The sequence below is a fragment of the Pteronotus mesoamericanus genome, unplaced genomic scaffold (assembly GCF_021234165.1).
Source record: "Pteronotus mesoamericanus isolate MK-2021 breed Mesoamerican mustached bat unplaced genomic scaffold, CSHL_Meso_final scaffold_507, whole genome shotgun sequence".
Classification (NCBI taxonomy): domain Eukaryota; kingdom Metazoa; phylum Chordata; class Mammalia; order Chiroptera; family Mormoopidae; genus Pteronotus; species Pteronotus mesoamericanus.
The window spans coordinates 17,471,442-17,721,191 of NW_026555319.1; the positions used below are offsets into that span (position 1 = coordinate 17,471,442).

Below are 249,750 nucleotides of genomic sequence, written 5' to 3' on the forward strand. Positions count from 1 at the left end.
AGCCTTGCCTAAGCCATAGAAGCAAACTTTGAATGCATCTGTGTTCTGACTAGAAAATATTTGTTCCTAACCACTAAGACCTTATCTGTCTATATTTCCATGGTAGGGGCAGAGAGAAGAAACATGGATTTAATTTTGATTTTTAATTTTAAAAATATTTTGTGTTGCAAAAAGCTCCTTTTGGTCCAATGCATGGGACAGGGTTCCAGGGTGGGGTTTTAGGGAGAGGCTCAGGCAAAAGCCAGACACCACGGAAATGTAGAGGGGCCCCTCACAGGCCTCTGGGCTCCAAAGGCTTCCTGGTCGTGCTTGAGGTTGAGCCTATGGAAGAGATACTTGCCCATCCCAGCCTGGGGGCCCAGCCTGGGGATGTTAGTCAGGTGGTCGCCCATCTTCTTGATGAGTTTCACCTCCTTATCCAGGAAGTCGTTCCCCAGGAAGTCACAGAGGTGAGGGTCTGTGGGGACAGAACCCCAGGCCTGCAGATCCAAAGGGCCTGGTTCAGTTCTTCTCCAAGGCCAAGGCTGCTTCCATGGTGTCCTGAGTTCTACCCACTCCTCTTTGGAAGGCTTCGCCACGTCCTGGAGGAGAATGTGGCCACCACGCTGGTTTTGCAGCTTTCAGAGAAGCTCAGAGCCCTCACGCTTCTCGGCGTCTCTTGGAAGAAGCAGCCCACACCCTGCAGAGCCACATGGTCACGGTCGAAAGAGAAACTCTGAGAGAGGCAGGGGTAGGAGCCCGCAGATGCAGGTTGGCCAGGTGGTGACGGCGCTCTTGGTTGTTCGGCAATGAAGAATTAAGGTAAAAAAAAAATCCACCAAGAAATGGTGTCGGTTGGTCTCAGAGAATGAGAATGGCTGAGGTGGTTTTGAAGGTGGTGACTAGAAGAGAGGATGGAAGGTAGTTGGAAAGAAAGGGCGTCCATAGGTCTGTTCCGTCCAAACCCTGCTGACGCAAGAGACAGATCCCAGGACCGCCAAAGGCGCTGTCTGGGTTTAATTATCATTGAACAGCAGCATGAGACATCTTCCACAGCCATTCTTCTTGGCTTAGGAGGAACAGATTTTTTTTTTTTAAATTGTGGTTAAATATACACAACATTCAATTTACTTATTAAATGACTTTTAAGTGTACAATTCAAAGGCATTAAATACATTCATGATGTTGTGCAACCATCCCCACTATTTCCAGAACTTATGCATCATCCCAAACAGAAATTCTCTACCCATTAAAGAATTAAACACCCCTTTACGCTCCCTCTCCAACCCCTGGGTAACCACTGTCATAATTTTTGTCTCTATAAATTTGCCTATTCTAGGTACCTCATATAATATTGAATGTTGTCAAGATTCATCCACGCTGTAATATGTATCAGAATTAGAAGGAGCAGCTTTAAGATAAACAAAAAGCCGGAAAGATACCTTCTTTTACCAGGCAGAGTTCACATGGAGAACATTATTTCAAGTGGTGCTATAGTCAGGAAACCAAAGAGATTCAGAAGGGCTTTAGACACAGTCTAGATGAGCATTTTTCCTTTTTTTAAAGGTAAAATTGGTACATAAAATTATATAGGTTTTAAGGGTACAACATTATAGTTCAATATATAGATGAGCACTCTTGAACCAGTTGGCCAAGTTTTCTCCTCCTCTTCCTTCTCCTCCTTCTTTTCCCAATGCCTTTCCTTACCCCTGTGATACCCTTTTTCTTCCCCTCCTCTGTTCCTCCAGGAAATCATTCCTAGGGCTGGACCCAAATGGGAAACAATGTGGAGCAGTGGTAAGTGCCCTGGGCCAGGAACTGGGAGACCAGGTTTTCACTCTGGCTTCCACCCTGAATGACCGTGGCCCAGTCTCTTTTCTCTGGGCTCATGTTCCTCATTAGTATCGTTAGAGGGTTGGCTTGGCCCATCTTTAGATTCTGTCCTGGCTTTGGCTTTCTGGATTTGATACTACAGTCACACGAAGGTGGCAGTGTCCCTTCTTCCAAGGGTATTTGCATTTAAATATGGGATGGGGACTTAGGCGAGAGGAAGGAGCGCTGACGGTGGAATGCCAGGCTTCCTTAAGTGCCTGGGGGAGGTGTTGCCATGTCTCACACCACCTAGGAAAGTACAGATAAGGCAGGTCCTGAACCCAGCCCCAGAAGCTTGCCAGCTCCTAACTCAGCCCTGACTCCCACTGGAGAGCGAGGTGGGGAGGCTGTGCTGTGGAGCCATCCTGGGGAGCAGGGCCGGGGCCTCGTGCCTGATTGGTCTGAATCCCTGTGGGCAGTTCGTGTGAAAGAGCCTGGATTCCCGGATGTTCCCTGGGATTTCATTAGGGATTAATGGGCCTAATAAGCCTAATGGGTCAGAGGAAAGACTTGCATGGGAAGAATTTGTTATTGAAGAGCAGGAGAGTGGGGGTTTAGTCCTGCGTCCGTTGCTTGCTTTGCTAGTTGTGTGACTTGAGCACATGCCTTCTCTCTGAGCATCAGTTTCTTCATATATAACGTAAGGGAGTTGAACTCTGTGGTCTCTTCCACACTGTGGCTACCTGGACCTCCCAGTCCCTCAGATGCACCTCCACCTCTGTCCGTTCTGGGCATTTGCCCACCCGGGATGCTTTCTCACCCTATTTCCTCCCTCACTCACCTGGCGCTCTTCTTCATGGCCTGTTGTTCAGAGTCTAGGCTACCTCCGTGGGAGAAGGTACCGAGCAGAATACAGTATGTGGAGTGGTGGGGACTGTGGAAAACTGGAGAGTTCATGTCCCAGCGAAGCCATTCAGGTGCTTTTAAAACATGGTGCTAACCAAAAAAGTTGTCGGTGGTTGAATTTGCCCCTGGCACTGGGATGTGCAGCCTCTGACCTATAGACATGTAAAGCCCCTTTTTTCGAAGGAGGCTCTCCTAGCACCTTACATTCCTCTTTTCATAACACATCACTTTATGGTAATGATTTGCTTATTACAGACTTTCCCACTAGGCTGTAAGTCCATTTGGGCAGGTACCTAACTGTTTTATCCTCAACTCTATTCCTAAACTTATCATAGAACTGGTACATGGTAGGTGCTCAGTATATATTTGTAAAATCAGCGAAGGGATGATTAATAAGTCATTGTTGAGTAAATTAATATAAGGGTCCTTCAATGCTGCTGTTGGTTTCATTTTATTCCATTCTCTGGCCTTGAAAAAAATTATAGTCCCAGCCTCAAAGTTGATGATTTAAATTCTTTAGACCCCAGTTTGCCCACTTTGTTTGACTCAGTGTTATGATCTGGTGGAGCCCCTATAACTTTTCAAACAATGCCCTTCAGCTCTTTCAGTGGCGTTTAGGTTGGGAAAAACAATGAGTCGCTCGAGTCCAGGGATGTTGACATCCAGGGAAGTCAACAGAAACCCTTGTACTATCTCACACATTTATTCTTAGATCTTTTAAGAGCCTTCAGTGGGAATGCAGACGTGCAGCCCCTGTGCAAAACAGTGGGAATTTCCTCCAAAAACTAAACATAGAACTGCCTTTTGACCCAGAGATTCTGCTGCTGGGAATATACCCTAAGAATCCTGGATCACCAGTTCAAAAGAACCTATGCACCTCTATGTTCATAGCAGCACTATTTCTGCAATCAGGCGATTAAAATTTTTTAAAAAAATTTATGTACTTTCAGAAAGAGGGGAAGGGAGAAAGAAAGAGAGGGAGGGAAACAGTAACGTGTGAGAGATATATATCAATCTGTTGCCTGTCACATGCCCCCTGGGGGACCATGCCCGCAACCCAGGCATGTGCCCTGACCAGAATCGAACCAGCGACCTTCTGGTTTGCAGGCCAGCACTCCATCCACTGAGCCACACCAGCCAAGGCTCAGGCAGTTTTTATAGAGAAAAAAAGGACAATTTATTTTTCAAGAAGGCCCGAGGCTCATAGATAATGCCAGCTTGTTCCACCACCTGGGAACCTCAGTGGTGTTGGTGTTGCACTCCCCCTCCTGCCTCTCTCTCCCCATCGCCCATCATTTTATTCATCATCCTTGCTTTCTGATCTTGGCTGTGCTGATCTTGCCAATGTGTTGGGAAGAAGGGAGGCCTCCAGTACCTCAAGGGAGTCACAGAATGAGATCTCCTGACTCTGGGTCATGTCTGTTGTTGACTCTAATTCTTAGCTTCTGCTAACTCGCACCGCATGTAGTGAGTTCAGGTCCAGAAAAAGGCACAGGCGACTGGGTGGTCTCGAGGGCCCAGTGGGGTGGGAAATAGTCTCAGTGTAGCGCTGGGTCTCACCACAAGGTGGCGCTGTAGCTTCCTTTGCTTCTGGTTTCTTGATGGAAAGTGAATTTGCACACTGTTAACTCAGCAAATAAAAATGTGTGGATTCACAATTTAAATAGATGATTAAATTGACTGTCCTGTTTCAAATTCTATCAGGTTTCAGATAGTTATAAATAATTTTATCTCCCTGCTGTGCTGTTGAAATAATGGCAGTGTGCTACACTAGGACAGGGGCTGTAAGCTCTAACCCTACTTTCCAGAACTTTCTGCAATAACCTAGGTTCTTTCCTATAAGTTATCTGGAAAAGAAGCAATGGAAGCAATAATCTGTTTTTTCCTTCCTCTCTCAAAAGTCTTGGAGTCCTAGGTCCCTCTTACCTCTTAGTTGGTGTTGCTTTTATTCTGTTTATTGTCTGAGTAAGTGATTGGTATGTGCAGGATGCTACCACATATGCAGTGAGGCCATGAAAGGGCAGGGCTTAGCCTTCAGGTTGCTCATAAAACCCTCTGCAGAGCTTTCCAGCAAAAAGGAGTATAATCACGCTATTCAGCTACTGGAGGAATGCTATCACCCCTCCACTCCTTTACCTCTGCTGCTTGTGGTTGACCTGGGTTCCCCCAGTCTCCTTCCCTGTTCACATCACTATGCCTTTGCTCATTCTCTCTCACCCTATCTCGGGCTGTGAAATCCTACCCATTCTTCAAGGGCCAGCTCTGAGCTGCTCCTTCTGTGAAGTCTCCCCAAAGCTTCCCAGAAGGGTCAAGAATCTCTCCCTTTTCTCATAGCTCTTTGCTTATGATGTTATTGCACTCTCTTTGCACTTCATTTATTTGTGTATGTGTTTGGTTCAGATTTCTTAGTCCCTTTAAAAAAGAATTAAATTATATAGGTTCAGTTAAAGCTCTGCTCTTCAACCTTTCTTCCTGCTTCTCTAGTAGCTGATAAATGGCAACTTCAACTACTATCCTGAAGTTTCCATTTATCATTCCAATGTTTATTTTTATACTTTATTTCTACACATGTGTGAATTCTCTCTCTTGGTGTCTCTCTCTTTCTACACACACACACACACAGAGGATTTTGGTTGCTTTAAAAATGTATGTAAATAGAAGCATACTGTAAAATTCTTTGCAACTTGTTTTTCTCACTCAACATTGCGTTTTTGAGTTTTATCCATGTTGACACGTATTATGGCTATACAATATTCCCTCCTAAAAAATAAGTTCTTACCTGATATACAGTTATATGATTCCTTTCCTTTTTAAAAAAAATTGCAAGCAGTGCTGTAATGAACATTCTTATAGCCATCCCTGTGTGCATGATACGTGTAAGTGTTTCTTTAGGGTAGGTATCTAGAAGTGGAAACACTTAAAGCTGTTTCCATATCTCTGCCTTTATAAGGTAAACCATATTTTATTCAAAGTATTTGTACTAATTTATACTCCCACCAGTAATGTAAAAAAAAAAAATCACACTTCTTCACATCCTTTCTAATACCTGCTGTTTTTAGCCTCTTTTCATATTGACCAACCTGATAGGTATATAATAAAATTTTTAATGGTATATTTCCTTTATTACTGTGGAAGCAGAGCACTCTTTTTACATGATTATTGGCCCTGTGGATTTCCTCATTTCCTACCACCTTTTCCACGCTATCAGATCATTTTTTTTCTTATTGAATTATAAGAACTCTTCACAACTTACGGGCGTTCGCTTTTGTGCGTGCTTGTTACCTGTCCTCACAGACTTCATAGTCGAATGAAGCGAACAGGCCCGGGAATGTGATGGGTGTATGAGGAGTGCTCCGGGCCATGAGAAGTAAAGGGGCACGGACAGGCTCTTCAGCCAGGTTTTAGAGGGAGGGGGTGGCTTCCTGACGAGGACGTTGACTCTGAGATCAGGGTGAGGTACCCAGTTGGGGAACTGAGCCTTCTTTTGATCTCCCCACAGGCACACTTTTTCTGCACACTACCCTCCACTTAGTGAGCATATTTAGTGTTTGTAGAAGTGAAGTGGAATGTCAGATAGAGGAGACACATGGAGCAGGTGGGACCTTGTATTATCTCTCAAATTCTACTCAGTTGAAGAGTCTAGGGGAACTCAGCTTCCTCTGTGTATGTTTGAGACTGAATGAATTTTAGAATTGAACTAGTCCTAACAGGACATTGAATCTAATCTTTCACCCAGTGCTGGAATCCTCTGTATAACATCTTAGTTAGGTGGTGAACCTGCTGTTGCTGTTGAGTCCCCAAGGCTGAGCAGCTCAGTCCTTCATGAGTCATCCCATCTATTTGCAGATTAACTTGTTATAAATCTCTCCTTCTGTCGGGCTCCATGCCCTTTCCACCTGTTGTTTCCTGTATTCCCACTAGAAACAAGCAAACAAACAAAAAATACCTGTTCCTTCTACCTGCTTGCCCTTCAGATACCTAAAGATAGTAACCTTTTATGTTTTGAGTCTCCTTGTCTCCAAATGAATTATTGCTAGTCCAGTCCACCTCCATTTTATTCTGAGACATTCATGGATCACCTTTTCCAGCTCCACGAGATTTTACTTTTTGTTACTGAGCATTGGAGTGGGAGGAGAGACTTGACTTCTCTCGAGGACCCTGGGACGAAAAGATAGCCCGAGGGGATCTATGTACATGAGGGAACATAGCTACCTTGGGCTCTGGTTCTTAACCTTGATTTCATGTTAGAGCCACCTGGGGAGCTCTCTTATTAAGGCATAAAGAAATGGTAGTTTATTAATTCACATTTCACTGTAAATTGTAGATCTTTATTAAAGTTAAAAAATTTAATTTACATAAAATTCACTTTTTTGGTGTTTAGTCCTATGAATTTTGACAAACGCAGTCATATAACTACTATCACAATCAAGAAAACTTCCATCATCCTGCAAAATCCCCTCTCTATCCCTTTATAGTGAATCTTCCCCCCAGTCCTTAACCCCTGGCAGCCACTGGTTTGTTCTCCATTACTATCGTTTTGTGTATTTCATATAAATGAAATAATACAGTATGTAGCTTGACTCTGACTTCTCCAGGCTTGTTACCCTATGTCAAAAATTTGGCTATGTGTTCCTTTTCCTTTATAAATGTAAAATGATCTTATCAATATCTACAAAACATCTTGCTGAGATTTTGATTGGGATTGTGTTGGATCTACAGATTAATTTGGGGGAAAATTGACTTTTTAACAATATTAAGCCTTCCAATCCATGGACTCAATATATTTCTCCAGTTATTTAGGCCTTTCATTGCTTTCATCAGTGTACTATAGTTTTCAGCACACACATCCTGCACACATTCAGTTAGCTTTGTGCCTTAGCATTTCGTTTTTTTGATGCTATTATAAATAACACTGTAAAAATTCAATTTGTTCATTGCAAGTATATAGAAATACAATTGATTTTTGTATATACTGATCTTGTATCCTGTGACTTTGCTGAATGAATGTATTAGTTCTAGGAGATTTTTGTGGATTCCATGAAGTTTTGTATGTTGAACATCAAGTTGCCTGAGAGTAGAGGCAATTTTTTCTTCCTTTCTAACCAATGTGTATAGTTTCCCTCCCTTCTTTCCTCCTTTTCCTTCTTTGTTCTCTTCTACCACCTCCTTTTTCTCCTTCCTCCATCACCCTTATTTTGCTTGCTAGGACAATATTGAAAAGTAGTAGTCAGTGAACATTCTTGCCTTTTTTTCTGCTCTTAGGGAAAAGCTTTTAGTCGCCTACCATTAAGTAAGTTGTTAGCTGTATTTTTGGTAGATGTCTTTTGTTGGATTAAGGAAGGTCCTTTCTATTCTTAGTTTGCTTAGAATTTTTTTTTTTTATTGTGAACAGATGTTAAATTTTGTCAAATGCTTTTCCTGCATCTACTGAAGTCATCATTGGGGTGTATCTAGTTTCTGGCTAAAAAAGCTGCTGTAAACATTTATGTATTATTATAAATAATAATACAAGAATAAATTCTGTTTTGTGTACTCATAAGTGTAAACCTACTTTTGCCTATGCCTGTATGTTGCCTTAGTCTGATTTAGCTGCTGTAACAAAGTATTACAGACTTGGTAGCTTATAAAAAACAGAACTGTATTTCTCAATTTCAGATGCTGATACATCCAAGATCAAAAAGTCAGCATGATTAAGTCTGGTGAGGGCTCTCTTCCTCATTCACACTTGGCACCTTCTCACTGTGTCTTTTTTTTTTTATTAAAGATTTTATTTACTTTTAGAGAGAGGGGAAGGGAGGGAAAAGGAGAGGAATAGAAACATCATTGTGCAAGAGATACATTGATTGGTTGCCTCTCTCATGCCCCCAACTGGGGACTTTGCCTGAAATCCAGGCATATGCCCTGACTGGGAATCGAACTGGCGAATTTTTGGTTCCCAGGCTGGCACTCAATCCACTGAGCCACACGAGCCGGGGCCTCACTGTGTTCTTACTTAGTGGAAAGGACTAGCAATGGAACCTTTGAAATGATTATCTTTTATTTTGAGAGTATGTTTATTAAAGCTGGAGACAGTGAAACAAGGAAGGGTTTAGGATAGAAGAAGCAACAGGGCAGAGCCTGGGAGGGGCTGCTTTGGCTCTTTAGAAACATTGAAGGAAAGAAGGGAGCCAAGGTGGGGCTTCTGTCAGCATCCTGGAGAGTCAGAGAAAACGGGGCCTTGGAGACAGGTTCAGGCGGTTAGCCTGGGATGAGCTGCTGCTGCCCATTGCTCCCCTGGTTGTAAGTCTCCAGGGGTCTGTTAGAATTTAGGAGATGAATGCCTGAGAGGGAAGAGGAGGGAGAAGGGAAAGCCATGGGTATGTTCCTGGAAGGGGGACTTTGCTGGAGCCTCTTCTATAAGGCACTAATGCCATTCATGGAGGTTCCATCCTCATGACATAATTATTTCCCCAAAACCCCACCTGGTAATACAATCACTTTTGGGGGTTAGGCTTCAACATACGAATTGTAGGGGGACGCATTCAGACCATAGAATGCATTTTTATTTCCCTCAAGTAAGTACTTAAGGGTGGAATTGCAGGGCCATAGGGTAGATATAGGTTTAACTTTATAAGAAATTGTGTGCATTTATTTTGAACAATAATTTTAGAGAAGGCAGAGCATTGGATTAGGAGCTCAGAGACCAGGCCATGGCCTTGGACAAGTCACACTTCCTCTTTGGGTCTCAATTTCCACTATAAAATGAGGGGGTGAGTTGAGTGTGTTTAACTCTTTTCATCCCAAGAGCCTATTATTTTTAGAGGTTGTAGAAATAAACAACCTGACACATGCCTGATTCAGGTGTTAAAAAACTCTTTCAAGGCCTCGTACCAATAGCTCCCTGACTCAAGAAGTTTACAAGCAGCCCTTCCATATCACAGCTCTGTGAACACAGTAACAATGTTAATGACAATTGTAGTTTAAAGAGGCCTTTACCCCAAAGTGCCCACAGCACTTTCGCATGAACACTGACTTTGGAGGTAGTGGAGGAAGCTCTCCCAGTTCCGGTGCTTTCTCAAGGAGTGGAAGTGGGATACAAGTGGAGAGCAACTCAGAGTCTGTCCAAACAAGAGATGAAGCTGGGACCTGGGAGGAGAGCAGAGCAAAGGGGCATTGCAGTGGCCCTCCGTTAAAAATGAGGCCCCGCGGTGAGATCCGCGGTCTAAGCCTTCAGCCGAGATCTCACTTCGGCTTCTCCACTCTTTTCAAACACAACCTTGAACTGTCTCCCACCCATCAGCAATTGCAAGGACCAATTCCTTGTTTTGCCTACCTGTCAGAGCCAAAGAGATGTTGGAAGGTCAACCAGCAGGTCTTCCTCAAATTGCAGAACCACCCCAAAGACAGAGAGATTTTAGGATTTTGCATTTTGGAACATCACAGTGGTTCCTTCGCTAAGTGTAGCCAATTTGGAATGGATGGTTCTTCATCTTAGATTTTAATTCTAGGCTTTGGGATTGACATTTGTGTGTATGTCTATGTTCATATATATTCGTGGGGATATTTATATGTGTTTGGGTACATGCGGTTTCATTTTTGTACATATTATATAATACTTGAATCAAAGTCAAGCTAAAACATTGGGCTAAACCCCAGACTGAGGCTTATTGTTGCATCTTTGTCATTCCAGGTGGTGAGAACAACACTCCTCTTACCTTGCTTCCTGGTAGCATTGCCCAAACTTGGAAAAAACTTGTTGAGGACTTCGCCTAAGGCTCTTCAAAAATCCAAGGGATCAGGGACACTTGACTGTGAATTAGAACTTTTTCCTCTTGCTCAGACAGAAGATCATTCTTTAGCTGAGTCTCTACACTACTGCTCTGTCTTAGCATTTTTGGTGTCTCAGCAGGGACAATGACTATTAGAAATCATATGTAGGACAGGAAAACTGTTTGTTAGAAGCCAGTTTTGTGGTTCATTTATCTTTATGCTCGCAAACATTGCCTGTGTAATCAAGTTCATTTCCTTCACTGTACTTTAAGCCCAGGTTATATAATCAAGTCAAACAGGAGCCTGAAGACCTGGATTTCAGCCCTAGCTCTCTACCAGCAATCTCTGTTTATCTTTCTCCTTTCCTCCCTCCTACTATCTGTTGATGTAGTCCATAATACATACTTATGGTTCATAAAGTACATATGCATATATAGAGAAAGCTTTCCAGTCTTCCAAAGTTTCTCTCTGAAGGCAAACAATTTTGCCAGTTTCTTGTGTACCCAAGAGATCTTTTCAATGCACACATAAGCAAATATGTACCTATATTCTTCTCCCACCTCCTGATATTTTACTCTAGTTTTAGCATATTGCTCTCGTATGTTGTTTTGCACTTTGCTTTTTTTTTTTAACTTAACAAAATACCTTTGAGACCAATCAATATCAATATGCTAGAGTTTTTATTTTTTTTTTTATGGCTGCACAGGACAGTATCATTCCATTAAGGATAAACTATAATATACTTAACTAGTCCTTTATGGATGGGCATTTTGACTTCTCCTAATCTTTTCCAATTACAAATAGTGCGGCAATAAATAACTTTGAACAAAGGTCACTTTTTGCCCTCCTGTAAGCCTATCTGGAGCATAAATATTAAAATTGTTGGGTCAAAGGGTATATATAAGTTTAATTTCTTAGTAGACTTTATCCTTTAGTGCAGTTTTAGGTTTACGGCAAAACTGAGCTGAAAGTGCAGAGAGTTCCCAAATATCTCCCTCCATCCTCAGAGCTCGCTCTTGGCACTGTACATTCTATGGATTTTGAGAAATGTATAATGACACGTACCTACTCTTATAGTATCATATAGAATAATTTCACTGCTCTAAAATTCCACATTCTCTGTGCTCACCATCTATTCACCCCCCTTTTCTCTCTGACCTCTGACAACCACTGATCTTTTTACCCTCTCCGCAGTTTTGCCTTTTCCCAATGTTGTATGGTTGGAATTATAAGAGTATATAGCCTCTTCACATTGGCTTCTTTCACTTATTAATATACATTTAACATTCTTTCATGTCTTTTTGTGGCCTGATGGTTGATTTCTTTTTATCATTGAATAGTATTCCATTGTCTGGATGTACCACAGTTTATTTACCCATTCATCTACTGAAAGGACATCTTGGTTGCTTCCAAGTTTCGGCAATTACGGATAAAGCTGCTATGAACACCTGTGTGTAGGTTTTTGTGTAAACGTGTTTTTAACTCCTTTGGGGGCACAATTGCTGGATCACATAGTAGGAGTACGTTTAGTTTTGTAAGAAACTGCCAAGCTGCCCTCCAAAGTGCCTGTGCCATTTTGAATTTCTTTTGGCAATGAATGAGAGTTCCTGTTGTTCCACATGCTTGCCAGCATTTGGGGGTGTCAGTGTTTTGCATTTTGGCCATTCAATAGGTGTGTAGTGGTGTCTCATTTTAATTTGCAATTCCCTAATGATACAAGATGCTGAGCATTTTTTCATATGCTTATTTGCATATCAGAAGATATCTGTGTATCTTCTTTTATGAGGTATCTGTTCGGATCTTTTTCCCATTTTTAAATTAGGTGCTCATTTTTTTTTATTGTTAGATTTTTTTCTTATCTTAAATTGTTATTTATTTTATGCTCTGATGTTGATAATGTTCTTTCCTTAACTCAACATGTGTTTTTTGTTTTTTATTTTTAAAATATATTTTATCGATTATGCTATTGCAGTTGTCCCATTTTTTTCCTCCCCTTTATTCCCCTCTGCCCTGCATCCCTCATCCCACCAGAATTCCCCCCCCCCCTTAGTTAATGTCCATGGGTTGTACATATAAGTTCTTTGGCTTCTCCATGTCCTATACTATTCTTAAACTCCCCCTGTTTATTTTGTACCTACTATTTATGCTTCTTAATCCCTGTACCTTTTCCCCTATTTTCCCCCCTTTCCCTCCCCTCTGATCTCCATTTCTGTGATTCTGTTCCTGTTCTAGTTGTTTGCTTAGTTTATTTCTGTTTTTGTTTTTAGGTACAGTTGTTGGTAGTTGTAAGTTTGTTGTCATTTTACTGTTCAGAGTTTCTGTTCTTCATCTTTTTCTTATATAAGTCCCTTTAACATTTCATATAATGTGGGCTTGGTGATGATGAACTCTTTTTAACTTGACCTTGACTGGGAAACACTTTATCTTCCCTTCCATTCTAAATAATAGCTTTGCTGGATAGAGTAATCTTGGATGTAGGTCCTTGTCTTTCATGACTGAATACTTCTTTCCAGCCCCTTCTTGCCTGCAAGGTTTCTTTTTAGAAATATCCTCAAAATCTTCTCTCTGTGCTTTTTGTTTATGCATGCATCTTCTTCTTTTTAAATGATCATCCAAGGATATGTTTATTGATGAGAGAGAGAGAGAGAGATAGAGATAGGTAGATAGATAGGGGGAGAGGGAGAGGACATTGATGTGGGAGAGAAGCATCAATTGATTGCCTCCCTTTGGGGCGACTGGGGATTGAATATGCAATTCAATTGCATGCCCTGGCTGAGGATCGAGCCCACAGACTTTTTTGGTGTATGGCACATGGTCTAACCAACTGAACCACCTGGCTCAGTTGACATTTGGAACCATTTACTGCCAGCAACCTCTATGACTCAAGGTCCTGAAAGTTCAGTGGCTCTGTTTCTGCTGCTTTGACAAAGGTATTGCTTGTTTCATATTTGACACTGACTGTGGTTTCCCAGCCTGAATCACTCCCCGCCTTTCCAGGGTTACCACTCCAGGAAAGGCCCATTCTTCTTAGTCAGCAATACCCTGAAATCTCATACATAATCCTTTCACTGATACATGCCAACTGTGATCATGAAATAGCACAGAGTTACTCATCCTTTAAAGTATTTGGAAATTTCCTTTAACTCAATACTACTATCACTGTAACAGTGGCGTCACTTGTTACATCACAGTATCTGTGATGTCTGGTGTGTCATGCAGATGGAAAGCGTTACAGCTAGGACAGGAAACAGAGAAAACTCTCAGTTAAGAGCTCTTTCATTTTTCTATCTATCTGTCTATCATCCATCCATCCTTCTATCATTCATTTGTCCAGCCGTCCATCCATTCACCAACCTGTCCATCCTTTGACTACTTGAATTTCAAAAAGGGCCACAAAATACACACCCATGTTCATAGCAGCATAATTCATAATGGCTAAAAGGTGGAAGCAATCCAAGTGTCCATCAATGAATAAATATGTAAAAGAAATGTGGCATATGAATACAATAGAATTACTCAGCTTTGAAAAGAAGGAAATTCTGACACATGCTACAACATGTATGAACCTTGAGGACATTATGCTAAGTGAACTAAGCCAGTCACAAAAGGACAAACACTGTATGTAGAATTCCACTTACATGAGGTACCCAGAATAGTCGAATTTATAAAGACAGAAAGTGGAGTGATGGTTGTCATGGGCTGGGAGCAGGTGGAAAGATGGGGAGTTATTGTTCAATGAGTACACAGGATTAGTTTTGCAACATGAAGGAAGTTCTGTGGATGGATGGTAATGATGGTTGTATAACAATATACATGTACTTACTGCCACTGAACTGTAACACTTCAAAAATGGTTTTGGTGGTAGATTTTATGTTATGTGTAATTTGCCATGATTAGAAAGAACACTGACAGTAAGATTTATTTAGTCAACAGGTGTATATTGAGCTCTATATATTCCAAGTCATGTGTGCTAAGCATTGGAGATAGGCCTTCCAAGAAGAAAGACAAAAATCCCTGCCCTCACGGAGAGGAAGACAGACAATAAGCAAGTAAGCAAATAAATCAACAATATATTTAAATTTTATCATAAGTACTATAAAAGTCATGAATTGGGAGTGGGGCTCTTTTCATTGGGGGGGTCAGGGAAGGTGGTGGATATTAACCTTTCTTTGAGTCATCAAGCTTTCTGAGAATCTGATGAAAGCCACGGTTCCTCTCTTGAAGAAAATACAAATCTGACCATGATTGCGTATGCAATTTTATGGAGTCCATGGATGTTCAAAACCCCTCTCTGAGGGTTCTATCAGCCCAAGCTTAGAAACCCACATTTTGTTGGCTCCCCAGTATTCTGTGGGGTGAATTCAGGATTCTTGATATGACACACAAGGTTCCCTGAGGTCCAATATCTGCCCACATCTCTGACTTTATTTCCTGTGTTCTGCCCAGCCACGCAGACCACAAGCACTTAGCATTCCCTGAATGAGCATATTGTGTGCCCTCACATCTCAAAATCTCTCTCAACTCTGTTGCCTCAGGAACTCCTACTTCCCCATAAGACTCAGCGCAAATATCCCCTCTTTTTTAAATTGAGAGATACATGGCCAAGTAGCCCCTCTTAACGATTATTTCTTCTGCCCCTTTCCCTTAGTGAGACAAACTTAGGCATGTTCTTCCTCACCTTGCCTCAACATCAGAGCATCTATCAAGTTATAATTGTTTATTTTAATGATTTTAATGCATTTATTTACCCAGCTAGTATTTATTAAGCATCTACTGTGTGCCTGCCTCAGTCCTAGGCACAGTGATGGCCAAGAGACACTGACGCCGCTGTCATGCTTATAGTCTAGTGGGGGCTATGGACGGTGAACGTATAGTTATATGACTAAATGTGGATTAAAAATTGAGACAAGTGCAGGTAGGATGAGACTAGGGCTGGAGAACAGGGTTCATGGAGAGCTTTCAGGCTAGGGGTGAAGTGCAGGCCAGGAGACCTCTTGGAAGAAATTTAAGCTGAGATGAAAGGCTTATGAGAGTTAGCCAGGTGAAGAATTGGGGAGAAAATGTTCTTGCACAGGAAACAGCATGTGCATATCAGTCATAACCTTTCCTTGATGGACTGGGAAGGCCTGGGGTAGAGATTTTGTCTTTTTTTTTTTTTTTTTGCTAGTATGCATTTTTAAATTTTCTGCTTACAATATTGAGGTGTAATTGACACGATTGTACACATTTAAGGTATACAGTGTGATGATTTGATATAAACATATATATAGTAAAATGGCTACCACAATCAAGTTAATCGATCAACTCAAATTGTTACCATTTTTAAAATTTTATTTTATTTTTGATTTTAGAGAGAAGGAAAGAGAGGGAGGGAAACATCGGTGGTTGCCTTCCACATGCACCCTGGATGGGGACTGAATCTGCAACCCAAGCATGTGCCCTGACCGGGAACCGAACTGGTGAACTTTTAGTTTTTGTGGGATGACACCCAACCCACTGAGCCACCCCGGCCAGGGCACATCGTTACCATTTTTTAATATCCAAAAAATATAAAAACTCATACAATATATGAGGAACTAATGGAACTAATATAGAACATGATAAGATTCTCAGGATTACTATTCTTTAAGTAAATACAAATCAAAAGCATAATGAAATATTACCTTACACCTGTTAGAATGGCTATTATTATTTTCTTTTCAAAATGATGACCACTTTATTGGGGAATGTGCAAGAATGAGCCGCTTTTATGTCCCAGCCTTGACCCCCTAAGGTAGCCACACTCCAATCTTTCAAAGGGAAAGTTCTCAACATTTTACCATCGCATATAATATTTGGTGGGAGCTTTTGAACATACCTTTAACCAGAAACAGGAAGTTCCTTTTCAATCCTAGTTTGCTGTATGTTTGTATCTTGAATGCATGTCAAATAACATTAAGTGCTTTTTCTACATTCGTGGAGACAATTATATCAGTTTTCTCCTTTCATCTGTTGATGTGCTGGATTACAATAACTGATTTTCACATGTTAAGCCAAACCTTGCATTCTTAGGATAAAACAACGAATTCATCTTAACGCACCAGTGCACCCTCATGGTCGAGCCCTGGGCTCACCCCAGAGCAGTCTCTGCATTTCCCATGCACCCATCACTCGGAATCAGCGGGTCGCTTAGCGCTTCAAAGCCATAGCCCGCTGAAGGACTATTTTGAGCCTCAGCGGGGAGACAACCCCTACAAGGTTGGGGTTCTCCTTCCCTACAAGGATGCAGGGTATGCCAGCATGGGCCAGTCTGAGGACCAAGGGGTGGAAGTGGGAGTAACCCTTCTCCTGATTACATCTAATAACCCATTTAAGGAACTTCAGCTACCAGGCCCTGTCACCTTGGGCCAAATATGCATTTCTTATAAATCACAATGTCACACTGATGATGACGCGGAAATTGGTTGGCTGCTACATTGAAGATAAGAAACAACCATGTGAGAAGCTTAGGGGGTTCCCTGGGGGCACATCGTAATAATCCCATGTCCAGGTGAATTGGCTGAGGGAAAAATGCCTCATTTCTCTCAAAACGGGGCCACCAGGAAGCCCTGGGAAAGGGCACCTCCTGAATATGAACCACAGCACTCCTGGTCACACACCTTCAGCCAGAATTTGGCCCTATGGCCATAGTTGGTTTCAAGAGGCTGGAAAAGAGCATTTTAAAATTTCAGGTTATCCTGTGCTTCCCTAAAAATGTCCGTTCCTATACAAAAAGGAAAGAATAAACATTGAGAGACCATTAGCAGCCTATGCCACGGGTAGCTTAGAAGAAAGCAACAAATCAAAACAAAAAGTATTTTGCTTTGCCTAGGACTGAACACAGTTTTGAGACAGAAGACAGGAGAGAGTTTTATGGGGGAAAATAAAACAGGTAATCAATTTCTTTATATACCACTCTTAGTTCCATCTTCTTTAGACAGTTCCCTACTATGAGCCTTAATAAAGTTATCTTACAAATGTTGCCTCCCCTATCATTTCCCTCTCCTGTACTATTCAGTTTAATAGTAGCATGTTTTTAGGGTTTATCTTTGTACTTTGAAATATACTTAATTTTCTACAAATAGAGTTACCAGTTTAAAATGGTCATTTTTTGTCTATATAAGAAAATAGTAATGGGAAGTCAAGAAATATCATGGAATAAAGGGTAAAACACCTAAGAATAAAGGTATAAGGAAATGTATAAAATGTATACAAAGGAAATTTTACAAGTCACACAGGGGGAAAGGAGGAGACTTGAGTAGGAGGAGTGACTAAACGAACTATGTGGCAATATGTATGCTTTCCACCTTCTCTCCTCCTTCTGTGTTCTCCCGCCTTAAGTATGCAGTTTCTATGTTGTCACCGTATCTATCATTTACACATTATCTTGTCACTCTTACCTCCAACTTTGTTTTTGACTTAGGTCTACAGTTCATAGAATGGCTATTATTAAAAAGACAAAAGATAACCTGTGCTGGCCATGATGGGGAGAAAAGGGAACCTCGTGCACTGTTGCTGGGAATGTAAAGTGATACAGCCACTATGGACGCAGTATGGAGGGCGCTCAAAAATTAAAACCAGAGCTACTATATAATCCAGCAATCTGACTTCTGAGTATATGCCCAAAGGAAATGAAGTCAGTATCTTGAAGCGATAGCTGCCCTCCCGTGTTCATTACAGATATTGTGTCTCATACATGTTTGTAACCACAGTGCCTGGTGTAGAGTGCATACTGCGAAAGGACATATGAATGAATGAATCAATGAGGTTCTCGATGTAGAATTATCAGGACCAGCCATAAGACGGGAGAGATTATTCTTTTGATGGTGAAATAAACTCACCCTTTCATTCTCCTCAACTGACTTGTTGACTAAATGAATGAAACTCATAAAAACTTTAGGATCAGCCTGTAGGTTAGGGAGAGTGTATCTGGTGGGGAATTAAAGTTTTATTATTTCTGGCTTGTTGCTTTGTGCATTTTTTAGAAAAATTGTGGTGAAGTTCACATAACATAAAGTTAACCATTTTTAAGTGAAGAATCCAGTGGCATCTAATGTATGGAACTGCCACTTTTATCCAGTTCCAAAATATTTTCATCACCTCAAAAGGAAACCGCATATCCAATAAGCATGTGCATGGATTTTAAGCTTCTGAAAGGCAGGGACTATACTTGTCCTGTTCACTTTGTACCCCTGATACCTCGATAAATGTCCCACAGGGGTTTGTTGAATACATGAATGGCTTTCCATGCCCACTGCTACCTTTGTGGGTCTTTTGGTGACCCAAGGATTTTCAAGCCTGTTTTTTGTGTTCCTGGAATCCCAGCCTCAGTAGGAGTTGATGGATGGGTGGTAATTGGCTATGTGAGGGGTAAGGTTCACAGGTGAGAACTGGGGAGTTCCTCAGCCAATGCCTTCAGGCCTCTGACTAATTTCTGCCAGAAGCTGCTGCTTTTGTTTCTATTTGACTTTTATATCTATTTTAATACATTAAATATATTAATACATTTTAGTATTTCATACATATATTTTACTATGATCTCACTTATATGTGGAATCTAATGAACAAAATAAACTGACAAACAGAATAGAAACAGAGGCGTGGCTACATGGAAGAGACTGACAGCTGTCAGAGGGGAGGGGTTTTGGGAGGCTGGATGAAAGAAGGTGAAGGGACTAAGCAAAAAACATGTATAACACACAGACACAGACAACAGTGTGGTGTTAGCCAGAGGGAAAGGGGGGAGGGGAGCAGGTGGAGGTGGGCAAAGGACCTGCTTTTTTGGCTCATCCCAAAGAGGGAGTTGGAGCAGATGAAGGCCACACTGAGCCCTGGCTCTCAGAGGGCCAACTTCTTCAGGACCTGAGCAACAGCTAACCCTTCTTACTCCATCCACCTGCTCCCATGCTGGACTCTGGGTCTTCAGAAAACCTGGGCACTGGCAGAACACAGCACCTGTAAAGCTTCTGACTTTTGCCTGCTTCTGTTATGATTAATGACTCACTGAAATGCCTCACACCTCCAGGCAGCCCAGTGTCAAGCTGGGGTGAGGGGCAGGGAGGAATAGAGGGAGGCTGGCTGGAGAGTAGGCTTGGAATCAAGGCGAAGCCTTCACTTACCTTTGCTTTGTCCCATTCTCTCCCTGCTCTCTGCACCAGGGTTAAACTATAGGCTTTGGTATTAGACCTACGTGGGGTTGAGCGCCAGCTTGGCCTTTTACCACCTTGGCAAGTTACATAACTCCTGTGAGTCTCAAGGCTCTCATCTGTAAAATGGGGATAAGGGTAGGGTCATCGTGAAGACTAAGGTCGTACCACTTGTCCAACACACAGTCTATGTTTTCTTTTTTGTATCTGCCTTCTGCTCTGGGAGGGCAGGGCCCCAGCTTGGGGCTCCATATCTTGTGGTCTAGGTAAGGTGATGATGGTGAAGATAAAAGTTAACATTTCATGGAGCACCAAATGCGTGCTTGGCAGTGCACTGAAATGTGTCCCCTGTGTTCTCTCGTTTATGTTCAATATTGCTATCCTCAATTTGTAAGTGGGGACACCGAGGCCCCCAAAGTTAGGCAAATTGTTTCGAGGTCACCTAGCTAATAAGAGCACAGTTTGTAAAGGGCACAGTTTGGCCAGTGAGAGGTGGGCGCTGTACATTTGGGGCCTGCTGGTTGGGGGAGCTCCCAGTCTGGCAGGAGCAGGTGGGACTCTTGTAGGGCCTAGACAGATGAGTAGTGTAGTGGGGCGGGCAGAGACGATTAGACAGGAAGATTTCCACTGAGTGATAAGTCATTCCCCTCCAAATCCTAGGCACCTCCCTGCCACTGGTAGATATTAGCTTAAGGACCTCAAAGTCATTTGAATATTTCTTTTTCTCCCCACAGTCAGGTTTAATGGCTGGGAGTCTGTGGGCACCTGGCTTTTCAAACTTGAGCCTCTGTCCTGACCATAGGCTGTGAACCTGTGTGGGCTCATCTGGGGTCTGTTTCTTGCTCTCACATCTGTCTCTTTTGTCATCATCTCATCTTCTCTCATGGCCTGGTTGTTGGCAAACTTTCTTCTTATTCTGGGGTTCTCATGGTAAGGTCCCCTTTAGTGAACAGACCCTGGTTTTGTTTGGCACCAGTCAGGGCAGGAGATGGGTCAACAGGACCCTTATCCATGAGCAGTGAGCGACGTGGCAGCTCTGGCCAGTTGTTGGGGGCAGGTGGTGCATCATACCATGTGCCCCTGGAAGCATCTGTTCAGGGGAGGTAGTTGTTTGAAAAAAAAAATTAGGTTGTACACATGATTTTTAAAAAGATGTACAATGTGATGATTTAATATATGCATAGAGTGTGACGTGGTTACCATAATCAAGTTAACACACATCCATCACCTCACATAGTTACCACTTTGTGTGTTTTTCTTTTTGGTGAAAGCATTTAAGAGCTACCGTCTTAGCAATATTCAAGTATACACACTGGTATTGTTAATTATAATCACCATACTGTACCTTAGATTCCCAGAACTTATTCATAACTGGCAGTTTGTGCCCTTGATCAACAACTCACTTTGTTCACCCTCAGCCTCTGGTAACCACCATTCTAATCTGTGGTTTTTGAGTGACTTTTTAAGATTGAACATCATACAGCATTTCTTGTTCTGTGCCTGGCTAATTTCTTTCTCTTTTCTTTTACTTTTACTAGTATTTATTTTATTTATTTTATGCTGAATTTCCTCCTGAGCCATAAGCTTTTGTTTCTTCGGTTTCTTCCGGGATACCTTTTTCTTCTGTGCAACTTCCTCTTCTCGTTTAGGAACAATCTGTTCTTTTTCAGTGAGGATCATCTCGATGTGGCAGGGAGAGCTCATGGGTGGGTTGATCCGCCCATGAGCTCTGTAAGTTCTCCGTCGCATCTTGGGAGCTTTGTTCACCTGGATGTGCTCAATGACCAGAGAATCTACATCTAAATCCTTAAGTTCAGCATTACTTTCTGCATTTTTAAGCATGTGCAGCAAAAACTCAGCACTCCTTTTGGGCCACCGACCCTGTGTCCAGCCCCACTGTTTGGCCTGGGCGCACTTACCAGCTCTACCATTATATCGACGGAATGGGACACATTGCTTCTTTAAAGTGACATCTTTCAGATACTTGGTGGCTCTTTGAATATGCATACCCTTGATGGACTGGGCAGTCTCACGGGCGTTCTTGAAGTGAACCCGAAGATTTGAACCTCGTGATTTGCATGATTTTGTGGGGTTTTCTGGGTCACATCAATAGCGAACCATCTTCAGAAGTGATCTCTGGTCGCTTTTGGGAAGAGAAAGAGCAGAGGCTACTCTGTGCCTGGCTAATTTCATTTAGCATAATGCCCTACAGGTTCATCCGTGGTGTCAAAAATGGCAGGATTTCCTTCTCTTTTATGAATGAATGATATCCTATTATATATATATAACATTTTCTTCATTCATCTGTTGATGGACACTTAAATTCTTTCTATATCTTGACTATTGTGAATAACACTGTAATGAACATGGGAGCGCTGCTATCTCTTGGAGATGCCCACTTCATTTCCTTTGGATATGTCTCCAGTAGTGGGATTGCTGGATGCGATGGTAGTTCTAGAGTTAACTTTTTGAGGGACCGCCTCACTGTTTTCTCGAGTTTAAATTGTCCTTTTAGAAGAGACCTCATCACTGAAGAGCTCTTCAGTGACGAGGTCTCTTCTAAAAGGACAATTTAAACTCGAGAAAACTTTACTGAGGAAGAGAAATTGCAAAAGGGCCTCACACAACCTGGGGAGGACCGTAGAGGGAAGTTACTCGCTGATGATATGCTTTCATTTTTTATTTTCCACCGCACTGGCCCCTCCCTGTGTGGACAACACCCCCCCTCCCCCAGCTTGCCCTTTCCCGGTACACCCCTCGCTCCCGCCTCACCTGGCTTGCTCCTTCTCTTTCAGGGCCCTGCTCAAACCAGAGCTTTCCCAGGTCTTCCCGCAACCTCACTCATGCCCAGGTTAAAATCCTTGCTAGACATTTGGGGCACATATCATAACGCTATGTTCTAGGTATGTGTCTCATCTTTGGTGATGGTCTGTCTCCTCCTCTGGGCTGGAAGCCCTGTGAGGGAAAGAACGCTGGGGTCTCGTTCACCGCTGCAGCCCCAGGGTTGGCACACGTGTCCAAGCTGCTCTTTTGTTGCAAGAGTGAATGAATGAATGGCTGCACTTTCTGGTTTCCCCTGGCTGCCCTCCCTCTCCCCCTCTGGCCATCCATGCTCTGCTGTCCTAGAAAGAGCAAAGGATGTCCCTCCTTTGAGATCATCAGCACTTCCAGTCCTCACTCCTCCTTACTTGGTGGATTTGCTCATTTCCATAGACTTCACTCCTGAACTTGGCAGGGCTGGCTGCCTGCAGCTGGAGGGAGAGGGCTCGATTTTTCCTGTGGATCCGACTCCCAGAGATTCCAGGACTTCCCTGAAAGCAGGGGCTCCGCTCTGCTTGGCACAGAGCCAGGGGACAGAGCCCAGCTGCAGGCTGGCACGCATGGGCATGACGGAAGGCGGTTGCCCCTCGCTGCGGAGGCACCCATGGTGGAGGAGCCTGGGAGGCATCCACGGAGAGGAGCCCCTGCTGCCCGCTTCCACGGAAGGAAAACCCTTGCTCCCTGTGGCCAGGAATTAGGATGGCCCCTGGACATTGCCTGATATATTTACAGTGTTGGAGGCGGCTGGGGGAAAACAGGGCAGACTGCAGCCTCAGTGGGAAGATCAAGCTCTGATGAGGGAGCAGGGGAGGGGACCTCAGAGGCAGCAGGATGCAAAGGAACAGGCTGCCGGCACTGGTGGTGTGCAGGGAGAACCCGAGGCAGAACAGCACCCTGGCAGGGTTTGTGTGGTCTTTCCCCTTCCTGGACCTCAACCCAACTAAGGCTCCCTCCCTCTCTCCTAAAGTGGCTGCTCTGTGGCCTCCAGCATGAGCGCCCAAGAGCATCTCCCAACTGTCCTCTGAACTAGGCCTGCCCTGGCCTGGACTGCAGAGCCCCATTTATCACTGGCTCACTGTGTGACCTTGGGTGAGTCACGCCACCTCTCTCAGCTGTCTCTGTTCTGAACTCTGACTATGTGTTTCCAGAGGGGCTGAGCTCCCAGGAAGGATCAGGGTTTGATGAACTCCCTGGCAAGGATTCTCATATCTTTCCTCCTGCTTGCCTGCCAGGGCCCCGGGTCACATTGTTGGGTGAAGTGCAGGGCAAGAAAAGAGCTCTCAGTAGGATTATCTTTCCTAGTCTCAGTTTCTTCCTCCATTTGGTGGGTAACAGTGCCCCTAAAGGCTGCAGGCTGTGGAGGGCAGGAGCCAGAAATGCAGGTGATCGGGTGGCCAGCCAGCCGCCAAGAGATTGCAATTGTGCTGAACTTTTACCAGCAACATCCAACAACTTTCTGTCCTCTCCAGAATGTTCTCCATGGAGACCAAGAACTTGGCTGAATCCTGGCAACAGTCAGTCCTGCACCCACTTCATATGTAGGGAAGCAAGGTCCACAGATGGTTTGGGACTGGTCCAAGGGAAGGTGACAGGTGACTTAAAGCCTGAAGGCGCTCGGCCCTAGGTAGCTTGGTTCCTCAATGGAGCCGCTCCCGCTCTCTGCTCGGGAGTGGCCCAGCGGCAGTTTGGGAGATCCATCCGGTGCCCGTTGCAGGAGCACAGCGGGCCTTTGTGCCACGCGGGCACCACCCCCTGGCTGGCCCCTCCCCGCTGGCAGGTGAGTCTTATCTGCTGGCGGGCAGCCGCCCGGCTGGCAGTTCAGCGCGCTGCTCATTCCGTGCTTTGCGTCCAAAGCTGCTCCCCGACGGCGCAGCGCAGGGGTCCCGCGCCACCGCCCGGCTACCGCCACTCCGCGGGTGCCCTCCTCCGAGGCTGATCATTAACCCAAAGCCCTTGTAAGGAGCGAGTGGCCTCGGCGGGAGGGACACCTCATCGCTGCCGCCATGGACAGTAGCACCTGGAGCCCCACGACTGCCACGACTGCTGCGCCCCTGGCTCCCCACGAGCGCATCCGAAATGCGGCCGACATCTCTGTCATCGTCGTGTATTTCGTGGTGGTGATGGCTGTCGGGCTGTGGGTATGTGGGGGCCCTGGAGCACTCGCGGAGGGAGCGAGGGTCACCGGGAGGGACAAGGAGGGGGCACACGGAGGAGAAAGGGCCTGGATGAACTGCGAGGAGGGACGGGAGAATGGCCTTAAAGGAGTGTGGAGTGAAATGGGAAAGACTTGGAAGCGCTTAAGAGGAAGTCAGGGACCGCGGTGCGAGGAGGCAAGAGAGGATGAGCAGAAGCGAGACGGGCGCTGGCCACCGCGGACGATGGACACCTGGGACCTGTGAGCAGAGGGGGAGGGTGGGGCGTGGAGGGCAGCGTGTGAGCGGCAGGAGAGGGCCAGCCTGTAGCTGCAGGGGGAGCTCCCAGGCTTGGGAGGAGGTCACCACCGTCCTGCCTCGTGGTCGTCCCGTTCTGGATGGAAAAGAAGCAGCGTGGCTGGGGAGGGTCGCAAGCCTCTGGCAGCTGCAGGTGCTGTCGGGCAGCCCAAGGGAGGGGCTCTCCGCGCCCCGCTCCGGGGAGAGGCTGGCTGGACGGGCTGTGCCGTGGGATCCCGGGGCTGGAGTGAGTGAGAGTTGGGAAAGCTGCGTTGAAGACGACTCGGAGGACGACCGGAGGGTGGTGCGTCACTGGGAAGAGGGAAATGTGTGTGGCTTCCCTTTGGGACTCTGGGGACACACCAAAACCAGAGAAACTTGTTCTCAGCAGCCTGAAACATGGAAATTTCACCTGTGACAGCTTGGCACACCCAGCAGCCAGAAGAGGACGTGTTTTAAATTTGCAACAGTTCTGGCCACTCTGGATGGCTTTCAAGGAAGGTGGCAGGATGAGGGAGGAGAGGAGGGTGGACATTAACCCTTCCATGGCCACAGAGTTTTTTTAGGGATAGGATGAAGTGTGTGTGTGTGTGTGTGTGTGTGTGTGTGTTGAAAGTAATTGTAGAAACCAGATGTAACTAAAAGCCTCTCCAAGTGTCAGAGGGGGTTGGCGTGGCTGACTCTTCTGAACCCTCAGCTTCCCAGGAGCATCCAACTAGGAGCTAGGGTTCTCAAGTTTAGTAACGGCTTTGCCATGGTTTCAGACACATGACCTAGGATAACCTGCCTCAGCCTCAGTTTACTCAAGTGTAGAATGGACACAGTGTTGCTTACCCTGCGACTCGCCCAGGTTGTTGTGAGGGCCTGCGGAGCCGAGCCGGAAAGCTCATTATGAACGCTAGGAATCTTTAACACTGCTATGATTATTCGCCCTTGAGGGTGTGGTCCAGGCCCTGAATTATTTTTTGTTCTTTTAAGTAAAATGGACAAAAGTGATCAGCTGGGTAGGACATCCTGACCCAAAAATCATGACAGAGAGAATATTAGTCCCCATTTTACAAAAGAGGAAATTGAAGCCCCATGTGGATGTGATTTGTCTGAGGTTGCAATGCATGGAATTATTCCTGGAATTCAAGTCTCTCTTCCAGGGCACCAGGTACTTTGCTCTCTTGCCTGCCTCCCTCCTTCCGCCCCTCCACAGCTTGTAAGTCCTGGAGCCAAGACACGAATCCATCATTTGCTCGTTGTGTTGTCTTGCCTGTTTCGCAGGCAATCGTCGATAATCTCCATTCCCTTAAGCAATCTCATTTTATTTTATTTAGCCCCGTGAGTCCTGATGATTATGGTGTTTACTCTTTTCAAATATCTGCGAATCAGAATCACTTGTCCTGTTAAGTGCTATTTAATGAGCCTGCTAGAATTTGTCCACCTTTAATCTTCCCCCATTGGACCCTGAGCATTTAATGTGCTGATTTTCTTCCAGTTTACATTCTTCTTTTTTCGCTTGGAGTGTCAAGAGTGGCTTGGTTCAGGGACAAGCATCCTGACTCCTGGATGATCTCTGGGCTGCAAAGAAAGAGTGAGCCAGCACCACCGTGAAAAGACACAGCTAATGTCTCTTTGTCACCATCCCCATCTCTTCTAACATTATGTTGTTCTGTTTTATCCTCTTCCAACATTACTTCATCCAATCATACTGGGACTTGAGCATATTCTTCAGTGTACAGTTGACCCTTGAACAACATGGGTTTGAACTCTGTGGGCCCACTTATATGCAGATTTTTTTCAATAAATACTTGGTTGACCTTCTGTATCCTGGGGTTTCATGTCTGTGGATTCAGCTGACCATGGATAGAGAACTATTTTCAACCCATGGTTGGGAATTCGCAGACACAGGGGCATTGTTCTGTGCCATTGTGTATAAGGGACTCAAGCATCTGTGGATTTGGTATCCACAGGTCTCCGGGGGCTAATCTCTCATATATATTGACGGGCGACTGTAGTTAAGTGTTTGAGGAGTTAAGAGTTATACATGGATTTTTAATTTCATGGGGGTTGGTACCCCTAACCACCATGCTGCTCAAGGGTTAATTGTGTGTTTCCATTTTTCTTTCATTACCCCTCAGTTTGTTTTTTGGGTGATTTTGTATCCTTTTAGGCTGATTCCCCTACTTTATTCTTTTTGTAACATTTCATTAAACTATCCTTGAACCCTTTATGCCAAGGGTTGTTAACTATGACTCACTGGCCAAATCTGGCTCACGGTCTTTTTTGTGTGGCCCACAGTTAAGAATGGTTTTGACACTTTCAAGAGGCTGTAAAAAACAGGACAAAAGAAGAAGAAGATGTGGTGGAGGTCATATGTATCCCACAAAACATATTTACTATCTGGATCTTTTTATTAACAGAAAACATTTACTGGCCCGTGCCATATGTGATCATTTTTTTTTTTAGGGCCTAGCTATTTTATTTATTTATTAAAAAATATATTTTATTGATTATGCTATCACAGTTTTCCCAACTTTCTCCCTTTGCTCCCTCTGCCTGGTACCCCTCTTCCCTCTAGCAATGACCCCCTTAATTCACATCCACAGGTTGTACACATAAATTCTTCGGCTTCTCCATTTCTTATACTATTCTTAACATTCCCCCTGTCTGTTTTGCTTCTTAATCCCTATAGTTCCCCCCAACCATTCTCCTCCTTCTCCCTCCCTGTTGGTAACTTTCTATGTGATCTCCATTTCTATGACACTGTTCCTGTTCTAGTTGTTTGCTTAGATTTTTAAGATTCAGTTGTTGATAGTTGTGAGTTTGTTGTCATTTTATTGTTCATAGTTTTGATCTTCTTTTCTTAAATAAGTCTCTTTAACATTTCATATAATAAGGGCTTGGTGATGATGAACTCCCTTAGCTTTACATTGCCTGGGAAGCATTTTATCTGTTTTTCAATTCTAAATGTTAGCTTTGCTGGATAGGGTAAGTTTGGTTGTAGGTCCTTGTTTTTCATCACTTTGAATAACTTTTTGCCAGTTCCTTCTTGCCTGCAAAGGTTCTTTTGAGAAATCAGCTCATAGTCTTATGGGTTTATGGGCATTCCTTTGTAGGTCATTGTCTCCTTGTCTCTTGCTGCTTTTAAGATCCTCTATCTTTAACCTTTGCTACTTTAATTATCGTGTGTCTGGGTGTGGTCCTCTTTGGGTCCAACTTGTCTGGGGCTCTCTGTGCTTCCTGGACTTGTATGTCTATTTCCTTCACCAAATTAAGGACATTTTCTTTCATTATTGTTTCAAATAAGTGTTAAATTTCTTTCTCGTTCTCTTCTCCTTCTGGTATCCCTCTGATTTGGATGTTGGCACATTTGGATATGCCCCAGAGTCTACCTAGTCTCTCCTTGTTTTTTTAAATTCTTGTTTCTGTGCTGGTTGACTGTTTATTTCTTCCTTAAGTTCCATCTCTTTGAACTGTATGCTGGCTTCCTTCCCTTCACTGTTGGTTCCCTGTGGCGGATTTTTCTTTATTTCACTTAGTGTTGCCTTTATTTCTTCCCTTATGCTTTTGCTGTATTCATAGAGTTCCCTGAGTATCCTTATCACCAGTGTTTTGAACTCTGCATTTGATATGTTGGCTATCTCCATTTCACTTAGTTCTTTTTCTGGAGTTCTGTGTGTGTGTGTTTAAAGATTATTTATTTATTTATTTTTAGACAGAGGAGAAGAGAGAGAGAGTAAGAGAGGGAGAGAAATATCAATGTGTGGCTGCCTTTCACATGCCCTTTACTGGGAACCAGGCCCACACCTGGGACTGGGAATCCAACCAGAGGCCCTTTGGTTCACAGGCTGGTACTCAATCCACTGAGCCATCCCAGCCAGGGCTTTTTATGGAGTTTTGATCTGTTCTTTCATTTGGGTCATATTTCTTTGTCTCCTTAATTTGACAACTTCCTTGCATTTGTTTCTGTGTATTAGGTAGGGCTGCTTTGACTCCCTGTCTTGTTGCACCTGTTATGTTGTAAGAGGCGGAGCCTTAGGTATTCGCCAGGGTGGGGCAGCCTGCTTCACTGCTTTGTGACACTGTATGGTCACTTTGTGGTTAGAGAGGGAACAATGTCACCTTCTTGGCTTTTGCCCCATTTCCCCCTCTTCCCATGTGCAACTGGCACCCTTCTAGCTCCTGCCCTGGTGCTGAATCCCAGAGCGGGTGGGTTTGCAGACATTCTAGGACCATGCAGGTCCTTTAAGTAGACTTTCTTGAGAAGTGGGCAGTTTCTTCTGTCCCCCACCCCCACTGGTTTTTACAGCCAGAAGTTATGAGGCTTTATTTCCTGGTTCTGGAACCCTGGGCTGCACAGTCTGGCCCGGGGCTGGAATTGCTTGCTCTCCAGGTGTCCCTCCATTTTTTATCTGCCACATGTGAATGTGGGACTGCCTGTTTTGCTGGCTGCCTTGCCGCTACCACGCTGCATCCTCTCTGCCCCCACTCCCTGTCTCCACCCCTCCTACCCACCCGGATAAATATTTCTTCTTTAAATCCTTGATTGTTAGACATCCATGCAGTTCAATTTCCTGGCAGTTCTTGTTGCTTTTTGTTTTGAGGTTAGTTGTGATCCTTCTGATGGTTGTGTGAGAAGGTGAAGTCCTTATGTGATCATTTGCACTAAGAGGATCTTTGGATGCCTGAGTAGCAGTGGCCACTGGGGAGCCTAACATTTCCATTTTCAGATGAGGTCAGAGAGAGTGACCAGAAGTCACTCAGATGAATCAGCATCAGGGCTGGGACTAGAAGTCAGGTCTTAATATTCCAAAGGCATGCTCTTTGCATAATCTCATGTTTCCCCCTTCCTAAGACACTATTTTTTTTTCCTGGGAATATCCTCTCCAGGGTCCTTACCACCACTTACATTGCTGTGGCAGTGTCCTGGGGGTGCTGAATTCCTTCTTTCCTCACATATTTTCATAAAGTGAGGGCCTACAGTTTTCTCTTCAGCCTATGCTTGAGTCTCTTCTTTAAGCCACTTGACAAGATCATCTTGACAAGTTGTCAACACTTCATTAGAGTACTTGCAGCAAGAATTCCTCCCAGTGGCCCCATTCCCATCTCTGGACATCTCGGACAGTGGGGAAATTCTTTTGTGTTCTGAGCTCAGATCTGATGTCTTAGAGTTTTTCCCATTGTGTCCGGCTGTGCCTTATGTTGGCCGCACTGAGTGAGTCTGTCACACTTTATGTATCAGAAGACTATATGCCACATCTTAGTCTTCTCTTCTCCAGGCCCAGCATCCCCAGTTTCTTAGCTTCAAAGGTCTGAAGAGCCTTCCTTTTGCTCAATGATATTTTTATTCCATTGAGAAAAAACAAACAAACAAACATGTGGGTTCATAATTGTGCTTCTTTGGCTCCTGCTCCTTGCTGTAGTGAAATCACTCTCTTCTAGTTGCAGGGTATACAGGCAGATTTAATGCCATCAGTTACAAAGTGAGGTCTGGAATCTTAGAGTTTTCCTTTGAGCATCCTGTGCTCGTGGAGATAGTGTGTTTTTGTTTGTAGGGAATGAACGGTGGGGAGAAAGGAGTCAGGGTTTGTGAGCTGCCCTGCATGCCCCAGGAAGCACCTACGGAATGCTGCTGACGGACTGTTTGCAGAATGCCTGCCTGGGCTGGGGCTGGGGCTGGGGAGGGGATGCTGCTCATTTCCACAAAGAGTGTTAAGGGTGGGAGAAGGGGGAAGAATGGAGCCTGAGGAAACTGAGAATCATAATTTTTTACTGATGTGCACCATGCACTTGGCATTATATTAAGCATTATGGGGGACTGAATATTTGTAAAATGGTTTCCGTAATCAAGCTAATTAACACATCTGTCACCTCACATGGTTACAATAATTTTTTTGGTGTGGAGAGAACACTTGAGATTTACTCCCTTGGCCAATTTAACTATCCCATGCAGCATTATACACTCGAGTCACCATGCTGTACATCAGATCTCCGGAATGGAATCATCTTATAACTGAAACTTCGTGCCTTTGGCCAAGATCTCTACATTTCCCCCACTTCCCAGCTTCTGGCAATGAACATGTATAGCAAAACATCACATTGTACACCTCAACTATATACAATTTTTATTTGTTAAGATGCCTCGATAAAGCTGGGAAGAAAATTTGTAATATAATATAAAGTAAAAAAGATTATAAGAGGCGTGCATGAAGTATAGATGGAGTTGTGTAGGTGTTCCCAGGAGAGAGAGAGAGATTCTTTTTGTTCAGGGAAGGGAGGAGAAGGCTTCTGTGTGGGAGCCTTCGTGTGTCAGGTGAGGCTTCATGGAGAAGGTGGCATTTGGAGGGTCCTTGAAGGATGGGTATGCAGGGCCTGGGCTTTTGGAAATGAGGGGATGAATATTCCAGAGGAGAAAAAGCTGGGTAAAGGTACACCTCTCCTCACCTTTTATCCATCCCCAACACAGTTCCTGAATTATTCCAGCTCTCCACTCTAGCCTCTGGCCTCATATTCTTCCTCTAAGGTCTTCATGTCTAAGACCAGCTTGGAAATGTTGCGTGTGGGTTCCAATGCCACTCTTCTTGTCCCTCCAGCCCTGCCTGGGGGGTATCAACTTTCTTTGACTGCAGGATGATATTCAGAATGGTCTTTCCCTGGCTAGCTGCTGGCACTCGAGTTCTTGGGGCTTATTTCTGTTACAGCCCTAGCCACCTTCTCTGCTCCTTGGGTCTGTTGGTTCCTTCGCTCTTTTCAGAAAAACCATAATAGAGGCCCCAAGAGTATGTCCTGTGGGAGGGAGGACCCTGCCAGGAATCCAGAAAGATCTAGCCATGCTGTCTTTGGCACTGCCTACCACAGAGAGGTCTGCACCAAATCTACATTGATTGCACAGATGCATGAATGCTCCTGCTCCCTAAAGGACTCAGTCCAGTACATGTCTGCAGACTGAGCACACAGCAATGTGCTGTCTGTAGCGGACGTGTTTGCTGAATGAATGGTGGGTTTCTAAGTGCATGAAATGTCACCATCAGAGATGGAATCCTTTGGACCAATGTTACTCTTCAGCCTCTGAAGTCACCTATGAAAACATAAACACCTCTGACAGTGCTAAGTCATTATTGTCCATTGGCATTTTCAGGGAGATTTGCATGGTTCATTGAAGGGAAGGCCATTGACACAGAGAGAGCAAGTGGAAAGGAGGTCGGGACAGAAACAGTTGTCCCCCTTTTGTGCTGGAGAACTGGACTGGGCCTGAGCTGGATTAGGAATAAACTGAAGGTTCAGAGGCAACATTCCAAGGATCTGTGAGAGGGGCTTGGTGATCATGTATTGAAAGTGCATGTCATTCTTCTCTCATCAACCTTCAGTGGCTTCCTACTGCCTATGGAATAAATCCTATACTTCCTAGCCTGGCATTTGAGGGCCTGAGGGCCTCAGGTCTGTCCTTACTTCTCCCCACTCTCTGCATCCATACACCTTAACCAGGTCTATCAGACCACATTATCCACCTTTCCCTCCTTTCTACAGTGGTGCGGCTCTTCCTCTGGGTTGTCATCATGCTGTTGCTGAAGTCTGAAATGTCTTTTCCTTCTTTTCTCTGACTAATAAATACCTCTCTTTCTTCAAGACTTGCTGAAATCCTTTCCTCTCTGTGAGTCCTTTCCTGACACCCCAGTGAGAAGGAATCTCCTCCTCCCTCTGTATTCATAATAATTCTTCCGCAGTATTCACAATATACTGAAAAGTAATGTTTCTAGCAAGCTCCTACCTACATCCCCAAAGAAGATAGTTTTGAATTGAGTTTGAATGTTCAGTCTTTTATGTAATATTTAGTATGAATGCTGGGCATTCCTATAGCCCCTCCTTCCCTCCCTCCCTCCCTCTCCCTCCCTCTCCCTTCCTTCCTTTTCTTCAGCATTTTTGAGATATACTACACATACTGAGCAGAAAAACTGTGATGTTTCATCAGGCACTTTGGATATGCTGATAAAAAAGCTGTAAACGTTTACATTTCCCCTTACAGACAGATCCAGGTGGAGTGACGTGCTTGAAGCCACACCGTAAGTTCACTGCAGAGTTAGCATTTAAACCTTGTGAGCCTCAGTCTCCTTGTCTGTCGTATGTCGGTCCCTGCCCGCTCCATCTGAGCACACTGGAGCTCCAGGGCAGTGAGGAATGTGGAAGTGCTTCGGCACGTGCAGTGGGAAGAAGAAAGTGCGAGTATGTGGGGAAGTGTGTCCTTCTGGCTGGCAAGGTCATTCTGCCCTAGTTTTCTATTAAACTTTTGCCCCTTTCCTCCTCAGGCTATGTTTTCCACTAATCGTGGGACCGTTGGAGGCTTCTTCCTGGCAGGACGAAGTATGGTGTGGTGGCCGGTAAGTTTTCTCTGAAATGCTGTTTGCTTAACTATGATATTCCCTGTAGGAGGCCACACTCTTCTTGGGTTGGGGCAGCGGTGATTCCTCCTTCCTGCCTTAGATCCCTAGGAATGGGGCTCTGACTCACCAGGTCTCCTGGGCACCCTTACCTTCTTGTGATAAGGGAATAGCCTTAAAAAAAATAATGTTTGAAGTCCTTCAAGAGATAGAGGAAGAGAATGCACAAGAGGGCAGGGAAGAAAAGCAAAACAAACACACAGACCGAGGAGAGTTGGGACAAATTGGAACTTCCACTCCTATAAAAGGAGGATGGTAAGATTTACCTTCCAGTAGTGCTATGAAGATGTGGATACCTCTTATGAGGTGGGAACTCAATAAACAGATGTTTGCTACCTTTTTGCTACTTGAAGTCCTGTGGAAGAAAGATATTGCATTGCCTATGCTACTGTGGTTACCTAACGCAGTGCTTAACGCATGGGCGGCCCTCGGGACATACTTGTTGAATGGATTGAAAAGGGACCCCTAGTGTTCTCAATTACAGTTTTCTTCATTTCTTAGTGGATTTTGTATTTTGCCTATTTAAGAGGCGCTTTCTCTGACACTTATATGAGGGCAACACTATCCTAATCAAAGGATATGTACATGTACCAAAGAGAAACTGAGAGGTCCCTTCCATCCCATCGGCACAGAGCTCTGGCTGGTTTATCAGTTCAGCCCAATGACCGCTTCCATCCAGAGTTCTCACTCAAACGACCGGTTGACGAAATTGGCTAAGTTGTGTAATTCCTTGGGCTTTGAATACAAGTAAGCCTGGCTAGTCAACGAGGGGTTAATGAGGCATGCGTACAATAAGAAGAGACTGATTGGAGGAAGAGGAACAAGAAGGCAAAGAAAGTTAAGTTACTGTCATGCATGGCACAGAGAAAAGTTAAGAGGGAATCATGCTGTATTTGGGCTTTGATTTGTTGTTTGGAGATGAATTTTAATCATTGGGTTCTTCAAAATTGCTTGGATTACCTCCAAAGTCATTTTTGCTTTACCCTTAAGGTGGCCAAAAATACTGGGCAGAGGCTGATTTCCTTAGTGGGTCCCTCATGGTCTTCTCTCCTGACACTGCATGTGGGGAGAGGCACACGTATTCCGATGCCTCCTTTCTGTTCTTTGCCGGGGCTTTTGTGTTCTCATGTTTTGGATTTGGCGTTTTCCTAAAAGCTGGTGTTGAACAGGCAGCTCAGACCACAAAGTGCAAGACAAGGCTGGGAGAGTCATTCTAGGACTGCGGTCCAACACGGTAGCCATTAATCGCATTGGCTACTTAAACTGAAATTAAAATTAGATAAAATTAAATATTTTCTCCTAAATTGCACTGGCCATATTTCAAGTGCTTAATAGCTGCATGTGGATAGTGGCTACCATATTGGACAGTATAGATCTAGAACATTTCCATCATCATAGAAAGTTCTATTGGATGGTGCCACTCTCCAGGTTTCAGAGCCAAGCCTGCCTTGAAAACTTAGCGGACTTGAGATTTGCTGAATTAGATAGCTAAATCGGACCTTGAAGTTTACTTTAGCTATTTTGAAAACAGTGCACCCCGACCCCATCTAATGCTTCAGTGTCCCCTACAGTAAGCCTCCAAGAGCTCATCCAGCCTCACTATGCCCCTTTTTCTCCTCTCAACCCCCTCCCCTACAATGACAGGAAACATAGCTCTTCATGTAAAATTTCTAGTGCTGATTTAATGAGGATAAGATTTTAGCTTCCGATTTCTGGGTCTTGGGGAAGACAATGAGCGGGGAAGCATGGGGTAGAACCACCCTTAAGAGATCTGCATTCTGGGTAGGCCTGGGAACACCTCACACCTTAACCAGCAATGACGTTTCTCTTCCTGGCAGTGCCCAGGTGTGGGTCTGGGCTGAGAATTGTTTGGTAAGAGGAATTAGCCCCACCCAAAGGAGGCAGGGTTCAGTGGTGCATGTGGGGTTTTCTGTGACTGGTGTTTTCCTGACTCATGTTTTATTACTGAATTATTCTAACCCCTAAAGAAACATTGCATGATTCTTTTGTGCAGAAGCCACTGCTTCCTTGATGAGGCTGTAATTCAAATTTTCATAATTTGCATCTAAGGTGTCATGGGATTACAGCAATGATTTCTAAACCTGTCCAGGTATCGGGATCACCTGGGTGTGCTTTCTAAAGATACAGATTCCTGGGCTGTGTTCCAGACCTGTTTTGGATAAAATCCCCCACCTTACAAGACAACCCCAGCAGTCTGCATTTTAAAAAGCTTCCTAGTTATTTTTGATGTTTGGGCAGGCTTGATAATCACCGGTTTGGGTAGATTCTTCTCCACCTGTCTAGCCTTACTGAAACATCACCATCTGTCAGGGATGCTGGGAAGGGAGATTCTTAAATGGGGAACAGTGACCTATAAGTCTCTCTCAACTCTAGAATTTTCTCAAATATGATAGAAAGTTGAATGAGCGTGGGCTTTGATGTCAGAATATCTGACCTGTCACATTTACTCACTGTGTGACTCTGGGCAAGTCGCTGAACTTCCCTGAGCTTCAATTTCTACCTCTATAAAATAGCAGAATAATACCTGATTTGGAGGATTCTTATCAGGATTAAATGAGATAATGCATGTATAGCGCTCAGCACTGGGCTTGGCAAGAGCTCAATAAATGGAAACACTATGATGTAGAAGACAAGCCAGAAGTGCCCAGGAGACCCCTCCAGTTGGCATTTGTCTGGTGCACAGCACTTAGTAGTGCACAGTAAATGGAAGTTAGCATTTACGTGAAGCTATTGTTGCCACTTCACTTAAATTTAATTTCAGATTGACTGGGTGACTAAATGAATATGACTTATGTGTACATTTATTTACACTACTGTAAATAATCAATTCCAGCTACACACTGACCATGTTTTAACATCTTTAAAATTGGCTGTGTGTTATGATCAATCAGTGGCATGCGTATTTAAGTAGCAAGGTATTTTTCTTTCTTTGTACTACATGGCATGTCTTACAATAGCTGTCGTTTTAGATTCTATGAAAGATGGTTATATTCTCAAGTAGTGGTTTAAAAAATATGTTCACTACAACCTTTAGGTGCTGCAGAAAAGCCTCAGGGGCTGCCCTCTCTCTCTTTCCCAGCAACTCAACATTTATTTATTTTATAAAAAGGAAATCTGCTAAGATTTTGTTTGAGAACAAGGTTCTGCTGACTTACAAAGTTTAAAAACTGCTATTTTAGAAGAAAAATAAACATCGTGATTTCTAGTCTAAAATTTAAAACGGTTGAAAAATGTTATTGTGCTACATACTTGAAAGGAAAACATGGTATGCAAGAAAGTGCAAATCTAAGTACTTCCTCTCCAAAATTGAAAAATAGTTTAAACTGTGTTAAACCTATGCTTCTAAATTTCCCTTGGCATCAAAATCTATTCAAGCCTGTATGTTGGCCTGGAAGTCTGTAACTGTTATCAGTTCTCAAATGTGTTGGCCCAAGGAGAACTCCACAGGGCCATGGGGCCTCCGGAGCTGACATCTCTCTCAGACTCTTCACTGAGGCAGAAACCCTCCAGGGGACCCTTTGCCCCCTTCATCTGCCTTTGCCTCCTACTTTGTCCTCTGGGAGGAGTGGGCAACCAGAGGAGCTTTGGAAAGAGAGCCTCAGGGGTATTTTAGGAAGGAAGGACTTGAGTTGACCTTGAGTTGATACATCTCAGGCCTGGAGGGCTTGGGTAGTCACCCATGAAAAAAGCAGGAAGAAATCAGAGCTTGTAAATCCTGAAAAGAGATTGGGCAGAGGAGAGGCCAGTTGGGAGCATTCCTGGGGGCTTTGGGGACTTTGACAAGTGTGGTTGTAATCCGTTCCTAAAAAAGTTAATAAGGCCCAGTGAGAGAAATGGCTTGTGCCTAGGCCAGGGCATAGAAGTGAGGGACAATTGGAGAGGAGAAACAAGGACTCCAGGGGTGGATTGTAAGACTAGTCAGTCAGCTTACACAGGGAGCCAGCCAGGTAGGTCCACAGTGGCTCAGCCTGAGTCACACTGAGGCCAGCCAAGCCAACTGAGTAACACGAAACCAAGAAGCTATCTATAACTTCCCTAACAGTGGGCTAGTTTGTGGCCCAGGATTCCCTTTTTCAGTGGCACCATGATTTGGCATGTTTAACAGCTGCCGGTGTGCTGTGATGTAACAATTATTTGGGGATGCGAGAGATGTAAAAGCAGAATGCAAGCTTAGAAGGGGAAATTTCCCACTCCTTGGCGAGTGGTACCAGAAATTGCTCAGAGAGGCAGGACCTCAGGTACACAACCCAGTGGAGCACTCTTGCTTTGGAGGAGAGTTGGGTCATACCTACCAGAGGCAGCTCCATGGGAGCAGTAGGTATAATGGGGCTCAGACAACTCTTCCACAACCCCCTTCAACACGTAAGTAAACACTCCGAAGGCAGTGGGGACCTCGCAGGAACCGAAGGACGTGGCGTGTCCCAGCTTTTTGACATTGGGCCACTCTGAGTATCAGAGAGTCTCCTCTGTAATGGGAGACAGTTAGAATAAGGATCTCAAAGAATCTCCCAGGAATAAAGTTCTAAGATTCCACACCACAGAGGAAGGAACAAACACGAAGGAAATGGGTGTGGGCATGCTGGTCAATCCACCACCAGTGACAGTCTTGAAAATGGAAGGCCTGTGTGTCTACCAATAGCCACAGTTTTGTTCCTTCCTTTTTTATTAGAGAATCATCATAGAGGAGAGTATCACAGTGGTTGAGAACTTCTCTGTAAAGGGCCAGATTGTAAATATTTTTGGAGGCTTTGTGACTACACAAGTCTGTGGCTAGCATGAAAACAGCCATGATGGTACATAAGTGGATAGGCATGGCTATGTTCCAATAAAACTTTATTTACAAAAACAAGTGGAGGGCCAGATTTGGCCTGTACACTATCATTTGTTGACCCCTTGTTCAGTCCTGGACTCTGGAGTCAATCTTCTTGGGTTCAAATCTAGCCTCTCTTCCCCTTCCTAGCTGTGTTACCCTGAAGGAGTTACTAAACAGCTCTGTGCTTTACATTTGTTGTCTCTGTGACAGGGATAATAGTACCTACTTGAAGTTGTGAGGACATGTGTGTCTCAAAACAGTGCCTGATGTACAGTAAACTCTCCAGTTTAGCTCTTATTCGTCTTTTTTTAAACTGGAATCTTTTAAAGGACTGTCACATTGCCTATCTGATTGACTCTTCAGTGATTCAGCAAGAATGATGATTCATCCCATGGGTTGCCCAAGTTCACACAAGATAATGTGAGAGCTAGGACTCTCTTTATTCTTCTGGTTATTGAGGTCTCTTTCTCCTTATCTTTTGAGATGGAAATCTATGAGATCAATAGGTATGCCTAAAGGATTATCTAAAAACGAAGAAATTCTTTCATTTAGGGCTGACCAGAGACCCTAATGGAATTTTCTCTGAGGAAAGAGGATAGCTTCTCATACTTCTTTAACTCTCTTGAGTAAAATGTATCTGATCTTACCTTTAAGTCTCTAAAATCAAATGATTTGATTAAAGTTCAGCTACGTAGGATGTTACCAGAGTGGCCACTGGGCATCCTGGAAGAGCCTAGCAGGCCTGAGACCTAGGTGGGGACTCATGAAGGAGAGAGGAAGAACAGGAATAAGGTGACTGGACTCAAAAGAAGCAGTGAGCTCACCAAGGGAACAAGGCTCTGGAAGACATGAGGCAGAAAACCAACAAGTACTTGGCATTCATGAGCCTGGGTAGAGGTGACTGCCAAGTCCGGGTGACCCTCTCTTCTTGCCAATTGCTTTCCACTTGCATGCAGCGATGGGTGCTTTCCTTTACCCCAGGGCTGAGCCTGGGTTTTTCTTAATCTCTCTCTTTTTTCAAAATCTCTTCCAATACCTAGTCCAGAGCCTTACATTAAGTAGGCACTAGACAAATATGTTCTGAATTAAATAAATGGGAAGGAAGCGAGGATCTTGTCCCTCACCTCTCATGCTGGACCCGTTGTTGATATACACCTGAGACAGCCTGCATTCTGTTTTCGGGTGCAGTGGCCACACAGCATAGGCAGTGATAAGAATTCAGGAGATTAGGAGGATACTGGGCCCAAGTCAAAGTCTCCCTCCAAGTCAAAGTCCGCCTCCAGTAGTGCTCCACATCTCTGCTCCTACGTACAGAGAAAGTTTTTCTCTTTAGTTTTTTCTTGGTTTTGTTTGTTTGTTTATTTTAACCCATGGTAGTAAAACTGGAAATGCAAGCCTGGTCTGAATCAGAGTTCCCAACTTCAGCCAACATTTAACCCCTTCGTAGAGCCTGGCCTGGCCATACTTCTTCACTATCTAAAACATTTGACTTTTTTTCAGTTCGAGTCAAGCTTTTGCAAAGCCTGTCAGTTCCCATAGATATGTGTCTCTTGGTTAATATGCCAGTTGCTGCCTTGCCCTTAAGTGACCTGTCCCCTCTAGTGTCCTCCATTTCCTCTTCTTCTTTTGTACCACCTTCTCATATTTCTTTGCTTCCCCTTCCTACTCCTCTTTCTCCCCTCTGCTCTTTCCCCCTCTTTCTCTCCCTCTCATCCTTTCTCTCTGTCTCTCTGTCTCTCTCTCTCTCTCCCTCCCTCCCCCCTTGCTCCTCCCTTTAGTCTTGCCTTCCGTTTTTCGATTATGGAGACATTTCCCTTCCATTCTTATGGCTTAGTCTCCTCCTCAGAGCTTCTCTAATTAATACCCAGCCACTCACCACCCCATGTTCCCTTTGTGTTCCTAGGCAACAGCTGACTGGTGTGTAGCCAGGTTCCTGTTATCTAGTTAGTGCCTAAGCTCCTGCCTCCTCCTTTCCCTCTGGCTGCCCTCCCATCATCTTCTAACACATCAGCACTTCCACCGAAAGAGAAAGGAAAGAGTAAAGTACAGTCACACACTACTTGGTGAGGTGGATGTGTTCTGAGAAATGCGTCATTAGGCGATTGTCATGTGAACGTCATAGGGTGAACTTACACAAACCTAGATGGTATAGCCTCTTACACACCTAAATTATGTGCTATAGCCTATTGCTCCTGGGCTACAAGCCAGTACAGCATGCCACTGTATGAATACTGTAGACAACTGTAACACAACAGTATGTACTTGTTATCTAAACATAGAAAAGGCACAGTAAAAATATAATGTAAAAGATAAAAAATGGTACACCTGTATAGGGCACTTACTGTGAATGGAGCTTGTAGGACTGGAAGTTGCAACACTTATAATAGGGCACTTACCATGAATGGAACTTGTAGGACTGGAAGTTGCTACACCTGTATAGGACACTTACCGTGAATGGAGCTTGTAGGACTGGAAGTTGCTCTGGGTGAGTCAGTGAGTGAGTGGTGAGTGCATGTGAAGGCCTAGGGCATTGCTGTATACTGCTGTAACTTTAGAAACACCGTACACTTATGCTACACTAAGTTAATAAAACAACACAAGGTTAAATCAAGCACAAGAGAAAATGATGCAATGAAGAGAAAAGGTAAACAGAAGAGGGATGAGGCTGCTGCTGGCGTGCCGTGGCATGCTATTTTACAGCAAACTTTTTCTCATAAGTAGAAAGAGTGCACTCTAAAATAATGATAAAAAGTATACTATAATAAATACATAAACCAGTAATAGTTGTTTATTATTTTGTCATGTATTATGTACTGTACATACTTGTATGTATTATACTTTTATACAGCGGGCAGTGCAGTAGGTTTGTTTACACCAGCATCACCGCAAACACTTGAGTAATGCAGCAAGCTATGACATTAAGGCAGCTACGATGTCACTAGGCAAGAGGAATTTTTCAGCTCCATTACCGGTATAATCTTGTGGGACCACCGATGTCTATGCTGTCTGTCACTGACTGAACACCATTATGCAGTGCATGATTATGTAATAAATATTTCTTGTTGGTTGAAGTCAGAGGAGTGCTGAAACTACCGGCTAAGATGAAGACTCTGAATCATTCATGTTGGAAATGGATCTGGGCTTTCACGGTCTATCATTGGCAAAGGCTGATGCCCTTTGTATCTTCTGGGGTAAACTCTGTATTAGGGAGGTGATTTAGAGTTGGAGTTAAGAGCAAGGGTCTGGAGCCAGGCTGCCTTGGTCTGAACTCCAGAGTCACCCATTCCTAGCTGTGTGGCTTAACCTCTCTGTGGCTTAGTTTTCTCAGTTAAAAAATAGAGATCATAGCACCCACCTCATAGAGTTGATTTGAAGAATAAATTAGTTAATACATGTAAATCTCTTAGAGCAGTATATAGTTAGTACTTCATTCTACAGGTACATGTTGATTACCTACTATGTGCCACGTTCTGTTGTTCTTTGCTGATGTTTGTGTGTGTATGTGACATACATTCTTATAAAATATATCCAAAATTACAAATAATGGTAAGTGTTAAGCAGGAAATGTATTTGAGTCATGGATGAGAGGGAAGGGGTCTTTTTTGACCTATGTAAGAGGGTCACGGAAGGCCTTGCTGAGGACTGAGCATCTAGGCTGAGACTGAAGGACCAGAAGGAGGCAGTCATGTGACGATCAGGCAAAGAGCAATCTAGCCAGAAGGAGCAGAGGGTCAAGGGCCTGAGGCGGAGAGTTTGGGGTACTCGAGGCACTGAAAGGGGGCCAGTGTGGGGGCAAGAAGGTGCATATTGATCAGGTGTCCCAAGTTGTTGATGATCACAAAGACGAGCTCATCTGAGTTGGTAAGAAGGATGGTCTCCAGGCTCCTTGACCTATAAATGCCCACAGAAATCCTTATCTCCCTTTTATACAAATAACCTGTGGGGAAATGCCAGCTTTGACGGTGGTTTCCTGATTTCCCGCCTTTTTGGTTGTTGGAGCAAGGAGAGGTGTTGGTGAAGATAATGAGTGAAAGGCATCTATTGTCCATGAGGGGACATGAGCTGATGGAGAATAAACAGAGATTATGCTGAGTCTGGAGTGAGGCCTGTGTCTAAATATTTACCAGAGTCCAGGAAATAAAATTGTCTGAATATACAAGCTCCATCTACTCCTCTGTCCCAATCCAGGAAGTGTGATTCCCTGAGAGGTGGAAACGGTCAAACTTCCCCCGTAAAAATATACCTTAGGAAGAGACTCAAAAATGTTAACTCAGATTAAAGACCAGTTCCCCAGAGGAGAAGGGAAGAATCTGAAATATGAGCGTGATGCAGACACGCACATGTTATTCCTGAGTTTACAGTGAGAGGGTTAGGGGCTCTGACTTGACCGTGCCCCTTCGTGGAAGTTCAGAGGAGAACATCTGGGGAAGGATGAAAGTCAGTATGGTGCTTGTGGCCTCCCCTTTGGACCCTTGGATGTTGGTCACGTTGGGCTGTTAGACCTTGTTGAAATCATGACACTTCTCTGGTCCTCAGTTTTCTCACCTGAAAAATTAAGATGAGAATAATACCTACCTCACAGGCTGTCGTGAGATTGAAATAAGATAAAGTGAAGGAAGTGCCTGGCTCCACACCTGGCTTAAAGGAGGCTCTGTAGTAGTTAGTCGTCCTCTTCCCCTTTCTTAAACGGGAAGACAGAGCTGGAAGCAGAAGTCACCTCTAGAGCTTTGGACATTCTGGGTTTTATATGGCCCAGGAATTAAGAAAGCAGTTTTCTGAAATTAGCTGAGTGCATTTGCCATTAGAATTGTGAGGACTTGTTCCCTCCAAGAGAAAATGACCATTCTCTTTTCCTGTGGGGAAATTCAGGGCACTTCATACAAATGCAGACTGAGTAAAAGCATCATCATCAATGTTTCTTCAGCATCACATGCCAATGTGAGGCACAACTTCCTTAAAAGTTTCTCATATTGTCACCTCACTAAAGTCTTTACAGGTTTTGTAGTGGGTCTGTAGTGGAGGAAACTGAGGGCCAAAGCAGCAAAGTGATTGGCACACAGTCACATAATTTGCTCTGGCAGAACCAAGAATAGAGCCAGTTCACCAGCCTCCTCACATAGAAGGAGGGGAAGCTGAGGGGGTCCACACCATAATTATGCTTTCAAGTGTGATTCAGGGTGCCTTTTTCAAATCCATTGGCAGCCTCTGACTGTGAGGAAGACACACACAGCCATTGTCCATTGACTTAGGCAGCTCTTGACTCATGGGTTAGTGGTCCCTAGTGTACAGGCACTACCTTTCCTGAGTGTATGGAAGTAAAAATAAAATTAATGTGTACATTTGAATCACTTTTTTCCTCTGGGCTATTATTTTGTTTCTACTGGAAAATGAAAGGTTGACCTTAATCATTTCCAAGATAATTCTAACATCAGAAGTCTGGGATGAGATGTCTGATTTCTATTTCCTGTCACACAAAACAGGAAAATATAAGTTTAGTTAGGTAGCATTCAATGACATTTTCTTTTTTTTAATTTAAAAAATTTTAAATATATTTTAAGAGATTTTATTTGTTTATCTTTAGAGCAAAAGGAAGAGAGGAAGGGAAACATCCATGTATGAGAGACACGTTAATCGGTTGCCTCTCGCAAACCCCCAGCTGGGGACCTGGCCCACAACCCAGGCATGTGCCCTGACTGGGAAACGAACTAGTGACCCTTCAGTTTTCAGGCTTGCACTCCATCCACTGAGCCACACCAGCCAGCACTCAATGACATTTTCGTGTCTTTTTCTACATCTCCCCCAAATAAACAGATAACTTCCTTGCATGCTTTATTCTTAGGCCTCAAGCTGTGTGAGTGAATCTGACACAGCTCTGGAATTGTTGCCCCCCTTCAGTGTTAAAGGTTTTAAAAAATTGTGTTCTGATTTTGTAATTATACAAACTCATTGTGGGAAAACGGGTAGCAGGAGTGCCATGGTAACAGACCTTAAAAACTCTGGAGATTAAGTAGGGGATTTTGGAGAGAGAGCCTCTTTCACCCAAACGTGAGGTCCCCCCACATCCTAGCTTCCCAGTTTTGAGGTTAGTCATTGTGCTCCTGCCCTGGAAGAGAGATCAAAACAAGATTAAGGTGGGAACAGTAACTTTCAATACAGTCTAGGCAGGCTTCTCAAATTTTATTGTGCAGAAGAAATCACCTGGAGACCTGAAGACTCTGAATTAGAAGGTCTGGGATGGGGACTGAAGATTTTCATTTCTCATAAGCTCCCAGGAGAAGCTGATGCTTCTAGCTCGCAGAACACTCTGAATAGTTTAGGTTCAGAGAGCCCATTTCTAGAGTTGAGTTAAGCCCTGAAGGAGTGTTCATTACATAGACTCATGTCTGCCTTTGGTTCAAGAGATAGATGCAGCAGCTGCTAGCTCCCGACTTCTGACAATAATAGTTGGTAGAGAGAGATGAATTTGGTCAGATGTTTTCCTTGGTGATTTAGGTAGTTTTCCCTTCAGAAAAGGTTCATAGGAAAACATCAGATCTGTGCCAAATCCTGGAAGGTTTGAAGTGAAAAAGTTTTCAGTGATAGAGTCATTATATTGTTAAGGCAAACCAAATTAGCATGATCAGGAATCTAAATTGCAGTGAGAAGAAATGTGCTCTTGTTAAATGGTTGCAATAATTTAGAGGCAGATCCTCTGACAGTGCTGGGAGTGAGAGGCACTGCCAAAGCCCCATGGCTGAGTGGCAGGTTTGAAAGAGGATTTGAAACCCCTTCATGTTAAAACCAGACAGGAAGTCAAGAAACGTAGCCTGTTATGTTGTAAACAGCCCATGTCTGGGGGGGTCCCTTTGGGTCTGAGGGCCACTTGGGGCCACTTGGGACTGAGGGCAGCAGAGAGCAACAAGGATGGTGAGATTTAAGTACATAGACAGTGAGAAGCAGACATATTGGAAGAGGAAGCTTAGCATAGAGAAGATTTGAAAGTGTGTACCACCCCTTCCCTCAGATATTGGGAGGGCTAGCTTGCAGGAGAGAGACTTAACTTGGTCTGTATCACTCCAGAGGGCATAAGTAGGACTCACTGGCAGATTTCAGATCAATGTAAAGGAGGGCATTTTAGCCATTAGAGTTGTTCCATATGGATTCAGCTGCCTTGTAAGGTCAGGAGCTCTCCGTAAGCATCCAGAAGCTGAAGTTCAAGCTGTGACATCTGTGGGTTCATCCAACTCTGGAAGGTTCTATGATTCTATAGTTCTTCATACATTTCCTTTCCTGCCTTCTTTCTAAGATAGGAAATGAAGGCAGTAATATGTAATTGTGAATTCACTAACGTCAAAGGAAAACACAGTCTTTTTTGCCTGTTGTGATGTGACATGATGTTATTCTCCAATTACAATGCTCCCACACCTCTTGGGCTTGGTTAGATCCAGCTCACCTTGCACAGTGACAGCAAAACCATTTTAAAACTTGTAATGGTTTCTTGAGCCCTTTAAGGAATGAGGAAGGCTTGAAAAGGAGTGAGTCAGAAGCAAGGTCAAGCTGGGGAAATTTTAGATAAAGTCTACAATTCTGTGCTCAGAAGGAACATGGGAGAAAATCACAGGGAACATGTCACTGGGTAACTCCCTGGATGGGTCATCATTCCCAAAAAGGCATAAACGTGGGTGAGGAGTGGACGGGAGAGCATTTGGGAAATCAAAGTGATGAAAGCATTGCTAGTGAGCTCCAGTGAGAGGAAGGGCAGTGTGAAAACCTGGCGTGGGAGAGGAGGTGAAAAAGCAAAGGTGTCTATCTTAGCTTGCATGGGCTACTATAACAAAATATCACAGACTGGGTGTCTTAAACAATGGAAGGTATTTTTTCACAGTTCCGGAGGCTATAAATCCAAAATTAAGGTGCTGTTAGGGCAGGTTTCTAGTGAGACCTGTCTTCCTGGCTTATAGAAGGCTGCCTTCCCTCTGGACAAGCACATGGCCTCTTCTCTGTGTACACATGGACCAGACCTACCAGATTAGGGATCCAGCCTTATGATCTAATTTAACCTTAATTCCTCCTCTGAAGACCCAGTCTCCAAATACAGTCACATTGGGGATTAGGGCATCAACATACAAATTTTGGGGGAACACAATTCAGACCAAAATAATGTTCACTGTAGTTTTTGTAAATTGGCTTTGATGGTGAACTGAATGTCCTCTTGGGGGAGAGAAAGGACACTGAGGGCCAGCTGAATGTCAGTCATTACTGATGCATGATCTCATTTGACTCCTGCACAAGGCTGTCATGAGAGCAGACTAAAGCTTGCAGATGTTATGATCACCCGGATAGGGAGACCAAGTAAGCCTTCAACCCTGGCTGGTGTGGCTCAGTGGATTGAGTGCCAGCCTGAGAACCAAAGGGTAACTGGTTTGATTCCCAGTCAAGGCACATGCATGGGTTGTAGGCCAGGTCCCTAGTAGGGGATGCGTGAGAGACAATTGCACATTGATATTTCTCTCCTTCTCTTTCTCCCTCCCTTCCCCTATCTCTAAAAATAAATAAATAAAATATTTAAAAAAGTTAAAAAAAGGGAAAGCATTCAAACTCTAATTTATAAGCCCATGCTACCATATCACTGGAGGGGACTTTAACTGAAGCCTTGCTGAATTCCTAGGGACTCTGTCTTTAAACTTGGAGTTGCCAAGGAAGTTGCTTGGCAAGTCCATTTGGGGGTCTGGGGGGGGTGTCTCTAAATAGGAAGTGACATGATCAGAGATGTGTTTTGGGGAGGTAAGCGGCCCTATGGGTTGGGGGTGGTTGGAGATCATCTAGAAGCCTATTGCCATGGTCCTGTTGAGAAATAGCGACAGCCAGCAAGGGCGATACAGAAAGCACTGGATTCCCATGACATTGTGAGGGCAGGCAGGGTTTGGTAAATGATTGAGTGCCGGTCATGGAGCCAAGGGAGGGAGTCCAGGATGAGGCCAAGGTGAGCAGCTGGGGGGCCAGCAGTGTCCATGATGGAAATGAACTGAACCTGGGCCCAGTTCATCTGGTACCCCCAAAGCTCTCCTGGCCTCTGTTCCATCAGGTGGTGCGGAGGTACCTCAAAAAAACCTACAACAGTTTAGAGTCCAATACTCCCTTTGGGGGGATGTTGGAGAGGACCTCTTGAACTTAAGGTTAATCTAATGCAGTTAATCATTGCTGGTAATTATACCCTTAATAGGATATTAGGCTTAATAATTTATTAAGTGAGAGATGGCAAGTGAAAAGATAATGGGTGAGGACAGGCAGGCTGCATGCGTAAGGGAATTTTGACGAAAAGCGGACTGTTATCCCCATCAACCTTTGAGGAGAAAAAAGTGGATCTCTAAACAGCCTGCTTTCCTCCAAGTGTCCCCTTCTCCTCTTCCTTCTTCTTTTTCTTCCTTCTTCCCTCCTCCTCCTCTTTCTTCTGCTTCAACCACACAAGGCGTTTTAATGTTTACGTTGTAAGGAGGACAAGTTGCAGTCTGGGTCAATAGAACTTTTCATACCGTGAGAGTTCCACTTACCGTCAGTGGCAACAGTAATTTACTTCTTATGCAAACTTTACTGGGTCTAATTCCCCAGTTAAACTTTTAACAAAGGCAGGCATGTCTACATTATACAACACACTCTAAAGTACAGATGACCAACGATTAAAACTCTTAAGTGGCAATAATCAAAGCACACAGTTTCCCCTTCTTAATGAATAGCGTTCACCCAGTTATGCAAGCACTGGATCAAGGAGTTACCCTTGATTCCTCTCTCTCTCATTTCCCACATTTGATCCATCAGTGAGGCCCCTCAACTTTGTTTCTACAACAGACCCTCATCTCTACCATTGCCTTTGTCTCTTCTGCTACCACCCAAGACCAAGTCACTGTTCCCTCTCACCCAGATGCAGCAACAGTCTCCTATGGTTTCTCTTTTCTCCCTTGTCCCCAACACTGCACTTTCCACACACTTGAGTGCAGTCTTTAAAAGCAAATTAGGTTCTGTCCCTGCTCTGCTTGAAACCCTCGAGTGGCTTCCCATCACACTTGCGATAAAATCTACGCTTCCTACCGTGGCTCCCTGAGGCCTCTGCGATGCGCCCCCACCGGGCTTCCAGCCTCATCTCACGCCACCCTCCTTGCCCACCACACTCCAGCCACCCTGACCTTTGACTTTCGCTTTCTTCCTGCTTCTAACTCACGAGAACGTTCCCCTTTGGGGCCTTTGCTTTGCTGAAATGCTTTCCCTCTGCTCTCAGTATAGGCAACTTCTTTTTATCATTGATCCCAGCTGAGAGGTCAAGCCCCACAAAGGGAACTTTCTCTGACTCTCCTCCATCACACCTCTCTATCTTCTTCACAGCACTTACCACTCTCTGGTTTTTTTTGGTTTATTTATTCATGTTTTCTCTGTTAGAATAGAAACTTTTAGAATGTATGAATTTTTTCTGCCTGTGCTATTCACAGCAGAATCCCAAGTGTCTTCACGCATTGCGTAAGTGTGTAGAATGAGTGAAGGAAGGAAGACATGTGTACCACTACCTCCTCCTCATTCTAAAGACCTCCTTTCAGGCTGGCCTTCAGGGATTTCCTCCTCTGACTTGGCACTAAGTACCTAACAGCCTTATATTGGGCGTTGGGCCTTGTATAGTTAGGATAATTTTTTTGAGTGATCTGTGTTGGGGGAAATATGTGTTTTGTTCCAGATTTGGAACCTCTCAGGGATAGGTACAAATAGGTACAAATAGGTACAAGCCTCTCCCCATTCACTTAGCAAGAATGGGGCTAATTATACTAGTTTGGTTATTTATTAAATGCTGCCATGCCTTCTGGTCTTGGATATGAAAGGATCCTAGAACTTTCTGGAGTTCTCCTGAGCCTCGGATGCAGTTGAGTTGATGGCATAGTATCATGACTGGTCAGTGCATGCACCCTATCTTGTTTCACCTGGTATTTTCCCCTTCCAGGTTTTCACTCTTAGGTATTTACTATGTGTTCTTCCAATCTGTCTTCTGACCTGAGTATTGAGACATATGAGATTATTGAAAAATGCAATTTTTTATGCATATGTCTCTGGGTCCCTGGGATCTTTGTAAAAATAAAAATACTTTATCAATTTAGAGAATTGTCATTGTTATTAATATCATCTCTTGTTACTTGGGAGCACATGGATTCACAGAATTTAACAGCTAGGAGTCACTTGGAAATCACTAGCTCCACTGCCTCCCTTCTCCAGCAAGTGATGGGACCGAGGCAAAGAGGTTTCCTTTCAAATGATTCCTTTATCAAACTGTCCCCATTTACTGAGAACCTATATTCCTCAAGATCCCAAGCCAGGAGTGCTGGAGGATGCAGAGATGATTGGCACAGGCCCTGCTTCTGAGCCTGCGGCCTCTTGGGAGTCTTCTTGGGGAGGCCTGCTGGGCTGCGGGGCTTCCCATGCCTTCTTCACGATGGCGCATTGGGCTCACAAAGGGCTCACAAAGGACTCACAGATGACCTGATTTGGGGATCCAGCCCACTTCCTTAATTCTTCCTTTTCCTCTTCACTGTTATTACCCAAGTCCCCACAACTACCTTCAGAGCCAGCAGTCCTGGCAGACTCCAGCACAGTTAAGTTCCTGGCCTTCTGCTGCTCTTTCTTGTCCTTCTCTCGGCTGACATGTCTCTTCTCTCCTTGGTCCACCCCTGAGTATCTTGATGGAGCACAGCGTCCTCATGCTACTTTATCTTTATGTTTCCAGATCGGAGCTTCTCTGTTTGCCAGCAACATCGGAAGTGGCCACTTTGTGGGGCTGGCCGGGACAGGAGCAGCTGCAGGCATTGCCACTGGGGGCTTTGAATGGAACGTGAGTAACATCAGAGACACCATGTCCTGGCGCTGGAAGGAGTCTTAGCAGTCAGCCAGTTCAAACTAGGCTCAGAGATAGATGCTATATATGTTACAGAACCTCTCTGGGCCAACCTGTGATGCAGATGAAGGAGAGGCCCAGTTTTAGCAGCTCTAGGTTCCTGCTCTCCTTCCACCAGAATAGCATGAGAAAACCACTGATATGATAGCTGTGGTTTTCTTCTCTTAAAAAGCCAAGCACTCCTCTACCCTTTCAGCCATATTGGAGGTTTGGAAATGCTTATCCCCAGATTTCTATTATTATAATTGCTTATTTTTTAAAAGGTCTCTAAATGATATTTTACTTTTTGTAAATGAGGGATATCATTGGGATATCATGAAGGGTCCCCTCCACCATTGCTCAGCTACCATTCCTGTGGGCCAGTCCTGCAGCAAAGACCCTTCCAGCTCTGATGGCCTTGTAGGGAGTTGTTTTCAGAGGCCAGAGAGAAACCGCTGGGCCACTGTTCTGCAGTAGCTGGGGGGCCTTCAGGCGCCATGATCTGACTCCATTCTTTTTTTGGTTTTAGGCCCTGATTTTGGTGGTTGTGCTGGGCTGGTTGTTTGTCCCTATTTACATCAAGGCTGGGGTAAGTATCTGTTATTCCATCTACTGCAGACTGATGGACACACACACACACACACACACACACACTCACTCACACACACACACACCCCGCCCCCAAATTTGGTCCCCCTGAAAGGCAGAGGGGACTTTTCAGGATAAATGGCAGAGAAAGCCTGTGCTTCACTTTCTTTTCCAGGTTATAAAGGTCTTGATTGCTCCTAGGGACATTAAATGTATCCACTAAGCCATGGCTTGCTCCTCTGAAACAATCTTGCTCTGTTCAGAGCTCTCTGAAGCATCATGGCTTCTTATGCTGGGTGTGTATTTACAAGGCACTGCCTTGTGTTCGCTCATGATATATATCTGTGTGCCTCTGCCTCTGGAAGGGTCATATTTCTTCTTCATTTATGTACATCAGCAGGTTTCTTTGCTGAGCATACAACTGGTACTCAGCTATCAAATGCATGCTCCTGCTCTTGAGGAAAGCTCTATGACCTTTTATCTAAGGCAGCTTTAGTATCATCCCTTCAGTGAGATACAATGAGTAACTGCTATGTGTAAGTCTATTGAAAACAATATGGAAGAAACAGGACAGACTCTGAAACTTCTGGGGGTTGTTGGTGACACATATCTGATCCCAGTAGACAGCAGGTTCTGGGTTGAGGGAACAAGACAGAGTGTGGTTGGAATTTGCAGAAAGGAGAGCAGTTGAGCAGGCCTGCAGGCACAACCCGTGGTAAGGGCTGTGTGCAGAGCGGGGTGAAGCACACAGCCAGCCTGGCCACCTTGTTTGGTGCATTGAAAAAATGCTACTGTTGTTATGCCTTGTTCATAGTAGGTGCAATGTATAGGAATATATATCTATCTTTCCACACCTCCTCCAGGGCAATGATCTAACATCTTGGTTATGGGTAGTCATGTATTCATTTTAAAAAGTGTTAATAAGTCGCCTTCTGTGTCCTGGGATAACATGTAGCTACCTCTGCAGTAGGGTATGTGGCATTGAGATGAGCAAATGGCTAGAAGATGGCCACCTGGACACGTCATCGACTTCCCTGGCCAACAAGGGTTAAGCCTTGATCACACCTCTGGCACCCTGGTAGATGCCACTCTTCTGCTTGCTCTGGGCCTTCTGGGCACTCTTGCTGCAGTGACTTCCCTTCCGTCCCATGCAGGTGGTGACAATGCCAGAGTACCTGCGGAAGCGATTTGGAGGCAAGCGGATCCAGGTCTACCTCTCCATCCTGTCCCTGTTGCTCTACATTTTCACCAAGATCTCGGTGAGTCCACCTCCCGGTAAGGCTGGACACTGGCTGTCTCAGAACCTGCTCATTCTTGCTCCTCAGCACATGCTGGTTCACCAAGGGGCAGTGCTATACATTTCTATTAATTCAGTCCCTTAAGCCTTCTTGCTCCTTAGGGTAAAGTCCTATCTCATGCATCAAGGAGCCAACACATGGAACTTCTTATCCTCTACCATGGGGAAGGTTAAAAACAGAAACAGGTTCAAGAAGGTTCAGTGAAAGCTGTTCTTAATTGAAGATAAAAAGAGATTTAGGGGTGTCTGAGGGCTGGCTCCACACTTAGATGTAGCCATGGCCTCTGCGCCCTCTCAGGGTCAGAATCTGGCTTCTGGTGACATTTCTGATGCACTTAAACATGAGCAGTCAGTGACAATCTCAAGAAAGAGTCTCTTTCTTCCTTTATGGATGAAGAAACAAAAACCCTGGGGATGGAAAGTACCTGCTCAGGATCCTGAATCAGGAACAGAAGCCAGAAGCTCCTGGTCCTTTTCACTGTGCAAGACTCCTATTTGCTTGGGGAACCAGCACCCTGGGCCTTTAGTCACTGATGCTCTGGGGGATTTCCACTCTTTCTGAAGTCAACTGCTGGGGCTGTTCCCCCTGTCATGTAGCCTGTCTCTCTTCCAACCAGGATCTGCAGGCCCCAATTTGCAGAGCTGCAGTTTCTCAGGGATTGGCTGGCCGTGGGTGTGTATTTAAGAACTGCACAGAGCTCTGGGTCAACCCACTGGAGCGAGACTTGTATTCTTTCTTCATTTTACTTTTCCTTCCTTAAAAGTGTGCAAATCAACTTTTGATGGTAAAACAAAACAAAGCAAAAGATCCAGGAAACCACTGAGGTTTTCCCTCGACAGCCCAAAAAGTGATGGGAAAAGAAAAGTTGCTTATAGGTTTTGCTTGGCCTTTTTTTTTTTTTTTAAATACCCAAGGTGATTGTCAGTCTGATGAAGGTTAAAACAGTGGGGGGGCAGGTAGGGGGAAAGGACAGCCCTCACTGATGTGGCTCAGCAGATTGGGCATTGTGTCCGCCACAAAGTGAAAAGTCACCAGTTCAATTCCTGGTCAGGGCGTATGCTTGTGTTGTGGGCCTGTTTCTCTCCTTCTCTTTCTCACCCCCTTCCCCTCTCTCTAAAAATAAATAAATAAATAAATAAATAAATAAATAAATAACCTTAAAAAAGAACCATGTGAATGATAAGGGATAACAGAAAGAAAACAGGACCTTGGTAAGAAAACTATTTCGTAGAACAATTGGAGGAAGTACAGGGCTGTGGAGGGGCCTGGGCTCCTTGCCTGCTCCCTTGCTCATCGACAGGTGATCTGGGGCAGAGCGCACATTGCTTCACCCCCTGGAGCTCAGCTTCTTCATGGGTAAGAAGGGGATAGCAAGCACTGCCTTGCCCGTCTCAGTGGGTGGTGGTGAAGTTCAAAAGGATTTATCTGAAAACATGAAGCATCCCTGGAATGTAAGAAAAGATGATGAAGAACATGAGAACTGTTGCTCCCTGGGTTTGCTTCAGCACCTTAACTTAGCTAGAGTGGTTTGGATACTAGGCCTTGTCAGATACATGATTTGCAAATATGGCTTCTCATTCTGTAGGTTGTCTTTCACTTTATTGGTAAGATTTTGATGCACAAAAGTTTTTAAATAATGATGAAATTCAATTTATCTTTTTTCTTTTTTTGCTTATGTTTTTAGTGTCATTTCTAAGAATCCGTTGCCAAATTCAAGAGCAGAGAGGGAAGTAACATTTTCTTAAATCTCAGAGGAAGTGGCTCCAGCTTTCCCCCTTAGCCAGTGGTTGCAAAGGGTCCGCTGCCCTCTCAGAAGGGTTATCTCACTTGCTGTGGTCAGTTTTCTTCCCTTTTCTCACCTTTCTCCATCCAGCACCAAAGGGGAGATTGGACCAATTTCATCATCTTGTGAAAGATCTTTCCTAGTTGAGTCCTGAGTCAGGCTGAATCTGAATTGAGCCTTTTGCTCTTGCTAGGTAGGATGCTGAAAAAAATAGCTGCTAGAGTTTTAATTTTCCTGATTACTTAAAGTTGAGACAACAAATGATAAGATTTTGGTTTTTTATGGCCAAGTGATATTCCACTGTGTCCATCTTCCTTGTCCAATCGTCTGCAGATGGTCACTAGGTTGCTTCCATAGCTTGGCTATTGTAAATAGAGCTGCAGTGAACACAGAGGTGCACATATCTTTTTAAATTAGTGTTTGGATTTTTTTTGGTAAATAAAATGGAATGGAACTGCTGGGTCATAAGGTAGTTCTATTTTTAATTTTTTGAAAAACCTCCATACTTGGCCATAAAAAAGAATGAATTCTTATCATTTGTGACAACATGGATGGATCTAGAAATATTTTTTAGTGTTTTATTGGAAAGAAGCTGAGAAAATATTAAACAACATTGGCAATTTTTTTATTTTGGAAAATTCCAGACAAATACAAGCAGATATAGTATAGTATAAGGACCACTCATAGATCTAGTAATGATCAACATTTTGCGATTCTTTGTTCATCTATTCGTTTCCACTTTATTTTTCAGCAGTATTTTAAATCAAATTCTAGACATCATGTCCATTCATTGTAAATTCTTCAGAATGCACCTCTGACTTTTAAAAAATTTAATCATTGTGCTGTTATCACACTTAACAAAACTGTGTAATTTCTTAATTTAGGTAGTTTAAAATCTGGTCCCTATTTAGATTTTCTTGATAATCACAAAAATGTCTTCTCACAATTTTTTTTTGTTTAAATCAGGATCCAGTGAGGTCTATACATTGCATTTGATTGTAATGTCTTTAAAGGAAATTGTCTATGTATCTATCATCTATCTGTCTATCTACCCATCTATCTATCCACCCATCTATTGCATACCACAATTATTTTCTCTTTTCAGGTGTACAGCACAGTGGTTAGATAATCATATGCTTAAAAGTGTTCCCCCTGATATTTCAAGTACTCACCTGGCCCCGTACATAGATACAGTATTATTGATTATATTCCCCATGCTGTAATTTACATTCCTTTGACTGTTTTGTATCTGTCAATTAGTACTTCTTAATCTCTTCACCTTTTTCACCCAAGCCCTCCATCCCCACTCCCTCTGGCAACCATCAGTCTGTTCTCTATGAGACTGTTTCTATTTTGTTCATTTATTTGTTCTTTAGATTCCACATAGAAGGGAAATACATGGTATTTGTCTTTTGCTGTCTGACATTTCACTTAGCATAAGTCCCTCTAGGTTCATCCATGCGGTTGTAAATGGTAAGATTTCACCCTTTTTTGTGGCTGAGTAATACTCCATTGTGTATATGTATCACAACTTTTTTATTGACTTGTCTGTTGATGGGCACTTAGGTTGCTTCCATGTCGTGGTTATTGTAAATAATGCTGCAGTGAACATAAGGATGCACATACTCTTTTGAAGTAGTGTTTTGGGTTTCTTCAAATATGTAGCCAGAAGTGGAATCGCTGGGTCATAAGGCAGTTCTATTTTTAATTTTTTGAGGAACCTTCATACTGTCTTGCACAGTGGAGGCATCGATCTGTATTCCCACCAACAGGGCACAAGTGTTCCCTATTCTTCATGGGTCTTTGTCTTTTTTGCTGTTGAGTTGAATGTGTTTTTATATATTCTGGATAGTAGAGCCTTATCAGATATATGATTTGCAAATATTTTCTTCCATTCTGTAGGTTGTCTTTTCACTTTCTTGATAGTGTCCTTTGATGCACTATCAAGGTTTTAAATCTTGATAAAATTTATTTTATCTACTTTTACTTCTGTTGCTCACGCTTGTGTGGTCATTGAATTCACTGGTTCTGTGACACCAAAAAAAAAATCCATTGACAAAGCTGAGGTCATGAAGATTGACTGTTATGTTTGCTCCTTAGAATTTTATAGCCTTAGCTCTTGCATTAGGTCTTTGAACCATTTTGAGTTAATTTTTGTGTATGACATGAAGTAGGGATTCAAGTTTATTCTTTTGCATATGGCTATCCAGTTCTACCAGCACCATTTTTTGAAGACTATGATTTCCCCATTGAAAAGTCTTGCCCATATTTTTTTTACACAACTCAGTGAAAACCTGCTCTCACCCACAGAGTCGATAGGGCTTTGTCTTGGAGTTGGGACTAACGCCCAGGGTTGCTGCTCCCTCCCTGCCCAGCTTCCTGCTTCAAACTTTTGCTGCTGCCCTGATTGGTGTCTTGGTGCTTTCCCTGCCAGTGTGATGATTCCACCTTCTTCACTTTTTCCTCCCCTCCTTCAGGGTTAGTTTTTAGTTGCTGTCCTATTTTATTAGAGATCAATGTGCAGAGACTGCACTGTGAAGTACTGGGAGGGGTAGAGAAATCAGTCTTCCTGAGGGGGAAGGGCAGCAATGTAAGAGGAGAAAAAAATTGTAAACAGGGAGGGTGGGGAGGTCACCCTGAACTTCTGGGGAATTGGTAAGGGAACAGGCCCTGGGTTCAGCTTGGGAGGTGGGACCTGATTAATGAACACGTAGGGAATGGCACTTGGACTTGCCTTCCCAGAAACAAGACTTGTGCAAGTCCACAGTTCAAGCAGGTGAAAGTCTGTGGACTACAGTTGCCATGGAAAGGGCACTTTTTGTCCTCCAAGCTAGTATAGAAGTAGTCATACAAATAAATGAAATGCCCAACCTCACTCTCTGCCTTTCCCATCACCTCACTTACTGTGCAGGTTACTGATTAAACCTCTCCAGACATGGGAGCTCCCAGGTAGCTGAGGGGCAGCCTCCCTCACCTCAGGCCCTGATGGAGCCCACTAAGGGTAGCAGTCAGCTTTTTCGGAATTCTGCTTTTAAATAGTGCTTGGTGTAAGCGGTTCCCTCCCTGTGTGATTTCTGGGGCTCCTTACTGGGCGCCAGGCTTGGTGTCTTTCCTGCTCTACCTGCTTCCCAGAGTCAGCAGTCCCTTGAATAATGTACAAGAAGGATGATAGCTGCCCTTTCTTCAGTGCCAGTCTCTACTTAGTCTCCAATAGGGGCCTTGCTTATTCTGTTTCCATTTCTCCTATGAATCTTGCATGGGTAGGGATTTTAATTTTATTTTCCATTTCCTGGAAGAGAACATTGAGTCTCAGAGAAGCTAGGTAATTTGTCCCAAATCACACAGCTGAGGTATGACAAACCCAGGATTGAATCTGGGACGTCTCTAGCCCCAAAGTCTGTGTTCTCCGCAAAGCTCTGTTCTGTGCTTGGATGCAATGAAGGCATAGGATGATGGAATGGGATAGATTATATAGTCCTATGTCTATGCTCTCATTTTACAGATAGGGAAACTGAGGTGCTGATTGGGGAAGGGACTTTGTGCGTTAAACAGTAGCAGTACTAGGATGAGAAGCAGGATGCCTTGATGCTGAATCCAAACCTTTTCCTTCCTTCCCTTCCTTCCTTCCTTCCTTCCTTCCTTCCTTCCTTCCTTCCTTCCTTCCTTCCTTCCTTCCTTCCTTCCAAAAGCACTTGGTAAACTGTTAAATCACCTGGATATGGAGGAAAAAAATACTGCAGGATAAAGTTTGGGCACCTAGGATATTCGAAGACTAATGTCAGAGCACCCAGGCTGACGTGAGCTTGGCCATGGTACCCCCAGGCACTCCTGGTGGCTTTCGGGGTCCCAAGGACAGAAAGAATACACCCCTGAAGTTAGGAGTGACTCATGGGGGGAAAAATTTGTCTTAGGTTTTTTCTATTCATGAGGCAGTTTCTGTTAGAATTCTTTATCTGCCCTGTTAGCTGAAAATAAGAGTATTCTATAAAAAAGATTTCTATTAGCCCAACACTTCTCGGAAGTGTTTATGGACTTTGTTAATAGCTTATCATAGGAGTTGCGTGTTTGTTATTTGTGACTAATAACAGCAAGGCAAATATTAATGAGAATATCACAGTCTACTATGATGTGTTTTCAAAAAACATTACAAATTAACTACTCTGGAAAATAAACCAATCAAGGGCATTTTAAAGGCAGTAGTAGCCTTGTAATATATATATCTATACACACACACACACACATACACACACATATAAAATATAAATAATATAATATATATGTGTATATATGCATATATAATATATGTAAAATATATTTTTGCTCACTGTACTTATAAGCTAACCTACTGAATCATTCTTAACAGCATTCCATTGTAATCAGCTAATGGGGCCCTTCAATTGAAGTAACTTATGAGCTGATCCAGAGGCATGGGACGGGAGGGACAGGCATTAGGATGACTCATCACAATTTCAAGTGGCCCAGTGTGTAGCGTCAGGAAGGAGTGACCATTTCACCCGTGGCAAGGCTAAGGTGCAGCTGGGGATGCTTTTCTTCTTCGGCTGCTGCAGAGGGCAGGGCGGAAGTGGTCCAGGACCTGGGGAAAAAGTACTTTCCTTGTCGGCAGGACTTTCCCTCTTCCAGCCACTGAGGGTCACAAGCCCCACTTCAAAGACATGAACCCTGAGACACAGAGAGGTGCAATGTTTTATCCAGTCACTCAGGCATATAGTGGCAGTGCTGGGGTTAAAGTCCAAGTCCTTTCACCAGCAGCCCTGGGGTGGGGGGGTGGGGGGGTGGGGGGGGTCGGGTCTCTTTAGAAGTCACCAGGTCTCTCCCTACTTCTTGCTTCTGGCTCTTCTCCTCTACCAGGAAATACAATGCCATTAGGTCTCCTGGGGCTAGAGAATCTGCAGGGGACCCAAGGCATAGGGTCCTCAGGAAGTCTGTCTTGGTGGGGGAGGAGGTCAGTCTTGGGGGAGGAGGTCATGCATTAACACATAGGCTTGGAGTTGGCATGGGACAAGCTTTCAGACAATGAAGAGGCAGGAAATAGGAGATTTGGTTGGTGGGGACCTGAGTCACTGGAGGACCCTGACAGAGGGGGAAGATAAGAATAGAGGAGATGCAAGGGTACCATTTCCCAGGGCTCTTAGTGGGTGGCCCTTCACATGCCCTGAAATGCGATAGATTTTATACAGCAAAACAGCTCATGCATTGCATCTAGGGGACATCTAGTTTCTTTCCTACCTAGAGATTTGAAAACAAAAAATTCACTTTGATCATTCCTGGTAGCATTTCAGAGGCTGTGAACATTCATTTTGGGTGACTCCAGTGCTCTCTGTTGGTTTAATTAACAACTGCACCATCCAGCCAGACAGAAGTTTGTTTATGGGGCTAAAATGAAACAGAGAGGAGAAAAAGAACTCTATCAAGAACTGGTGAATTCAGGGGTGAAAAGGAAACAATTTGCCCTCAGATTATATAAGCTAATTTAGGTAAATCCACCTAGCACCAAGACTGCCAAGCAGAGTGGTGCTCTGATTGTGTTCTTAGTGGTGTTCTGATTGTGTTAGGGTCAAGATGAACTCCATCTGGGCCGGAGAGATAAAATTTTGATGTTGCTGAAGTTTCTCTCTAATCCAGGGTGGGGCCGGGCTTTTCCTTGTACGGGACTCCTCTCCAGCACTCAAACTTGCTTTGGGAGTAGATCTGATAAACCTTTGCACTCTAAGGTGTAAACTGGGTAATAGCTTAGAGCGTCAGTCCATAGGTCCGCTGAAAGGAACCTCAAGGCATTAATAGTTGTTCCTTGACAGAGTTCCAAAGTTAAATAGGTTTGTGAAGGGTCATTTACCACACTTCCTTCCTGGGGATTCACAGTCCAGGCAGTAAGTTAAAGGGTCAGAGGAGTTGTGTGGTAAAGAAACTGCCTTAACTTGGTGTAATCCAGCACTTCACAGATCTCTTTGACCATAGAATCCTTTTCTTTTCATGGAATATCTATTATCCTCTTAGGTAAAGCTTGTTGGATAACTTAGGAATAGAGCATGTCTCTCGAGTATTTGTACCCTTTTTATTTTACTGCGGGGGGAACACTTAGCATGTGATCTATCCTCTTGACAAGTTCTGTGTATAATATATTATCGTCAACTTCTAGGTACAATGTTGTACAGCAGGTGCTCTGGGGAGCTTGTTCATGCTACTTTACTGAAACTCCATGTCTATAATTAATAACTCTTCATGTCCCCTTCACCCCAGCAGCTGGTAACCACCATTCTAGCCTTCAAGTTTATGAATTGACTATTTTAGATACTCATATACATGGAATCGTGCAGTACTTGTCTTTCATGTTCTTAACTGGGGATAAAAATATGACTATTTAATTGTGGTATTTCAGCCAAAGGGCAAGGGGGTGTGAGCCAACATTGGACCCTAGAAATCACAGGCGTTGGCACTACTCAGGAGACGGCTTCTGCAAATCCCTTCAAGTCCATCACCTGGCCCTGCAGCCAGTTGGTCTCTCTCAGCCCTAACTCACCTTCCTCTCCTTCCAGGCAGACATCTTCTCTGGGGCCATATTCATCAACTTGGCCTTGGGCCTGGATCTCTACCTGGCCATCTTTCTCTTATTGGCAATCACTGGCATTTACACAATCACAGGTGAGTCCATTCAAATAACGGCTCAAGCCCAGCCCTGGGTTGGTCACTAGGGAAGAATGAAGGGAAGTAGGAAACAAGGTTTCTTCTCTCAAGTAAGAAAAGATTCACCCAGGATGGGGTATTTGCTTGGTCCCAAATCACAGACCCTAACAAGTTATATGTAGATTGCCCCTGAAAACTCCAGTGTTGGCTGGCATGGTCAAGACAGCTTCCTCCAGGAGGTGGGGCAGGGCTCGGCCGGGGAGGTTGTGGTGAGAACGTGGGTAAGTTGGGAGAATCAGGGAGGGAGGGCCAGGGGCAGGGGCAGGCGGGAGCGTGGCACGGAGGCAGGAATGGGCAGCACGTGGGGCGGGGCAGGGTGAGCAGCAGGTGTGGGTAGCTGCAGGAGGGTGGTCAGTGGGACCTAGGGGGAGGCATGTGTCGGGGGGTGATAAGTCCTGATGATTCAAACGAGGTCACAGGGCAGGGGCAGGGGCCTTGGTAGGTAGACAGAGGTCTTGGATTTGATGTGACAGGGACTGGGAGGCACTCTGGGGAAGAAGGACGAGACTGACACATTCCAGGAGATCTCAGAGGAAGACTGGGGAAGCTGATGACATGAGGAACAACAGTCCACAAAGGGGGCCCCTTTGTGGAGGTGTTTCTCTGCCCAAGTCAGGGGCCCAGGGTCAGCGACGGAACCTGCTGCTCAGCTGGAGGCCCATAGCTTCGGGGACAAGTACTTAGATGGGCTGAGGACAGGGTCGACACACAAGTGCCCCTCTGAATGTGACTGATGACGTCCCAGTCATCCGGCAGAGATGTCAGCCCTTTGCTCTCCTCTGTGTGGAAGGTGCTTTTTCATACCTCCAAGGAGCCATCTCCTGGCTTAAAAGGATCACATCAGACTCTTCCTCCTCAAATATGGAGAAGCATTTCTCCTTTCCTCAGCGTTCCCAGCTTGTCTATGAGGAGTGGGGATGTGGGATCACGCTGAGTGGCAGACCTCTGTGACAGGACAAGAGGAGGAAGGAAGGGAGGGCAGGCGGGTGACTGGGGGGCGTGCCCAGAGGTTTGCAGAGGGAGGGTGACGGTGGGGACAGGAGGCAGGCTGACGGGTCGCTCTCCTGTGTGAGGTCAGATACATTGTCTCCTTGTCTGCTTAGGGGGCCTGGCGGCGGTGATTTACACAGACACCTTGCAGACGGCAATCATGCTCGTGGGGTCTTTCATCCTGACCGGGTTTGGTAAGTGGGGCTGGGGCAGGCTGAGCAGGCAGGGAGGCAGGGGTCGAGGTCCAGCCTCCCTGCCTGCCTTCCCTTGGGGAGTGGTCCAGCCCTGACTGGCCATCACTGTGGGTGTGTTGGGGGGCGCCTTCCTCAGCCCTGGACGTCTGAGCATGGGCCTGGCCCAGACAATACCTTATTCCCTACTGTCCTCTCTAGACAGCTGGGCCGGTGCGCCCCGCTGCGGGCCTGTGATGATGTGGCCTTCTCTCCACAAGGAAACTGGACAAAAAAAGGGATGAGACTAAATGTCCATCAGGCTAAATATATTCAAATGCTGTGTTTTGAATCTCAGATTATATCTTGTCTACATTTTGAATGTTAAATGGCCTTTCTTGTATGAGTTGATGATAGGGAACGATCCTTTTCTTATTTATGCCCTTATCTGACAAAACTTAAAAAATAAGCCGGTCTATGGTGGCCCCGCCATGCCCTAATTTGGTAAAATTGTCTGTGAAATCCTAAAGACAAGACTAGAAACCCTAGCAGAGTTACTTGTTGCGGGAGGATATAAAATACATTTTATTATACATTATATAAAATCCATTGAACCACCCCCGTGGTCCCAGGGGTCTGTGGGGCAGGGACTGGAAGGGCTTGCTTAAGGACACAGTCGACGGTGACAGGGCCCCAGACTCCGCACCCATTCTCTGTCCATCCCGCCGCATGGCTGGGACCGGGGCGGTCGGGCCTGGCCTGCATGTCCCTGCGGCTGTGTCTGGAGTCCCAAAAGCCACTGCCGACAGTAGAGGATGATGGGAAAACAGTTTTTGAATCTCGTTCAAAACCAAGCTCTTCCTGTCAGTAACTTGAATACCGTCCGTTTGTGAAGACGTTTGTGGTTGGAGCCCATGTACAGGTTATTGCTTTGGATCCTCAGTGGTCCCTAAGTGGGCTGGGCAGGGTTAAGAGTGGATGAGAAAGCCAAGGCCCAGAATGGCAAAGGGACTTGCCCAAGACCACACAGTGAGGGCTTGGCTGCAGGTCCGCTCCTCTCAGTTTCTCAGGCATCCACAGGAGTAAACACCTGTGGAAAAGGTGAGAGTTTCAGGGTGTTGATTTTTGTTACTGGTATTTTCCAGCTTTTCACGAAGTGGGAGGGTATGAGGCCTTCATGGAAAAGTATATGAAAGCCATTCCAACTGTGGTTTCTGATGGAAACATCACCATCAACAAGGAATGCTACACCCCAAGGAGTGACTCCTTCCACATCTTTCGAGATCCCCTCAAGGGAGACCTGCCATGGCCTGGGCTCATCTTTGGGCTGTCCATCCTCGCCCTGTGGTACTGGTGCACAGATCAGGTACACACGCTAGATGCGCAGGGTGGACAGGGTCTTACCCAGGGTGCTGAAGGGACTCCTGTGTGCCTGCAGCTTGTGGGGCTGGGGAAGGTAGGGCAGGGCTCACGTGCTCTGGGGTCACTGAGCCTTGATAATGTGGGAGTGCCAGGCCAAGGACCCAGGGTGCGGGGGAGGGAGCTGGGGTTGCCAGAAGGTGTCATCACCTGCACCCCTCCCTCACTGAGCTTTCCCTGGCAGGTCATTGTGCAGCGCTGCCTCTCTGCCAAGAACATGTCTCACGTGAAGGCTGGCTGTGTGATGTGCGGGTACCTGAAGCTGCTGCCCATGTTCCTCATGGTGATGCCAGGAATGATCAGCCGCATCCTGTACACAGGTGATACCTTCTGCTGGACTCAGTGGGCACTCTCTCATCCCTGGTTCCGAGTCACTGCTAAAGCCCCGTAGTTCCCTGCTCCTTCCTTTCCCCTTCCTCCTCCTCCACTTCCTCCTTGTTCCTCCTCCTCCTTCCTCCTCCTCCTCTTTTTCCCTTCTTGATACAAAGTACCAAGAACAGTGAGCAACTTGAGATCACAGAACCCATGGAGTTGCCTTCTCTGGTTTTTAAAAATTCTCTGAAGTCATGATATGCCTCTTGGTATAGCTTCTTCCAGCTAATATATGCTCGCTTCTGGCTCAGTCCCACACAGGCTGAGTCCTTAATGTTGGGAGACTCCAACCAACCTCTAGTTATCGCCTGCTCTGAGCCCCGTTTCCTGGACCATTTCCTTGAAGGAGCCCTGAGTCTTGCAGTTTGCTTTCTAGGGTGACAGATTCTCTCTTGGTCCTTTTGTGGCCTCTCCAGCATTGCCGTTGCATTTTTTTTTTTTTTTGGTAGCCATCATAGGTCAAAACTTTTCTGGACTATGACATAATGGCTAGAGAGAGAGAGAGAGAGAGAGGTGGGGGGTGGGGGGAGAGAGAGCGAGCACGCGCTGCAGAGTGATGGTTTGGTGAGCATCCTCCAGAATGAAGACAAGACAGTCTGGGGCCAGCTGTGTCCATTTCACATGCTTCTGATAGCGCGCTCACACTCCATACTGGCTCGCCTGTCACGAGAGAAATATACCTCACTGAATGGTTTACATGCTAATGGATATAACACACAAAAATATTGCAGGTTAATCAGTGCTCTAAGGAGCAGCCCTAAATGATACATTGATAGTAGGTACCTAATAAATGTTTGTTGATCTGAATTCTATAAATGTTTCCAGAATTTTCTCTAAGTCTCTCGATCATGTTCCTTTCCCCTTCCAGGCTATCTCCTTTCTACCTCTACCCTAGAGGTTCCACATGTTGGAAATACCACCCAACAGCTCCCACCCTGGGGAATTCCCTTAGGTGTCTGAGAGCTGCTTGTGAGAGCTGCTTAAAATAAGCCTCAAATTAGGAGTGACAAATCACTATGATCTTTTTCTTTCTTTCATTTTTAACGTTTTATTGTTGTGCTATTACAGATGTCCCATTTTTCTGCCTTCACCCCCCGCCCCCCACTTCCATGGTCAGTCCCCACACTGCTGTCCGTGTCCGTGACTGTGATCTTCAGGCAAATAAGACGATTGTTACTCCTGAGCGGCAGGGCAGCCAGCTGAAGCCGAAGGAGTGTGCGCCCCCTTCCCACGCCAAGCGTTTCTTTGCTTCCCCCTCCTTTGCCCAGGAACTGCCTTCTCTCCCCAGGCAGCGCTTGGAGATGGTCAGGACCAGCAGGGCAAGGACCTGGCAGTGAAGGGCTCAGCCAGGAGCCCCACTCTTTGTGGGAATATTTCAGGGCCTTGGGCAGGAATGTCTTGTTTGAAGCCTTGTTTTAAGAAAGTGAATCTTGAAAGTATTTCTCCAATGGCTGCTTGCTGACATGGCTCTTCATCTCTCTCCAGAAAAAGTGGCCTGCGTGGTCCCCTCGGAATGTGAGAAGTACTGCGGCACCAAGGTGGGCTGTACCAACATTGCCTACCCGACCCTGGTGGTGGAGCTCATGCCCAATGGTGAGATTCGTCCCCACTGGCGGGGTCTTTCTTGTGAGACTGAGAGGGCTTGGGCTTTCCACGGGTTCTGTGGGTCTTCTGGGCCAAGCCATGGCCAAGCCTGGAAGTCGGTGGGGGAAGCCTCATCCCAGGTGATGTCAGCGTTTGAACACGTCTTCCCTCAGTGGGGAGGACACATAGGGCTCAGTTGGGCTCCCAGACCAGGCACTTGGCCATCAGTCAGGCTTGGAAAAGAGGTGATTTGAAAACATGTTAAAGACAAACACAGCTTTTCCGTGCTCGTCGAAAGGTCTTTTGAAGCTTTCCTGCAGACACTAACGGCTTGCGCTAAGGGGAGGTTTACCTGGAGCATGAATTGACTTCAAGACCGTTCCCAGGAAAACCATGGAGAGAAAGGCAAGGAGTGATTCTCGCTCTAGAATGAGGACGTTTGAGGCAGTCAATGGGTGGGGTACAACGGGGCTTCTCACTATAGAGGATGTGTTACCCCAGACGACTGAGGGCAGAGAGTCCAGATTAGAGTTTTGAGGTAGACCTCTGGGGCCACTTTTCATGTTTTATATTGAAGAAAAGTCAAATTCTGGCTCAAGTGATGCAAATGTATTTAGCTTGGTGGGGGGTGGTGTCTCAGGAAATCAAAAACTCAAAGGTATTGATTTGGAGAGTTTAGAGTAAACTTGTGTAAAACTTTATTACTGAAAGAAAACATAGAGATCACCTAATCAAAGCTCTTCATTTTACAATTGGGGAAAGTGAGGCCTGCAGAAGGAAAGTGACTTTTCCAAGCCACACAGCAACTCAGTGTCTCTCTCATGTAACTCTGCTCAAGGCTGGAATAGAAGAATTTGGGATGGTCTTAAAAATTTTTTTTTTAAACCACAGACTTGATGCATGACCTTGGGCAAACCATTTGGATTCAAATTCTATAAACATGGAAGTAATAGTTAACTATTCCACTTACCTGGGCTGCTTATTAATTAAGGTTACAATTAGTATGGGTCACATGACTCTTTTAGAGTTCTGCCTTGGATCACACTGGCCTCTGTATAGGGGTTATGCCACTTCTTCAGATTAGCAGACAGACCCTGGGGGAAGACTGTGGCTCTGCACATGGTGCTAGAGGGCACTGTGCGTGACAGGAAGGCATGGCCGCAGGATTGTGTCTGAGGCTTTCGGGAGGCGGTTATCAGACTAGCCAGGGCTGTCCAGGAGGGAGCAGACTCCCTGCGAGGTAGTGGGTTTCCTGTTGCTGGAGGGTTTGAGCCCAGAAAATGTGACGGGGATTCAGGTCTCAGACGGATGGCGGGCTAAGTGAGCCTACGTTTACTTTTAATTCTGAGGCTGAGGCTGTCCTCTCGATGGTGGGCCCTCAGCGCGGCCTGCCCTTCCAGCCTCATCGGGGAAAACCCTGTGCTCTCCTTGGTATGAAAAGTCTATTAAAGATTATAGCAACCATGCTTTTCATGACTAGGGAAAATTTTAAAATGGCAATTCCTTATTCTGATTTGGGCAGCCATAGTATCTCCCCCCCTATTTAACCCACCAAGAAATGAAGCCCATGGGTTGGCATGCCTTGCCAAGGGTCAGTTGGACAGAGAGCCTTGTCTTTTCTTTTTCCAGATAACTTTACTGAGCTATACTTCACACACTATACGATTTTCATAGGGTATACAATGAATGGCTTTTAGTATTATATTCACAGAGTTGAGTAACCATCAACACAATCAATTAAAAAATTTTTGTCTTCCTCCACAGAAATCCTGGTCCTTTGGCAATCACTCCATACTTCATCCCAGACCCCTAGCCCTTGGCAACCACTAATCTCCTTTCTGTCCCTGTGGCTTTGCTTACTCTGGACATTTCATAGAAATGGGATCATACAATATTCTTTTGTGTCTGGCTTCTTCCACTTGGTATAATGTTTTCAGGGTTCATCCAGGTTGTAGCGTTGTATCAGTACTTCATTCCTTTCTATTGATGAATAAGATTCCATTGCATGGATATACTACATTTTGTTTATCCATTTATCAGTGGATGGACATTGTGTGTTTCCACTTTTTAGCTATTATATATAATACTGGTATGAACATTCATGTACAAATTTTTGTATGGACACATGCTCTCATTTCTTTTGGGTAGCTACGTAGGAGTAGAATTGGTGGGTCATATGGTAACTCAGTGTTTAACTATTTGAGGAACTGCAAGACTATTTTCCATAGCAGCTGTACCATTTTACATTACTGCCAGAAATGTATGAGGGTTTCTATTTCTCTACATACCTACCCACACTTGTTATTATCTGTCTTTTTTTTTATTATTATAGCCACCCTAGTAGGTGTAAAGTAGTAGCTCATTGTGGTTTTGATTTAAATTTCCCTGATGAACATTTTTTCATGTGATTATTAACCACTTGTTTATCTTTTTTGGAGAAGTGTCTATTCAGATCCTTTGGCCATTTGTAAAATGAATTGTCTTTTTATTATTGAGTTGTAGGAGTTCTTTACATATCCTGTATACTAATCTATATTAGATATGATTTGCAAATATTTTCTCCCATTCAATGGATTGTCTTTTTACTTTCTTGAATCCTAGTGTAAACATTTATGCTATATCACGAGTCTTTTGGATGAGAGATCTTATAAAATCCCCTTAGGTGGAAACACGTACACGCACACACCATCACCACCATCATCGCCATCATTATTCAACTGCAAAATATGAATCTCATATATCTTTTGTCCCTACCTCTTTGTTGACTGCTGTGGGTTTACAATATAAGGTAAAGCCACAATCCATTCTTTAAAATGTCTAGTCTTTCTGGAGAGACAAATCAAAGACCAACCATGGCATGATTTCAGAAGGCAAACAAATGTATCCTCACATGTTCCAGTACCAAAGAGCTGATGTGCTATGTGTACCACTCATTACCTCCTTCTCTTCCAGGACTGCGAGGCCTGATGCTGTCAGTCATGTTGGCTTCTCTCATGAGCTCCCTGACATCCATCTTCAACAGCGCCAGCACCCTCTTCACCATGGACATCTACACCAAGATCCGGAAGAAGGCGACTGAGAAAGAGCTCATGATTGCAGGAAGGTAAATGCAGCTTCCCCCTGCCATGCACCAGGGAAGCTTGAGTAATTACAGAGGTTCCCCCAAGCTAGAGAAGGCTGGTAGATGCTTGGATAGAATGGGAGCAATCTCTGTGGCTAATTATATTTGCCCTCCAGTAGCCTCAACTTTAAATTGGAGATCATCAAACAATTCCCCTCTAGAGTGAGGAGTGACATCAGAAATCATCTAATCTAACCCTCAATTTATCAGTGAGGAAAATAAGGGTCATCTGGTCTAAATCTAGGCAGCTGGGACAATGGCAGGGCCATGACCGGAACCCATGGCCAACTGAGTCCTTGTCTGTGGTGCTTTACACTGCCCCATGCTGCCCGCCACAGCGCTCCACACTGAAGCTTTCCTTACCGGCCATCTTTGAGGTCCAGATGCCCCCAGTGACCTGACCCTTAGCTGCAACATTTTGCAGGGCCACTGTGAGTATCAAGTGATACTGTGCTTGGGAACATGGTCTGTAAAATCTAAAACGGTGGTCTATGTACACTTTTGTTATTGTCAGTGGGCTAATGGACACAACAGGATATGGAAAGCAGTAAGCATTGACACGTGGGTCAGGTGTGCTCATTACCATGATTACCCATGATCAAATGGTCTGAACAGAGGACTGGCAGGAGCTCTGCTGTGTCTCTCCATGGGGCTGTGGCAGGTCAACCTCCACAGGGCAGGTGGAACAAGTCCCTGGGAAGTCAGTCAAGAGAAAGGTCCCCTGTGAGTGCAGGAAGGGTAAGGGCTCCTCCTCATTGTTCTCATGATCAAGATTAGGGCAAAGAAAGAAAGGAAAACTGACAGGTCACTCTCCGGTGACAAGATGAGAGTCTGCTACTCTGCTTCACAAGATGTAACACCGTTACCCTGACTAATTTTTCACTGGAAAGGAGTTTACTGGCTTTTTATGTTATTTATAAGGCTCAAGATGCAACCTGGGAAGAGAATCATTTTGTTACTTTGCTCAGAGCTGGACCTTTGGCCCTGAGACTATGGTGAACTTGCATTTTTGTGTGTGCCATGACTGCCACCCTGGGGCTTGTCCCTGCTCTAGATAAGCTCACACTTACAGGAAATAATCCCACACTTTGCTGTGGGGACTGTACGAGCCATCAAGGGTTCAGAGAAACAAGGAGTGTAGCATGCAGTAGTTGGGGAAGGCTCCTGGGGGAGGGGGTCCCTTAGCTGGGTCCACAATCCTGGGTGAGGTTTCGGTAAGTGGGGTGTGGTGGGGAAGGCATTCCAGAGTGAGAAATATGTGAGCAAAAACAGTGTTTCTTGAAGGTTATTTTCAGACTTCTTTTGCCTTAAATTCAGGTAATCAAGGCATGGGAATCACAGCCTTCTTTCTAATTAAATCAAGAGTACCAGTAAGAGAACTTGTAAGGGAACCCTCCAATCATTTCAGGGTTTGAAATGAAACTCAATTGGAGGAGAGAGAGAAATACTTGGCAGTGTTCCTTTCCATCCAGACTGTTCCTTTATAAGTTCTTCTTGGCTTATGATTTTTAACTTTACTATGAAGAAGCAGCAGAAGAGGAAAGAGGTGAAGAAAATAATATAGTCTTTGCTATGTATTGAGTGCTTACTACTTGCTAACCTATTTGCCTACTATTTGCTTTACTATAGCTAGTCCTTATTCCAACCTTGTAAGAATCAGTCATAGTGTTCCCAGGTTATAGATGCAGAAATCAAGACTCTGAGAGGTAAAGCAAGGTGTCCTATGTCGCAGAGAGAAAATGAAAATTTGAATCCAGGACTGCCTGGATCCAAAGTTCACATCTGTGTTCCTATACTCTACTGCCTCTCAAAGTGGGATTCTCTTACGGTAGTGACTGGTTTAGGTTACTATTGAAAGTCAACTGCATTCCAGTTACTCATAGGCACAGGTGCCTTTCCCAAGGAAGCAGAATATGGGAGAAAAAAGCCTCAAGAATGAATTTGCTAACTATTTCCTTGCTGGGGTCATTATATATATATATATATATATATATATATATATATTATATATATATATAATGCTAGTTATTTATGTATTAGACAAACAGCTATGTATTTTTATTCATGTAGGGCCAACTAGTGACACTCTTTTGGGGCTTTGATTTCAGATTGTTCATCCTGGCACTGATCGGCATCAGCATCGCCTGGGTGCCCGTTGTACAGTCAGCACAAAGTGGGCAGCTCTTTGATTACATCCAGTCCATCACGAGTTACTTGGGCCCGCCCATCGCCGCTGTCTTCCTGCTCGCCATTTTCTGCAAGAGAGTCAACGAGCCGGTAAGTATCGTTCGCGTGTAGCCAGAAAGGCTCACTCTGGCACAGAAGTGCCTGCCTGGACTTGCCTGTTCCCTGCGGGAGGGATTCAGTTTCCCAGGGATCTCAGGCTGGAACGGATGGGCTGCTGAGGGTGTGTATGGGGATGTTTCCAGGGGCCATGGGATTCTCAGGGGTTCACATTCTCTTGGACTCCCCTCTCTTCCTTACTGCAGGTTCCAAGCTAACTTCCCACTAATGATGTACATTTTCCATCCAATCTTGGTGATTTTTCCCCAGTGACATAGCTCTCCCTGGGAAGTCTGTAGCTCCTGGCAAGCAGCTGCAGAGGAAGTCCTTGCACAGGCCGCCTCCCATGGTTCTGCAGTGAGCTCAGCTTCCCGGCCAGCACTTACCAGAGCCCAGTGAGGGTGCTCGAGCACTTTATATGCAAAATAACATAACAGTCGAGGGGTAAAAGGTGGCACAAAAAATTAGTACGGAGGGATTCCTAGAAAGGCTACTCCAACATGAGCTGAGACTGAGAGGGAGGAGAAGGCATTCAAGGCAGAGAGAACAACACTACCCAGGACTTGGAGGTGGAGGCAGGAGGACAGGGCAGAGGGTGAGAAACTTGTCAGGCATCTCACCTGGCAGGAGAGGGAGTTAGTGTGTGTGGATAATCGAAGACATAGTCGGAGAGGCAGGTTAAGTTTAGATGAGGCATGGCCCCTTCGAAAGCCAGGCTAAAGAGTTTGGGTCACCAGTGGGGTACTTTGTAGGTTCTGAAGCACCGTGAAAATGATTCCTTCAGACACGGCTGCTGATTGGAGTGTTGCTCAGCTGTCTCTGCATCCGACCATCGACGTGCTTGGGGAGGGCAGGGGAGCCACGGGGGTGCTGACTGTGTGGCTCATTGTGAAACAACGCAAATGGTGACCCATGTTTGGTTGGAGACAACCCCTTTCTCTCAGTAGGTCTGAAACAAACACACATCAGGGAAATACCTCACTGGAGTGACCCCGCTTTGGGGGGCATAAATCACCACATGTGTCTCTCTTTATTCGACATTTGCTATTAGGGAGATAGTCCAGACTTGCCTGGGACACAAAACTGGGTGAACAGATAAAGACCCCTGGGAGATCAGAATTGGACCTGAAAGTGACCTTGGCAAGTTAGGGAAATGGGCACACAATGGGGTGAGTTTCCTTAGGGATTGGCAAAGCCTCGTTCACTGGGAGATTTCTAAAAGACAAGTTAGGAGCATGTGGCTAGAAGCTTAGCTGGGTACTGTGGTGGGCCACGAGCAGATTCAATTCAGCAATGGACCAGGGCTTTGAAAAAAATAAGGCTAAGGATTGGGATAGAATGTAAATGTCCTCAAGGCGGGGGGTGATTCTGCCCTCCCCAGAGGACACAGGGCAATGCCTGGGCACATTTTTGACTACTATAATTTGGGGAATATGACTGGCATTTAGTGGGTGCAGCTCAGGGATGCTGCTAAACATTCTCTAATATGCAAGACAGCCCCCCAGCCCAGCAATGAGTTATCCAGCCCAAGTGTCCAGAGATGAGGGTGAAGAACCCTGACCTAGAATCTCCAGAGAGCAGCACGCAGAGGCTGTGAGCGACCCTCAGGACTGGCCAGGCTCTGTGTCTGCTGCGGGGTGACTCCAAATTTTGAGGGAAATGTCCAAGGCTCCCAGATTTTTCAAGCACCTCCTGAGAATGAAGACTAAAGTAATAGGAGACACCAAGTGCCAGAAAAGAAAGAAAGCCTTAGCAAGTTTTATTGCTACTGTTCACACAAAACAAACTCAAGAAATCATTTATATGACCAAATAAATGTATGGGGGATAAATGGGAAACATCTTTTCCTTTTTCCTTGTTCATTTATTCGTCTAGCAGGCATTTCCTGATGTCAGACACGGGGCTAGGCACTAGCAACACAAAGGGAGAGAACATGGGTTCCTTCCCGGGGCGAGCACACAGTCCAGATGAGGAGGCTGAGAAGGGACTGTGTGGTTACGCAGCAGGGTGCTCAGTGCCTGCTGGAGGTGTGTCCACAGTGCGGCAGCCACGGCAAGGAGGGTGTGCCCACCCAGTTCTGTCTGCAGAGGAGAGGGGACACTCAGGTTAGGATGAGGTTACCGGGAAGGGAAGAGCCTTACTCTCCTAGGTAGAGGGTATGACCTGTGCAAAGACCTGGGACAGGAACATACATGACACATTTAAAGAGTAGCTGGTAATTTAGTGCACCTGGAATACAAAGTGTATGGCTACCGATGGCTAATGAAGGGCTATTCAGATCAACACCTGACAAAATCATAAATGCTCTTTTTGGCCACCCTTCTACGTGCTCACACTACTTTGCCACTTGCCCTTTAAAATGTGGCCTCTAGATTCAGATCTGGTCTTGCAGGTGAAGGCTCATAAGAAAGGGAAAGAGAGGAAGGAAGGAAGGAAGGAAGGAAGAAGGAAGGAAGGAAGGAAGGAAGGAAGGGAAGGAAGGACATGGGTGGAAAGAACGGGTTAAAAAAAACCCCTGAAAAATCACCCTCAATATTTCTAGTCTCTTAAAAGTTTCCATATTTATAATATGCAAACTCTAAATTTAATGTAAAAGCACATAGAATAATTTTATATTCTCAAGTTAAAAACATGACTTTGAATTTATAAAAGGATCTTATATAAAAGTTTCTATCTCCTCTATCCTCAAAAGACCCAATTGCTTTTTCCATGTCTTTGAGGAATACAAACTATTTCACAATTACTTTACATTTAAATGTGTCTAAATCTGGAGAAAACGATAACAGTAGCTACAGCTAGAGAGATTCAAATTATTTTTAAAGTTAAAGGGAATTTTTGGAAGTAAGGCTTTGGATTGATATTCTAATAACCCAGTTATTAGACACTTTACTCCATTATAATGTGAATCCTTGTCTTATGACTGGATAAAATCACATCACTAAACATGACAAGCATGATGCCCACCCAAGGCCCGACACAACACTCCTTGCCATTCCAGTGTTCTGGCTTCAGGTGGTCTGCGGTTATCATTTCTCTCACCTTTATTCTTTTGCCTCTGTCCTTCAGGAGTGCGCAGCTGTTTTGTGTGTTCAGCATTTGGTAACCCAAGGCTTTCTTCCACAGGGAGCCTTTTGGGGACTGATCATAGGATTTCTGATTGGGGTGTCCCGTATGATCGCCGAGTTTGCTTACGGAACCGGGAGCTGCATGGAACCTAGCAACTGCCCCACGATTATCTGTGGTGTGCACTACCTGTACTTTGCCATCATCCTCTTTGTCATTTCTGTCATCATCATCTTGGGCATCTCCCTCTTCACCAAGCCCATTGAAGATAAGCATGTGAGTATCCCCTTGGGAGACCTGTCCTGCCCTTGTTCCACATTCACGCTGCAATGCCCACCTTGGTTGCCCCCAGCTCAACTAGACACCTCACAGTCACGTGACGAAATAGCCCATCCTTGCCATGGTGTCCTGTAGAAGGACACAGGATAGGAAGCTCGGCGTGACAGCAGGGCAGTCTCAATCATGTGTCTTCAGCAGGGGTCCTCGAGCACTCTATATCTCCATCCAGGGGCTAGTCTCTGAGTTATGTTCCCAGGTGACAGCTCAGGTGCAAGGGCGTGAGATCGCATGGGCAGCACAGCGGCTGCCCTGGCTGAGGTGCTCATGTCCCAAGTAGGGACTTAGAGTTCTTGTAACACTTCCACGGTCAGAACTTCCAGGGGTCCCAGCAAGAGGTGTACCTAGTTACAAAAATCACCACACTCAGGGAAATCTGCAGTATGATTTACCCTTTGGTTTCCCCTATTTAAGCCTCTAAATAGTGGCCCATAGAACTCAAGAAATCTCAAACAATATTGATGACTGATTCAAGACTTCAAAAATGACAAGTACTCTTCTTCAGCTCTAGATGTCGCCCTTGGATTAGGGTATATTCACAGCCCTCCCACTGCAGGTGAAGATGACCAATTAGAGGCTTCCCCTGCTCTCCCACAAGCAATATAGTCTGGTAACTCAATACACCTGGCGTTCTACCTTTTTCAGGTTTCCAAGAAACAGAGATAGAGGGTTAACCCAGGATCAAATTTTCCATAGAGAAAGACAAAGGGTTTTCTTAACCCATCGCACTTACATAGATACAGGGACTCAAGAAATCCATAGGAGATCCTCAACCTCATGGTCAAATGTTCCAAGCTGTGAGCAAACTTAATGTCAAAGAAAAATTGCTTTTATAGCAGCAGAACCACCATGTTTATTTACTGAATCTATCACAAGCCTTCTGTTGTATTAATTCTTCCCGACATCTCTGTCTTTGGAAGTATCGCAGCCCCAAACACATTTAGGCTTCATGCTTCCTCTTGCTGTAGAGAAAGCAAGGTGGTCACCAAAGAGGGCGTGGTTGGGATGAACAGGCTGCACTGATTTTCAGACTTCAAGTTTCAGGTTTCACGTCAACAGAGACTGTGGCCTCCAGTCCTTTCCTGTTGTAAATGGCTCATGATTCTATAAACTCTCTCCCCATAATATGACAAACCCATAGCACAAAAATGCCATCTTATGCTGCTGGTCTGGACAGATGGGTGTCTTGCTTTGTTTCCCAGAGCTGGTGCTAAAAGGAACAAATTCATTTGTCTTACGAAGCAAGAGTTCATTCATTCAAAACATTTCTGTAGTCAAGGCAGCCTCTTAGCCTCAGAATACACATATGTCATACGGCCTAGTGTTTCCAGGTGTATGGTTTACATCTAAGTTCCTGACATTTTTAGATAAAATGCTATGGACCTGAATTGTTATGTATGTTCTTATTGGTGCTGAGAGGCCACATTCCTTTTTCTTTCTTGATGCATATCTCTTTGTTCTCCCAACTTCTTGGCCCGAGACACGGTTTGGATCCTTCTGCTAGCCTGTTCTGTTTTTTCCACAGCTCTACCGCCTGTGTTGGACCCTGCGCAACAGCAAAGAGGAGCGTATCGACCTAGATGCAGAAGAGGAAAGCATCCATGAAACCCAAGATGAGGCCCTTGAAATAGGTGACTCATGACTCAGAGGCTATTCCCTAGCCTTAAAAAGTTAACTCCTACCACAGCAAGACCATTTTACTGAAGGCTTCACTAAGTGCCTTCGTCAAAGCTCAGATCTCTCTCCTAGGGGCAGTAGCGAGCCGGGTAGGCTGTGTGTGAGACGAATAAATGGGTTTTGGGGTATTCACTCTGAAGGTTGGTCAAAGGGAGGAGGGAAGTACAGAATCATTCCAGCTCCCTCACCCTTCATAGTTTACAGTGCTCCGTGATCAAGGGTGGGTGAGGAATTTGCCACCGTTACTTGATTTGGGACATGGCCAAGGGCAAGGGAAGAGTCAGAGCTCTTCTGACAGAGCCTGTGAGCTGAAAGCAGGTAGAATCAAAGCTATGGCTAGTCCTGATGCCATCAGGAGAATGGGATAGAGGCTCAGGGATCTTCTATCTTACTGGCTTACCACATCAGACTTAGAAAATCAAATTTCCCTGGAAGTCTAGTGAGAGAATCCCTAGTCAGTGCTCAGAGATTTATCCTGATCATAGAGACATGCTTTCCTCAACTTCTGTGTTGCAACTTTCCTCTTCTACTTGGAGGATGGTTGTGGAGATGTGTGGTGTATGGTGATGTGGGAGCTCAAGGTTGTATGTTCTCTCCCTGATGTTGGGCAGAAGGTCTCATCACTCCATCTGAAGGGAGAGCAGATACAGCAGAACAAGTTCTGAATCTGGCCACCAGGAACTTCACAGAATCCTAGCTCTGGAAAGGGCCCTAATTAATTTGGTCTTATCACCCCATTTTAAAGACATGTAAATTGATGCTCTGAAACAGAGGCTTTGCCTGGAGCCACAGGCAGCTGACCCGGGTATTGAAAAAGGCAGCAGTGGCCTGCTTCAGGGGAGCGGGCCAGAATGAGCATGCCCCCCCGCGTCCCCCACCTCCAGACATGACCCCACGTTGAGTAAGAATATCATAGATTTTAAAGGGTAATGCATAGAATATTTTGAATGTTTTAATGTGGAAGAAGAGATTAGGTTGTGGTTCCCCACCACTCCCACCAGCACTGAGGCATGGCTGGAAAGAACCCATCCCATTTTAACTCAAAGTAAAGAGGCAGGATAGTGTAGAGACAGAGTGTGGGATTTGGATTCAGGAAGAACTTGGATTGAATCCTAACTTCTCTACTTACTACCCTGTGCAAATTATTTCATTTTTCTAAAGCTGAGGCTCATCACTTAAAAGTATTCTAAATGATAGCCTATACTTCATAGCACTGTTAGAAATATTGAAGGAAATAATGCTCTGCAATAGAATTGGCTATAATTATACCATTATGATTGCAACTCAGGAAAGGTTTTCTGGGTTTGTTTCAGAAGAGGTGAGCAACAAGCTGCATCTATCAGGGATGCCTAGAGGGGACTCCCACACTGGCTAGAGAATTAGCTTAGTGACTTCTGGGGTTCATGGCAGAAGTTGAACTCTGTTGTTTCTGGATGAACTCATGGTGAAATCATACTGAACACCCTGCCCTTACAGTACAATAAACTAAGATCCTAGAGGGCTTTAATAGACAGTGGTGGCCCCCCGTCATTCTCCAAGAAACAGCAGTGTGAGAATTCACCGCTACATCGTGGCCGCTGCCACCATCATCATGACAGATAACAATGCGACCATAATGTATTCTAATTATGAATACTTTAGTACTTAATTTTGGCACCACATCATACTTTCAAAGCAGATAATGCAAGTATAATTCTTCCAATTTTAAAGATGAGTAAATGAGACATAGAAGCTTTCTCAAGGCCACCCAACTTTAAAATTTTTTAAAGTTGATTTTTAGAGGAAGGGAGGAAGAGAGGGAGGGAAGAAGGGAGTGGGGGGCTGGGGAGAGAGAGAGAGAGAGAAAGAGAGAGAGAGAGAGAGAGAGAGAGATTTGATTGTCATTCCATGCATCCACTGGTTGCTTCCTGTATGTGCCCTGACTGGGGATCAAACCTGGAACCCTGGTGCATTGAGAGGATGCTCTAACCAACTGAGCAACTTGGCCAGGGTCCTTCCAACATTTTAATGGCCCAAACAAGCATGAGTTTCTCATTTGAGCCATCACCATTCTCCTATTTTGGTGAAGTCAATAAAAGTACAGAGGTACAAGGAGGCTTGTCTATCTCTTATGTGTGTGAGAGTGAAAAGAGAGGTGTCAACACTTCTTGACACCTACTTTGTCCAGGGTGGTCTCTCACTCAATCTTATAATGAAGAAGGCATTATTTATCCAGTTTTACAGATACAGAAAATGAGAGGTGAATTAACAAGATCACTAAAGCAGGTTTTGGTCCCAGTTCTGATGCACGTATGTGCTTGATCACTACAAAGGTTCTTTCCAATTCTAAAATTCTGTGGCCTAAAAATGGGAGAGTGGAGAGCCGTGATCCTTGACTGTGGTGCTGAGAGCACAGTGGGCTTCAGTTGGTATCTAGTGAGTTACAGACCTGGTTTTCCAACTCTGGTCTATCTCCAATGCCATACCTGGGCAGAGGGGAGAATGAGTCCCCGTGGTGGGCATCCACTCCGAATGGCAGGCCAGTTGGATGATCGGATTCAGCAGCATTGATGGGCACCATCACGTCTTAAGCCCTGGGAGTGTTATCACTGCTGCCCTGTTCAGACTGATTCTTACTGCACTGCTGGATCTATTGCAAAGCAAGGAGTTCCAGGTGTGACCAATGAACTCCTGAGTGATGAGATTCTCATTGCCTTTTAGCGATGTAGCAAACAGATATGTTCATATGTTTCAGAGGTGTTACAGTGCTCAGCCCATTGTTAACATCTGTCTGCCGTAAACTATTGTTCCCTGTTTGCTTCTAATGGTTCTAAACGAAAACATGTTTGCGTTTGGTCTGATAGGGATGAAATGTAGGCTAGCTGATCATAAGGAGGTAGAATCCACCCATTAACATCATCTTATAATTAACCAAGTTGACTCAAACATTTTTTACCTTTTCCATTCCTCTGAATAAGAAAATTGGGAAGGGTCTGCAGGATGGCAGCTGTTCCATGATATGACATTCTCCCCTCTACCCCGGGGAAACATTTTCTAATTCCTTCTAGTCCACTTCTGTATCCAACAATTCTTTTATTCCTTTTCCCCAACACAGAATATCCTGAGGAGAAAAAAGGATGCTGCAGGAAGGCCTATGACCTGTTCTGTGGCCTGGACCAGCAGAAGGGCCCAAAGATGACAAAGGAAGAGGAGGCAGCCATGAAGCTGATGATGACAGACACCTCCGAGAAGCCTTTGTGGAGGACGGTAGTGAACATCAACGGCATCATCCTGTTGACCGTGGCCGTCTTCTGCCACGCGTATTTTGCCTGAGCCCTGCCCTCTGCCGCAGACTGTTCTCATAAAGGCCGGGCTATTTACTTTGCCTCCCTTCCGTCCCTTTCTGCGGTGCTGAAGGGAAACCAACTAGTTGTAAATTTTGACCAGTTGACAAATGTGCACATATGTAATTATAGGATAGCTGGATAAAAGTGATTAATTTGTTGTTAACTTATATATTTGAGGCCAGTGTGATATAGTCAGGTATACATATCAGAGACACAGAAGAAAAGTCCACTCATTCATGAAAAATCAGACAAAGAAACGGAAGCCCTAGGACGTCTGATGCACGTTTGTCTCAGGTAGATTCAGTACATCAACATTGTTTGTAACCTTTGAATGTCATTTTTCAGAACTGCCACTTGTTCCTGCCACTTGCCCTATCTTGTCCTCCTCAACTTTAAAAAAAAAAATTCTCTCCTCATCACATCCCTATCAAATTTTTCTTGGCACAAAAAAATCAATCTGATAAATTGATAAACCCATTGGAGCTGAGGATGGGTGCTTGATGGGGTCCCTATCTGGGTGTTTGCTCTTTGAAGGAAAGAAGAGGGACCTGAGAGCAGTGCTTACCCCAAAGCAGCGCAAAGCCAAATGGAAATATTGCTATTATGAGACAGGCATTTTTGTTGTTGTTGTTGCTATTTTGGAAGGTCAGAGAAAAGACAACAAACCAGCTACAAGGCAATCTTTGAAAAGTAGTTAGTTGGTCAAGATTAATAATACTGAGCAAACTGTCAACAAATCTCAATCTCAAGGCCAGTGAGGGGAAAAAGATAATCTTGAGTCACTAGGATTTTCTGAGCGTCTTAAAAATGTCCAGCAGGGGTTCCTCATGTTGGAGATTTCACTCATTTTGGCATTCGCCGTGCCTGGACTGTGTTGGCCACTCAGCAATGTTTGTGGACTGAATGAATAACATGGGCATTATTTATAAACACATGCTTTATTTTCGGTTAACCTCTTCTGTGGCTGCACGAAGCACACACCGTGGTGACTGTCGTGCATTTTCCATAGGCCACTCTTCTTCCTGGTGTGGATGTTGACATATGGGCTCAGAAGTTGACTCTGTGTCACATGTGTCACAAGAGGCACAGGAAGCGTGCCTCTTGGGGATTCTGTCATCACAAAGCAGCCATGCTCTCCTGAAATATTGAAACAATTAGCCTGAGATCCTCCTCCCCATGAATTCACGTGACCACAGCCCTTACCCCTGTCAGTTGTCTGGACTGGTGAACATTCGCTGAGCAAGGTTGGGGCACGTGGTTTCTGTTCTGTTGGGAGTGCTCAACACTTTTAGCTGAGTGGAGTGTATTTCTTGTTGAACCTGTTTGTTTCCTAGAGAGAAATTTTTAAAATTTAACTTAAATTCAATGAGTTAAATATAATTCTTTCAATTCCACCTGTGAAATCTTAATTATATTGTAATATAATCTCATTAAAGTAAACAAACAGTCATGATGGTCGCATTGGCTGGTTTCAGGCTCGTTTAGCAAAGAGCTGGGACCTGAGGCTCTGCGGAGCTTAGAGGGGTTATGGCTCCACAGGTGAAGGAGTGGCTTGTTCTATGGAAGGAAACCCAGAGATCACTGTTTGATGTGCCCTTATAGTCCTCTTAAGCTAGGAAGAGAAGGCGGAAAAGTAGAGAATTTCACATGGCTAGCATTGCTCAGTGTATTGAGTTTTGTGTGGAGTTGGTGGCAGTTTCAAGTTTTGAGAGGATAAAGGGAGAGGGTTGATGCTGAGGGATGGAGTGGGCACAAAGTACCTAGTTCGTCCTGGGTTCTGTGTCTGGTTTTGCCAATGATTCATTGTGTATATTGTGGTAAATTATGTTGTCTCAACTGTGTATTTTTCTCTTTGAAAAATGGGAACCTTGGTGCTTATAGTATCTCCCTACCTCCTCTGGGTGTGATGAGGTCGCTTGGCCAAGGGGATAGGAGATACATACATGAAAGGTGACCTACAGATGTTGTATTAGGCTGCATTTAGTCCCATAATTAAAATTTATTCTTGTACTTTGATAAAAATAAACACATTAAAAACCATAACATCCAGGTTTCCTGTTCTCTAGAGATTCTGGACAAATGTGCATGTCTGTGGTGAGTTTTGTTGGTGTAACATATGGATTAGAAAGCAGGAGCCAAGAAAGTTAAGAGTAGAATATAACAATGTGAAAAAAATGTAGGAGCTTGGAAATAATTTTGATTTCAAAATCACTAGTAAACACAAGGTGAGTAGCTCTACCTTCATTGTATAATAGCCTGTTAGAATAGACTGAGCCACATGGGTAACCAGGGACCAGGAACCAATCAACTGTACCAGAATAATTTCAGGGTACAAGGAAGAGCAATTCTTTTCTTCCAATGGAAGATGGGTGTTGTGGGGCAGAGTGATTGTTTATTAATGCACAGTTTATAGAGCTGAAAAAAGAAATCGTGCCCTATCAAGCAAAACAAGCCTCTTTAAATATGGATGACTCTCAAAAGGAAAAGACAGGCCTCCTACCCAGCAAAATAAAGCGGGTCCTGAGGCCTTTGGCATGTTCTGTGCTGCTGAGCCAGGCACTGGTGTTCACTTAGAGAAACTTCTCCCTTTCGAACTCACTAGAACCCACTCTTTGCTGGTGGTGAAGTCACCACTTCCTGAAAGATGTGCTGCAGCCTGTTCTGTGTCACAAAAGCAAACCCTGGGAGAAAAACACATATGTACTTAGTTGGAGAAGAGGGGTTTCTTAACACCATCCCATCTCTAAGAAAACTCCTTCTAACCTTCAGTTTGGATTTAGGTAAATGAAACTGTTTGAATGAGGTACCAGTGCCTTGCTGGGTTGGTGGGGACAGGATTAGGGAGGGGTGGGTGAGGTTCATCGGACAGCGTTGTTTGACTGGCTCCAGACGATGCAGGTGAGTGCCGTTCAGTCTGCCCCCGCAGTGCATCCCTGACACAGCCCGTGTTTGCAGTCTTATGAGCAACTCAAAGAATAGGTGGTCTGACGCGATTCATCCCGTGCCTGGAGAACTGGTGGCAAACGTTCAACTGATAAAGGGACCTTCTTCACACATGCGTGCTGGCAGCACATACACACACATTTCAGAATCAAAGGGCTTAGAGTGGTGGTTTGCAAGCTACAGCTCTATTAAAACACAGGTTGCTGAAATTCACCTTCAGGGTTTTCAAATCAGTAGGTCTGCAGTAGGGCCTGAGAATTTGCATTTCTAACAAGTTCCCAGACCATTTTGATGCTGCTGGTCAGGGGAGCACACTTTGCAAACAACTAGTTAGAATTAATTTCCAAATAGGCTTCATTTCATTACTAAGGCAAGTAGAACTGAAAAGACCTATTTCCCAGGCCCTATTTTGAGATTTTTTTTTTAGCGATGACTCAGGACCAAAAGTCTTTTCTAAAACGAAAGGTACATAGGTATGGCAGAGGTGCATTACGATGCCCAAGCACAGAATAACCCCATTCTGCTGAACATCCGGGCCCACCCGCTGAATTCTGACCTCACCCCGCCTGGAGGCCCAAGGCCTGACACTTTGCCAGCTTGCATTTGATTTGATTTTATGTTTGGCACTTACTATGTATCATATATGAGTGGCCCTAATGACAGTCGCACAGGCCAAATTTTTGCAGATGGGGTGGAGTGAAGAAAGACAAAACGCTAACATTTATCGGGCATCTTCTCTGGGCCAGGCCCTTTAGGCAGTGGCACCTGACGTCACCTAATCCTTACAGCAGTTCCATGAAGTCTGCATGGTATTTGGAAGGAATCAAGGTTCAGAGATTTAGGGATTTACCTAAGATTAAGACCTTGGTGTTTTTGGGCTAAGGGCTAACCGTCTCTCCTCTGCCATGTAATTTCCCGTGGCAGCCTTCCAACAGGGATACGCCGTTTCTCCTTCAGTTCTGAAGACCCTGAATGGGGTGGGGTGTCGACAAGTGAGGAAACCAAAATCTATGAGCACCTACTTATTAAGATTAAGAAATATTATAAATTTATCCCATTTGAATCTGTGAGTTAAACACTTCTATCTCTTTTTTCAGATGAAAATGAAGGTTCAGGGAAGTTTGTTGCTTTGCTCAAGGTGGGCCTTCAGGAGCACAGGCGATGTCCTGGCTGGTGTGGCTCAGTGGATTGAGTGCCAGGCCGTGAACCAAAAGGTCTCTGGTTCAATTCCCAGTCAGGGCACATGCCTGGGTTGCGGGCAAGGTCCCCAGTGGGGGATGCATGAGAGACAACTGATCAATGTATCTCTTACACGTCGGTGTTTCTCTCCCTCTCTTTCTCCCTCTAATAATAAATAAATAAAATATTTTTTAAAAATACAAGACCCATCTATATGTTGCCTGTAAGAGATTAACTTCAAGTTGAAAGACACATATAGGCTCAAAGTGAAGGGATGAAAAATATATTCCAAGTAAACTGGAACCAAAAGAGAGCAGGGTAGCTATATTTGTATAAGCTAAATAGATGTTAAGTCAAAAGCTGTAACAAGAAGCAAAGAAGGTCATTATATAATAATAAAGGGGTCAATTCATTAAGAGGATATAAGATGGTAAATATATATGCACCAGACATTGGAAGACCTAAATATATTAAGTAAATACTAACAGATCTGAAGGGGTAATAGACAAAAATACAATAATAATAAAGAACTCTACACCCCACTTTCAACAATGGATAGGTCATCCAAATCAGAAATCAATTAGGATATTGGACTTGAGTAACACTTTAGACAAAATGGACTTAACAGGCATGTACAGAAACATTCTATCCAACAGCAGCAGAATGAACACTCTTAAAGCATGCATGGAACATTCTGTAGGACAGGTCATATGTTGGGTCACAAAACAAGTTTCAGCAAGTTAAAAAATATTTAAATTATACCAAGTATCTTTTCCAACCACAAAGGCATGAAACTAGAAATGAACAGGAATAAGACTGGAAAATTCACAAATATGCGGGAATCAAACCATACACCCTTGAACAACCAATGAGTGAAAGATGAAATCAAAAGGGAAATTTAAAAAAATCTTGAAACAAAACTTAGGCTGGTAAAACTTTAATTTCATGATAGAAGAGCAATAAGAGGTATCTGTCATATTCTATGGATAATACATAAGAGGAAATATTGTCTGGGAAGTTGGTTATTATTAAACAGTGAGATAAAACAAATAAAAATGGAAACACAAATGCAAACATTTATGGAATACAACAGAGCAGTGATATGCAAGTACATAGAATCTCAGTAATAACTGGAGAAACACAAATTAAAAAAATAAAATCATTTTCCAGTCATCAAATTGACAAGTATTACTTTAGATTTATAATATATCCTGTAATTAAGGATGTGATTAAATAGGAACTTTCATACAGTGATGATGAGAAGAAAAATTGGTGAATCTTTTTGGAACACACATTTTTCAATTTTATCAGAAAAGTAAACCTTCATACCTCCTGGCCCAGGATTTTATTTATAGGACTTAATCATTAAAGAAAATAAAACTATCTAATGTGCCAAAAGGTGAATATACATTTATGTCAGTCAAGTATTGTCGATAATAGCAAATAATTGAAAACAATGTGAAAGTTTCTCAGTTGAACAATGGTCAAACTACAGTAAATGATTTTGTGTAATAATGTGTGACTATTAATAAGAGGGAGGAATATCTATATGTGCAAATAGGCAAAGACCTCCAAAAGAAACTTTCTATTAAAGCCAGTCATGGAACAATACATAAAGTAAGATTGCACTATGTAGAAATATCTGTATGTTCATACAGGTAAACAAATGACTACAAAAAATTACTTTAATGTAAGTTTTAAACTAACAGTTATTCTGAAAGTTAATGGGAGTATATGGGAGAGATGGGTTGTGTTTGGAGAGTATTATATTTAACTCCAAATAGACCAAAAGCATTGCTTGCATTTTCATAACAATATCATAGGTAGGTGTTTCTTATGTAATTTATTAAAAACATTTAAATTTGTTGATTTACTTCTAAAACAGTGTTTTAAACCTATATATAATCCTACATAGAGATAGTTGTCATCTAGAATGTCAAATCAACACAGAGATAGACAGGGAAAGATTCAAGTAACAATGCCAATCAATAAATTAATGTTAATATCTAAAATTAGATTGTGGTAATGTTGCACAATTGTGACTATTCTAAAATACACTGAACTATACGCTTTCTTATTTACTATTTATTTATTTATTATTGAATTTGTTGGGGTAACATTGATTAATAAAACACGAAGGGGAAAAATAGGACCACTGTAATAGCATGAACAATAAAATATTTAAAAAAGAAAAACCCCATGCTTTCAAGCATACGACTCAATGAAACATCATCTGCACACTGCATCGTGTACTCATTGCCCAGAATAAAGTCTCTCTCCTTCCCCATTTATTCCCCTTTAACCCACTTCCACCTCCCCTTCCCCCTACCCCCTGGCTATCACCATACTGTTGCCCGTGTCTATGTGTCATATATATACATAAATATATACATACATATGTATGTACATATATTTTTTTATTAATCTTTTTACCTTATTTTACCCAGTCCCCCAAAACCCTCCTCCCTTCTAACTGCTGTCAGTTTGTTCTATGTATCTACGCTTCTGTTTCAGCTGTACATTTAGATAGATGCATTTTATGATATGCGAATTATATTTTAATAAAGTGGTTAAAAAATTAATGGCTTGATATGCTATTTTGTAGTGGGGTATGACTTTATTTAAGGCAGAAGCTAATAATTTCTAATAAGTTCATAAAAATATTCACAACAGGCATTTTCGGCTCACTTCCTTCAACTATTAAGAAATATTTCTATTTTCCAAATCCTTGAGATCAGTGAGGTAAAGATGGAGGAAAATGTCACTATTTTTTAGATGAGGCGGTTTCTAGAGGAAGCATAGTTGGGGGCGCATTCCTACTAAGTGGGAATCCCTGGAAATAACAGGAAGCAAGTTTAACATAAGGCAATCTATGTGGTAAGGTATATTAAAAAAAATAATTTAGGTTTAGATTCTCCTAGTTTACACACACATAGGGAGTGAGCTCTCTCTCTTTCTAAATGATCAATTCTTTCTCTTGTTCTTTGTTTATTGACACAAAGGAACAACGAAAGCTAAAAGTCAGATCTATAGTTACATCACTGGATAAAATTACCAACTGCTCATCTCCCTTTTGCAACACAATAAACTCTAAAGATGAAAAGTCAATAATATCCTCTGCTTAATAAATATTTTGGTGGCTCAGATAAAGTTCAAGCAAAATAGCCGTGGACAAAAACGGCCACCGTCAGGAGGATGATGGCATTGATGTTCACCACGGTCCTCCACAAGGGCTTCTCCGATGTGTCCGTGAGCTTCTGCCTCTGGGCCTCTTCCTCCTCTTTGCTCAGCTTGGGGCCTTTCCTCTGCAAACCGCAGAATGCGTCATACGCTTTCCTCAAACACCCGCTAGTTTCCTCAGGATCATCTGAGACAAAAAAAGATAAACAAATGATCACAAAACACAGGATATAAAACTTCTGTCGAGGTAGTACAGGTGACTGTAAAGAATGATTATAATTACTTCTTTGTGCTGGAGGAATATCCCGAGAAAATGCAGAGAACTTTGGTTATATAAAAATAGAAAAATTGCACAGCATAGAGTCCAATAAACAAAGTAAAACAAATGACAAACTGGGGAAAAACATTTGCATCTTATGTCACACAGGGTTTAATATTCTTAGTATTAATGAGCTTCTTGAAATAGAGAAAATCTTAGAAGCAACTCCATGTAAACATACTAGAGAGTTGAACAAACAGTTCAAAGAAAAAAGATGGTTCTCAAACCAAATGTAAACCAGATATTACCTCCATCAACATCATCATCAGCTTCTTCATGTCTTTCTTCTTGTGCATCTAAATCAATTCGTTCCTCTGTCCTGTTCCGAAGAGCCCAGCACAGGCGATACAGCTGCCCAGAGGCCATAGACAAGTGCGTTTAGTGATGAGCAAGTGTTTACAATAATACAATGATGCATTTATTGCATAGTGCAAAAAAAAAAATCAACAGTGCAGGAAAATATAGATAACAAAGAAAAGGTCTTCTACTATACTCATTCACAAAAACACTATGTTAAATTATTTCTGTTCTTAATTCTCCTGGTATTCATTAAAATATCTTAAATAATATGTTTAAAACTGCTACTTCTGGATTTATAATTCCATAAAAGTCAAAGATTTATCTAACTGATATACTCTACCTTGGTTTCACTCACTGTCCTATTATTCCTTTGTGGTTAGCTACTGCATTATTATTGCAGTTTGTCTAATGGTTACCTTTATAACTTTTAATTTCCTCCTTAAATTCCATTTTTGGATCTATCATGTTTAGGTAGTATTTAGGTACTATTATTGACTTCTGATAGGAATTTATACCTTACACATCTGTTTTCCAGACCACACCCAAACTTCTGTCAACTTTACCATTATTTTAAAGCTGTCAAGCTTAGTAGAATTTTAATTGTTTTCTGTATATATAATAAGATTTCCATGCTTAGTCTGTGTGTTGAATAAAAAATTTGAAAATAAATAGCATTTATGCTATTACATAACTTTTTTGTGCCATATATCCATGCCCCGTGATTGGACAAAATGAATAAATACCAGCCAGTTCTAGAAAATTGTTTTAAGAACATTAAAAAAAAAATTGTTTCTAGTGTCAAATGGGTTTTTAAAATTATAATCCATCATATGCTCAAAGTCATGCTTCATTTTAACTGGCCTCATGTTTGATTTATGATTTCCTTGTGCAGATCTACTTGGAATTTGTAATTGTTTTTCTTATTTGTTGTTGACATAAAAACATATACTTGACTTTATCACCAAGATTCTTAATTATAACTTCATAAATTTCTTAATCATAGCATTTCTTATACTAAATCTACTTTCTTTGTTAAAACTCTTTAATTGGGACTCCAAGTGCTTTCTAGTCTTGCCCTGTTAGGTTAGGTCCACAACATTATTCATGACTTTCTCTGAAATGACTACTTATTTTTATCAGTCTATTTGGAAAGTTCAAACCTTACAGTATATAAGTGAAATATAAACATAAATTAAATAAGTCTCTCTGCCTTTTCAGACAATTTTCTCTAATAATAATTAATAATAAATTATGGTTATTTTGATTGGCATAAGATAGTTGAACATTTATATTTATTTCTTTGAAAACTGCAACATGTTTTCTAGTGTCCTTTTTATTCAACCTCCAATATTCAGTGTACATATTTAGTTATACATTCTGGTAATGTGTTTTTGATAAAGTAATTTGAACCACTTCTGCTTCAGGTTTTCCCATATGCATATAATTCATTTGCCAAGAATATGCAATTAAGTATTAATTTAAAATTTTAAGTGGCAAGTGTAAAATAAAAGTTATACATGTTAGTAATAAATTCAAACAATATTAGTATATAAACAATATTTAAATTTAAAACACTAATATTGGCTGATCCTTTATAGCGTCCCTCCCAGAGACAATGCTTATGGAAAGTTTCTGGTGTATATGCTTTAAGATTTTTTCTATGTGTAGAATACATATAGATATTTACATGTATTTTATTTTCAAAAGTTATATAATACTATATTATTCTGCAAGTGTTTTTTTTCCACTAACCATATAATGGATATTAAAAAAAAAAACAAATAAGAGAACTGCTCAGGTTTTTGGACCGCTGCATAATAATGTGTTATTACTGTGTATTTATTCCACTAGCAATGGAAATATGGCTTGTCTCCATTTTTTTCTATTAGAGATTTTTGGCAGAGAAACTCTTTATTCCTATATTTTTCCTACATGTACAAGTATTTCTACATAATAAACTCCTAGAAATGGGATTGTTGACTTACAGGGTATGAGAATTTAAAAATTGATAAATACTGCCTAGTTGCCCTACTACAAATTATAAAACTTACACATTCACCAGCAGCTTTGGAGAGTGGGCATTTTCCAACATCCTCATCAACATTGGACATATTCACCTTAAACCTATTTGCCAATTTGAAAGGTGGAAAATATACCTTATTATATTTATTTCCTGCCCCCTGGTACCATACGCTTAAAAAAAACAAAATCCCTGCGTCAATGTTTGTGCTGCGTATGAAATTCCACTTGCCCCCGAACAGGCCCTGTGCAGGTGGCAGCTCTGCTGTGAAGTATTTTCCAGCCTCTTCGGCAACACTACTCCTTCTGATACCCTACAGCAAATGTTCAGATTTACCGCCCAAATGCATTGTGAAGTTACTGGAGGATGAAACCTATACCCTGTTTCCATATTCCTTAATTCACTGGAGCTTTGCACATATTAGGTGCAAATTATTGTTTAATTGAGTAACTGCATGATGATCCTTTAGGTTCCTTCTAGCTCTGGTGGTGCTATGATTCTGTTGCCTGGAACTTGTATGCCAGTAGAAGCTTTAGAAGGCAAAGAATTCTTATTTTACAATAAGCACGTATCTATTACTCATTACTCACATGTACGTCAGGAATGGGTTTTGTTAACAGGGAAACTCCCAGGATGACCAGTATAGAAACAAAAAAGAGGATGATGGCAAAGTACAGATAGTGCACCCCGCAGATGACCTTGGGGCAGTAACTGGCAGCCAAGCAGCTCCCTGTCCCGTAGGCAAACTCCGCGATCATACGAATGAGGCCGATCACAAGTCCAAGGATTAGGCCCCAGAAGGCTCCCTGCAAAAGAAGCAAGAACAAAATCAGGGTATTTAGAAAAGATGAGAAGCTCATTCTAGTAGGTCATAATTATCACCCTACCTGATTTCCCCACTGAGAACCAACAAATGGCTCACCTTGAACACAAGGTCACGAAAGCATGGAAAAGACGCCAATGCGTGTGTTTACCAGTGGGCTGTTGCTCTTTGTGGTCTTGCAACATCATTGCACTGTTAATTCGCCAACTCCAGGACACTACAGGCACCTTCTGCTTTTCAAATTTTGCTTTATGAGTCACTTTGCTATTAGGAAAGACCTGTGTTAAAATGTTTTCGCTAACCGAAAGAAATTCGAAGAGGATTTTCATGTTTGGGAAAAAAGGTGAGAAACGAAAATAGCTTTCAGCGTTTGTTTTTCAGGGAGCCCTTACAGAGGCGGCGGCACCGGAGCCATGAGTGCGATCCTCCACGCCCCTTGTCCGGCACCGCAGCCTGTGTCTCAACGTCAGGCCGCCTGAGCTTTGAAGCTCATCTGTGAGCCTCTGTGCTTTAGCTTGATTTGTTTTGTGCATCCATTAGCAACATGTGTCCTAATGTATCAGAAAAGCCTGAGAGAGATTATTTTTTTGGGTCTGGGAATGCTCAAAAATTTTTCCACATGAATGGTAAATACTTCTTCACTTGACACCATTTTGGCTTAGGCGAGCTTTCACAGAGACACTCTGCTTTTGGATAGCGGGGGAAACCTGTACTGTCCACTCAGACTCGTGCTTCAGTTTACCTTGACTGCTATTTTATATATAGATTTAAAAAACTTGTCACTTATTTTGTAGGATAAACAGAACTATGACTTATGTTACACAATTTGCAGAGTTGATATTACATAGTTATGATACTTCTATTAAGCTTTTGACAATTAGAAGCATTTATTTTCTCTGAGAAGTGGTGGAGGTGGAAATATACACCCCCTGTTTCCTGATTAAGATGTTATGTTTAGTGGAAACAGTATTACATAGAGATTAAGAGTATGAGCTTTGGAGGGAGGAAGATGTGTGAGTCTGAATCCCAAGATCCCACTTACTAATATTAAATAACAGGTGGAAAGCATATTGATATTAACCTCCTGCACCTGTTCCTCATCTGACTGATAATAATAAGACTAACAGCTGGAGACAAGGCATTGCATGTATGTGGTCCATAATAACAATTAATTATATATTTCATAAAAGAAATTAATGTGTTTTGAACCATTACTAGTAAGGTAGGTTTTCTTCTAAGCACTTAACATTAAAAAAAAAATCTTTTTAAATCCTTCCAGCAATCCTATTGTGATTACCTTCACGTTACAAGGAGAGTCAAATAGTTTAAGATCACAATGGTATTAAGTGGGAGAGCCAGGATTGGATCTTGGCAGTCTTATCTCAAAACTTGTGGTTCTTTGCACTGTGCAAATGTATATGTATATTTTGTAAGAAACCTAAAGGCTGCACTATGAATGTGCACTGCATATTTACACACTTTGGTGAGAACCAGGAACTGTGGCTGACCACAGTTGAAACTAAGATGGGATTTGAGTTGTATAAATTGGGTGGAAAGAATGCATTTCTCAACCAGTGAAAGAAATATTTCTTTTCTCACTGCAGCAGGAAAAAAGTTTCCCCATTTTCACTTACCTGTTCGTTGACTCTTTTACAGAAGATGGCAAGAAGGAAGACAGCAGCGATTGGGGGCCCAAGGTAGCTAGAAATTGATTCTATGTAATGAAACAGTTGTCCATTTTGAGACACTTGTACTAATGGGACCCACAAAATGCTAATGACAATCAAGAGAATGATAAATAGCCTGGGAAGAAAACAAAACGATGTAAGTATTAAACAAAAGCATTACTGGTACTTCCATTGTGCTTTAGTTCTTGAATTCATTTTTTGTGGCCATTCACTGATTTTCCAAAGACAATCGAGCTCCTTGACCTCATGCTGTGTCATGCTTAATGATTATCCATCAGTCAGATGCCAATAGTGCGATTGCTTGCCTCTAATTAGTCATAATAGCTTCAACTATGAGATTAAGAATCCACTTATAAAAACAGTTCAAATGTCAACATTTGGTTAATAATTCTCTAATGCAATTTATGTGCTATATCAATTAGAAAACATACAACACCGTTTCTAAATAATTATTTGTACGATAAAGAAAGTAGATTCTATTTTGGTTTTTTTCCCCTAACTTGAGAGAAAATGAGTCAGTTTGCACAGTTTAGAATAAAAATATTGCCTCTCCCAGATTGCTGAGTGAATTGGCCAGAAATGTTAATTTGTTCATTTTACTACTTGAATACTTTGGCAGGCAGAAAAAATTGGTTAAAATACTGATATGCAGTGAAAATCTAGTAAAGGCTCCTGGGGTCCAGGAAACATGACTGATTCAACTTCACCATCTTCTTCTTTACTGGTCATGTGAATAAACAAATAATAGTAACTTACTGGATTCTCTGTAAAAGGTCATCACTTGTCTGTGCTCACTTGAAACAGAAAAGTGGGAGTTGGGAGAATCAGGTGACAAGTATTTGGGCAGGAGGCACAAGTGTCCCATTTAAGCTTTTTTACAAAACCTGTGCCACCTTGCAATAACCTAATGTGATAAACCATGGGAAGTCCAAGGCCAGTGCCTAGAACACAGTAAATATTTAATAAATAACACCTACTATCATTATTGTCATCACCACTGGAAATAAAATTATGTGTCTCCTTTGCTCTCTTATCTTCAGATGCAGAATAAAATCCAAAGTCCTGCTATGGCTAGAATGGCCCTGCATGACCTCATCTCCCATGACCTTTCTGACCTTGTTTTCTGTCCCTTCCGCACTTGCTCCTCACGTGCCAACACTACCTCCTGTCCTCCCACACCACACATGTGACCGTGGAGGAATGCAGCACTCACTGCTCCCTGCTCTGAGCCATGGGGTTCCCGCCACGCTTTCCTCAGGGCTCTGCTCAAATGTCACCTCCTCAGAGTGGACTCCCTGAGCACCTGTCTTAAGTAGCCCCATCCTTTAATTCTGCTTTAATTTTCTTCCACTTTTTGTCATCAGGTATAGAATATATTTATTGTCGATCTTCCCCACAAGGCCATAAATTTCATGAGGCATGAAATTATTTTTCGTATGTATGTCTTTTAAAAAATATTTGTATTCTGAGAGTTAGTAGACATTTACTAAGAAAGAGGGGAAAAGAAAAACTCATTAATTGATCACTGAGACTTAGAGGGGATTCATACCCAAGATCGTATACCTATTAGTGGATACTCCAGCTTGGACCTGCTGAATTCTATCCCGACACTTTCTCTACTACAGGAACATCCATGCCTTACTGGTCTCCCTCACCTGTAGCATTTATCCAGAAGAGTCAAGTTCTGGACCAAAGGAGCCTTTGGAATTCCTCCAAGTGCTTAATTTACCAAAGCAATTGTTACTGTCTTCAACAAAGCATGATCTTTTAAATAGGTGATTAGTTTTTCTTGACACAGCATTTTAAAAAATCCTCAGCCAAGGATATGTTTATTGGTTTTAGAAAAAGAGGAAGGGGGTGGGGGGACAGAGAGAGAGAGACTGACAAATGTGAGAGAGAAACATCAATTGGTCGCCTCCCATACGTTCCTGGTCTGAGGATGGAACCCGTAACCCTTTAGTGTACGGGACAATGATCAGCCAACTGAGCTACCTGGCCAGGATGACACCCCATTTTTTAGTGAAAACAGTTGGTAAACCTCTCTGTAATATGAGGTTTTTAGGATGCCTTAATTTGAGAGGGGGTGGAAACTTTATACCTCATGAAAAACTCTGATGGAATTTCATGAAAATGTGGTTGGGAGAGGGTGTGAGGGGAGGAAAAGAGGTGATCAGAAGCATTTGAAGGTCTGAAAAAGCAACTATTTCATTTAAAAGGATGACCCCAAATTTTGCATCTGGAAAGAGATAAAGTTGGATGTAAGAGTCCTCTAATGTTCCTTTACCCATTCTAGAACTTTATGATTAGTTTCTCTGAACTTAAAGATGAAGAGGCTCTATTTCACTTCCATATTTCTACTTTTCCAGAGAAATTTTAGACAGAAACCAGGATTCTCTCACCGCCCAGCTATGAGGAGCTCTTTCTCTGATGCCTGCTTCCGGATCTTGGTGTAGAGGTCCATGGTGAAGAGGGTGCTGGCGCTGTTGAAGATGGAGGTCAGGGAGCTCATGAGAGAAGCCAGCATGACTGACAGCATCAGGCCTCGCAGTCCTGGGGCCAGAAGAGGATGCAATCACTAGTTCGGAATTGGACGACCTGATCTGTGGCTACCTTGCCAAACCAGGGAGTCGTTCAAAGGTAAAAGTGTCGCCCACAACATTTACTAACTGATGTGCCTATCAGTACATGCCGTCATGTAGCACATTCTGCATATTTGCTGGTGATTTGATAATAATCCAGTACAGAATTTTAGTTCTACATATACATTTAGAGATCATTTGCTGCACCTAAATTTGGACCTTTTTTCCTGGAGGAACTGTTGGCTTCCTGGAGACTTAGGAAACTGAAGAGGAAAAAGCCTAGCAGGTTCTGTTGAAGAAGTCTTTGGTGGGACAAGAAAAGAGTTTTGAGATATTATGGCAACTTCATCCTTTAGTTTCCTCTGCCTATGAGATAATGCCACTAAACATCCTAGGTCAAAGTGTGGAATAGGTGGGCGGGTGATGTCACTCGTGGATTGTGCTCCCTTCCTCCTGACAATGCTCCTGTGAATCAGGGAGTAGAAAGGTCACAGAAGGGTTAGCTATCCTTTAATGGGCCTAAGGTTCAAAGTCACTAGGTCATTCCTGAACCCCATGACCTGCTCTCTTTCTGATCACAGCAGATCACCTTCTACATCCTAGTGATTTACTTATTTCATGTGTGTGGCTTACTTTCTATTTCACGGAACTAGAATGTGCGTTCTAAGGGATGGAGGACTTTGTGCCTGCTTCACTGATGTTTTGTAAGCACCAGAGCAGTTTTTGGCCCATAGCAGGCACTCAATAAATAGTTTTAAGTTAAATAAATTGAGGTCTCTTATTTGTGTATCACTGGTCACAGAAAGCAAGGATAAATAGTCAACCTCTAGTTCTCTGAATTTATAAGCTTATGCAACTCTTTTAAATTTTTGAATTACAATTTATAGTCAATATTATTTTGTATTAGTTTCAGGCGTATAGCACAGTGGTCAGACAATCATATACTTTACAAAGTGCTTCCCCCAATATTTCCAGTACCCACCTGGCACCATTCACAGTTATTTCAATATCACTGACTGTGTTCCCTCTGCTCCACTTTACTTCCCTCTGACTATTTCATAAGCACCAATTTGCACTTCTTAATCCTTTCACCTTTTTTCACCCAGTCCCTCAACCCCCACTCCCTCTGGCAACTATCAGTCTATTCCCTGTACCTATGAGCCATTTATGTTTTGTTTGGTTGTTTATTTGGGGCTATGAAACTCTTTATTGACAAACCCATCATTTAAACGATCTTGATTGCCTTGGAAGAGAATCTTGAATCTCAAGGAGTGAGGATTCTCCCAGTAGGAATTACGTCTGGTTCATCTCTGTAATCCCCAGACCCAGCACGGGACTGGTGGGCTATGGGAAGTGCTCAAGAAATGTCTGGTGAAGACAACTGAATTAATGGAAGTGAGAATTATTAAGGATTATGCCGTAACCCTTCCTTCTGGCCCATTTACAGACCAGGCCTCTGAGGCAGTCCCAGCATGAACATTTCTTTTTTTCCAGCTTTATTGGAGTATGATCAGCAAATAACAATGGTATGTATTTAAGGTGTATGACGTGATGTTTTTATATAAACAATGAGAAGTGATTACCACAATCAAGCTAATGAACATATTCATCCCCTCACACAGTTCCTGTTGTTTTGTTGTGAGAGCACTTGAGATGTATTCTCTTAGCAAATTTCAAGTCTACAGTACATTATTATTAACTATAGCCTCTACACTGTACAATAAGTCTCCAGAACTTATCCATATTATACCTGAAAGTTTGTACCCTGTGACCAGCATCTTCCTATTTCCCCAGTCCCCCAGTCCCTGGCAACCATCATTCCACTTCTCTGTTTCTTTAGATTCCACATATAAATGATATCAAGCAGTATTTGTCTTTCTGCATCTGGTTTATTTCACATGCATAATGTCCTCTAGGCTTTCTTATGTTGTTGTGAATGGCAGGATTTCCTTCTTTTTTAAGGGTAAAGAAAGTTCCATGGTCTATACTCTATCTACCTATCATCCATCTAGCTATCTAATCTATCATCATCATCATCTCTCATCACACTTTCTTTATCCACTTATCTGAGCACGAACGTTTTCTTACCGTCAGGCATTAGTTCCATCACCAGCATTGGGTAGGCATAGTTACTGCAGCCAACCTCAATGCCACAGTGTTTCACACACTCAGAAGGTACAACACAGGCCACCTTGTCTGAAAGAATTCAGATAAATGGATTCAGTGAGTGGGGCCCCAACAGACAAGCTCTACAACCATTTGATGATACATAGAGACAAGTTGTAATATCATGGGTTAGAGGAATGACTTTTGCCTGGAAATTGGAGGTTCAACTTCGAACTTCATACAATCAGTCTGGTTCCTCTTTGCCCAGAATACACTTTCTAAGTGTCTCACAGCTGTAGCTCCTCTCTGATCTACGGGGCAAGGCTCTGCCTTGGGATATGGCTCAGCTAGACAACATTAGAGCCAGCGGAGGGAGCTGATTCCATCCTCCAGAAAAGGTGTGAGAGCGTAAATGCTCCCGGGAGCACAGAGCTCCGGAGATAAAACTCCACCACCACAACCGCCACCACTCAGGAAGTTAGTCCTGTGTCCAATCATTTAACCCAATGTCTTTCTCCCACATCAGAGAAGAGATGTCACTTATAATGTTGTTGGGGTGACTGTCCCATGTGGGATGATGTCTCATTGATGTGGCAGTTGCACAATTCCTTGGGGATATTTTTGCTAAAACCACATTATGAAAACAAATAGCAAAAATTGATATAAAAAATCACCCAGAATACTAACACCTTAGCACATTAGCTTCTTTTAGTTTTTTTTACTCCTTTCTAATCCTTTTCCCCAGAGAATATCTTTTTTGCATAAGTATAGTAATTGTTGAGATAATATTTTATAATCTGCTTTTTACATCTAACATAATAACTTCAGCATTTCCCCAAGTTTTGATACAGTGTACTATTAATATATTTGGCCACTGCCTACTTGTTGGACATCTGTACATTCTTTATTGTCAGAGACAACACTACAATGTTGCAATAAGAAGGGGTGTCAGTCACTTGATGTTCATCTTAACAAGTTTTCAGCTCAATAAATGGATGCCTAGTTGAGAAAACGGAATTGAATTCAGTGTTATCTGATGGATTGTCCCCCCAAAAGCAGAGGTCTCGATTAGCCTAGAAACATTCAGAAATATTTCCTTCACTCTTCATAATAAAGATTTTTAAGGAAGATTTTTAACATGAGTAGTTACTCTCATCTGACTCGGAAATCGAAGTACCTCAAACAACCTGATTCCAACGCAGTACAGGTGGGTACAGTTCTCCAGTCATCTCAGAGGGACCAACAAGTGACAGTGCACTGCCAAGACCGCCTCAGGTCCCTGGACTGGACCACCACAGCTCCCCTAACTCATAGTTCCTGTTCTACCTCCTCCTCCTCCCGCATTATCCTCTGGACTTTCTGAAGCCCAAGGCACTCATGAAAACAGACAAAACAGACTCAAGTGCCCACAGAAAGACAGGCATGTAGGCTAAAAAGGATAAAAGAACAGGATGTCAAATATGGAATTTTCTTTTTTCTTTTTCGCATCTGGCCCTCTACACAATCTGTAATTTTCACTTGGAATTTTGTTTTTACTTCCATACATAATGTGTTTTCTAGTTATGAAGGTTTTAATACATCTTAAAATCACTGTTTGTAATTCAAGCATAAAAAAATGAAATTGTATGGATGCAGGACTTGCCTGTGTACAGGATGCGGCTGATCATTCCTGGCATCACCATGAGGAACATGGGCAGCAGCTTCAGGTACCCACACATGATGCAGGCGGCCTTCACGTGGGACATGTCCTTGCCAGAGAGGCAGCGCTGCACGATGACCTGCCAGGGAAACACCGCCTCGTCATGCAACAGCCAGAGCATGAGTTCAAAGAAAGGGAGCGCCTCTTTTCAGGAATCAATGTTACAGTAAGAAATGGGATGATGACTAGCGAATAATGAGCTTTGGAGTAAGAGCTGGGCTTGAATCCCTGCTCTCTCACATGACTATTTGACTTCTCTTTTCTCATCTCTAAATAAGGTTACCTCTTGTAGGGCCTCCTGAATATTTGGTATGGTGTGTATAAAAGACTCTTGGCACATAGAATTCTGTACATATTATTACTATTAAAATATGTTTATAGCTTCCGGGCTGCATTGCAACAATGGCTGTATGCTCCTCCAGGTACAAAGCTGTCAGCGCTAATCCTTGCAACAAGTTGTGTAAGTTATGCCTTTACTATGTTAGGCACTAAATAAGCTACATACTCATCACTGTCCCTCTACTGTTAAGGAGCAGCTGTCCTTTTGGGAAATCAAGGTCATTGCCATAGAAACATCAGTCAGGCGTCCATCAGAATAAAATTCAGAAACATTCATCAGACAAAGTATCCTGAGGCCCTCATTGAGTTATGAATCAAATACAATGGTCCTGGGAAAATCAATTTATATAATTTCATAATTTGTACAATCTCTTGGCTAAGAATTTTCTAGCAAATTGGACTTCCTACCCCTAACCATAATACCTTCTTGATATTTTTCTTCTCAAGAAATATTAGAAAGTTGGGATGTCTTTTTCTGCTTAATTCTCTTTGGAGAGACACCTCTATTAGGGATAGCAGCAGTGTCATTTAGTGCTGGGGGAGCAGGTGATATTTGTAGATAGAGAGCTGGAGGCAGGCAGTCGGAGGGACGACACACATTAGAGGCGCAGAGGGTGCCTTGTGAGCAGACAAGCAGGGTCAGGCATCAGAACTTAGGGGAACGTGAGACCGCTTGCAGAAGGAAACTCAGGTGGTCAGAGGCGACGTATAAACAATAAAGATGGTTCTACAAGTCAATGTTGAAAGTATGCATTCTTTGGTAAATATGTTAAGAAAATCAGTGTATTATAAAAAAGATAAAGAAAACCAATCCCACACTAATAGCACATGACCATTGATCCAACATGGGTTATCATTGTGAAATAACAAGTTTGAGCTCCCAGAAACTATTTAAGATGAAGAAAACTAAGAACAAACAAACAAACACACACCTCAACTGCTGTAAAAAGGAACAGTCAGAAAGCAAAAAAATAAAGTCCTGGAAGTTATAAATAGAAACGCAGAAAAACTTGAGGATAAAGTTGAAGAAGTCTCCTAAAAAGTAGAGCAAAAGACCAAGCGTTGGAAGATGGGGAGAAGAGATTAGAGAATCAACTGAGAAAGACCAACACCCAAAATTCCAAGGTCCCCAAAAAAGAAAAAAAAGTAGAAAAAAACCAAAGAAATACTCCTCCCAAATTATCCGAGATATCAATTACCAGATTAATCAGGCTCACAATGGCTCATCACAATGGCCAAAAAGGAAAATAATAGCTCTATATACAATAGTACATTGTGGTGACATTTCTGAATGCTGAGGACAAAGGAAAAACAAGTCACATCCAAAGGTTCACAAATAACTTCAGGCTTCTCAGTGGTACTGGTGGAAAGTTATTTCCAACCTATATATGTGTATGTAGCCTGAGGATCAATTTAGGGAAAGTTGGAGTGAAGACATTCTCAAACATGCAAATTCATAATCAACTTGTCTCCTATCTTTCTCAGGAACTTACTTGAGAATTAATTGCTCTGAAAGAAGGAGTAAACCAAGAAAGATGATGAGATGGAGGACCGAAAACAGGAGCTATCGTCCAAGAATGAGGCAAAGGGAATTCCAAATGTGGTAACCAAGGGAGTCCTGGATTAGGGTGGGCACCAAGCATACAGAGCAACCTCAGTCTGTGAGAGGCCAAAGCTCTGGGAGAAAATGAGGAAAAGAGTTGGTAGAATACTTGATGTATTTGTGAGTATTGATAGGTGATTTAGGCAATTTGCTGAGGGTTTGTCGTTTGAGTAATAATTGCTAAGAAAATTTAAAACAAAAAAGAATTATTTATTAGAAAACACTATTTAGTTAGAGATTAAAAAAAGCTAAAGCACCCTGGTTTGTGTGGCTCAGTGGATTGAGTGCCGGCCTGCGAAACAAAGGGTCTCTGGTTCCATTCCCAGTCAGGGCGCATGCCTGGGTTGCAGGCCAGGTCCCCAGTAGGGGGTGCATGAGAGGCAACCACACATTGATGTTTCCCTCTCTCCCTTCCTTCCCCTTTGTCTAAAATAAATAAATAAGTAAATAAAATATTTTTTAAAAAGCTAAAGAAAAATCAATCAGAGACTATCATGTGGCTTGGCTGTGAATTATATTTATGTACTTACAAAAATGGTAACTCACACTCAAAGGCTAGCTCACTGAAATTGTGAATCAGGTTTATTGGGAGGGTGGGAGGACAGGAGGTATGCTAAGGTGAGACTGAGGATGGAAAGCTGAAAGAGCTAAATCCTCAGCTGTCATTATGGGAAGCCAATAGAAAAATCCTAAAACTGGAAAACTGAGAGGTAGCACTATAAGCATTTATTTGAATAAACTGGGGATCAAGTTCACAAGCAAATTCTGATTTAGTGGGTCTGGATAGCATCTGAGGGTGTTTATTTCTAATGAGCTCCAAGGTGTCATTCATGCCAGTGGTTTACAGACCACACGCTGAGTCCCAGGATTTAGGGACTAGAAATACATACCGAAACAAATAACCAAGGGAGCCAACAGTGTTTACCTTTGAGGGACACGAAATAGGGCAGAGAGAGGGACGCCAGACAGCTATTTTGCACAATGAGCCTTGTAGAAGTGTCTGACTTTTAAAATGGTGTGTGTGTGCATGTGTGTGTGTATACAAAATAGAAACCATATGATCTGGAAGAAAAAGAACAGCAAAAACATATTCACACCACACACACACACACACACACACACACACACACACACACACTCACTTCACCTGATCTGTGCACCAGTACCACACAGCTACGATGGTCATTCCAAATATCATTCCTGGCCACGGAATGTCCCCGGTGACTGCATCTCGGAAAATATGGAAGGAGTCCTCCCGAGGAGTGTAGCAGTTGGGGCTAATTGTCAGGTTGTCCCCTTCGACTATGGATGGGATGGCACTCATATACTTCTCTGTAAAGCTCTCGTAACCTCCAACTTCGGCAAATGCTGAAAAAGCATTGGATAACATGAAATGTTTCGTAGAAATGTAAGACTCCCAGTTTCCCTAATCTATTACTGGGGAGGTACTCGAGCACCTTCCGTCAGCCTGGTCATAGTCCCAGTGTCCTTCCCTCGGGGTCTGCAGTTTTCTGGTACCTCCACGCGCAGCGCCTATGCTATCAGATTTACTTTCACAAAGTGCATAAAGCAAATCACCCTTTCATTTTTCTTGTTACGGTGCTTTTGAAAAATTTGATTGAGTAGCTAACCTTATCGTAAGAATAAAACTGCAACCCAGCTGACTGATGCTGATGTCACATAACCAGCAGAATAGCAACAAATCCGAAGGTGAACTAACAGGGTGAGCCTAACAAAACCAACCATCAGAAAGGCCCAGCTTCTCTGAAAGGGCTGGGAAGCAGGGCCCCTTTATGACACAGCCTGGCTGTCTGACCTTAGGCACAGTCAGACTTTCTGGACTAACACTATATTCTACCTATGTTTCAATAAGAAACTGGAAAGATAGGGTGCATAGATTGGAGGCAGCAGATTATGTGGGTGAAGGGAAGTGATGAGACTCCATCACTGGGAGGTCTGGAAAGGCTACATAGGTGCAGGAAAGAACCACAATGGATAGAAACCCTAGAAAGATGAGCCCAGGCATCTGGGGACACTTTGTATAGGTTCAAATGATGCACAATTCATTGGAGAATCATATAGCTTTTGGGTTAAGGTTGACGTTAATTTATTTCTTCATTATTTATTTAATTGAGCACCAATGTTTGTATGTGCCAAACATGGGACTGGGAGTACCTACAAAATGAATGTGCAAGGCAGGAACTCAACCAAGAGGAGGATACAGGCAACACAAGGAAATTGTTCTGATAAAGGGAATGCGGTTTGTCACAAAAACACATGAGGGGCCCTAGGATGCGAGAGACTCCCCCATTCTCATCCTAAGGATGAAAGGAGTGAAGCTTAGAGAGGCTGCTGTCAGGCACTGCATCTCTGAGGCCAGAAACCAAAGAACTATGCACAAGTACAGCATGGAAGCTCTGGCTAACTAAACAGGAAGTGCATAAGGAATTGGTACTGGCGGCTGCTTGTGGAGCAGCACGGGGCAGCAGAACTTTCTGCAATGATCTACTCTATGTCTGTGCTGTTCAAAATGGGAACCACCAGCCTTATGTTAAACACTTGCAATATGGCTGGGCAAATGGAAAACTAGATTTTTAATGAATTTAAATATAAGTAGCCGTATGTGACTAATGGCATCCATGTTATGTTGACATCACCAAGTATCACTGTGAATTTGTTGGCTTTGCAGTTGTATCAGCTTTTGCTTCATGTATTTTCAAGCTCTGTGATTTGGTGTGTACATATTCAAATTGTACATATGGCAGCTTGAGTGGATGGAACACGGTGGCTGCAGGACAGGAGAGGGATAAAGGGACATTTTATCCCGTATCTTTTTCACTGTGTGCATGTATTTCCTATGCAAAAATAAACAAATGCCATAATAAAAGAAGACAAAACCCAGCAAGCTGTAAATTAGATTCATCAGTGGTGCTTGCTGGTACGTCTTGCTCAAGAGAATAAACTGATGATGCTCAATAAGTGGGAATCATAAAAGAAAATCCAACTTTTGTTTATAGACTCTAACAATAGAGTGAACAATGTACTTTAAAAATTTCCATCCAAAACAAAATAGACATAATGAAGTTCATATTCAGTGATCTTGATTTTTTCTAATATTTAATGTTTTGTTTTATGAAGATTTCATGTAAATGAAGGATTAGGCATTGAATTCAAAGCACAAATATTTTTGTAAAATTATCAATTCAGCGATGCTAATTTTGCCCATTCTGAAGACAAAGATACTAAAATTAAACAAGATAATTTACCTGAACAATATTTTTTAAAGGAAGCTCTGTACTTCTCCCTCATCTCTTCATGCTGAGATAGTACAGCAAGAAAGGAGTTAGGCATTCATTTCAATGATGTGAATAATATACATGATTAGGAACTATGACCAGACAGAACTGGGAGGCAGCAGTAAAGAGCAGACAGGCTGAGCAGGCACAAGTTCCAAGGTTTCCAGCCCCAGGGCTCTGGGTGCACTATCGGCACTTACCAAACCCCATGAGAATAAAAGAACCTATCAGCATGATGATGGTCTGGAGGGTGTCTGTGTAAATAACCGAGGCCAAGCCCCCTGAGGAGAGAAGACAAGAACCAAGACATTTTAGTTGTGGGCCCTCACGGCTTGCCCTCACCCCCAGGGCCTCTTCCACCGGGACCCTGGCAATGACTCAGCAGAGAACTTATGGGAAGCTCCTAGCCAGGCCACAAGCACTTCTTGGCATCATTATCTCCTTAGAAGTCATGTCTCTTCCTGATCCTTCTGTCTTCCTTGCCTTGACTCAAAGGTTTTGTGACTTAGAGTGGAGTTCTACTTTCATGTGAGTTTTTGAATATTAAGTAGGGGGAACAGCAATGTTTAAATATCATGAAAATTTCCCATAACAATCCTGCAATTTGCTCTACTTAGCACAGCATATACCTGCTCTCAAAAAATCAGGTGAAGCCATTGTTATTTTAGTGCTGGAACATGTCATAGTTTCCTTAGCTGAATACAAACTATTATTGTTGACTTGTGTTTTCCTGCAATGTTGTTCAACCATTAATACCACCACCAACTTGTCTTTCAACTTGAGAGTCACTAGAGTCAGTCTACAAGATATTTCCTCTGTGAGAGAGTCATGAAAAAACAAGATTGATCTTGAAAACAGGAGATTCATGCCCTGAATAGCCTGAACATGCTCAATACATGAAAATGTATCCATAACTGTCTTGACTGTTCAAGCTTTTTTTTTTTTTCGTTATTTTTTCCAACTGAGCTGAGATGGTTTAATTTTCGTAAGTTATATGTTTGAGACACTACACCAACGTATCTGGTTCATGAAAACCTGTTTGGACTGTTGCCACATACTTTCTCTGCACAACCAACCCGCTGATCCAGTCCTCCTTTTCCGATTGTGCCATTCAGAGCCCACCACTGTGCTCAGGTATCCTGTATTCATGTGGGCCCTGCCTTGGATTTGCCAGTCTCATGTCTGAGATGCTATCTCATCTTGACGTCCCATGGGTATCATACACTGGATTCCAAATGCCAGTCTGGGTACTGAACACATAGGTGAGCCAAAGTAGTGTTTCCCTGCCCCACCTACCACATCATTATCTTTGGTCAAAGTGTTCATGCCTAATATGGATTCTGTTTCCTTGGCTCTAGGTGTGTTTCTAGGCTCTGCCTCGATTCTCAGAGTCTGAATAAAGGCATATCCTTACTTTGGCATTGACAAGGCTACCACTGAGGTTGCTAATTACAGGTTGCATTGGTATGAGCAGAGGATAGCATGTCTGCGCTAATCATGCAGTGGACTCACCAGTGATCGTGTAGATAGCGGTGATAGCCAAGAGGATGAAGATCGCCAGGTACAGGTCCAGTCCCAGGGCCAGCTTGATGAATATGGCTCCAGAAAAGATGTCTGACTACAACGGGAACAGTCAGGATGGAAAAGACACATGCGCTGCATCACTTAGCTCTTCACAGATGGCTTCCCACCAACATGTACTGTAGCTACACGTCTCCTCCGCAGCCCAGTTAGGAGCTCCTTGGAAGCCAGACCTCATCCTCAGAGGACCAGTGTGGGACTGGCCATAGAGAGGGATGGTGAGCGAGTGAATTGAAAGTGAGAAGCGCCTACACTACAGCCTGCGCAGACTACTCTTTCATGGTTGTCAGTAGAGAAACAATGATGAGAACCCAAGTAGTGGATGGAGGAGTCACAGCGCAGACAATGGTCATTGTTAGGAGGATACTTGAGCATGATCAGGGTAGTAGAAAGGAGGAGATAAAACATGAGGACAAGAGGAGGGGGAAGTAATTATGAAGCAAATAACTGGAGATACTGAGAAGAGGTGGGATCATGCATAGGCACAGGTTGAGGGGTTGGCCTTTGACTACTCGTTTTTGGAAGAAAAGAATGAAACAAATGTAGATTATTTAAATGCAGCCAGGGGGATTTGCTGTTCATGCCTAACTTTTCTAGATAAAACGAGAAATGAGGTTTTCTGATAAAAAGCAAAGGTCCAGGAGCTAAAAAAGTTGTGGAGAGTTTGAAACAGTCATTGAGAGACCAGGGGGAAAATACCATAAAAACCCACTAATGAAAGAATTATTGGTCAAAGTTTAGGGATCAGAGGGAGTTCTGCAGGAAGACTCTATGCTGCAAGATTGTGTCCACCCAGTTTTGCCTGGACCTCTGTTTCCCTAATTCCCCCCCCCCCCCCCCCCCACACAGCTTGTGCTGGTCTCACTTGGATCTGTCCCTTCACCTCCGACCTCCACAGGCATCATATCAAAACACCAAAACCAAACCAAACCAAAACAAAATCCTGAGAAATAGCATACAAGCAGGTTAGTTAGAAACACAGAAGCAATATCCCCGGGTGCAGGCACAGAGTAAGCAGGAGACTGCGTTTACCAGGGTTGGAGTTTTGCTAGGGGATTTCAACGGAAGGAGAGAGCGGCAGAGAGAGCGAGGCTGTGTGCCCATGGACCGTGGAGTCTAAGGGGCAGGAAAGCTCAGGTGAGGCGAGGGAGAAGGATAAGGTGGCGAGACTCAGAATCAGAAGAATTGGAGGCGGGTTTCTTTGCAGAACTTGGGTTTGGAAGAGATGTCACAGGACATGGTAGATTTTTCCTCCCTAACATTTGAGATAAAATCTGTCCTTTTATCATCTCAGCAGGCATTCTTTTTGGTGAAAAGCCTCTCAGCCTAGAACCTGACTCTGTGTGAACCTAACAGATTCTCGCAACTTGTTATCACTGGGTTTTCAAAGGATGTAATAACTGTGTAAATCAAAGGAAGATTGTGTTTTTTACAAAATTGGGTATTTACTAAAAAGTTATTTAGCTTGTCAGGAACGATACCACTTACGGCGATGTCGCTCATTGCATTTGAGTTGCCGCGAAGCACCCCCGCATCTGTCTGCATTTACAGCTCTCACATTTGCACGATCTATATACGGTGGGGGTGGCGGGGTGTGGGCGGTGGAGTGGGGACTCGTGTATTCATGCCTAGTCACTTACATATTAAGACATATTATCTTATCGTGAATCCCTTGACTTTAGTTTCTTTATAGAGTACAATTAAGGCATCAAATTGATGGTTTTGAAATTATATGTGAAGAGCTTATACTACCAATGATTTGATTTTTTTATTGTGGTCATATATATAACATCAAAGTTGCCATTTTAGCCATTTTATCATGTGCAATTCCATGGGATTAATTACATTTTCAACGATTACAAAATATTTCTCATAAAAAGAAGCATTTTATGATTCAGGTTTTTCTTTTGCTGTTAAAGGTCGTTGGGACAATGGTCCATATCCGAACAAGGTTTCTAGGTTATGTATTAATTTGTATCAAAGTTAATTTCCTGGGTTTTAAAATTTGCAGTGTGGTTTTCTAAAAGAATATCCATATCTTTAAAGCACACAGACAGAAATATTGAGGCGTAAAGGTGCTTCATATCTGCAATAATTCTCAATATATGTATTATGGGAGGTTGAGAACCAGTGGACAATGTGATCTTTTTCAAACCTGGGGGGAAAACTGTCCTGTCCTAACTCCCCATAATGATCTGTTTAATAAGTAACCAGGGTGCAACCTGTTATCAGAGTGTAAGAGTGCACAAAAGTTTGTACCTAAGATTAATCATTATTAATATCACTTAGAACATAACCTTGCAGGTAAGAATGGACTCCTGCTCCTGTATCCAGTCAGCCGACCACAGACCCTGCGCAGCCAGTCACACACACGCCCTTGGCCTTCCCTGCATCTCCATTCAGCTCCCCGTGATGCCGCCCCCTCCCAGGATCCTCTCACCACAGGAGGCTGTGCCCCGTGGGGCCCCTTTGGCCACTCTCATTCTGCTCTAGCACCTTGTTCATGCTCTTTAGGACCATAAAGCTGTAGAGGTCAGAGCCAGAGGGGAACTGAGACATCACTGAGCCCCACCCACTTGGGGATCATTGCAAACTTCTCTGTTTCCCTTGGCCTCTCCTCTTTCCTGTCCTGGGGGGATTGTTTAATTCCCCCCAGGACCCCATGAGGATGACTTCCATTTCCTTTCCACCCAGCTGAAAACGCCCCCTTTCCTGGGCATCCATAGCACATCTCCTATGCTTGTCCACACACTCGACTCAAGCTCACACTTAATACATTTTCATGGAGGGAAGGCAGAGACAAATGTATTTGAACAAAAAAGTAAATTAAAAAAATAAAATAAAAAATACATTTTCAAATATTATCATGAAGTGCTACCAATTTTATGGTTAAATTCTTATCTCCTTAACCCTATGGTGAACTCCTAGTGCACAGTAATCTTTGTAACCCCCGGTGTGGAGCTCAACAATATACAGGAAGTGCCAGAAAATGCTCACGTTGCCTTAGGGAGACACATGCCATCTAATCTAAACATCTGGTTTACGTCCAATGATGACTTAGCTCAACAGAAGGGCAAGAGGGGGGGTCGGCCTCTTCCCTCATGAACCACGTAGACTATGAACTTGAGGAGATTATTTCTCTAGTCACTGATACTTGAGAAGCAGATGTGTTACTGTTTCTTTGTTTTATGCACGTGCTGCTGAATCTTCAATTTTTTCTCCTCTTTTCTTAATGATTATAACCATGGAATTTAATAAAAAAAAAAAAAACACCTGTATTTGTGATATATGTTTTGTAGGGGATGCCTTTGATAAAATACATGTAAGGAAAATCAGTATAATAATGCAAAGCACTTTCCTTCTGGTTCACATGTCAGATAATCAAGCTGAAAATGAAAATATAGACAAAGAGAACACAGAGGGTATTGTGCAGTGGAAGAGCAGCGGACCAGAGAATCCTTCTTTTTCTTACTACTAAATAGCTGTGCTAGTTGAAAAAGACAGTAGTTCTTCCTGTACATTCATTTCTTCATATCCTTAATAAAAGGGTGGGTTTACCCTCAACGGTCTCTCATGACTTGTAAGCCTTTTACTCTATGCGTACAGTGACTCTGAAGCTGCTTCCCTCCATGCTAACCTGACACAGACGCCCTAGGTAGTTCAGGACATCCGCATCGCTTGACCCTGTTTATAGTTGATAGACCATCCACATGCCCAGCTCTCTGATCTGAGCACTCCAGCCCCATTGCAACAGTCCTGTGAGGCTAAAATGCCAAGAACACAGAACTCACTGAGATTCTCAATGCCACACAGATGAAGAGGGAGAGGACAGAGAGGTAGATCTGGAGTCGCTTCCCACCAAACCGCTTCCTTAGGTACTCCGGCATGGTCATCACCTGCGGAGACAGACATCAACAGGGACTCACCTGCAGAGCCAACACATTCGAATTATTCAGCATTTACTCAGCACCTATGGGCAGGCAAGCCTGTGTGTGGCACCTTGAGGAATCAGCTGTGAGAAAGGCACAGTTTCTTGAGACAGCAGCAAGGCTGGAATGAACATAGATGCTGGAATTGGAAAATCTTGGGATAGGTTCCCAGTGCCGACATATACTAGAAGAGTAACATTTGGTAAATGCTATCTCTCTCAACTTCCATTTCCTTATCCGTGAAGTAGGGGTTTTGTATGACAGTAGATACAAAATACTTACACCAGCACCAAATGCCCAGTAAACACTCAATAACCTTTATTATTTTCACCAATAATGTGACAGTCTAGTAAAAACATAACTTGTAAATAACAAACCACAACTATTGTTACATAACAAATGGATCATTGAATAAATTGCAAGAATGCATTTGGGCATATATTTATGTGATTCTCTTTATTGGAGAGAAGAGACTTGCATTAGATTCCCACTTAGAGAAAACCCTGTGGTTGTCAGAACCGAAACACGAGACTGAATGCGACACATAGCACAGAAGCTGCAGCTCTCTGCTTGCATCACAGCAGGTGGAGCTTACGATTTAATCACCCCCCAGTGTAAAAGGACAGTAAAGAAATATTTACACAATACTACCAAAAACAAGAAGGGGAATTCTTGGTGGCTCAGAAACTGTCGGGATCCCCTGATCCTCACTGTGATGTAAGATCCTTAACTGTGAGGTAAGCCACACCCAAGAACATATGCATGAGTCCTGTGGTTGTGGTCTGTTAACCTAAAAATAAAAGGCTTTTCAAAGGGAGAGGCAATAAGCATTTATTTGAGATCAAAGAAGAACTATTTGGGAATTATTGATTCAGGCAAAAATCCAAAATATGTTTTGATTAGGAGATAAAGGCAATAGGTATTTATAAGAAAAGGAATGAAAACAATTACATCAATAGAAAGGGACATTTCTATTGGTACAGAAACCTAACATTGTAATGCTAATTATAAACAACGTTTTAAATTTTCAATCCCATAGTCATCAGTCCAGTAGTAAGCATACCTGCTTTCTTGTTATCCTTACAAACAGTTCTTTGGAATATAAGGTTGCTTTAGATCTAGTCCATAGGTTATTTGGCCCCATTTCAACATTCCAAAGATTTGCGGCTTAAGAGGGGCAAGGCAGTTCCTTTGGGATGGCAGCTCTAACCCCATTTTAAAGTAGCTCTCGTTATTATCACTTTTTATAGGTCTTCACACCCAGGACAGCACCGTCCAACAAAGCTTGTTCAAGCTGGGAGCTAGAAGAGAGCTGGGATGAGCGGACGGGGAGTGTACGGTGGCCTGCAGAGAGACCAGCAGGAAGGCTTGCCCCCTGAGCACCTCATCTCAGGAATATTCTCAGGATATGGCACCGTGGTCTGAGCACCAGCAGCAGAAGGAATAGATGTGGGAGCAAGGCTCAGAGAGATGGCGGTGCCCCAGCGAGCTGGCAACACCTAGGCTGAAGGAGAGCCACCATAGCTGCGGTGTACTCTACCCCTCGTTAAAGAAAGGAACCACTTTACAAATGTCAGAAGAGCAAAAATTAGAATGAAGAAAAATGCCATGTGTCGCTGATGATGCGGGGATGTGTCAACGCTCACAGGAGTGATGGCTGGGAACGGCTGACTGCAGCCATTTGCCAGAGCAGTCTGGCAGCACTTAGTAGGTTTTCATAAATGGAAGCCCCGGAATCCTATCATCCAGGCTTCATGACTAAACAGAGAGAATGAGGGAATAAATGGATGCTTGACAGATGTGGCGAGAACACGTGTGATGACTCACCCCTGCCTTGATGTATATGGGGACAAAGAACCACCCTAGAACCAGCAGCAGCAGCAGGGCCTACAAGAAATCAAGAGAGTGTGACGTTAGAGAGACTTGGCTTGTGGGCCTTGTCACTTCATGACCTATCAGTCTGAAAATCAAATATGGTAAGTCCTCCCTTAATGTCATTGATTGGTTCTTGGAAACGGCGACTTTAAATGAAACGACATAAAACAAAACCAATTTTCTCATAGGCCGATCTATATAAAAAAGTGTTCAGTTCCTAGGGCATATTTCTGGTCAAAAAATGTTACCAAGCTTCTAAATAAAGATCCCAAACACTTCCAATATCAAACATTGAAATAAACATGAGCTATTCATACATTTAAGAAAGATGAATTTAGATGGTACCAGGTGGGTACTAGAAACATCATGGGAATGCTTTGTAAAGTATATGATTATATAACCACTATACTGTATGCCTGAAACCAATACAAAATAATATTGAAAGTGAACTGTAATTGAAAAATAAAAGTGAACACACACACACACACACACACACACAAGGTGAATAGACATGAGTAATGTTATTATTTTCCTATCTGCTTATCCCAGTTCAAGGCCACAGGTGGCCAGAGCCTCTCTGAGCTGCTTCAGTCACGGGGCAGGACTCCAGCCTGGACAGGAACCTTCCATTGCAGGGTGCATATACACCCATCCTCAGTCACTCAGACTGGGACATCGTAGACACACCAACTCACCGCAAATCTGTGGGATGTAGGAGGAAAGAGGAGTCCTCCGAGGAAACCCACACCGACTTGGGGAGAATTTGCAAACTCTGCACAGACAGTGGTCCCCTCCAGGAAATGAATTTTTTCTCATTAACATTATAATGAAACATTGAACAGAATGATGCTATCCAAGGACCCGCTGTAGGTTTGCTTGGGTCCTGTCACCCTCAGCTGATTACAATCCATCTGAAGATAGCTGTGGATTCCTTTCCTCTGTTTTCATGATTCAGAGGTTGTCATTTCCTGGGGCTCAGGATGTGACAAAAATGTGTAATGAAAAATGAACAGGAGAGAAGGCGTCTGAGCACAGGTGGACCGCTGGAAGATCATACAGTCTTTGCCAAAAGGAATTATTCTTGAGTGGCAGGAATTACATACAGAGTATGTAATTACATACAGAGTGACAAAGCAATGAGAGGGAAATTTGGAGATGCAAGATATTCCTGGTGCTCTCCAAGTCTTGCCACTTGCAATAATGATAATAGCATAATCTTGCATTTATATTACTACAAAGTCTTCACATGTATCACTCATGTTGCTCTCACAACAACCAGGCGAGGCAGATATGATAAGCACAGTTATTCTTGTCTTATGAAGGGAAAATCTGAGATTACAAAAAGCCCAAGGTCACAGGCTAAAAGAGCCAGGCTCTTGGCAGCCTTCTAATCACATCTACTGGGGCCATAGGGCGTTTCGTCCCTGCCTCCAGAGGCAGGGTCCATTCCGGAGTCCCTGGTGCTGCTGAAGGAAAACTAGGGACAAAATCTACAACAAGGGAGGGGCACTGGTATTTGTAATGACTCAAGGTCATTTCCTGAGTCCATGTAGAGATGGTCTGTCCCCACTATTACTATGATCCAACTTTATTCCACATAAGCATCTCCTTCTGACAGATATGCAGATACATGAACATGTAAACACTAGAAAGTTTATGGGAAAAGAACAGGAAGAACTCAGGAAACTCAAGAAGTATTTATGGCACGTGCTCAGCTGAGTCTTAGATGATAGGGTGGTATAAGTGACATGAGAGGAGGTGGTCTCTGTCTTTAAAATACTTATGGTCCAATTAAGTGGACACAGCTCGTACTGATGAAATGGCAGTAGAACGATGAGGAACTCAATTACAAAGTCTTGTAGATTCTACCCACTGTTGCCATCACTTCCTGAGTCAGGTGCCCCCCCCCCGCCCCCGCCGGGTCAGTTTCTATGCATCCATCTGGCATCGGCACCAGGAAGCTCCCTCAACATGTGCCAAACCCTACCCATCGTCTTGGACAGATGCTTGTCCTGTGGGAGATCTCTCAAGTCCCCATGCCTGCTTCACTCCTTGTACCACCTACATGGTAGTGAATGCATATCTGTCTTCCCCAGTGGGATATAAGCTTCTCAACAGAAGGGACTATTGCTTTTATTTTTTACTGTTGCCTGCATCTAATTTAGAGCTAGATACATAGTGTAATAATAGCTCAGGGAGAAGGGATACAAGTGAGAGGTGAAATGATGAAGGAGGTCAAGTGAAAGTGGGGATTGACTCATAGAGAAGTCATTCCTGGTGGGAATAATTGCTTGAGCAAAATCTCAGAGGTGGGAGATGTGACTGGAGCGGCCCAGGTGGAACAGGCCCACACAGGGAAGGCCCTCAAGTTCAAAGAAGGGATGCATTAAAAAAAAATACAGAAATCATACCAAAGAGGAGTTGATCCTATACAGAATCCCAGAAAAACATAACTGGATAGAGGTTTCTTTTTTTTTCAATTTAAATGCAATCCTATGATGTCACTTACATTCCATTCAAACACTGCAGTGGCAATTCCTGAAGCTGCTCCGGTCCCAGCCAGCCCCACAAAGTGGCCACTGCCAATGTTACTGGCGAAGAGAGAGGCGCCCATCTGGAATCCAAGAGAACAGACCAAGATCAGACGTAAAAGACTCAAATCAGACTTCTTCAAAGCAGTTAAATGTTGACATGTTTTCATCACTATTCCTTAGGGCAGGTGTCAACAGACTGCAATCCGTGGGCTGCATACAGTTTTTGTGTGGTTGGCAAGCCAAAAAGAAAATATATATTTTTTATATTTTGGAATGGTTAAAAGAAATCTAAAGAAGAATACTCTTTTGTGAAATGTGAAATTATATGAAATTCAAATTTCAGTGTCCATACATAGTTATACTGGAGCACGGCCACCCTTGTTGGTTTTATGTGCGGACCGCGGCTGCTTCTGAGCTACAATGACAGAGATGTGTAGTTGCAGCAGATGGTACTGACCCATAAACTTTAAAGTACTTACAATCTGGCAATTTATAGAAAAGCTTGCTGATCCCTGCTTTAGAGGAACATCAATCTGTCTACCTCAACGCTCCGAGTTCAGCCTGTTCTTGGCAAAGGACGGCCAGATGTCCCATCAGCCCCTTCAATCAGCCTCAAGGACCCCACACTTGTGTAGAAAGAAGTTTCTCTTCATCCTTCTGGCCCTAAGAATCCTCTTTTAAAACATATTCCTTCACATCACATTGTCTATTGTTCTAAAGTCTCAAAGATCAAAAGAGATCTGAGTGGACACAGATGAACGCTAGTTCTGAAAGAACAGAATTGGGGTTCGGGACCACTGAAGTGCCCATTCTTCTGTTCCTATCTTTTCAGTCCTCTGTAAAATCATCTTTTCTATTCAGGTATTTGGGGCCAGGGGATAAGATGAATCTCATTTGTAGCTACGGGATTGGTTGAGCCTTGAACATTTCATAAAAACAATCCTAAGAAGACAATGCTGATTGGACACCCCAATAAAAATTCACTTTGAGCTTGCAGTTGGTTTGCTTCGACTACCCGGGTCAGGTCATCTTCCTTTCCCTCATATCATTTAGTCAGCAGATCTGCGAAGAAAGCATATACTGAGCACCCGCTGTATACCCAACCTGCTGCTGACACTGCACGCGTTCAGAGAAGAAGATGCAGCCTCTGCAGCAATGGGACTCTTGCTAAGGAGCCCAGGCATCAGGACCCAGCAAGGGACTGGGAAGGAGTCACAGAGACATCATCATTTTCACCATCACAGGGAACAAGCATCCACTGTCACAACTGCATAGAACAAAGGACTGGCCATTTAGGCTGGCGAGCAGGACGAGGCTTCTCGGATGAAGCAGGGTGAAGGATGAAGCTAAGTGCTGAAGGAGGAGAGGCGGGAGGGGGATGCTCATCCAAAGAAGGGGCCAGCATTAGCTCAGGGTTGGGAACAGAGAAGGAACATGCTGCGGACTGTAAGGAGCCAAAGCGAAGACTCTTGGTGAGGACCAGGGAGAAAGAATATGAAGCAGAGTTGAACAGGGTCTTCTCAAATGCCCCCCTGCACCTGCTCCCCTAATTGGTGACACACACTCTCATCTACTGGAATGCAGGGCAAAGCCCTGAGGTCAGGGATTTAGGAGAAGAGACATCAGCAGGTAGGCAAGCAATGCACATCAGAAACAATCAGCACACCCCATGTTTTCTTTATTTACTCTTAAACCCATGCACAGGGAATTCATCTCCCGGAAACTCTGCTCACTCACCGGCCACCAGACCATATCCCGGCCAGCCAGGAAGAAGCCTCCCACAGTGCCCCGGTTGGTCTTCAGCATCGCCTGTGCAGGAGGGAAGACACGGGGCAGTCAGACCACAGCCGACGTACCCAAGAGGCCACAGTGCTGCCGTCAAGGTGCTGACGACAGTGCCCTCTTCCAGCTCTCCTGAAGAGAGACATATTTTCCTGGAAACTGAGACAGCATCCATTTTCAAAGGGCCTCCAAAAGATAGTTTGATTGAAACCTAGGGACTTTAGGAAATTATATTTCTCAACTTTTGTCTGAATTGCCCTGTTTATTTCATTTATGAAAACAATGTGAGGTATCACTGAAGCTGGATTTGGAAGAACATCTCTAGCCTCAAACTCATTACTAAGAGAAAGAATGAGCATCAGGGAATTAAGTATCCAACTCAAGTTAGAAAGTGAGCAAATAACAAGGGAAAACAAAAGAGGTGAGATAGGAAAAAGAATGTCCTTAACCATTAGGCCATGTGCTGGAGACGCTGAATGGGTCAAGTCTGAAGTTCCCAGTGTTGGCTCCATTTACACGATGGGGTTGTTAGGAGAAGAAATTAACTCAGTGCAAGCATTATTGATGTCACACCCAAGAAAATAATTCAGAGAGAAGGACAATGAAATCTGTGACAGCTGTAATGTTCTCTCAGCTTTGTCACATCGCGCTTTTTTCTCCCTTAGATGTTTGACCCCCAAGCCATGTGCTCACCCTAAATCCCCATTGGGCTCCTACATACCCACAGCCCGACAACCATCACTACCACGAAGTAGACAACAATGACAGAGATATCAGCAGCATTTCGGATGCGTTCTGACATCTCAGGAAGATCTGGGGTCCCAGTCATGATGCTGGGGCTTGACGTGCTGGCCATGGCTGCTGGTGGTGCTTTCCCCATGCCCAGGAATGGCTCTGTCCTTATATTAGCTCTTAGTTAATGATCAGCCTCCAGCAGGTGGGGCACGCTATCAGAACCCGCTCCTGGGCATGGGACCTTTAACCTTTTCTCTGAAGCTCTGAGACCCTGGCCCTCCAGTGGTCAGTCTTGGTCTAAGTGGAGCGTGAGAATAAACGGCGAGAGACCAGAAGTGGAGTGGGGGCAGGCGGTGGAGAGTGGGGTATTCACTGTGTGGCAAGACAGGGCCTTTCAGATTTGACCAGGTTGAGTGAGGATTAGGGAGATGGCTTTATTAGATTCCGCATGTAGGTGAGATTATACAGTATTTGTCCTTCTGTGCTGGCTTATTTCATGTAGCACAACGTCCTTTAGTCTTATCCATGTTGTTACAATGGGAGGGTTTTTTCTTTTTTAAGGCTGAATAATATTCCATTGTGTAAGTGCACGCGTGCCACATTTTCTTTATCCATTCCACTGTCATCGCACACATATTGTTTTCATATCTTGGCTGTTGTGAATGATGCTGATACGAACATGGGAGTGCAGATAACTCTTTAAGATGCTGATTTTGTTTCCTTTAAATACCTACCCCGGCATGGGATTACTGGATCATGTGGCAGATCAACTTCTAATTTTCTGAGGAGCCTCCATACTGTTTTCCATAACGACTGCATCAGGTTCCATGCCGACCAAGAGTGCACTAGGATACCGCTTTCTCCACATTCTCCCCAACACTTATCTCTTGCCTTTTTGATAACAGACATCGTAACAGGTGTAGGGTAATGTCTCATTGTGGTTTTGAATTGCATTTCCCTCATGATGAGTGATGTTGAGCACCTCTTTCTCCCCTGCCAGACCCGCGTGCTCACCAGCCTAATAGATTCTACTCCTAATCACGTTTCAAACTCATCTCCTCTTGCTTTTCGTGCCACGGACGCTTGCACACAACCACACTCTCCCCTTGCTGGGTTTCTCTAATTTATGTTACTTTAAAAAATTTCAAATATGGAAACCTGAGAATGTCACTGCCATGTTTAAAGCCTTTGATGTCAAGAAAGTGAAGCCTCAAATCCTTAGGGTCGCATATAAATCACCCCTCCCCTTCTCGGCCACAGTCTCTCTTGTTCATTTCCTCTCTGCCTGGCCTTTCCCACTTCACCACTTACTATGGTTGGCAGGCACAGCAGACTTCTGCCATCTCTTGGATGTCCCTTGATCCTAAATGCTGGAGATGTTTTATGCCTTTTATTTCCTCTTCTTACAGTGATTTTTCTGCTATCCCTTTAAAACTAGATCAAGTTCCATCTCCTTTGGGAGACCCAAGTATAAAAGTAAAAGGCTGTGTTGATCATCATAATATTAAGGTCTAGGAAAAGTGCCTGGCACTTTGGAGTCATAAAAATAATGTGTGTTGTTAACTATGTTCACCCAGTTAAGGCAGTTCCACTTCAACCAGCAGGGGGTGCTGTGGGACTAACCATGGATAGTCGATATGTGGTCACTCCTAAATTGGATGGAGCCTAAGAGAACCGCAAGCACTTTTGCTCACTTTTGGGGACTTGCACCTGCGTCCCCCTGAGGAGGGATATCAGTGGAGTCAGGTGGTAACCTATGAATTATTCAGCAGAAGCCTGAATAATTCCGGCAGAAGTCTGGGAGCTCCACTCGATTTTTCTTGAGATTTTACTGGTTTTAAAATAGCAGCTGGGTTCTGCGGTCTTCTGTGGTTCAGAATTCTTTCTTTGGATCTCCAAATGCATTAATATAATACAATACAATACATAATGGTATACGGTAGCATATGATACAGTATTATTTGAATCTCAGACCAGTTCTCTGGCTCTAGGAGAGACAGCATGGTCTCCCCAACCATCTCTGGGCTCCAGGCTGAGAATGAAGCTGATTATCACGGGACAGCAGCCTCCGTGGTCACACAGTGCTCCAGGCCCGTGGGAGAGTGAGACACAAACCCTGAGCCCCCCGTCCTCACCCTGCATGCGGGGGCCTCACAGAGCACCACTGCACTGCCCTGCCCCAGGGAAAGACAAGAGCTGGGTTCCAAATGACAGTAATGTATGCTATTCAGGAGTCTTAAAAATAATATAAGTTAAAATGACTGGATTTACGCAATTGGCAAATGTATATAGGTAACATCATGGTCAGTATGTTTGTAGTGATTTAAAGATATGCATATTCACATGCATTAAAAATAGTAAAAAGGAATAGAAGATTTAACTAAGGGAGTACATACTTTTCCAGGTTTTTCTTTTCTATTGCAGTTGGAAATACTGGATTACATACTCAGAGGGTCCACCTCTTGGACCTCAGGTAGCCAACCACCAGGGTCACCAGCGACCAGCGTCCACTCTTTCTTTGGCTTTGGCACCTGCCCTGACCTCTGACCTGAGGGCTCTTTCTTCCCGTCTGCCATTGCAGAGGAAGATCACCTGACCCACCCTACAGATCCAAACCTACGCATCAACTTTTTAGAGGTTCCTTTGGCCCCACTTGCCTGCACCCTCCGACATGCACACAGGCTAGTTTCCCCATCTGTGTGTTCTTTTTACACTCTTTAACTGTCTTTTCACATACATGTGCAGTGTCTGGAAACAGCAGGCAAAGTTGGAGTCACGGTGAGGGTGAGGGCAGTTGACAGAGATTGACGTTTTGGAAAAAAAAAAAAGTTTTCTTCATCAAGATATAAATCCAGGTGTGAGAGCATTAGCGTTCCAGTGGCGGACTGGCTGAGGCCTCTTCTCACTCTGTTGTCTTGGGCAGTGACACCAGGAATAATTACGGTATGAAAAGGACATCTGCCCATGTGCTTAGTGTTAGCACAGTGACTGGAGGACGTGGGCCTGGTGGCCAGCAGGGGGCACTGTGTGACGTGCTGAGAGTGTAGGCTTGCGAGAGGCAGCTGGTAAACCACTCAGCTGGCTCTAGGGCATTTGGGCAAACGGTATTTTCACGGATGTGTGACTTTCCTCCACCTACAATCAACCCATAAGCTCCTGGTCTGGCTTCAAATTTGGGCCATCTTTTTCTTTCTAGAGTCTGTCCAAACTGGGTCAGGGAAGAGCTGAGAGACAGTAAGGACTGGAGTTGAATCTTTGGAGAGTCTGGATAAGACACAGCCTGTGGGCATTCTCCATGCAGGAGCTTCTGAAGACAGAGCTCTGGGGCATCTTTAACAGGCCCTCAAGCTTTGCCCCCTCAGTTCTGTATAAATGGGGCATTTGCAGGGGATTTAGCTGAAGGGCCCCGGGGGTACACAGGACCCGCCTTTCTCCTCTGACCCCCAAGGAGCAGGTGTGCTGTGATACTAGACTCACAAACCTCTGTCTTACCGTACTGGTCACTTGGTCAGGTAACCCTTTTCTGCAATGGAAGCCTAAGAAACATGGGTAATTTTAACGCAGTCTTGTATCAGGAAGCACTATAAATGTGATGATGTTCCCTGAACTCTGGGCTTAAGGGGAGAATGAGTGTTACTGCACCTGAAGTAACAGCCTCAGAGCTTGTACTGTGACCTTGGCCCCAAGGAAGTGGGCCAAGTCCTCCCCTCCACATCCTTTGCCCAGCCATTTTCTCCTCTATCACAACTTGGGGCCGACACTAACTCACTGAGGGTATTTTTGCTGTTACTCCTGCCATCAGTACTGAAGGTATAGGGCATTTAGGTCTTTAGCAATGTCTGCTTGTGTGATCCCATGGAGGCTTGACCTGACTATTGACTACTCTTGTTTGACTGCATTGTCTAATAGTTACAACAGTATTGAATAATGATGAAAGCAAAGGGTAATTTTTCCTTTTCCTGATCTTAGTGAGAATGCCCTTCATCAACAGAGATGCTGACTTTAGGACCAAATTATATATGTGTGTGGGAGAGTGCATATTACCATATTATAAATGTATCTGTCTGTTTCTATTTTCTTAACTGGTTTTTATTAAGAATAGTTGTTAAATATAATGAGTGACTCTTTCTGAAGCTGGTGAGGTAATAATATTTTATTTTTTGATCTATCAACATGGTGCATTATATTAAAATATTTCTTAATATTGATCTACACTTGCATTTCTGAAATAAATCCCACTTGGTGATGGTATATAAATTACTATTTTGGTATTGAATTTTTGTTAATTTTTTATTTAGAAATTCTATATGAATATTTAATGACTTGGTCTGGAAATGTCCTTTTTTATATTTCTTTGTTTTGTTTAAGTATGTATTAATACCTGCTTTCAATGAGAACTAGAACATTTCCTTGCTTTTTCAGTAATTTGGAAAGATTATGAAACAAGCAAATTTGAATCATCTGATCTTTGAAGATTTGTCAGAAGTTTGCTGTTAAAGTACCTGAGGCTCATGCCTGATAACATTCTCTATTTTTTTCCCAAGGAAATTGGTCTGTTTAAATTTGTTTACCCTTAATAGGACCAGTTTTGCTTTTTCCATGAAAAGTGCATTTCATCTAGTTTTCTTAAAAATAGAAATTCTCTCTTCTATTTTTCCATTTTCAATTATTTTCCACATAGATACATTATCCATTTTCGTTGAGTAAGCTAATCAGTGGTTTTTGTACTCTGCCATTTGAAAAGAATTTTGATGTGCCAATTAGATCTACTATTTTTCTAGCCTCTACCACTTCCCTGTTGCTTTTATTACAATGGGGAGATGGGTTGTTTCTCACCTGTCTTTTTGATTTTCTTGGACTGGGCAGAACTCAACATTTCTCCCCTTTGCTTGATTTTCCCTTCACCAGGGGGTTCCCACAGAGCTCTCCAGCCTTCCTTTTAACTGTCTTTTCCCCTAATGCATTTCCTTTCCTAGAAGCCCTTTACTCTCACGTCCCTTCATTGAAGTCAGCACTCTAGCTTCTGAACTACGTTCTTTTTGTGTATCTTCATGTTTGAGGGGCTTTCTGTTTCTACGAGTGGTTTTAGATTAATATTAAACTTGCTCAATCCTAGCTTTCCCCTTCTATCCTCTACAAAGATTTCTGGACTGACTTTGCTTTCTGCTTAGATTATGGCTAATGATGGAAGAAGAGGAGAGAGCCTGCTGGCATTTGGAAGTTTGTGTGTTCATTTATTTTTTATGTATCTCACTTACATGTAGTTTGAAGTTTGAACATTTACTTGTTATACCAGGATTGTGGGTTTTGTGTCGTTTCATTTGTCCTCTTTCTTTTTTTTCTTATCGAGCATGAGTTTTTAAAAGACTTGTACAATGAAAGCTGCAAAATATTCCTGAGATAAAACAAAGGAGATATAAGTAAATGGATAGGCATCTTGTGATTATGAATTCAAAGACTTAATATTGTTAAGATGTTAATAGTACTCAAAGCAATCTACAGATTCAGTGCAGTCTTTATAAAAATTCCAATGGCATTTCTCCCCCAGAAACAGAAAAATCCATTCTAAATTTATATTAAATCATAAGACACCCTGAAGGAAATATTGCAAAAGAAGAGAAAACTGGAGGTCTCTTACTTTCTGATTTCAAACATATTCCAATGCTACAATAATTAAAACAGTGTGATACTATCATAAAGACAGACATACAGACAAATATAATAGAATGAACCCTTACATATATGGTTAAATGATCTTCAAAAAGCATGCCAGGCCTATTTAATGAGAGAAAGGACAGTTTCTTTAACAAATGATGTTGGGGAAATCAGATATCTTCATGCAATAGAACAAAGTGAGACTCTTACATTATTTAAGAATTAACTCAAAATGGATTAAAGACCTAATAGCAAGACCTTAGACTATAAAATTTCTAGAGGAAAACCATTATGATATCATATTTGCCAATGATTTCATGGATATGACACCAAAACATAAGCAACTGGGACATTATGTGGTTTAGATCAGTTACAAAAAACAAATACTCTATGATTTCATTCAGATGAGGTATTTCAACTAATCAAATTCATAGAAACAGAAAGTGCAATGGTAGTTGTCAGGGACTGGGGTAGAGGTAAATAGAGAATTGTTTAATGTATAATGAGTTTCAGTTTTTTTAATATGGAAAAATTCTGGAGGCCTGTTGCACAATAATGTCAATATATTTCACACTACTGAACTGCATGCTTCAGATGGTTCAGATAGTAAATATTAAATTATGTGTTGTTACTAAGGTGTAGGCACGGAGTGCATAGATGGCAGTCAGGGTGTGTCACACCGATAGAGGAAATGTCACCTACCTTTTCACTCACCTTTTACTGCAGAATAACATGGGTATCTACTCAGGGTGTTGTCAACAAACCACAGCTGTGGTGTCACTGGTTGTGACTGTGCCATCATTGGAAGTCACAGATGTTTTCATAGGGCATCATGGTGGTCACAGAATCTCCAAATACCATTGAATCTTATCCTGCTTCAGAATCACTCACTCTAATCATAAAATTGCCTTAATAAAGAGGCTCAAATTGGTCTTAAACTATTCAATGTAAAAAATAAAAGTAGTAATGACCAACTCGTCCACAAAATAAGAAAACCCCAAACTTATATGGACTCTTCTCTCGACCCTACCTAGACATCCAATTGGTGACTAACCATACGGTTCTTTCTAAACCTCTCAAATTCATCTGGTCCTGTTGACTGTCCATGATAACATTTTATTTTAAGTCTTCATGGAACTTATTGATTATGGCTATAATTGAGCTGACTCCTGATTCATATCTGGCCCCTCTTCTCCTTGACTTCCCAGGGTCTTCCTGCATCCCTGGTATCTTCTGATGGTGAAGTCTGGTTTTGATTCGAGGGTTCCTCCCTCTTCCTGCCTGAACAGCTGGGCTTCATTTTAGTGAATGGCTCAGAAAAACCCCATGTGTCCTCTCCTAGAGAAAATAGAGTCCTTGCCTCCATTTCCTTCCAAACAGAGCCCATTTTTACTGTGATATATCTCACCTCCAATGATGCAAAGTGTCATCAGTGCACTCTAAATGTCTCGGCCAGAGTAGTGACACTTCATCCACCTAGAGAGATGTGCAGTGTCATCATAAGATGCTGTGTGGAAACGCCCTGGACTTGTGGCTGGAACTGTGAGAGGTGCGGATTGTGGAGGGCAGACCCCTGGCACCATCACCTGCCTAAGGTTGGACATGTGTCCTGCATCCACCAGGAAGCGCTGTGGCTTAAGTACCGTTCAGTGCCCCCAAGGTTCTCAGCTGTTTCTCCTGCCCTTTGCAGGTCTTCTGTGTGTTCACAGGGGTAAATAACGTCCTCCCTCCTTCAGTCTCTCTCTTTCTAAGGTAGAGTCAAGGCTAAGTTTGATGGAGGGGCTTGCACAACTCCAGAAAAGGGAAGATTTAAAAGGAGGCCTCCCACCCCCAGGATTAAGGGACAGGTAAGAAGGGCTGGTGGGTTCAGGCCTGGCTGTGGGGCTCAGGAAGCAGAGTCTGGGGATGTCTCCACCATGGATTGGGCTCCACTTCTCTTCACTCTCCTGGCTCACTGCACAGGTGGGGCCTGCAGGGAATTCTGGAAGGGCTCCTGTTTGTCACTTTGGACGATGACCTCTTTCTCCTCCCTGGGAACAGGGCCTGTCCTGTCTTCCCTGATCTCTGTGTTCCTCCCTCCTTGCAGGGTTTTGGGCCCAGTCTGTGCTGACTCAGCCCCGCTCTGTTCAGGGTCTCTGGGACAAAAGGCCACCATCTCCTGCACCTGCAGCAGCGGCAACATTGGGGACAACTATGTGTTCTGGTACCAGCAGTGCCCAGGCAGTGTGCCCACCATTATGATCTATAATTATGACCAAAGACCCTCTGAGGTTCTGGGTCAGTTTTCTGGCTCCGTGGACAGCTCCTCCAGCACCACCTCCCTGACCATCTCTGGGCTGCAGCCTGAGGACGAGGCCGACTACCACTGTCTGGTTATGACAGCTATTTATAGAGCGATTCAGGCCCACGGGGAAGTGAGACCAAAACTTCTTAGAGCCTCTTTGTCCCGCGCCTGCACTCATCCAGTACACACCAGGGAAAGTGTACTTTCTTGTGTTCTGTTCCAGTGCTAGAGTTTGGATTTTCATGAGTTCCTCTATTTTCTTTGCAAAATGTGAAATTTTCCTTCCATGTCGTGATGGACAATCTCCTAACCCCTTTGCACTCACTTCACAGAGCTGATTTAGTTCAGAACAGGGTTTCTGAGTCTGGACACTACTGACCATGAGGCCAGGGTCACTGCTTGTGGAGGGGGTTGTTCTATGCATGGAACCATTGGAAACATCTTTTGGGTTCCACACATCACAAATCAGTAGCACCCTACTCTCTAAGTCACCATCAACAAAAACATCTCTAGGCATTCACACATAACCCCCGAGGTGGGGAAATACCCCAGGTTGAGAACCACTGGGTTAAAAGGACATGTTCTCAGCCGTTAGGCAGCCTTTGACTTTGAGTCCTGTTTATGCCATTCAGCTGGATGGAGGCTAACGTGTCATCTCTCTGTGCTTCTGAGTTCCCACCTGTGAGACAAAACAGTTACATAGACTCACACAAGGTTGGAGAGACTGTGACCCAATCACATGGAATTTTTTCTCAACCAGAGTGTGGAGTAGGACTTGTGGCTAGGCTAGATGTGTAATTAATATTTTTGAACTTTATACAAAACACACAAAATAAAATAGATCTCTTCACGTTTCTTCAGGGATTCAAAGATGAAGAAAGACATGACAAGACTGTATACTCTCTCAGTTTACATTTAAGATGGGTATGAGACACAGACAAGAACAGCAGCATAGATGAGTGCATAATAATGTCCTTTCCTGCACCAAGAGGTCGGTTTCAACTTCGACTTTGCTTCTGTTTGGCTCTGTTCAAATTTTGGTCCTTGAACCTCTATGATCCAGTCTCCATTAGAAGAATGTAAACACTTATATTTAAGTTTATGTTAACTTAAGTAAAATTAAAAATTCTATTTCTCACTCACATTAGTTGCACTTCAACAGCCTAATGGCTTCGTGAGCCTCATGGCTGTCATATTTGAAAGTGCGGTGGTAGAACATTTCCTCCATGGCAGGAAATTCTACTAGACAGTGCTGACTTGGACAATTCACTTACCATTTCCTTAACTGTTTCCCCACCTGTAATATACAAACATCTAACACTCTATCATTCTTTGCAATCTCCAACACATCTCCCTGTGGGAGTATTATATACATTGTACCTTCCCACCCTACTGAACTCAGGTTGGTCACATGACTAGCTTTGGCCACTTCCCTCTCTTGAAGTATTCATCATCTACCTCTTCACATCAAAATTCTCTAATCCTTAAAAGCTTAAAATAACATGTGTGGTTCCATGATGTCTGTGACTTGGAAATTGGAAACTGCCTAGAAGTGTGTTTCTGGCTTAGATTGCTCATGAGGTACAGTAAAGATTTTGGCTGGGGATGGTGGATCACCTTCTAATTTGGTGGAGTCACAAGGCAGGTGGCAGAAGGCCTGAGTTCCTTGACACATGAACCTCTTTATAGGGTTTGACAGCTCCCCCAATGCCACCTCCCTAACCATCTCTGCTCTGCAGCCTGAGGATGAGGCCGACTACTACTGCCAGTCATATTATGGTAGCAGTAGTCACACAGTGCTCCAGACTCATGGGGAAGTGAGATCAAAACTCCAAGAGCTTCCTTTTCTGGGTCTGTACTCAACCTGTCCCCACCAAGGAGGGGTGCTCTCTTCTGTCTCCTGCGAGAAAGAGTGTGTTGAGATTAGAGGTTTATGAGTCCCTCTAGTTCATTTCCAGTATTTCCCCATGTCATGATGGTTGATTGCCTATTTCCTTTGCAATGAATCCCTGAAAGTGAGTTAGTTAAGAACAGGGTATCTGAGCCTGTGCATTTATGACAATGGGGACGGGTCATAGCTTGTGGAAGGGTCTGTTCTGTGCATGTGGAATATTGAGATGCATCCCTGGGACTCTGCACATAAGATGACAGTGGCACCCCCATGTTAAGTCATGACCCACAACACTACCTCCAGATTCTCAAATATCCCTTGAAGGGGCCCAATCACCCCAGGTTGAGAACTGCTGGGTTAAATGACATAATCTCAACTGGTAAGCAGGCTTTGTCTTTGAGTCCTGTTAATGCCAGCAGCTGGATGTCATCTCTCTGTGCTTCTGTGTTCTCATCTGTTAGACAAAAGAGTTACACAGACTCACATGAGGCAGAGCATATGATCCAGTTATGTGGAAACTCCTCCCAGCCAAAGAGCGCAGTGCGGCAGGATGGCAGCTGGTGGTGGGGGTGATGAGATCAGAGGGCGGAGGGACTAACCAAAAGGAAAAGGACTCACGGACGTGGACAAGAGTGTGGTGACTGGTGCGGGGAGGAGGGTGTAAGGGGACTAAATGGTAATGGAAAAAATACAATAAAGATTAAACAAAACAAAAAAAGTGTGAAGTATAAATATTGGCCAAAGAACATGTGCAGTTAATATTTTGAAATTGTACACATTCCACATAAATACATTTTATATCTTTTTCATTTATTCTCTTATGGAATGTTTTTTGAGCCTGAGATGCAAAGATGAATAAACATAGGACAAGGTCTTGGACCCTTGGGTCATGTTTGTGTGGGTCCTAGAGAACAGATGGTGCAGCGGGTAGGTGAGGAGCAAACACCGAGGAGAGAAGACAAGACAACTGCCATGAACAAATTTACTTGCCCAGTGCAAGGTGGTAGTTTGAATGTCTGCTCACATTTCACTTAAATAATTTGTAAGATCATCAATTGTCACCTGAGACTAACATGCAGCTCAAAATCCACCATGTAGTGAATGAAATATAATATTCAACTTCTCAACCCAAAGTCCCACAGAAGACTTTGGTAGGAAAACTCATGAAGGAAGAACCATGGGTTTGAATACTCTGTGCACAAAGACAGGCTTCTGCCCCGTGGCGTGGGTGAAGGAAGCCAATAAATGACTGTCTGAGGACGTGAGTGCTGGCCTGGACTTCTTCTACTCAAACATGTCACCCATGAACCTCAGGACCCCAAACACAGGAAGCCCTGTTCCTCCTTCACCCTCTCAATCAGCACAGCAATCAATTAGCTAACCATTGTGGAGATTTTGACACACATACATAAAACATACTGACGGAGGAACATGCTGAGTGGATGTGTTTTTCATAGTCAGTGCCGGAGCAGAAGGAGCGATACAGAAGGTAGAAGATTAAACTAGAGGAGGCCTATGGACGGAGGTGGAGGTGGCATAATTGATGCAGCTGGTTCTTTGAACTCTTCTGTATAGTTTGTGTAACTTCAACGTTGTCCTTTTAATCCTCTAATTCATCCTGCGATGCGGTGTGAGCACCCTGCTACTAAGAGCCACTCAGAACTGCCAAAATGTGTGTTGTCACCATGATTCAAGTTAAATCTTATTTCTTTCCAAAGGTCAGAAGAGGAGTCGCCTTGAACACTATGATGGGACAGAAGTCAGGGTTTGAAGTAACAGGGAAGTGGGGGAAGCTGGAGGTCTGAGAGCACGGCCAGGGGCTGCATGGTGGGGGTAGATGGGACGGGGCCACCCATGAAGCCCCCTGAGGGGAGCCAAGGAGCTGGGGTTCTGTGCAAACAGCAGTGATGAGTCACTGAGGGTTTTCAGCAAGGGGTGACCTGCCTGAGCTGAATGAGAAAGGCCCCTCGAGTGCCTCGAGGACACAGAGCCAAGGGAGCAAGTGATCCTGGTCCTAGTCATTTCCTAAGAGGCCCTGGGAGTCCGGGAGCCTGGGGGCCATTGGGCATGGGCACAGTCAAAGCAGAGCTGGATGCGGGCACAGAGGGAAGTGATGGTCTCTGCCTCCAACGGCCCAGTCAGTCAGCACATCTGCAAACGCGTCGCACCTGCTATTATCCTGCTACTACAGTGAGACAATGAGTGAAAAAAATTAAGGTAGGAAAATTTTGTTTAAAATGTAAACAAATTATAGGTCACTAAAGATAAAATCCTAAAAAGAAAACATGACACAAGTATGCAGAACACTAAGAAAAAATAATAAAAAATAAGAGAAAATGCTCTGGCTGGTGTAGCTCAGTGGATTGAGTGCCAGCCTATGAACCAAAAGGTCACAGGTTTGATTCCCAGACTAGGACACATGCTTGGGTTGCAGGCTAGGTCCCCATAGAGAACATGTGAGGGGCAACCACACGTTGATGTTTCTCTCCCTCTCTTCCCCTCCCTACAAATAAATAAATAAAGGCATTAAAATACAGTTCTTTAAAAAAAATAAGAGAAAACTAAGAATAAAAGTTAATTCCTAAAATGAATAAGCAAGCTACACTTTCCACTGTTAAATGTGAAACCTTTAAAAGCCATTCTTTTACCAATCACTTAATCAAATCAGATCTGTGAAAACTGTATATGTATCACGTGACTAGAAATGTTTGCTGAGGTGGCCTCCTCTGCACATGCCTCTGAGTGTGTTCCTGGAAATTTCTCTGAACAGCCCACACGAGCCCTTCTAACCAGATGAACAGTCTCCTGGTCTGTGACATTGGACATGCAGGTCACTGTGCATTTATATTTGCAACATCTTCACTGGAGATGAAATTAATTTGTCATTTAAGTACATGTTTGCACCTCCCAGAGATGGGGACAACTGGATGTGAGATACCACAGTATCCAGTACAGTGGATCAGAGTCACAGTATCTGAGAACCAGACCCTGGATGTGGGAATAGAGTCAGTGACCTGCTGAGCTGCAGAAAACCTGATGTGCTTTCTGGGCTTTGGGCCATAAGGAGGCGTGTGAACTGTCACCATCAGGTGGCGCTGTGGGGCTGCTCTGTGGAGCCTACGGAGCTGCTTCTTAGGGACCTTTCACTATTAGGAGCCTGAGTCTGGGGGCTCAACCCTGTGCACCCTGATGGGGAATCAGCAGCTGTGTCCTCTGTAGCCTCATAAGTTCCCTGAGAAGGGACTTCGGAGTTGTCTCAAGAGGTGCTTCCCCAAAAGGGTTCTTCCAGGGGGTGTCGCCAACCCTTATCCTCTTCAGTCTGGGGTGTGAGCTGAGCTCCAGCACCAGGGCCCAGGGAGGGGCTGGGCAGCCCCTGGATGGACACACATTTGCATGGACAGCCCATCCCCTGGCAGAGGGTGGGGAAGAAAAGGAGGCCTGGGCAGCCCAGCCCCACTGCGGGCTCAGGGGCTGCGGGCACCATGGCCTGGACTCCTCTCCTCCTCGTGTTCCTCTCTCAGTGCACAGGTAGGGACAGGCCCGGGATCAGGCCTCATTCCCATGTTTATTCCTCCCGTGCTCCGTATACTGACAAATTGTCCTGGTTGCGGCCCCGTTCCTGACAAGTGTCTGTGTTTGCAGGTTCCCTCTCGCAGCCTGTGCTGACCCAGCCGCCCTCCCTCTCTGCGTCTCCGGGAGCAACGGCCAGACTCACCTGCACCCTCAGCAGTGACATCAGTGTTGGCAGCTACTACATATCCTGGTACCAGCAGACGCCAGGGAGCCCTCCCCGATATCTGCTGAACTACAAGTCAGACTCAGACAAGGGTCAGGGCTCCGGGGTGCCCAGCCGCTTCTCTGGGTCCAAAGACGCCTCGGCCAATGCCGGGCTCCTGCTCATCTCTGGGCTGCAGCCTGAGGACGAGGCCGACTATTTCTGTGCTGCAGGTAGTGGCAGTTGGAGCAGTAACAGTTTCTCACAGTGTCTCAGACGATGAGGAAGTGAGACAAAATCCTCTGGGCCCAAGGTTACGGCTCTGAGCCTCCCCGAAGTGAGAGCTTCTGTGGGGACCTCTGTAAGGAGACTCCTCTGCAGGCAGAAATGTCCGTGGCAGGAGCAAAGAGCAGCACAGTGTGACGAGTGAGGGCGCGGGGCGCCCCAGGGTCGCTGACGCTCATGGGCTGATAGAACCCGACTGACTATCCCCCTAGTGTCTGGAGTAAAATTTAGGACGAATAAATATTTTTAGGTAAAAATCTTATTTCCTTTAAACTCTCTGTCTTGGTTTCTACTCACACACACTCTTCATTTCTGACACATCTGGTCACCAAATGTGGGGAATTTTTCTTCACAACAGGCAATTGTCTGTGGCACCTGCTGGCCATCCCACAACATAACTCTGTTCTACCACAAGCCTTGTGGAGACGGTGTCAGGTCCTCAGCTGAAGGGCTCTGTCCCAAGGGACTGCCCGCACTTCGGCAGCCTGTCACAAGCAGGGCGTCCCCAGGTCTCTTACAACTTCTTGGCTGTGGCTCCAAGGCTGCAATGGCCTCTCCTTTCGTTTCATTGAATTTCCTAGACTAATTTGCTGACTCCACCTGACCCCTCCTCCCTCCTCAAGGAAATGGGGGGCAGGTGTGACTATGCCCAGTGTGACCATGCTTTGTCTGTTGAGGGACAGACCTCACCCAGGAGTCCCCCAGAGCCAGCTGTTAGAGCAAAAGTCACAGCTGTCACCCTGGGAGTTCCAAGGTCAGGAGGTCTGTGCCAGACACCGGGGGCTGCGACCACTGTGTTTCCTACTTCTCACCATGCTGGGTCTGCAACTAGAAACGATGACAAAGCCAGTCACGGTCACCCACAAGCTAATGTCACATGCGAACCTAGTATCACATGCTGGACATCCCCGCCGTCCCAGGCCCTCAGCCTGACCCTGGATGCTGTGCCCTTGGTCACCCTCCATGACCTGTGCCTTCATGGCTGCCAGTGGGTTTTCCTAGGCCCACCGGCACCGACCGTGCTCTGTCCTCTCGCACTTCCCCGGGCTCTCCAACCATCAGGGTGTGGGAGTTTATCATTGTGCGCTGTTCTAAGTTCTTTGTGATAATTTGTTGGGCCACTGGAAACCCAGAACATCTAGGGCAATATATTTATCCACCGACTTAGTTTGCCTAAATGTAGAGAGGGTGCAAAACTTGTGCGAGTCACGGGGTTATTGTGCAGATTAAGGAGTAAGATATGTGAAGAGCTTAAAACCGTGCTTGATAAAACATGGAAATGGCCTAAGAAGTTGTATTATTACAGCAAATAGTTAATACAAAGAAGTACATGAGTATAATTCCCTGTGTTTTGAAAACCACTTTTTAACGAGGCGGAAACAGCAAAGACAACGTGAATGATGGCCAAGGAATCATATGGTACCTTGTGTATATGTGCGTCCAGGGCACCCCGTTTGTCTTTTGAATTTAATTCAGTCAGTGTGTAAATGACGCTAGAGTCTATGTGGCTTCTTGTGTTAGGTTTGTTCGCTAAAGATAATCTATCCAAGCGTCTCCTGGTTACGACGCAAAGCGGGAAAACACGCACCTATGTTGTCTTCATTTTACAGAGAGGATGGTTGAACTGCAGGAGACGTGAGTTGTCCATGTTGTGGCAGAGACACGTGATATAAATGCAATTGAAACCTAGCAACTGGATTCAAGCTCAGATTCTCCTAACACGTTGATGTTTCTCTCTACCTTCCTGCTGAGGATTTAGCAAAAAAATGCTGTTTTAAAAAACATCTTATAAAAGGATAGCGAATGTGCTTTTCCTGTTGCAGTGTGTTTCACTGCATTTTCATCTCAAACTGTAAAAAAATGTTGTGCTCTGAAAAGATCCAGCCTGGAGGCTGTGTTCTGAGGCCCTGTGTTCTGAGATCTGACGTCACAGAGTGGAGAACCTGAGAGCCCCAGACGGCTTCACCCCCGGGTGCAGCGAGCACAGTGTGGCCCCCGCAGTGGGCAGGGGCCGTCCTCATGGCTGCTAGTCCGGGCTCTCCGCGGGATCGGGGTTCCGGCCCGCACCTGCTGGAAGAGCGGGTTCTGAGCTCAGTTTATGGTTAAGCAATTCTCATTTTGTTCTGAAACCCGATTTCCTGAAACTTCCTCCCATGGGCCCCAGTTCCTTCCTGTTGACTTCACCTTAGTTATTTACTGTTTGAGATAGTTTTCCTGAGTGCCAGAAGGACTAAGGTGCCTCCTGCCTCTGAGGCCTGGTCTCCCTTTGGTGTGGATAGGAAGGTGTGGGGAGACGTGGAGCTGCCATGGTTTCGGGGTGTAGGATCAACCTTCGCGTCTGAGCACAAGGGGAGAGAGGCGATGACGTAAACTCTCTTTGTAAGGGAACTAGAAGGGGCTTGGGAGTGTGCAGTGTCTTTGAATTACGTCTGGAATTTTATCATTGTCAGTATTGGTTAAGAGGTTTGCTTTCACAGCAGTGTGAGGAGTGAAGGGGAGGGGCTTCCGCTGCACTTGAGGGTGGCTCTCAGCAGGGGAGAGGCAGCACTGACAGGGTCCAGAACCAGGTGGCTGAGGATGGGAACTTTAGGGAACACACGAGATGAATTTTTAAACATTTACGTACATGTTTGCACCTCCCACTATTGGGAACTCCTGGGAGTGAGACGCCACAGTACCCAGTATGTTGGATCTGAGTCACAGTGACTGGGAACCAGACCCTGGATGTGTGCATAGAGTCAGTGACCTGCTGAGCTGCAGAAAGCCTCTGGGCTCTCAGGGCTTGGGGCCATCAGGAGGAGTGCGTGCTGCCACCAGCCGGGGGCACCGTGCCACTGTCCTGGGGTGCCTATGAAGCTGCTGCTTAGACACCATTCATTGATAAGGGCCGGGGACAGGGTCCTAGGCCTTGTGCACATGATGGGGACTCAGCAGCTGTGTCTTCTGTGGCCTCATAAAGTCCCTCTGATGGCCATCAGTGTTGTATCAAGATGTGCTTCCCCAGGGGTTCTCTTGAGGGGTGAAGCCAGGCTTCATGCTCCCCAGTCTGGGGTGTGGGCTGAGCTCCAGCACCAGGGTTCAGGGAGGGGCGGGGCAGCCCCTGGGGGGACAGACATTGACATGGACGGCCCCTCCCCTGGCAGAGGGTGGGGAAGAAAAGGAGGCCTGGGCAGCCCAGCCCCACTGCGGGCTCAGGGGCTGCGGGCACCATGGCCTGGACTCCTCTCCTGCTCGTGCTCCTCTCTCAGTGCACAGGTTGGGACAGGCCCGGGGACCAGGCCTCAGTTTCCAAGTGTATTCCCTTCATGCTCCTTCTCCTGAGAAATGTCATCTGGTTCTTGCCCCGTCACTGACAAGTGTCTGTGTTTCTGCAGGTTCCCTCTCGCAGCCTGTGCTGACCCAGCCGCCCTCCCTCTCTGCGTCTCCGTGAGCCACGGCCAGACTCACCTGGACTCTCAGCAGTGGCTTCAGCGTTGGCAGCTACTACATATTCAGGTTCCAGCAGAAGCCAGGGAGCCCTCCCCGGTATCTGTTGTCCTGCTAATCAGACTCAATCAAGTACCAGAGATCCGGGATCTCCAGCCGCGTCTCTCGGTCCAAAGACGCCTCGGCCAATGCCCGGCTCCTGCTCATCTCTGGGTTGCAGCCTGAGGACGAGGCCGACTATTTCTGTGCTGCAGCTCATGGCAGTGGGAGCAGCATCAATTTCTCACAGTCGCTCAGATGACGAGGAAGTGAGACAAAAACCCCTGGGGTTACAGCTCTGAGCGAGAAGCTTCTGTGGAGGCTTCTGTAGGAGACGCCTCCACCATCCGAAATGTCCATGGGAGGAGCAAAGAGCAGCACAGTGGGACGAGTGAGGGCGCGGGGCGCCCCAGGGTCCCTGACGCTGATGGGCTGAGAGAGCCCAGGGATCCATCCCCCTGGTGCCTGCAGTAAATTTTAAATGGAAAATAATATCTTTTAGTAAAGATTTCAGATTTTTCCTCCTGCTGTGTCTTTTTTCGTACACACACAGAAACTTTCTGACGTATCTGGTCACCCAAATGCGGGGGATATGTTCTCACAACAAGCAATTCTCTGAGACACCAGGTAGACGCCCCACCACGTAACTCAGTCCCAGCCCGGTCTGCCTGGAGCGGGTGTCAGAGGCCAGTCTCAGGGCTCCGCCCTGCAGCACTGCCCGCCCGGCAGGTGCTTGTCACAGGCTGGGCTGTCCCTGGGTTTTGCACAGCTTGTGGTGACAGAGGTTCCCATTGTCCCTCCCTTTACAATTATTTAATTTGCTAGATTAATGTGCTGGCTCCGCCTGAGCCATTCTCCTTCGTCAAGGAAGTGGCAGAGAGGGCGGGTCTGTCCATTCCCAGCTTGTAATCGTGCCTTTGTCTATTGAGTGGCCTGTCCTCACCCAGGAGCCCAGCCAGAGTCACCTCATTAGGACAATCAGCCTGCCTGTCACCCCCAAAATTTCAAGGGTTCCAGGAGTTCTGTGTGAGCAACCAGGGATGGAGACCAATATATATTTTCTATTATGTCACAATACTGTGTCTGCGACTACAAACGATGACCAAGGTAGTCACGTTAACCCTCCAACTAGTGCCATAAGTGAGCACCTGTGGTACCTCTTCAACATCCCCACGGTCCGAGCCACCTAGGCCCGATCTGGGACACTGTGCCCTGGGGCCTCCTCCCTGACTCGTGACTTCATGACTGTCAGTGGGCTTTCCTGAGCCCACAGGCACTGACTGTCCCCTCCTGCTCTCGTACTCCCCTGGGGTCTCCCACCATCCAGAGTGCGGGCTGGGCCGCGGGACATCAGAAGCAGGAGGTCCCCGATATGGGCCCTCCCATGAACCTGCTGGTGAACCCAGATGCAGGTCGGCTTCTCCTGCGCAGGAAGCCGCACCGCGCGGGCGGTTCCCGTGACAATGTTCCCCAGGGCCCCCGGGTAGAGCCCCTGCTTTGGTGACTGAGGAGATCACTGAGCAACTGTCCAAGTGTTCGAGCCTGATGTGGTGGGTCCAGTGTTGTCGCCAGAGCGTCCTGACCACCCCTGGCTTCCAGGCCCCCGAAGGAGCTGATAACCATGATCCTAGAGCCAAATGCAACTCCGATGCCAAGAAGGCCTCCTGCTCTATGGGGAAGTGTGATCGATCTGCCCGCCCCGCCCCTGCCTGGCCACCACTTCCCTGTCCCTGCCAGTGACCACCACCGGCTCAGGGTTTTCCTTCTGCTGTCACTTGTGCTATTGAAACAGAAGGATCCATGCTTTCGGCTCTATCTATCATTCAATGTCAATAAAAGATCTGTCTTTGAAGGTACAGTTCTTGCAATGCAAACAGAACTGCTTAGGTTCCAGAGCAGAATGGCCGCACAAAACCGAAAGGGGTTAGGAAAGGCCTAAGCGCAGCATGTGTGACCCTGGAGAACCAGGGGACCCTGCAAAGCGCCCTGTGTGTCCCCTGGTACCAGCCTGGGCTGTACTAACAGTTCTCTTTGCTCTGAAACCAAAGAGAGGCTGAGTTTTCTTTTCTCTTTTTTCTTTCTTTTTATGTGATTTTAGAGCTGTGTGGAGCCTCTGATTCACAGGTTCTGGGGAACAACTTCCCACCGAGCAGGTCTGACCAATCTCATTACTAAAAATTATGCACGTAGGAGAAAAACATGTGCAAAGGTGCACAACAGAAAATGTTACTAGGGAAACAGCAAATTTAAACAATGAGTTACCACCAGGCTCCTATTAGACTGCCTACAACTCAACACTCTTATGACACAATACAGAAAGCTCACTTCTAGGTATTTGCTTAAGTCAGTCACTGGTGTTCGAACAAGTGCATACGCACGTGTGGTTTACAGGTTTTTATTCATGTTTGCCAAAACTTAAAAACAACTACTATGTCCGTCAGTCGGAGAATGAATCAATAAAATCTGGTCCATTAGTACGATGGAACAATATGATTTGCAATATCAATAAGTGACTTCTCAGGGCACAGAAGGACATGAGGGAACCTAACACGCATGTGTCTAAGTGAGCGGAGCCCATCTGAAAAGGCTGGCACTGTGAGTGTTGCAGGATCAGGGCCAGGAGCAGGGCTGGAGCCCTGGGCTCCAGCTCCTGCCCCAGGTCGCCATGTCTCCTGCATCCACCAGGGGGCGTGTGTGCTCCGCAGTTCTGCAACTGTGAGTGAGTGCCCCTGGCTCCTGGCCCGTGTCTTGTGTCATCGTTGGGTTGTAGCCCTCCCACTCTTATGATCTCTTGTTCTCGACCAGAGCCCTGACTTAGGTTAGGATGGGCTTGACAGCCAATACAAGGGAAGATTTGCATAAAGACGTCCTACTCTAAAGGTCAGGGGGGCATATAAGTCTGCAGTTTCAAGCCTGGCTGTGGGGCTCAGGAAGCAGAGTCAGGGGTCGTCTCCGCCATGGATCGGGCTCCACTTCTCCTCGCCCTCCTTGCTCACTGCACAGGTGGGGCCTGCAGGGAATTCTGGGAGGGCACCCCTTTGTTACCCGTTTCGATGGGATCCTCTCCTCCACCTGGGGGAACGGGGTCAGGTCTGTCCTCCCTGATCTCTGTGTTGCTCCCTCCTTGCAGGGTCCTGGGCCCAGTTTGTGCTGACTCAGCCCCCCTCTGTGTCGGGGTCTCCGGGACAGAAGGCCACCATCTCCTGCACCCGCAGCAGCGGCAACATTGGGAGCAACTATGTATCATGGTACCAACAGCGCCCAGGCCGTTCCCCCACCACTGTGATCTATGGTGATGATCGAAGACCCTCCGGGGTCCCGGATCGGTTCTCCGGCTCCATGGACAGCTCCTCCAACACCGCCCACCTGACCATCTCTGGGCTGCAGCCTGAGGACGAGGCCGACTACTACTGCCAGTCTTATGATGGTAGTACTAGTAATCACACAGTGCTCAGCCTCATGGGGAAGTGAGACAAAAACTCCCCAGAGCTTCCCCTTGTGGGTCTGTCCTCAGCCTGTCCCCACCAAGGAGGGGGGCTCTCTGTCTCCTGCTGGAAAGCGTGTGTTGAGAGTGTAGGTTTCTGAGTCCCTCTATTTCTTTTCCAACTTTCCCCCTGGTCATGATGGTTGATTGCCTATTTCCTTTGAAATGAATTCCTGAGGGTGAGTTAGGTCAGAACAGGGTCTGAGCACGTGTACTTGTGACAACAGGGATGAGTCACTGGAGGTCGAGAGCTCTCTTCTGTGCATGCGGAATATTGAGATGCATCCTTTGGACTCTGCGCAGAAGATGACCTGGTACCCTCTTGTGAAGTTATGACCCACACAACCAGCTCACATTTCCTACTATCACCAGAGTGGGCCCAGTCACGCCAGCTGGAGACCCGCTGGCTGAGGACATGTTGTCAGGTGTCAGACAGCCTTTGCCTTTGAGACCTGTTTACACCATTCCGCTGGATGGAGACCGATGTGCCCTCTCTCAGTGCTTCTGTGTTCCTGTCTGTTAGACAAATCGGTTACAGAGACTCACGTGAAGTGAGGAACTGTGACCCAGTCATGTGGACGGTCCCCTCGCCCAAAGTGTGAAGTGCAGCAGGAGGCCAGCTGGTGGGCGGGGTGCTGTAGGGCGTGGGGGGATTGAACAGAAAGCGAAAGGACGCATGGACACGGACACCCGTGTGGTGACTGCTGTGGGAAGCAGGGTGTGAGGGGACTAAATGGTATTGGGAAAAAATGCAATTAAGATTAAAACAAACAAACAAAGAAACAAAAAAGGTGGGAAGTATACATTTTGGTCAAGTATACGTGCAGTTAAATTTTTGCAGTTTTATGCATTGCAGTTAAAAATATCTCATATCTTTTCATTTATTGTCTCAGGGACCATTTTTCAAGCCTGATGCAAAGATGAATAAACACATGACAAGTCTCGGACGCTTGGAGCCGGCGTGTTTGTGTGGGTCCTAGAGAACCGACGGGGCAGTCGGCGGGTGAGGAGCAAACACTGAAGGCAGAAGACAAGACGGCTCCCGTGCACAAAATATCTGCCCAGGGCAAATTAGTTGTTTCAATGTCTGCTCACGTTCCACTTAAATAACAATCTGTAAGGTCATCCATTGTCACCTGCGGCTAATATACAGCTCAAAATCCACCATATGATCAACGAAATGTAACACTGAGTTTCTCATCGCCAAGTCCCATGCAACCCTGAAAGGAAAACTCCTGGAGGAAGAACCATGGGGTTGAAATGTCTGTGCGAACAAAGGCAGGATCCTGCCCTGTGACGTGGGCGAAGGAAGCTGATCAATGATTGTCCAAGGCCACGTGGGCTTTTCTGGACTTTCTTCTGCTCAAACATGTCATCCAAACCTCATGACTCCAAACATAGGATGCCCTGTTCCTCCTTCACCCTCTCGCTCAGTACAGCAACCCATTCGCTAACCGTGCTGGGCACTACGAGCCACGGCATTGATGTGGCAGTCGTTGAAATGCGTCGCTGTCCAGTGCGTGAGTGTGGGCACCTAACTGCACACGTCTGTTACAACACGTGCCGATGAAGGGACATAACAGATGGATGTGTTTTCAGAGTCAGTGCGGCAGCAGAAGGAGCGAGACAGAGGGTAGAACACTGAACACGAGGAGCCCTCCGGACGGCGGTGGACGTGGCCGAATCGATGCAGGAGGTTCTTTGCCTCTTCTGTAGAGTTTGTGTAACTTCAACAGTGTCCTTTCAATTCTCCAGTTCTGTCTGCGATGATGTGTGAGAGCCCTGCTAGTGAGAGCCACTCAGAACAGCTGATTGGTCTGTGGTGACCCTGACTCAAGTTTCACCCTATTTCCTTGCGAAGGAGGGAGGAGGAGTCACCTTGGACAGCATGAAGGGACAGGAGACAGGGTAGAAGGAAGAGGGAAGCGGGGGACGCTGGAGGTCTGAGAGCACGTGGAAGAGCCGTGGGGGGCCATGGGGGTGTGGCGGCCACCCATGAAGCCCCCGAAGGGGGGCCAAGGAGCTGGGGTTCCGTGCAAACAGCACTGAGGGGTCACTGAGGGTTTAAGCAGGAGGCGAGCTGCCTGAGCTGGATGAGAAAGGCCCCTCGAGTGCCTCGAGGACACAGAGCCAAGGGAGCAAGTGATCCTGGTCCCAGTCATTTCCTAAGAGGCCCTGGGAGTCCGGAAGCGTGGGGGCCGTGGGGCATGGGCACAGTCAACGCAGAGCTGGATGCGGGCACAGAGGGAAGTGATGGTCTCTGCCTCCAACGGCCCAGCCAGTCTGCACATCTGCAAACGCGTCGCACCTGCTATTATCCTCCTACTACAGTGAGACAATGAGAAAGAGCATTAAGGTAGGAAAATTCTCTTTAAAATATATACCAATTTTATGGCACCTAGGACTTAATCCTAATACAAAACACATGACAATGGCATGCGGACCACAAGAATTAAAAAAAAAAAAGAGTAAACTAAGAATTAATGTTAATTCCTAGAATGAATGAACAAGCTACACTTACCGCTGTTAAATGTGAAGGCTTCCCAAGCCATTCTCTTTTCATCATTTAATCAAATCGGGTCTATGAAACTGTACCTGTATCACGTGACTGGAAATGTTTGCCGAGGTGGCCTCCTCTGCACATGCCTCTGAGTGTGTTCCGGGAAATTTCTGTGAACAGCCCACACGAGCCCTTCTAACCAGATGAATGGTCCCAGGGTCTGTGACACTGCACATAAGGTCACTTGGCAATTACTTTTGCAACATCTTCACTGGAGGTGAGGCAACTTAATTTGTCATTTATGTACACGTTTGCAGCTCCCAAAGGGGAAAGGGGACAGCTGGGTGTGATTGCTACAGTAACCAGTACACGAATCAGAGTCACAGTGACTGGGAACCAGACCCTGGATGTGTGAATAGAGCCAGTGACCTGCTGAGCTGGGGAAACCAGCTGGGCTCTCAGGGCTTTGGGCTAAGGGGACAGGTAGGCACTGCCATCAGCAGGTGGCGCTGTGGGACTGCTCTGTGGAGCCTACAGACTTGCCTCTTAGGGACCTTTCACTAATGGGAGCCTGAGCCTGGGGGCTCGCCCCTGCGCACCCTGATGGGAACTCAGCAGCTGTGTCCTCTGTGGCCTGACAAGTCCCCTGAGAAGGGACTTCAAAGTTGTCTCAAGAGGTGCTCCCGAAAAGGGTTCTTCTAGGGGGTGTCGCCAACCCTTATCCTCTTCAGTGTGGGGTGTGAGCTGAGCTCCAGCACCAGGGCTCAGGGAGGGGCTGGGCAGCCCCTGGGTGGACCCACATTTGCATGGGCAGCCCATCCCCTGGCAGAGGGTGGGGAAGAAAAGGAGGCCTGGGCAGCCCAGCCCCACTGCGGGCTCAGGGGCTGCGGGCACCAAGGCCTGGACTCCTCTCCTGCTCGTGCTCCTCTCTCAGTGCACAGGTTGGGACAGGCCCGGGGACCAGGCCTCAGTTCCCGTGTTTATTCCCTTCACGCTCCATCTCCTGAGAAACGTCGTCTGCTTTCTGCCCCATCACTCATAAGTGTCTGTATCTTTGCAGGTTCCCTCTCGCAGCCTGTGGTGACCCAGCCGCCCTGTGTCTCTGCGTCTCCGGGAGCAACGGCCAGACTCACCTGCACCCTCAGCAGTGGCTTCAGTGTTGGCAGCTCTGTTACATCCTGGTACCAGCAGACGCCAGGGAGCCCTCCGCGGTTTCTGCTGTACAACCACTCAGACTCACAGAAGCACCAGGGCTCCGGGGTCCCCAGCCGCTTCTCTGGCTCCAAAGACGCCTCGGCCAACGCCGGGCTCCTGACCATCTCCGGGCTGCAGCCCGAGGACGAGGCCGACTGTTACTGTAGTGCATGTTATAACAGTGGGGGCATCTCTCAGTGCTCACGGTGGCTCAGATGACGAGGAAGTGAGACCAAAACCCCTGTGCCCAGAGGTTCCGGCTCTGAGCCTCCCTGAAGTGAGAAGCGTCTGTGGAGGCCTCTGTAAGGAGACTCCTCTGCAGTCAGAAATGTCCGTGGAAGGAGGTCGAGCAGCACAGTGTGGCGAGTGAGGGCGCGGGGCGTCCCAGGGTCCCTTGTGCTGATGGGCTGATAGAGCCCGACTCCCCATCCCCCCTGTGTCTGGAGTAAATTTTAACAAAATAAATATTTTTAGGTAAAAAATCTCATATCATTTATTCTGTTATTTCTTAGTTTCCGTTGGCACGGAATTCCTCATATCTGACACATCAGGTCACGAAATGCGGGGCAGTTTTCTTCACAGCAGGCCGTTCTCTGAGGCCCCAGCTGGACGTCCCACAGCGTAACTCTGTTCTACCCGGAGCTGCCGCGGAAGGTGCGAGGTCCGCGGGGAAGGGCTCCGCCCCGCAGGGCTGCCCGCACGTCAGGAGCCCATCAGAGTCTCCATGTCCCGGGTCTCTCACACCTTCGTGGCTGTTGCCACAAGGCTCCTGTGGTCCCTCCCTGGGTTTGAATTAATTTGCTGGCGCCACCTGAGCCCTTCTCCCTCCTCAAGGACGTGGGGCAGGTGTGAAAATTCCAAGCCTCTACACATGCCTTTGTCTTTTGAGTGACCAGTCCTCACCCTGGGGCTCACCTCATTAGAAAAAGAGTCACGTTTGTCACACAGGACATTTCAAAGGTTCCAGGATTTCTGTGGGAGGAAGCAGGGGCCGAAACCAAGATATTTTCTCTATTATGTCACATTGCTGTGCCTGCAAGTGCAAGGGATGACCAAGGTAGTCCCGTTAACCCCACACTAATGCCTAAGTGAGGGCCTTGCGGTACCTCCTCTACATGCCCACAGTCCCAGGCCCTGCAGCCTGAGCGTGGGCACTGGGCCCTCGGGCGCCCTCCCTGGCTGACAGTGGGTTTTCCTGAGCCCACCGGCCCTGACTGTCCCCCTGCTGTCTCATACTCCCCTGGGCTCTCCAACCGTCAGGGTGTGGGCTGGGCTCGCGTCCATCAGGAGCAGGAAGTCCCCTGAAGGTGCCTATGTTTCCTCCCTAGTGAAGCAGTTGATGAAACCTGATCCCAGGTCACCTTCCTGCACAGGAAGTAGCAGACACTTTGGCGGTTACCATGGCAATGTCCCCAGGGCTCCCAGGGAAAGTCCCCACATTTGGGACCAGGAAGAGCTGGGAGGGACCATCCAGGGGTTTGAGCCTCATTCTCCAAATTCTGTGTTGTCACCAGAACCACTGTGACCACCTCTGGGATCCAACCTTAAGAGACTTTAACGGTCATTGGTATAGGGGTGAACACAACCCCAGTGCCACAAAAATGTCCTGGTCAATGGGGACATGTGATAAATCTGCCCTCCATGCCCCTGCCTGGTTCATCTGTCCACTGTCCCTGCCGGTGACCAACACTACTTCATCATTTTGCTTCTGATGTCATTTTTGCTTAAAGCAAAAGTATTTCATTCTCACAATTCTTTCCCTGTGGTGTCAGGGAAATGTGTATGTTTGAAAATATGGTTCTTCCAGTGCACCCAGAACTGCTTAGATTCCAGAGCAAAATATCCCCACAATTCTGACAGGGTAGGAAAGGCCTGAGTACAGCATGTGTGACCCCAAGGAACCCGATGGCCCTTCGTGCCACCAAGATTTATTCGGGTGGAAATAGAAGGCTGCCCCTCTGCCACCTCTGTGTCCCTCCTGCCATGGAGAAAGCTCAACCGCATCTTCAGCAAGGCCGGAGCAATGGCCAGCATCCAGAGTTTCTGTTTCATATTAGAGCTTAGGCCTCTGGTTCCCACCGGGTCTGTGTCAGGCCCTGCTTGTATTCTAGACCCACGTGTTGCTACGGAGGGAACACGTGAACAAACCAGGCAGACACGAGTTCCTGGGAAAGAGGAGAGAGGGGGGAGAGGACCCTTTGTTCCCTGGCACCCATTACATTCTCTCAGGCCTAGAAAGGACCGGGCCCTTTTTAAAATAACAAACCAAGCTTCCAAGGTTCCTGAGCTTTGTCTGGGCCAGCCTTCTAGCAAATCTTGGCTCCTATTGCACAGGCCTCATAGAAGCACCTCCCCCTTTGTCATTTTACCTCTATCGGGCATGTGCTTACCTTCCCGGGCCTCCAGGTCCATCCTGCACTGGAGGTCGGGCTGCCCCCTCCACGGGGAAGGGAAGGTGGGAAGGCCCTTGGAGGGCAATGCTGGGACCCCCGGGGAGAGTGAAGTGTGGCTTCCTGGCTAAGCAGGAGGCTTATGCTTCCTCCTTGATTTTGCCTAATAGCGTCTGCTTCCCTCTGCTTCCTTCCTTCCCTTATTAATATCCAGCTTAAATATGCACGGCAACCTGCCTGTTCCCTGGTAGCGTCCTAGGCTTCACTGATACTTCTCTGAACTTAGAAACCACGAAGAATTTTTTCTTTCACTTGATTTAAGACCTTTTTGGAGCTCTTGAATTCCCACATCCTGGGGAATGCTCTCCACACGCCCCCTCCCATGAGCAGTTCTGAACAGTCTTATTCCTCAGGCACATGTACAATGGGGAGATAAAGGTGAAAAGATGCCCAAGATCAGTTAGTATTGGGGAATTCCATGTTTAAACAATGAGACCACTGGGTTCCCATCAGAATGGGTAAAACTTCCACACTGATGAGCGTAGATGCTCCCAGGAAGTGGGCCAGCAGGACCTCTGCCTCGCGCTGCGGGGAACGCAACATGCTGTGGGTACCTTTGCAGACGCTTTGGCAGCGTCTCACTAAGTGAAACACACTCTTGTGCGATACAATGCAGAAATCACACTCCTAGGATTTTACTTAAATTAGTCTCTTGAGTTCAAACAAGCATACGCCATAAAGTTTAGGGCTGATTTATACATGTTTCTTAAAACTTAAAAAGCTACTCTTATGTCCTTCAAGAGCTGAATGAATCAACAAACTGGTCCATTTGAACAGTGGAACAGTATGATTTGCAATATCAATAAATGACTTCTCAGGCCACAGTAGGACATGAGGGAACCTAACACGCATGTGTCTAAGTGAACGGAGCCCATCTGAAAAGGCTGGGAATGTGAGGGGCACAGGGTCAGGGCCAGGGGAAGGGCAGGAGCCCTGGGCACCAGCTTCTGCCTGAGGTTGCCACGTGCCCAGCATCCACCAGGGGGCGACCGTGCCCCACATTCCTGTTTCCTGTTTGGTATTTGGAAAGAAATCCTCCTACAGATACAATCTTTTTTTCTCAGTGGCATCCCAGTAGGTTACAGGAGGGGCTTCCATAGCCTATAAAGGGAAGATTTGCATAAAGACATCCTACTCTAAAGGTCAGGGGGGCATATAAGTCTGAACTATCCAGCCTGGCTGTGGGGCTCAGGAAGCAGAGTCTGGGGTTGTCTCCGCCATGGACTGGGCTCCACTTCTCCTCGCCGTCCTTGCTCACTGCACAGGTGGGGCCTGCAGGGAATTCTGGGAGGGCACCCCTTTGTTACCCGTTTCGATGGGATCCTCTCCTCCACCTGGGGGAACGGGGTCAGGTCTGTCCTCCCTGATCTCTGTGTTGCTCCCTCCTTGCAGGGTCCTGGGCCCAGTTTGTGCTGACTCAGCCCCCCTCTGTGTCGGGGTCTCCGGGACAGAAGGCCACCATCTCCTGCACCCGCAGCAGCGGCAACATTGGAGGTGACTATGTATCGTGGTACCAACAGCGCCCAGGCAGTGGACCCACCACTGTGATCTATAAGGATGATGAAAGACCCTCCGGGGTCCCGGATCGGTTCTCGGGCTCCATCGACAGCTCCTCCAACGCCGCCCACCTGACCATCTCTGGGCTGCAGCCTGAGGACGAGGCCGACTACTACTGCCAGTCTTATGATGGTAGTACTAGTAATCACACAGTGCTCAGCCTCATGGGGAAGTGAGACAAAAACTCCCCAGAGCTTCCCCTTCTGGGTCCGTCCTCAGCCTGTCTCCACCAAGGAGGGGGGCTCTCTTCTGTGTTCTGCCGGAAAGTGCATGTTAAGATTATAGGTTTTGATTCCCTCTATTTCTTTCCAACCTTCCCCCATGTCATGACAGTTGATTGCCTATTTCCTTTGTAATGAATTCCTGAGGGTGAGTTAGTGCAGAACAGGGTATCTGAGCACATGCACTTATGACAATGGGGATGCGTCATTGTTTGTGGGGAGGCCTGTTCTGTGCATGTGGGATATTGAGATGCATCCTTTGGACTGTGCACGTTAGACGACATGGCACCCTCGTGATACATTATGACTCACAAAACCACCTCCAGATTTCCCAATATCCTTTGAGGGGCCCAATCACTGCAGTTTGGGAACCACTGTGTTCACAGGACATGTTCTCAGGTGTGAAGGCAGCTTTGACTTTGAGTCCTGTTTATGCCAGTCAGCTGGACGGAGACGAATGTGCCATCTGTCTGGGCCTCTCAGTTCCCATCTGTTAGACAAAACAGTTACACAGTCTCGCATGAGGCCAGAGCCTGCGACCCAGTCATGTGCAAACTTTTCTCAGCCGAAGTGTGAAGTGCGGCAGGAGGCCAGCTGGTGGGCGGGGTGTTTTGGCGTTGGAGGGATCGAGCAAAAGGAAAAGTCCTTGTGGGCATGGACACAAGTGTGGTGATTGCTGGGAGGTGGGGTAATGGGACTAATGATAATGGGGAAAAAGGCAATGAAGATTAAAGAGACAAACAAACAAACAAAATGCAATGTGTGAAGTGTAACATTTGGCCAAAATATGTGTGCTGGTAATATTTTGAAATTTTACACATTGCACATAAAATATTTCCTATCTTTTCATTTATTCTCTTAGGGACCATTTTTCCAGCTTGTCATGCAAAGATCAGTAAACTCATGACTAGGTCCCGGACCCTTGGCGCCAGCACGTTTGTGTGGGTCCTAGAGACCAGGCGGGAGCAGCGGGTGAGTGAGGAGCAAACACAGAGGACAGGAGACAAGACGCCTTGCAGGAGCAAACTACCTCCGCAGTGCAAGGTGGTTGTTTCAATGTCAGCTCACAGTTCACTTAAATACCGATGTGTAAGATCATCAGTCGTCACCTGACGCTAATACACAGCTCAAAATCCACCATATGATCAGTGAAATGCAATATTAAACTTCTCAACCCAACGTTCCATAAAGGCTTTGATGGGACAACTCATGAGTGAAGAACCATTGGGTTGAAACGTCTGTGTGAGCAAAGACAGGATCCTGCCCCATGACATGAGTGAAGGAAGCCGATAAATAATTGTCCGAGGACATGTGTGCTGGCCTGGACTTTTTTCTACTCAAATATGTCACCCTTGAACCTCAGGACTCCAGACATGGGATGCCCTGTTCCTCCTTGACCCTCTCGATCCGTACAGCAATCCGTTAGTAACCGCTCAGGGGATTACAAGCCACCACACTAATGTGGCAGTCATTCACAGCGGTTTCTGTCCTGTGCAAGAGTTTGGGAACAAAATACATACTTATGCTGGAAGACGTGCCGATGAAGGGACCTGGTGGGCGGATGTGTTTTCAGTGAGGGAGGGAGCAGAGTGGGAGTAGAAGAGAAAACCAGATGAATCCTACGGACGGTGGGTGAGGTGGGACAATCGAAGCAGGGGGTTCTTTGCACTATGCTCTATAGTTTGTGTCACATCAACACTGTCGTATTAATTCTCTAACTCTGCCTGGGATGATGTGTGCATGCCCTGCAAGAGCCACTCAGAACTGCCTAAATGTGTGTTGTCACCATGATTTCAAGTTTAACCCTATTTTCTCCCAAAGGACAGAAGAGGAGTCGCCTTGAACAGCATGATGGGAAAGAAGAGAGAATTTTGAAGTAACAGGGAAGTGGGGGAAGCTGGAGGTCTGAGAGCACGGCCAGGGCCTGCACGGTCGGTGCAGAGGGGATGCGCCCCCCGCGACTCCGCCCGAGGGGAACCAAGGAGTTAGCGTTCTGTGCAAACAGCAGTGAGGAGTCACAGAAGAGTTTGAGCAGGCGATGACCTGCGGGAGCTAATGGGAAAGGCCCTTTGAGTGCCGTGAGGACACAGTGCCCCAGGTGAGGAAGTAAAGCTGGCTCTAGTCATTTCCTAGGAGTCCCTGGGAGTCTGGAAGTGTGGGGACCATTGGACCAAGGGCGCAGTGGGAACATAGTTGTATCTGGGGCGTGAAGGAAAGAGATGGTCTCCGCCTTCAACTGCCCAGACAGCACATCTGCAAACACGTCACACCTGCTGTTATCTTGTTACCAAAGTAAGACATTGAGTAAGAAAATTAAGACAGGAAAGTTTTGTATAAATATATACAGATATTATGTCACCTACGATAAAATTCTAACAAAAACATATGACACTACGAATAAAAATACTACTAAGAATACTAAGAACACTAAGAATAAAAATAAGGGAAAACTAAGAATAAAAGTTAATTCCTCGAATGAATAAGCATGCTACACTTCACTGTTTAATGTGAACCCTCCAAAAACCATTATTTTGCCCATCACTTAATCAAATAATATCTGTGACAACTCTACATGGATCACATGACTCGAAAGATGTGTCGAGGTGGCTCGCTCTGCACGTGCCTGAATGTGTTCCTGGAAATCTCTCTGAAAAGTTCACATGAGCCCTTCTAACCAGATGAATGGTCACCTGGTCTGTGAGATTGGACATGCAGGTCACTTTCATTTACTTTTGAAACATTTTCACAGGAGATGGAACAAATGAATTTGTTGTTACATACTTGTTAGAACCTCTGTCCGTTGTGGGTTCCTGGGAAGGAGATGCTTCTGTGATCACTGCAGTGAATCAGAATCACAGTATCTGGGAACCGGACCCTTGTTGTGTGAACAGAGTCAGTCACCTGCTGAGCTGCAGGAAGCAGCTGAGCTCTCAGGGTTGTGGGGTATGAAAAGGTGTGTACTCTGCCACCTGCGGGTGGCGCTGTGGGACTGCCCTGTGGTCCCTAGACAGCTGCTCAGTAGGGAAGATTCACTCCTAGGAGTTTGGGCAGAGGGCTGGGGCCCAGTCCTCACTGATGGTGACAGAGGCACTGTGTCCTCTGTGGCCGGGCAGAGTCCCAGGAACTCGGTATTAGCTTCCAGTGCTTCCTTCCCGAGCTCTCCCAAGGGGTGAAGCCAACCCTGTTCCTCCTCAGTGTGGGAGTGAGCAGAGCTCCAGCACCAGGGCCCAGGGAGGGGCGGGGCAGCCCCTGGGTGGATCCACATTTGCATGGACGGCCCCTCCCCTGGCAGAGGGTGGGGAAGAAAAGGAGGCCTGGGCAGCCCAGCCCCACTGTGGGCTCAGGGGCTGCAGGCACCATGGCCTGGACTCCTCTCCTCCTCGTGCTCCTCTCTCAGTGCACAGGTAGGGACAGGCCCGGGGACCAGGCCTCAGCTTTCAAGTTTATTCCCCTCATGCCCTACTGCCTGACAAATACCCCTGTTTCCAGCCCCATCGCTGAGAAGCGTCTGTATTTTCGCAGGTTCCCTCTCACAGCCTGTGGTGACCCAGCCGCCTTCCCTCTCTGTGTCTCTGGGTGGAACGGCCAGACTCACCTGCACCCTCAGCAGTGGCTTCAATGTTGGCAGCTATGTTATATCCTGGTACCAGCAGAAGCCAGGGAGCCCTCCGCGGTATCTGCTGTACTACTACTCAGACTCAAACAAGCACCAGGGCTCCGGGGTCCCCAGCCGCTTCTCTGGGTCCAAGGACGCCTCGGCCAACGCCGGGCTCCTGACCATCTCTGGGCTGCAGCCTGAGGACGAGGCCGACTATTACTGTGCTACAGCTCATGGCAGTGGGAGCAGCTACAGTCACTCACAGTGGCTCAGATGATGAGGAATTGAGACAAAAACCCCTGGGCCCAGAGGTTATGGCTCAGAATCTCACTGAAGCGAGAAGCTCCTGCACAGGCCTCTGTAAGGAGACTCCTCTGCAGTCAGAAATTTCTATGGAGGAGCGAAGAGCCACACACAGTGACGAGTGAGGGCGCAGGGCGTCCCAGGTCACTGACGCTGATGGGCTGATAGAGCTTGACTCACCATCCCCCAGTGTCAGGAGTAAAGTTTAACAAAATAAATATTTTTAGGTAAAAATCTCATATTCTTTAATCTGTCAGTTTTTGTTTTCCACTGGCACTGAACTCTTCATTTCGGACACATCTGCTCACTAAATGAAGGGGGTCTTTTTTCACAGCAAGCAATTCTCTGTGGCGCCTACTGGACGTCACACAACGTAACTCCGTTCTACCACGAGCTGCCTGGAGACGACGGTGCCAGGTCCGCAGGGAAGGGCTCCGCCTCGCAGGGCTGCCCGCACGTCAGGAGCCATCACAGGCGCGACGTCCCCAGGTCTCTCACATTTTCTTGGCTGTAGCTCCAAGGCTGCAATGGTGCCTCCTTTTGTTTCAATGAATGTGTCATATTAACTTGCTGACTCCACCGAGGCACTTCTCTGCCCTCAAGAAAGTGGGGGCAGGTACAAACCTCCAAGCTTGTAATCATGCCTTTGTCATTTCGTGACCAGTCCTCACCCAGGAGTCCTTCTAGAGTCACCTCATTAGGACAATGGGCACGTCTGCCACCCAGGAAAGTACAAGGGATCCAGGAATTCTGTGAGAGGTACTAGGGAGTGAGACCCACATAGATTCTCTATTATCTCACAATGCTGTGCCTGCAACTACAAATGATGACCAAGGTAGTCATGTGAACCCCCACACTAACGCCATTCGTGAGGGCCTTGCGGTACCCCCTCAACATGCCCACAGTCCCAAGCCCTGCAGCCTGACCGTGAACGCTGTGCCCTTAGGTGCCCTCCATGACTATCAGTGGGTTTTCCCGAGCCCACAGGCATTCACTGTCCCCCTGTCCTCTCGCACTTCCCCGGGCTCTCCAGCCATCAGGGCGTGGGAGTTTATCATTGTGCGCTGTTCTAAGTTCTTTGTGATAATTTCTTGTACCACTGGAAACCCAGTACATCTAGGGCAATATATTTATCCACTGATTTAGTTTGCCTAAATGTAAAGGCGGTGCAAAAATAGTGCTAGCCACAGGGTTATTGTACAGATTAGTGAGTAATATATGTGAAGAGCTTCAAACTGTGCTTGATACAGCATGGTAACTGCCTAAGAAGTTGTATTATTACAGCAAATAGTTAATACAAAAAAGTACATGATTATTATTCCCCGTCTTTTGAAAACCACTTTTTAATGAGGCTGAAACAGCAAAGACAACGTGAATCACGGTCAAGGAATCATGTTGTATCTTATGTATATGAGCATCCAGGGCATCCTGTTTGTCTTTTGAATCTACTTCAGTCAGTGTGTAAATGGCGCTGGAGTCTATGTGGCTTCTTGCGTTCGGTTTATTCACTACAGAGAATCTACCCAAGCATCTCCTGGTTACGACGCAAAGTGGGCAAACATGCACATATCTTATCTTCATTTTACAGAGAGGATGGTTGAACTGCAGGAGACGCGATTTGTCCATGTTGTGGCAGAAACACATGAGAGACATAGAATTGAAACCTAGCAACTGGATTCAAGCTCAGATTCTCCAAACACGTTGATCTTTCTACCTTCCTTTCTCTCTAAAATCAGTGAATAACCCTCTGCTAGGATTTAGCAAAAAAAAAACTTTTTTCATTTTAAAAAAGTATAGCGATATGCCCTCTTTCTGTTGCAGTGTGTTTTTACTGCGTTTTCATCTCAAACTGTAAAAAAATGTTCTGCTCTGAAAAAAAGAGATCCAGCCTGGCGGCTGTGTTCTGAGACCTGATGTTTGCAAACCTGGATACCTTAAGGAGGCTGCTGAAATGCTCCTGCTGAGACAAAGAAGGGAGATAGCAAAGAAGTGGTGTCTCCACATGTGCTTTAAAGCAGCGTCTGAGGAGACCAGAAATATCATGAGAAGGACTTCTTGGTGGGGGCCAGGATTGGGCTACTTAGCTGCAAATCTTGCTGGTTGTGATGAGCTGGCCTCAAACCCATGGGCATAAAGAAATTTGTGTTCTTCAGGGGAAGAGAAGGACAGGCCGTGAATTGAGTTTGATAAACCTCATGAGTTGTTTTTCTTGAAGCGAGGGAGTGCTAGTCAGTAACCGAAGTTTGAAATATCTACAAAGGAACCACCCTCGTCTTTCTGCTGCAAGGACGATACGACACGGTTAAAGCACATTCACGTCGTGAAGACCCACCTCCATTTCTAACGTTCTCTAGATGTCTGCAATGCCAAGCCTAGTTCTTAGGGAGGGAGGGTGGAGGCTCAAAATTCCGATGTTGCTGTCTGTCTCGAAGGCGGTTCAGCAGCGCTCTCTTAGGACATGTCCCCCTTTATCCCATGGGGAGTTAGACTGATTGTTTCCCCTTCATGACCTTAACCCGTGTGCGTCCCTACTCTGATGTCACAGAATTCAGAACCTGAGAGCCCCAGACGGCTTCACCCCCGGGTGCAGCGAGCACAGTGTGGCCCCCGCAGCGGGCAGGGGCCGTCCTCACGGCTGCTAGTCCGGGCTCTCCGCGGGATCGGGGCTCCGGCCCGCACCTGCTGGAAGAGCGGGTTCACAGCTGAGCTCAGTTTATGGTTAAGCAGTTCTCATTTTGTTCTGAAACCCGATTTCCTGAAACTTCCTCCCATGTGCCCCAGTTCCTTCCTGTTCACTTCACCTTAGTTATTTACTGTTTGAGATAGTTTTCCTGGGTGCCAGAAGGACTAAGGTGCCTCCTGCCTCTGAGGCCTGGTCTCCCTTTGGTGTGGATAGGAAGGTGGGGGGAGACGTGGAGCAGCCATGGTTTCGGGGTGTAGGATCAACCTTCGCGTGTGAGCACAAGGGGAGAGAGGCGATGACGTAAACTCTCTTTGTAAGGGAACTAGAAGGGGCTTGGGAGTGTGCAGTGTCTTTGAATTATGTCTGGAATTTTATTATGGTCACTATTGTTTAAGAGGTTTGCTTTCACAGCAGTGTGAGGAGTGAAGGGGAGGGGCTTCCGCTGCACTTGAGGGTGGCTCCCAGCAGGGGAGAGGCAGCACTGACAGGGTCCAGAACCAGGTGGCTGAGGTTGGGAGCTGTAGGGAACACACGAGATGAATTTTTAAACATTTACGTACATGTTTGCACCTCCCACTATTGGGAACTCCTGGGAGTGAGTCGCCACAGTACCCAGTACGTTGGATCAGAGTCACAGTGACTGGCAACCAGACCCTGGATGTGTGCATAGAGTCAGTGACCTGCTGAGCTGCAGAAAGCCTCTGGGCTCTCAGGGCTTGGGGCCATCAGGAGGAGTGCGCGCTGCCACCAGCAGGGGGCACCGTGCCACTGTCCTGGGGTGCCTATGAAGCTGCTGCTTAGGCACCATTCATTGATAAGGGCCGGGGCCAGGGTCCTAGGCCTTGTGCACATGATGGGGACTCAGCAGCTGTGTCTTCTGTGGCCTCATAAAGTCCCTGTGATGGCCGTCAGTGTTGTATCAAGAGGTGCTTCCCCACAGGGTTCTCTTGAGGGGTGAAGCCAGGCCTCATGCTCCCCAGTCTGGGGTGTGGGCTGAGCTCCAGCACCAGGGCTCAGGGAGGGGCTGGGCAGCTCCTGGATGGACCCACATTTGCATGGACGGCCCCTCCCCTGGCAGAGGGTGGGGAAGAAAAGGAGGCCTGGGCAGCCCAGCCCCACTGCGGGCTCAGGGGCTGCGGGCACCAAGGCCTGGACTCCTCTCCTGCTCGTGCTCCTCTCTCAGTGCACAGGTTGGGACAGGCCCGGGGACCAGGCCTCAGGTCCCGTGTTTATTCCCTTCACGCTCCATCTCCTGAGAGCCGTCATCTGCTTTCTGCCCCATCACTCATAAGTGTCTGTATCTTTGCAGGTTCCCTCTCGCAGCCTGTGGTGACCCAGCCGCCCTCTGTCTCTGCGTCTCCGGGAGCAACGGCCAGACTCACCTGCACCCTCAGCAGTGGCTTCAGTGTTGGCAGCTCTGTTACATCCTGGTACCAGCAGACGCCAGGGAGCCCTCCGCGGTATCTGCTGTACAACCACTCAGACTCACAGAAGCACCAGGGCTCCGGGGTCCCCAGCCGCTTCTCTGGCTCCAAAGACGCCTCGGCCAACGCCGGGCTCTGACCATCTCTGGGCTGCAGCCCGAGGACGAGGCCGACTGTTACTGTAGTGCATGTTATAACAGTGGGGGCATCTCTCAGTGCTCACGGTGGCTCAGATGACGAGGAAGTGAGACCAAACCCCTGGGCCCAGAGGTTCCGGCTCTGAGCCTCACTGAAGTGAGAAGCGTCTGTGGAGGCCTCTGTAAGGAGACTCCTCTGCAGTCAGAAATGTCCGTGGAAGGAGGTCGAGCAGCACAGTGTGGCGAGTGAGGGCGCGGGGCGCCCCAGGGTCCCTTGTGCTGATGGGCTGATAGAGCCCGACTCCCCATCCCCCCGTGTCTGGAGTAAATTTTAACAAAATAAATATTTTTAGGTAAAAAATTCTCATATCCTCTAATCTGTTATTTCTTAGTTTCCGTTGGCACAGAAATCCTCATTTCTGACACATCAGGTCACGAAATGCGGGGCAGTTTTCTTCACAGCAGGCCGTTCTCTGAGGCCCCAGCTGGACGTCCCACAGCGTAACTCTGTTCTACCCGGAGCTGCCGGGGAAGGTGCGAGGTCCGCGGGGAAGGGCTCCGCCCCGCAGGGCTGCCCGCACGTCAGGAGCCCATCAGAGTCTCCATGTCCCGGGTCTCTCACACCTTCGTGGCTGTTGCCACAAGGCTCCTGTGGTCCCTCCCTGGGTTTGAATTAATTTGCTGGCGCCACCTGAGCCCTTCTCCCTCCTCAAGGACGTGGGGCAGGTGTGAAAATTCCAAGCCTCTACACAGGCCTTTGTCTTTTGAGTGACCAGTCCTCACCCTGGGGCTCACCTCATTAGAAAAAGAGTCACGTTTGTCACACAGGACATTTCAAAGGTCCCAGGATTTCTGTGGGAGGAAGCAGGGGCCGAAACCAAGATATTTTCTCTATTACCTCACATTGCTGTGCCTGCAAGTGCAAGGGATGACCAGGGTAGTCCCGTTAACCCCACACTAATGCCTCAGTGAGGGCCTTGCGGTACCTCCTCTACATGCCCACAGTCCCAGGCCCTGCAGCCTGAGCGTGGGCACTGGGCCCTCGGGCGCCCTCCCTGGCTGACAGTGGGTTTTCCTGAGCCCACCGGCCCTGACTGTGCCCCTGCTGTCTCATACTCCCCTGGGCTCTCCTACCGTCAGGGTGTGGGCTGGGCTCGGGTGCATCAGGAGCAGAAGTCCCCTGTATGTGCCTATGTTTCCTCCCTAGTGAAGCAGTTGATGAAACCAGATCCCAGGTCACCTTCCTGCACAGGAAGCTGCAGACACATTGGCGGTTACCATGGTAATGTCTCCGGGGCTCCCAGGGAAAGTCCCCACATTTGGGACCAGGAAGAGCTGGGAGAGAATCCAGGGGTTTGAACCTCATTCTCCAAATTCTGTGTTGTCACCAGAACCACTGTGATCACCTCTGGGATCCAACCTTAAGAGACTTTAACGGTGTATAGGGTGGTATAGGGCTAAACACAACCCCAGTCCCACAAAAATGTCCTGGTCAATGGGGACATGTGATAAATCTACCCTCCATGCCCCTGCCTGGTTCATCTGTCCACTGTCCCTGCCGGTGACCAACACTACTTCAGCATTTTGCTTCTACTGCCATTTTTGCTTTAAAGCAAAAGTATTTCATTCTCGCAATTCTTTCCCTGTGGTGTCAGGGAAATGTGTATGTTTGAAAATATGGTTCTTCCAGTGCACAGAGAACTGCTGAGATTCCAGAGCAAAATATCCCCACAATTCTGACAGGGCTTAGGAAAGGCCTGAGTACAGCATGTGTGACCCCAAGGAACCCGATGGCCCTTCGTGCCACCAAGATTTATTCGGGTGGAAATAGAAGGCTGCCCCTCTGCCAACCCTGTGTCCCTCCTGCCATGGAAAAAGCTCAACCGCATCTTCAGCAAGGCCGGAACAAAGGCCAGTATCCAGAGTTTCTGTTTCATATTAGAGCTTAGTCCTTTGGTTCCCACCGGGTCTGTGTCAGGCCCTGCTTGTGTTCTAGACCCACGTGTCGCTACGGAGAGAACACGTGAACAAACCAGGCAGGCCCGAGTTCCTGGGAAAGATGAGAGAGTGGGGAGAGGACCCTTTGTTCCCTGGCACCCATTACATGCTCTCAGGCCCAGAAAGGACGGGGTCCTTTTTTAAATAACAAACCAAGCTTCCAAGGTTCCTGAGCTTTGTCTGGGCCAGCCTTCTAGCAAATCTTGGCTCCTATTGCACAGGCCTCATAGAAGCACCTCCCCCTTTGTCATTTTACCTCTATCGCGCATGTGCTTACCTTCCCGGGCCTCCAGGTCCATCCTGCACTGGAGGTCGGGCTGCCCCCTCCACGGGGAGGGGAAGGTGGGAAGGCCCTTGGAGGGCAATGCTGGGACCCCTGGGGAGAGTGAAGGCGGAGCTTCCTGGCTAAGCCAGAGGGTTAAGCTCCCTGCTGATCATGCTCAATAATGTCTGATCTCTTTGTGTTCTTCCTCCTTTCGTTAGTGTCCAGCTAACGTACGCTCGGCCCCCTGTGTGTTCCCTGGTACCAGCCTGGGCTTTCCTCAGACCTCTCTGAGCTTTGAAACCCAGAAAATTTTCATTTAACTCATTTCTCCTTAGACCTTGGTGGCACCCTTGAATTACAGGGTAGTGGGGAACACCTCCCCCTCAGTAGATCTGAACAATGTCATTACGAAGGAATGTGTGGAACTGGGAGATAAACGTGCGAAAAGATGCTCAATCTTACATGTCCTTGGAAAAGTCGCAGATTTGAACAACGAGATACCACCAGGGTCTCAATAAAATGGCTAAAACTCAATACTCTGACGACAGCAGATGCGCGCAGCGTGTGGGGCAGCAGGACCTCTAACTCACGCTGCTGGGAATGCAACGTGCCACGGCCCCGTGTGAAGACACCTTGGCAGTTTCTTTCAAAACTGATCACACTCTTACATGATAAAATGCAGAGACCGCACTCAGAGGGGCTTCCCTAATAAGTCACTGGTGTTCACACAAGCATAGGGATGTAACACTACAGCTCCTTTATTGCTGTCCGTTAAAAGTTAAAAAGCAAATGCTTTATCCTTGAATAGGTGAACGAGAAACAATTCTGTCGATTTGTACAACGGAACAATATGATTTGCAATATCAATAAGTGACTTCTCAGGGCACAGAAGGACATGAGGGAACCTAACACGCATGTGTCTAAGTGAGCGGAGCCCATCTGAAAAGGCTGGCACTGGGAGTGTTGCAGGATCAGGGCCAGGAGCAGGGCTGGAGCCCTGAGCACCAGCTCAGGCCCCAGGCCGCCATGACTCCTGCGCCCACCAGAGGGCGTGTGTGCTCTGCAGCACCTCAGCTGTGAGCCTTTGGCCCTGGCTTTTGTTTCCTGAGTCATCCTGGGCCTGTAGCCCTCCCACTCCTGTGATCTCTTGTTCGCTGCAGGAGCCCTGGCTTGGGTTAGGAGGGGCTTGGACAGCCAATAAAAGGGAAGATTTGCATAAAGACATCCTACTCTAGCGACAGGGTGACATATAAGTCCTGAATGTTCAAGCCCGGCTGTGGGACTCAAGAATCAGAGTCTGGGGGTGTCTCCGCCATGGATTGGGCTCCACTTCTCCTCGCAGTCCTTGCTCACTGCACAGGTGGGGCCTGCAGGGAATTCTGGGAAGCCCTCTCTTTATCAGCTGGGTCAATGACCTCTCCTCCCTCCGTAGGAAGTGGGTCTGTCCTGTCCTCCCTGATCTGTGTGTTGCTCCGTCCTTGCAGGGTCCTGGGCCCAGTTTGTGCTGACTCAGCCCCCCTCTGTGTCGGGGTCTCCGGGACAGAAGGCCACCATCTCCTGCACCCGCAGCAGCGGGAACATTGGGAGCGAGTATGTGTACTGGTACCAACAGCGCCCAGGCAGTTCCCCCACCACTGTGATCTATAAGGATGATGAAAGACCCTCCGGGGTCCCGGATCGGTTCTCGGGCTCCATCGACAGCTCCTCCAACGCCGCCCACCTGACCATCTCTGGGCTGCAGCCTGAGGACGAGGCCGACTACTACTGCCAGTCTTATGATGGTAATAGTAATCACACAGTGCTCAGCCTCATGGGGAAGTGAGACAAAAACTCCCCAGAGCTTCCCCTTCTGGGTCTGTCCTCAGCCTGTCCCCACCAAGGAGGGGGGCTCTCTTCTGTCTTCTGCCGGAAAGTGCATGTTGAGATTATAGGTTTTGATTCCCTCTATTTCTTTCCAACCTTCCCCCATGTCATGACAGTTGATTGCCTATTTCCTTTGTAATGAATTCCTGAGGGTGAGTTAGTGCAGAACAGGGTATCTGAGCACATGCACTTATGACAATGGGGATGCGTCATTGTTTGTGGGGAGGCCTGTTCCGTGCATGTGGGATATTGAGATGCATCCTTTGGACTGTGCACGTTAGACGACATGGCACCCTCGTGATACATTATGACTCACAAAACCACCTCCAGATTTCCCAATATCCTTTGAGGGGCCCAATCACTGCAGTTTGGGAACCACTGTGTTCACAGGACATGTTCTCAGGTGTGAAGGCAGCTTTGACTTTGAGTCCTGTTTATGCCAGTCAGCTGGACGGAGACGAATGTGCCATCTCACTGGGCCTCTCAGTTCCCATCTGTTAGACAAAACAGTTACACAGTCTCGCATGAGGCCAGAGCCTGCGACCCAGTCATGTGCAAACTTTTCTCAGCCGAAGTGTGAAGTGCGGCAGGAGGCCAGCTGGTGGGCGGGGTGTTTTGGCGTTGGAGGGATCGAGCAAAAGGAAAAGTCCTTGTGGGCATGGACACAAGTGTGGTGATTGCTGGGAGGTGGGGTAATGGGACTAATGATAATGGGGAAAAAGGCAATGAAGATTAAAGAGACAAACAAACAAACAAAATGCAATGTGTGAAGTGTAACATTTGGCCAAAATATGTGTGCTGGGAATATTTTGAAATTTTACACATTGCACATAAAATATTTCCTATCTTTTCATTTATTCTCTTAGGGACCATTTTTCCAGCTTGTCGTGCAAAGATCAGTAAACACATGACTAGGTCCCGGACCCTTGGCGCCAGCACGTTTGTGTGGGTCCTAGAGACCAGGCGGGAGCAGCGGGTGAGTGAGGAGCAAACACAGAGGACAGGAGACAAGACGCCTTGCAGGAGCAAACTACCTCCGCAGTGCAAGGTGGTTGTTTCAATGTCAGCTCCCAGTTCACTTAAATACCAATGTATAAGATCATCAGTCGTCACCTGACGCTAATACACAGCTCAAAATCCACCATATGATCAGTGAAATGCAATATTAAACTTCTCAACCCAACGTTCCATAAAGGCTTTGATGGGACAACTCATGAGTGAAGAACCATTGGGTTGAAACGTCTGTGTGAGCAAGGACAGGATCCTGCCCCATGACATGAGTGAAGGAAGCCGATAAATAATTGTCCGAGGACATGTGTGCTGGCCTGGACTTTTTTCTACTCAAATATGTCACCCTTGAACCTCAGGACTCCAGACATGGGATGCCCCGCTCCTCCTTGACCCTCTCGATCCGTACAGCAATCCGTTAGTAACCGCTCAGGGGATTACAAGCCACCACACTAATGTGGCAGTCATTCACAGCGGTTTCTGTCCTGTGCAAGAGTTTGGGAACAAAATACATACTTATGCTGGAAGACGTGCCGATGAAGGGACCTGGTGGGCGGATGCGTTTTCAGTGAGGGAGGGAGCAGAGTGGGAGTAGAAGAGAAAACAAGATGAATCCTACGGACGGTGGGTGAGGTGGGACAATCGAAGCAGGGGGTTCTTTGAACTATGCTCTATAGTTTGTGTCACATCAACACTGTCGTATTAATTCTCTAACTCTGCCTGGGATGATGTGTGCATGCCCTGCAAGAGCCACTCAGAACTGCCTAAATGTGTGTTGTCACCATGATTTCAAGTTTAACCCTATTTTCTCCCAAAGGACAGAAGAGGAGTCGCCTTGAACAGCATGATGGGAAAGAAGAGAGAATTTTGAAGTAACAGGGAAGTGGGGGAAGCTGGAGGTCTGAGAGCACGGCCAGGGCCTGCACGGTCGGTGCAGAGGGGATGCGCCCCCGCGACTCCGCCCGAGGGGAACCGAGGAGTTAGCGTTCTGTGCAAACAGCAGTGAGGAGTCACAGAGGAGTTTGAGCAGGCGATGACCTGCGGGAGCTAATGGGAAAGGCCCCTTGAGTGCCGTGAGGACACAGTGCCCCAGGTGAGGAAGTAAAGCTGGCTCTAGTCATTTCCTAGGAGTCCCTGGGAGTCTGGAAGTGTGGGGACCATTGGACCAAGGGCGCAGTGGGAACATAGTTGTATCTGGGGCGTGAAGGAAAGAGATGGTCTCCGCCTTCAACTGCCCAGACAGCACATCTGCAAACACGTCACACCTGCTGTTATCTTGTTACCAAAGTAAGACATTGAGTAAGAAAATTAAGACAGGAAAGTTTTGTATAAATATATACAGATATTATGTCACCTAAGATAAAATTCTAACAAAAACATATGACACTACGAATAAAAATACTACTAAGAATACTAAGAACACTAAGAATAAAAATAAGGGAAAACTAAGAATAAAAGTTAATTCCTCGAATGAATAAGCATGCTACACTTCACTGTTTAATGTGAACCCTCCAAAAACCATTATTTTGCCCATCACTTAATCAAATAATATCTGTGACAACTCTACATGGATCACATGACTCGAAAGATGTGTCGAGGTGGCTCGCTCTGCACGTGCCTGAATGTGTTCCTGGAAATCTCTCTGAAAAGTTCACATGAGCCCTTCTACCAGATGAATGGTCACCTGGTCTGTGAGATTGGACATGCAGGTCACTTTCATTTACTTTTGAAACATTTTCACAGGAGATGGAACAAATGAATTTGTTGTTACATACTTGTTAGAACCTCTGTCCGTTGTGGGTTCCTGGGAAGGAGATGCTTCTGTGATCACTGCAATGAATCAGAATCACAGTATCTGGGAACCGGACCCTTGTTGTGTGAACAGTCAGTCACCTGCTGAGCTGCAGGAAGCAGCTGAGCTCTCAGGGTTGTGGGGTATGAAAAGGTGTGTACTCTGCCACCTGCGGGTGGCGCTGTGGGACTGCCCTGTGGTCCCTAGACAGCTGCTCAGTAGGGAAGATTCACTCCTAGGAGTTTGGGCAGAGGGCTGGGGCCCAGTCCTCACTGATGGTGACAGAGCCACTGTGTCCTCTGTGGCCGGGCAGAGTCCCAGGAACTCGGTATTAGCTTCCAGTGCTTCCTTCCCGAGCTCTCCCAAGGGGTGAAGCCAACCCTCATCCTCCTCAGTGTGGGAGTGAGCAGAGCTCCAGCACCAGGGCTCAGGGAGGGGCGGGGCAGCCCCTGGGTGGACCCACATTTGCATGGACGGCCCCTCCCCTGGCAGAGGGTGGGGAAGAAAAGGAGGCCTGGGCGGCCCAGCCCCACTGTGGGCTCAGGGGCTGCAGGCACCATGGCCTGGACACCTCTCCTCCTCGTGCTCCTCTCTCAGTGCACAGGTAGGGACAGGCCCGGGACCAGGCCTCAGTTCCCAAGTGTATTCCCTTCATGCTCCTTCTCCTGAGAAATGTCATCTGGTTCCTGCCCCGTCCCTGACAAGTGTCTGTGTTTCTGCAGGTTCCCTCTCGCAGCCTGTGCTGACCCAGCCGCCCTCCCTCTCTGCGTCTCCGGGAGCAACGGCCAGACTCACCTGCACCCTCAGCAGTGGCTTCAATGTTGGCAGCTATGCTATATCCTGGTACCAGCAGAAGCCAGGGAGCCCTCCCCGGTATCTGTTGTCCTGCTAATCAGACTCAATCAAATAGCAGAGATCCGGGATCTCCAGCCGCTTCTCTGGGTCCAAAGACGCCTCGGCCAATGCCCGGCTCCTGCTCATCTCTGGGCTGCAGCCTGAGGACGAGGCCGACTATTTCTGTGCTGCAGCTCATGGCAGTGGGAGCAGCATCAGTTTCTCACAGTCGCTCAGATGACGAGGAAGTGAGACAAAAACCCCTGGGGTTACGGCTCTGAGCGCGAAGCTTCTGTGGAGGCTTCTGTAGGAGACGCCTCCGCCATCCGAAATGTCCATGGGAGGAGCAAAGAGCAGCACAGTGTGACGAGTGAGGGCGCGGGGCGCCCCAGGGTCGCTGACGCTGATGGGCTGAGAGAGCCCAGGGGATCATCCCCCTGGTGCCTGCAGTAAATTTTAAATGGAAAATTATCTTTTAGTAAAGATTTCAGATTTTTCCTCCTGCTGTGTCTTTTTTCGTACACACACAGAAACTTTCTGACGTATCTGGTCACCCAAACGGGGATATGTTCTCACAACAAGCAATTCTCTGCGACACCAGGTAGACGCCCCACCACATAACTCAGTCCCAGCCCGGTCTGCCTGGAGCGGGTGTCAGGGGCCAGTCTCAGGGCTCCGCCCTGCAGCACTGCCCGCCCTGCAGGTGCCTGTCACAGGCTGGGCGTCCCTGGGTTTTGCACAGCTTACAGAGGTTCCCATTGTCCCTCCCTTTACAATTATTTAATTTGCTAGATTAATGTGCTGGCTCCGCCTGAGCCATTCTCCTTCGTCAAGGAAGTGGCAGAGAGGGCGGGTCTGTCCATTCCCAGCTTGTAATCGTGCCTTTGTCTATTGAGTGGCCCGTCCTCACCCAGGAGCCCCGCCAGAGTCACCTCATTAGGACAATCAGCCTGCCTGTCCCCCCCAAAATTTCAAGGGTTCCAGGAGTTCTGTGTGAGCAACCAGGGATGGAGACCAATATATATTTTCTATTATGTCACAATACTGTGTCTGCGACTACAAACGATGACCAAGGTAGTCACGTTAACCCTCCAACTAGTGCCATAAGTAGGCACCTGTGGTACCTCTTCAACATCCCCACGGTCCCAGGCACCTAGGCCCCATCTGGGACACTGTGCCCTGGGGCCTCCTCCCTGACTCGTGACTTCATGACTGTCAGTGGGCTTTCCTGAGCCCACAGGCACTGACTGTCCCCTCCTCCTCTCGTACTCCCCTGGGGTCTCCCACCATCCAGAGTGCGGGCTGGGCTGCGGGACATCAGAAGCAGGAGGTCCCCGATATGGGCCCTCCCATGAACCTGCTGGTGAACCCAGATGCAGGTCGGCTTCTCCTGAGCAGGAAGCCGCACCGCGCGGGCGGTTCCCGTGACAATGTTCCCAAGGGCCCCCGGGTAGAGCCCCTGCTTTGGTGACTGAGGAGATCACTGAGCAACTGTCCAAGTGTTCGAGCCTGATTTGGTGGGTCCAGTGTTGTCGCCAGAACGTCCGGACCACCCCTGGCTTCCAGCCCCTGGAAGGAGCTGAGAACCATGGTCCTAGAGCCCAATGCAACTCCGATGCCAAGAGGACCTCCTGCTCTATGGGGAAGTGTGATCGATCTGCCCGCCCCGCCCCTGCCTGGCCACCACTTCCCTGTCCCTGCCAGTGACCACCACCGGCTCAGGGTTTTCCTTCTGCTGTCACTTGTGCTATTGAAACAAAAGGATCCATGCTTTTGGCTCTATCTATCATTCAATGTCAATAAAAGATCTGTCTTTGAAGTTACAGTTCTTGCAATGCAATCAGAACTGCTTAGGTTCCAGAGCAGAATAGCCGCACAAAACCGAAAGGGGTTAGGAAAGGCCTAAGCGCAGCATGTGTGACCCTGGAGAACCAGGTGCCCCTGCAAAGCGCCCTGTGTGTCCCCTGGTACCAGCCTGGGCTGTACTAACAGTTCTCTTCGCTCTGAAACCAAAGAGAAGCTGAGTTTTCTTTTCTCTTTTTTCTTTCTTTTTATGTGATTTTAGAGGTGTGTGGAGCCTCTGATTCACAGGTTCTGGGGAACAACTTCCCACCGAGCAGGTCTGACCAATCTCATTACTAAAAATTATGCACGTAGGAGAAAAACATGTGCAAAGGTGCACAACAGAAAGTGTTACTAGGGAAACAGCAAATTTAAACAATGAGTTACCACCAGGCTCCTATTAGACTGCCTAAAACTCAACACTCTTATGATACAATACAGAAAGCGCACTCCTAGGTGTTTGCCGAAATCAGTCACTGGTGTTCGAACAAGCATACGCCATGTGGTTTACAGGTTTTTATCCATGTTTGTGGAAGCTTAAAGCAACAGCTATGTCCTTCAATAGGCGAATGGATCAACAAACTCTGGTCCATTTCTACAATGAAATGTTATTTACAATATCAATAAATGACTTATAAGGCCACAGAAGGATATAATGCGCATATGTCAAAGTGAACGGATCCAATGTGAAAAGGCTGGGACTGAGGGGAGCAGGATCGGGGCCGGGGGCAGGGCAGGTGTCCTGAGCACCAGCTCCTGCCCCAGGTCGCCAGATCTCAGGCCTCCACCAGATGGCGCGCGTGCTCCACGGTTCCTCAGCTGTGAGTCCGGTTCCAGCCTCTTGCTCTGTCCACTTTGGGCTGAAGCCCTCTCTCTCTTAAAATTGCTTTTTTTTCACCTGGAGCCCTGGCTTAGGGAGAAGGAGGGGCTTGCAGAGCCTGTAGAGAGGGGAAATTTACATAGGGAGCCACCCTCACTGTTAGGGAGGCAGATAAGAATTTTGAAGGCTCAGGACTCTCTGTAGAGCTCAGGAAGTAGATCTGAGGGTTCTCCAGAATGGATTAGTCTCCACACTCCTTGCCCTCCTGGCTGAGAGCGCAGGTGGGGCCCCAATGGAATTCCTGGAGGGCACCACTTTGTCGCCTGGGTCGATGACCTCTCCTCCCTCCCTGGGGACAGCATGTGTCCTGTCTTCCCTGATCTCCGTGTTGCTTCCTCCTTCCAGGTCCTTGGGCTCAGTGTGTGCTGACCCAACACCTCTCTGTGTTAGGGTGTCGGGGACAGAAGGCCACCATGTCCTGCGCTTGCAGAAACAGCAAGATGGGGGACGAATAAGTGCGGTGGTACCAATAGCGCCCAGGCAGTGTCCCCATAACTGTGAACTATCGTTTAAACGAAAGACCCTCTGGGGTTCTGGATCGGTTCTCCGGCTCCATAGGCAGCTCCTCCGCCGCCGCCTCCGTGGCCATCTGTGGGCTGCAGCCCGGGACGAGGTCGACTGCCACAGTCTGCCTCAGGATCGCGGCTGTAAGCACACAGCGCTCCAGGCTCATGGGGGTGTGGGGGCACAGCTCGCCGAGGCCTCCCTGTCCTGGGTCTGCCCCCGCCCCGTCCCCACCAACCAGGGGTGCTCTCTTCTGTCTCCCGCTGATAACTTTGTGCTGAGATCGTAGGTTTAAGGGTCCTTTTATTTTCATTCGAATTCTCCCTCTGTCTGGATGGATGAATGCCTGTTCCTTTGCAGTGACTTCAGGAACGTGAGTTAGTTCAGAACAGGGCCTCTGAGCCTGAGAATTTCTGACGCTGGGGTGGCGTCATCGCTTGTGGATAGGGCGGTTCTGTATACGTGGCACATTGAGAAACTTCCTTTGGACTCCACACATAAGATGACAGTGGCATCCTCTTCTGTAAGCCATGACGCACCGTGTCACTTCTAGACACTTCTAAATATCCGCTGAGGGGGCCCGATCACCCCCGTTTGAGAACTCCTGGGTTAAAAGGACATGTTCTTAGCTGTCTGGCAATCTATGACTTTGAGTCTTGTTTATGCCAGTCCGCGGGATGGAGATTAATGTGCCATCTCTTTGTGCTTCTGAGTTCTCATCTGTGAAACAAAACAGTTACACAGACTCACATGAGGCCAGAGAGCATGTGACCCAGCCCTGTGGAATCTCCTCTCCACCATAGAGTGCAGTGCAAGGTTTGGCCAAATTCGTGTGCAGGTAATATTTGAAATTTTACACAATGCACACAATAATATAACGTATGTGTCTTCATTTATTCTCTTAGGGAGTGTTTTTCAGGCCTGAGATACAAAAATGAAGAAGCAGGTGTCCAGGTCTCGTACCCTTGGCGCCTCCATGTTCCTGTGGGTCCTAGGAGACAGACAGGAGCAGCGGGTGGGTGAGGAGCAGACGCTGAGGACAGAAGACAAGTTGACCTCCATGAGCGATGGGCTTCCCAGTGCAAGGCGGTTGAATGCTGGCTCACATTTCCCTTGACTTAGAGTCTGTAAGATCATCAATTGTCACCTGAGACTAATACACAGCTAGAATCCACCCTGTAATATTCGCCTTCTCAACACAACGTCCCACAAGGGGCTCCTCGTGAAGGAAGAGTGATGAGTTTAAAATCTCTGTATGACCAAGACAGGGTTCTGCCCTGGGATGTGGGTGAAGGAAACCCATAAATGATTGTCTGAGGACGTGTGTTCTGGTCTGGACTCTCTTCAATTCAAACATATCACCCATGAACCTTGTCTCCAAACATAGGATGCCCTATTGTTCTTTCACTCATTCACTTAACTGGAGTTAGTCAATCAATTAACTAACGATTCCAGAGATTACAACACACATTCATTTATGTGACAATGGTTGGAACCCATCGCTGTCCTGTGCAAATGTTTGGGAACATTAAATGCATATTTATGCGAAGCAACGTACTGATGAAAGGACATGGTGTGTGGATGCGTTTTCAGCCAGTGCGGGAGCAGAATGAGAGATCCAGGAGTAGAAGATTAAACTAGTGGAGTCCTACAGACGGCGGCGAAGGTGGCATAGTGGGTTCAGGTGGTTCCCTGGACTCTTCTCTGTAGTGTGTGTAACTTCAACATGGCCACATGTAACCTCTAGTTCTCTCTGTGATGATGTGTGCATGCCCTGCTAGTAAGAGCCACTGAGATTCACCAAAATGCGAGTCGTCACGATGATTTAAAGTGTAGTTGTATTTTCTTCCTAAGGATGGCGGAGGAGACATCTCAAACACCATGAAAGGGCAGGAGTGAGAGTTTTGAATTATTAGGAAGTGAGGGAAGCCGGAGGTCTGAGAACTTGGGGAGGGGCTGTGTGGTGGGCGTGGAGGTGCGCGGGCCCGACCGTGAACCCTCCCGAGGGGAGCCGAGGTGCTGGGATTCTGGGCAAACAGCGGTGGGGAGTCACGTGACAGAGAACCCTTCAGTGCCTTGAGGGCACAGCGCCCAAGGTAAGCAAGTGACCCTGGTCTTAGTCATTGACTAAGAGGCCCCGGGTGAGTCTAGAGGTGTGGGGATGACGGGACCAGGGGCACCTTTATAGCAGAGTTGGATCTAGGGCACATGAGGAAGTGATGTTTTGTAAATTCAACTGCCCAACATTCAGCAGCACATCTTCCAGTACTTCACAACATCTCTTTTATCTTGCTACTAAAGTAAGACAATGAATAAGGAAATGAAGGTAGGAAAAGTACTGTTTAAATATATATCAGTTTTAGGGCACCTAGAGTAAATTCAAACAAAACACACATGACAAAGGTATGCAGAACACAAGAATAAAGAATAAGAGTAAGCTAAGGATTAATGTTCATTCCAAAAATGAACCAGCATGCTACACTCTCCTGTGTTAAGTGTTAACCCTTCAAAAGCCATTCTTTTTTGCCAATCATTTAATCAAATCGGGTCTATGAAAAGGGTACATGCACCATGTGACTCGAAATGTTTGCTGAGTTGTCCTCCTCTGCTCATGCCTGTAAGTGTGTTCCTTGGAAATCTCTGAACAGCCCACAAGAGCCCTTCTAAGCAGATGAATGATCCCCTGGTCTGTGACTTTGGACATGCAGGTACTTTTGTGTTTATTTTGGAACACCTTCACTGGAGGTGAAAAACATTAATTTGTCACTTACATACACATTTGTACTTCCCACAGAAGGGACCCCTGGGAGCGAGGTGCTACAGTAACCAGGACAGTGAATCAGAGTCCCAGCATCTGGGAACCAGACCCTAAATGTGTGAATAGAGTCAGTGACCTGCTGAGCGGGAGGCGCCAGCTGGGCTTGCACACACGTGAGGAGGTGTGTGCAGTGCCACCAGCAGGGGTCACTGCGGGACTGCTCTGTGGTGCCTACCAGGCTGCTCCTTGGGGACCATTCATTAATAGGAGCCTGAGCCTGGGTGCAGGGCCTTTGCACACTGATGGGGACTCAGCATTTGTGTACATGTGGCTTGATGAAGTCCCCTGAGAAGGGACCTCTGTGTTGTCTTCAGAGCTACTTCCCCCCAGGATTCTCCAATGAGTGAAGCCCATCTTCATCCTCCTCCATCTGTGGTGTGAGCTGAGCTCCAGCTCAGAACTCAGGGAGCGCTGAGCAGCTGCTGGATGGACCCACATTTGCATGGACGGCCCCTCCCCTGGCAGAGGGTGGGGAAGAAAAGGAGGCCTGGGCAGCCCAGCCCCACTGCGGGCTCAGGGGCTGCGGGCACCATGGCCTGGACTCCTCTCCTCCTCGTGCTCCTCTCTCAGTGCACAGGTAGGGACAGGCCCGGGGACCAGGCCTCAGTTCCCAAGTGTATTCCCTTCATGCTCCTTCTCCTGAGAAATGTCATCTGGTTCCTGCCCCGTCACTGACAAGTGTCTGTGTTTCTGCAGGTTCCCTCTCGCAGCCTGTGCTGACCCAGCCGCCCTCCCTCTCTGTGTCTCCGGGAGGAACGGCCCGACTCACCTGCACCCTCAGCAGTGGCTTCAATGTTGGCAGCTATGCTATATCCTGGTTCCAGCAGAAGCCAGGGAGCCCTCCGCGGTATCTGCTGTCCTACTACTCAGACTCAATCAAGCACCAGGGCTCCGGGGTCCCCAGCCGCTTCTCTGGGTCCAAAGACGCCTCGGCCAACGCCGGGCTCCTGACCATCTCTGGGCTGCAGCCTGAGGACGAGGCCGACTATTACTGCCAGACTTACGATGGTAGTGCTACTAATTACACAGTGCTCCAGACTCAGGGGGAAGTGAGACAAAAACTCCCCAGAGCTTCCCCTTCTGGGTCTGTCCTCGGCCTGTCTCCGCCAAGGAGGGCTGCTCTCTTCTGTCTCCTGCCGGAAAGTGTGTGTTGAGAGTGTAGGTTTCTGAGTCCCCCTTTTTCCTTTCCAACTTTCCCCCTGGTCATGACGGTTGATTGCCTATCTCCTTTGCAATGAATTCCTGAGGGTGAGTTAGTGCAGAGCAGGGTATCTGAGCACATGCATTTGTGACCATGGGGGCTGGTCATTTCTGGTGGAAGGGTCTGTTCTGTGCATGTGGAGTATTGAGATACATCCTTTGGACTCTGCGCAGAAGATGACCTGGTACCCTCTTGTGAAGTTATGACCCACACAACCAGCTCACATTTCCTACTATCACCAGAGTGGGCCCAGTCACGCCAGGTGGAGACCCGCTGGCTGAGGACATGTTGTCAGGTGTCAGACAGCCTTTGCCTTTGAGTCCTGTTTACACCATTCCGCTGGATGGAGACCGATGTGCCCTCTCTCAGTGCTTCTGTGTTCCTGTCTGTTAGACAAATCGGTTACAGAGACTCACGTGATGTCAGGAACTGTGGCCCAGTCATGCGGACGGTCCCCTCGCCCAAAGTGTGAAGTGCAGCAGGAGGCCAGCCGGTGGGCGGGGTGCTGTCGGGCGTGGGGGGATTGAACAGAAAGCGAAAGGACGCATGGACACGGACACCCGTGTGGTGACTGCTGTGGGAAGGAGGGTGTGAGGGGAGTAAAAGGAAATGGGAAAAAGTAGAATAAAGAGTAAATGAAACAAACAAACAAAAAAAACCAAACAAAATTCCAATGTGTGAAGTACAATTTTTGGCCGATGTACGTGCGCAGTTAACTTTTTGAGATTTTACACATTGCATATAAGATATTTTACATTTATTTCATTAATTCTCTTAGTGTTTTTCAAGCCTGAGAGGCAAAGATGAATAAACATATGACAAAGTCTCGGACGCTGGGAGCCTGCGTGTTTGTGTGGGTCCTAGAGAACCGACGGGGCAGTGGGCGGGTGAGGCGCAAACAGTGAGGACAGAAGGCACGACGACACCGTGAACAAATTACCTGGCCAGGGCAAGGTGGCTGTTTGAACGCCTGCTCACATTTCACTGAATAGGCGTCTGGTAGGTCACCGGTTGTCATTGGAGACTAATACACAGCTCAAAACCCACCATGTGATCCACGAAATGTAATATTCAACCCGTCTACGCAACGTCGCACAAAGGTCTTTGGCTGGAACTCACGAAGGAAGAACCATGGAGTTGAAATCTCTCTGGGAACAAAGACAGGATCCTGTCCTGTGACGTGGGTGAAGGAAGCTGATAAATATATGTCTGAGGACATGTGTGCTGGGTGGACTTTCTTCCACTCAGACATGTCATCCATGAACCTCGACTGCAAACATCGGATGCCTTGTTCCTCTCTTACTTTCTGAATCAGTACAGTAATCCATTAAGTAACCATTCCAGAGATCACAACACGCATCCAGTTATGGGACAGTAGTTGGAACCCAGTGCTCTCCCGTGCAAATGTTTGTGGACAGAAATGCATATATATGCTACGACACGTGCCGATGAAGGGACATGGTGTGTGGGTCTGTTTCCAAAGTCAGTGCGGGAGCAGAAGGAGCAACACGGAGGGTCGAAGATTAAGCAAGGGGAGCGCGGTGGATGGAGGTTGAGGTGGTAAATCGATGCAGGTGGTTCTTGGAACTCTCTCTATAGTGTGTGTAACTTCACCATGTCGTCTTTAATTCTTTAACTCTGTCTGCGATGTGATGTGAGCGCCCTGCTACTAAGAACCACTCAGAACTGCCAAAGTGTATGTTGTCACCATGATTTCAAGTTTAACCCTGTTTCCTTCCAAAGGACAGAGGAGGAGTCACCTTGGACAGCATGAAGGGACAGGAGACAGGGTAGAAGGAAGAGGGAAGCGGGGGACGCTGGAGGTCTGAGAGCACGTGGAAGAGCCGTGGGGGGGACATGGGGGTGTGGCGGCCACCCATGAAGCCTCCGAAGGGGGGCCAGGGAGCTGGGGTTCCGTGCAAACAGCACTGAGGGGTCACTGAGGGTTTAAGCAGGAGGCGAGCTGCCTGAGCTGGATGAGAAAGGCCCCTCGAGTGCCTCGAGGACACAGAGCCAAGGGAGCAAGTGATCCTGGTCCCAGTCATTTCCTAAGAGGCCCTGGGAGTCCGGAAGCGTGGGGGCCGTGGGGCATGGGCACAGTCAAAGCAGAGCTGGATGCGGGCACAGAGGGAAGTGATGGTCTCTGCCTCCAACGGCCCAGCCAGTCAGCACATCTGCAAACGCGTCGCACCTGCTATTATCCTGCTACTACAGTGAGACAGTGAGAAAGAGCATTAAGGTAGGAAAATTCTCTTTAAAATATATACCAATTTTATGGCACCTAAGATTTAATCCTAATACAAAACACATGACAATGGCATGCGGAACACAAGAATTAAAAAAAGAGTAAACTAAGAATTAATGTTAATTCCTAAAATGAATGAACAAGCTACACTTTCCGCTGTTAAATGTGAAGCCTTCCAAAGCCATTCTCTTTACCATCATTTAATCAAATCGAGTCTATGAAAACTGTACATGTACCACGTGACTGGAAATGTTTGCCGAGGTGGCCTCCTCTGCACATGCCTCTGAGTGTGTTCCGGGAAATTTCTGTGAACAGCCCACACGAGCCCTTCTAACCAGATGAATGGTCCCAGGGTCTGCGATTTGGACATAAGGTCACTTGGCATTTACTTTTGTAACAACTTCACTGGAGGTGAAACAAGTTGATTTGTCACTTATGTATATGGCAATATATTTATCCACTGATTTAGTTTGCCTAAATGTAAAGGCGGTGCAAAAATAGTGCTAGCCACAGGGTTATTGTACAGATTAATGAGTAATATATGTGAAGAGATTCAAACTGTGCTTGATACAGCATGGTAACTGCCTAAGACGTTGTATTATTACAGCAGATAGTTAATACAAAAAAGTACATGATTATTATTCCCCGTCTTTTGAAAACCACTTTTTAATGAGGCTGAAACAGCCAAGACAACGTGAATCACGGTCAAGGAATCATGTTGTATCTTATGTATATGAGCATCCAGGGCATCCTGTTTGTCTTTTGAATCTACTTCAGTCAGTGTGTAAATGGCGCTGGAGTCTATGTGGCTCTTTGCGTTCGGTTTATTCACTACAGAGAATCTATCCAAGCATCTCCTGGTTACAACGCAAAGTGGGCAAACATGCACATATCTTCATTTTACAGAGAGGATGGTGAACTGCAGGGGACGCGACTTCTCCTTGTTGTGGCAGAAACACATGAGGGACATAGAATTGAAACCTAGCAACTGGATTCAAGCTCAGATTCTCCAAACACGTTGATCTTTCTACCTTCCTTTCTCTCTAAAATCAGTGAATAACCCTCTGCTAGGATTTAGCAAAAAAAAAACTTTTTTCATTTTAGAAAAGTATAGCGATATGCCCTCTTTCTGTTGCAGTGTGTTTTTACTGCGTTTTCATCTCAAACTGTAAAAAAAATGTTCTGCTCTGAAAAAAAGAGATCCAGCCTGGCGGCTGTGTTCTGAGACCTGATGTTTGCAAACCTGCATACCTTAAGGAGGCTGCTGAAATGCTCCTGCTGAGACAAAGAAGGGAGATAGCAAAGAAGTGGTGTCTCCACATGTGCTTTAAAGCAGCGTCTGAGGAGACCAGAAATATCATGAGAAGGACTTCTTGGTGGGGGCCAGGATTGGGCTACTTAGCTGCAAATCTTGCTGGTTGTGATGAGCTGGCCTCAAACCCATGGGCATAAAGAAATTTGTGTTCTTCAGGGGAAGAGAAGGACAGGCCGTGAATTGAGTTTGATAAACCTCATGAGTTGTTTTTCTTGAAGCGAGGGAGTGCTAGTCAGTAACCGAAGTTTGAAATATCTACAAAGGAACCACCCTCGTCTTTCTGCTGCAACGACGATACGACACGGTTAAAGCACATTCACGTCGTGAAGACCCACCTCCATTTCTAACGTTCTCTAGATGTCTGCAATGCCAAGCCTAGTTCTTAGGGAGGGAGGGTGGAGGCTCAAAATTCCGATGTTGCTGTCTGTCTCGAAGGCGGTTCAGCAGCGCTCGCTTAGGACATGTCCCCCTTTATCCCATGGGGAGTTAGACTGATTGTTTCCCCTTCATGACCTTAACTCGTGTGCGTCCCTACTCTGATGTCACAGAATTCAGAACCTGAGAGCCCCAGACGGCTTCACCCCCGGGTGCAGCGAGCACAGTGTGGCCCCCGCAGCGGGCAGGGGCCGACCTCACGGCTGCTAGTCCGGGCTCTCCGCGGGATCGGGGCTCCGGCCCGCACCTGCTGGAAGAGCGGGTTCACAGCTGAGCTCAGTTTATGGTTAAGCAGTTCTCATTTTGTTCTGAAACCCGATTTCCTGAAACTTCCTCCCATGGGCCCCAGTTCCTTCCTGTTGACTTCACCTTAGTTTTTTACTGTTTGAGATAGCTTTCCTGGGTGCCAGAAGGACTAAGGTGCCTCCTGCCTCTGAGGCCTGGTCTCCCTTTGGTCTGGATAGGAAGGTGTTGGATATGGACATGGAGCAGCCATGGTTTTATGGGGTAAGATTAACCTTTGAGTCTGAGCAATGTGCCTGGGATAGAGGCGACAATGTAAACTTCCTTTGTAAGGGAACTAGAAGGGGCCTGGCGGTGCAGTGTCTTTGAATTACTTCTGTAATATTATTATGGTCACTATTGTTTAAGAGGTTTGCTTTCACAGCAGTGTGAGGAGTGAAGGGGAGGGGCTTCCGCTGCACTTGGGGGTGGCTCTCAGCAGGGGAGAGGCAGCACTGACAGGGTCCAGAACCAGGCGGCTGAGGATGGGAGATTTAGGGAATACACAAGATACTGAGATATTCAGAAACTGTTAGAAGAGGAAATCCTGTCCTATATAGTGAATGTTTATGTGTCCCCAAAATTTCTATGTTGAAGCCTCATGCCCAATGTGATGTTATTTGGACATGCGCCTTTGGGAAGTGATTATATCATGAAGTTAGAAATCTCATGAGTGTGATTAGGCTCCTGATTAAAAAAAAAGAGAGCCCTCACCCCCTTGAGCCATGTGACAACACAGTGAAAAGATGGCTGTCTAAGGACCGGGAAGTGGGTCGAAATCTGCCGGCACCTTGATCTTGGACTTCCAGCCTGCAGATCTGTGGGAAATATATTTCTGTTGTTTATAAGCTACCCAGTCTATGTTATTCTATTATAGCAGACAATCTGGAAAAGATTACAAATCAAAGGGTGAGGGGGTTTTAACTGTTGTGATTTGCGTGTTAGACGAAAATGTGTCTCCCTGGGTGCTGAGGTCTGGGATATTTGAGTTACGCACCAAAATCTGTTTTATAGCAACCTGGGCAAGCATACAATTTCAGAACATTTTGGTAGTAAATTAGACATTTTTCATTCACAGAAAACTCTCTTAAATCACAAGACTTTGCAATACAATGCTATGAGGGTCACATTAAAGTTTTCTTGTGAAGGTGTTGGCAGGATTAGGCCTCGTGAAGATGACCTTGGACTCCTGAGGCGACTGGGTTTTGTGTGTCTGGCTTTCTCTCTGCACATTGTTCCTGAAAGAGCTCATTCCCTCCTGGACTTATCCACTGTCACACATGTATTACTCATGGGGTATATAATTTAATGTATGATTATATATATTATACTATTATATAATATATAATAATACATTATTATATATTACATATTATAAATAATTTAATATATAATTATATAGTATTCTATTATTATAGAATAACTAATATTCTGTATTTATTAGTTATGGGATGATGGAGTTATGCACGATGTACAGAGTTGCTAAATGAGCGGCTCTTGGTGTGACTCTTCAGCCTCGACCTCCCGGTGGGAAACCATAGCCCCTTCCCTCAGGAACTCAGAATGAAGTTTATTTCTCCTTAGTACCCACAGGTACCCAGCATCAATGCCTGGAAAAATGACTAATGATTTTTTTTGTTAAATAACGACATTAAAGTTACTACTCTCACTAACCACCTGGCTGACCTTGATGAACTCGCTTTGACTCTTAGGTCTCTCACCCAAAGTGAGGGACATGAAAATTTTATTACTAAGGTAATTTCTGGCTCAGTGTATAAAGTGTTACTTCAAGCAATGGTCTTATCTACCTTTTTTATCTGATAAAGTAGAAAGGGCACCTAATTGTCTTTCAGGAAAGTGTTGGATGTTTCAATTGACAGGTAAGGAAGCTGGGTAGGATGGCTTTTGATATCTGTATCTACACCTATGTCTACATCTACATCTACGTCTTTGTCTACGTCTATGTCTATGTCTATGTCTATATTTAGCTTCTTTGGTTTTAATCAGTTCATGCTATGTCTATACAACATAAAGTGCATTGGAAATTAATTCCACTCCTCTGCCTTGTCAGGCAGAATCAAGGATGTAGTTTCTGGGAGCTGCATCAGGCAAAGGTTTGGGCAAAATGAGGAATGGGATGAGTCCCTGATCTTCGATCATTGCCTTTTACTTTGCTACCTCCTTAAGCTTCTTAGATTTGTGTATTTGGTTCTAGGGAGCCTGTTCCTCTGGCCTAAATGCCCTTAGCTCTCCAGCTCTCCCTCTTATTCTCCAAAGGAAATGCTGAGTTGTTGCCAAATGATTTCTTAATTGTATTGTCCCCCAGAGAAAATGGCAGCTGCCTTTCCCCCAGAAACATGTAGCTTTCTTTTGACTTTGGCATGTGGGTGATGACAGAAATATACCAGGCTTATGCATGCTACCATCTAAGGACACAACGGGTGAAAAACCCACCTACCAGAGCATTTGACACTTGAGTCAGGGAAAGGCAACTTGAGCTGAGAGAAGCCCTGTGAGAAACGCTTTCTCACCTATGTGGGAAAGGCTGCTCAGAACTGTAAACCAGTAAGATGTCTACTCTTCTAGCTAATTCTCCCATGGAGGAAATGGGAATTCTTTCAGCTCATTTGATGGTTGGGTGAAAAAATGATAGCATATCGATGATGTGGGAGTAACTTTTCACCATGAGATAAAGGTCTGTGGTTCCTTGTCCTTGGAAGTTTGGCTACGACTGGGAGACCAATTGCACCTAGCTGCAGGTAGGAGGGCAAAGCCATTTGCCAAGGATGTATTAGGTTGGCAAAAAGTCCGCTTAGTTTTTTCTGTAAAATGAAAGATGCATTTTTCATTTTCATATATAATTTTATTGATTTGAATATTTTGAGTATGTCGGCTATCTCCCGCTATTGGCTACTAGTGGGTAGAAGCCAGGGGTGCTGCTAAACACCTTCCAGTGCATAAGACAGCCCCACAGCAAAGGATCATTTGGCCACAATGTCAATAGTATCAAGAAATTTCACAAACCACTTTTGACATGTTCAATCCGTCACAGCACCTTCTCCATACACTGCACAAATCTCTTTTGACGTTTCAGTTGTGTTTTCACCTTTCTTGAAATCATAAAGCATAATATGCTGAACATGTTGCACATTTTCTTCCATCTTCAATATTAAAATGGCTGCTCCAAAATTCACCAATTTTGATAAGTTTTTTAAACGCACGCTGACATGACAGCTATCCAATATAATCTAACAAAATTGTTTCAAATGAACTTAAAACAACTAAACATTACTAGAACCATTGTGTGGGAAAAACAAACTTTTTGGCCCACTCAATTTTTACTCAGAGGCAGTGGGTAGTATGCAGAGAGAATGTGTTATCAATGGGCTCTTGGGAAGGAAATTCTCTGTTCAGGAAGTTACTGCATTTAACCCTCGGGACCAGCCTCAGAGTGACCATGAAAAGATTTGAAACTCTAGATGAGACTCCTTGAAACCAAAGGCTCATGTGGCCCCATTTAAGTGGTAGTTTAACATTCAAAACACAGAATCCACAACCCCACAATAGAGCCTAGGAAAAATGAAACTATTTCAATTGTGCTATTTTGAGAATATTAAGAGGGGGAATTAAACAGTACTAATTAAAGTATCCATTCTTCTCTTCAATTATCTAGTTTCTCCAGCCTCTCCCAAGATTCTCATTTCCCAATCTAGAATATTCTATGTCCTTGGCAATAATCATCTTCCTGTAGGCACAAAGGAGAGGGCTGCTTTTTTACTAGGAGGCAGATTCCATACCGCACTCACTCTAAGATTTCTGGCAAGAAACGTAAGTGGTAGCCTTGGCTGGGTAGCTCAGTTGGTTAGAGCATTGTCCCGCTATGCCGAGGTTGCAGGTTTGGTCCCCGGTGAGGGCACATACCAAAATCTACCAGTGAATGCATGGGTGGGTGGGACAACAAATCAGTGTTTCTCTCTCTCACCCCGCCCCCCAATTCCTCTCTCTCTCTCTCAAATCAATAAATAAACTTGGAAGACAGTAAACTTGGCCTTGATTTTGCCATCATTTCTTCAGTTTCAGGACCCTGTTGCACCATTGTTCCTCTGATTTTTATTGCAGGAATATATGTGTGTGTGTGTGTGTGTGTGTGTGTATACGTACATTCATACATATATATATATATATGTACACACACACACAACAATTTAGGAGTTTGTTCACTTATTGTAAATTAATGTGTTAGGCCAATGGTTTGCAAATTTGTTCAGGAGATACAATGCCCAGATTTCTCTGGGTAAAAGAAAAAAAAGGTATCATTTTTCATGGTACTTTTTAGAACACCATGAAAAAATGGACATAGTTAATTCTACTGTATGAACTAAGAACATTAAGTTAATAACATAAAATTACAATCTTGAGCATAACTATCCATGAAATAGAAAGTCACCAAATCAACATGGTTAGCTTCTTCCTAGATTTCCATCTTTAATATTTTTTACTATTTATTTCTTTTCTTTTTTAGCCTTTAACACTTGATAGAAGAAGTGCGGGATGGACCAGCACCAAAAATGTGACTCATGTATGTGAGAGGCAAAGATGCTATTGAGAACACATCATCCTGTAAATGAATTTCCTCCTGAAAATGGGGAACACAATCAGTATTTTGTTTTAATGATACAATATCTTTTGTCCAACTTAAAACAGAATCTGAATTGCATGGGAAAATACTTTGATACTCTTTGTGCTGAGTTCTGGGGAGGAATGTAAAGGAAGCTTCTATCCAAAAGATCAGTAAAGTGAAGTCTTTTCTTATTCTGGTAGGTTGATTTGTTTCCTTTTTTTAGGTTACTTCTCTGCAATTTTGGCCTTTTTTTAACTATACTATCTTCTAATCCTTTTTATTAAATGGGTACCTTTCCATCTGTAAATTATGTATGTACTCTGTGGCTTTATTTTTTATCTTTGGTAACACCCTTCTTAAAACTCTCTGCTGTGGTCTGCATGTCCCCTCCCTCCCATTAATTCGTACATTAATATCCTAACTCCCAAAATGATAGTATTAGGAGAAATAGGAGATAGGGCCTTTGGAAGGCAATTAGGTAATGAGGGTGGAGTGCTCAGAAATAGGACTAGTGCAAGGCCTTATAAAACAAGCCGCGGAGAGCTCCGCCCCCCTCCCCCTCCCCCGCCCCCCGCTTCCTGCCAAGTGCAGATAGTGAAAAGATGGCCACCTGAGGACCAGGAAGGGAGCCCTCACCAGACTATCTGCCAGTAATTTGACCTTGGACTTCTAGCTTCTAGAACTGTGAAAAATTACACAAGCCACCTACTTTATGGTATCTTTGTTATAGCAGCCTGAACGGACTAAGACACACTCTCTAGGTTTCTGGGACATTGCTCTTCACGGTACTTATCCCACATCTTTGATTAGGTCATGGTGGCTCCTTGCCTTTTAACCCCCCCTTTCTGGTTAGTTGAGGTCGATGGAGCTTTTATTCCTCTTAAGATCTGACTCAGGTTATCTGTTACTGTGGAACAAACCACCCCAAAGTACTGGCTCAAAAACCCATAACAATCACTTCTTACCTCCGATAGTGCTGAGAGTTGCTGTGCTCAGCTAGATGGTTCTAGCTCAGGGTCTCTGAGCAGCGCGCAGTCGCTCAGTGGCTGGGTCATCGCGTGTGCTGTTTGGGCCATCATGTGTGCAGCCACAGCTCGGGCTTCTCCGGCATCTTTCTCTGGGTCCATGCGACCGTTCCAAGTGCTCTCACCAGCCTGGTGGCTTTGGGGTAGCAGAACTTCTTTACATGACGACTCAAGGCTCCAAATGCACAAGTTTCAAAAGAGAAAGTCAGGTGGCTTCCTTCTTGGTTGCTCTCTCTTGCTCTGTGATCACATGCTTCTAGGAAGGCCAGCTGCTGTGCTGTAAGCAGCCCCATGGGGGCGCCCACGTGCTGAGTAACAGAGGATGGTGGGCATGTCCAGTGAGTGATCGCAACTCTGGCTGACGTCTTAACTGCAACCTCTTGACAGACCCTGAGCCAGATCCACCCAACTACACCTCCCTCAGACTCTTGACACTCAGAAACTCTGAGAAAATAAATTTTTGTTTTAAGCTCTTGCATTTGGGTTAATTAGTTTTGCAGCAATTAATTCAACCTCTATTCTGCCATTCTCCTAATCTTCCAGCTGCCAAGCAGGTGTTCAATCACTGCAAATGAATGAGGGATGAATTAATATGTTATCTTTGCCCTCAGAGGGAGTCCACAGTCTCTCACAGCACACATTTGCTTTTGTTACAGGAACTTTATAGCTGTGTTGATTGTCTCATCTTTTTATAGAATCGATATTTGCCAAAGGCCATTATTTAATCTTCAGCCAATTAAGTCATTGGTATATGCACATAAACACACACACACACAAACACGTTTACCTTATATATACATATTTATGCACACTAGACTGCCATGTATACTTCATGAAAGAAAGGTTTCCCTTTTCTAATAAAATAAGTAGGATGGTGTGTGGTTGGTCTGCCACATCCAGATGTTATTTAGGTCCTAGCATGATTATGCTATAACCTTATAAAAACTTTTCTTTTTTTCTGGCAATTATTTACAAGGCTATTTTGCTATTCATAGTACTTATTTTTTTGCCTATTCACTTCTCACATTTTAAATTCAATTTACTTGGTAATTGGGGGTTATAAAAATATTTTAAAGTAGGCTGATTTTACTACCCAATTACTGGGCTGTGCTTTTGAATTCCCCCATAGAGGATATGCGAGTCTATTAATGTCTGAAAGTAATTTTTATGCCAGTTGATTCTCTGTTAAATGTATTTATTTTGGACCTTAGTGACCACATTATTCCTTCTATTATTTATGTAGAAATGCACTAATAATTCAGTGAAACCTAAGTCAAACCAGAAAAAGTATCTTGCCTGGATTTCTTTTTTGGTAACAAGAGGTAAAAAGGTGAGTAAGACACGCTAGGTAATTTTTCTACATACTTCTCACCTGCTAAAATTCTCAGCCAGGATTGCAGCTGTTTGGGAGGGGCGTCCTTTTCCCTTAGATCCACCAGAGCTCACCCCTGGCCTCTCTTGAGCCCTCACTTACTCCTTTGCAGCCGAGTGACTTATCTGATGTGAGTTTGGGTAAGGATCTGAGCATGTGTGGCTCAGGCCCTTTTTCTACCCCTCCGAAAGCCTAGATCTGGTCTGCTCTTGGCCATGTGGTAAGCTAACAGCTTAGTGCCCTGTTGGGGAGGCCCGAGCTTGGGCAGAGTCACCTGCGACTCGATGGGCATAGCAAAGGCTGTGGCTGACTCACCTCTCTCCTCCCAGAGTTCGCCCCTAAAGGCGAAAGGTTGCTTATTACAACACTGGTACTTTCTGTGCTGAGCGTTTTTCCTGCACAGGAGGCTGCTTGACTCATGCACCCAGACAAGCCCTAGAATTGAGGTCCCTAGAGGGAGCTCTTAAACAAGGACGGAGTGGGAGCTGAGGAACAGCCGTGCTAGACTCAGACACTGAGTCGAGAACTCTCAGAGGTTGCTTTCTGCTTTCTCCCAGGGCTCCAAGGGGGCCTGAGCTCGGGCTGCGCGCAGGGATCACTGGCTTTAGAACGTCTTCCTGGCTGGCTTTCCTCCCTTCCCTCTCACTCCCCACTTTTCTGCTTGCATTAATTCCCAAATAAATGACTTGCAGTTAAATCCTTGCCTTTGGTCTGGCGTCTGGGTGAATCTGTTCAGGGTGCATTATGAGGAACCACCGTTGACTCCCACCTAAGTCACATCCTCCACCAGCTCGTGAGTGATAAAGCTGACATTTCCAGTCCCAGCTGCCTGACTTCTATCTATCTCAGTTAGTTAGAGCTCAGGGGGTTGTAAATGGTTTATACAACTGGGCCTCCTTCTCAAATCCCCATGACTTTTACTTTTCTACCTCTCCTATTTCCTTGCAATAAAATTTAAAATATGAAATTAAGCCTTAGAAACAGTCATTAAGTAAATTTGGCCGACAACCCACTCTGTTTCTGCTAAAGGCATAGAGAAAAAAAATACATATATCCATTTTCTGTTTTGTTTACAGTGGTATAGTCATATTACAAATTTAATCTCCTTACGTAGAAAATTGGAAAAAAAATTGCTTTTGTTGACAGTATTGAATTTTTTTTTCCGTTGCACAGGCACATTCCTATTTGTTTCTTTACCTTTATGTGGTAGTTTTCTTTGAAACTTGAAACACTTGAAACTTTGAAAAACTTGAAGATGTTTTTAATAGAGCATGGATCTTTGTTTACTTGTTCATAGAGCTGACTCAGAAAAAATTACATATGGGAAGTTAATGGGCAAGCGCGGGTTCATTGCTGAGCCTTGATCTCTCCATCTATAAAATGGACATGGATTTTCTTTTTTTTTAACCTACAAACAGGATTCCTGTTAATATCAAATATGGATGAAAGTGTTGTCTTATAAGCATAAAGTGGTATACAAATATTGGTTTTTATCTCCTCAGGAAGAATTTTGTTTTTGAGGCAAAGAGAGGTAGCTAGTTCTCACAAATATGGCTAATTCAAAAGTCCAGGGAAGGCCCCCACAAGGACACAGTGACTTCTGAAGTAGACAGATGTAAAATTTCCTGGGGGGTGCCAATCTATGCTAAGCAGAGTCCACTTAGGTCCAGTACAGGTGAAAGGGAGCGAATTGTTTTTACTTGAATCTTTGTGGCAGAGGCAATTCCCCAAATAGGAGAACCTTCCCTAAAATTGCCAGTAAGAATCCGAAGCAAGATGATTTTCTTAGGGAGTGTGGGAAAGCCAGCTAAAAGTCCTTGGAATGAATCAGTAGCTGTGAGCCTCCAATAGCTGTTCATTTCCCACGATGCTCGTGCTGATCCCAGGTGAGAACATACCTGACAGTCAAGTTTATCAAGGTCATTTTGCCATCTGCTGCGTGTCTGACCGATAGAAACTATTGTTCTTCCTCTCAAATGTGGCGTTAGTTAACTAAAATAGATATTCTCTGATACAAGGAGAAAAATTGGAAGTTCATTTATTACAGTGTTCACGAACTTCTTTGATATTTGTGCATTTCTGTATTTGCTGTTGCTATCATTTAATCTTAAACATGTCCAGAATGTTGTCTCCTAGTGCAGATTTAGGCAAGCTACTTAAAAACAGAACAAACCCCCCAAACCCAAGGATTTATTTTCTTGCTTTCACTGACACCTGGTGGCCTCTCGTGCTCTGTGGGGAAAGAAAGCCAGTCTAGGTTGTACGTGGGCTGGACAGCAGCTTGGTGTCTTCTGACTGTATAATGTCCCCAGGTCTTAGAGAACCTTGACTTTCTCATTCAAGTTGTAGATCCCATCTCGAGCTCTTCACTGTGACCATCCAGCTTCCTCATCACTTTTCCAATGACAGGCTGCACTTCTTTGCTAAGGATGTTCAGTATTAGGATTTTTATTTCTGCTAAGGTTAAATTTACTTCCTACTTTATATGGTTTTTAACCTCTCCTCCCATACAGCTCCTGGTGTTTTCCTTTAACAGAATTTCACTTTTATCATTCGGGAAAGAAATGGAGGCCAGATGGTCCCGAAGGTGTGTTGGATATTCTAGATTGTGATCTCCCTTCTGAGCTGTAGACTTGGAGTGTGTGCTGAGGGAGCAGAAGACTTAGAGCTACAGCATTCAGTGTTCACTCTGCCTGCAGGTGTCTTTGCCCACGTGCCCACAGGGCCATAAAAGAATGTGTCTTGGAAGGTGAAATTGAGCTGGTGCAGAAATAGCCCATTCTAAGTCTGTGAGCATTCTAGGATACCAAAAAATTACCTTTATTCTCTTCCAAGAGCAAATAAGTAAAAACCTAATTCAGGGTAAGCAAATAAAATGATTAGTTTTTAAATCAAGCACTAATCATTCCCAAAGCCCAGGTCTTCCTGGTTGGAAACCAAGGCAAAATCAGAGGCTTCCTCCTACCCCTGTCCAAACCTACGCCTTGGGCGGGCCCTGGAGAGGGCTGAGTCTGCAGAGCAGATGTCGGCTGACTTGACCAGCTGTGTGGAGGATCTCGGGCTGCCCTACAGCCTCGTGACAGTTCACGTAGGAAAAAGATGTTCCCATGTGAATGGACTTAAGTAGGAAGGCTATATAATAGCCTCAGAATAGTGATGTCTAAAAGGGATGCAGGCCAAAACGAAAACTCAGTCATGGTTAGTAGGTACCCCACAACATCGCTGGCTCTGTGTGAAGGCCACAGTTGTCGCTGTGTCTGTTTCCACTCCATTCCAGTAGTCTGGAGCATCTGACAGAGTGTGGGAATAGCCAATAGGTAAGGAGCTGTATGCATTAATGACTCATGTGGATGCATCGAAGATTGGCATTACTTTGCAAAGTGGCGAGAGGCTGGCAAAAATTTAGTCCCTAGTTACGGAGAATTCATATATATATATATATGTAAGTAGGATGACCTGGTAAGCATTGACAAAAGAAGTACTACTTAGGAACTCAAGGAGAATTTGAATAGAGTAGAGGAAAAGGATATACCTTTTTCCTCCAGAGGCTTACACTTAGGACTAAAATTAGTGCCAAGTCACAAACTGTCCATGTGCCCAGCACTGTGCTGGATGTTTGCTATGGGAGGATTACTGTCAGTTTTTCCTTTAAAGGGTATATAGTAAGGTTCTCCAGAGAAACAAAACCAATAGGACATATACAGAGAGATATATAAGAGGAGATTTATTACAGGAATTGTCTCTCAGGGTTGTAGAGGCTGAGAAGCCCCACGGTGTGCCATCTGCGAGCTGGGGAACCAGCGAAGGCGGCGACAGGGTTCAGTCCAAGTCTAAATGCGTGAGAATTAGGGGAGTTGATGGTTTAACTCCCAGTATGAAGCCTAAGGCCTGAAACTGAGATGGGGAAGGTGGGTACTGGTCTAAGTCCTGGAAGGCCCCAAACTCAGGAGCTCTAGAGTCTAAAGGCAGTAGAAAAAGGGCATCCCAGCTCAGGGAGTCAGGGGGAGGGAGGGAGGAAGGGAAGGACAGAGGGGGAGGTGGGGGTGGAGAGAGAATGAATGAATTCCGCCTCCTCCTGCTTTTCAGTTCTTTTTCCAGCCTTCCAGGAATGGGAGACGCCCACCCCGTGAGCGAGAGCAGAACCTCTTTCCTCAGAAGCTCACTATACTGACTCAAGTGCTAATCTCTTCTGGAAACACCCGTGCAAACACACTCAGAAATAATGTTTTACCAGCTATCTTGGTATTCCAAGCTTGGTCAAGTTAAAATATAAAATTAACTATCACTAAGGGCCTCAGAGTCCCTGACTTTTAACACACATTTTTTTTTTCCTACTTTTCATGGGAAACGTTGGATTAATAAACTCTGCTCATTGTTTAATCTTCTTGTAATGGGGCACAGCCAGGGACCCCTCAAAGGGTATTTGTAACAGGGTTCAGAAAATGGGGTGTCCAAGAAAAACATATTCTCCCCACCCCAAGGCGGGCCGTCATGGGGGATGGGAGCCTTGAGCAGGGCCATTGAGAGTCATTTTGCATATCAATAACAGGATAGTTTCATTCCTCCTGTGCAAAGAGGGTTATTTTGCATATCACCAAAGCTAATCAGGAAGGTTTAAAAGACTTAATACAGAATGTAACTGGGAGAGAGGAAAGAGAGGAGACGGGGACCTGCAGGAGAGACAAAGAGACACGGACTCTGGGGAACAGTGTGAAGACCACGTGGGAAGAAAGACGGGAGAAAGGACTCTTCCTAGTGGGCCAGGAGAAGGTGCCACAAGGTTATGGGTTAAGAGCTGGAGTTGACGGCGACGCAGCGGATGGTGCTGAGACCCGCGAGAGGCCTGCCGAGCCGAGCCCCGGCCTTCTGTTCTTTTTCTTCTGAAGGACGGTGCCCCTGACAGGCCTGACTGGGCCAAGGGGGGAAGGCAGGACGGTGTGTGCGCTGGTGGTTGTTTGAAAGAGATTTTGAGATTTAAGGGCAACATTTAGCCATAAATCAAACCTGTATAACTTTTGAATAAATAGTTCCTTTCCTTTTCACCAAACTCTGCCATTCAGAGCCATAACTCCAAGGGCGGGCAAAGGACCTACAGCCGAGGGGCCCTGGGGAGCGGGGGTCGTTGTTTCAGCAACAGCATCTGGTCGCTCACGCCTCCGCCACCACCACAGGTCCTTTTGTTTGGTAACATTCTTAATTCACTGTAAAAGAAATTCTACATATCACACATGGGAGAAAGCATGTTGACTTTATAAAATTTCTGGGATTAAACTCTGTCCAAAAAATGTGCATGCTGTTTAGTGGTTCTGCAACAGAGAGCAGTGCCCATGACTCAAAAGAATTGTGATCATGATACGGAGAGGTGATTAGACCGCTGGAGAAGTAGGGAGTAGGAGAAGGTTGCTGAGGCAATGAATGGTAGAAGTCGAGGCCAGGATTGGCTGAGAAACTGAGTGCCTCCAGAGCGCATGGAATTATGGGCAAGAAGATCTGAAATAAAAGAAAGGCTCTTTGGCCCTTGGGGTGGCTGCCTCTGGCTCTCCGGCCCTCTCTTCCTCGAGGACGCCGGGATGATCACACTGCAGCTGCCTGCATTTCCCAACGGGCGGTATTTTGGATGGGAAGGAATGTTGGGCGCAGCCTAGGATTGGGCTGGCCTGGCAGAGGGTGGCAGGGTTATTCTTTGGGTGCTTAAGAGGGCACGGGCTCTGAGGTGGAAGCCTGCCATTCATCCAAAATTTGTATGTTGTTTTAGTTTGTAAACTAACTTTAAATTAAAAACAGGGGGAATGATAGGATAGCCCAGGAGTTTAGCCTTATTTGATAGGCTTAAGTGATTACTTGATAGACTTAAGTGATTAACGCTCTAAGAGTTAAAGAGTTTAGCCTTAATTGATAGGCCTAAGTGACTAATTCACATGGAAAGCTGATGCCAAAATTGTGAAGCTTTTGAATAAAGACTGTTTCCTTATCACCAAGCTTTGCCTCTGGAATTTTGCCTAGAGAGTGGCAGGGGGAAGCAGGATCCCAATTACTGTTGGTAACAATCAGCACAGTCTGAAGCCCAGGAGATTTCAAAAGGAGGAAGCTCTTCCTCATCTATGGAAGCTGTTGTCTGGTTGACCCTGGATTGTATGCAAGCCTTCGGGGCCCTGGGTGGGGGAGAGACACCTCCTGCTCAGAGCAGAAGCACAGCTGGCGTTTTCTGGGTGCTGCTTGGCCCACATTTTGTCAGGCATAAAGGGACAGCAAAGACCTTTTGGCTGGTCTCTCCCATTGTCTTAAATTTTCATTTCTTTGTGATTATACAATATAAATAAGGTCCTGCCTAAAATGAGGAGGCGTCTCTAATTTTGCAAAGTTCCTGAAGTGTTTGGAACAGTTTCGGCAGATACTAAAAAAAGTGCTGGAGAGATACACTTGAAAATGCCTGTTCCTACAACAGCTCAAAGTCTGTTAGAATGTCCTGCCTGTGCTGGAGCAAAGAAGGTACACATCACAGGCTGAATACCTGGCCAAGAGGTTCTCTATTCAGGAGGAAGCAACAGAGGCACAGCCACTGGTATCCTGCTGGAAACCAACTGAATTCTCACTGCCCTTCCCCACATCTCCCTTGAGCTTTTCCCAAGAGACAAGGCCGGTAAATCTCCCTGACTTTCTGTCTCCAAATCAGCCATCCCTCACCAGAGGACATTGTCTTGAAAACAGCTATCCCCTGGACACCCAGGGCAGATCAGCAGGGCGACACACCCTCCCCAGGGGTCGGCTAGACACACTTAAAAACCCTTCTACCGTTTCCCTTGCTGCTGCAGTCTGCTCCGAATCAGCCTGCCTGTTGGTGATAAGGGCAAGATGACTTAAGAGGAGCAGCCTAGCCAGAGACCCCTCCCAGGTTAACTGTTAATCATTGCTTATCTGTTCCTGTAGCCCGTTTTCACATCCCTTCCCCCGCCTGGGTAGCACATCAATCTCATCAATCTCCCACCTGAGTGCTAATCCCTTCCCCCACCTGGGAAGCCCATCCGTTTCCTGCCGGAATGCTAGGGCTTATAAACCCCTATCTAACCCCGATTCGGGGCTCAGAATTTGGAGACTGCCCCCTCTGAGCCCACGCGTGTGAATAAAGGCTTACTCCGTTCCCTGACTCATGTCTTGAGTCTGGCTTTCCGTAACATTGGCAGTGTCTCACCTTGAAGAAAAGCCCTTAAAATTGGACCTTTTTTGTTCCCGGTCCTTCCTGAGCCACCTTGGCTACCTATCAAAGTCCGTCTTTGTATTGGGCCGACATGCTACTTAAAAGCAGGAACAGCATTCTGTTCATCTTCATGTTTAGCAACTGACACCTCAGAAAGTACCCAATAAATGAGATAAATGGGCAAAAGCTATGGCTATATGGGACAACAGTGGCAGATGGGCCCAGAGGGATAGAATGGGCATGTCACGTAAGGACTTAAACGAACCCTGGCTAATGTGTGGTTGGTTTTAAAAACACAGAATTTAGTTGACTATTTGAGTCTGAGGCTATTATATTAACTTAAAATCCAGACAAGGCATACAAATGGGGAACTTAGGTAAGGAGGCCCCTGTGAGATTTATGAACTCATCTAATATAGTGGGGCAGGAGATAGTCAAGAAGGAAACTCCAGAGGTGCCCCAGGGCTAAGATGAAGAACATAGATAAAGGGCGGAGATGCTCTTCTAGGACTGGTAGTTTTTGCATCTGGAAAAGCATTGAATTCTAGCGAATCAAGAATGCACCTGTGCAGAAGGATCTACCTGACCCCTGCTTCATTATAATAACATAATAAATTAGCATTGTGGGACCCCCTTCCCAGTAGCCAATCCAGGAAATCATGGGAGACCCACCCTAAGGAATAAAAGCCCTCTAGCCCCTGAGTTCGGGGCTGCTGCTGTTAGGCCCTTCTCTGCTCATATCTGTTCCATTCTGCTCAGAGCTGGCCTGCTCCCATATTCTGTGTGGCTTAATAAGTCTGCTTTTTCTCGCTTTCTGCTGTAAGCTCTGTGTGTTCGGTTCAATTTTTTGTCCGCGATCACCAAGAACCTGGGTACCTGTGCCCACCTGTGACAATAGGATCGTGCTTTTCTCGGAGATTCGAGATCTCACTAAGCCTCTCAGCACTGGGTGTCCACGTGAGCTTTTGGTCGGGGCTGAATCCTAGAGAATTCCTGCCTGCATCCTTTGAGTGCCCAAAGTGCCAGCTGTCTGCCGTTCTAATTCAAGACAATCTCTACGCCTTGCATTCCAGGCTTGCAGGCGGCCGAGCTGACTTACTGCTGTGAAGTGTTACCTGCCCTGGCTTTTGTGCTTTTGCCCAAAGGATCATCCCACAGCTGGGCCAGGGCCTAGGAGTTAGTTGCCTGGGAACAGGGGAGATATTTTTGTTAAAGTATTTTCCTTCCAAAATAGCCTAGGCCCTCAATGCACTCATTGTTTAGGGAGGTATTCATCTCCTTTGGTAAAAAGTCTCCTAAGAAAAGGATTAAAATGTTGGGGACGGCCACAAGCCTGGCTTCTTCTTCTGGCTTCCAGTTTTAAAAAGGAGATAGAGATATGGATGCACTAGAAGACTTTTGAGCCCTGGCTTCCCCGGAAAGAGGAGGAGACAATTTAAATCAAGTTTGCTAATGAAACTCAATAAGGGAAAGTTGCTGATGGCTGTTTAGATATCAAATCAAAAGGGTGTTAGAGAAACTTTAGAATTCTCAGGTCAGTGGTTCTTTATTGTTTCTAGAGCCAAGGGGTCCCTTGTCAAGATTCTCTGTACTTAAGCTAAGAAGTTTCTCTCTGATAAAAGAGCTTTACTATGTATAACTTTGGAGCTGTTGGCATTTATGACTTCTGTAGAATGGAGACTGTTATTCTGAGCCAGAAAAAAGAATGAAATAAAAAGAAGTCAAGATGAAATAGAGTAAGAGAGTCCCTGCCCAATTATTCATGAGATCCAGGTTCTCCACATTCCTGTCTTTGGGTTCAGCTGGGTAGGCCAGTATCTTTATAATAAATTCTGCATTACCTGGAGCTAGTGTGTAAAGCTTTTATAACATAGACCCAAAGGAAATTGGGTGCCTCTTTTGCTAAACAGGCCACTAATAATCACCACTGTTCTGCAAACATCCCCTTTGGCCTTTTTTTTTTCCCCCAATTGTTGGTTCTAAGTAGGAAAGAGCTGGAAGGAGTGGTATTATAATTTTATGCACACATTCAAAGTGTTACAGCAAATAAGGAGGAAATGACACAAAATAGGGACAGACCCATGTCCTAAAACTGCTTCACTTTACCTACTGCACTACAATTCAGCTTATGAATATTGAATTCCTTAAACTTGCCCTGCCTCATATAACCCCAGCCCTTTCCATATGGGTTTTTCATTGGTTGGTTAGTTTTGCTTCTGCTTAGAACTCCCAAGTCGTCACCCAGCTAAGCGTTGTTACGCAGTTCTCGGCACAGAGATAGTTTATTCCAGGATGCCTTCCCTAATCTCCAAGTCTGGGTTTGTTCACCTCCATGGTCTATAAGCATTTATATTAAACCTACCATAACTCATCACTATGCAGCGAAGTTGCCTGATAAAAGTCCACCAATACGACATAATCCCAAGAGCACAATAACTAACATGCTCAATCCTGTATCTTCCATATTTTGTGTTTAATGCATAGCAGACACTCAACAAATATTCCCAATAGTCACTCTTTGGGAAACAACTGCTTTGAGGATTTTTATAAACATCATATCACCCCAAAATGAATCGCTGATGAGGGATTGAACTTACTGAAATGCTTACTTGAAAGCATTTGTGTCTCTCAGTTGTGTTGGGATGGACATTAATTGAAAACCACCAGGTGCTAAGATGCCTGAAGTCCTCTTCTGAAGTGCCATCGGAAAAGTACTGGAGGCAGATCTACATGGGCACTGAAACACGAACTGTCTTCACAGCATCTTTAGATAGTTTTGTTTATATCGATAATGGAGAATACAAATTAATGTCTATTTCCTACCAAATATTGTTCCATAGAAAAGTAATTTCAACAGGTTAAAATGGAAGGTTTTAACTGTCGTCTAACTAGCCAATTGACTTCTAGATTTTGGCAATACCATTGTAAAGTAGGATTCTCAAAAGCAAAATATTTTGCCTTATGGGAGTGGAAATAACTATGTAGTCAAGTCTCTCTCAATATATTAGAAGTGACAGGGATGAAATGCAAAATAACTCAGTTAAAGAAATATATATGCTACAAGCAAATGATCCTCTCACTTGGTGATAGTCTTCTGGCATAAACAATTGCACCAGGAGACAAACATACCAAAAATATATGGCTGTCATAAGGACTTAGATTAAAGGGAGGCAGAGAGAAAGCCCAATGTTTTAGTTTCTACTAACTGTTTTGATACAGTGTTTTCCTCCTATTGCTGATTTCATCTTTATGAACACTTTGTTTTTCTTAGGATTTCTAGAAATCATGTACAAGGGCATTTCCAATTACAAGGGCACTGTGTATGCCAGGCCAGGAGGGTGGTGGTGCCCAGCAGTGTGGTATACCTAAGATCGTGCCTGGCCCATGGAATGTGTCTCACAAAGACTTGGTGAATTAATGGATAAAATAATCAACTGGTTTATTGCTTGGTTGTACGCTTTGAACTTGTTTTGCATATGCTCATAAATTTTTAAATTGATTAACAACAACAACAAAACGCTTAGACAGTATATAAGAGCAAAACAGTCCTATTTATGAGCAGAGTGGGCAGCTTGTAGTAAGTCTTGAGTTTAACTTATGCATCTACCAAAGCATTCCTAATATATCTGTCATTAGAATCACTTTGGGTTTGTTTTAAGAGCACAAGTCAAATTCATGTGTTTTCATTGGATCTAGTATTTGAATATGAATACTTACAGCCCTTAACATGAGAAGAAACTGATGTATGTATTTCCCTGGAAAAGACCAAAAAGAAAACAAAACGGATACAAATTATATTAGGAACAACTATGGAGCCATAAGTTCAACATAGGATGTTATAGAATAATAATATCTTATTAATATTATTGTATATTGTACAATATACAATATATTGTATGGTAAATATATTATACCAACATATTTAATAGCCTAAATAAATGGACAGTTTTCTACAAATATGTACTTAGTGTAGCTCCCTCAAGAAGAGGGAGAAAACATAAATAGTTCCTAGACCATTAAAGAAATTATACTAGTAGTTGAAAATCTACCCAGGCAATCCAAAGCATGACGCTACTACATAGTACAGATAGATTCTACTGAATAATAAAGGGAAAAAAAATGTTACAAACTAAGTTTATCTGTTTTCCTGTCGAGTCTTTGCATTTGAGTAATTTTCACTTTTCTAAGGAGATGATTAAAGGATTCAGGGATGCTCAAAACAATGAACAATTTATTTAAATCTGCAGGAAAGAGAAAGCCTGGGTGGTGTGGAAAGCCGTTGCATGTGGAACTACGGAGGGGAGAAAGATGCATCAATGAGAAAAAGCACGAGGAAGCCAAGATCTAGCACCAAGATGTTGCAGCCCAATGGTGAGTTGGAGTCTGGCATCTCCTAGGCTCTCCATGAGCTGCAAGTGAACTCGGACCTCAAAGCCCAGCTACGGCAGCTGACTACAACAGCAGCCAAGCCCACCACAGGAACTTGAGAATATTTTTCGTTTCAAGAAAAATGTTCCTAACACTCACACACACGGGGGCCACAGCCCGCTTATGAGCTCAGCTGGCGTCACCCCTCTGCCTGAGTCACAGTGGAGCTGATACCCAACCAAGAGGGGTCCTACTGCTCTGCCAACATGCAAAAACTCTGGAGAGTTTGATGGAAAAGAAATCTTATATTTAATTTGTGAAATGTCTAGGTAACAGTGGTACTAAAAATAACACAAGAACAAAAATCTATTTGCAATGCTGAATTAAGCTTGCCATAAGCAGCTTTCAATGATGGCTTATCACCAAGGTCGTTGGACTGGACAAACATCCCTGTTCTTTGGAACATATGCCTCAGTTTACAAAAACTAAGTATTTCCTGAAAAACTAGAATACTGACAAGGTCAATTAAGGCTACTGAAGGAGGCACATAAAACTTTGGTCCTGTTTAGTTTTTTTCTCCTTCTGTGAAACCCCTGAAACTAATATTTTAGTGCGACATGCACATGCGGGGGAGGGCGAGGGGCCTGCTGTTGGTGGGCAAAGCCTCCTTCCCTCTCCTCTTCCCAGCTCCAATGCCGGGGGTGCAGGACCTCCAGCCCCAGGCGCCGGATGAAGGGGAGATTAAAAAGGAGTGGCATTTCCGTGCACTCCTTTGTAAGTCCCCCCAGTATCCCTTGTGCAGCCAGCGAGTGTCGTCCCGGTTTTAGGGCGACACATGAAGGCGCAGCTGTCTTTTCCCTATTTCTGGGGGTTGGGTCCCCCGTCACAGATCCTCAGCTTTCAGGGAGAGGCCTGAAAACTCAAGTTTTCTCATTCCCAGCTGGGAAAGCGAGTTTATCAGATTGGAGAGGAGAGAGCCAAGGGATGAGGCCTTATCTTTGTGTGTCATCCTGTCCTGGGAGCCAACCCAGAACAATGGCAGAGGGCAGGTGACCAGGGCAGCAGGGCTGCAAAGGGCCAGGGCTGTGTGTGCTGGGAAAGGGCCTCCTGAGGATACCTGGAGGCAAAGTGCTGAGAGGTTCCCTTTCGGCGTCCACGGCGCGGGGACCAGGGCCACGGAGACAAGACTGCCGGGTGCACCATCCAGACCAGCACCACCTAAAACATCAGTGCCACTGGGACCAGCGTGCCATGCATGACCGTGATGCCTCTCTGGGACCTGGCCTGCAGCGTGGGGCCTCTCAAGGCCACCCCGGGCAGGACCCAGCTGCTCAGTGACCAGCAGGAGCGGGCATGCTGGGTCGTGCAGCAGGCTACTATAGAGACCAGACCCCAGACATCGGGAACATGTGCCATAAGGGTCCGTAGTGTGAGCGACTGGCAGGCCCCTTACACCACCTCCTTGTTACCTATCTCTCCCAGTAACTTGGATAAGGAAGGCCTGGACTCCAGGAGCCTGTTTGCTGAGGGCATTAGCACTCCCACTACATAATATCATCTTTCAATAAGTAACATATTGGAACCAACAAGGGCAGCATTGGGGGCTGTGGAAAAGAAAGAAGTGATGAAGCAAATAAAAGGAGTGAAGGAAGTCAGGCTGCTGCTACTCGGTGACAAAATACTTGGAAAGGCTGAGCCTAAATTCAAGCTGGTAAACGTGACTAACAAAATTGAGGCGCATAGAAGAAAAATTGGACATCAGGGGAACAACCATGTAAAAGACAGTGGCGAGGCCCTACCGTTAAAGAAAAAGAGAACAGGGAGATGCCGATGTTGGAGCAGGTGCTCAGGAAGGCACAAGCTGCAGCTGCTGTAAGGGCCCAGGCCGCATCTGTGGTGGAAAACGCAAGACAGGAGATGAAGAGGAGAGCCGGGCTTCAGCGGCTGCAACGCAGAAGCGAGCGTGTCAGTTACGCGTAGACCCGAGAAGAGAGAGCCAGCGGGTCCACACGGACTCAGATCTAGTGCAGCAGACCCAGGCAACTCATGGACTTCGCGAGCAGGCCCCGCAGCCCAGGGGCTCAGGACCAGAGCCCCAGCACCGCAGGGACGTGCAGGGCGCCCGAAGGAATTTACAGAATCCGAGGACTCAGCAGCAGCAGGAGCAGGGGTGCCTTGAGTTTCTAATTCAAGACAAGCCAGTTCTTCAATCCTGTCCCCAGAGACTCCAACACCCGCCTACCCAGGGACCAAATTGAGGTTTAATGAATCCACAGTAATTCCTGTTGAATAGGACTGATTCATGAAGGACTAGAACAAGTATCTCTAGGTGCTGCATACCAGGAGGATCCCCAAAATACTGGAATTATCTTTTGGATAGCTTCCCCGACTAGATGAGGGTTCTAGGAACCATCTGTAATCAGTGTACCAGCTGGTGTTGCTGTGAGAGGCTGAGTCTGGCTTCACTGATATTTTTTTGAAGACTCTTTCAATGCATTTGCCCATTTCATGATGAGTGATTTATGAACATACCTTCCTACACCACAGTGAGTGTTCAGCAGTTTTCAACCAAAAATGGCATGACCCCCCCCATTTCCCACCCTCCCTATTCCCCCAATTTTTCCCTTAGCGACTTCTTTTTGTTTCCCTGGATGAAAAAAGTCCTCAAAGGGAAACATTTTGCTGATGTGGAAGAGGTGAAACAAAAAAATGGCAGAAACACCAAAAGGCATCAAAATTGACGGGTTCAAAAACTGTTTTGAGCAGTTGAAACAACGTCTCGATAAGTGTATTGCATCAAATGGAGGGTACTTTGAAGGTGACTGAAATTTAAATGTGTAAGTATAAATACACACTTTTTTATAAATAAATTCTGCTTTTTTTTTGTTCTCCCTCATATACCTTGTTAGGAAGGCTATTGGATCTCACTGGCTACTGTAAAATAGCCGTCATAATGTTAGGTGCTTTTTACCAGCTGAAGTGCCAGGTATTTGTGATTAGGTTTTTCTTTCATTAGGTCGTTTCAGTAAGTTGAGAAAGAAAGAGAATAAAGGGGGCGTGTATTATGTCAACTCTTTTGAATACGTGAAAAAATACCTCCAGAATTAGTGAGGGGGCTTAATGCTCCTACTTTCTTTCTGGAAAATGAAAAGTTTTAAAATATCTGCACAACAACCACTAACAACTTTCTAAAGGCTCTTGTGCCATTTATTTCCCTAGCAGCACCCTAAATTTTTTAATTTAGTTTTAGGTCTCCTATTATATTTTATTATATGTGCCATGTATTTATGCCTTTTGAATAGAACTAGGAATAGTATTTTTTTATAGTATAGATTTTTAGGGTAGTATTTTTTTGTATTTATGAAGTATTGATGGTTAACCAGTGATTTATTTAAGTTGCCAGTAATAAAAAACTTTAAATGATTTTATTGAATTTCATTTAATTGAGAGGTAAAAATAATTCCTTTAAATTGGACTAAGTGGTGGGCAGCACCTCACTCCCAGTGAAGGAGTGGGTCAGGGTGTGGGGTGTACTGGGATCTTGGGGTGGGGGGGCAAGGAGCAATTTTCAGGCTTTTCTCAACCTTCCTCCAGGCCCAAATTAGAAGAGAAAGAGAAAAAAATTGGATTAAAAAAGCACTCTTCCTCAATGTGCCTTTAACTTCTAGCTTTAGCAATTTTTCTGTTAAATAAGTTTCTTTATTAACAAGCTTTTTGTCATTAAAAAGTGAATCTACTTGGATTAATAAAAAAGAATATTACCAAGTTATGATTGTTGTTATAAATGCATACCTCTAATAGGGTAATCTTCTTGAGATCAGGCATGCTAAATTCTGAACGTATTGTATGAGTTGTTTTAAGGGTCCCCCAGTTAGTGCAAAGGTGAGTCAGTGATGCATATTCACAGATGTGAATTTGAGGCAACCACTCGTGAATTATATTCATACACATATTGTTCATCACTTTTTACACAATGGTTTTTGATCATGTCTATTTCAATAAATCTTGAAAGTTATATGCTCCTAAGCTTATTTTTTTAAATCCTCACCAGAGGATATGCCTATTGATCTTAGAGAGAGAGGAAGGGAGAGAGAGAGAGAACATCAATGTGAGAAACCTCAGTCAGTTGCTTCCTTTATGTGCCCGGACCGGGGATGGAACCCACAACCTAGACAAGTGCCTAGACCAGGGATCAAACCCATAACATTTTGGTGTATGGGACGATGCTCCAACCAATTGAGCCATCCAGCCAGAGCGCTTCTAAACTTATTTTAACATCTTTTATAAAAATAACAAAAATATTTTGAGTAGTTTATGCCTTGTAGGACTGATAAAGCTAGGGTTCATATTTTCAAAGGTGGCTTTGTGGAAACAGGGCTCTGTGGAATTACATGTAAAATCTGATATATACGTGAATCCTTCTGGAGAGCACTTTTGTTAGGTTTTGTCATATTTTTAAAAATACCTGTGACACACAAAAAGGAACACATCCTCAACCAAGCTTGGGTGAATGATAAGTAATGATCTAGCGTTTCTTCCTGTGATGCTCTCGGTGGCCTGTGGTTTATGAGGTCCTTGCATGGAGGTGGCATTAATTCATCACCTAGCGCACCTGAAGACAGAGCTCATTTCTCCCTTTGTCAATGCGCTGGATGACACCACCTCCATTTCCCCACAGCCAGGGGGAACTTCCTCCTAGTTTCCCTGGAACAGTCTTACTGCACACCCATCTGCCAGCGTAAATAGTAATAGCATCTCTTTCACTCTCAAAAATGTCCCAGTTTGGATGATATGATTATCATAAACACAGCTCGAGAACTGGCCTTTGATGGCGCACCTTCATCCCTTAGGAAAAACATAAATACATTAAAATCAACTTCCAAACATAGCTAGTGTCGCCGGCAGCCGAGAGAGATAGGCAGCCGTCTTACCAATTTTCGTTAAAACCTTGGCCTAAACGGGGGCTACCGACCCCTACAGCAGATATTTGCTGAGGAGCCACAGCGGGGCTGGGTGGTTGGACAGAAGCCGTTTTCCACGCTGCACGGCTCCAAGAGGCATGTCCTGGACAGCATAACAAATGGTCACTTGCCCCAGCGTTGCCCTGTCACTGGCCAAACCCCCTGGTCTCTGAACTGATACAACTATTTTTAGAATTTACATTCTCACAATTCTTGGTTAACTTATCCAGGTCCCAAAACCAACTTCATTATTCCCAGAATGAAAACATGTCAGTTCTAGATGCACAATTTAACTGAAAAAAATAATGCTTCCTATATTATCTATGCCTATCCTTCATGGCAGGAAGAATGCATGACTACGAGAATGGCGGCGCAGTGGGTGCTGAAATGATGGGAAAGTATCACATTATCAGGTGAAAACTGAACACAGCGCTGTTTTCAATACTGCATCAAATGAGGCCACAACACTAATTTCTACCTTATGTGGAACCCTTAGTGATATGAAACTCTTTGAAAAAAGAGGTCACACCAAGTTCCAAATCTACTTGTCCACAAATCAATTCATTAATGTATGGAAGCAGTGATAAATATAAGAAAATAAGAATATAAAAATTTATAGCTTATTTAGAATTATGTAAAATTCGTATGCCAAGTACAAAGATTCTGTACCATGTAAAAATCTCCTCAGATAAAATCTGCCTCCCCTGCCTTTTTAAAGAAGAGCTAAAGCTGTAATAAAATTGAATTAATGTGAACTTCTGATGCCAGTCAGGGTTAGGCCCATAACACTGAAGCCACCTTGCTTAAGGAATAAAAACTTTGTTGGTGAAGGTATTTTATTAAGGGAAGGAAACCACTCGATTTTATAATCTCCAAAAGAAAAATCCTACTGAATAAGTACCCATCCTATAAAAAAGTTCTCCAACAGGACTTGCATTCTGATATAAGTGCTAACAGCCTCACTAAATATTTGTATGCTGCTGAGGTTTCTTCTACAACTTGAAGTGAATGAAAGCTCAGCTGGAACTGACCCCTGGGGACCTGCTCCTTGTTTAAAAACTCTAGTCTCACGATGTGAAGTAAAGCCAGTTGCATGTCAGTCTTGAAGGGAAGGGCGTTTTTCATTTGGCTTAAGAATGTGATATGTAGAGCATGGGCTGGGAACGCAATTTAACCCAGCTCCCTCCTAAAGCTTAAAACCAAAAGAATCATTTTCAGTTTTTATCTGCCTGGTACAATAGCTCTGTCAAGTTAAAAGAAAGCTCAGATGTGACGAATTATGGGGCTTCTCACAGCAGTAAAGCTAGGACCAAAAAAACTACAAATACTGTAGGATGAAACTATATACTGCCTGGATTTCTGGCCCTCACTATACCTAACCCTTCTTCTTCTTCTTCTTCTTCTTCTTCTTCTTTTTTTTTTTTTTTTTTGCCATCTGAAGCTATTCCAAAGACATATGGTTCTAGCAAAAAAAACTGTAGGCAACGTTATATACAAATGCCACCTAAAAATCAGCTGGCTCTTGTTTCTCCCATATGCTTCTGTCCCAATAGGCTACCCTGCTTCCTGTTCTGTCAACATGGCCAATGTTTCTGACAAGTATGGTGGGTTTAGTGAGGGATCTTTCTCTCGGGCATCTCTCTCACTATTGAGCTGGTCCTTGCCCACCATTTGAGTGCCTGAAAAGCCAGAGCAAGGAGTGCTTCTGAAAGAACTTCAGATTCATGCCCAGTCTTGCGTTGTTCAAGAAGAAGACAGAGTATTTATGTATCTATGGTCAAGCACCTCCACCTGCATCCCCAACAATCTGGTACCCGAGGGCGGGCAGTGCTCCTGGGGAGATTTCCTGTGCTTCCAGGATTAGGTCTCCTGTGGTGGTCCCCCAGATTGTGTGAATGAGTCTGTAAATGCTATAGCTTCCTGGCTAGGCAAGCTGGCTTATGCCCCCAGTTTATTAAACTCAAGGTCCAATTCGCTTTGCTCTCCTTCTCGTGAATAACTAGTTAACTACCTATGGTTACACCCGCAGCCCTCTAGAGACTCTCTCCTCGCTCCCGCCTCCGGAAGCCTGCATTATCTTAATGACTGAATTTAAACAGTATTTTATAGTGAGTTGTGTGGACAGTGCACTCAGGTGTTTGGCGAGATGCCCATGTTTCTGACCTACTTCCTGAAACAGCCACTGTATTTCCTAACAAAGCGTTAGCTTCTGTTGTTGTAACTTTGAGACAAGACCCTGGGAAACAATAGAGAGAGCTATTGGCATCCTGTTGGCCTGAAGTCACACCCGCTGGACTGCACATTTACAAAGAAGTGTGGCCGCAGACTCTTCTCCTGGAACCCCTCAGGACTCAGTCTGCGTAGAGCAGCAGCAGGTGGGAATCTCGCCTATCCCTGTCACCTCTCACAATACACACTGCCCGATTATTGGCTCCAACTCTTCTGTGTACTGAGCTCAGGGATTTCACACTGATCAAGGCAAAACATGCCCACAAGCAAAACATGCAGCAAGGCTTTATTAAAAGGCTTTATTAACACACAACAGGATTTATTTGGGGAGCACTTTGACAAGTTTGCATGCAGGGGGAGTCCCTCCCAGCATGAGGCCTTTCAGAAACAACAGAATGGGGTCTCCATCTAGAAATGGAAAAGGGCAGGGAGCTCCAGGGGGAGAAGGGAATCAGTCAGGGACCTGCGGTATCTAGCGATTTGCTCAGCAGCATGGTGAGGGTGCTCTGGGTCACAGAACCCAGAAACGCTGCAGATGGTTGAGTCTGTTGTACCCTCAGGGTCTGCCTTATTCACAGCCAGGAAATGGTGGTGCAGATTTTACACTACGCCAAGCAGCAGTGTAAAAAATAATGGCTAAAATGTGCTTACTTCAGCTATAATTTAAACAATTGTGAAAGAACTGGGGCTGGGCCAGGTAGTTTTTGAAAAAATGGTTCAGCCTGCTGTGCAGCAAAAAACACAGGCCCAATGATCTGGGCATCTTTAGTTCATTTATATAAGACCCTGCTCACAAATACTCTCCTGTAGTTTGTCTTTCTTCACAGAATTGCCAATGATCTGTCTTCCTTGTCACTGGTTCAGGCTTCCTTGGAGCAATCAAAGCCACCAGTGTAATATTTTGACAAGAAATGCAGGCAAATGCCTGAGTCAGGAAAAAATTCTCAAAACCGACCAACGTCCTTTCTGCTCATTTTCCTCCAACCAAAGCCTCTGAGGTCCCTTGGGAAAACCAAGCACGTGGCCACACTCACCGACCCGCCCCCGCCCACATTCAGGGTCGGATCGTTTGCCCGGAGTCCTCCTCATGACCAGGGGACCACACTGGTGACTGGGGGTCTGCTTGGCTCTCAAACTGCCTCAGAACCCACAACATTCCAAACCAACGGTCACAGGAGAGCTCTGCCAACGGTCAGCCGTTATTGCAACTGACCAGCCCGGGGAAGAGCAGTTAGTGCAACAAACTGGGAGGGCAGCCGGCTGGGCCGGAGCCCCGGTGGCTGAAGGAATTAAGTCCTTAGGCCCTGATACATGGCTGACTTGTGATTTCAGCTACTTTTCTGTTCAGCCTTCAACGAGACATGGTCGACCTGGCAGTGGCTGTACTTGCACATGACTTTTAAACGTAAATTTTTTCAAACTTACTGCAAGTATATTCTGCCTGCTCCTGGGAACCATCCTTCATTGGACCTTTTTAGAGGCTTATTACACAACAGGACAGATTTTATCACTGACATGCTCCAAAATCTACCCCATAAAAACAAGAGACATCAGGAGGAAATTAGGGAGAAGGGCTCACTCGCCCTTTTTCCCAGACACCAGGGAGGCTGTGATGGCTCACACCAGATGATCCCATTCTTCTGGATTTCTAGGAATTCCCTAGAAACTTGATGGTCCTTCTAAATCTTCATATTAAAATAAATGTTCTTGTCTGGCCGTGGCTGGGGAAGCTCGGTTGTTTGTGCTGATTTTTGAAAAAATGATCCAGCCTGCTATGCAGAAGAAAAAAAAAACAAAAACAACCCAGGGCCAATGATCTTGTTATCTTTGGTTTATTTACATAAAACTATGCTCACATATAATCATGTATTTTCTTTTTCTCTACCAAAGAGCCAATAATCTGTCATCCTCGTCACTGGTTCAGGCTTTCTGGGGTAATCAAAGCCACCTGCCTAATATTGGGAAAAGAAATGCAGGCAAAGACCTGAGTCAGGAAAAGTTTCTCAAAACCGACCAGCCTCCTTCCTGCTCATTTTCCTCCAACCAAAGCCTCTGAGGTCCCTTGGGAAAACCAAGCACGTTGCCACACTCACCACCCCCACACACATTCAGGGTCGGATCTTTTGCCCTGAGTCCTCCTCATGATCAGGGGACCACACTGGTGACTGGGGGTCTGCTTGGCTCTCAAACTGCTTCAGAACCCACAACATTCCAAACCAACGGTCACAGGAGAGCTCTGCCAACGGTCAGCCGTTATTGCAACTGACCAGCCCGGGGAAGAGCAGTTAGTGCAACAAACTGGGAGGGCAGCCGGCTGGGCCGGAGCTTCGGTGGGTTAATGTATGAAGCCGGTAGGTTCTGAGTCATGGATGATTCATGATCTCCGAGCTATTAAAACTTTCTGTGCAGCCCTGAGGCCTGATGAACTTGGCAGTGATTGTACTCACACTTGACTCTTAAACGAATCTTTGAATCTGTGGTTGTAGCAATACTGTTTAAGGCAAATGATTTTACACATGTAAATGAAAAGAATATGGCTTTGCCTTTTCACAGTTTTCTCTTACATATAAGGCATTATATAGCTACAATTCTTCATTTTGAATTGTAACTGAAAATATACTGGACCTTCATTTCTTCATTTCTTCAACTGAAAATATAATTTCCACAGTAACTTCATTTGAATAATTTGTGAGGTGCATCTTGTATTTGGCAAGATGTAATCTTTTTCAAACTTACTGCAAGTATATTCTGACTGCCCCCGGGAATCATGCTTCACAGGACCTTTCTAGAAACTTATTACACAGCAGGGCAGATTTTAACATCACAACACTCTCTAAAATCTACTCCATAAAAACAGACACCAGGAGGAAAGTTTATTAGGGAGAAGGGCTTACTTGCCCCCTTTCTGGACACCGGGGAGGCTGTGATGGCTGACACCAGGTCACCGTGCTCTTTCTCAGACAACAGTTTCTCTCACCAGACACACCCTGACTCTCTTTTCAGACCTAGAATTAGGGTGGCTGTAGAGACAACAGCCAGCACATAGTTTTGCTCAGCCAGTGAATAATTCCAGAATACATTCCACTATCCCTGATGCTTCAGGGGTCTGCAGTTGTAGAAGAGAACACTATGAGGGTCAGATCAAATTGTGGAAATTGACAAGGGTTTTTTTTTTTACTCTAAGTGGTTTTTTTTTGTTTGTGGTTTTTTTTTCTTTAAGATGGGAATCAGGTGTTGACTCAAAGCTCAAAGACTCTGAAAGCAAGTGTAGAGGAAACTAGTTAAAAGGCAAATGCTTTTCCTGGAGCACGTACCTGTCAAATACATTGAACTTCCAATGATAAAAAATACATACTTAATCCAAGGAAAGAAATTGGTCTTGAGCAAAAGCACTCACTATCTAGTTTATAACAGAGGCTGCCATTTCAAGGTGTTTTCATCAGCTATCAAATAATGAAAGATACACAGTAAATACCAAGCCAGCACATTATGGTGCTGTGCATATTATGCATATGATGCCCTGTCACATTGTAATATATGAATTGGATCTAAAAGTAAAAAAAACAAAAACAAAAACAAAAAGCCAAGAAAGTCAACATTCCATATGAGAAATCAAGAGGGGGCTTCCTTGAACAGCAGGACTTTCCTTTGTCAAAAGTTGCCTCCAACAGGGTCCCTGAGTGTTAGTAATGACGTCGATCCTGGGTACCAACGTTAGGGGCACTAGGGGGACACAGGAAAACAGTGCAGGGGCCGCTAATTATGAATGAGGGAGCTTTGCTGGGCGGTCAGGAGCTGGAGGGGTGGACGCAGTCTGAGGGGCTGGGGCTGTGCTGCTGCGGGGCAGCCAGGAACCAGAGGAAACAAAGAGTCTTTGTACACTCTCCTCCTGGGGAAGTGAATAACCTACAGTTATATTATAACCAACAGAATATAGCAGTATATTCTGACTGCTGCTGGGACTCTTCCCCATTGGTCCCATCTGGCATGATAGTACCCAGAAAGATTTCATCATCACTGACGCTCACGGAAATCTCCTCTGTCAAAATGCAGACATCAGAAGGAAAGTTACTAGGGGAAGGGGGTCCCCGCTTCTCTGGGCAGCAGGGGGGCTGAGCTGGCTGACACCAGATCACCCTACCCTTTCTTCTGGATTCAGAGCAACTTCCTGGAGACTTACGCATCCAGAACCACTCACGTGAGGCCTGTTTCTCTCACCACACTCCCACGCTCATTTAACTGGCTACACTGACAAAAGCCAACTCCTTTTTTTAATTCAGTCAGTGAATAGTTATAGGATACATAGCAATATCCCTGATGCTTGAGACAATTGCAGTTGTGGAAAACACTGAGTGTAGCACCAAACTTGTGTGACTTTACCCGGGGCTATTTTTTTCTGGATGAGTTAAAAAATAAAAAGTAAGGGGAACAGGTGTTGAATCAAAGGTGAAAGGCCACAAAAGCAAGTAGAGATGACCTCTGTTGAAAGGCAGGAGCTTTGTTTGGAGCAAGTATCACTCAAGCTCATTGGAATTCCAATCACAAAATATTTACTCCAAGGTGGGGAATTGTTTGTGAGGAAAGACTCCACCATCCAGTTTATAATGGATTCTGTCATTTCAAACTGTCCTCTTCAATCAGAAATCAAATGGTAAAAGACAGGTGAACATTAACCTAACACATCAAGGGCACTCTCTCTGGCTAATTATACATTGTCAAATTTTTATATGTGAATTTGAAAAAAAAATACTATTGAAGCCACATTTCTACGTAACTTCAATAAAAGTGGACTTACTTGAACTCCAGACCTTCCGACTTCGGAAGGTGCCATGAGCAGGGTTGCAGATGCAGTTGGGGGCACATACCGCACAGTAGCTGTCGGTGCTTCGGGGGCTGCTAATTCTGAAACACTCAAGGAGCTGCTCTTGGTTTGGACAAGGGGCTCGAGGCTGTGAAGGTAGTTAGTAATATGGACTGAACCGCTGGGCTATCCTACTGGGTGACAGATAGGTGATAAAGAAGAGGAGCAGGAAAGTGTTAGGTGGCCAAGGTGGCTAAGAAAGGACCGGGAGCCAAAAAGGTCCAGTTAAGGGCTTTTATTTGAGGTGGGACACTGATCAGGCCGGCTGAGCCCGAGCAGACTGCAGCCGGCAGCAAGGGAAAGGGTAGAAGGGTTTTTAGGGTGTGTAGCAGACCTCCGGGGAGGGTCAGTCACCCTGCTGATCTGCTCCGGGTGTCCTGGCACAGGTGTTTGCAAGGCAACGTCCTCTGATCAGGGATGGCTGATTCGGGGACAGAAAGGAAGATTTTTGGGCCTTGATCCTGGGAAAGGCTTGAGGGAGAGGGGAGGGGCAGTGAAGATTCAATGGGTTTCCGGCAGGACGCCCACGGCTTTGCCACAGTTGCTTCTGGTAATAGGGAACCTTGTGGTAAGGGGTTCCGCTGGTGTTCCAGCTGAGGAACAAAGAAGGTTCTCTATGTCCCAGTACATTCTAATGGAAGGAAATAAAACAAAGACTTTGTATAATTTTCTCTTACATGTGGGAAATTGAAAAACCTCCAATTATTCATCATGTAAACATTATTGGAATTTTCACAGTACCTTCGGTTTAAACCAGAGGTGTCCAACCCGTGGCCTGCGGGCCGCATGCAGCGCAGGATGGCTATGAATGTGGCCCAACATAAAATCGTAAATTTACTTAAAACGTTACTTAGTTTTATTACTTAGATATGTACATTTTCTGTATTAGTGATCACAAACTTGGGACCTGCTCAACGATTTAAAAGGATTATCGAAAGGGCTGCAGCCTCATTAGGGCTATAACGTGAGGACTGTTTTGCTGATCTGTGGTGGCAGATATCACAATAATTATGCACAGACCTTTTTTTGCTCCTCAGTTTTCATTAGCGTTTGTGTATTATTTAATGTGTGGCCCAATACAACAATTCTTCTTCCAGTGTGGCCTAGAGATGCCAAAAGTTCGGACAGCCCTGGTTTAAACACAGGTTTGGTGCACTGAGTTGCTCCGCAGGACATACATTTTTCACACACAGTTGGCACAACCTGAATGTTCCCGGGGAATCCTACCCCACTGGATCTTCCTGGAACGTTGGTACCCGGAAGGACAGATTTCATTACTAACACCCTCTAAAATGTGCTCTGTGAAAACAGATAATCGTGACTAAGTTGATCAGTGGAAAGGGCTCCCCCCTTCCTCTGGACAGTGGTTAGACTGTGTTGGCTGATACCAGATCACCACGCTCTTCCTTCTGGTTCACAGCACTTCTCTGGAGACTCACTCACCATAAACACCCACACGGGGGACCATTTCCTTCAACCACACCCCTTGCCTATTTCAGGACTCAGAGTGGCTGTATTGACAAGAGCCATTTTTTTTTTTTTCTGTTCAGCCTGTGAATGATTTGCGAATGCATATTAACTTCCTTGATGCTTGAAGCATCTGCACCTGTAGTAAAGAAAACACGGTGAGGGTCAGAAAAAAAGCTGTGCCCTTTTACAAGTTGTTTGTTTTTTTTTTTAAAGAAAACAGAACGTGTACATTTTATTTTTCTTATCGATAAGGTAACATCATTTCTCAAGGACATGGTAATCTTTCTTGCATGTTATTTCACATCCAGAGGAGATACATCTGCCTCTGCTGGTGCTTTGGGTTCGTTTTGCGCTAAATGCACCACCGCTTCTTCAACCAGTAAGGGTCCTGGCAGCACTGCTTGGTGACGTTGTTGGCCTTGAACCCCAGAACAGGCTGCAGGCAGGGCAGGGGTCGACAGGAGAGAGGGAGGTCACGGGTGCCCTGGATTTTGCACCTGCTGGGACTGCAACATGCAGGGGACCCAGCAGGAGCTTGGCTGAAGTGTGGGGTGTCGTTGTTCAACGACTCCGATGTAGGAGAGTGTTCACAGCAGAAATGACCATGTTCCTTGAAAAACAGTTGCCACATCGTGGCTGGATCCGGGAAAGAACGGCCCTGGTCCTGCGCCGGAGCCACCCCCGCCCCTCCCCGCGTCTGCACAGGGGGCATGGACGCCCCCCACTTTTTTAAAAAAACTCTTTACGAGTTCACCAAACAGGTGCAGATGATTGGATCTCCACAGTACTTTCTTCTGAAGCTTGTTAATGGATGGACTCTGGTAGAAATGATGGTTGGTTTTGGAGAATTCTGACCCCTGACCTTTGATTTTCCTATATCCATCAAGAGAGTGAATGAACGCCTTAGAGAGCTTTGATAGGTGTGAATGAGGCACCAGAGAATATGGAGGTGGTTAGGTCGACTCTGTTGAATTGTTCCCCTGGGATAAAGACAAATGACAAAGGAGAGAGCAGCAGGAATGTTACAAAGGGACTTTGTACAGTTTTCTCTTACGTATGGGAAATTGAACATCCTATAACTATTCATCGTGAATCTAAATAAAACTTGAATTTTCACAGTACCTTCACTACAAACATAGGTAGGCTACACCCTGTTCCTTGGCAGGGCATTACTTTTTCCTGTCAATGTATCGGCAGGGCAATATACTGCTGATATTCTCGCATTCTGAGATTCTTGGTAAATTTCACCCACTGGTTCTACTTGGAATCTTCATAACCAGCAGGACACTTGCTTTTGGGGACTTTGGCATTTGACTCCACCCCTGTTCTGCTTCTGTTTTTAATCCTTAAATTGCGGAAAGCCACCTGTGAGGGTGCTGCTCCTACAGAAAAGGGCTTTTCTGCTTAGTTCATTTTTGTTTCCTTTAGAATTCACTATTTTATTATATAGTAAGTCCTATTGTCCTTGTAATAGACAACTGGGAAAATAAGAACTAAATAATGCACTTTACTCCATGGATGAGTAATAAATGCACATTAACATATTTTAATATTTTTGGAATTATAAAAATAATGCACCTCATTAAAAATTTAACCACCACCTAACAGAGACTCGCAAGCCCCACCTCCAGAGGTGACTGTGATGAGCAGCTTACTGTGGGTATCTCTCAGGCTTAACCTCTCATTTTGTCTTTTTCTTTTTTGTCACACGCAGGCTCGTTTGCACACGTGCGTGTCTGCTTGTTGAAATCTCACATAGGTGTTCTAACAGGTAGGATCCTGGATGCAGAGGGTTGGTCCAGGTGTCTCACCTAAGCAGATCCCTGAGGTCTTTATCTGTTGTTGTAGAGACCCCTGCATCCACTTTAGCGGCTGCTCAGCTTCACTCCTTCATGTAGTCCAGGATGGACACCAACCCTTCTCCAAAGACAGTGTTTTTTTTCAATGCATGTCTATTTCACCGATGCTCTAACAGAGTCTTGAAAGTCCATCTTCGAAAAATTGTGCAAGTATTTCTGTGGGGGAACCTCCTCGGATAAGCACCTGTGGCGGTTTGAAGGGCTCTGCACATGGTTCTTCCAGAGGAAGCGCCCTTCTCGCCTCCTTCCCGGGGATCTGCTGGGGTCTCCCGCTTCCTGACTCTGTCCCTAGGGCAGGTCACCTCCTGACCTGAGGCCTGCCGGTCTGACTGAGACAGTGCGCTCTCCAGGGTTTTCAGTGCGTGTGTCCCCGTCGGAGCGGTCGGGCACCTCTGATGTGCTCGGGCGTGCGCATTGCCTCTCACTGAAGTGCATGAGGTCCTTGTATATTTTAACACATTGACTTTGGAGAGTCTCCTGCATCCCAGAGATGCTAAACCTTACTCTGGCCTTGGGTTAGAAGGACAGCTTTCCAGTTTGTGGTTTTTCTTTTCAGCTTTCTGCATGTTTCGTAGCTTTGTTTTGGGCACAGGAAGAGTTAACCTTTTTCTGTCTGGCTACAGGTTAGGGTCACACTCATCACAACGGTCTCTTCCCTGGGATCATGCACATACTAACTAAAAGGGTTTCTTTTTTTATATTTAATCTTTAATTTATCCTGGATTTCCCTTTCAAATAACAAAAATGCTACTTCAAATAAAAACAGGAAACAAATTAATGAGTCCCTTCTTAAATTATGTGAGCAGCCACAAAACAACTGTGGTAAGATTCCCTTTATAGGAAACATCCAGAATAGGTAAAGGAACACAGACAAAAAGCAGACTGGGGGAGGGAGAATGGGGAGTGAGACTTTTGCTGAGAAGTTTTCATTGGGAGAGTTCAAATATCCTGCAAATATATTTTGGCGATGTTTGCACAGCCTCGTAAATGGGCACAAGGCTCCTGACTTGGACGATTTCAAATAAAAATTTTATTATATATAACGTTCAACTCGAAATCAATGAAAACATAACATGTAAAAGATATAAGATATAAGTAACGTGAAAGCCAAGCTCAAAAAGGAAGGGTGAAGGGAATTCCCTGTGGGAGAGCAGGTGGAAGAAGCAGCTCTGTAACTGGCATTGTAGAAGGTTCTAAAAGCAGCTCTGCTCTCAGGCGTGTTAAGTAATGTGCCAGCTTCTCACCTCCTGCAGGCGCCATTGCCAGTGCAGGTGATGGTTCGCCCCACAGCGGGGCTGGGTAATATGCCAGCTCCGGGGGGTGCAGGTCCAGGCGGTGGTTGCCCCAGGTTGGGTGTCGGGTATTGTGGCAGCTCTTGGTCTCTGCAGGCTCTAGTACAAGTGCAAGTGATGGTTTTCCCGGCAGGACTGGTGATTTCTCTGCCAGCCCCTGCAGGAGCTGCCCACGTGCAGGCATTTGACCCAGAGCTGCTGATGGAGTGGATGTTGTTATTGCCTGCAGCTCTAGAGTAGTTGCCGAAGGTGGACATTCCTCTGGTTCTGAAGTGACCTTTATTTGTGCACTGGCTTCTGCCCCTGCGCCTGGCGCCTCAGGGTGTGCAGGCACTAAAGGTGGAGCCGGCTCTGCCCCCTGGCTGGTGCTGGAGTTGCGAGAGGAAAACAGATCACCCACATGACCCCCTTTCCGTGTGCCCTCAAAGACAGACCACAGCCCGAGCCTTCCAGAGAAGCTTCGGCCCAGCACCCAGCACAGGACACCTTCCCTGCTTGCAGTCCTCTGGATGGGTGGTCTGAGGCCAGACTTTGCTCCTGACCCAAAGCCAGTATTCAGGGGTCCTCCCTGGGTGTCCAGACTGGGACCCTCCCCATAGGCTCACATGCACCACCCCCTTCCCCCACCACTGCCTTCTCCCCATCAGCCTCTGCATCTGAGGGCTCCGGGTTCTCAAGCCAAGACCAAGGGGGTTGACGTGGTGCTACAGGGCAGGGACGCATCAACTGAACCGCATGTAGAAACCGGACAGGACCCTGGGAATCGGCCGGGCAGCGTCTGGGTGGGGCCTTCCCCAGCCGCCCCTTGGCCCTGTCTGTGGAGATCCTCAGTAGCCACAGTCACTTTGAGCTTGCACTGGACCTTGCTGGTGGTTTGAGACACTTGCCCGCTCAATTCTTAATCGACCATCCTCTCGCTGGTCTTTTTGGGGGAGCTCTGCCATGACAGGGACCGGCAGCCGACCCGGAGGCACCAGAGCCCTGCTGGTTCTTCATTGTTGCTGCTACTGACCACTTGACCTTCTGTTCTTAAGCCCAGCCCTGTGCAGTCTCCCCCCGCCCCGGGGGGGTGGGGAATGAGCTTTGCCTCCAGGGATCAGGGCGAGGGTGCCGCCCCACACTCCACATCCACCCAGCCAGGCAGCCTTGATCTGTGGTGTGAACAAGACTGACATACCAGGCTTCTGACCCTTTTTCAGCCTGCTCTTGCTCATGGCAGCCCACACCCTACACACACACACACACACACACACACACACACACACACACGGGGTAGGGCATGGTGATGCCCAGGTGGGATCACAGTGGTGGCCTGGTATGAAGTGGACCACCCTGGGCCCCCCTGTATTTCCCTTGGGTCCCTGAGAGGAAAAAGGCCAGAGGCTCTCAGGGTGAGAGCTGGCCCCAAATCTGCAACGTTTAAAGAGGCTGTTGGTGTAAGCTCTTCTGAGGCCATGGCCTTGCAACCTGGGGCCCCAACAAGAAGCCACCTTTTCAGTGTAAATGTCTCTAGTCAAGTGAGCTACATAGAGGCTTCTCTAGAATGTGGCTGCCTGGTTACCAGCGTTGAAGTGAGGCCACTGTTCTGGGGTCCCCTACCTGGGCTTCCTCCCCAGACACAATCTACCCGAGGGCCTCTCTGCTGCGCTGATGCTCACCCTGCACCCAACGCCATACACAGTCACAACCCAGCTGTCTGTGCACAGAGTCTGACGAAGTGAAGGGCTTGGTTTCTTTCTTTCCCTTTCTTTGATATCCTTTACTCCTTGCCATGAGGGAATCACTGGGACTCTGGAACATCCTTCTCAGGATCACACTGTTGAAGGATGCCCCTCGGTCGCAATCCCAACGCCATCTTTCATGCTTCACAGTGAGTGCATCATGCAAAAGCCGTAAGTGAGTCTTCACACGTGGTTGCAAAGCCTCATTCTCCTCAGCCATCTCTCTCCTCAGACCACTGCAGGATGCCTCAAGCCCATTTGCTCATTACCTGTAGCCTTGGAAAGTGGGCATGAGCTCCTCCCCGGACATTATATTTGAGTAATTAGAATTCAATGACTTCTTTGCTCCTGCAACGGGGAGGCTCATTTTCCAAGAGGTCTTCTCCCCACTAAGGCGGTGCTGGGAGGGGACACGTCCCATTGTCTTTCCCAAACCAGACAACAGCCACACACCCTCCAAAGAGGAGAAAGCAGAGGAGACAAGAATGCCCTGCACACTGGGTAACTGAGAATTAGATGATTATCCCTAGCTGAAAGCATCTTATAATTTGCATTGCAAATGAAGAGATTTAGCCGAAAAAATGCTAATGTCAGGTGATGGGGAATTCTAGTTCAGACAAGTGGGTGGGGGAGGGGACGGGTGCAGAAGCGTGGGGGAGGGGGGCGGCGCGGGTGCGAGGTTGGGGGAGGGGAAGGTGACTTCTCCTTCCAGCCTCCTCACCTGTCTCCTCCTGTCGGCGATTTTTCCAGTAATCTAAACTCGACCATATCCCTGGAGAAAACATCCTCAACATCATGCCACAATTTCTTTGAGGAAAGTGGCCAGAGGCCATCCATTTTCCTGTATGAAAACAGCCCACAAAAAAAAAAGGAGGCTTTTCACAATGTAGCCTTTCTCCATTTTCAGTCTCCTCTTTCACCCGCCCAACATGGCCACACGTGTTGCATTTCAGCAGCACTGAGCTACGCGTAGGTCCCCAGACTCAATGCTGTTTGATCAATCCACGTTCTTTTCTTTATAAACTCCCTTAAAAGCTCCCCCATCCAGCCTGGTGCTCAGAACAAAACTCTGGGTGCCACCGCTGACTAATCTTTCCTGTCCCCTCTGGCCCAATCCATCTGGAGGTTCTGCTGACAGGCAGTTAAGGCCCTCACCCCTGCTCCTGCCACTGGGCACAGGGTAAGTCTCTCTACTGGACACGACACCCTCTCCCAAGGAGTCTTCCCTTCTCCATTTGTTCTTCCTATAGTCCACTGGGCTCTTAAAACTGAAAGTCAGATCATATTATTCTTCTGCCTAAGGCTTTCCAGGGGCTTCTCATTGTTCTTATACTGAAATCTCCGTTGTTGTTGTTAACCGTGCTTTACAGCATTCACCTTTGCTCACACCGCTCGGCTTGCGGGCTCCGTTTCGTGGCCCTTCTTCCTTCGTGGGCAGAGTCAGCAACCGCAGTCCGAGTGCTGCTCGAAATCTCTGAGCGCTGCCAAGATGGTGGTGTGTGCTTTGCCATGAATTACTTTGTATCTAGATTTCTAAATATGCTTTCTAATTTTGTATTATAAACAGACTGTTACTTATGCTATACAACATACAGGGCTGAGGTTTGGTGAGTTTTACTATTACATTAACCTTCTGAGAAAATGTTAAAGCATTTAGTTTTTTTGAGAATTTGTGGGGGGAGTGGAAATGTGTGCTCTATATTTCCTGCTCAAGATATTCTGTAAGTAGAACAGCATTGCAGAGAGATTTAAAAAATGGGCTCTAAAGGGAAGAAGACTGGAGCCCAAGTCCCTACTATCTCTTTGCTAATAGTTAGCAACATGTGAAAGGAAGAGAGATATTAAACTCGCCACACGTGTTCTGCTGCTAAAAATGATAACAATAGGCAACTGCCCAGGGACAATTAAAAATTAAATGCACACAGTCCACAATAATCATTGCCACATGCAGGAATCGCAGTAGTAGTAATCAGTAGATTTTGAATCTTTACTAAGTGTGCTGGGCCTTCAAAAACACTTATTTCACATGATTAAGCCTTATAATAATCACATAAATTAGGTACACAATTTATTCTCATTATACAGTCAGTCAAGAAATAAGCTATTAAATAACAGAGCAAGAGCTGGGCACTGGCAGACGGACTTGAAGCCTTTATTTTTCAGCATGGCACCATGTGGAAACACATTTCCTAACAGACAGAGACATATAAGTGTGCATTTACACAGTTTAAAAAGAATCAGGAATTGTGGCTGATCATGACTGAAATTGAGGTGGATTGTTTGTTCTACAGACCAACAAACAAACAAAAAAATGCATTTGCTACCCTAGTAAAATAAACACATTTCTCACTTGGGCAGGGAATATGTTTTCTAAGGCAGGAAACAGGTCCTTACCTGTTCAATGCCTTTTTATGGCAAGATTTGTCTCAGACAAACACTGGGCAAAAGCAGCCCGCTGAAGCCAGAAACTCATTTTACATAGTTGTCCTTTTCCCATTTTATGCTGGTATTTTACAGGAGGATAACCTTGTGACAAAAACAAAATAATTTAAATATATAATTTTTAAATTAGAATATCTACAATAGTTTATTTAATTTTTTCATGGTCATTCACTGGTTTCCCCAAACAAAATCAGTCTTCTTGACTTAATATGAATCTATGCCATGCTTAATGGCAATCAGTTAATAACATACCAATAAATCAACTGTCCATCCACCACCAGAAAATGTTATCTATGTGATACAATATCTTTATGAAGACTTTGCTCCTGGCCCAACACCAGCCTTCGGGGGGCCCCTGTGTGTACAGGCCTGACCCACCTCCGTAGGCTTACATGCCCTCCCCGCCCTATGAAGGGGCCAAACTTTAACACTAGGTCAAGCCTGGGCCGAAACAAGAAACTAGAACAAACAATACCCCAAGATGAAGGGAAGAATTAGAGCCCCCCCCTTAGTAACAAGATAGGACAACGGCTGAGCCTTGACTCAGACAAATAGCCCAAAAAGAGCAGGGTCAGAGCTGAGGATAAGGGAGAAACAAATACCAAGAAAAACATATCAGGGTGCAGCCCCCATGCAGCTGGGCCAGAGTCGACAAGAATGAGGAGGAGGCATAGGGCGAGGGTTGAGCCTTGCCTCAGATAGACATCCTGACCAGAGAAAGAGTAGGGGGCCCAGTAACAGCCTTGAACCTAATCAGCAAAAAAAAAAAAAAAGAAAGAAGCTGCCTATTGCTAACTGCCACTTCTCGCCCTTGTATCTTGCTTGCTTGCTCTGCTTATAAAAACCCGTGTACCCTTACAGCGGCGCGCCTTTTTCCTTTCGAGGGAAAGGTGGCCCCTGCGCAGGTAAAACTTGGCCAAATAATAAAGAGTGTGTGATCAAACTCTAATTTCTGAGCTCATACTTGTGGGGATCGTAACACCCTACCCCTGTTTTCTCACTGCCTATATTTGACACTTTGGGCTCCAAGTCTTCAAGACTAGTCTGGAGGATTTGAACACGGTTCTGCAGATCAGGGCTGCATACACTGAACTGCACATAAAAACTGGATGGACTCCTGGGAAGTGGCGGGGGAGGCGTCTGGGCCGGGGTCTATTCCCCGCCAAAACTAGACCCTGTTTCTGGAGACTTCTCAGGAGTCACACTTCCCCTGCGCCTTCACGGACACTTACTGGATGTCTGGTGTACCTGTTTCTCACTCGGGGAGATGGAGTGGGGGTCCCCAAGGACCATCTTGCTGATGGCAGGCGTGGAGCTCTGCAATGACAGTGACCATAGTCCATCTGGAGGCATCAGAGACTTGTCAGGCCATCGCTGATGCTTCTTTGGCCCATTTCCTGCTCTGATTTCAGATGAGACTCAGCCCTGTTTCTGACCAGACCTCCACTCAAGGGAAATGAGATTCATCTCCAGGCCTCAGGATAAACCTCAGGCAGAGGGCACACTCCACGTCCACCCAGCCAGCCTTGACCTGGGGTTTGCACATGTTCAGCCTGTGACTTTTGATCTTTCCTCAGCTGGCTCTTGCTCAGGGTGGTCCCTCCTGGTGTGAACCTTTCCCCTTCCACATACGCAGGGAGGTTATATATAGCCACTCGGGTGGGATCACAGTCATGGCCTGGCCCGACCTGGACCACCTGGGGCCTCTCTCTGTTACATTTTTGTCCCTCTGAGAAAAAGGCCAGTGGGAGGTGTCTGGGGTGACACTGTTAGCATAGGTAGCGAGATAGTAATAAAAGAAGGGAGCAAAGGGAATCCGACATTATTAAACCTAATAAACCAGGGGACTGAAACAGATAATAAACCTGCTTCATTAGAAAGTTGCAGCATTCATAGGCACCTGAGGGGATCACAGCATTTCCCTGCCAAGGGGAATAACACCCATCCCTCCCTCACGTCGGGAGGAAGGGCTGGCTTTCCAATCTTCTCATTGTACTACTGGTCCACTCTCCCAGGCTAAGGGGGAGGAATAAAACAGTAAGAAATTCCTCTGCTGGGCACATGCCCAGTAGAAGCCAAGATGGCGCAGGGGGTGGTCTGTCTACTAGAGGCATGCTCAGTAGGAACTAAGATGCTGACCATAAGGGGCAGAGCCTCGCCTGGGAAAAGGATCTGGTTGGATAAGGGAAGCAGAGCCCCGGAAGAGCTAGGAAATGGATTGTTTAGGGGGAAAGCCCAACATGAGCCTGCAAAGGATTGGGAAACTAGTTCATTTAAGAAAGAATCGTGCTTTCCAAGCCTGAGATAACATAATCCAAGCTTAACAAAGAGGCTCTCTTTTTCTCCCTCTTTCTCGCTCTCTCTCTCACTTGGTAACATGTGTTTTCCTGTTCATTTGTATGCTCCTGTGCTCATGCATTCTCTCTCCACAGCAGCCATGCGGGACCAGCGGCTGCGGGGACTCCAGGCGCGGGCTCCAAGCGCGAGCCTGGGCATAGCAATGCGGTGCCAGTCTGAGCACAGCTGGGAACAGGGACTACGCTAGCCAAATGGGGACAGAGGCTGAACTGGACTAAACTTTGACATGGCACAGAATTTTGGGACTCTGGCCTTTCTTCTGGGCTTGATGAAAACAAGGTGGGGCGTTTTCCTCTGTGGGACGGACGGAGATGAGGTATCAGGAACCTGGAGGCAGTCATTTATTTCAGTCTCAGTAAACCTTACTGCTACACCTCGACCTCCCGTGCACGGGTCCCTGGAAATGCTTTTCTCGTGCCTCTGTGGAAGAACCCCATTTCCACCAGGAACAAGATCCTGACCCCGGTCTTGTCTGCAGCACCTAGGCTGTCCCTGTGGCATTTCCTGAGTCCATGGCCTTGTGAACTGGAGACACAACAAGTATGCATGTTACTCTCTTGAGTGTCTCCAGCCGAGTGTGCTGAGTAGAAGCTTCTCTAGAATGTGGCTGCCTGGTTACTATGGTCCCAAGATCTGTTGAGATATGTCACCAGGAAGTAAGGTCACTGCCTGGGGCCCCCTACCGGGGCTTCCCCCTCAGAGGAGAGCTTCCCAAGAGCCCCTGTGGGCTGCTGACTGCTCCCCCAGCACCCCAAAGTTACGCCGTTGCTGTCCATACACATTACCACTGACACAGACCTCACTCAGCATCATAGGGACTGAGTGCAGCCAGGGTGCTTTGAGGACACAGAGCTGGGGTCAGACCGGGCTCTTCTTTCTTGTGATGTGACCCTAAACAAGCCATGTCTTCTCAAGGCTTTCCCAATGTAGCCCACTTCACACTGGGGTCATTCTAGCATCTACTTCCTGTGGTGTCAACTGTGCTCAGTGGAGCAGGTAGGGCAGGGAAGGGACAGTCGGGGGTCACTCTGAGCATCCCCCTGCCTCCAACCAACATGCACATTCATTATCACATGCAATCTCCACAATGTGAGAGTCTCAGGAAGTGAATTTCTGGAAGTGATTCCAGAGCAGACTCAGCCTGCCTGTATTGTGTTCTGGGCTCTGCCAGCCCTTTGTGTGACCCTTCCGCTGCTAAGTCTCTGTGTGAGTCCCTGTGATCTTGGCCCAAGTATGGGCAGAAGCCTGTCATTCTCAATGGGAAGCCTCCAGCATTCTTTGTGTAAAATGCCCCCAAATAAAGAAACAGGAAGTTAATTGTTGCATGCAGCCAAGGGAGCCTTGGAAACTCACTCTGAGGAGTCTGAATGGAGTATAAAGATGCCCTAAGGTGACTGAGAGGTCACAACAAGCAAACTAGACTGGCCCTATCGCAGGGGGCGATGGGCAGGGCTGTGGGGAGGCGGGAGCTTCCTGTGACTGGGCCCTGGTCATATCACACAATAGCATGTCTAAGCCTGGGCAATAGAGGGCGCTAGAGGCTGGTTTGTGAGTGTCTTGGGCGATAGAAGCTGGGATGAGCCGCCTGGCACTGCCTGGTGCCCTGTGCTCATAGCTGCAGCGTTCACACTCCCTGCACCCACACACGGCCCCCTTTGGTCCCCCCACCAAGCCGTCCTCCAGCGGAGGGGCCCAGTGGGGGTTCAGAAACCTGGGCGCTTCATTTGCATGAGTGGACCCTCCCTTTCTCAGAGTATGAAGAGGGAAAGGGAGAGATTCAGGAGAAGCTCTGCTTCCGCTGTGGGGCCACAGGATAAGGTGACAATTTCCATCATGGCCTAGTCCCCTCTCCTCCTCACCCTCATCACTTCTGCACAGGTGACTGGATAAGGGGACAGGAAAAGAGGCCCTAAACAAAACAGTTGGGGCTCTGTATTCTCCTCTTGTCTCTAGGCCCAAGAACCACCATCTCTGTGTCTTCCTCCTCTAGGATCCTGGGCCCAGTCTGTGCTGACTCAGCCGCCCTCAGGGTCTACGGCCCTCGGACAGAGGGTCACCATCTCCTGCACTGGAAGCAGCTGCACTGGAACCAACATTGAGTATGACTATGTCCTCTGGTACCAGAAGTTCCCAGGGACGGCCCCTAAACTCCTGGTCTATCATGAGAGCCATTAACGCTCAGGGGTCCCTGATGGACTCTCCAGCTTCAGGTGCAGAAACTCGGCCTCCCTGACCAACACCAGGCTCCTGACTAAGGACAAAGCTCAGCATGGGACTGTAGTCTCAATGCTCCCAGTGCCCCAGGCCTGAGGGGAACTGAAACCAGAACTCTTTTCTCATCTGCCAGGAGGAGGGGACCCCGGCAGGTGCCTGCTCAGGCTCCGCCTGTGATTTTGTCTTCCCACCATGAATCCAATTTGATCCATCACCGAGGCCTGGGGTGAAGGCTCCTCCTCTTCATTCTGTACTCAGAGTCACTCACAGAAGCTCGTTCCTAGACAAAGTCTCAAAGGTAACTGAAAGTCCATCTCTCCATTTGCTGGGGACATAGTCCCTTTGCAGTGAAGCTCAGGGGCTGTGGTCAAAGGTCCAGATATGGTCCTCTCAGACCTGAAATCTGATGAAAATTCTGCATGTCCATCATTGGTTATTTACCTATTTCCAGAAGTTTCCAGAGCTGTTTCATTCTCCTTAGTTCTCAGTATGAATGCCTGTTTTTTTGTTGTTGTTTTTTATTTTTGTACACAGGCAGATTTCTTCTGTCCCCGCTGCACCGTCAACGAGCACCTCGGCCTGTAGCCTGCCTTTGGGGCTTGGGAATGACCGCTTGTCTGTTCCCATCAGTGCAAAGACCTAAACATCAATATAGTCTTATTTAATTGCATTGTCTTACATGTGCAGAATGATGTTGAACGATAATGGGGTTAACGTCACTTTGGCTTGTTCCTGATCTTCGTGGGAATGTCTTCCCCCCACCCCACTCCATGAGATGCTAGCTGTAGGACTAAGTCAGGTGTGTGTATTACCATATTATAAATGTATCTGTTTCTAATTTAATGTGATTTTGATTAGGAGTTTGCTTTAAATTTCTGAAAGACTCCTTAGGACCTATTGACATAACATGACTTTATCTGTTGGTCTATTAATATGGTATATACTATGAAAGGGTTTATCAATATGGAACCCAACTTGTACACCTAGAATAAATCACATGTGGTAATGCTGTATCAATTGATTATTCTAATATAGGAATATCTCTTTTAATATTTTACTTAGAACATTTGCATTAATATTTCATAAAATTTGTCTATAAATTTCCTATTTCTGTTTTTTATTTGTCAAGTATAGTTATTATTATTATACCTGTTTTATACAAGATGCAGAGAATTTTTGAACTTTTAAAAAGGTTTTTTGAAATACATATATGTGTATATATGTAATTAAACAAATTGAAACCATCTGAACCATGAAGGTTTATCAGTTCCCTGTGAAACCAACTATATCTTAGGCCTAGTTATGAAAGAGTTCTATAATAATATTTCTATTTTTTCTAATAAAATTGACTTTATTAATTTTTTTGGTAATGGAAACAATTATCTTATTAAGACAATATGCATTTTCTTTATTTTTAATAGAAGTTAACACTTAAATTTTAAGTTAAAATTTTTTTCCAACTGTCCTATTTTACATATTTCTGCATTTTTATTCAAAAGTTAGTAAGTTGTTATTTTATTCTGTTAATTATTTAAAAGACTATTTATTTCTAGAGAGAGGGAAAGGGAGCGAGAGAAGGAAAGACACATCAGTGTGTGAAAGAAACAAGGATCTCACACACCCCAGGCACGTGCCCTGACTGGGGATCAAACCAGCAACCTTTGAGTTTGCAGGGCATCACCCAACCCACGGAGCCACACTAGCCAGGGTTATTCTGTTACTTAAAAGGATGGTTTTGTTGTGCCAATTTGTTTTTCAACCCTCTCCCTCACTTACTGTTACATTCTCATAATGAGAAGATGTTTCTTATTTGCTCTTTTATTTTCTTGTACTTGGCAGAACTTGCAGTGTCTCCATCTCGATTGTTTTTTCCTTTTACCATATGGTTTTCACGGAGCTTTTCTTTTTTCTTTAATTAGACTTTATTTTTTAAGAGAAGTTTTTGCTTTACAGCAATTTTGAACAGAAGGTGGAGAAATTTCCCGATGTTGGGAGCCAAAATTATGACCTGGCACCACCAAAAGCTGGGGGCCCTTCCCAGTATCTTCTGAGGTTCTGCTCAGTCTCAAATAAGAACCAGGGCTCTGGTGTCCCCACTGCTTCTTGGGGTCCAGAGATGCCTCCGTGAACTCAGGTTATTGGCTAACCTGTGGTCTTCTCCCTGAGGATATAGCTGCTCAGGTGTCAGACACAGAGTGATAGTATCACTGCTCACACTGTGCCCCTGTCCCTGGGGAAGGGAGGCAGAGCCCTCTGCTTGGGCTGTCACTGCGGGTGACAACAGCCAGCAGTGGAGTGACAATCCAGCCATTTATGTCCCACTGCGGGGACTCTGCCGGGCTGCCATGGAGCTGGCACTTAGAGAATGTCTACGCTCTCACTAATAAGACCCGCTCCTCCTCATTTCTACACAGCATCTACTCCTTGTTCAGTACACAAAGCTCCAGGGTGAATTTTGTCTCTTACGTGGCACCGGAGATTTCTTCACCAAAATGATCCCATTTGTGGTCCATTATGTGGTCCATAATTATCAATCAGGGACTCCTGTGGGAAATACCTGACTTGCTCAAAACTCAAAATAGGGTAACTTGTATATTTAACAGAGGCAATTTATGGATTTGTGAGCAGAGTATCCTGAAACCCAGGCGGACAGAGAAAACCATAACCTCGTGACAGTGGGATCACAGATGTCCCTGCAGGATAACGCAGGCCAATGGGGGATTGCTCTAGCCCCTGGGGACTCCACAGGGAATTCTCCAACCATCCCGTCTTTTATCTGTAGACGTAGATAAAGTTACCAGAAGCTGGTTAGCACCCTCACAGTTTGGGCTACATAATGAAAATACAGGGTAGTGATTCTGCTGCCACCAGGAGGTGCTGTGGGCCTGTTAAAAGTTGGAGAGACCGATATCAACCTTTCCCGTCACCCTCACCGTCCTGTGGGAAAAGGCCGAGCCTGCTCTAAAGGGACCAGGAGCAATGGACCTCAGCCCTGGGTGACTCTCCCTCAGTTGTTACAGCTCTAACCCCATTGAGGAACTAGAGGCTGGTCTCCCTCAGCCCATGGGAAAAACCCAGATCATATTTGCATGAATCGATTCCATTCCCAAGAAAAAAGGGGAATAATGGGAGAGACTCAGTTTCCCTGGTTCCCATGTGGAACACAGAAGGCTGTGCTGTGTTTCTTACATGGCTTCAGGTTTGTGTAGAATAAACAGTCCACACGAGAACGCCTGTTGCGATGCAAAAGCAGCTCAGGGAAGAGTTCCTTCCCTCACACACCATGAAGCGTCTTCTCCAGACATTCCTGACCCTGGGGGGAACCCCAGAACTGCCACCTGCTTCCACTATGAGGACCCGAGCAGCAGCCACAGCAGAGTCAGCACAATGAAGGTCCCTGTCATGTGGTCTTCCTGTCAGGGAGGGCAGGTGGGGATGCGACTCTCTTGATGGGAAAGGGAGCTGTGGGGATCCTGAGAGAAGCCAGGAAAGAAATCTGCCAAACCAGAAGACGTGAGGTGGGTGACAGAGGACAGGGGTGTGAGCTCACAGAGGCTTCTCTGAGCTGACGCTGTGCTGCACTGTGACTGGGTCGATCTTCTCCCAGGTTCTCTGTGCCGGCTCAGCTTCCTCATGTCCTCAGCCATTCATTCCACCATATTCTGCAGGTTCCTCGGACAACCGCCCTGTGGAGGGGTGGGGGGATGTATGGGGGCCCAGTCATGAGGCTGGCAAAGGGGTCCTTTTTCTCTGCCTTAGATGCTCCTCTCTGATCTTCCTGTGTCATCTTCTCTCTCCTGTTAGAGGACCCCCAAAACTTTGCATCCCTGCCCTTCAAGGTAAGTTATCTACTTCCCCCAAACGAATGAACTTTTTATCCTGAGAGAACAAGGAGGAAATCGCGTCTTCACCTGGGATTAAATGAGGAAAACCCTCTCATCCCTTTTGTCAAATTCCCCCCAAAAAAGAGCCCTGCCCTGGACCCCATTCGGCTCTGCTCACCCGAAGGATCTCTTCCTTACTCCTGTCCTCCTTTTTCTCTTGCCTACCTAACTGTAGCTGTGCCTTCGTCCGTGACCAGGAGCAGACCCTGGACCGCCTGCGTGGAATAGACATATGGACAGAGACAGAAAACAATTACAGAAAAGATGCACAACCCATGGGATTGGCGTGGTGTCCGATACTCAAGTGTCTTCCCAAGCATCACCATTCAGCTGTCTCCTAGAGAAATCCTAGCTGGGACGAGAAGAGATAATGACCAGCAGCTTCTGCCTCTGTGAAAAACAGGAAAGGCATTTGTGTCCTCCGCACAGCGTGACCTCAGTGCCCTGGTGCTCATCCCTGATGTGTGTGGGGGGGATGGGAGTGGGGGGGAAGGGGTGGGGAGCAGGAAGGGCTGAAAGCTTTTAAAGTGGTGGGTCTTTTACTTTGAGCAAACTGGAACGTTCTTGGACCGTATCAATGAGGTTTCATTCAGGTTTTCTGAGTTTCTTATTAGAGAGAAGTAGACGCTTAAGTGAGATTTTTAATATGTCTTCTTTATGGCTTGTGCACAGATTTCTGCTGTAAATTCCTTTGAAAACATTATCTAACTGTTGCTGAGGGTCTGTGTTGTGCAAAGCACTGGACCTGCTCTCTAACCACCAACTTGCACAGTTTTGTTGTTGTAGTTATTATTATTTCCTTCATTTTACAGAACTGGTCATTTCTGTTGGCTAGAAAGATAAAATGAGTTACTTAGAGTTATCCCAACAGTAATGACAAAACTAGCTCTTGACTTAAAACTTAACTGACGTTAAAGTCCACAGTTTAACAAGAACATAATCGTGTCTCACACATTTATAATAAAGTAGATCAGTGTTATAAATAGCATTGTAAAATTAGCAAATGCCTCACTCTTTGCCTGAGTATTTTTACTTAATATTCCAGCTGGCCTCATAAACTATGAGTTATAGACACCCAGCAATCACTGCGTGCAGGTTCTGTAGAAGGTTCTAGTTCATCCCAGTCAATCCTAAGGCCAAGCTGCAGTCAAGGGCAGATGACTGAAAAGGCGGGAGAGATTGCTCACCTCCTCCTGAGATAGCCTTGGCCAGATTTCTAACCATGGCGAGGGATAAAGGAATGGGTTTGAGATATTGTTTCACCTACATTCCAAGGAAATGTTTTCCTAGAAAGAATTTTAAATAACAATATTAAAGAATGCTCTGAAGAAGAGCCAGCAAGGCCAGTGGATCCCAACAGTAAGATCTTATGTAAGACCTTGAAGATGAAGCTTTCTCACTGCCAATTACAAACTCAGGTCCAGGGACTGGGGTCACTCTGTAATCTTGTAACCCTGGTTTTCTGCCCCTAAGTGTCTGAAATCTCATAAATCCACAGCTGTTTCCTCCATGCACAGCGCGCAGGAGCGGATTCATAATCCGTGGAAAACAGAAACCTTCCTTCTCTCGTGCCACTTGGTAATGACCACTCCATACAGAGTCCACCTCAAGAGGGTCCCCTCATTTTCTTACACAAAGGGCCGAGGTGGGGGTGAGTATGCAGCACCACAATGAGGCTTCAGAAAAGAGGACCAGGACGCCACGGCTGTTCTTGTTGCTGGTGAAAATCAGGCTCTTCCACAGGACGGCGGGAAAAGCACTTCGCGGACCCACGCACAGGGGGCTGTGGTGCGGCAAGATTTATTCGGGCTGAATCTGCCCCTGGGTTTCCAGTGTCCATTTCCATCCATCCTACCATGGGAAGCATCCAACAGTGTCTTCAGCAGGCCACAACAAAGGCCAGTGTCCAGAGTTTCTGTTTCATGTAAAGCTTAGTCCTTTGACCCTGTGCAGCCTAGTGTGAGCCAATATGGCTGCGTGTGTTCTTGAGAAGAGAGAGAATGAGTGAATGAACAGGCAAGCGCAGGTCACCAAGGGTGAGGAGGTGAGGAGGGAGAGGGAAAGAGAGACAGAGAGAGCTTCCCTGTTCCCTGGGGTTATAACCAGGAGCTTTTTCAAAACGACCAACTTCCCAAGCTTTTGTGGGCTTGTGATGGGCCCACCCTGAGTTGGACTGACAAGCCTCTATGGGCAAGCAATTTCCGCCTCCGCCATTTTGACTTCTATTGCCCCTGTTTTTACCTCTCCCTGCTCCCCCCACAGTCCAATATCGGTGGGCGAGCAGTGCTCCTGGGGATATTTCCTGTGTTGCTAAGACTGAGGCTCCTTGGCAGTGGTTCTTTGGGGTGTTTGAATGAGTCTGTAAACGTTATAGCTTCCTGGCTAGCCAAGCAGGCTTATGCTCTTCAGTTTATTAAGCTCAGTGTCTAATTACCTTTACTCTCTTATTAGTAACTACTTAACTGCAAGGGTGATCAAAGCCAGACACTTCTGCCCTCTAGGTCAGCTCACCTCCTCCTCTTTCTCCTTCTGATTTGTGAGGATCCAGGGCTGGGAGGCCAGGAGCAGACAGATGACAGGGACTCCTCTGAATGAACTGACTTGGCCTCCATGTGTATTTGGGATGATATCGAGGCTCAGGAAAGCTCAGTCTCCACAACAGAGCTTCAGAGACGAGATCTAAGTTTGCAGCACGCCCTGGGCTCCTCCCCTCCTCGCCCTCCTCGCTCCCTGCACAGCTGGGGCCCACCTTCCCTGGGGGTGGTGGGGTCCACACCCAGGTCTGCCCCACATCCCACTCTCATTCACAGTGGCCTGCGATCCTGCTGTCACTCTCCTCCGTCCTCCTCACAGTGTCTGTGGCCCAGGCAGGGCTTGCTCACCCACCCTCAGTGGCCATGGTCCGGGGACAGATGGCCACCCTCACTGCCCTGGAAACAGCAGCCGTGTTGGCTACCAGGGTGAGGAGGCTCAAGCAACACCGGAGCCACAGCCCCCAAATCCTGACCCACAGGCATAGCAACAGGCCCTCCGGGGTCTCCTAGAGGTTCTCTGGCTCTAGGAGAGGTAGCACGGTGTCCCTGGCTGGGCTCCAGTCTGACGATGAGGCTGAGCTCTACTCTCAGCGCGGGACAGCAGCCTCCATGGTCACACAGTGCTCCAGGCCCGTGGGCGAGTGAGACACAAACCCTGAGCCCCCCGTCCTCACCCTGCATGCGGGGGCCTCACAGAGCACCAGTGCACTGCCCCGCCCCAGGGAAAGACAAGGGTGGGGTATCAATGGACAGTGGTGTGTGCTACTCAGGACTATTAATAATATCAGTGAAAGAAGGTACACCTGCAGAATTAGCCATTTTATATAGGCAACATAATGGTGAATGTGTTTGTGGCTACACGATCAAATATTCACATAAATTACCAACAAGTAAAAATGTATTTCAAGGTTTAAATAAGGGAATATTTATTTTCTCAGATTTCAAATTCCAGTTGGAGGCGTCGGGTACACCAGCTCAGAGGGTCCACCTCTCTGACCTTCAGGGGCCGCTCCCCGGGGTCACCAGCAAGCAGCCTCCCCCTTTTCTGCCCTTGGTCCCTGCTCTGACCTCTGACTCAAGGGCTCTTCCCTACTCTGCCCTGGTGACCACTAGCTTTATCCTAAAGATCCAACTTATACTCCATCTTTTTTTAATCCTCATTCCAAAATATTTTTTTTTTTATTGATTTCAGAGAGCAGGGAGGGAGAAACTGCATGTGGTCCTCACACAGCTGCTCAGGGAGGACTGTTCACTCCAAGGAGCCTGGGCTTGCTGGCCTGGATTTGTGCTCTCTGAAGAAGAAGCAGTCACTGTGTCCTCTGGCCTCAGAGAGTCCACTGAACAGAGAACTTGTGTGGTCTCACAGGTACTTCCCCCCAGGGCCCTCCCAAGTAGTGACGCCAACCCTCATCCTCCTCAGTCTGGGGTGTGAGCTGAGCTCCAGCACCAGGGCTCAGGGAGCGGCTGGGCAGCCCCTGGGTGGACCCACATTTGCATGGACGGCCCCTCCCCTGGCAGAGGGTGGGGAAGAAAAGGAGGCCTGGGCAGCCCAGCCCCACTGCGGGCTCAGGGGCTGCGGGCACCATGGCCTGGACTCCTCTCCTCCTCGTGCTCCTCTCTCAGTGCACAGGTAGGGACAGGCCCAGGGACAATGGCTCATTTCTCAGATTTATTTTCTTAATGCTCAGTGTCCTAAGAAACCTCATTGTGGTCCCTGTGTCAACATTGTCAAGTGTCTGTGTTTCCGCAGGTTCCCTCTCGCAGCCTGTGCTGACTCGGCCGCCCTCCGTCTCTACATCTCTGGCAGCAACAGCCAGACTCACCAGCACCCTAAACAGTGGCTTCAGTGTTGGCAGCTGTGGCATAGCCTGGTTCCAGCAGAAGCCAGGGAGCCGTCCCCGATATCTGCTGAAGTACCACACAGACTCAGATAAACACCAGGGCTCCGGGGTCCCAACCGCTTCTCTGGGTCTAAAGACGCCTCAGCTAACTCGAGTGTCCTGCACATCGTGGGACTGCAGCCTGAGGACGAGGCTGATTATTACTGTGCTACCTGGGATGGCAACGTAAAGACTTGCACGGTGCTTCAGACGCACCAGGAGTTGAGACAGAAACCTCCTCTCTGCTCTCCAGTCCTGGTGCCGTCACCTCTGCTGGTGGCTCTGACTGATTCTGGCTCAGCGCTCACTGTGAGGTCAGGTCTTCCTTCAGCACCCGATTTTCCGTGAAGCATAAATATGACATACTTAAGGATAAATCTGAAAGAAACGATAGTCTTATACAGTGAAAAGTGCAGAACAGGGCAAGAGCATTCAAGCAGGAAAAGTTCCTTGATGCCCACGCTCACGCAGGCGTCCTGCCCCAGCTCTGCCCTGCTCTGTGCAGTGCGGACCCTGCCCTAAGCACACAGGTCCCTGTTCCACTGCCTGCTCATCCCGCCTCCTTCAGGGCCCAGAACCTGGGAGAGACAATCAACAGTCCGGGCCTGGCAGAGGCTGCGGCACGGGACAGAACAGCATGACTTTGGCACGTAGGCGTTCCTGTCCCTCACCAACACCCTGAGCCCACTACACCACCACCACCTCGGGGACTGTTGGTTTGCAAGTGAATTTAGCTGTGGACAAATTCAGCAAGGACCCCCAATTCTTGCCTTCCACCCTATTTTATAGCTTTGAGGTCCCTGCCTGTAGGCCGTGCTGGCACATCCACGCACCACGTGGGGCCAGGTCCCAGGAGCAAGGCCATGGATAGCAGAAGGAGCAGCACCATAGGCATGGACAGTCCGGCCCGGCTACAGCAGCGGCCCTGGAGTTGAAGTGCTGGGACATCTGTCTCAGAGCCTTTTGTCATGGAAACTCTGACGTCAGGTCTGGCAAGGAATACTGCTCACAAGTATTGTGGCTCCTGTCCCAAGAAAGGCTGATCAATGGGACCTGAAAGAAAAAGATTTCAACAGTGTGTTCCAGATGCGTGAGGAATGGAGATATGGCTCTCCCTTCCCTGTGTGGTCCCACCACTCTGTGGTCACTTCCTCTACCCACTTCACACCGGAAGGGACTCTGTTGTTAAATCTCTGACTACCCTCTGAAGATCTGAAGACTTTCCATGCATCTCTGCTCTTGAGGATAACTGAATCCTTTCTAATTTCGTATTCCCAGTCTGTTTACTTTTCCACCGCAGACACTGTATCCTGGGAACACAGATTCCTTCTGGATCATCAGTGGAGGGGACAGTGGGTGGCTGATGCCACTGTCCTCAGCTCAGGCATTAAGAACCGACCAGAATCTGACCACAAGAGATAAAAGCAATCTGTTCTCTGATCTTTGCGAGGAGCCCAGAGATGTGAGTACTTTTCCCTGTCAGCATCCAAACCCTGTTCGCAGGCTCCTTCTGTCTTCCTGAGGCCACACACAGCCAGTCACCTTCCCAACTGGTGTCCCGGACCTGGCCCCGCGTTCGGCACAAGTACGCTTGCTCTAAGCACCTGCCCTCAGACACCAGGCTCCCCTGTGAGGACAGGCTTCCTGCAGACACAGGAAAGCAGGGCGGGCTGCTGTGAGTGCCGTGGACCGACTCAGCGGGAGGGGAAGGGGGCCTTGATGCCTGTGGACCCACGTCCTCAGCACTGTGTGTGCCCCTCGGCCTACAGCCGGGCCAGGAGCTCAGCGTGTGGCTCTTTGCATGGAGCAGAAGAAACTGTGATGGTTTATGAGACAAAAAGGAGCCCATTGTCCTTGTCATTTCATCACTCAGGGCACCTTCCTGAGGGCTGTCAGTTTCTCAGGCGTTTCTGAAAATGGAAGGCAAAGTCTCCATAGCAGGAGTGGGAATCAAACGTGGGGATTTAGTGACTGTGGAGCTTCCTAATCAGCCAAAGAGACAGACAGGTGGGGATCGGCATTGGGGGCGAAAAGAGCATATTTGTTTCCAAACGATCTTTTTTGGTAGTTTGTTTTAAATTTCAACAGCCTTAAGTAAGTTGACAAACACACATGACATTTTCCTTAAATGCTTAAGAAGCTGCCTGCTACATTAGATTACTACACCTGGTTCTATAGAAAGTAGTGTAGGTGTAAGGAAGTAAAGAATACTTCCTTAATGTCTCAAGGACTGTGTCTTGAATCTGGAGAGAGGTGTTGTTTGTAAAGATGACATGACAGTGGTGTCACCCTTTTATTCGTGGACCACCATCGTGCCCGGGGAAGTGTCAAATCAGTAAGAGGAGGGAGAAAAAGCCAAATATTTGGAGATGAAGAATCAATTTAACTTTTTTAAGTGATGGAAACTACCTTATGTACGTACAGGTCTGGAGACTGAATTGAAAGTTTATTTCGAGTAATTAAAAAATTATCAAGTCTACAATTAATAAAAATGGTTTATAATTTTAAAAGTAGTTCATAATATATGTTATTCTGGTCTCAATATTAAAAAAAATTCTTTGGCCGTATCTGCAGGAAAATAAATACAGTATTCAGCAATGAATAGAGAAGAACATTTTAACATATTATGAAATACCTACTAAGAAACACAGTATACACTGTTAGCACTGAGCAGAAAGTTCATACAAGCCCTTGTATGTTTTATGTTATTACTTATTGAATCATGCTTTCCCTTGCGAAGTTGCATAGGTGGGTGTCAGCCGAGGTGGCAACACAAGTTTCTCGTTGTGATAGGAATCGGTAAGTCACAAACCCCAGTTATTGATACACGCAGGGTCGCTGTGCCTTCTCAGGGTCGGGCCCTTCAGCAGATGTGCCACATGGCCCCTTCCAGCACAGTCTGCACAGTCTCAGCTGACGGATCACCCTCTGCTTGGAACGTCAGCTCCGTCGCGCCTGGGGAGAGCCGTGGGGTTGGGTTGCACTGTGTCCGGGCACCAAGGGCTCCCACACAGGAGCCCCGAACCGTGATGCTGGTGTCCTCAGCCCTCAGGGTCCCTAACTGTGTCTTTGTCTATGACCTCATTCCTGTGGCACCTCTGGGCTCCTGCAGGGGGATGGAACAGGAAGGGAGTGAGAGAGACAATGGGCGCTGAGACTGCAGGGGTCCCCTGCGGAGCCAGGGCACAGGCCCAAGAGGAGAACGAGATACAAGCCTTGCGTCTGATTCCCGTCTGGGCCCATGGGCCCACGCTTGCCTCGTGGGCCCAACGCTGGACTCGGGAGAATTCCCCGCAGCTGCTAGCCCCTCAAGGACCCAAGTCCAGAGGCCCTTCCATGGTCCGTGGGGCTTTGGTCCAGTCCCATCTTTATCCTGAGCTGCTCTGATAAAACGTGCCAGCCTGGTCACCGCCACACAGGCAGAGGCTCAGGTGGGCAATGCCTGTGACCGTCCCGAGGCTGGGCCCGTGGCCTTCGTGTGTGCTTCCGTCCGTGGACTCAGGCAGGTTTGGGAGGAAATGCTTGGATTTGGATGAGGAACCTGAAGGGCACTGCCCAGTCCCCAGCACAGGGACAGGGACCCTGTGTGCATCACTCAACTTTCAAGGCTTGGTCACACCACAAACAAGACAAGGATGCTGCTTCTCCTCCACCCTGATCAGTCAGAGGAGGTGGAGGAAAGAGATCGGCCTGGACTGGACTGCGGTTCATGACTCCATGTCGTCGTCATTCACCAAATAGAACCGTAATTCTGAACCACAGTTTTGTTCGTTTACAGCCTGTGAGCACGTTCTTAGGTGGTGAGGGTACTTTTTAAACCATTGAGATGTCGTTTACATATAGTGCGATGCAGTTCACATATATGTGTATGTAATATTTGGTAAAGTGTACATGCAAAGAAAACAAAATCATGGGAATTCTTTCATTTGAGAAGGCCCTGGCTGAATTCTGACTGTGAACTTGAGCGTAGACTCCCAAGAGAGGGCACTGCTCACAGTACGTGGAGGAGCAGGGCTTCTGGCAGGTGGCAGTAATGACAGTCAACATCTACACAGCATCGCACACTAGGAATGAGCACGAGGGCTTTGTCCCCACAAGGCCCCCATCCCTAGGGAGAAGGGGCCCCATTCTCTTTGGTTTTGCTGGGGATCCAAAGGGATGGAGACCGCTCACAACCAGGGTGGAATGACATTCAAGGAGAGGACCCATGTGCCGCACAGAAGGGGACATGCCTGCCTGGGGCTGGTCCCTGGTTTGAATGTGACGCTGGCCTAAGAGTCTGTGTAAGAACCATCACCTCGGTCAGACCACTGAACAGTCAAGGGAGCCGAGGACAGGCTAAACCAGAGAACGCTGAAGAGAGCATAAAAAATCCCCACGATGATGGGGAGGCCACAGAAGGGGACAGCAGGCCTGGACCTAAGGCAGGGCTCCGAGGACAGAGAGCACAGAGATGTGGAGCTTGTCTCTGATGGGTTCTGGTCACCATGTCACACAAAGGTGTGTCTGAGCCTGGACACTAGAGGGCGCTTGGGCCTTGTTTTGAGGGACCTGAGTGATTTGACCTGCTACCAACCCTCTGGCACTGCCTAGTGCCCTCTGTCTTGGGCTTAGAGCTGTGACCTGCCCCACACTGGGGCCTCACGCAACCCCACCCTTGCAAACACCCAGGTCCATCCTCAGGCAGAGGCCCTTGTTTTGAGCCCAGGGAGGAATCATAGAGCTGGGGGCGGGGGTGTCTCATTTGCATGGGTGGGCCCTCCTTCTCTCAGAGTATGAAGAGGGGATGGGAAGGATTGGGGGAAGCTCTGCTTCAGCTGTGGGGCCACAGAAGGCAGGACTCAGCATGGCCTCCAGCATGACCTGGTCCCCTCTCCTCCTCGCCCTCCTCGCTCACTGCACAGGTGACTGGGCATGGAGACAGGAGAAGGGCCCTGGGACGAGGGGTTTCTCCTCTTGTCTCCAGACTTATGATCACTATCTGTGTGTGTCTTCCTCCTCCAGGATCCTGGGCCCAGTCTGTGCTGACTCAGCCGCCCTCAGCGTCTGGGAACCCAGGACAGAGCGTCACCATCTCCTGCACTGGAAGCAGCTCCAACATCGGGGGTTACCGTGTGCAATGGTACCAACAGCTCCCGGGAAAGGCCCCCAAACTCCTCATCTATAGTAACAGCAATCGACCCTCAGGGGTCCCGGACCGATTCTCTGGCTCCAAGTCTGGCAGCTCAGCCACCCTGACCATCAGTGGGCTCCAGGCTGAGGACGAGGCCGATTATTACTGCTCAGCATGGGACAGCAGTCTGAAAGCTCCCACAGTGCTGCAGGCCTGCGGGGAAGTGCGACGGGAACCCCTGTGTCATCTGTGAGCTGGGTGAGCACCCCAGCAGCTGCTGCTCAGGCTCAGCCTGTGACCTGTGACTTCTGCTTATGCTCTGGCCTATGTCCTGGGCCGAATCCATCGAGGGGCACTTTCTGGAAAGAATGGATTCTCCTCTTTCTACTGTCTTCAAGTCACTCACAGTAGAACTTTGCCAGACTAAGGGTCCAAATGAAGCTGAAAGTCTATCTCCTTACGTGCTGGGGACAGTGTACTTCCAGACTGGTTTGTGTTCATTATTTCTTGTAATGGTAACACAAATACAACATTGTGTAGGGCCCCTGAAAGTGTCCTGGGGCCTCGGCTCTGTGTGCTGTGCAGGAAGGATTAGTTGGCCCTGTTGGCGTCTCATGTTATATGTACTTCACTATAATCAGTGCTGACCTGCTTGTTTTGTCTTGTGATTTTTAGTGCAAAACATGCCATCCACAAGTGTGAAATTGTAACAGATTGCTGGGTTCCAGAGGTGGAGGATTAAGGGGGTGGTCCAGGTGGGTAAAGGGAGTCAAGGGGTCCAAACTTCCAGCTATGAAAAGCGTGGTTCTGGGATGTCCCGGACAGCCTGGTGACTGCGGCAGAGAACGCTGGAATCGTGCGTGCTGAACACAGAGAGAAGAGTAGATCCCAAACATTCTCAGTACAAGAAAAAATAAATATTGTTACTGAGCATAGTGAGAGATGTCAACTGTACTTATTCTGGTGGTGATTTTGCCATGTTTATCGGCACTGAATGATGATGTTGTACACCTGAAACTAACATGCTGTTGTATATCAACAATATGCAAATTAAAAAGATGATAACTAAATGAAATTAAAAATATAAACGGAAATTTCTGTGCACAGAAACACCTGCACGTGAACGTTTATAGCGTCTGTATTAATAATCTCCCCAACCTGACAGCAGCAGGAGGCTGTGCGGGATGCGTGTCCCAGTGTCTGCAGGGCACCCCAAGCTGGAAGTGGTGGTGATGTGCCCCATAAGGGGCTCTTTTTTATAAGGGGATGTGATGCACAGTGTGATTCTAATTATGTCACATTTTGGAAGAGATGAAACTTTAGAGAGTGTGAACATCTCTTATACACGTGGTTTTAGAAGGAGAAGAGTTCACTGTGTGAACACAAGGAATTTCTTGAGTCATAAAATTATTCTATATGACAATGTAATAATGGCACTTAAATGGCACTACGGCCTTATTACATGCACTGAAAACTGTGAAGCACAATAATGACAGGACCTTAGCAAATGCGCATGAAATGCAATTTTAGATGTCGAGGATCCTACGATGGAAAGCAGAGTGTGACAGGAACCCATGTGTCTACACTATGAACGTGTGAGCCACTGCACTGGGAGGCTGGGGAGGTAAGCTACTGTCCTAGGTACCCGTGACAGTGAGGGGCACATGTCAGACTAAAAGGAAGGGAAACAGTTCATAGGCTGTGTCCTGGGCGACAAGGTGGATACCCGGGGGAACAGGTTAACAAGGCAGGTGTGGCTGTGCTGTGCACTGGAATTACTCAGCTAAGTGAATGGAAGGACACCAGTGGGAGCCACACTTCTTTTTTTTTTAATTTATTTTTTCAAATACATTTGTCTCTGCCTACCCCCCACCACTTTCCCTTGCCCCCTGCCTCCTTCCCTCCCTCAGCTCTTCCCCTTTGGTTTTGTCCATGAGTCCTTGCTATATGTTCCTTGACTTTCCCCTTCCCTTCCTTTTCCCCGCCCCGCCTCCCTCCTTCCCTCTTGTCTCTGTTGATTTCTTTTCCTTTCAGTGTTGCTGGTCTTATTTTCCTTGCATCTTTGTATTGTTGGTTAGGTTCCAGTTATAGGTGAGGTCATATGGCATTTGTCTTTCGCCCCCTGGCTTATTTCGCTTAGCATAATGCTCTCCAGTTCCATCCATGCTGTTGCGAAGTTTAGTAGTTCTTTTTTTCTTTCTGCTGCGTAGTATTCCATTGTGTATATGTACTGTAGTTTTTTGATCCAATCATCTACTGATGGGCATTGAGGTTGCTTCCAACACTTGGCTATTGTAAATGGTGCTGCTATGAACATTGGGGTGCATAGGTTCTTTTGTATTGGCGTTTTGGTGTTCTTAGGGTATAGTCCCAGCAGGGGAATCACTGGATCAAAAGGCAGTTCCATTTTTAGCTTTTTGAGGGAATTCCACACTGCTTTCCACAGTGGGAGCCAGACTTCTCACTTAGGAGTGTTTGTTGACATTAAAACCTGGGGGAGGAGACGTGATGATTCCAGCGGTGAAGAGCTCGCATTGTAGATAGTGGTGTGTGAACTCATGTTTAGTTTCAGGGAGACAGACGGTTGCATATAGAAATATTTACAGATGTGCATTTTCCTGCGTTAGTTGACTCATGTGCATGTTATTGCTCTGTCCGTTAACTGGATTTGCAAGAGATGGTGGCCATCGTCATGAGTCTGCCCTTTGCCAGTTGTGGGCTTCCGTGCCGTTTTCCAAAAGCACATATAAACCGTTTTAATCAGTCCCTACGAAAGCATTTGGAAAGCTCAGCTCATTCCGTTCTAGAAGTTACTGAAGATTTGCCATCTGGTATCTTATGAACAAGCAACAAACAAGGCTGTTATGCGAGGATCTTGCGACTCATGACCGTGATCTGGGAACAAAGTCCTAAAAGGGCGTCACGCTCTCAGAGTGGCCCGGTTGGGTTCAGGTGCCGACAGTGACAGACAGTGAGGATCGCCCACCACCGCCCACCAGGGACTCACGCGGGGGCTTCCTTTCAACCACCTCCCAGTCCCTGGTCAGGGGAGCCCCATCTTCTCAGGGATGCTGGTGTTTCCACACATGAGAGAAGAGAGCTCTGGTCACAAGGGAGGAATCAATATGAGGAGAAAACGTGTGTCCAGCACAGAAGGAAATCTGCCATTATGGGGGCGGTCACTACTCTGCACTTGCTCCCGATCTCAGAGGAGTTTGTATAACACACACGATCTGGGTCCTGACCCCGGACTCCCCAGGAGGCCATGGACAGAGTCTCCCAGCGCGTCTGTGTAGAGCGTAAAGTGTGCCCTCAGGTGATGAGGAAGCTACCTGGGGACACGCCTGGCCTGGCTGTAAGGCAGGAGAACGGTGGGCAGAGCAGCAGGGGCAGAGGCTGCCTCTGATGACTGGTCACCCTGTGGCAAGATGGGGTGTCTCTGCCTGCACACCAGGGGGTGCTAAGGGCCTGTTTCTGAGGGTTCTGGGGTGACAGGGCTGGTTGCAGCCACCTCGCTCTGCCTGTGCCCTCTGCTCAGGGCTCCCAGCTGGGACCTTTCCACCACAGAGCCCTAACCCTGCCCACCCCCCTACAACCTCAGACAGAGGGCCTGTCCCAGGGCCCAATGAGGAATCAGAAAGGTGGGGGCCTCATTTGCATGAGTGGACCCTCCCTCTCTCAGAATATGAAGAGGGGATGGGAGAGGTTTGGGGGAAGCTCTGCTTCAGCTGTGGGGCCACAGAAGGCAGGACTCAGCATGGCCTCCAGCATGGCCTGGTCCTCTCTCCTCCTCGCCCTCCTCGCTCACTGCACAGGTGACTGGGCATGGAGACAGGAGAAGGGCCCTGGGACGAGGGGTTTCTCCTCTTGTCTCCAGACTTATGATCACTATCTGTGTGTGTCTTCCTCCTCCAGGATCCTGGGCCCAGTCTGTGCTGACTCAGCCGCCCTCAGCGTCTGGGAACCCAGGACAGAGCGTCACCATCTCCTGCACTGGAAGCAGCTCCAACATCGGGGGTTACCGTGTGCATTGGTACCAACAGCTCCCGGGAAAGGCCCCCAAACTCCTCATCTATAGTAACAGCAATCGACCCTCAGGGGTCCCGGACCGATTCTCTGGCTCCAAGTCTGGCAGCTCAGCCACCCTGACCATCAGTGGGCTCCAGGCCGAGGACAAGGCCGATTATTATTGCGAGACCTATGACAGCAGTCTCGATGCTCGCACAGTGGTGCGAGCCCATGGGGAAGAGAGACAGAAACCCTTGCCTCATCCCCGTAGCTGCTCCTCAGGCTGAGCCTGTGACCTGTGACTTCTGCTTATTTTCTGGCTGATGTGCTGGGCCCAGGTTCCCCCAGGGACACTGTGTGGTATAGAATGGTCCTTCTCTGCTCTCTGTCCTCAAAGTCACTCACAGCAGCACTTTCCTAGGCTAAGGGTCCCACCTACACTGAAAGTCCATCTCTCCTCCCGTTGGTGGCAATTTCCTTCCAGACTGGTTTATGTTCACTTTTCCTTGTAATAGTGACATAAATGTAACATCGCGTAGGGCCCCTGAAAGTATCCTGGGGCGTCAGCACTGCGTGTGCTGTGCACGAAGGATTAGTCAGCCCTGTTGGCATCTCATGTTATAATTTACTTAAATGTAATTAGTGCTGACCTACTTTTTTTTTCTTTCTGATTTTTAGTGCAAAATATGCACTAAAGGCTGTTGCCAAGTGGACAAATGTAGTTAAGGGCTCCAAACTTCCAGTTACGGAATTCACGGTTCTGGGGACGTCCCGGGCAGCATGGTGACTGCGGCAGAGAACGCTGGAATCGTGCATGTCGGAATGTAGCTAATAGAGCGGACCTTAAAATATCTCAGCAGAAGAAATAATATTAATTGTAACAATGTATAGTGGCAGATGTCCATTAGACTTACTTCAGTGATGATTTTGTAATATATATTAATATAGGATCATAGTGTTGTACCCTTAAAACTAATATAATATTGTATGTCTGTTACACCTCAATTGAAAAATAAAATATAGGAAGTAAATTATAAAAATAAGTTGAAATCTTCTGTCCACAAAAACCCTGCATGAGAATGTATGCGCATGAAATGCCATGTAGGATGTCGAGGATCCCACGATGGAATGCAGAGTGTGATAGGAACCCATGTGTCTGCACTATGAACGTGTGAGCCACCGCACGGGGGGGCTGGGGAGGAAAGCTAGTGTCCTAAGTACCTGTGGCAGTGAGCGGGCACGTGTCAGACTGAGAGCAAAGGAAACAGTACATAAAACTCCGCTCTACTGATACAGAGGATTCCCATGGAGGGGCAGGCTAACAGGGCAGATGTGGCTGGGCTGTGCACTGTCATTATATAATGAAGTGAGTGGATGACCATGGATGGAAGCCACTCCTCACTCTAGGAATGGAAATTGGCATTTATCCCCAAGAGGAGGAGTTTTGATGATCCCGGCCATGAAGCATTGGAGTTGCAGACAGCGGAACGAACACACGTTTAGTTTCATGGAGACAGACGATGGCACATAAAAGTAATTCCTGATGTGCAAGTTCCTGCCTTAGTTTCTCATACACGTTTTATTGTTCTGTCAGTTGACTGGATTTGCAAATGATGGTGACCCATAGTCATGAATCTGCATTTTGCCGGATATTGGCTTCCGTACCATTCTCCAAACACACAGATAAACTGTTTAAATCAATCCCTGCCAGAGCATTTGGAAAGCTCAACTTGTTCTGTTCTAGGGCTAACTGCACATTTGCTGTCTTTTATCCTATGAACAAGCAACAAACAAGGTTACTTTGCGGGGCCCCCCGAGACTCATGACTGTGATCTGGGAACAAAGTCTTAAAGGGGCATCACGCTCTCAGAGTGGCCACGCTTGATTCAGGTGCCGACAGTGACAGACGGTGAGGATCGCCCACCACCGCCCACCAGGCACTCACGCGGGGGCTTCCTTTCAACCACCTCCCAGTTCCTCCCTGGTCAGGGGAGCCCCAGCTCCTCAGGGCCGTGGGGGCTGGATTCCACAGGGAGGAGAGTTCTGGCCACAAAAGAGGTTTCAAACAGAGGGGAAAACATGTGTCCAGCACAGAAAGGGTCATGCTTATGAGGGCTGTCAATGTTCTGGACTTGTTCCCGATCTCAGAGGAGTTTCTATAAGACACACAGCCTCTGTCCTGACCACAGAACAGCCAGTGAGTCCATGGACAGAGTCAGCTGGGGGTGTCTGCCCTGAGGGGATGAGGAGGCTACCTGAGGGCACACCTGGCCTGGCTCTAAGGCAGGAGGATGGGAGATGAAGCTTTCTGTGATGGCTCTGGTCACCATGAGGCACCGTGGTGTGTCTGTGCCTGAACAGCAGGGGGCGATAGAGCTCGTTCCTGAGAGGCCTGGAAGTCATGGGAGCGGGGACCCGCCTGCTGGCACTTCCTGTGACCTCTGCTCAGGGCTCCCAGCTGGGACAACCCTGCTACCTCACCCATCCCTTGAGCCCAAGAGCCCTAACCGTGCCCACCACCCTGACAACTTTAGATGTGTAGCCTCAGCCAGGGCCCAATGAGGAATCAGAAAGGTGGGGGGCCTCATTTGCATGAGTGGACCCTCCCTCTCTCAGACTCTGAAGAGGGGAAGGGAGAGGTTTGGGGGAAGCTGTGCTTCAGCTGTGGGGCTACAGAAGGCAGGACGCAGGGACGGTCTACACCATGGCCTGGTCCCCTCTCCTCCTCACCCTCCTCGCTCTCTGCTCAGGTGACTGCATATGAGGCAGAGTATGAAGCCCTGGCAATATTCACGCTGTACTTTATTTTTGTCTTAGACTCATAACCACCATCTCTGTGTGTCCTCTCCCTCCAGGGTCCTGGGCCCAGTCTGTGCTGACTCAGCCGCCGTCTGTTTCTGGGGCCCTGGGACAGAGGGTTGCCTTCTCCTGCCCTGGAAGCAGCTCCAACATCGGGGCTGGTAAATATGTGTCCTGGTACCAACTGCTCCCAGGAAAGGTTCCCAAACTTCTCATCTATGGTACTAGCAGCCGACCCTCAGGGGTCCCCGACCGATTCTCTGGCTCCAGGCTTGGCAGCTCAGCCTCCCTGACCATCTCTGGGTTCCAGGCTGAGGACCAGGCTGATTATTACTGCGCAGCATGGGACAACGGTCTCAGTGCTCGCACAGAGCTGCAGGCCTGTGGGGAAGTGAGACAAAACCTCCTCTGCTTCTTGAAATGGGGCCTCCCTGGGCAGACAGCCCTCGGACAAGCCAGCTGCTTCCTGTGTTTGGTGAAATATCGAGCCCTGAGACCCAGTTCAGTGAACTGTGCCTAGAAAATCTGTCCACATTCTTTAAATTTTGCCCCCACACCTGTCCTTGACAGCAACACATTGTGTGATTTTCTCAAATTGAGTAGAAACTCCTGGGTGCAGCCACACCCAGGGGATAGCCCATGATGGGTCAGGGCAGAACCCGGGACTCAGAATCCAGCTTGTGTGAGTCAGACTCATCCATAGTGTGTAGTACGTGCCCCTGTACCAAGAGTTCCAGGGCACATCCCCCAAGTCCTCGTCTATATGACAGTCGTCAGTCCTCAGGGTCTCTCATTGATTCTCTGGCGGAAGTCTGGCAGGTAGGGTTCCTTGTCCATCTCCTGGCTGAGTCTAAGGATGAGGCTGGTTCTCAGTGCAACCTCCTGCGACAGCTGCCTCTCCCTGCCCACGGAGCTGCCGCCTGCGGGGAACCAACATTGGTGCCCTCGCTCATGTGCTGGGAGGGGGGCGCCCCGGCCGCTGCCTGCTCAGCTCAGCCTGCGGCTTCTCCTGCGGCTGTGGCTGCTGCCACCCTGGGTCCAGGTTCATCCAGGGCACCCTGTGGGACTGAAGGCCCCTCTTTCCCTACGTCCTCCAGTCACTCATCACAGCCCACCCCTCGGCAGGGGACTCGGGAGACGGAGGGCCCATGCCCCTGTCGGGGGCAGGCACAGAGTCCCTTGGGGACTGAGGTGGGGGATCCCGCTGTGGTCCTCTCAGACCTGAATGGTGACTCAGGAATCCGGCGTCTCCATGTGTATTTCCAAGGCTTACAGATGGAACCAGCGTCTGTGATCCTGGATGGAAAACTCCGAAGACCCATCTCACAAAATCACAGCTCACTTCCAGAGCTGACTGTGCCTGTCCTGGGGGAGGGTGTAGGTGCCCCGTGACGGACAGGGTGCGGGCCGCCTGGTCGGTGCGGTGGGCACGGACCCCGGCAGTTGTTACGCACTGTGGGCATCTTGCATTCCTGCGCTGCCACGGGACTGTGTAGGACCCAGAGCGCAGTGTCCCGTTTGCCCCACCACCGTGTTTCCACGTATCAAGAGTGTTCCACAGAACAGGATCCTCTAAAGCATCAGAAGAGGCAAAAACGAGAATGGAGATGTGAATCAAGGGCTGCGTGTGACTTAGTGTTGCTCCAGGACAGAGGCAAGAGGACATGGCTCTCTCTCTCTTCATATATTTATGCACACATGCACACACACATGCACATACACATGCCCACACACACATACACACATGATCTCAAGAAAGTCACTTTAAGAAGTCATTTCACATGACTGGAGACACTGGCAAACCCCAAGCCCTAGTGGGGGCTGGCCGGTCAGAGGCCTGGGGGAGGCCGGGCAGACGTGCAGTTCGGCCCTGAAGGCCGTCTGCTGGCAGAGTCCGTCTGCCTGGGGAAGGCCAGCCTTGGCTGTACCGAGTCCTTCCACTGATTGGATGAGGCCCTCTCACATTATGGATGAGTATTTGCTTTCATCAGCCTAATGACTAGGATTAACACACTTGAGACACATTCACAGAACATATAAGAAAGAAGTTTGTTACGATGTGAGGTCACGGTCTATTGAAGCTGACGGAGCGCTGACCCCCAACAGGCCCCTCCCTCCCCGCTGGCTGTGGAGTGGGATCGAGGATGTGAGGCTGTGGTGCCTCTGCTCCAAGGCCTGAGGGGCAGGGTTCCAGGCCGTCTCCACCACGTCACGGATTCCCCACGCCCTGACATTACCCATGACACAGGTAAAGCTCCCTGGTGCTCTCGCTCACGCAGGAGCCCCTCCCCACCTCTTTGCCCTTCTCTGCGGTGTGGTCTCTGGCCTGTGCACACAGGTCCCTGGTTTACCCCTGCTCCTCCAGCCTCCTTCAGGGACTGGGACCCAGGACAGAAAGCCAAGACCTCTTGCCCTGGAAGACGCAGCAGCCGTCGATACGATGGTATGATTTTGACCCATCAGCCCTGGAGATACCTCATCAACGCTCTGCACCCACTGAAAAGGCCACACCCTCTGGGACGCCGGTTCTCTGTTAGGTCTCCATGTGACCTACAGCCGACGCCCCTGACAGCAGCTTGAGGACGCAGCTGAACATCCTGACCAGCGCAACCGAAGGTACCCCGTCCTCCCCCAGAGCTCCAGCCCCGGGGGCAGTGCGAGCCCACCTCCCGGGCCCCCACAGTCAGTCCCCCCGAGAGGGTTAATTATTATCATTATGATTACATTGAGAATATTTCATAATTTTTTTAAGTGGGGACATAAGAAAGAGTTTGTCACTCATCGGCTTACATTTCCCCCACCCCCACCTCACACAGGGACGGTCCGGGCTTCTTTCTTTGTTTATCCTCACATTTGAGCTCCCACCCCTGTGACTCTGTCCTTTCAGAAACCCCTATGTCACTAAGCTCACTGCCCAACCTCTGTGCGGTGATTCCTCAAGTGAATTAAGCGGTGGACAAAGTGAGCAGCCACCCCCAAGTCTCAGCTCCTCTACGTTTTAGGTCGTTCCAGCTCCTGTTTCCAGGCGGTGCTGGCACATGTACCGTGTGTGGGGCCAGGTCTCAGGAACAAGGTCCCCCGTAGCGGAAGGAGCAGCTCCGCAGGCGTGGACAGTGTAGCCCGGCTCCCGACTGCGGGAGGCCTGGGAGATCTGCCTCAGAGCGACCTTTCCCACCAAGAACAGCACTTCCCGTGCTTTACTGTCGATATTTTGAATACAATTTCCATCAGTATTCATTATCATTGAATTTTTAACTGAATCTTAGTGACGTGACTTGTATATACAAAAACATACATACATTTAAGCTGAGTAAACTATTTTAATAAAACCTTATCAAAGCAATATAAATTTTTCCTACAACTTTCTGTACATTAGCCTTTTTGACTCTTAGAGAAGTGCCTCAGATAATGTCACTTTTCAAGGTCCCTGCCAACTTATGTCTGTTAGTTGGAGCGTAGAGTCCCGGGACAGATCGCTGCTCACAGGATGTGGAGAATGAGTGTTCCTTGCAGGTGGGAAAAATGACAGTCAACATTTACACGGCATGAAACCTTGGGAATGAGCTCGAGGGCTTTCTCCCTACAACCTCCCCATCCCTAGAGAGAAGGGCCCCCTTTCTCCTCAGTTCTGCTGGGGATCCACAGGCCAGCAGACCTCTACCAACCAGGAGGGATGGACTGGTGTCCTGCACCGAAGGGGCCATGCCTCCAGGGGCCGGTCACTGCTCTGGACTTGATACTGGTCTAAGGGTTTACGTAAGAGTCGCCACCTCCTTCCTGAGCAGAAGCAGGCCTGAGAGATGTGGAAAGGCTCCCCGCTGAGGACCCTGAGCACAGCATTAATGTGTCCTGAGGTGATGGGGAGGCTAAAAGAAGGGACACTTAGCCTGGCCCTAAGACAGGGTTCAGGGGACGGAAAGTGGGAAGTCAGAGGTTGTCTCTGATGGGTTCTCGTCACCTTGTCACACAATGGCACTAGAGGGCGCTCGGGCACGAGAGGGACCAGAGGTGATCTGAGCTGGGACCAGCCTCCCAGCAATGCCTGTGACCTCTGTTGAGGGCTCACAACTGTGACTTCTCCTACCCAAGGGCCTCACACAGCCCCACTGGCAAACGCCCATGGCCATCCTCAGGTATGGACACCTGATTAGGCCCAGGAATCAGCTAGCCAGGATGGTCAATGGCATTACTGAGTCCTCCTCTCTGAAGTGCAAAAAAGAAGAGAGGGATTTGGGGAAGCCCTGCTTCACCGTGGGGTCACTGAAGGCAGGCCTCTGTGATGGTCTCCACCGTGGCCTGGCTCCCCATCCTCCTCACCCTCATCGTTCACTGCGGAGGTGACTGGATACAGGGATGGGGACAGAGACAAGGGGGTCTTCTCCCTTCTTGGTCTCCAGTCCCAGAATCACCATCTCTGTGCATGGAACAGAGAGGTTGTCCTGGGACCAGAGTCCATGATGGGTCAGGAAGGACCAGGGACACAGAGCCCGGCTGTGTCTGAGTCAGAACACACCGGGAAGGTCCAGTGTGTGCTGTCACCCACACAGCCTCCACTGTCATCTCTTGTGACAACTGTCATCCTGCGTGGTCCACGGACCGTTCCCTGGAGCAGGTCTGGCAGCTCAGGCCCCTTGAGCCTCACTGGGCTGAGAGCCCAGGACAAGGCTGCTCCTCACAGCCACTCCTGCGATGGCGGCCTCCGCGCTCACTCAAAGCTGCAGGCCTGTGCGGCCTGGACCAGGAGAGGCTGCTTCTCAGCTGTCGGGACGGGGAATGTCCAGCCTCTGCCGCTGAGGCTCACCTGTGGCAGCTGCTTCTGCCGCCGGGGCCCAGGGCGGCCCCCGGGGAACGCACGTGCCTCCTCTGCCTGCTGTCCTCCCAGCACCTCGCAGCAGCCCCCTCCTGCGCAGCAGGTCTCAGGCACAGCGGAGAGTCCTGCTCCCCATCGGCTGGGAACATGGCGTTTTGCCCTAAAGGCCAGGAGTGAAATGCAGGTAAAATCTGTGGTCATTTGGGACCTAAACTCTGACTTGGAAGCCCTGCATCCCTGTCATTGATCCCTGACGTCTTTCCTGGATGTTCCAGAGCTGCCACCCCCCCATCGGCCCTCACTGTGAGCACAGTTCCTGCAGCTCACGGGGAGAGCCTTCTGTCCCTGCTGCACCGGCACCGCAGCGCCTCGGGGGTGGCCTGTCTGCACTAGGGGCTTGCGAATGGCCCGGCGTCCATAGCCCTCAGTGCTGACATCCCGCCATTGATGTCTTCTTGTTTAATTGTGTTCTCTACTACTTGTTGAATCATGTTGAATAATAATGGAGTTAAAGTCACTTTGGCCAGTTCCCGATCTTTGTGGGAACGTCCTGCCCCTGCCTCGGTAGCTGACGTGCTGACTGGAGGGCTACGTCGTACGTGTGAGCAGAGGGTGCGAATGACCATACTACAAATGTGCTGGTTATATTTGTATATGTTTTCATTAGAAATTTATTTTAAACTTCAGTCAAAGGCTTTTTCTGCAACTATTGAGATCTTACGGTTTTATCTTTTGATCTATTAATATGATGTATTATATGAAAGGGTTGGTCAAAATGGAACCTTAGTTGGATATCTGCAATAAATCAAATGTAGTAATTGTGTCTCTATTTACTAGTCCGATATTGGACTCTCTCTGTTAATGTTTTATTTAGAACATTTGGATTAATATTTCATGTAATTGTCTATAATATGCCCTTTTCTGTATTTTATCTCTCAGGTGTAAGTATGGCTGTTACACCTGCTTTGTATAAGAATCAGGAAAGCTTCCATTTGTCAATGTTTGGAAAAAGCTAATACATTTGGAACATTTACTCTGAAGGATTTAGTTTTGGTTTCAGAGCTAACTGCATCGTATATATTTTTTTGTGGAATAGTTCTGTTATAATGTGTTCCATATTTTCTAAGGAAATTGCTCTTTCATTCCATCTTTTGAAAACTTTTTTTATCTTCCTAGGAAAATATTTATTTAATTTATTTTCAGTAGATTTTTAAATTTTCCTTTCCCCCACATATTATTTTTAAATTTGTATGTTTGTGCATTATCAATTTTGACTCAAAAGTTAGTAGGTGGTTGTATTCTGCTGTTTACACATGAATTCCATGTGCCAATTAGAGTTACTGTGTTTGAATGTCTCCTTCATTTATTTTTGCACTTATGATGGGGAGATGTTGTTTCTTCCATGTCTGTGTCATTTTCCTGTGCACAGAAGAGAGAACTTCTGATTTCTCACTCTTGATTCTTTTTCTCCTTACATTTGGTAAATAGTCCACCAGCATTGTAACCAATAAGTATGAAGAGATTTTAAAAACCCACCAACTAACAGAATCTCTCTGTTGCCTATATCTGAGAGCACCTTCTACACTCACCCACATGCCAACCTGAAGGACAATGGCACCCAGAAGGCGCATATAATGAAGTCTCGTGACTCAGAGGCTCCACCTGGGCCCCGAGGGAGACCCCGCCCACAGAGGGCCTGGGAGCGGCAGCCTGGGCAACGGCATTCTGGGACAGGGAATAAAATATCAACACTGGGCCCCAACGATGGAACACGAGAGGCCAAACATGAAGACACTACATCTGTGTGGCTAGAAATGGGAAGCTTCTGTCACCCTTTAGTCCCCAGAGTCCCATAGTCTCCACACCTGCAGCAGTTCCCATGAGGTGAAACCTCTATTCTGTTCCCCCTGCACGAAGGGGCTGACTGACTTCTAAGAAATGGTTGGTCCATGGGAGAGAGGACTTGGTAGTCCTGGACCCCAGCAGAGTAACCTTGTTGTCACCACTTCCCTGACCCTGCTTGTCCTTTCCTGTCTCTGGGACGCAGCTGCCACAGGCCCCATCCTGCCGAGCCCTGAGTCACCAACTCTGAAGCCTCTGCCCTAGAAGCCGGTGGATCCTTCCCCCTGAGCTCACCCTCCTCCACCAGAGCGCTCTGCCCTTGACACCTGCCTGGGGCGTGTATAGTACCCACAAAATGCTCACGGATGCGGCCGCCCTGCGATCAACAAAGCTGCAGGACTACCCCCTCCAGAGCCAGCAGCCCTCATGAACCCCGCACACGGTGACTGCGCAGGTGAAGGGCCCCAGAGACCGCGGGCTCTGTCTCCTCGCACACCCCGAACCTGGAATCGTCAGTGCTGGAGCATCAGGAGCTAACTACATTGTATTCTCTTTTGGAAGAGACATGTTTTATTCAAACACCAGCGAGAACACACTGATCATTTTAAGCAGGGAGCAACCTGCCTGAGATAAATGAGAAACACCCCTCGGGGTGCCTGAGAAGAGAGCGTGTTAAGGAACTGCGTTTCTGGGTCACAGTCATTTACTGAAAGGCCTTATGGGTCTAGAAGTATGGGGACCATGGCACCATTTGCACAGTTAAAGCAGAGTTGCATACGGGGCACAGAAGGAAGTGATATTTTCTACATTCAACTGCCCAGACAGTCAGCACATCTGCAAACACATCACAATCTCATATTTAGCTTGTTACTAACCTAATACAATGACTAAAAAAATACAGAAACATTTCGTTTGAAATATAAACAACTTTTAGGACACCGAAAAGAAAATTTTGACAAGAAACATGTGACACAATAGAGAATACCGCAAACATAAGAATATTACGTCAATTTCTAAAATGAAGAAGCATCTACCTTCTGCACTGGTAAATGTGGTAAATTCTCCACCGAAGCCATCGCGTTTTACCAATTACATACCGAATTCAATCAGATCTCCATAAAAACTGTGCATGCCTCACATGAATTAAACAGTTTGCTGCATTGTTCTTTGAAGATGTCCCTGAGTATATTCCTGGAAAACTCCCTTCCTACGCCATGTCTGCAAGCAGCCCTTCAAACCACATCAACTGTCTCGTCATCTGTAATGTTGGACAGGAAGCTCACTGTGCATCTACTTTGAGACATCTTTACTGGAAATGACTAAATTAGTTTGTAAGTTACATACATGATTGAACCTCTCACAGTTGGGAACACTTGGGAGGGAGATGCCACAGTAACCAGGACAGTGCATCAGAGTCACGGCATCTGGGAACCAGACCCTGGATGTGCGAATAGTCAGTGACCTGCTGAGGCGCAGAACCCAGCAGGGCTCTCAGGGCTTTGGTCCAGGAAGACACGTGTGCCCCGTGACATGGAGGGGGCGCGGGGGGCTGCCCTGTAGTCCGCACACAGCTGCTCATGAGGACTGTTAACTCAAGGGGGCCTTGACTTGGAGGCTGGGCCGAGTTCCCTACTGGAACTCACCAGCTGTGTCTTCGGTGGCCTGGCCCATTCCCCTGAGCATTAACACAAGTGTTGTCTCAGCAGGTGCTGACCCCAGGTCTGTCCCAAAATGTGAAACCATATTCCACCCTTCTCAGTCCAGGGTGTGAGCTGAGCTCCAGCACCAGGGCTCAGGGAGGGGCTGGGCAGCCCCTGGATGGACCCACATTTGCATGGGCGGCCCCGCCCCTGGCAGAGGGTGGGGAAGAAAAGGAGGCCTGGGCAGCCCAGCCCCACCGCGGGCTCAGGGGCTGTGGGCACCATGGCCTGGACTCCTCTCCTCCTCGTGCTCCTCTCTCAGTGCACAGGTACGGACAGAACTTGGGTACCCTGGGAACCCACAGTGCCACTCTCCTCTTGCTCAGAATCTTGATAAACTTATCCCTGGTCCCTGCCCCATCACCCATGAGTGTCTGTGCCTGCAGGTTCCCTCTCGCAGCCTGTGCTGACCCAGCCGCCCTCCGTCTCTGCATCTCTTGGAGCAACAGCCAGACTCACCTGCACCCTGAGCAGAGACATCAGTGTTGGCGGCTATACCATATACTGGTACCAGCAGAAGGCAGGGAGCCCTCCCCGGTATCTGCTGTACTACTACTCAGACTCAAGCAAGCACCAGGGCTCCGGGGTCCCCAGCCGCTTCTCTGGCTCCAAAGACACCTCGGCCAATGCAGGGCTCCTGACCATCTCTGGGCTGCAGCCTGAGGACGAGGCCGACTATTACTGTGCAACCGACCATAGCAGTGCTTCTCACAGTGACACACTCAGATGGGGAAGTGGGGCGAAAACCTCAGCATAACAGTTTTGGTTCACGACAACTGGAAGTATTGAAATAACTTGTATGTATATAAATTTTCCTTGGAAGTACTTTTTGATACATTATGGGTCACCTTCACTTTTCTCTCCTAACAAGTTTGAAGTCTCAGGCAGCAGAAACAAAATCAAACTACAACATTTAGGACTCAGAGGAACGCTGCCCGTCATCTGTGTGCAAAAAAACCAGAGCCCGTGGACCTGCCCTCTTTCCCTTGAAATGAGGCAATGGCCTTTCCTACCTTTGTCTTGGTCAGAGCCCAGGCCCATCCCAGCAGGGGGACAGTCTCTCCCAGCAGGGACTCTGTGCATGGAGGGTCAGAGCAGAGACTGCCCCGTGGCTACGCGGCCCCTGAGCTCCGAGCTGGCAGGAGCCCCGTGTTTCAGGGCCCAGAACCTCAGATGTGAGTGAGGACTCAGGCGCAGGAGGAACCCAGGAACAGAGCTAACCGGTGGGCCTTGCTGGGGACCTGAGACGCCAGCTGTGAAGTTGAGGGAAGGGGGTCCTCAAAGGGGAAAAGTGGGGCGTGAGGTCCGCAAATCTCTCCTTGGACCACAGGGTGGTGGCGGAGGCTCCACAGTAGCTGGGAAAGTGTTGACCCGCTGCAGGGGGCGTGGGTGACGTGGGGCCGTGGCTGAGATGCACCTGCAGCTGCCACCTCCCAGGCCCATGGGGACACTTGTGAGCGGGTTTACCGAGCCCAGAAGCCCTGACCATGTCCCCCTGTCCTCTCACCCCCCACTGGAGTGTGTCAACAGCCCAGGGTGTGGGCTGGGCTGTGGGCCATAAGGAGCAAGTGCTCCCCAATAGGTTCTGTGTCACTTGCCTGGGGAGCTCTTGATGAGCCCAGAACCGAAGCCACCTTCTCCTGAACATATGTCAGCAAACACATTAAGTGTTGCCATAGCCACAGTCCTACAATCTCGGGGCAGATCACCGACTCTTCCTTGGGACCTGGGACGAAGGTCACTGACAGTCAGGGGTTCAGGCCTCTTCATCAGCCCATCGTTCATACTCACGGCCTCTTTGACCTCCTTTGAGGTCTAGCCTGATGAGGAAGCTGATTGGCACTGTCACATGACTTAGTAAACCCACTGCCACAAAGAATGCCCATGCCACGTGGAACTGAAGTAAACACCTGCCCTCTTCTCTCTAGTGACCCATCACTGTCTTGTCCCTGACTGTGACCAACACTCGTTCAGGTTTTGACTTCTGTTTTCACTTGCGCTATCCATCAAGAGGCCTCACGGTCTCACCATTGTCTGTCTTTATGGGCCCAACACAAATGTCTCATTTCCTTACTGGTTTCCTAATGCAAACAGAATCGCTCTGTACCTGGTTTCAGAGTTCCTTGGTGGCATGACAATAAGAGCAGAATCCCCACATCTGTGACCTGGTTTCCTGGGGGCCATCTTCTCCCAGGCAAGAACCCCGAGACCATGGAGTGTTAGGCAATGCTATGTTATCTGTCGCTGCCACAGTTGAGAAAAGATTTGCACCATATTTAAAATTGGAATGAACAGCTCCTCCTATTTCTATTTCAAAATACATTACCTTTATCAACATCACTGGACTAATTTTTCTAAAAATAATAATGTAGTTTATTGTCAATCTACAATAATATTAATATTGGATATAAAATTACTAGTGAGGGAAAACTCGCCCTGTTTGTAAACTTGGATGTCTGATAAAATGAGAAATGCGATCTGCTTATTTCCATGTTTGTCATTATGTATTTTTAAGTTCTTGATCACTGTAGTTTCAAACCTCAAAAACACAATTACAGTCTCAGGTGGACTTTTTAGCTAATTTTAGCAAACATTTAAGTGGGAAATAATACATATTTTACACAGTTTTTACATAGTTTTAAAGAAAACAGAGGAGAAACATTCCCCAACATACTTTGTGAGGCCATGTTTTCCTCGTGATGCTAAGCAGACAAAAATCTTCAACCATGATTCCAGCCACTCAGTGGTGAGTTGACCTGTAACTTCATCACTCAACAATGAGACTGAATGAAATGACATGAGGCAGAGCAAGTCTCTCCTCCCCCGCCCTCTGTTGGTGACCGTGGGGACCATGGGGAGCAAGCCTTGGACCCCACCTGCATTAAGGACGCTGAATAAGGGGCAGTCAGAAGGGAGAGGAGTTAGCGCTGCAGGCGTCCCCGCCCCTCCCTGGTATCAATGAGGCCAAAGAGCCCTGTGGGGAGCTGAGTGCCCGCCCCCACTGAGCACAGAAACGCCACTCAGCCCTGTGCCTCCCTCCCTGAGGTCAGCAGGGCCCAGCCGTGCGCTTGTCCCTCACCCCACGTGAAGGGAACCAGCTGGTGACAATCACTGCCCTGCTGTCCCCAGGAAGCTGTCAGCAGCACTGGTCAGTGTTTGACCTTTGCCAGGGCCAGTGGGAGCTGAACATACATGCCCTGACCTGCTGCTGCAGCCACACGGGAGGGCGGCCTGATCACAGGAAGAGACAGTGGGACCCCGGGGCTCCTGATCTGAGCGCTGCATGTCCTGGGTCCTGTAAAAAACGCCACTTGTTATTTCGAGAACCAAGAAATTAAAAACTTGAATGAAACAAGAGAATCTACTGAAACAAACAGGGAGGTGACTCAGATGAGGAAATACAGTGATGGGTATTATTTTGGCAATGATCCTACAATCCACCTGAAGAGCAACTACAAGCATTCGTAGTGCAAATGGAAAAGGAGAAAAACTCAGAATTTAAATAGAAGTTGAAAACAAACCGAATGGAAATTATAGAGTTGAAAAACACAATGTGTAAAATTAAAAAAAGGAAACTCTCTGTGAGGAATCAGGAATAGGTTAACCTGTTTGTTTATAAAGGGCCACCATTCCTTCTGCCCTTCCCACCACCATGACTGTTCCCCAGAGGACGTCACCAGGGGGCGCTGTGGATCTTCTCAGAGTGAAAGGCGGAAACCAACTCAAAGGGTCTGAACTGAATGGGTCCTGTGCCCACAGTCATGGCCTGAGGTAGAGGTGACAGACAGCAGGTGCTTCCTCTCAAGGGACAGACCGGAAGCCCACAACAACCATTGCGTTCTCCTCAGAGGAAAGCTAAGAGCTGACCTGAGGACCCTGTATTGGATGGTGCTAGAGGGTCCTATTTGCATAACGCCCCACCAACATATCCTTTACCCAGCGAGCTGAGGAGGAGATAAAGGGACACCTCCAGAGACCAGCACCAGCCTGAGAGGCCAGGGGATCTTGGAAAGGCTCCACCATGACCTGGACGCCTCTCGTCTTTCTGCTCCCCCTCCTCACTCTCTGCCCAGGTCCATGGACGCTCCAGGCACCAGCCTTTGGAGGGATCCCTCTGCCTTTATTCTTGATTCCTGACATGTGTCTGTTTTTATTTCAGGGTCCAGCTCCCAGGCTGTGGTGACTCAGGAGCCCTCACTGACAGTGTCCCCAGGAGGGACAGTCACTCTCACCTGTGGCTCCAGCACGGGAGCCGTCACCAACAATAACTATCCACACTGGTTCCAGCAGAAGCCTGGCCAAACCCTGAGAACACTGATTTATAACACAAACAATAAATTCTCATGGACCCCGGCCCGGTTCTCAGGCTCCATTACAGGGGACAGAGCTGCCCTGACGCTATCAGGGGCCCAGACCGAGGACGAGGCCGAGTACTACTGTGCCCTGTGGTACAGCAGCTATTACCACAGTGACAGATGCAGGTGGGGAAGTGAGACGAAAACACAGGCCCCAGTGCATCCTCTGCTTCTAATGTCCCCGTCTCCTGTTCTCAGGGGCTGCGCCTAGTGAGCGTGGGATCAAGAGGTTTGTCTCCATGGCCGCAGGGGAGGCAATCAGAGCAATGTTTTTAAGCTGTGACATGTTTTAACCCAGATTTTTATGAAGATAAAGTCATCTTTAAAACAAGAGCCCATATAATCAACCATGTCACAGGTGATGGATAAGAGTAGCAAAAGGAGAAGTTATACCCACATGGACACAGGTGCACACACACAGTCAAGGCTGAATGGAGCTTGGCCAGCATTTCACAACCAAGGCAAAACTTCATAATTTGGTGCAAAGAAGCAATAGATGCAGAGTCTCTGAAAACTGGAGCTGGAGCTGCCGTCCCACGGGAGTTTCCTTGCACGTCTTCCTTCTCCAACCTCTGTCATTACAGAGGAACATTCAGGGGAAAATACCTAAAACTTTTCTTCTGGGTCAAATCAACTGCATAATTCAAACAACGCAAAGCTAACAGGAGAGCAGGCATCCTGACTACAGGATTAAAATTTGAGACGCTCTTCAGAATTGGCACCACCATGTTTAGTAAAAGAATAACTTCTCTTATTTTCACCTGTAGAGATTCCTTTGTTGACTCATGATCACCAATGGAACTGCTTCCCTTCTAGTCATGTAGTTATTTCCTCCCCTTTCCCATAAAAATCACAGCCTTCACCCCATAACTGGACACAGTTTGGCTTTCTGCATGAATCTATGCCCCAGGCTTGCAATTATTTATTTTCTGAAATAAGTGCTTGTTGCCTCTCACTTTGGCTTTTAATTTTCAGGTTAACATTGGTGACATACAGCTTTGATTTATACAGATAAACACTAGAGGGAAACTTAGTAGAAACATTATATAAACACAGTCCCCATCTTGAGAAGGACATGGGTTCTGAGCATACGCACATACGGAAAGGATTTCTCGTGCACCCGACCAGGTAGACATCTGGACGAGGTGCTACCTGGAGGGGCGGGGCATCTAGCATGGGAGGTGGAGGAGGAGGACAGTGAGCATCCTTTTGCAGCCTAAGACTAGCTCAAGCGGCAGGGTCTCCGGTTCTCCCCATGCGTGACCTCCTGCAATCCCATCTCCCTCAGGAAAGCAGGCCAGACGGATTCCTGGAGGAAGTCCTGGTGGGACTCACATCAGAAGTGAGACGGTCTAAACGGAGCCAGAGGTGGACGCCGGCGGGGGTAGCGGTGCCCGGCCATGAATTCTTTCAGAACTGCGCGTGCCTTTCCCCGTGGCCAAGAGTCATCACCCGAAAGGTCTAGGTTGACACTTTTCCCAGATTTGC

At 46.3% G+C, this 249,750-nt stretch overlaps 2 protein-coding genes, 4 pseudogenes and 9 gene segments (V, D, J or C); 13 read left to right on the forward strand and 2 right to left on the reverse strand.

The window, feature by feature from the left end:
• Nucleotides 1-230: 230 nt before the first annotated feature.
• LOC129087212 (60S ribosomal protein L17-like) lies at nt 231-21,731 on the reverse strand (annotated as a pseudogene).
• Nucleotides 21,732-24,075: 2,344 nt separating this feature from the next.
• On the forward strand, nt 24,076-78,731 carry SLC5A1 (solute carrier family 5 member 1). 2 transcript variants are annotated; one of them, XM_054593928.1, is made up of 15 exons: nt 24,076-24,207; nt 33,151-33,222; nt 49,854-49,958; nt 50,530-50,589; nt 51,743-51,847; nt 60,224-60,329; nt 61,475-61,555; nt 62,677-62,897; nt 63,135-63,270; nt 64,808-64,915; nt 67,859-68,009; nt 70,136-70,304; nt 73,434-73,649; nt 75,235-75,340; nt 78,481-78,731. In XM_054593928.1, exons 2-15 carry the CDS (start codon nt 33,154-33,156, stop codon nt 78,696-78,698), a joined length of 1,851 nt encoding a protein of 616 aa, XP_054449903.1. In that variant the 5' UTR covers nt 24,076-24,207; nt 33,151-33,153; the 3' UTR covers nt 78,699-78,731. The 2 variants fall into 2 exon arrangements, with proteins under 2 accessions (XP_054449903.1, XP_054449902.1); XM_054593927.1 differs by lacking the exon at nt 24,076-24,207 and adding an exon at nt 24,315-24,568.
• Nucleotides 78,732-85,986: 7,255 nt separating this feature from the next.
• Nucleotides 85,987-115,343, reverse strand: LOC129087381 (solute carrier family 5 member 4). Its single transcript, XM_054594272.1, has 15 exons — nt 115,209-115,343; nt 114,443-114,514; nt 112,681-112,785; nt 110,124-110,183; nt 108,159-108,263; nt 104,299-104,404; nt 102,987-103,067; nt 100,638-100,858; nt 97,492-97,627; nt 95,832-95,939; nt 93,564-93,714; nt 91,111-91,279; nt 89,244-89,459; nt 86,582-86,684; nt 85,987-86,201 (listed from the first exon to the last, which is right to left on the reverse strand). Exons 1-15 carry the CDS (start codon nt 115,341-115,343, stop codon nt 85,987-85,989), a joined length of 1,983 nt encoding a protein of 660 aa, XP_054450247.1.
• Nucleotides 115,344-122,793: 7,450 nt separating this feature from the next.
• Nucleotides 122,794-128,382, forward strand: LOC129087213 (immunoglobulin lambda variable 6-57-like; annotated as a pseudogene).
• A 152-nt stretch (nt 128,383-128,534) lies between these two features.
• On the forward strand, nt 128,535-129,050 carry LOC129087215 (probable non-functional immunoglobulin lambda variable 5-48). The segment is given in 2 exon segments: nt 128,535-128,580; nt 128,695-129,050. Coding segments are annotated over 2 exon segments (402 nt in total).
• Nucleotides 129,051-135,439: 6,389 nt separating this feature from the next.
• On the forward strand, nt 135,440-135,988 carry LOC129087118 (immunoglobulin lambda variable 6-57-like). The segment is given in 2 exon segments: nt 135,440-135,520; nt 135,648-135,988. Coding segments are annotated over 2 exon segments (387 nt in total).
• Nucleotides 135,989-137,770: 1,782 nt separating this feature from the next.
• Nucleotides 137,771-139,914, forward strand: LOC129087216 (probable non-functional immunoglobulin lambda variable 5-48). The segment is given in 3 exon segments: nt 137,771-137,816; nt 139,383-139,442; nt 139,562-139,914. Coding segments are annotated over 3 exon segments (459 nt in total).
• A 3,431-nt stretch (nt 139,915-143,345) lies between these two features.
• Nucleotides 143,346-144,420, forward strand: LOC129087217 (immunoglobulin lambda variable 6-57-like; annotated as a pseudogene).
• An 11,193-nt stretch (nt 144,421-155,613) lies between these two features.
• Nucleotides 155,614-156,153, forward strand: LOC129087218 (immunoglobulin lambda variable 6-57-like). The segment is given in 2 exon segments: nt 155,614-155,691; nt 155,816-156,153. Coding segments are annotated over 2 exon segments (384 nt in total).
• A 3,399-nt stretch (nt 156,154-159,552) lies between these two features.
• On the forward strand, nt 159,553-160,069 carry LOC129087219 (immunoglobulin lambda variable 5-39-like). The segment is given in 3 exon segments: nt 159,553-159,598; nt 159,717-159,837; nt 159,925-160,069. Coding segments are annotated over 3 exon segments (312 nt in total).
• Nucleotides 160,070-166,385: 6,316 nt separating this feature from the next.
• LOC129087220 (immunoglobulin lambda variable 5-37-like) lies at nt 166,386-215,298 on the forward strand. The segment is given in 3 exon segments: nt 166,386-166,449; nt 166,569-167,015; nt 215,114-215,298. Coding segments are annotated over 3 exon segments (678 nt in total).
• Nucleotides 215,299-223,321: 8,023 nt separating this feature from the next.
• LOC129087221 (probable non-functional immunoglobulin lambda variable 5-48) lies at nt 223,322-223,983 on the forward strand (annotated as a pseudogene).
• Nucleotides 223,984-228,446: 4,463 nt separating this feature from the next.
• Nucleotides 228,447-229,001, forward strand: LOC129087222 (immunoglobulin lambda variable 1-40-like). The segment is given in 2 exon segments: nt 228,447-228,539; nt 228,640-229,001. Coding segments are annotated over 2 exon segments (420 nt in total).
• Nucleotides 229,002-232,472: 3,471 nt separating this feature from the next.
• On the forward strand, nt 232,473-233,043 carry LOC129087223 (immunoglobulin lambda variable 1-40-like). The segment is given in 2 exon segments: nt 232,473-232,563; nt 232,664-233,043. Coding segments are annotated over 2 exon segments (438 nt in total).
• An 11,087-nt stretch (nt 233,044-244,130) lies between these two features.
• LOC129087226 (immunoglobulin lambda variable 5-37-like) lies at nt 244,131-248,473 on the forward strand. The segment is given in 4 exon segments: nt 244,131-244,176; nt 244,294-244,641; nt 248,067-248,355; nt 248,461-248,473. Coding segments are annotated over 4 exon segments (696 nt in total).
• Nucleotides 248,474-249,750: the final 1,277 nt, after the last annotated feature.

Coding starts and splice junctions, on each gene's coding strand:
- SLC5A1 (XM_054593927.1), top strand. CDS start 24,434: ATGGACAGTAGCACCTGGAGCCCCACGACTGCCACGACTGCTGCGCCC. Junction 60,330..61,474: donor TGGCATTTACACAATCACAG/GTGAGTCCATTC, acceptor TTGTCTGCTTAG/GGGGCCTGGCGGCGGTGATT. Junction 73,650..75,234: donor AGCCCATTGAAGATAAGCAT/GTGAGTATCCCC, acceptor TTTTTTCCACAG/CTCTACCGCCTGTGTTGGAC.
- LOC129087381 (XM_054594272.1), bottom strand. CDS start 115,343: ATGGCCAGCACGTCAAGCCCCAGCATCATGACTGGGACCCCAGATCTT. Junction 112,786..114,442: donor GGGATATGGTCTGGTGGCCG/GTGAGTGAGCAG, acceptor CTTGGATTCCAG/ATGGGCGCCTCTCTCTTCGC. Junction 93,715..95,831: donor GATGGAACTAATGCCTGACG/GTAAGAAAACGT, acceptor TTCTGGCCCCAG/GACTGCGAGGCCTGATGCTG.